Genomic DNA, 225,563 nt, shown 5'->3' with positions numbered 1-225,563 from the left:
GCAGTTATCACCTTGGTTGTGTACCCTGAAGAGCAGCTCTAAGCCTGCTGAACTTTACCCTGAGTATCAAACGTTGTCCAGCCCCACAGAAAGGAGTCCGGTAATGAGTTAACAGCTTTTGCCGTGTTTAAGACAGCTCTCTTCACTGCCTGGACAGGTGGGGATTCCATTAACGAGGCCCATGGGGTGTTCTGTTTCCCTACAGTAGCCCATGGTTTTACAGAAGCAAGGGCAGACCGCTTTCTGCATAAGCTAATGAATAAAGTGTTAATGAATGGTGCCCCAAAGATGTTTTGGGTGTTAAATGAAATGTTGCCCCCAGACCCAGACTTTTGCAAGCCAAACTGAAGAGTTCATGAAACACAGCATTGTCAACTTCTCAGCGTGGCCAGAAGTACTGCCGAGACCCTGTTGTTCCCTTTCATTTCTCTTCCAACAACCTATAGAAACGTATTGCCTGCTTTGCGTTGACTAACTGTATTGTCTGCAGTCAGCTTTACCTGTCTAGGGTTAAAGAGCCGGCTGGTGAAACACTAGGGCATTCCCTGAGGATGGTAATCCTAAACCCAGATATGGGAAAACGCCCAGAGAGATCAGCTCTGCAGCACTCCTCCCAGCACAGACAGCAGAGCGAGCCTTCAGTGGGCTGCAAAACCAGTATGAGAGCTGGTAAAACTGGTCTGAGAGAAAAAAAGGTGGCTTTCAGGTAGGCAGTGTTGGTCAGGAGACCTCTCTGGCATGCAGCAGGGTGGCAGGGATGCAGCATCACAAACGTCCCAAAGGGAGCACAGTGAAACACAGCTCTTGATTTACGCTGGAGATGCTGCTGCACGTGGAGAGCTGTGGAGTGCTCCTCAGGCCTCCCCTCTCCGACCTCTCCGCTGTGCTTGAATACCGTTGCGTGTTTGCCTCTGTGTATTTATCCCTAATGTTGAAAAAAAAAAACCCAAGACAGTCAACAAAACCCAAACTCTCTCTGAGGAACATTGTTGTGGAAACGTGGATGGGTGCAAGCCAGGAAATTTAAAGGCACCTTCTCTTTGAGATCCAGGTCAGTAGTCTCACCTTTACAAGCTGATGTCTGCCATTACAATCCCTCCCATGATTTAACTCTTTGTTGCTGTTATTAAAAAGTTTCCTTTTTATAGTTTTTGGAGTTCTCTTTGGTGTTTTATTTTGGGGGGTTTTTTTAGCCATTGTGTATAGGCTTTCTATAAATAGCCTTCTAACTGGCAGGTCTCAGGACTAACTCCATAAAGACATTGAAACATTGATTCCCCCTGTTTTCAGTGGGAGCAAAAGAGAATTGCCTAAATACCTTTCTTTGAGCCTGACTGTTGGTGTCTGCGTGCATCATATTTCCTATTGCTAAGAGAAAGAAAAGCCTCATTTCCTTGTCTTCCAGAGGGACCAAAAGCTTTATGGATGACTGCAATGGACTTTTAGGTTTCCAAGGGACGAACAAAGTAGTAGTAAGCAGTAATATTGGCGAAAGCATGTCTACATGCTTCATGCATACTGAAATACTGGCTGATCCTTGAAAAGTCTTGCTATTCTTTGATGCCATTACTGACTGCTCCAGAGATGAAAAAATGATACAGGCAAAAGCTGTTGAAGATCAAATATATACCCACTTAGACCTATATGTAACTGGCCTTCACAACATCACCTACATCCACAGGCCTGGCAGTGAGTATAGCACACAGCACCTTCAGCACCAAAGGACCAACTCCATAATACCTGAGCTTTAGGAGATCATTACGAGCTCTTGGAGGCCCTCAAAGCGAAGACCCTCTCTTCGCTGCCCTGATGCATACTGAACAGCCTCTGGCTTCTGGAGACATTTCTTTCTGGGGGTTACCTTGCATTACCAGTTCCGAGATCAATGTATGCAGTCTGAGGGAGGATTGGTAGCTACTTCCCAGAGATACCTGTGCATTGTACCAGGATAAAGGACATGGATAAAGTCTCCCAGTTTTAAAGTTCACCACAGCTGGAGCAGTAGTGTGTCAGTTATCTTCAAGTCCCTGTTAGCACGAAATGAGCTCTAAGAATTAATTTGCTACAGTCTAAGTATTGACAATGCTGTTATTAGACTCAATAGCTGGGGTACAAGACTGAAACGTGATAGATCAGCTGTAAGAGGTTTTTCCCTGTCTCCTCCAGCCAGCAGTGTGCCAGATGCTTGCACCGCCTCAGGACTGGGATCCCACATTGAAGCACAACTCCTGCTGGGTTCAGGACAGAGGGGAGAGTCCTGGTGTGGGAACACCTTCATCCTCATGTAGCACGCTCTTCATAGGGTCCTTTTCAGGTTCAAACCTGCCCCCAAAGAATTGCTTGTGTTTTCTCACTTAATCTGGGTATTACCTTTGTATCTCCTTTTAAAGAAGATATTATTTCTGTCTGCCTGCAAAGGTGTGTGGAGCACAGCAAGACAAGCACCTCCTACCCAGCCAGTAAACATGACCTGTTCCTGACTGGCCTGAAACTTAGGCTTAAAACAAATCAGTTACTCTGGGATAAGTTGTCTTCAGCTATAGCCCTTAGTGATTACTTCATACGATGAAACTGGTATTTCTGACAGACATCCATTTTGGAAGACTGGCTGTAGGAATCTGCTCTTACTTTTCTGTATTTTCCAGCCTCCAAAGCCACTCACTCACCATGTCCCGAACAGCAAAGTACCAGTTCTGATCTGTGCGAGGATGGATGACACATTAACCCTGACATTAAAGGAAGGAGCAGACAAGTACTGTCTACAGATGAATGAACCTCAATAGCAATACAGGTTCTGCTCTTCTGGGTACATAAATCCTACTTATTATAAGCCCTGAGTTTGTAACTTTTATGACTGCAGCTCCATTTACCTGTGCAACAGGCAGTTGCAGCTGTGATGCTCAATGGTAGCACAGCTGCAGAAATCATGAAGGACACTCTGCATGGATCACCATGCAGCGAGACTGAGACTTCTTCCACACAGAGCGACATGGGGGCCAGATGTTTGGGGGAAGTGACAGTCACCTCCCAGGCTCTGTTCCTGACTGCTGGTGACTCATTAGGAAAATTACTTCTGCTTCCGTTTCTGAGCCTGTTGCTGCCATCTAATTTCCTTTGGGTCTGTTAGGCCATTCAGGAGCGCAGCAAGCCCTGCTAGGAACTGTCACCCTGGCTTGGGAATTGCTGCTCCAGAGGTCATTAGAGAGCTTTATTAATAATCATTGCATTAACCTCCCAGCTAGCCAGTGACAGAAATGCCATTTCTCCAATTTTATAGCTGAGAAAAATGAAGCATAGACAGATTCATCACCTGGTTACAGAGTCAATGGGAACTCTTAATGCTCCATAAATCTGAAAATTAGGCTGTCAACAACTTCTAAAGCTAACCTGCAGCAAAGCTATCCAGGAGACCGAGTTCCTACCCATCAGGTACTCTCCCTCCTCTGTTTACTGGGAGAAACCTGGACACATCTCTCTGAATTTGAATTCCTGCAGTCAGACACAGAGACACGGGGATCTGGAGAGGAAGGTCAGATGAGGGAAAAGAGCTCAGCACTCCCTGCCCACAGCAGACATCTCCTCTGCAGGGCAGTGGTACCTGCTTGGTGCCTGCACAGGGGAGAGCCTCAGAGGAAGGGGCACAATGCACTTGATGACCATGTTTTGGCAGAGAGGTAGGAACGAATTGCTCTTATAGCAGCTCAGGTACGTGTCTGGTCATCACCTGAAACTTGACTGTGAAAGAATATTTAGTTGTTAAAACATACAATTTAGGTTAACTCAGGCTACTTGGGATATGAGTACAGCAGGAACTGTGGGGGACCTGGCTGGATGGTTGTTTTTTTCTTTTTAATTTCTTTTCTAGTTCAATAGTGCAAAAGCAAGTAGTGCTGGGAGGGAGGATGCTTAGCAACATCTGTTATAGTTAGGATTATACACTGTTATTAAAACCAGGATTTTTTCAATGCTTTATAACAACACCTTTGCCACTTCCAGATAGAATTTTATGCATCAGCCTCAGCCTAACTCCAAGTTGGTGTAGAGATTTTGAGCAAAAGTGGTTTAACCATTTTCAGAAATGAAGAATCAGCAAAATAAAATATTAACATTTACTGCTGTATTTAAAAAGCACTGATCTTTTAAAGCGAAAAAAAAAAGGTTATCTGGGAGAGGTGTCATCACTTCACTGCAAACTACATCATTTGGGTATTCTGAAGAGGCATTTGACTTCATTGAACTAAAATGAGGTTAAATTAATTTGGTGATTCTTCTGTAATACTGAAATTCTGTCTCCAAAGTTTCCAGGTGCTACAGAGACCCAAAAAGAAATGCACACGCAACTGCTGTTTCAATGCGTGCGCACTGAAGCAAAGCTACAGAGGAGCTTGACTTAATTTCTGACCTACACAAGCAGAAATACCTGATTCACTGCCCAAAGTTAAGAAACCTCTCTTACAGGGGAAAAAAAAAGATACCATCTTCTTCTTAAACACCACACTGTAATGCATGTGCTCGTGGGTAGAGTGAGTGTTGCCTTATGGCATGTCCTTTCACTCCAAGAGTCTCTGACCTTGTATTCAAAAAGGGGGCTTTCTAGGCAAATATTAACTAAATCCTCCACTTGGTGTAAGCAGGGCTAGTGCTGATTTCTCTCTCGCAAAGGCTTGGCCCACACTCGGTTTGTGCAACCCCAGGTCTGTTTCAGGACACTGCAGCTCTGCCGAAGTTCACTGGTTCTCATGCAGTGCAGCAGCGAGGCTCAGCCATTCCTTGCCCAGTATACCTGCTCCCATTGACACCCCCCATATCTGAGAATTAGCATGTGATGCTATCTCCTGTGAACTCCCTCCATTATGTTATCGACAGCAAAAGTCATCTGTCTTTAGTGTTGCCACCTGTTAGGATTTACTGCATGGCTTGCAAGTGTTGACTGTCTATATCTGGTGTTTGCCTGAGCCACATTGCTCTGCGGCATTTTTAGGGAAGTGTGTGCCTGGCCCATGTGGTTACAGGGACAGTCTGGAACAAGTGAGCTGTAAGAATTAAAAAAATCAGGAAGTGAAACACATATAGAGAAATCTGTTTCAAATCTCAGTATTTTCAAGCCTGTTGAATGATCGTATTAGGGTTGACCAGCTTGAATGTTTTCCAGTACACTTTCATTCATTAGCATTGATTCTGCTGGTGCAGACCAATGGGTTTTGAAAAATTTACCCTTCTATTGAAGGCAGCTACCAATGAGGGCATTTCAGGGTGTGATCCACTGAGCTACTGATGGTTTTCAGCTGGGGAAATTTCACACTGCCCTGTTGCCCCTGCCAGACATGAACTCTGCCTGCACAGGTGAGCTTTTCCATCTAGCCCATATGCTATTCTTCATTGCCCAAATCAAATCCATGTTGGGCACAAGGCAATGTCTGGTGAATCTCTTCCTTCAGGTAGGAAGTAAAATGATGTCTCTGCTGGTTACCTGGTGAGAAAAAATATCCTAAGGCCTTTGGAGCTGGCAAATAAAAGTCATCTGAACCAACCCGAAGATGCATACACATTGGCCTGTGTTTGAGCTGACAGGTATGCACCACGCCTGCTTTCTGCTTGCTGCTTTGCCCAGCTGGAGCAGGTTCTGCTCTCCTGCATCACGTCTGTCACCTGCAGCCCAGGATGACCCACAGTGATGCTGTCTTGTTGCTCACAGGCCAGCTACAATACAGATTTGTTATGATTAAAAAAGACATAAAGTTGTGCCTGGTCTCATCCCTCCCTGCACACATGGCCAGGGAAACACAGCGTGACGCCCAGGCTGCATGGCAGGGACTACGCACAAAACTCAGAACCTAAAGTCCTCACCACCCCTGGCCCTCACCCGCAGACCTACGCTCCTGACACCCTAACCCAGCCAGGTCTCCCTTTCATTTTTACTACCCCCTATATATTTATTCTTCCCCAGGTCCAACCCTGGAGTCCCTAGACATGTGTGTGTTTATCACTCTCTCCTGGCTGTGCAATCTTCATGCTCGTATGGCTGCTTCTCTTCTCCTTCAATCTGAAACGGGAGAAAGATTGGCAGATGTCAAATCCTCTACGTCTCCCCCATATGAACATGGAGGGGAGCAAAGTCCTTGCTTAGTGCCTGCTTTGGAAGCAGATTCCCATGAAGAGCAAGGAGCCAACGGCTCTGTCACTGTGGAGGTGAGCCCCAGGGTCTGACCTTCAACAGAGAAGTAGGGAAGATGCAGGAAAAAGGGAAGGGGGCGGGGGGGGGAAGGTGTTAGGCTCTGCCCGTGCATGCAGCATTATGCCAGCTGCCAGGATCCTGGTGGTACCAAAAAGCCTTGATTGCCTTCAGCAGCCTCATCTGGGACCTCCACCCATGCACCCTCTGGCCATTGGCCAGGTGCTGTATTTAAGGTCAGGCCTGGGCTTCTCACCTTGCTTTGGATGTAGTGTGATGGTGTCTGTTACTAGTGCTGTTTTCTGGTTGGACCTGGTGCCTGTGCTGTAGGTAGTTGGTCTCCAGTCCTGCCTCTGGCACCATCTTCTGCTGCTCCTGGGTAGACCCAGGACCTGACTCCTTTGCTGTGTCTGGGAGTGTTGATGGACCCTGTTACCAGCACCCAGCCCTGCCTGCTGTGTTCAGGCTGCACCCTTGTTGGTGAGTGCCCTGCTGTGCTGGGGTCGCCCTTGGCTCCTGGCTTGTTCCCCTTACATGGGGCAGCCCTGTTCCTGCTGCTTCCTGACACTTGCAACTGCAGATGTGGCTGTGCCCTGGCTGCTTCCCCTGCCTGCTTTCTCTTTGCTAAGCTGGGTGGGTGGCAGGTCACAGGGTTAAGTCTTGCAGGAACCCCCCCAGAAGAGCCATCTGCTGGATTTGGGCAAGCTGGTAGATGGCTGGCAAAAGCTGCTTGGTTTCCTTCCTGTTCCCTGGCTCCTTTTTTAGACTAGGGTTTAAAAAAGCCTTCTGTGGCCTTGCTGCCTCTTTTGAGATGCTGCAGCATCCCTGCACTGTCTTGCTTTCCCTCTGCCAGGTGATGTCCCCCCAGCCCTGCTTGAAGCAGGGTACAACTTGAGCTGTCATGGCCAAAGGGGTGTCTGGAGAAGCTGCCCTCATTGGGACAACCTTCAGCCCAGGACCTGAGGATGCCTTCATGGCAGCAGTACTCTGAAATGCTTTATTAGCGTCAGGGGGCTCAGCTGGGGATGGGGAAGCCTCCCTGCGCCCTAGGGGAGAGAATGGTTTTGGGAGATCTGCTGCTTCTCACTACCAGCGCTTACCATCAGAGGGCAAGCTCAGCCCAAGTGAAGATGCTCCATACCCGGTTACTGCAGCCTGCTGCTTCCCAGACCCATCTCTGTCAGGGTTGCTGCTGCCAGGTAATGACAAAGGAAAGGGAGGCTATTTACCTCCCTCTCGCAGGGGACAGATCCAGCTTCCCATCTCTGCCTCCTGCCAGGAAGGGCTCTGCTCCCCTCTTCCCCTGAGAGCAAATTGTGCTTGGCAGGAATGCCCCAGCCTGCAGTGAGTAGCAAAGATGGTGTGAGCTCCAAGTCGAGTCAGTTTAATACAGAAGAGATTCCCAGAAAGCGGCAAGTTTGTGCTTTAGCATCCCAAATATAATATTCCCCAGCCTCTCCTCCTCCAGCAGAAACTGTATTTATGGCTGAGAATAGAGTTTGAGCCGTACGTGGAAAAGGTGTGCTGGCTGGCACTTGCTTTTCATTCAGCATCTTGCTGCTCTCCAGAGCCACCGGTGAGCGTGGCTGCACAGCCCCAGCAAAACCAGTGGTATTAAGGTGACCTCTATGAGAGTGGTGCCTCTCAAGTGCTTCAGATGTATCCTAGAGGAGCAGGGAGAACTGCTTTATATTACTGCAGCTCTGACCTCTCCAAGGAGCCCCATGTGCTGGCATGTGGTGCTTGCTGCCAGCCCAAGGACCCTCCGTGCTTCCCAGGGCATTTGGTGAGGATTTACATCTTGCCAGCTTCCCCCTTTGCCTCTTCCAATGAATCTCAGTCTTAATCCACACCCCCCTCGTTGCCCAGAGTCTTCCTTTAAAAAGCCTGACGCTGGAGAGCTTTTCAGAGGGGAATAATGAACCAGACGCTTTCCCGGTGTCTCTCTTTGTTTTTACAGCCGTGGGTCTCCCCTGAGGACAGAGAGCCCTTTGTACTACATGGGGTCCCCTTACAAAAGGGGGCTTGTGAACAGAGCATCCTCCCATTGGGTACCACATCAAACTGATTTTTTTTTTTCCCACCTGCCCTCCTAGGCATAGCCAGTGTAAAAGCCCTTTCTGTGCGCAGGGGACTGAGCCAATAGCTTTAACCTTGGAGATGGATGATGCATGCATGTAGGATCGCTCGGTGCCATCCTGCTGCCCACCCTCTGTCTAGCTGAAGGGTAAACAAAGGGTTAACCTGGTTGTCATCTTCTCCCCTGCCCAGCTGATATTTGGAGTGAAGCCACATTTCATTCTTTAGATGGCTGATAATTGAATAAACTCTGTATCTCAAGTGAATTTAAAATCAAGACAGGAGCTCTCCCCACCAGAAGTTGATAAGTTTTCAGTAGCAGTGGTTTTTGTCTGGAGTTAATGCTGCAGCTGCCTCTTCCACGGGATGAGGGCATGCTTGTGAGCTGTTGATTTTTGCCTGATGTGGGGCTTTAAATTTAGGTCTCTGTGCATAAAGGAGATTCCTGTTTCTATTCCCTGCTAAGGGTGAAGTTTAGGGCTACAACCACCAATGGCCTTAAAACTGTTAAGCCCTAAGTAACTTGCTCATTGTTTGGTGATGTCTAGAATCCTTGCCCAGGTAACACAGGCAAAGAAAGGCAGAGGGCTGCACACACTGGTCAGGAGCCTGAATCTGCTTAGATCATGGTGTGGATGGGAGAAAGTAATGTGATGTAGCTGATTAACATCATGCTAATTAAATATTGGGTACTCCTCATGTACTCTTGCAATAAATCACTCCTAGTTTCAGGTGGCAAATTCTCACACTGTCACTTAATGTGTGGATGCACGGTGAGCCTAGAGAAAGCTGTCTCCTGTGAAGTTGAGACTGGTGGTTTATTGAGCTATTTCAAATATTTGCTTCGGTCCTTCTTTGTATTCACTTTTCACAGATATTCAAACAAATGCCTTTGAGTCTGGGAACCAGCAGCTTTTTGGCACGTGTTCATTTTGCAAACAGGGGCATTCACACCAGAAATGCAGTTCTAAGATTTCATAGCCACGTGGTGGGTAGACAGAGATGCACCATGCAATCTGTGCCCCACCAGAAATACCTGGCACAGCTTGTGTTTCAAACTTCACTGAGCAAAATAATTGCATGGAGCTGTTTACTGTCAATCTGTTGACTGCATGTTATTAATAGGGGAGATGGAGTGAATAATTAGGACTAATGACTAAATTGGAGAAAGTTGTCATCTATTCATGAATAGTTTGCAGAGAGAGGCAGAGTTCACTAATTAAACTGATAGGCAAAAATGATTCATTCCTCTTTGCAAACATGCTCTACATTATGCTAATACATAAACACCCACACCTGGCTGTATGTTGAGACTTCAGCTTCCCCCAGCCCTGTTTTGGCACTCGGGCTGGTGTGATGTGATTGCCAGAGGTGGTGAGGATCCCCCGTCACACTGAGCTTCCCTACGTGGCTTTGGAGCTGGGCATCTTTAGGAAAGCAGGGGCATATATCTAAAGTTTAAATTGTGGTTTGAGGATCATAGAATGGCTTGGGTTGGATGGACCTTCAAAGATCACCTAATCCAACCCCGCTTCCATGGGCAGGGACATCTTTCACTAGACCAGGTTGCTCAAAGTCCCATCCAACCTGACCTTGAACACTTCCAGTGATGGGCATTCACAGCTTCTCTGGGCAACCTCTTCCACTGTCTTGCCGCCCTTTTTGTAAGAAATTTCTGCCTTATAGCTACCCTAGATCTACCCTCTTTTAGTTTAAAGCTTTAGTTTAAAGCTTACCCCTTGTCCTATCACTACACGGCCTGGTAAATAGTCTCCATTTTTCTTACAAGCCCCCTTTAGATGTTGAAAGGCCTTAGTAAGGTCTCTGCGGAGCCTCTTCTTTTCCAGGCTGAACAACCCCAACTCTCTCAGCCTTTCTTCAGAGGAGAGGTGTTGCAGCCCTTGGGTTGTTTTGGTGACCCTTTAACAGGTCCATGCCTGTCTTGTACTGGGGACCCCAGAGCTGGATGCAATGCTCCATGTGGCGTCTCACAAGAGCAGAGTAGAGGGGAGCATCCCCTCCCTTAACCTGCTGGCCACGCTGCTGGTGATGCACACAGGACACGATAGGCTTTCTGGGCTGCAAGCACACATTGCCAGCCATGTCCAACTTGTCACCCACCAGCGTCCCCAAGTCCTTCTCTGCAGGGCTGTTCTCAACCAATTCATCTGAGTTTGGACTCCTGTTTTGCATGCCGACAATCAGTCTGTGGAGTTGGAAGAAAATGTTATTTGCCTCAGAAATACTGACAACTTACTGTGTGAGTATGGAGAAACTAGCCATCATGGGAAGACTGGGAGGCTGGGGCAGTTTCACCAAGAGCAGAGAAGCCTGAACAGAGGGCATAGAAACAGGCTGCAATACACCCAAAACTGCCAGAGAAGGAATAAACTGTCCCTTGAGAAAAAGGCAAGGAGTGACTGGTTTAAACTGCAGCAAAGAGTTAGGAAGAACTGAGGAAACCACTTTCCGCCAGGAAAAAATAGTGAAGCACTAGGAGATCCTGTAAGGAGTCCCTGTTGCTGGCAGGAGGATCCGACCTTGCTGCTGAAGCAGCTATGGGGGAGATGCCAAATGAGGTTTGCCCCATGAACCAGGATGCCCTGCTGGTTCCTCTCCCACTTCTGGCTGAAGGTGCTTTGTCATTCCTCACATGGCAGCCGTGGAAGATAATGCGTGGAAGTGGACCCTGGAGGCTGGGATGTTTGGGCAGTGATGGAGACTTGCAAAGGTACAGGTGGGCACCGAGGAGTAGGATTCACTTCAGCCATCCAAAAGCTAATTATTGCAGCAGGAGCTGTTGTCCAAGATCCCTTAATGACCGACCGAAGGACTAAATGAGCAACTGTCTGAGAGTGATTCATCCCATCTAAGCCAGTTGCTTCAGATTCCTGGGATAAATCAACCTCTGGGCTGAACTCTTGCTCATATCTTCAGAGAGGGAGTCTGGATGATTTGCTTGCTTTATACAACCAAGCAAACCAACCAACCAACCATTTTGGGTTTGTGTGGTGGGGCTTTGGTAGCTGGGGAGGGGCCGCAGGGGTGGCTCCTGTGAGAAGCTGCTTGAAGCTTCCCCGGCTCCAAGTCAGACCTGCCGCTGGCCAAGGCCGAGCCCGTCAGCCACAGTGGTAGTCCCTCCGGGAGAATGTATTTAAGAAGGGAAACCTGCAGTGAAGAGGGGACTGGAATGCAAGAGAAACCCCTGTGCAGATACCAAGGTCAGTGAAGAAGGAGGGGAGGAGGTGCACCAAGGAGGTTGATGCCCCTGCAGCCCGTGGTGAGTCGGCAGGCTGTCCCCCACCAGCCCATGGAGGCGAGCGAGGGAGCAGATGCCCACCTGCAGCCCGGGGAGGAGCCCGTGCCAGAGCAGGGGGATGCCCCAAAGATGGCCGTGACTCCATGGGAAAGCCCGTGCTGGAGCAGTCTGTGACTGAAAAACTGCAGCCCATGGGAAGGACTCATGCTGGAGAAGTTTGTGAAGGACTGTCTCCCATGGGAGGGCCCCCACACTGGAGCAGGGGAAGAGTGTGAGGAGTTGTTCCCCTAAGGAGGAAGGAGCAGCAGAGACAAGGTGTGATGAACTGACCGTAACCCCCATTCCCTGTCCTCCTGTGCTACTGGGGGGGAGGAGGTAGAGCATTTGGGAGTGGTGCTGAGCCGGGAAGGAGGGAGGGGTGGGGGGGAAGGTGTTTTAAGATTTGGTTTTACTTCTCATTTTCCTGTTTTGATTTGATTGGTAGCAAATTAAACTGTTTTGTTTTTTCCCCAAGTCAAGTCTGGTTTTTGCCCATGACCATAAGTGGTGAGTGATCCCTCCCTGTCCTTGTGTCGACCCATGAGCTTTTCATTATATTTTCTCCTCCCCATCCCACTGGGCGGGAGGAGTGAGTGGTTACGTGGTTCTTTGTTGCCGGCTGGGCTTACACCACGACAGCAACCTTACAGATATCCAATGTGAGGTGAATTCAACCTGAGTGCTACAGGAATTTTCCATGGAACTGCCCAGGCGAGGTCAGGTACCCGGGACTCTGCTGAACCTGTAAAAACCCTCTCTAGAGTGCACCAGGCTGACCGATGTCAGTACACCAACCCTCATGCACACTTCCTTCTCCTCAACCACACTGTGCCCACAAATCCATTTTTGTTGAGCCTGGTTCTCACCAAGGCTGGGGAACTGCTGAAAAAGGTCATCCCACAAAAGTTCACTTCAAAGGTTTAAATCCATTTGTTTCCAGGCGGGAACTGTACTCAGGGTGCTTGCTCTCCCAAGAACTGTTGAGCCAACTAATTTTCTGGTGGGAAAGCCTGCCAGCATATTGAAGGCTGAGGGAATTCTGTGGAACATGTTCAGAAAGCAAATGATTGATTCATCATCGTCGGTGGTGGAGAACCGATTCCAGGAATTATGCGTGTGCCAAGCTGAAGCCTGTTGAAGCCAGGGAAAAGGCATCCTTAAATTCGGGTCATCAGTCAGTGTAGGGAAACACATGGAGGCCCTGGTACAGGAAAGCTTAACTTCCAGCATGTGCTCAAGCCTAATTAACCGCCATTAACGTCAACGGAGGTAAAATTAAACATGAGGTCAAGATTTTGGATAAGGATGGTTTATGGCCTCGAGGCTTACGTGGATGAGAAGGTCAGGCCGAAGAGCCAGGGCATTCGATATTGAGGAATCTAATCAAGGAGCTCCTGCGTAAGCCACCATGTGAATCAGGGAATAATTTGGGATAACAGACACATCTGAGTAATTTGTGACCTACTGGCAGATGATTCACGCAGACAGGCAACATCCATCAGGGATGTTATTTCTCACAGAGGTCTTCTTGGGAGGCTCATGGGTCTGTGGGTGGCTCCACCTGGGAGATGTTCCTCAAGGGAGAAGCTGGGATTGTGGGGACACCCCAGCATGCTTTGCTGCACGGGGGCAGAGCTGGTCTTTAACCCACCAGTGGTCCAAGAGCCATGGTCCAATAGGTGCTTTGGGCAAACGGGGACCTTCAGGTTGTTTAGGCTGTCCTTGAGAAGAAAGGGATCAAGGAAAGGTGTTGACGACATTACTGGAGACCCTGTATCCCGTCCCTGCTCTGCCACATGCCTCCTGTGTAACCTTGTTTAGACCTGCTTTATAACCTACTTTCCCAATGAAACATCAGTGCACATCTCTGCTTTCAGCTCCCAACATGGTCTGTGAGATCCATCAACTATATTCGGATGTTCACCAAGAGTCATCATGAAACAGTCAACACCACAAATACAGAAAAAGCCTAGCTTGGAGCTCTAAAACTGGGAGTCAAAGTATAAGACTCAAAATCTAGAGAAAACCACGCTTCATGATCTCTGTTCATCACAAACCAACTAGTTTTCTAATGGATAAATACCTACCTCCAGTGACACATTGCCATGGGATAAAATACTTGTCTCGCCTCTCCCACCCGGATGCGCACCGATGCTATGGCACTATAGCTGTATCTATGGTAGGGTTGTGGTTTGCCATGCTGTATTTGAGATATTACATCAGACAGGAAAAAGTTTGAGCCTGACACCATCAAATTCCTGTTGGACAGTGAATCGGCAGTGCCTTTTGGGAACTTCCTTTGGGTGCACCATACTTCTGCTCGTCTTCATGGACCAGGTGACTCCAGGCAGTGCCAGGTGCCCCAGAAGTAGGAGGTCGCTGTGCCCCTTGGGAGACATGGTCCAGCTGTTCCACCTGGCTTGAAGGCACAAAGGGGAGAGGGAGGCCCCAAGCCATGGGCAGATGGGGTAGGAAGTGAGCATTATGGGGTGACATGGCTGGGATGCACCTGGAGCACCAACAGAGAGATGAGGGACGAGGAGAGCTTCCTGAGACCCCATCAGGAGACCTGCACTGGCTCCAAATGCACAGGGAAATCTGGTCCAAAACAGTCATCTGTGGGACTGGTGATTTGCCAGACAGTCTTAAAAGAAATAAAATAATTCCAAGTACATCTGGAACCAGAATCTATAAAGGATCAACAGGGAGAAAGAGTATCTTCACTGAGTTTGCATCACTGATGATCAGCATCAGGCCTGGAGATGCTAGAATAAGGAAGAAAGAAAGAAATCTCTTTTTTGCTATGGAAAGTCCAGGAAAGGGAGGCAGCATATCCGGTCTCTGCTGGAGTTTGGCCGGGGCGTCGCTAACGCCAGGCTCTTGCAGAAGGTGTGAAAGGACTTGCAGGCATCCAGCTCACCCTCTCCTTCTGCAGGGTGCACCAGCACAGCCCCCAAGCCAGGGTGCTGGCACCCACCAAGCACCCAGCTACCCTCCCTGCAATGGGATGGAGCGTCTTGCTTTTCCCCACAGGGCTCCCACCTGTCCTTGGAGATGGGGAGCAGCTCAGAGCAGTATGGATGTCCCCATCCTCACTCCAGCACGTGAACATGGACCCAATTTTTGTGCATCGTTTGTACCATCATTGGTGCTTTGGAGCTTCCCACATGGGGACTGTGCTCTGCCCCTGCTAGCTGGCATCTGCCTGCAAGCCCCAGTGTGGCAGATAGCCATCGAGCAGCTTCCACTTAGCTTTAAGAGTGGCTATAAAAAGAGCTTGACAAGATCAAATGCTAATAGAGAGGTTTTCTGAAGGTTGAAACTGATCTGCTCGCGGGCATTCGTGACAGGGAGATGCCAGAAGAAACCAAATAACCAGTGCATTGTGGAGTAAATCATTTGATTTTAAATACTCTCCGGGAAAGGATCCTACAAGGGGAAAAAAAACCCTGCTAAGTGCTTGGAAAGCTGTTGCTCTTCTAAAACTCCCCTTTGCTGCAGCATCTATAGAGCATTGCCATCCAAAGCTGTGGGTGACAAGTGAGTCGTTGCGGGGAACTTTCTTCCCTGAATTTGTCTGAACCGTGTGAAACTTCAGCACCCACGGCATCCTGTCCCCATGGCGTCCATGGATGGTGTGGAAAGCTACCTCCCACTGCTTGTATCCTTTGGTGCCCCCCCCCCCCCTTTTTGTATTCGGAGGGGCAGCAAGCAGTCCCCTTCCCCCTCTAAGGCTGGAGGAGCTTTGGTCACATCCTTGAGTATTGGCCCACCCCACAATGGGCAGAAAGGTCCTACCAGCAGAGCTACAGCTCCCTCTCACCCAGCTGCAGCACAAAGCAGTGCCCATCTCCTGGCATGGGGTAGCTGTGTGTCAGTATTGGCTTCTGGGGGTTAGCTTGGTGCAATTCCACCCAAAACATAACCTCTGGGAAGAGGTTCACAGGTTGGTCCCTGCTCTCTGAAACAGGGAGGAGGATGTCAGTATTGCTCTTCCAGGACAGGGATCAAGAGTTGTAGCAACAGCAGGGCAAGCCAGGAGCACACAAATGGCTCATTAGAGCCCTGCCAGCATTTGTGTCCTCACCCTGGCTGAGGATGAATGTCCACATGAACAGCATCCTTGTCATTGGAGCCACAGGGCTTTACCCCTCATGAGCATCTAGGCCCAATCTCCAACTCTCCCAATTTCCAGTCCATGCTGGTAGGCAAAGGCTCCATCTCCACTGTTTTTTTCACAGGATAGATGCCGAGCCAAAAATGGCCTCAGTCCAGCTAGCATCGCACCATGGCTGAGCCAGGCAGCCTGTTTCTCAGTGGGTCGGTCTATTGGTGGGAGCACAGGACCACACGACCATGGTTACACAGCTCTTGGACCAGAGCCAACTCCTAGCCAGCCATGTCTGAGCACAAGTGTGGGTCCGGCCCCCAAAAAGCCATGTAGATGCTCCCTTAGGAAGAGCTGGTTCAGATCATCCAGCCAAGCATCAGCAGGCAGCTTGGGGACCGGCAATCCCCAGGTGTCCTGCATGTGGTCCCCATCCTTGCGCTCCCACTCCTTCTCCCCCTGTTTCTCCTCTCTGCCATTCTCTCTCCACTAATGCATCCAGCGCATAAAAGTGAGGTTTCCGAAAAGACCTCTGAGCCCAAAGAGACAGCAGGGGGATGGAGAGAGAGGGAAAGAGAAAGAGGCTTTTTGAATATTGAATTAAGGCTGTCTCCAGTATTATTGAATTCCCATATGAAGGCAGCCAGTGAGCCCACTGCTTTAGTGTCCTATGAATATTTCATTGCTTGACTTAAGCTTAGTGAAAATAGTTTCACTGGACAAAAGCACCTCTTTGGCTTGTGGACTTCTCCTCAAGCACATGGTAATTGTCCCTGCGCTCACACCAGCTATGAAGTCACTACAGCAAACTATATTTGTCAAACCTGGGTGATCTTTTGGCACGATCTAGCCAGGAATTTCCAGAAGACAACCGGTCATGGCTCAAAACATGTTGGTGGCTCGTTGGGCCGAATTGCATGAGTGCTGCAAGCAGTGTTGGCAGCAGCGATGCTCAGTACCTGTGTCTCTGTCCAACCAGGGCAACAGTGGAGAAGGTACATGGTCAGGAAGGTCATCTTGCCTCACTTCAACCTACCAAGCTGGCCTCAGAACTGGGGATATGAACCGTGCATCCTCGTACCCAGCTGTGGGCACTGGCCTTGAGGGTCTGGGTCTGCTTAGTTCCCCAAATTTTTAATGCTTTCCTGGAGCTTCTCTGGATAATCTAAACCATGAATTGCTCGGGCTGAAAATCTTTCAAAAACAAGCTCTTTCACAAAGATTTGGTGACTCCTGCTTTCAGACAGGCTGTAAACCCCATTCATTAATGCTACAGAGAATTCTGATGCAAGAGCATTGCTTGTCCACTCTGCACAGATGAAAATGGTCTTAAATACCATGAAAATACCTGCTTTTCCCTCTCCAGGACTGTGTTTTCTGGAAGTGCCGGTGCCCTACTCCTACCACCCACTGCTTTTCCTCCATGACCCAGGAGCTTCTTCTGATATTACCCAGCCATCGAAGGTCCTGCTCAGAGATGGTAGCGGCAAGAACCTTTTTCTTGTTTATTAGATGAGCCCAAAGGTCTTCTAACCACAGCACTTAACACCTCTCCTTGCTCTGCCAGATGCCATCACACAGACCTGGAGTGGTTCGAGTCTGGAGGGGGTTGGCTAATTCCATTGCTTTCTTCTCCTCTTTTTTTGTCTTTTTTTTTCCCAGTCTGGAAATATTCTTCAAAGGCAAAGAGGGCAAATTAATGAGAATTAATTATTTTATTGTAGACAGGGTAGATAACACCACTTGTTACTGAGGTTACCCAATACTTCCCATTACAGGGCTGTGTTTCCCATTGCTTAGAACAATGCCAAAATGCAGACATTTAGGCAGAAATTGTCTCCCATGGATTTGCCTCAACCTGAACTTCTCTGGAAAATTTCAGCCAAACTGGGTCAGCTTTTTCCAAGAAAAAAGCCAGCAGAAAGCCATTTAGTTTGCCTGTGGCCAAACACCCTTCCCGAACCTCTGGAAAGCTGTCACGCCCTGTGCTTCACGTGGGGAGGTGAAATTTGGCAAGGGAGGTCCCTCTTGATGGCACCATACTCTTGACCTTTTTCAGCTGCAAACCCCTCCCAGTTTCCTTAGAGGGGCACAATACCCTTTGCAGCTTATTTAAACCTGTAGACTTGTTTTTCTTAGCTAAAGTTTCAGCAGCGGTCACTTGACCTGCTGACCAAGAGGTGCAGGCAGCGCCGCGGTGGTGCAGATGGTGGGCAGCTTCTAGTGCCATCCTCCCTGAGCCGTGTCTCCTGCAGGGTGGAGACCCTCCATGTCTCCTGCACGACTGAGCCTCAGGACTCTCCCATCCATGGTTGTGGGATTGAACAGTCCCTGTAGAGCTCAGGACAGGGACAGACAGTGGGGCAGGGAGCAGGGACCCCATTTCTCCTTGCTGGGCACCTGCCTGCTGCAGACAAGGGGCTTGCAGGCACCTTCAGCCTGTCACAACCGCTTGTCCCTGATGAAAGATGAGAAGAGAGATGGCAACACATTTTCTGAGCTAATTTCTCATGGTCATAGACCATAGAATCATGGTTTGGGTTGGAAGGGACCTTAATGATCATATAATTCCAACCCCCCTGCCATGGGCAGGGATATCTCCACTACATCAGGTTGCTCAAAGCCTCATCCAACCTGGCCTTGAACTCTTCCAGGGGCATTCACATGGTGCTTCCCTTACTTACTCCTTTTCTACAAGATGGGGAACCTCTCTCCCCCGGGAGGCAGGAGGGCTGCAGCCTGCTATCAGCTGCAACACCCCCTGAGGTCTGATTGCAGAAGGTGCTGCCTCTCTGCGACATCCCAGGCGGGGACAGCCAGAGACCCTGGGTGCAGCTGCCACTGTTGCATGCTCATGCAGCACAGGAGCAGCATGGTCTTTTCATCATGAATAAGAAGATGCTGCCCCAGGACTGCACCGCCTGTCCTCTTTTGCAGTATAATCAGGAGAAAAAAGAAGTTCTCTGGGTTAAACAGACTCTTTGCACGCTGTTGGCACAGGGTCTGCGTGTTGCACAGGGAGCCCAGCGGCAGATCCGGTCCCAATTACAACCGCAGATCCCTTCACTGCCTGCCTCAGGTCTGCCCATCCTAGGCTTTAATTTTCTAGGAGGGTGACGGCGGGTGGCTCCGGTTGACGTCAATGCAATTGTGTTAGCGCTACTGAAAACCAGGCCCATGTCATCTACCCTGGCAGAGCCCACTCGAAGTGCGGCGGCTTGTGGAGTCATTTGGCATACATTAGGTTGGGTAAGATGGATTGCTAGGCTCCTAACTAGGACAGATAGATAAGGATAATGGATGGACGGTCAAAGAGCAACCGTGCTTTAGGCAGATGAATAAATCACTTTGATTGTTCATATATAAACAGGAGATGCCAGCGGGACTCAGCTTTCAAAGCAGGGTGCATCCAATTTCAGCCCTACGATTGTGTTTAAGGATCTAAAAGCTGTTTGAAATGGGCTTCGTTAATTGAGGAAACCCCACTCATAGTGCTCCTGTGACAGAGCCAGGGTCGCTCAGCACTCATGGCTTGGCTGAGAGCCCCAGTCCCTCTGGTCCCTTGGGAACCTCCGTCCTGAGATGCCACACCTCTGTGCCACCTTTCCTGGAGAAGAAGAGGTGCCCAGGAAAGGGAGAGGGGCAGCATCCTCCTGCTGAGGAAGGATGGCTGCAAGACCTGCCTTCCAGCTGCCTACCTGTCTGCACTGACAACAGACCACCAGTTATCCTGGGTGGCATCCTGGGGAGCAGGAAGGGTCTTCAAGAGGCTTTGCAGTGAATGCAGTGTCCTTAATTGCAAAGGCTGCTCAGCTCTGGTATCTCCAGCATCTGGAGATGGGGTGGTGGGGTGATACAGGACCACCACTGGGGACACATCTTCAGCCTGGCCTCCTCACGCTGCAGAGCACTGCATTTACTCATGGCAGCCTGTGTGCTCAGCGGGATGGCACCCACCAGGCTCTCAGCCTGTGACATGGGGACATCTTTCTCACCCAAAGTGGTGGACAGTGTGTGCCTGGTTTCAGCGTTTTTGACACAGGAGTTGTGGCTGTTCCCGTGGGTTTCTGATCCTGTCAGGATCCATGCTGAGGGCACGTGGAAATGCCACAGCAGCTGCGGGTCAGAGAGGAGAACAAGACCTCCAGCCTGTGCAGGGATGGGGCAAGCTCTCAGGGCCCACCCAGGGCAAGGGGCATCCCATGACCTGCTTTAACAGGAGCACCCGGTGTGTTGTCACTGCAAGGGCCGTGCCCACCCAAAACAGCTGGCCAGGGTGTCCCCGCAGATGTTGTCTCTTGTCCCACGCTGTTCTGGGGCAAGTTCTTGGTGCCCATGAATACTCCATACATCTGTGGCCTCCCCACGTACGCTCAGGTGAGTACAGTTTCATCAGAAACTCCTTCTGAGCCTCCACCCCCAAATAACTGCACTGGTGGGTCTGGTTCATGGTGCTGGGCTGCCATGGCTGCTCCCCTACGCCAAACCACAAGAGCCGGCGATTAGGCTCTATCTCAATTAGGCTTTGCTCACACCACCAGCTGCCAGCTTGTCCTCAGCAGCCCAGCTCCAGAGATGCTTCTCGCCTTCCTCCAAGGGCTGAAGCAAGACCTCAGAGACTTCAGGAGCCAACCGACGGTGTCTATCTCTTGATCCATCACTCACACCAGCCCTTTAATTTCTCCCCAGCAATGGAGTGAGCCGGGACAATGCTTCAGCCATCCCTTCCCAGAGCAGCCAGGGTCCTGGATGCAATGCTGCTCCCTTACCAAAAGCTGATCCAACCCCCTCCCACCAGCTGCCCCCTCCTCCTCTGTCTGCTCATTGCCTTAATAACCCTCTGATCAATCTCAGAAGGAACCAGCAACGTGGGAAAGGCAGATGGGGAACAGAGCATGAATATTAATTAGCAACGAATTCCAAACAGAGGACTTTAATTACATTAAGAGTGCAGGCTCAGAGGCAGTGACTTACTTCCTGCTGTAAATCTGTTGACAGGTCATTTGCTGCAGAGGTGTCGGTGCTCCTTAATGAATGAATATATACATTTCAAGTTCTGGTGTATGGGGGGGAAATAGGGTCTTGCTTCCAAAAATGCAAAAGCAAGCCACTGCGCCAGCGAAAGGCCTTCGCTCGTGGGGAGGATTCGGGGAAATAATTATTAGTATAATTACCTGGTAATAAATACACCCATTCTGGGAGCCAGGAGCTCTGCTCATGGGGCTGGAAACCTCCCATGCATGAACCAGACCTGCCACTTTGTTATATGTGGTCTGGTCACTGGGGGGAGACCAAGAACCGCAGCACCTTCACCAGGGATTGGGTGGGTGCCGGGGTCCCAGCCATGCTGGCACGCTTGGGTGCACAGCACGTGCCTGGACCACTGCCCGCCTCGGACGTAGGCACCCAAGGATTCCCCTTGCTGCGGCGTTTCACCGGCTCACGGTGGCCTCGTGGTGGGGTGGGGACGCATCTCAGCCTCCAGGTTGCTGGCGGTGCTTTGGCGGCCTGGCAGGAGAAATCAGTGCTGCCAGGGCAGAAGGTTAGCCGAAAAACCCATCTAGTTAGGACCCCATCTCCGCCCATGGGCAGCAGCAGGTGGAAAAGCACATTTTCCCCAGGATGGTTTAACCACCTTCCCCAGGAACAAGGCAGCCGACGCAGGGGAACCTCTGTACCAGTGAAAAGGGTCTTTTTGTTTTAATCTCTCAAACTGGTGTAGGATGGTGATGCTGCCAAATGGCCCTTTATGGGGACAACCCTATCTATACTAAGGGATTTTGCTGGATGTACTTGGCCTGAGGTTTTCTGCACTGCTAACCAGCTTGAACTAAGAGGGTCACATGAGTGCCAGCATGCCATTATCCCAGCAAGATGAAGCTTTAGCTTTATCCTCCTTCATCCCAGCTGCCTTTGGTCTGTGGAGCAGCATGTTCCTCCACAGTCCCTGCAGTGATGCTGGAGAGCCGTGCTCCGGCGAGGGGCAGCACCCAGCCACGGACCCCTCTGGTGAGTTTGCTGGGCAACGGGTGATGCTCAAGGGACTGCTGCATCCTTGGAGCTCCTCCAGCTTGGCCCAGTGCCCCCAGCCCTATGGTGGGGAGCAGTGTGCGACACAGTGTGTTTCCAGGCTCTCCAGGGCCCAGGTGAAGGCAAGGAGGGAAAGGACCACTCTGGGCGATGCTGGTGGAGCTGCTGGATTGGGCGCAATGGTGTGGGCTGCAGGAAGGAGGTAATGCAGGGGTCTCCGCTGGGTGGGCACACTGAGCTGCAAGGGACTCTTGAGCAGCAGGTTCAGGAGCTGGAGGCTTGCACAGGAAGGGCATGCCAGCAAACACCCTCTGATCTCCATGCTTAACTGAAACGACCTTGCCTGGTGGGTCTGTACCCATCCAAAATTGAACTCACTGATTTTGCTGGCTCATCCCGGATCGGGACTCCCACTCTTCTCCTGTGCTTCTTGCCAGCACAGCAAGGCTGGCAGAAGCTGGAAGTGCTGCTGGCCAGCTCTGACGGCAGTTCAGGAGTGAGCTCAGAGATGGCTCTGAGTAACTCCTGGCACACCAGGGATCACTCATGCATCTACAGCTCCAAAAGAAGCCACAGAAATGGCTGAGGGGAAAACCTGACCTAGGGATAAAGCTTAGAAGAGCTAATTAGGTCTGGCTGAGCTGAGATAAAGACTATAAGAGCAGGCTACAAAGATGCAATGGGTTTTAGCACCCAGGAAGGCACTGATTTGGAAGGGGTGGTCCTTGCTAGCAAGGACCTTGTCCTGACCAAGGCTTTCATGCCCATGCCTTGCCCTCCTCTGCTTAACAGCCGTGGTGAGCGTGAGTGGTCTAGATTGAGATGGTCTTCAGGTGGCACCAGGGTTGGGATCAGGTGGAAAATGCCACAAACACCTCAGGAGCAAAGGTGCCAAACATCCTCAGAAGATGTCTCTGTGCTTTGAGGTAGGCCAGAGATGTGGGCCATGACCACAGCACCGTTGCTAAAGAGACACTGAAGGCTAAGGGCTCAGGAGCATGAAGCCAAAGATTCAAGGGCTTATGTGAGCTTCAGCTAACTGGCACAGAAAGCACAATGTGGCAGGATATGTCCCAATGCCAGTCCTCCAGCAAACAGAGGTACCCACTCTGGTTGCAAAGGCTGGGGGAACCAGTGCTCTTGGTGCCTCCAGCTCCCACTACTTGTGTAGACTCACAGGTACCAGGATGCTGCTGACGTGAGTGTTCGTATGCCTGGGGGTGCACACCCAGGGCTGCCATGACCTCCAACAACACGGGTGCAAAACCAAACTGGTTACAGAGTCACATGGACAATGTCCAGCAACCAAACTTCTTAGTTTTCAACTGGAAACTTGCTGGGTAATGGGTGGTGCCAGAGTTCATCTCTTGGTCACCTTCCTGGTCCAGTGAAAACCAGGAGGTGTCTTTTCCCCAGCCTGGGATAACCACTTTTTCCTCTTGCTTGAGAAGAGCATGTGTGTGTGTGTGCTCACCCTTTCTTCCACTTTTTCACCAGGGCTCTGACTTGCCCCGAAGTGGGACATAAATAAAGCCGGTGGTGCAGCTCCATGGCACGGATGTGTGCTGGAGGCTGTGAGCTGCCTCAGCAGCCGGCACGTGGCTTCCTCCCCCCTCGCTCCCCTGCCTGTTGCTCTCCTGGCAAGCCTATTTTTATTTGTCTCTTCTAAAAATGAGTGGGGAGGGCAGAGGTGTTTCCTTGTTGTGATGAACTTGTCCAAACCACAAATACTGAAAACCCTGCTAGCCAGATTTTAAGAGCTGAGCCTGACTCTTTCACGCTTCTTTTTATTGCTCGCTGCCAAATTATGAAGCAGGTCCTCCCCACTGGCCCAGGAGCAGGATAGAGGATGTCACAATGACAGTGTGTTTTGGACCAGCAATCAGGAGGCACCTCTAATTCACAGTGCCGACCAGAGCCAAAAATCCTGCTTTACCTTGAGGACAGAGGCAGCAAAGTTAACAAATACAGCCCCTTTGCCTCCACCCCAGCCAACGTGCTCATTTGCTCCTGCTCCATTTCTTCCTGCAGCAGCTGTTCCCTGGCTCGGGTCAGATGGAGAGATGTTAAAACGGGAGTTTGAGGAGCTGCTGAGCTTTGCATCTGCAAAGCCGCTGCGCCGGGGGTGGCATGAGCCCTTTCTCCCTCCCCTCATCCTTCAGATACCTGTGCCAGATTAAATGTTCACTGTGTGTCTTATCGACTGGCTCTAGCAAATGGCTTTTCTGCCTGGGTGACACATGGAAAGCATATATAAATGCAAGAGGCAGAGCGAAGGCTATCTGGAGATGGCAAGGTGTGTTTGTACAAGTAATTGCTCTGACACTCCTGCAAGGAAAGTCATGCTCAACTAGGGAAGAGATGCTATCGTGTGAGCGGCATATCCAAGGTGGACTAACAAGCAGATATTGGTGTGGGCACGGGAATAGTGAAAACACAGCAAGGTTGTGTAATTATTCCACCCGGATTTACCACCGGAGCTGCCATGAGCATGGTACTCTCCTGGAGCTCCTGACAGCAGAACTTGGCTCTGCTGGTGGGGGACATTTTGGAAGCCTGAGCTGGTCCTTGCTGTGATTGTACCAATATGGTCCTCCCGCAGGTGCCTGCGGAGCTCACGTCCTCCTCCGGGACCCTACCTCTGCTGCTGGCCCAGGAGCTGCGTGGCACCGTGCCTCTCCCTTTCTCTTCTCTTTGGCAGATGCTTCCCACCCAGCTGGGATACGGAGATGCACTTGAACATTCCTGACTTAATGGGGCTGAAACTCCCCAACGACAGCAGCAGAACAGAAGTGAGAGGCTGATTCCCTTTTCCCCCCTGCTTTTTCATGTATGCTTTTCGTCTGTGGTTGCTGGAAGAGCTACATCACGTAAAGACAGATAAGTCCCTGCCTTTTGTGAGCTGTTGGAATAATTTTCAATATCTGAGACACCCCATCTGGCAAAGGTCATGCCCTGTTCTCTAGATGGTCTTAATTTAGCACCTGCAAGTTCTTGGTAAAGTGCAAAACTCCATGGTGCAGAAAGACCCCTGGAGGCTATTGTGTAGGGAATGTCCTCCCTATGTAGAGATGTGAGCGTGCTGCTGAGCACCTGCATCGTCCTCACCTCCCAACTGGAAGTAAATGGTTGTTACTGGAGGCTTGCAAGAGCTCTTCAGAGCACAGCTCTGCTGCGACCTGGGGCTTCAGTGTGACATCCAAGGCTGTTCCAAAACAGCTGCACCTGATGGTGATACACCAAACCAGCTTCAGAATGCTAGTTGATACTCCGATGAGTGCCTGGCTAGTTGGCTTCCTCCATGGGCTCCTACGATCTCTGCTGCCATGGGGGTGCCACTTGCTGTCTGCAGGCTGCGTGGCTCAGAGCAAAGGTGAGGAGGCAGATGTGAGGTGTGAGGATGATGGAGCAGGTATATCCTTGACTGGATGTTCTTCGCTGTTACTTAAAGTTCATTCCTTGGCTCCATTGCCAAAGGATCTGAGGTTGTGTACGTAGCTCGTTGAATTCTTGAGGCGGGTATAGCCAAATTCAGCAGACGGGCTTCGAGAAGCTGTTGTCACCAAACTTGTGGGACTGAACAGCACGGGGAAACCCTACTAGGTGTCGTGGGGTGGGGAGAGCCCAGCCTTCCTATCAGATCTGAGAATCCAGATGAGGGAGCCTGTGGGAGGGCTCCCTGGTTGTCTCTTGTCCCTTACAAGATATGCCCAACTGCAAGGCACAAGCACACAAGAGACGGGGCTCTGGAGGTTTCACTGCTAGATTTTTGGTGTGTGACTGTGGACTCCTGCCGTCGCTGGCACCATTGGTGACTGCACACCAGGGCTTATCTCCAGACCTACCAGAAGCAGGAAACTCAGCGAGTTCCCAAGCAAACCTCTGGTGCAGGAGGTCAGCGTCTCTGACCTCCGGGGTCCTGCGTGTTTGAACAGGCTCCTAATCTGTTTGGGAAAAGCAGGCAAACTTGGGAGGGAGAGGAGGGAGGGCTGGGGCTGTGCCCTGAGCGGGGTCAGCTGTCACTTGTGGCTTTGATTGCTGAGGCTTGCTGTCTCGGGCTTGCGGGACTTGGCTGCCTGGCCATGAACAAAACCGCCGGATTCTCCTGAAGCCTTTATTCCCATGTTGAGGTTGTTGGTGGTTACCTGAGAAGGAGTGGAGGGAGAGGAAGGCTTTTGTTGATAGCTTTTGACAGGCATGGGGAAAAGCACGGCTCGGCCTCTGCTCCAGCTAAAATGCTGCTCTTCACCTTCCCCCAGCATGGGGTGAGCCTGCACTGGGAACCCCACTCCTGTGTTGGGGTCACCCCACAGCCGCGGCTCAGCATCTCACTTTTATGGGGCTCCCCGCTTCCCACTGCCACCTTCCAGAGGCTCCTGGCCGGGGGCTCAACGTGGGCCCCCTGCTCCTGCCCAGCGCCGGCAGCCTGCCTGATTCAGTCCCTGCCCCAAATAACCCCGACTGCAGAGACCTGCAGCCCAGAGGATCCAAAGAGCAGGGACATGCCAGGAAGGACAACACGTGGGGAGGGAACGAGGAATAGCCAGCCAAACCTACCCTCTGCCACCACTTTGCCCTTCTCCTTCCTCCCATCCAGCATCCTTTCTCTTACTCCTGAGCATCAGCAGATTTGAACTGCAGCTGGACCCTGCCTGGGATGAGCATCTCCATCCAGATGCTGCACGCAGGGATCCCTGGAAGACGCAGGGCTGCTGCATTCCTTGGCCAAGGCAGCCTGGCCTGGTCCCTGAGCTGGGACCTCTAACAGATGCCTGCCCTGCTTCCCTGAGAGACAGAAAATATGCCAAGGGTGCATTGCCACCATTCTGCCATCTTTGAGTCTCCTGCCTTATCCCCGGGGCCAGTCTTTGCTTTACATGCAGTGAAATCATCACATCGGTCAAGCTAATTGCCTCTTTTTTTGGAAAACAGAGAAAAACTACCCAAACAACAGGGATTTACTCTGTAGCCTGCAGTGATGCTGGGATAGGAACAGCGTCCTGGTGTCTCTGCTCCCCAGACACTGACCCATCCCGGTGAGTTGCCCCCACGGTCCTGCCCTCCCCATCCTCACCAGCCTCCTCTGGGCCCCACATTGGGAGCGGCTGTGAGGGGAACCTTCTGGTGTGTGAATGGAGAGCATGCTGGAGCCAGCGTGGGGTAACGGTTCATGTGCTTGGCTGCCTGCTCTGGTGGTTCCTGCTTTGGGCTTGGGCAGGCAGGTCAGGGGGACCCGGGGACTTGGCATAGCAGGGAGCCTTCCTCTGCTTTCGCCCAGCCCCAAAAAGGGGGCTCCTTGGTGGACTTTCACTCCTCCTTTGCAGCTCCTGCTGCGTACCAGCCCAACAGACAGCTGAGCTATTTGTTTGTGGGTGTCATTTTGTTAAGTGAGTAGCTTAGCCCAGGCCAGAGCCTATATATAGAGGCCTTGCTTGGGTGCATTTTTGGAGGGTTTTATTGCTCTGATGCTGGATTCATCCCGGCCAGGCTGTCCCTGAGGAGGCAGTGCTGCTGAACCTCTTGGATGGCAGCACATGCAGCTGAGGGTCTCGTGGTCTTACTTCTTTGGAGTACCCAGTCTGATGACTGGGTAGGGCAGGCTGTTGTGTGGCAAGATGATTAATAACTGCTGAATAAGGTCACCACCATTCAAAATAAGCCATCCCATGGGATCCTGTCTTATCAGGCCCTGGTAGACAGGGCTATCAGGAGCTCGGTTCATTCCTGAATGAATACGCACTATAAGCAACGCTTGCTGGCATTGGCCCCAGGACAACACTCTTGCTGGGCCATCTCACCAGTGCCAAGCACCGAGCTTGGCATATCCCCACCACCGGCGGACGGGCACTGGTGTGTTCGGTGCAGGCAGGAGAGCTGCAGACCTCTTCTCACCACCTCCCTGTGAGCAATGGGTGTTTGTGTTGTGCTTGGATATGGTTCACGCCCCAGAGGTCCTCGGGAGCTGCTTGAGCTCCTGTGCATGAGCCATGCCTGCTCTGCCTGGCCTCGTTCGCTCTCTGTGTGTCCTCCCTTCCTCTTCACACACCTCCAGCCCAGCCTTGCCATGCCCTTACTTCTCTGCGTGCTTACACCTACCTTCCTCCTTCCCGGGGCGTTGGCGAAGCACTGTGCTCACCCCTCCTAACCTCCAAGTTTTTCCAGCACTATTTATTTCTATCTCCCTCCGACTAAAGCACCAGCCCCCTCCACCTCCTCTTGTCACCTTCCCACCTTCAGAAGACAAAAAAACCCAACCCCAACCCCATGCAGCCAGCTCCTGCTGTTTGGTCTTAAATCCCTTCCCTCCTGCCTTGCTGGTTTGAAAGCCTGTACCCTGGAAGGGGCCTCCCAGCTTTCACTGGCAACCCTGCTTCAGACTGACCGCCACAGATAGTGTTTGGGAGTGAAGAAAAAAAAAAAAAAAGAAAAAAAAAAGAAAAGAAAGAAAAAAATCTCTTCTTGCTGAATCTCCTTGCTGAAGTTTTCCTAGTCTCCCGCGCCGCGTGCTGGTGTGATGGTGTCTCAGGAACCAAGAGGAAACTTTGGGAGCTTTTTTTCTCACCCGTATGCTTTGAGCAGCCCTCCCCTGGCAGTGCCGGTGCCGTACCCTCTGGCAGGGTGGTGGGTGAGATGTGTCTCCCACTGCTGCCTGCCCCTTTGGTGCATCAATGAGGGTTTTTTTGGCTTTTGGACATGGCTCTTTCCCTCTTGCCCAGATAAGGCGCCTCCAGCCCACCTTTCTGCACATGTCAAACAGATGGGATGGTTGTTTGGGGAAGGAAACAAAAAAAAAAGAGAGAGAAAGCAGCAAAATCTCTGGCTGAGGGGGGACCCTGGGTCTCTCCACACACACTGAGCCCAAAAGCACCTCTCCCCTCACTTGGGGAGGGCTGAGGGTGGGTGTCCCCTCCTTTTGCCCTCCTTTCCTCCCCCCTAGGTGATGGAGATGGAGGATGGAGGCGAGGTGGGCAGGCAGATATCACACCCCAAGCTACAACAGGAGAAAACATGGGCACGTTTCAACTTAGAAAAAAAAAAAAGAAAAAAAAATTAAAAAAAATATTAAAAAAAAAAGAAAGGAAAAGAAACCAAGTGCCAAACTGCCAAGCGGAGGAATGAGAGAGGCAGCGTGCAGGGCTGTGGGAAAGGCTGCTGGGCCAAGCCAAGAGCAGCCCAGGCTGCGAGCGCTGATAACGACAAGGACAGGGCAGGTGCTGCCGGTGCTACCCCGAAGTCCTGGGGGCGGGGAGGGGATGCGGAGGGGACCCAACGCCCGGAGGCGTTGGGTCCCCTCCGCATCCCCTCCCCGCCAGCATCCTGGGCAGCGCCCGGGAGGGCGGAGGGAAGGGAGGGCGATGCTCCGCTCGGGGTTTATTAGATTGGACATAATCATCTTTAAATAAGGCAGCCCCCCCCTCCACACCCCTCCTTGGCGGGGGGGGGGGGGGAAGAGCGGAGCGCCTCGGGGCTTTCTAGATAAGGGCGTCTAACGCATCCCCAGCTCCCGCAGGCAGAGCCGGGCAGCGCAGAGAGCCGCGGAGGGGCCGCCGTGCCCCGGGAACCCCGGCTGCAGGCAGAAGGGGGGTCCCCGCCGCCGTGCTCTCGCCCTCCTTCTCCTCCTCCTCTTCCTCCTCCTCCTCCTCCCGCAGGAGCAGAGGGGAGGAGAGCGGTGCCGAGGAAAAGTTGGGGGCAGCGGCTGCGGCGGGGGCCGGGGGAGGATGCCCCGGCGCTGCCGCCCGCCGCCCCCCTGAGCGTCCGAGCGTCCCCCTCCCCCAGGGCCGCCCCCCCCACCCCCCAGCCCCCCCCACTTCGTCCCCAAGGAGGATGCTGCGCGGCGGGCCCCCCCTGGCCGCGCTGCTGCTGGCGGCCCTCAGCCTGGCCCGCGGGGACCCCCGGTCCCCCAACGCCCCGCCGGTCTCCGGCTGCGGGATGGAGGCGCCGAGCCGCCGTGCCGCCCCCCCCGCATCACCCCTACGGGCTGTACCCGCAGGGTCCCGGCGCGCAGGGCGTGCTCGGCGCTGCAGCTCCGCCGGGCTCCGGGCGACAGCGGGACCGGAGACCGCGGGAAGCCGGGGGAGGCGGAGAGGAGCCGGGGGGAGAGACGGACGGCCAGGTCCGGAGGGAAAAGCTACGGGGCCGGGAGCCGCAGGTGCCGAGCCCCCCCCGGGAGCGGCCGCTGCCCGCCCTGTACTTCTCCGGCGGCCGGGAGCAGCTAGCGGCGCGGCCGGAGGCGCTGCCCGACATCCCGCGGGAGGAGTTCACCCTGGAGATGTGGGTGAAGGCGGCGGGCGGACAGAGCAACCCGGCCATCATCGCAGGTAAACCCCGTCCCGCCGGCGGGCAGGCAGGGAGGCATGGGTCCCGACCCCCCCCCCCCTCCGCCCCAGACCTCCGTGGGGGGCTCGCCTGCCGCCTTCTCCGCTGTGGCAGGTGACACCCCGCGCCCCCACCCGTGTCCTCTGCACCCCGGGCGTGAAATAGTCCTCCTTCCCTTGAGACCAAACCCTAAAACATCCCCTCCCCTCTCTTGCCCCCCCCCCCCCCCCGCCCCGTCCTTCCAGCCCGGCCCCCCTGGCTCCTATCTAGCTTCTCCCTCTCCTCCCGCCGGGAGCTGGAAGGTCCCTTTGGGCGACACGCTCCGCCCGACACCCCCCCCCATTCCTCCTTCCCCGAGGCCGCGGGCACGCCGGGGGCTTTCCGGGGGTCCCCACCGGGCTAAACGGCCGCGGCTCCCCGCGCTCCCCTCCCGCCCTGGCCGGGCTCCCGGCGGGTCCCCGGGGCGGGCGGCCGCACGGTGGCAGCCGCGCCGCACGCACGGCCCCGGCCCCTGCCCCGGCCCCGGCGTGTCCGCCCCCGGCCCCGTCCTCCGTTCCCCCCGCCCCGCCGGTCTCCCGGCCCCGAGGGCTCTGCAAAGCGGCTCCCCGGGGCAGAGGACGGCCCCAGATGCTTTTTCCACCGGGAATTCATCCCCCCCCCCCCAAGTTAAGAAACAGGCAGGTGATGGAGAGCCTGGGGAGACGGAGGGGACCGGCACACGGGCACGGAGCGGGGCAGGTGGCACCTCCAGCAGCGGTCCTTCGCGCGGCCGTGCCAGGACGGGCGTTTGTGGCAGGGTACAAGCACGGCGGGGCAGAGCAGTGATGCCGGGCAGGGCTGGGAACGGGTGGCAGCACCAAGATGTATCGCTCCCGTGGGATGTCTGGGGTCCCTCTTGGGACGGTGCGAGGGCTGCTGTGTTTCTGTGCCACCTTGGCCGAGCTGGTTGGTTGGGGAAACCCTCTCTCTGTCCTAACTCTCCCTCCACTTGTGATCCCTCCACTGAACCTCCCGCCACTTCGCTCACCACCTGGCCTCTTTCATTAATTTATCTCCCTGGCTCGTTGGGGCAATAGCCGCATCTTTGCTGTGGAAGAGGTAGGAGGGACAGGCTAGAGGCTGGGTGGCAGAGGGGAAAAGCAGCCTTGTACAAGGAAACTACCTAGCATTCACCTCACTGTCCGCCTTCTTACTGGGGACCTTGCTGCATCCCTGCTGGCAGGCAGCGGCTTGGGATGCACGGAGCACACTTCCCAGCCATCACATTGGCAGCACAGCTGTTTGCATCTGGAGGTCTGGCCTGCAGGTGTTGGGTTTTGCTTTTCCCAGCTAGCCAGCGGGGTTTTAGGTTTTTTTTTTTCTTTCTTTTTTAATTTTCTTGCGGAGGGTGGGATGGTTGTTAGTGCTGAAAGCACCGCCCGTGAGCACTGGCACTCACTTGGGTAATATCCCCCAGCCTCTGTGCTCCAGGGTTTGAGTCAGCCCCAGGCACCTCCGGCTGCCTGAGTCACCGTCTGCTTCCCAGCATCTCCCTGCAGCTGCACCGGGGCCCGGGTATGGGTGGTGAAGGGGGACAGGCCAGCACCGCTGGCGTTTCATGGGAGCAGGTGATGCAGGCAGCTGCCAGCCCTTTGGCAGGTGCCGAGTCTGCCTCTGATCTGCTGCTCCTGCTCTGTCGGTAGAGCGGGGACTGAGCTGTGAGGCAGTCCAAAGTTGGGGAGGAGCTGGAGATGCTCCAGGTGTCTGTGTGCGAGAGGGAAGGCGGGAGGAAAGCAGGGCAGAGCTGAGCATCTCCCAGCATCATTGCCTGGGAAATAAGGCCAGGCTGAGAAGTTCTGTCCAGGCAAAGCAAGCTATCCTGTTGGCTGGTGTGACTGCTGCCTGGATTGAAGGCTCAGGACTTGGGGCTTTGTTCCTGTAGATGTCACATTTTGCCTTAAGGCCACCCTGGATGGGGCTGTTCATCCCTCTTAGCCCCTCTTGCATGGGGGGATTTCTGCTGGGGTATAACCCCAGTGCCCTGCCATGGCCACCGCCAGGGAAGGTGCGTGGTCCCTCTTCCACATCCTTCTCATTTTGGGCAGCAGATGAGAGTCCTTTCATGTGATGCCATTTCTTTTTCCACCTTTTTTGTCTCCCCTCCATCCCCACCTGCTCTGCTTCTGGTAAACCCCAAGGGGATTTCCCTTTGTGCCAGGCTGAGGTTTCTTTTTACTCAGATCAGGTATGGTTTTGTTGGGTCAGAAGATTCCTCACCAGAGGCCATCCCAAACTTCTGCTGTGTCTAAGCCCAGTTGTCCTCCTTGGATCCCCGAGCTGCTCACTGCTGCACGCCCCAAGGGGTGACCACCCTCTCTCGGGCCAGCTGCTCTCATGGCATAGCTAGGGGCTCCTGGCCTGTGTCAAACCCTCCAGAGCTTTAGCAGCTAATTTGCACCTGATATTTGAGTCTCAAAGCATGGCTGAACTATTCCTTGTGCTGCAAAGCTCCTGGTCCCAGCAGGAGGAGATGCTGCTTTGAGTGTGCTCCTTACAAAGTGGCACACTTCATCTCTTTGGAGGCTTTTTCTCCATCAGACACTTTTTCTGGCAGACACCTTTCTCTTAATTTTTTTGCACTGTTGCCAACAACTCTTGTTTTAAACCCCAAAGTTATCATCCTAAGTGCTGATGAACATCACAAACCAGATTAGAGCTCCCCTTTCCCACCTGATGGATCAGAGGCAGAGTTGCACTTACAGGTGCTGAGGAGATCACCTTGCACCTCCTCTGCAAACAGCTCTTTCCCTTCCTGATGGGTTGCCCCAGGACAAAAGACCAAGTTCCCTGGCAAATTCCAGGGTCTTGAAACTGGTCCCTTGGTGATTTCTTGTGGAGGCCCTCAGGAGATGTTAGGACCTGCTGCTGGATGGCTCTGCTTCACCATTCTGCAGTGGCTCCTGGCCGTGGGACATTGCTGCTCTGCCTGCACCCTCCGTGGCTGCCACTGCACCAGAGATGACATCCCTGGCCACGTCTAGGAAGCACCAGCTGCTGCTGTAGTGGCTTTCCAGCCCCTGTTGTAAAGCTGGCCTTGGCCTCACTTGCTTCCCTTGGATGAAGTCTCCAGGCCTGGTTTTAGGCTCACTTAAGGTTTTTTTGGCCAGTTTTGAACTCATCAGGCACTTCCAGGCTTGGCTTGGTTCCAGCATGGGTTTGTGAGGGTGCTAGCTCACACTCACGCCAGAAGGCTGTTCCACCCCGATGCTGTTTGCCTGGTTTTTCCTTAGTGTTTAATCAAATTTGGGGGACTCCAAATCATTTAATGGTGAAATGCATGAGTTTTCCTGAGAGGAGGTACCACGCCCTGTTTCCTCAACCCCAGTGAGGACCAAATACTAGGAGATGGCTTTCAAGCGTGCAGGTCTAAGCACCTTTCATTCAGCATCCAACCCAAAAGTGCTCTCCAGCTTTGCCTTCTCATGCCTACAAGGCTCCCTTGCCTGCCTCCTGCTTTTTGGCTTCTCCCTGTCTCAGCTTCCCCTGGTCTTTCTGCTTCCCTTTCACAATTCACCAGAAAACAAGAGTTGGCCAAAGCCCATCCGCCCATGGAGGCTTTGTGCGTGGCTGCCTTTGTAGTGCGCAGTGGCAGGGATCCGTGCCCGGGCTAGTTACGACCATGGGATGGCCAAGAGGCCACCACCCATCTCGCCCTCAGTGAAAGGGAGGGATGGAAGGAGGGCTGCTGCTTCCTGGGGTGCAGTGAGGCTTGATGTTTATGAGGGCTGGCAGGGGAGATGTGGGGTCATGGTAACCTGGCTTCAGTCACATCCCCTGGATGAAAGCCAGGAGGTCCTGCTCCTCCTGCAGCTCCTGACCCTCTACACCTCTGCCTCTCTCTGCTGGCCTCTTTGCAATTCTGGCGGCAGGTACAGTTTCCCCAGAGTGTCATGCTGGGCATCCCCAGGGAGAGGTGACGCAGCGGGACAGGGCAGGAGTACCTTGTTTTGGCCCGTGATGCCCTGACACCACGGAGATAGGCAGGCAGTACATGCAATGGAAGAGGCACGGTGAGGGGCAGGAGAACAGATGCAGCAGGGAAAAGCAGGCTGGAGCATAAGAATGCCACAGCAGGAATATAAAAAGGGCCTCCAGGCACGGCAGCAGGTTTCGGCAGCATTAGGGCACTGTTGCATCTGGAAGCAATTTGTTGGGGTGGTGAACAGGAGAGCGGGGCGGGGCGGGGGGCAGCAGATGCCACTGGTGAGGCTCAAAGTGTGCCTTTGAGCTCACTTGCCCCAGCCGATGACCTGCGTGAACGTCCTGGCTGTGGCGATTTAGGAGCCCAGAAGCATTAATTTCAAGCAGCGGGTCCATTTGCCCTTGCCAGTATTTAAGTGCCTTATGGCCATTGATTCCCAAGAGCATTCAGTGCCTGCAAGCCTGCACTCCGTAGCCTGAGTTTCATGGAAAGTCAGCAAAGCTCCAAGTCTTGCCCAGCCTAAAACACAGGTTTGCAATATGCTTGGGTGCACAGGGAGAGGCTGAGCCCAAAGCTATTCCTGGGGATGGATTTATGCTTGTGAGACCTTAGGAGCTGAGGAGTGCACCCGCCCAGCTGGAGGCAGCACATCCCTCTCCGGCCCTCACCCGCCTGTGCCGGATGCGTGACTGGGAGGAAAACTGGAGCATAAAGGAGAGCTGTAAATCTGCCTAGAAGCTGTTGGGAAAGCAGTCCCTGGAGGAGGCTGTTTTGCTTTGGGTTGCTGTGCTCTAATTCTTAAAAGCTTTGGCCCGCAGATAAAAAGTTTAGCCTCTAATCCCATCCCGCAGGAGCGCTCCTATGGAAAGCAGCTCAGAAACACCTTACTCTTCAGCCTCTCCTCCCATCCATGCTCTTCCTTCCCTCTCCATCCCGCCTATCCTGCTTTGCCGTCCCTCCTGGCTACTCTACCTGCTCATAGAAATGATTTTGGACGGGGGCTGGGGTGTCGCCCCTGATGCAGCACCCATTGCCCAGCTGCTGGCTACCTACATTTACCCATGGCAGTGGCAGTGGTAGCCTCCCCGCAGCCCTGCCAAGAACTGTCCCGCCACTGAGGACATGGCTCGTGCTCCAGGGAGGAACGGCAATGCTCTCCAGTCCTCACCAGCTCTCCTCTCTCTCCATGCCCATCCCCGTCCCCGCTGCAGGCGTCTTCGACAACTGCTCACACACAGCCAGCGATAAGGGCTGGGCGCTGGGCATCCGTGCCCTGCAGCTTGGCGGCAAGAAGGATGCTCGCTTCTTCTTCTCCCTCCGCACGGATCAGGCGGCCACTGCCACCGAGGTGACTGCCTACCACCGCTACCGCCCTGAGGCATGGACCCACCTGGCCGCCAGCTATGACGGGCGGTGGATGGCTCTCTACGTGGATGGGACACGGGTGGGCCGCGCCAGTGGGCAGGGGGGACCCCTGCACAGCGCCTTCATGGCCTCCTGCCGCACACTGCTGCTGGGGGGAGACGCCTGGGGGACCACGCATGCTTTCCGGGGACACCTGGCCGGGCTGGCCCTGTGGCGGGCTGCCCTGTCCCAACCCCATCTCCAGCGTCCCTTCCTAGAGGGGGCGGCCAGTGGAGTGGCAGGGCTGGCTCTGGCTGCCGGCTTTGCCACCCCGGAAGATCACTGGGTGCCTTTTCGGGAGGGTGCCTTCCCCCGGCAGTGGGTGCTGCCGTCCCTGCCGTCCCCTGTCTTGCGGCCGCTGGGCCCCCCCGCCTGCGGGCAGACTGCCTGTGATAACGTGGAGCTGGTCTCCCACTACAACCAGCATTGGCCGCTGCGGAGTGGGAAGGTGGTGCGGTACCGGGTGGTGAACCTGGCGGAGGATGACGGCAGGCGGCCAACGGTCAGCCGGGAGCAGGTTTGGCGGCAACACTGGGCGCTGAGTGAAGCTTTCCGACCTTACAACATCTCCTGGCAGCTCAGCTTGCTGGAGATACGCAACTCCTCCCTGCGCCGCCGCGCCATCCTCCTGGGCTGCGAGCCCAGCAAGGTGGGCAACGAGCGCTGCGACCCTGAGTGTGAGCATCCCCTCACTGGCTATGACGGCGGGGACTGCCGCCGGCCCGGCCGCTGCTTCTCCTGGAAGCGCCGTGATGGCATCTGCCACATGGAGTGCAACAACATGTTGGATGACTTCGACGACGGCGACTGCTGCGACCCGCGGGCCACTGATGTGGCCAGGACCTGCTTCGACCCCGACTCACCCCAGCGGTAGGTGCAGGGCTTATGGGGGGGGAGGTGGCATGTTGAGGGATGGGGTTCACCCTCTCCCCATCACCCGCTCTGCACCTGAATGTTGCTTCTGACCTGCCACTTTCCAGTGTGGGAAAGTGGAGAGGTGTTTTCCCATGGGATGGGGGTGCAGGATGGCACTGAGTCCTACCCCTCTGCAACGCCCTGCTGTTAAGTGTTTTTCCCCCCCCAAAATGAACAGGGATTGATGGGGAACTCTCCCCCAGGGGGATTCCCAGTGCAGAGCTGCCAGTCTCCGGTGATAGGCCAGTGGGTCTGTGGGCATCCCCGGGGTGGGCAGAGGGGCCCTGTGCAAAGGATGCTCTTTCCCCTGACCTCCCTGCATGGGATGCAGCGGGGAGATTGCTGCCCCTTGCCCACCTTCCGTAAATGTGTCTTAAAGCCTGATTTCTTAATTTATATTAAAAATGCCTTTTCCTGAGTGCTGGGGTGGGGAGAAGAAGGTGATGCTGTTAGGTGTGAGTGGCAGGATTTGATAAGGTATGGGTTGGTGTGCATAAGCCTCCCCAAATTCTCCCTGGGAAGTGATGCCCAGGGGAGATGCCCTTGGCTGGGCACGGGCAGGGCTGATCAAACCCTGCACCTCAAAGCCAAATGGTGGTTGGGGAGCAAATCCCCCCTCTTCAGGCAAAGATGTAGGGTGGCTGCTTGGTGCTAGAGGAGGATGTGTGCCTTTACCACGTGCCACAGGCGCAAAAAGCCCTGCAAAACCCATGTTGCTCCATGGAGCATCAATGCGCAGCGTTAGGGGACCCTTGCTCTCCCCAGGGCCCTTTGGAGGCAGCAGCTGGGGCGGGATGGAGAGGGGGACCCTCTCCACGTGATGGGGGACCCTGGGGCAGTAGAGACAGTGGCTTTGGTGTGGTCGGTGGCTTGCGCACTCCTGCCCTCCTCCCCGGAGCCTCTGAAGTGCTGGCAGCCCCGCTGATGGCTTCCAGCGCTCGGGGCTCTGCCAAATGTGCTTTCTGGCTGGAGACAGGGAAGGGAAAAAAAGGTCATGGCTTTTCCTTTTTTTTTTTTTAAGCTGTTTCTGTCTCAGTGTCAGAGAAAATTGCTCATTCCCTGCTGCCGGCTCCCAGCGATGGGCAGAGGTGCCCACCGGAGCGGGAGTGGTGCAGCATGGATGGCAGCATCTGGGGAGAAAAGCTGCAAGGGAGGGTTTTAGGGACACATCACTCCTTTGATCTTCTTTCTCCTTCACTTTTTTCTCCTGGGCTGTAGGAGCAGGTAGGCTGTGGCCATAAATCCTTTTTTTGCAACCCAGCTTTTTCTCTCTGCTGCTTCCCAGGTGGGACACAGAGGGTGGAGGGAAGCCAGTGTCTCTGCTCTGGTGGTGGTGATGGGAGAGGAGCAGCGCTTCCCTTCCTCCCTTCCTGAGCCTTTCTCACACGTCCTTCAGTCATCTGAGAAAACACAGGAGGAGAATGGGGAGCTTTTCTTCCAATGCATCTCTCTGGCCACAGAGCCGCACACCCTGCATCTGCCCGAGCATCCCCCCGGAAGATGTTTCCCCACCCCTGGAAGTCTCTTTGGTGACAGCCACCATCGCCACCCTGTGCCTGCCCGTCCCCTTGTTTCCCATCCCTGTGAGCGAGCATGGGCAGTGCTTTCCTGAGCGTGGGGGAGATGAGTGGCTCTCCTGCCTGCATGACAACTCTCCTGCCTGCACAACAACTCTCTGCTCGTGGTGGCCACGAGTATCCAATGCTACTCGGCCTTTGCTTCAGCAGGGCAAGGGCTTGGTGTTGGCCCTCTGTGTGCAGTTAGAGAAATGTTTTCATCCTCAGACAAGAAGGGCTCCACCTTAAATTAAAAAAGGCCAAATTTTTGCTGGTATGAATCAGGGCTTCCATTTGTCAGGATTTTCCCCTGAAAGTTGGGAAAGAAAAAAAACAAAACAAAACAAAAACCTTGCTTCTGTGGGAAAGGAATGGGAAAATGGGAACACTAGGGAAATAACAGATCTTTTGCAATTTTCTTTCCGCAGACCTCATTGGCCTGCGCAGAAGACAAGATTGATTGTTTGTAGGCTAAGCTCTGAAAAACGAAATCCGGTGTGCCCAGCATTTGGGAAACGTGGGGGCATGAGTTGAATCCTGCTGCTGCAGAGCTCTTCTGAGCTGCTTTTGGCTGGCTTCTTCAGAGATACTGGTGGACACCCACCCTCCCTGGGCTCATCCCTGCTGAGGGTACCCTGGCTCCTGGGGAAAAATATATATGTTTGTGGGAAAACCACTGGGAAATTGGTAGTGTGGGTTTGAAAAAAACCAAGGCGAACTTGAACTCGCCCAAGGGCATGGCCAGGTCACTGTTGTTCCCCCGAAGCTGGTGGATGAATCCCAAGATACACAAGCAGGTGACCTTAGCCCAAGGGGTTTTGTTCAGGCAGAGCTCCCACTAGGCGAGTACCTCTGGGTTTGCTTTTAAGGTATTATACTTATATGAACATTTATGAGGAGTGGGGCAGCTGAGGAACATACAGAAGGATTTTTAGGGGGGAAGCCAAAACGGGAGAAATAATGCGAAATAAAATTTAACAAACTGCGGAAAGGCGGCACAATAGGAGCCAGGTGCTTCAATGTGAACAACAGCTTTCGATCTGACTAGAGGAGACCGAGGGAGCAAGCTGGCTGCTGCTCTGCTGAGACGTCTGCACTTTTTCATACCTGCTGGAGAACCACGTGCCAGAGCCCAGGAGGGAGCTGCGGCCTTGGGAGAGATGCAGGAGAGGGAAACCCTGCTGCAGGTGGTGCTCTCTAAATCTCCTTTCAGATCAAGGTGGCAAGACAAAAATCTTGGGATCTTTTTTTCATGGAGTAAATCAGGTCTGCTGTATTTCATTTCAAGGCTCTCACAAAGAGAGTTTGGGTGTGAACGTTTCTTTGTATGGCCAAAAATAATGCAAATGAGAAAGTCAGAGTCAGACACTGGACAATTTCTTACTAGCATTGTAGACAGATTCAGTTCATTTTAGTGAAGGGTCTCGATAGCTTGTCTTAACTTGCATGACCTTAAGCACTCATGCAAAAGCTTTTACCATCTTGCACATCCCTCATTTAAAAATCTTCCCTTGGGCTGTGGATTTCAGAAAGGCAAATCAGAGGGAGAAGCCTTAGGACCAGCAGTAGCTCTAGTGCTTCTTAGCTGGTGGACATTTCAGTATACTTCCAAGGCCACACTTGGTACTAGCATATTCCCTCATCCATGCTTAGCAGGGGAGGGAAATCAGGTTCAGAAGGAAGGATTATAAAGCTCTGGTGGGGATGGACCGTGCTGTAGCCAAGGTAGGAGCTACCCCCAGCTCTGGGGTAGGGGATGATGCTGAAATGATGGCAGCGTTGTGGTGCACAACACCCGGCCATCAAGCCATCTTGCTGAGTCCTTCCTGCACCTCCTCTAGTAGTGTGTGGGACAAGACAAGTCCTGCTGTGCTCTGAGCCAGCTGGGCCACCACCCACATGTAAAACCCACCGGTGGGACTGCGTGCTTGTGGCTGGAGGGAGACTTGAGTGAGAGCTCAGGTAAACAGCTGAGTGTAGACATCCCTGCAAGGCACCACAACAGGAGCCACAGGAAGCAAGTCAGGGACTTCTCATTGACCCTGACCCACCATATGAAGAAAAAGGGGACAGGCAATAGCAGGAGAGCTGCCGCTGTCATCCTTTGCCCAGTCTTATCCTGATTTAAAGCATTTTCCAGGAGTTGCTGGCAGCATAATGCCAGGGTCTGGAGTAAAATTTGCCTTGATTTGCTGCAGACATGCATCTTCTTGCAGTGGCTGAGTGCTGTTGTAATTGGTGCTCTTGGAAGGAAAACAGCAACAGCTCATTAACAGCAATTAACACTCAGCAAGGGTCTCCCTCCGGCAGTTAGTCAATGAGAGTCTGGTGTGTGACAGTTAATGTGAAAAGAAAAACTGGAAGGGGAGTCTGGAGAGCAAAGTGGATAAGGGCAGAGCTGCTGGGCCTTTCATCTCACTACCCAAAGTAACGGCAGAAATAACCAAAGTGACAAAAGGAGGTGAAAAATGACGAGGCGTCTCTAGTCTCTTGGTGGCCTCCACTGGGATGACCACAGCTGTGATGTTAAATTGTACCTGATTAACAGGACACTTGATGGGCTTTAGTGCAAGCTTAGCTGGCTTCCCATCCTAAAGGAAGGATGCTTAATTGGGTTAAGGCTGCTTGGGACCCTCCCGCTGTTTAAGTGGTGTCTTCAAAAGCTGATCCAGATTAACCTCACTGAATATCTCTCTCGTGGACAACCAACCCCCGAGGATGAATGAATCACTCCAAGCTATTCTCTGGCACTTGAGCAGCCCATTGCCAGGAGGTGTTCAGCTGAATGTGGTTGGATTGGTAGCATAAAAGGTGTAATATTGAGAGCAGGTGAGGCAAGGATGGCATCTTGGGGCAACAGCTGACCTGCCCAGCCCTTAATTGCAACCAGATGGTAAAACAACATTCACATTAGCTGCTCACTTCCCCTTCCCTTGCTACAGGAAACATTAGCAGATTTTTTTCACGGTGAACAAGGGCCAGTATGTGCAAAGTTACTTCAGAATTATAAGCTTTGGGAACAACCTGAAGTCACTAATACTGTTGCAGAGCATAGCTTCAACTAGAGATGGTAGGTGTCTGCAGGCACCTTCATTTGCTGCTTGTGGTGGTTGGTCACTTGAAGGATGGATGGAGAGGGTGTATTATCTGCAAACTATTGAACACACTGCCTGTGGAGTGGAAGAGACTATTTGCTTGCCTGATGCTCCCACGAGGAGAGCACGGTTAGGAAGTACCCCTGCTCAGGGCCTGAGCTCTGGCTGCTTTTTAGCTCCCTCTGACACCTCTTGCAGTCCTACTGGCCTGTACCCATGTCCTGGTGTTCCCAAAGCATCAAGTCTCAAGTGCTGGTCTCAGGGCTTGCAAGTGTGGTGGTGAGATGAGTGCTTTGGGGATGCCAAACATGGCAGTGATGGATTCACTGGCTTCTGATCTTGTTGCTTCTCCTCTGTAGTAGACCTGCTGGGACTGGGGAGGTGCAGTAATAAACAGGGCTTTTTGCTGGAGCCTGATGGTTTTGTGGTGGATGCTTTAAAACTTCATGAAAGTGGTTGGATTTGAGCTCATCAAAAACCTTATACTTTCCTTTGTAGGAAAACATGCTCTCTCTGAGCTTTCCCATTGATTACTGATTTAAAAACTTGGCAAAGATAGAAGGGATTGTCCTTGATAGAGCCCATTATACATGGCGGGCAGGATGTCTACCAAGCTGCTTGCTTGTGATGGGACTTGGAGGCTATATCCATGTGAACGTGCCTCTGGGTTACTCAGCTCACCCAGAGCCCTAGCCTGGGGGTGAAGACCCCAAGTCTGCTTTTGACCTTCTCAAAGTACATTGGAGAGTATTTGGCATGTTACTACCCTGTAGTAAGCGTCTGGTGCATTGTGCCAGAGGTGAGCCCAACAGCGGGGTTTTGCTCCCAAGAGGGAGGGCTCAGAGTGGTGAGATAATGCATGCACTGTGGGCTTGGTTGGTGTGACTTAGTGGGCTCTGCAATGTGTTTACATTTGTGCCACTGGGGAACTGCACACCTTGGCCTCTGGCTGCTGCCTTTGCTGTCCCTGCAAGATATATTTTGTTTGCTTAGTCTTTCTATTTCTTCTTTCTGGTTCCTTGCTTGCTGTGAAGGCTGTTCCTTTCCTTCCATGTGATGCACTTGTCTGTCCTTGTGTCTTGTATCTCCCAAACTTTATCGTAAATGAAGCTATGAGTTGGGCACTCAGAAGGCCTCTTTGGGGCTTTTGTTCTCACAAAGATGTGAGAGAGGGAGATTATAACCTCTCCAGCATGGGCTGATAGATGAAAGGAAAGGGTAGCTGTGGGCTGTAATATCAAATGATGAGAGGTCCATGAGGAGAAGGTCGGGAGTGGCAGAGGAGGTGGTGATGGGGGCTCCAGCACAGAGGCACACTCTAAGGCACATGTGGCAAGACCAGGGTCTGACTCAGCCCCTCCAACATGGCATCAGGCCAGTGGGACTGTGGGAGTGACTTCTTTACACAGGGAAGGTGGCAGCACGGTGCAGCTGTCCAAGGGACCATGCAAGGTCTTGGGGACACAGGTCAAGAGCAGAGGGCTCTATATCACAGTGGCTCCTGGTTGGACCAGAGGTCTGTTGAGGGAGCAGAGGAGTGGGGCTGGAAGAGGAGCACGAGGATATAGAAGTGTCCAGGTCCAAGGGCTGGTTCCCAGCCCCTGGCTTTGGTGCTAGCCAAAGCAGCTTGCTTTTTATAGCAAGCTGCAGCATAGTGCTGATGTGCCCAAATCTTCTTCTGTATGTTTTGGGGTGCTAAAAAGTAGGAAATAAAATCTACAGTAATGCACTCCTTTTCTTCCCAAGGTAGAAGGCTCAAGGGTTAATTTCCAGTAAGCCTCTGCTAGACGACGAGTCTCGCTCACTCCTGCAAGCCTTCCTCTGAGCACAGACCTGCCAGGTCCCCCCAAGGGTGACCACGTCTCTGTGGGAGAGGGAGAACATGATCCGCGTGTGAGTGAGGGGAGAGGACCCCTGCCCAGTGGCTGTAGGCAGCCTGGGTGCTTTTGGGGAAAACAGCTGTCCCACATGTGAGCTATTGTTCTAGCAAACACCACTGTCCCGGGGGCTCACTTAAGGGGGGCCGATTGTATTGGGATGGCAATTGTGAAGGAACAGCATGTGTCCAATGGCTAGGGGGGGTGACTCTTTGTCCTGATGTTCAGCCTTCTACAGGGCTCCTCCTTGTCCAACTGTACCCTTGCATGCTGGTAGAGGATGCCAGCTGAGACACTGGCCAGGCTAGCAAGACCCCAGGAAATGAAATCGCAGGGTGACAAGGAGCTCGGCAGCCATCTGGTGGGACACCATCAGCTTGGTGTTGATGGGGTCTCTGGGATGATTTAATTCCCGTTTGGACTGGCAGGCTGAGCCGCAGCTGTTGGAGTTGTTAAGCAAACATACTGCTTTTAGTTTTCCTTGGCCCAGCCACCACCTTTATTTAGGAAATGAAATTGCCCCTTTGCAGAGGGTGATGGGGTGAGACAGAACAGGTCTGGTGGAGCCCAAACCCACCAAGACGGCATGAGGCAGAGGACTTTGCTGGGAGGCTTTGGGGAGGGCAAGGATGCTGAGCCTTTGCGATTGTTGCCTGCTAAGGGCTGTGCTGGGGATCAGAGGCAGCCTCGGATTTTTTGTTGTTTGTGGTTAACATCTGATTGTTGCATTACAAAATTTCCCCAGTAAATTATCTTGCATCCTTTTTATATCCACGAGGAAGGCATTTTTAGAATGCTGGCTTGTGCGCGCCATGCTCCGGCTGGGACACCCAATTGCCTTGACCTAAAAATAAGTTGGAGGCTTGGGACTTGGTTTTTCCCTTTAAAAAAAAAAAAAATATATATATATCTCTCTATATAAAGAAGGGGGGACATGTTTGGCTTGAATAGATTTCTTTTCCTCTTTTTCTCTGTTTTGATCCCTTTCCTGACCAATATCAAGGCTGCAAGTTTTTGCCCTTCAGTGAGAAGTTTAGGGTGAAGGTAGCAAAGTTTTGGACCTTTTAGCAAGACCGGATGTTGCCATCATGGTGAAGAGTACCTGAGGGGGTGTTTATTGACCACAGGGCTGTGTGGTTCCCCTTGCAGAGGAACTAGGACCTGTTAGCTTAATGCCCCTGGGAGCATCATCCCTGCTCAGCATGTTGTCAGCCCTATTAAAGGGTCCTTCTTCTGCTGGTGCCCAGGAGCTTTCAGCCTGAACAGATGAGGCAGGCCAGAGACTGGAATGGTGGCACTCTGGTCTTCTGCCACCCTTTCACTGACTTCTGTTGCAAGGCCATGCTGCCCCACTGATGGATGGGTGTGTGCATTGCAGGCTGCTGTGGGCTCATCAGAGCATCATCGGAAATCCTTTTCCAGCCTTGCAGTGTTTGTGTTTCCTTTTCTGTTGTCCTACTAGTCAGGGAGGCTGGATGAAGAAGAGAGACTGACTTTTGCTTGTCACCTGGTGGTCACCAGAACAGTTTTTGGAGATGACCTCAATCTCAGGGCTCTGCCTCCCTCATCCATGCAGAAACCAGTTTGTGGTCTGGTCCCTCTGCAGCAGCCATGCCTTCTTTCAGGAGGGTACCAAGCTGCCTCCTGCTATGCATTAGACCATGTTTGTCTCCAGCCTTGACTGGTCCTAGCACAGAGCTCCACATGCACTCTATCTCCTGAGGCCTGGCGCTGAAGATGGTGCTGGTGATGGTGTGCATCTGTCCCAGCAATTTGGCTGGAGACAGGTTTTAGGCAGTAGTGTGGCACATCGTTGCTGGAACATGTGCCATAGGGTCATCTTCACCATGCTCATCCAGTCCACAGATCTTCATCTTTCACACCATCTCTTTGAGGCCTGTCCTATGAAGGAGGATGCTGTGGGAGATGGGTGGGAAAGGAGGAGGCACCCAGTGAAAAGCTGGACACTTGCTTTCCATTGAACAGCAGTGGGATATGGGTGCCTAACTTCTCCAAGCTCCTTTGAAAACCCTGCATAGCAAAGATCATGTCTTCTGAGATGTTTGCAAACACCTGTGCTGTGGGCAGGGGTAATCCCAGCTCTTCAGCCAGGGAAACTGAGGCACGAAGTCTTACACATCTTGCCCTGCAGTTGTGCAGCAGAGGTGCTGCTGTTGATGCTGGGGCTGTGGCCTCCTGCCTCCTAGTCCCTGGATGGGGAAGAGAGGCATTTAATGAAAGGAGATGAAGCTGCTCAGTCCTGGCTAAAAGCAAGGTAAAAAATGATGCCCTCATTTATGCAGTTCCCCTTTGTCTGGAGTGCTTTGCTGAGCCCCCAGGCCCAGAGACTCTGCTCAGCCACGTGAAGCCCACGCAGTGCTAGTGGAGACCAGGAGCGTTGCACCCACCTTTGTCATCTGCTCTGCCTTCCCTCAGCAGATTGTGAACTGCACTATAAAAATTGGCAGTGAAATTCAGGCTCCTGGGGACACTGACTTGTTTGCAGAGACCTTAAGACCTCCCTAAACCTGGGATGTTGCTTTGTATTTTTGCTGCAGGCAAAAAGTAAGAGAAAGCTGATTTACAGATCTATTCTTGTGGGTTACATGGGACAGGGCTTATCTTGCGCAACCTTAGACAGGCAAAAAGTGCTGTAAGACTTGGTCCTGACCTGGGATGGGTTTTTTTTTATTTTGCTTTGAAACAAACAATCCAGGCAGGAAGTAAACCATACCTGGTTTTGTTTAGCTTGGACCCTGCTCTAGAATAACTTGCCACTGTTGAGTTCTGCCTTGCAAAACCGCAAGGGGCTGCAAACATATTTCTCCACTTCCCCCGGCGCTTCTCGCTTGCCCTCTCTCACATGCGTTCTGTATGATGCCAGCGTCTAGCCAGCCAGCATCAACACTGTCAAAAGAAGGCGAGCGCTTACCCTGCACAGTGGATAGCAAGCCTCTTCAAAGCGTGTTGGTGTGTATTGGAACCCGGATGTTGCCTGTGCTGGGCTTTGGAGCCTGGCCGCCCAGGGCAATGCTGGGCTCCCCTCCTTCCCCAAGCTGCTGCTTTGCTGCGTTTCTCCCTGGCAGGGCTCCTTTCCTTCCCCTAAATGGTTCAAAACTGGATCTTTAACTCTGTTTCTTTTGATTTCTTCTGATTAACTCCGCCCAGCCACTGCTGTTTCCCTGTTTTCAGGGATGATGTCTCATGATGACAGCTCCCCTCTCCTTCTCACAGCCCCCAGAGATATGCAGTAGCTTCCTGACTTGCTAGGTACGCTGTTAGGTCCATGCTCTTGCAGATGGCCAAGCGTGTGCTCTGGGGGAATGATGATGCATTTTCAGAGGCCACTGTGACAGTCTGAGCATCCTTTGTGCTTGCCAAGAGAGAGGGGGGTCAGTGATGGACACAGGTGGAAAGCCCAACTCAGCAGGCTCCTATCACCCAGGCATGCACAAGCCCTGGAGTTTGCACCCAGAGTCTGCACTTGGCCAGCAGTGTTGCTCCTTCCTTGGACGCTCTTGGGGTTCAGGGGGTGGAGGTGAATGATGCTGCAAACAGATGGCATGCTGTGTTATGGACCTACTTGGGGATGGCAGTGGGAGACACCTTACTGGGGTGGAAGCAGACAGTGACCTGCAATATTTGTCTCCTTTGCTTATTCCACTGATAATGATGAGAAGCAACAGACTGTGGCTCTGAACCCTCTAATTCCAGATTCATTGGTTTTTGAAGGGGAAGGTAAGAGGGAGCAGGAGGACAGAGGTTCCTTTGAAATTTCGGATTTTTCAGGTCCTTGGTTTTTGTCTGGCTTATTCTACGGTGGTGACACGTACCCAGGCTTGCTGTCCTGCACATGTGTGGCTTGGGATCGCCTCTTTGCAATGGCTGGACCCACAGGCTGGTTTCAAACAGATTAAAAAACCTTGGGCATCTGCATTCCTGCAGGCTCATGAAAAGGCCAGCCAGGAGAGGGGAGCTGCCCCTGTGATGGGCAAAGTGTTTGCTGCTTCCAGGATTACTTCTTAGTAATTAGTACATTCTTCTTGGAATTCACTCCTATTGATGTTTTGGTATGTGTTAACCCCAAATAAACCAAGATTTCTGCCTGTGAATTTCACTGTAGGATCATCAACTGGGAGCCTGTAGGTTGAGTTTAAACCCAGGAGTCTGAGGCACGTGTGGCTTTTCAGCTCCCAGTGAGCTCTCCCTGGGAGTAACAGGGGTGCACGGTCCGTGGAGGATGAGAGATGGTCCATGTGTCCTTTGCTCCCACCATGAGAGCAGCTGGGAGCCCAGCCGCTCCAAAAGCCTGACTCGGCATCGCTGCCTGGTCTGATGAAAGACATCCCCGTACTTTGATGGGTCTCAGATGGGTCGCGTGTTTTAAGATGATCTCACCCGTGAGGAAGTGGTAAGCCTCTCTGAGGAAGAGATGGCCATGATTCACTCTGATAGAAATAGAAAGGCCAAACAAGCAAATGGAAATTCCCTATTGACAAGGTCCCTGCAATTTAAAAGGGTTTTTACTACCTATTCCAGTATGCATTTGAAAATCATATGCATTTACTCTTACATACTACAATCAGATGGTTTTCAAGCCATTAAGGCCCATTGGGTCAATAACCACCATTTTCAAAAATCTATTAAATACCCATTTCCGTGGAAATAGAGCTTTTACAATTGATCATGGCTACCGACTCCCATTAAAATAAACCCCAATTGCTATCAACTCTCCCAAGATGTAGAGCACTAAAACACAGATTGTCAGGACGAATTTATCCCAGGGGAAAGTTGATGGCCCATTATGCTTAAGCAACACAAGAATTGTCACATAAGCCAGGAAGTTTATGGGACTTGCATGGATTTGTCCTCCCTGAGGGGGTAAAAAGGAAGGTTCATGGGGTGAATCTGTAGTGCTAACACAAGCTCAAAGGCAGCCTCCTGCAGGAGCTTTTTGGGAAACATTTGGCTTATTTTGTATTAACTTTCAAGTGTGTACAGGCTTTGGTTGTTTGGCAGAACCAAATGATGCTTTAGGGCTGAAGTGCTGTAAGAAATGCTGAATTTGTGGATCTGTTATTGGTGGGACAGGGTTTTCCATTTTGAATTATACAGGAATGTTACACCTCTGAGGTTGTATGAGGAAAGCTGTTGGGAAGATGACCTTGCAAAGATGACGTCCTTGTCTCTCTGCACTGGGAAGGAAACCCTTTGGGGCTGCTGGTGTTGTAGTGGACCCTAAAGCAAACTGCAGGGGTGTGAACGTGGTGGGACTGCAGGGGATCCCTGCAGGTTGCCTCTGGGTGAGAAGTAGCTCAAGAGATGGAAGGCCGGTGACCAGGGGCTTGACAATGTTGGGGAGAAGGGGTGGGAAGAGTAGATGTCCCCACTGCAACATTGCTGGTAGCTCTTTCCGTGCCTGGGAGGCGAGAGCTCTGCCAGTCCTAAAACGTACCGTGGAGCAGAAAGACCCTGCGTGTCCCTGCTGAGCACCGGTGATGGAGCGTTACAGCCCTGGCAGGTCCACCTCAGGAGGGGACCTAAAGAGCTGAGACCTGTTGGTGTGGCTGTTGTCCCCTCTGAGAGCAGCCTTCAGTTTTCAGGGGTTGCACTGAGGATGGGGGAACAGCAGAAAGGGGTCCCAGCCCCAGCTCCCATGTCTTGATTGGCAGAGAAGCACAGGAGGGAGCTTTGCGATCCAGCTGTCCTTTCTGATTAGGGCTTTGCTGCTTACCATCTGTGCCAGACAGCGACAACTCTCATGACGTGGGCTGGCTGCCGAAGTCAGTTGAAAGCTACTGTGCGCCCTTGGAGGAGAGGTCAGGTAGTCCCTGCTGAGCCAGGGGCCATGCTTCCCTTGTTTGTCTCGCTTCATGCCTCCTTCAATCATCTTCACCGCAGTCCTCTGCTCCCTTCTGCAGCCCTGGATTTCTCTGCTGTGTGCGCCTGCTCCTGACCCAGCACTCCTCTTCCCTCTGCACTGTCACCTCTCTGAGCCGTTTCTTGCTGGGGGACGATGTCTGTGCTATGGAGCCATGTCTAGATGCCTCCTCCCTGAGGCCGCTGTGAAAAGATGTCCCTTCCCCTCCAGCAACACGGTGATGTCAGATGATATTTGTGGTGGGAATGGAGGAGACAATGTGGTGAATTGGTCCTCCCCTTCTTAAGGGAATTTAATTTGGGGCAGACGAAGGGAACATGGGGGTTCCTGTCCCTGGGGAGAGTGTAGACATCTATTCCTAGAGCAAGTGTTGTGGGACTTTGTCCTGGGATCGTGATGTAATGACTTCTGTGTCAGGCACCAGGACGACCTGACCTTTTGGGATCATTGGTGGGTGGTCTTGGTGCTTTCTGCAGTGCAGGATTGACTCCTCCAGGAGCTCAGGAGAGACTGTAGGTCTGTCAAGTAGCCACAACCATTGGAATCTTTTTGGAAACTGAAGTGCAACTTAGACAAAATGCTGATGCCTGGGTTCAGATGAGTGGTTCTCGAAAAACTTACCTCCTCCTAAGATGTCCTAGGGCGGGTGGTACCTCAGTTATAGCCAGGAAACCTACACAGGCACATGGAGATGTGCTGGGATTCCCAGCAAAGCCATCCCAAGAGGCCCTCAGACAGGCCATGGTGCCCATCATATGCATGGCAACTAGTAGCTGAGTGAGGCAGTAAGCCAGCCTTGTCCTGAGGGTGCAAACATCATGAAACCAGTGTTTTTCAATGATGCAAGCATCTGATGCGCTTGTGATTAATCTGGCTGAACAAAGATCTACTGAACATCCCTGTCCCTTCAGACGAGCAGTGGAGGGAACTTCCCAGTCCTGCAGTGCAGGTCAGAAATCCCAGGGGCTGGAGGCTGATGATGCAGATACTTTAGCATCCTCCAAGAGAAGTCTCAAATTTGGCAAAGCCACAAGAGGAGGCTGTATCTGAAGATAGCATTGGAAGGGGAGGTCAGAAGATCTGCTAGGGGGTGTGCAGCCATTGGCATGGGTGTCCTGAGGGTGCCCACCATGCTGCAAGAGCACAGCTGGGGGTAAACTTCTCCTGAGGCTTATTCTCACGTATTCAACACAAGTGGGGGACCATCTTCGGTTCTACCGGTGTGCCATGTGCAACCAGCCTTAAAACTGGTCCCTGCTCCCTCACCCTGCATGTAAGCTGTCAACAGATCTGTAACACGATCCAGAGAGGAAACCAGCATGTGGCAGAAAACCAAACAGTGTCTGACCAGGCTGGTGTGGAGGAATTAACGTGGGTTTCCTAAAGTCAGGTGCCCTGGTGTAGTGCTAGAGGCAAAGACAAGTCCTTAATGCCTGACCGTGGCTTCCTAAGAGAAAGGCCAACAAGCGCAGCATGCCTTTGCCTGTGTTCACACTGGCAGGGTTTGGGATCTGTCAGTGCAGACAGCTGGTTAAAAATTTGGCATCCTTGGCAGTATATTCAAAGTTTGCCCAGAAAGGGCATTGTATGTCCTTCGCTGACCTCCAGGTGATCACACCTACATCAGTCCCTGGGTTTAAGCATTTCTATTACTTTTTTGAAAGATGGGGTAGGAGGGTGAAAATAATAACATGAAGACCCTTATACCTGAAAATCTGCTGAAATTTGCAGGTAGATTTAAGGCCTGTCAGGAAGAGAACAACCAGATCAGCCTGTCTCGTTATGATCTTCGTTCACCCCTGTAGACATCACTGCATGTATCATATTAGCTGTTCTCCAGTCATATGCCCTGCGGCCAGTCTTTCTGGATTTGGGGTGGCATTTCCCCAGGCTCCTGCTCCAAATGTATTACATCCACTGAGTTTTGCTTATCTATGAACATTTCTATTTCTGCACTCTTCCCTCCTGCTTTTTGCCCCTTGTTCTGTATCCCTACATCCTGCCCCCTTCAGAGTTGGGACTCACTGACATCTCCCAATCAGTTCATCTTCCCTCCCACCCAGTCCAAATGGCACTTCAGCCCCCATCCAACTGCTGCAATCTTTTTTTTTTTCCTTTATCTTGAGCTCTGCTCCAGTACCATGCCTTTAATCTTGTAACCCACTGGAAGGGAACTTGAATTCTGCCTCACAATCCTGAATAAAGGTGGAGACCATACATTAATTTTGTCCAGGGATGCATCTCAATTACACTGAGCTTCAGCTCCACCTTCCCTGCTCAGCAGATTTGCTCGTTTCTATTGCTCTTTTTATTTCTAAAAGGGTCTTTTACTCTTCATTTTCACTGGAGTCAGCTTGATTTCAGGGAATTCCCATTTCACCCCATTCTCCCCAGTATCTCGGATGCAGCTGGTGTCTGCTTGTCAGTCCTGGTTTTCAATTCTTAGTTCAAGGCCTGTGTTCATCCCCCATTTAAGTTAATCTGAATCAACTCATTATTAGTTCAGGCCAAGTTTTCTTTCTCTCATCAGCTCTTCCATAATTTCTATGCTGCTTACCAAAACCAGGTCTAAAATAGCATTGTCTTTGGCTGGTTCAGTGATGATTTAGTGAATAACTTTTTAGCAAACACTTCCAGGAATAGCTGGGTCATGCCATTGTTAGCAGTGCTTATTCTTCAGCCTATCTCAGGGCAAAATGCCCTGCAGGGCTTTCTGGTCTAACACTAATGTTATTGTCTTCCTTTCCCAAATCTGACCTCAAGAAGTTGCGTACTACCATCTGATGTAACTGGGAGCTTTCCTGCTGTGTGCTAGTGATCTGCAGCCTTTTTGGCACCTTTCCACAGTAAATCTATATGGAAGGGTCACAGCCTCGAACCACAACTTGTCTTTTTGATCCCATTTGCAGCTTTGCCAGTGCAACTCTCTGACCCTGCAGCATCTGCTACTGCTTCAGTCCCAAAGCCAAATCCACCACATGGAGATTGAGGGCTACCTCTGAATCCAACAGGAATTGCTTATATGTAAGGGAAACCCCTGATCCTGAAGGCCTTCACATAGAACTGTTTTGCACTGTCACCCTCTTTGACATCTCAATCCTCAGCCACTCATGCAAATTTTAAACTGTCTCTTAAGCGGTGCTGCCAGTGATGGCTGCTTCCTAGGCTGTTCTTCTACCCGTGCTGTCAGTGCCTCAGAGGTGGGTTTTTCCAGGCATGTCCAAGAGCTGTGTGATGCCCTTATCCCTTGTGTACCCAAATGCTCTTTGGCTGGAGTCCAACACCCAGTGAAGATGATGAGAGATTCCTGAGGACTACAGGGGGTATTATTCCAGCAGTGTTGTGCCTCCCGTGATCCCAAGGGAATGTCTGGCTGTTCCTCAGCCTTCCCTTCACCTCTTGCATGTGTGTTGTATCTGGCTGTGTTACCAAAGCCTGTCCAGATGAGAGTCATTTGGATGTTGCTGCCTTGTCAAGTTGTCGTGATGCTGGCAATGATGTTTGTGGCATACCAGCATAGTGCTGGACTAGAGTCAGAGCTCCTAGACCATGGTCATGGGGATACAAGTAGTCTTAACAAGTACAGAAGGACTTAAGCTTTTGCCTGAAAATACAGCATCCTTCCAGCTGCATTAATGCCAGAAATTTCAGGGCAGGTAAGCTCAGAGTGTGAGGCAGCTGCAGTTACGAGCGCCACCATCAGTCTAGTCTGGAGGCAGACCAAGTAACCCATTTTGGTTTGTGTGCTGTGCCAAGATGGTACCATGTCCTGTTTATGTTGTGGTAGTGGGCTTTGTCTGCCTGAGGCAAGGCTGAGCATCGCCTGGGAATTCATGTGATGGGAACAGGGATGAGGGTTTACAAATTCTAGCAAGGAGGATTCATATATGCAAGCAGAGAGCCTGAGTCTGGAGGATTATCTCTTTAGACCCCCCTAGAGTCACCATGGAGAGGAGCCCTTTGGTGGGGTGGATCAGAAGATGTTCACTTTGGCTCATCATCTGGAGGACCATGTTTCTTCACTGATGATATGGAGAGTTTAGAGAGTCTGCTCTCTGAAAATATTCATGTCACTTGATTCAGCACCCATCTTCATGGACTGAGTTGTGGCTCTTGGGCTTGTGGCTGCTGCCTCAGAAGCAAGGTTGCTGTGTGTTGCGTTAACCCTTTGCAGCCTTGGGGGAATGTGTTGTCTGCACAACAAAAATGTTATTGGCAGGCTGGTGCTTGTTCCTGGGAAGCCTGAGGGATTCCTCATTTGTCAAGCAGGGGTTTGGGGAAAAAGGGAGCCTCCCTGCTTGGGGGGAGTAGGAAGAGGAATTTCCTTGTGGTGGATGAAGGACATGAAAGCAGAGCCAGGAATCCCCTGTGACTTCATTAGACTCTATGGTTAGCTGGAGCTGGCTGGGTCTCAAGTATTTTCCAGCTGTCCATGGAGGGCACTTGGACAGCTTCCACCCAACCCCACTCCCACATCCCCACTGAAACGTCTACAGGGAAAAGACTCCTATTTTTGAATTGCAGTGGAATTCCTGTGGCATTACACACTGCATCCTTTGCAGTACCCAGAGAATTCAGTTTGATTTATGGTACTGCATGGGGTACATGCTGGCCTCGCTTTTCATTTGGAAGTGCCATCTTTTGCCTTTCAGTGGTAATGGCCACTGTCGTGGCCCCAAGACTTCCTGTTATGATGTGGCTCTCACTAGAAAGTGCCACTCTTGCTCCTTTTCTCCCACCTTAAACCACATCAGGCTTGCCTTACAGCTTGATTGTCCATTCTACTGCCCCAGAGATTAGCAGATCCTCTCCTCTCTCCCACCTGTGCACCAGCAGCGGTCCTGTTGTCGCTGCCAGAAATTGCTGCCGGGAAAAGCAGCAACAACCCTGTCTCTCCAGAGTATGTCAAGTCTTCTCCTTTGACCAAGCCAGCTCAGAGCTTGACTTACATCCACAAGTGCGAAGATGCTGTCTGCCCCATGGGCTAGGAAAAAATTGTCCAAGGAAAAGCATGAGAAAGGAGTGTGCGGGTTCTCCAGGGAGGCCTGGGATCATGGGTGGAGTGTGATTTTTCAACTGATCAGAAAGGAAGCTTTGGGTCTTTAGACCTTAGTGTAGTAAGGTCTAGTGCAGTAATAGTTTTCCATGCAAAGCTGTAGTCATGCGATTGCTTTCCCGTTTGATGTGCTGGGGTGATGCATAGAGGGTGGAGCAGGACTCTAAGAAGAGATAGATGTATGATGATAGGACAGGAAGCAATGGATGCAAGTTGGAACATGAGAAATTTGTATTAGACATTAGGAATTCTTTTTACCATGAGGGTGGTTAAATACTGGAATACATTGCCAAGACAAATTGTGAAACTTCTGTCTTCAGAGCTGTTCAGGTCTCAGCTGGACATGGCCTTGAGCAACCTGGTTTAATTAGACCTGTTTCGAGCAAGGCAGTCAGACTAGATGACCTGTGGAGGTCCTCTCCATCTGCAGTTATAAGTGATTCCACTATTCTGTGGTAACACAGTCACTAAAGCTGCTGCACTTCATCTTCCTTTCCTTTTTTCGATAGCCTGAAATGTCACACAACGACAGCACATCATTAAGTCCCATACAGAGCCATGTGCTCCTGACCCAGCACCAGCTCTGCACAAGCATCAGTGTGGCTCCACTGTGCTGCTGTAGAGCAATACAAGGTCCAGGCTTCTTCCCCATCTTGCTTTCTGCTCACCATGAGTCCCCACAAGTAAAACAGTACGCAGTGTGGTACTTAAGCCTGCCTTAGAGCCAGATTGTCAGCTAGTGTTATTCAGTAGAATTTTAAGTCAAGAGTGTCACAGGTCAGCACCATCATGAAGGAGGCCCTCATATCTGGACTCGTTCCCTCAAATACCATAATTTCAGCTGGTGTTCCTGCCCATGCTCATTTCTAATAATGGCAGTCCATAGCCCTTTCATCCCTAATCTCTCTCTGTTGTTGCCTATACTCCTCTTGCAAGCTCCACTCTCCCAGGGTTGCAAATACTCCTCAGGTCAAGGTGGTATTAACATGCAACTAGCTGCTCACCAATGAGCTTTGGATGCTCTTAGAAAAACATTTGCTTTGAATCTGGAAAACCTGATGGCCCTTCTCTGTCTCTCTTCTATCCTCTGCCCTATTCTTTGGGGTTGTTTTTTTTGCTGCTTAGCTGATAGCTGTGCCTTCATGTGTCCTTCTGGCCTTCCTTGTGTTTGTGTGCTGGCTTGCAGTGCCCACCCTGCTGTAAATACCATCTAGTTTGGAATACTCTGGTCTTGTAGGCATTGAGAAGCTATTTGGGGAGCAGAGGAGAGGGCTGTCACTTAGGCTGTTTGTGGAGACCAAAGGCTGCTCTGCCTTCCCCCTGGGAAAATCACAGAAGCTCTGAAGAAGAGGGAGATCATGACCTTGGCAGTAAGTGACAGGCGAAGACGCCAGTTACATGCTCCCTGTTTAAGATAAGGATGCCAGTGGGAAATGTGGATTGAGGGGAATTGGAGTTGTCCATTCTGGAGCTGTTTTGGTCTTGGTCATATCTTTGGGGATGCCAGTGGGAGGATATTTGTGCTTTCCATGCTGTCGTGGGTGAAATGGGGGTCCTTTCCTCTCCTTCTCCATCCATCTGAGCATCTCTCAGTGCTGGAATGGCTCCCCCTACCGCTGACACAGCCCTGAACCGTCCAAATCTCTCAATGGAGGAAATTACAGTTATTTATAATTAAGGGTTGACAAAAAATGTTGCTAGTGTCAAGGGAATGGCAGGAGACAGCCAGAAAAACATCATGTCTCCAGAAGAGGGGCAGCAGGAATATCCCTCTGAATAGGGCTGACGTCAGCTCTCGGAATTTGGAGAGCCTGGAAGGTTTGGGGCTATTTTTCCAAGATATCATAGGTCAGGAATCAATGTTATTTTTAAGCCTGTGTCCCCCGAGCAGCTCTGGTGCATGAAGGAGACTTTCTCTCCCCCTTCCCCCTCCTTTATGCTCTATTTCTATGAAATTTTTGCTTCTCTTCTTCTGAGTCATGCCACAAATATGTCCTTCAGGTTTGTTTATGCTTCTCCCTATCTATTCCTCCCAGCCTGCTCCTGTCTTGGTTGGGTTGAAGGGATGGCGTCAGTGTGGCGCGTGTCTGGGATGCTCAGGCGAGACATCACAGAGAAGAGATCATGTTCTCCTAATTTGCCATTTCCGATTGGGAGAGTTTTCTCTCCAAAAGCTGATGTGGCTGGGGAAAGTGTTCTGGGAATGTTGCTTTGTGGTGGGAGATCTCGGGGCCTGGTGAAGACAAGCTGGTCATCTCATCTCACCATTAAATGCTGCCATATAGTCCAGCCAAGATTTTCTAAAGTGACTGAAGTTTCAGAGCTGCTTTGTTGTTGGGAAGGTGGGTGAGATGTCTCCAGCCCAGGATGGCCTATTGGGGCTGACTGGTAGGGGAGAGGTAGTTAGCAGATCCTGATTATTTGACACTTACTAAGTCAGCAACGGCTTCTGAAAGTCTATGCTATTTTAGGTCCAGGGAAGTGGCCACCCTTGGGTTTACTGAGCTCTTCTCCACATGCCATCCTGCTCTAGTCTACTTCTGGAATTCTGTTCCTCTATTTTTTCCATTTTTCCTCCTTCTTTCCATTTGCTGTAGCAACCTCTCTTTCTAAACAAGTCTGTGGGTATAATAACTTGACTAGGGATCTTGCCATCTCAAACAGTGTATTTGCACATCTCTTGTTGGTTTCCCTTCTCAATTCACATTTCAGATAAGAACACGCCTTTTTCCCCTTAGCCCATGCTCAGCTTTTTTGCTTCCTTCCTTCCATAATTCAATGTGGTGGGGAATGCACCAATGGACACCACTTTTACAGAAGCTGTTCATTCAAATATAGCTGGTATGCCTTCATGGCTAGTCCAGTGTAAAGAAATGATCGCATTCCCTTCATAATCTCTCTGTGCAGCTCAAAGATGCCAATTGCTCCTGGAAGCATGGGAACAAGTGAAATGCTTTCCACCACCTTAATGTTGCTGTTGGCCTTATGCTGCAAGTTTAGTCATTCTTATGACACATTTCCACAATGGTGCATTTCCATCATCATTCCACAGTGATGTATTTGAAGCCTTTCCATGAGCTTTTTCCCTGCTTAGAATCTCTTAAATTAATGGCTTCACAAACTGCGAGTCAGGGTCCTCAGATTTTGAAGACTTAGAGAGGGGTCTTAGAGATTTAGAGACGATGTCTTCTACGGCTACCTGTCTCAGCCCATGACGTTAATGGCACTGATGATGGAAATGGTAGTAATTGATTTAAAAGAGTATCTGGCATTTGCAGCACAGCCCAAGTCCCTACAATTCCACTGCTGCTATTATTGGAATTATTATTGTTATTACTAAGTTAGATCCTGATCATTTTACATGGCTAAGGACATGAACTCCCTAAAGATCAACACTGGGACTGATGGTGTACTGGCGAATGCAATATAGACCTCTGACCTGTGCAGAAACAACCATGCAGAGGGGAGAGTGAAACCTAAATTTCCTGACTGCTGGTTTTTTTTCTCCAAGTGCTGAGAGACATGCCATGTTGTGAGGATCTTTTCGTGGACACCCAGACATACCCACGGGTGTTAGTGCTCTGCTGCAATGCCTATTGCCTACCTACCTCTCCCAGCCCATTACTTTCCCATGCTGCAATGCCTATTGCCTACCTACCTCTCCCAGCTCATTACTTTCCCATGCCCTTTAGAAATGGATGTCTTTGACATCCCCATTCTAGTATTTTTTCTGTTCCTGCAACTCTTTATTCCCAGCTCTGGAAATGGGAGGAGAGACAGCCAGCAGTGTTGTCAGGAGGCTTTCCCCCCTAAACATGCCCTTTGATGGATCTGTCTCCCAAGATGTCCCTCCCTCCCCATTAAGCTTATTTGGGGAGCTCCTGTGCTTCCCTGGCCTGGCTCCTGCAGACATCCCATACCTTCTCTCAGAAAGGATTCAGATCATGTGCAGAGAGACAGATTCATGTGAAGTGGGCCTTGCTGTTGACTCAGTGCTGGAGGGGACCCAGGCAGCCCTCTTCTCCAAGGTCTGTTTTGGGCAGAGCTGGGAGAGAGATTTCTTGGAGCAAATTCTAAGATACCTTTTTCTCATGCTCTTCCTTATACAATACACAGGAATGGGGGTGAGGTAGCATGTTTCTTGATGTGTTATGTGCCTGTGCTCTGCAGGGGACCCCTTGTTTTTACGATGCACTGCCACCTCTGGCATACTGGTTGTCCTGGGGAAAAGGATAGATTGGAGGGCCATGGTCATGAGCTTCTCCAGACAGACTGGAGACACTGGAGAAGAGACTTCTTGGCCCCGGTTGACAAACCTTCTCTGCTCCCAAGAATAAGGTTTGATGTCCATCCCTGACCTGTATCAGGGACAACCCCTGAAAACCCTTGTTGGAACCAGCTGGAGCTCTGGATTCCTTTCTCTCTCCTCACACCTTGAGGAAAACTCACTCCCTCCTGCCTTCACATTCCACTTTTCTGATGCCAACCCCCTTCTCTTTTCCCTAGCAGGACTGACCACTGTTTCCTTTCTTCTCTCATTGTTTCTCCTCCCATTTTTTCTTCTTTTATACTATTCTTTGGGTCTCTTCTCTCCCTGTTGTTGGAAAACCTTCTCTAAGAATAGAACTCATCAACAAAGCTGCTGTAACTAGCAAAACTTCTTCAGATTTGCATGACTGTCTCCCACACAAACCCCTCACTAGCAGAACTTGCACCTTACAGAGCAGAATGAGTAGTGTCATGGGACATCCTGTTGAAACTTGCTGAATTTTGCCATGCTTTACCAAATGCTGTTGATTTCAGAGACTTGAGGATGGGGTTTCCAGGTCTGCTGTACCCTTTCCAGGATATCTATGGGTGGCTCCTCCTTTTCCTTTTTGCTCCATTGAAGTCGATGCTGACTATCTCCTCTCCCTTGACCTTGCAGGGCATACATGAGCGTGAAGGAGCTGAAGGAGGCACTGCAGCTGAACAGCACCCACTTCCTCAACGTTTATTTTGCCAGTTCGGTGAGGGAAGAGTTGGCTGGTGCTGCCACTTGGCCATGGGATAAAGAAGCCCTTAGTCACCTGGGTAAGTAAGCTACCCCACTCATGGGGTCGCAAGGTTGTTGGTTTTCCTCTCTCTTGGTTGACTTGGCAAAAAGAGGCAGCCATGATTTGGCTCAGCATTGAGGATGTTTAATAAGAAGGTCATGATAACAGGCTTTGGGTGTACCAATAGCTGCTGCTGTGGGAAGGAAGGGAGCTGCCTGTTCACTGTGTCCATGTGGATAAGGTGGTGGGGTTACATCCTGACAAGGGAATTCCAGGTTGTGATGAGAAACTTTTAATGGTGAAGACAGTGAGACAGTGGGACAGAGAGCTTGGGGAAGGAGAGCTGCAGATTCACCATCAGTGCAGGCTCTGGAGAGGGGTTTAGACTCGCATTTGGCTTCTCTGGGACTTTCCAGGTCTATCTTCCAGGATTCTGGAAATGGTGAACTTCACTTTGCAGCACGTAATGACAAACAGATAAACCAGGAGTGTCAGTGATTTCAGAGCCAAGACTCCAGATTTGAGCAACTCCAGAGCTGACCAAGCAGTGAGCACTGACCACTTCCGAATCCAGCTACAAATGTGAGGATGACTATCAAATTAAATGATGTTTTTATAACTTGGCTTACTACGTGCTGGAGGCAAGGTTCTCCTTGGCTTCAGTGAATTCAAGGCAGACCCTTAAGGTCATCAGCCCTGGCAGGCTACAAAACAGTCAAAATGGCAACAGCTTCACTGGAATGTAAATGTATTGTGTGTTTTCTCCTATTTCTGCTGTCTCTCTTTTTCCTGCCTCTCCCTCCACCTCTTCAATGTCAGAGTTTTCTGGCAAAGCCCTTTACACTTTGCAGTCAAAACATCTAAAGTGTTTCTCAATAAGTAACTGGAAATAATTACTCCTGACACCTGCACAGCAGACCTAGACCTTCTGCTTTTACAAGTGCGTGATGTTCAACCCTTAAAAGTTTTACGCTGCTGTTAAAGACCTGTTTTAAAGTTCTTTTTTGCCAGTTTCCCTCCCTCAATGAGTTTCAGGACTGTTTTTTCAATAGCATATTCCTACAGTTGCTTGTTGAGGAAGGCAAATCTCCATGAAATTTATTCCTTCAGCTTCCAGAAATCGCTTCCAAGGCTCAGCCTGACAATCGTCTTACTACAGCAAGTGCTTCAGCCACACATGTTCTCTTCAGACCCCTCCCAGTGGCTCGCAAGGAGTTGTATGCAGGGGCAATCAGGGTGACTGGTTTCATCATAAGCTTGCGTCTAGCTCTGGTCTCAGTTTGTGTCCAGCCAGGGACACAAAAGGTGGTACCATCTGGAAATGTTGGATCAGGGTTTTACCATGGAGGTTCAGGGGAAAAGGGGTGTTGTCTTGGCTCTGGTGCCAGAGCTGTGAAGTATGAAGCTGGATCTGAACTTCTTTGAGGCTCTCGCACAGACTGAAGACTTTGGTTCAAGACTGTCTTTGGTTTTAGATTTAATGAGCTCAGGAGGGCTGGTTGCAGACTCTGTTCTCTGTAAACAGTAGGCTCCACCACATACATCATCAAGTGTTTTGTACCATGCACAATGTATACTATTGTCCAGCACAGAAGAAACTTAGGACTGAGAAGGTCATGAATATATGGCTTTTGACAAAGCCTCTCACAGGGGGCTACTGGAGAGTCTGAGTAGATGTGAAGGTAAAGCAGTGAGGAAAGAGCAAGGAAAACCTTGGGACGAGTGGTTATGGATGCATGCATAACCAAATCCAACAGGTGTTAAAACTCAGATTTATTCTTTAGTAAAAGTTAGTTAGAAGTCCGGTAAAATTTTATAAAACCACAGGCTCAATGATGTAGAGAGTTAATACTACACAGCCAACTTAAGAATCCCCAAGATTTAAAGTGATGGCTCCAAAACGTTTGTATCACTCACCTAAAAGCTGAGGGCTCTCTCCTTCGAGGAGTTACCTCGGGCAGTGCCCCGACCTGAGGGGGAGTCCCTGACTGCAGACCTGCTGCTCCGAGGAGGACTGCCAACGTGTCCTCCAGCGGGACCCCGTTTATACCCCTGCCGAATCTGACCTGGGGTCATTTAATCCCTATTGGCCAGGAGGGTCACCACAGTGTACCTGGCGTGTCTCGACTGGCCAGTTCAAATTTCAACCTGCAGCCTCCAGGGTTTCCTTCCCCTTCTCCCTTCCTGGAGAAGTTTCGTTTCCTGCTGGCGGGATGGTGGGGGGGGGGGAACGGAGTGTACTGCCACACGAGTGAACAGTAGTTTGAGAAAAATTCCTGAGCCTTAAGGACCTAATAGTGACCAGGGGTGGAGCAGGCCTTTACAAGAGAGGGGTCTGTCTCCAAGAAGACAGACTCCTTCCCTTGCACTGAATCTTGCTAACCTCCTGTCTATCCTGGCCTTAAAATATTAAGGTCAGCACATAGGCCCTGCTCCCTCCATGCCACCGTCTGCTCCCATGGAACAGAAATGTCATGCTGATTTTTCCCTGCGCATGTACAGACCCTCTCATGCTTTTGTTCTCCTCCTGAAACAAATTGGTTCCTTGAGTTTGACTTGACTTCTCCAAGAAGCTAACCTGCCTCTTGGCTCCAGAGACTCTTGGTCAGATTTTGCTCTGTTTGTCTCTCTGAACGGGACTTTCTTAGGTGTATTCAAGAGAAATGCCATAAGATGTTTTTTAATCTGCCATCTGGACTTTGAATTCCTTAGAAACCATTCTTTCATGACCTTTGAGTGTGTCTTTCAAGAGGGTCCTCCTCACCTTCTTGTGGCGTCTTCACCCTCTGGAAGTCTTCAGTGAACTCTGTTTTTCATCCCTTTCTCTTCACCTATGCTTGTTTTGGGCTACCAGAGTTTAAGTGACTATTCCTATGCTGATGATTTACAGATCTATTGCTCTACTCCAGATTATTTTCCTGAGTAAATTTGAATTTCAGGCAGCCTTCCTGAAGGTTTACTGATGGTTTACTATTTTAGACCAGTAGTAATACCGAGCAACAGCAACTACGTTCAGTGAAGCATAAGAGATAATTACTGACTTGGAGAGGTGAGCTGGTCTACAATGCTTCTATAGGCAGTATTTCAGCTGCTGTGGAGCTCCTAGATAGAGACAACTTGCAGCCAGCTAGCAGCAGAGGTAGAAGATCTCAGGTCTGTTTGCACTGTTTCCTCTAACCATACTGTCTGTCTCAGTCTTTCCACCATAATCACAGCGAGTTCCTCTCAAATTCAGAGTTCTTGCTTGGAGTCTGGAATGAATTTTCTGAGAACTTAGAAGTAAATCTTTTTAACTACAAAACACAAGGAGTTGAACTCCTGTCCTATAAAAAACCTTAGCTTTCCACAGTGGAAAGCCTTGCCTCAAAACCCCTAGCAATGTAATAATGCAGACGCTTTAAACTTCATGTGTAGCTGCATGTGAACTGTATTAGCATAAACATGGTTGAAAGGCAAGGGATTTGTGAATATTTGATGTTATAAATACTTTCTGCAGTTATATAAGCTGAGGCCAGCTCATATATCTGGCTGAGGTCAGTGGATCCTGAAGGAGGGCCAGCCATTCCATCAAAGGTACCTTAAGCAATGGCCATCTTCCTGTCTGACTAACCGTCATGCGTTTGTTCCATTAATTGCCGTGACTCAGTGTTTGGGAAAGACTGTCCCTGTGATACAGGTTCAGCTTTGGTTTGCTGTTTAAAGATCCTGTGCTTGCTTGAGTATGCATTCCCTACAACAGCCCTGACCCAAGAACAGGTTGGCTTTTTGGGGGCTGGCTTGAACCAGAGTCCTTCAGCATTGCCATTGATCGTGGCTAGAAGCAGGGCAACGTCCTGGGACTGGGAGCTTCCAAGGGGTGTGTGAGTGAAGACGAAGTGGGATCCACACCAGTGCTAATCATTCAGTGTACTGATGGACTGGACACCTCTTATTGCTTGAGCAGAGTTGAGGCTTGACCTTGGGGACGTGACCAGCTCTGCAGCTGTAGCTGGTAGATCTGGTCTGGAAGGAGAGGATGTTGTGAGGCCAGACCTGAAGCTTTCCAGCTGCCTGGTCTTGGTTGGGTGAGCAAGTCCAAAGAAAACTCTGGTTCACCTGCCTTGTAGTGCTGGACCCCCTTGATGTCACAGGGACATGACATTGAAGTTTTTATCTTGGTTGTGTAAATGCTGACCTTGGGGGACCTCCTTGGGCTGGTTCTCAGGCATGAGAGGGAGAGTTCATTTAAAGCCCAGTTTAGCCCATCTCCCAAGGCAGAAGGAGGCAGAGGTGAGAAGGAAGCCTGATCTGTAGAGGAGGGAGAGGGGAGGCTGGTCTTGTGGAAGTGTTCATAACATCCCAACATCTTGCCTTCACAGCCAGGACCCTGCAGAAGGGAAATACAACTTCCTGATCCAAAGCTGGGAGCTCTCCCAGCTCATCAGGGAGCTGTGGGGACAGGGAATGGAGGCACAGGGGTGTTCTGGAAGGAAGGCAGAGTTCTCATGCTGCCATCTAATTAGCTGTAAAAAAAAAAAAAAAAAAGTACTAAAAATATGATCATCCTTGTGGAGTGTGGGGGAGGAATGGGATAGGGGAAGCCAGCAGAGAGGAGAGGGAGGGACAGGGTATCCCTCCCCTGTGATAATTTTTTCCCTCCCCATACTGGAATCCTATTTATTCCCCTGCATGGGAAGAACACTGGGTTTCTGCTGGAAGGAGGGCTGCTCGGTCACAGGGCCTCCCATGCCCCTGGTGCTCGGTCCCGTTCCTTGTGGTTAGTGGCGCAGGATGCATGCAGGGCTTTCACATCTCATTTATTTGTTTATGAACATTATTTTCGTTCTGCATGCGCATTCCTCCTTTCAGACCTTTGGGCAGGCAGCCCCCTGCCTTGTTCAGGCTGGGGTTTGGCTGCAGAGATGCCTTTTCTTTCTCTTTTCTCTTCTCTCATGCCCTGTTTTGATTAAAATGAGAAGCAGCTTTTTTTAATGTGCCCACTGGGTTCTCCATCAATGGGATGCCCTTTGCTATCTACAGCATTTACCAGCCTGGTAATTGAGAGGGGGATGGCTTGCAAAAACCTAATGATTGACAGCACGCAACATGAAGGTGCCAAAAGGATTTTTCAACCTCTGCACCTTTTTGTGGCCCATCTCCAGTCAACTGAAGGGTCAAGAGTTGACTGATGGTATGCTAGGTCCATTGCTTCTGGGGAGAAAGGGAATTCAGCTATTTTGTGACGCATCCTTTACCTCAAGCCAAGCTACCCTGGGCATAAGATCCACACTGTGGGGAGGAAGAACAACAAACATGAATTTTTAGCTAAGAAACAGTGCCACTTGACAGGTCAGTGGTGTCTCTCAGTCCTTCCATGAGTTACACATGCAGGATGCTCCATAGAAGATGCCACCCTTATTTCTTCACCCTCTTGCAGCCCTGTCAGGCTTGAGAGAATTGCTCAGGGCATCTCTGAAGGCCCCTTTCCAGCCCCAACCCAGTGTTCACCCAGTATGGTTCCACCAGAGGAGTCTCAGACCTGCTCGTGTCCTGCCAGGGACACCGTGATCTGAAGAAAGCCCTCTCTTGGAAGGAATGCCCTGTACTTGAGGACATGAGGTAGTCCAGTAGCACACAGAGCTGATCCAGGAGCAGATTTCCAGCAGTCTGTGCTGTGGCTGGAGACAGGATCACACAGTGGCCCTCTGCCAATTTTAACTTTGCTGGCAGGGGCAGCAATCAGCAGCAGAGGTGCAGTAGCAGAGGCTCTGCTGTGAGGTAGCTGGCACAGTAAATCCTCCAGGGCCCTACAAAGGAGGGAGCAAGCTGTGCCGGAGCCAACTATTTGCTGCACTGCCATCCAAGCTGTCTGGGTTAAAAGTAGTTGGGTAAAACCAGCCTCCCATGACATGGAGTTATGGCCTGGGGTCTGCTTTTTGCCCCCTTGTGCTGATATTCCCTAGCACGCGCTCCACTGTAAGGCAGCATGGAAAAGTGGACGGAACAAGGAAGTGAGATGAGGAGAGGGGAGGAAATGGCCACTGAAAAGCCTCAAAACAGGGAGAAAAGATGTAGAGATTCCAAAGACGTTTTCATTTGGGTGAAATAAAAGTGAGCGAGAGAGGAGAGGTAAGTTTTGCTCTTGAGCATTCTCCATGGACAGTTTCTCAGCAGATGTGGTGTAGAGTTGCTGGTACAGGGTGTGCATCCGAAGTCAGGAGTCAGAGATGCTGGCAGTGAGCAAAGGGAAGGCTCTGCTCCACTTAGCTTTCCTCAGCATCGTTGCTCCTTGCTCTTCCCATCGCAGGTGGGTGGGCAGGAGAGGAAAAGCACCTTGTCCTGCAGCCAAGGGTCATATCCAGCTCTGTGCTCTTGCTGTCAGTATGAGGTGGCAGCTCTGAGCACCTTCTGGGGGACTTAGTCTGTACCCATGCTCCAGCATCTTTGACAGTTGAACCTGCACCAAACTGGCTTGGAGATGAACTGCCCCTTTGTGCCACCTTGAGGCAAGGGGCTGGGGTGCCCCAGTGAAGAGCAGTAGGGCTGTGATGGGTGGGGGCTTCTCGCCTCGTTCGCTTGGTGCACCTTGCCCACACACAAACCCCTCTGAAGGAGAGGAATGGATCTTCAGAAGCTGTATTTTGGAAAATCTCACTCCAAAATACACAGTGAATTTGAGTCAGGTTTGTGGTAGAAGCTCATATGAGTTTAAATTTACTCCTTAGCATCTGGTTTGGAGGGTGAAGCAGTAGACCACTGATGCTGTCTCAGTAGTGGCCAGAGGCAGTGCATTTGAATCTTCATATGGACTTGTGCTGAAGGTGCCTTCTAGCTGGCACAACCAAGCGTGTCAGGAATTTGCTAGGCACCTCATTCTCCTTGCCTGCCATGGGAACTGATATGCTTTAGCCACCTGCCTAAGCTAGGGAAGGTCTTCTCTGGTTTAAAAGATTATCCCCGTAAACCCAGAACATGTCTCAGTTTGGTGCCTTGGCTCCAAACCTTATTTGGAGTTGTGTGAACCAGAGCAGATGCTGAATTATAAACATCCGAAAAGACACAGAGGGAAATGGTAGTTGAAATTATTGAAGATGGTGGGAGGAGTGGTGTAATCAGAAGGGGAAGAAAACCCACCCATCCCATTCCACTCCAAGAGGGCAAAGGAGCTCTCTTCCCATCCTACAAGAGGGTGAATACATCCATCTTCAGGTCTCCATCTGGCACCTCATTTGTGATGTGCATGCACGATGAGAGGAATTTTATCTAGCACAGCTGAGTAACAGCAGCTGTCTGCTGTCTCTTTCTCTGGATGACATTCTCTGTACTTGCAATTCTAGGTGGAGTTGTCCTCAACCCTGCTTATTATGGTATGCATGGCCACACGAACACCATGATCCACGAAGTGGGACATGTCCTGGGGCTGTACCATGTCTTTAAGGGAGTGAGTGAGCGGGAATCTTGTGACGATCCCTGCAGGGAGACTACTCCGTCTATGGAGACCGGAGATCTCTGTGCCGATACTGCCCCCACCCCAAAGAGTAAATTCTGTCGGGATCCAGACCCTACCAATGACACCTGCGGCCAGACACATTTCACAGGAACGCCCTTCAACAACTACATGAGTTACACAGGTAATGAGTAACCATCCTTAGAAATTTTAAGGGGTCACCTTCCTTAGAAACTTGGGTTTCTCTCCTTTCTGCCTCCACTGAGAGTCCCTTCCCTCATTCCCGAACTGATGTGGTCCCTCCTGGTGTGTTGGGATGTGGCAGGCTTCAGCCTGTGCTTGCAGTAGCTTCTTAACCCCTTTCTTGCTGCAGGCTGTTTCCATCTCTCCCTCCCTGCCAGTCTGTCATTGGACATGCATCAAGGCTGTTCTTGTCTGCATGGTGGTGTGCATTTGTTCTCCAGTCCTGAAGCAACTTTATTATTGTTAATTATCACTACTATTACTATAATTTTGGACCTTTTTGTTGAGCCCTTTTGGCTTGGTTTCCAAAGGCATGCTGTGGAGGGCTGGTGTTCCTCCTGGCAGCCCAGGAGGATCAAAGCCTGTAGAGCAATTTTGTCACCCCTTGCTGACCCACTGCGAGTCCCACGAGGATGGTGGCACTGCCCAGGTGTTAGAGCTGATGCGAGCTGGTGTTGAGGCCACTGCAGTCGGGAGCTGCTGTGGCAAGTGCGGGGATGTGGAGCTGCTGAGGCAGTGCCATCTTGTGGCTTTGGGGACACACGACACCAGAGAGTCCTGGCAGGAGAGCAACCACATGCTGGTGTCTCCCGGCTCTTCCCAGAGATCCCCCAAACAGGGTTTGGAGATCAGGAAGGGAGCACGTTGTCAGGTCCCACCGGCCAATCCCTGCCACCTCTCTTCCCCCAGATGACGACTGCACCAACACCTTCACGCCCAACCAAGTGGCCCGGATGCATTGCTACCTGGACCTGGTGTACCAGCGCTGGGGCCAGAGCAAGAAGCCTGCACCCATCCCGATCCCTCCCATGGTCACGGGGCAGACGCAGGACTCTCTCAGTATCTACTGGCTGCCTCCCATCAGTGGTGTCATACATGAGAGGTAAGGGATCTGCTGTTGCAATGATCCTGGGCTTGCACCAGAGCCTGCTAGAAGGGACAAGGGACCCTCTATGGTGCAGACCCCCCCCATCCCCTTTCCCCCTTGGTCGTCTCCAGCAGAGCCCTCTGACACAAGAGCCAGACTGCTGCGATGGCCCCGCTGGCATGCAGACTCTCCTGCAAGCCTTCTGCTGTCGGGGTGCCGGGAGGGGAAGCCAAAGAGCATCAGGAGGCAATGCCAATTCTTAAACCCCAGAGTGCAATCACAGAATGAAAAATGAGCTTCATTTAGCACTTATTGTATAAAATAGCCATTTACCAGGAGGAAATGCAGCCTTGTGGTTAAGGCCGGGAGCTCGAACCACAAGAGCTGGGTTTTGTTCCCAGTGCTGTCACGGACTCATGGTGTAACTAACTGGGGGTAAGTCGGGAAAATTTTCAAGCCAGAGAAACGGTGCTGAGGAACCAGAGTTGTCTGGCTGGCGAGCAGTGCATGGCCCTGAGCTCCTGGTGGCTGTCTTCCTTCTCAATATTGGGGACTCACCAAGACCTGGATATGACACCGATGCTTCTATTCAGCAGCCTGTCTTACTAAAACATTTTGGTTTTCACCAGGTTTTAGGTCTATGCTTTTATTATGGGACCATAAGCATATGTTGAAGAGCTCTTGAAATTGTTTTAAAGCTACTTCACAAAGCTCTTGCAATTCAAAGAAAAGTGGTGTTTGAGGGCAATGGGGACAACCCTGGGTCAGTGTCTACTGCCTTTTCAAAGAACTGATGCTCTCCACAATGGGCCTTTCATCCCAGGGATAACGAGAGTGTGTACCTGTTATGCCTGCAGGCATGAGAGCCTCTGAGTGCTGGGTGGCTTTGAGTCATACAAACAAATTGCTTTGGTGGGGAATGGAGTGGTCTGGGAGCAAGAAAACATGGGTTTAAGAGGCAGGTGCTGGGTCTTCACATCCATCCCCAGCTCTTGCTCAGGAGCTGGTCTATGGTGGGGGTTCTGTATCCCCTGTGATGAACTTGCCAAGGAAAGGTCCTGAGGCGGGTCTTTATCACAGAAAAAAGTCTCTTTTTCCTTCCTGGAGAGCATAGTGGCACCCTCTTTAATTGACATTATCGTGACTGTTGTGTATTGCAGTAGTGACAGAAGTTAAAAACCTGACTCTGGGGTTTAGCAGACCCAAGCGCACCCACCCAACTGCAGACGCACTGCCCTGGGAAGCATGAAGTCTGTTAGCCCTGCTTTGTGGTAGGGAACAGGTGATTCAATGGCTCATCCGAGACTACCCAAAGAGCCTGTAGAAGAGGAGGGATAAAACCTGGCTTGTCCCACGGTCACTCTTATTCTCTTGTCTTTGACAAAGCTTATTTCAAGCAGGATGAAATACCCAGGGGCTTCCTAAGAGCTTAGCTTTGCTTTTCCAACTTCCTATCTGATCCTGCCTGGACAAACATGGATGGAAAATTAACCAGTTGTAATTAGACATGCCAATGCCTTTGTCTTCTGCCTGCAGGGAGCAGGACACGCTCTGTGATGACTGTGCGGAGGACGGCACCTTCCGTCAGTATGTGCATGAGGCCTCTTCCCCTCGGGTCTGCGATTCCTCTGGCTACTGGACCCCAGAAGAAGCAGAAGGTAAACACCTCCTCTCTTCCCTTGACTGTGAATGTCCCGGACAGAGATGAGATCTTGTTGGGAATGAGATCTTGTTGGGAAAAGAAAAAGAAGCTTTTTTCTTTTGGAGAGTGAGATGTCTCCTCTTTGGAGAGGTTCCTTAGTGCAGGAAGGAATTCTATGTGCCCAGGAGATACCTGGTAATTGCCAGCTGGCTTTGGACAAACAAACTGACAGCCCAGTCATTGCACAGGAAGGTGTTAATGAGAGATACTGGTCAAAAGGGAAGGGCATTTCATTGAAATAAAAGTCTTACAACATAAATCTTTGGGACCTCATCCAAAACCTCAGGGGCCTTCACAGGCTTTGATGCAGCCTTGTCCAAAGGGAGCCAGAGGAGCTCCTTGCTCAGTCCCACTGAGTCTGCACCAGGTCCTGGGCAATCTGGGTTGGATGTTACTCCTCACTGGCAAAGTGAACAGCAGGGTGTCACAACTCATGATGAGACCCAGATGTTGGTTTAGAGACCCACCTTGTGCGCATGGTGGTGGCTTTTGGGGTCATGCACCTGCCATAGGAGCTGTTGGGCTTTTCATGCTGCCTTGGCTCCTCCAAGGGCAAAGCAGCGGAGGCAGAAGACCAGGTGAAATGATCCTGTGACCTGTATGTAGTGCACATGCTGCTGTTGAACATCATGGAGCCAGAGGATCTGTTAGTTCTGTGCATCTGCACATTTGAGCCACTGAGGTCGACTGAAAATGTGCCAGGGTGGTTGCAGAGAAGGTGCAGTTTGGACATTATTACACTTTTGGATGTAGCCCATGCTTTGATAACAGGAGTGTCAGAGAGTAGCTGAGATTCTGTGTCTGAAAACTCTTTAAGTATCTCTTGCTAGCATTGCAAGTTGAGGGGGGCAGGAATCTACTTAAAGAAATAACCAAACTTGTGCTTATTCAGTGATACCAAACAAATCAAAGCTTAGCTCATGTATTGTCAGTGGTTCCTGTTTCCCCCACCTGTCTGATTCACTGGCAAATTAAAACTGCTTCTGGAATTATTGGATGTTGTTTTCTCCTATGCATGACCTGCAGTTATCACAAGTGCATGTTTGCTCTGGTGAAAAAGAAACAGGTTTTATGGTTTTTAGAAGACTAATATTAAATGGATGCAGGCTTTTGAATTGGTGCTGGGCCCTAAGAAATGCTTGCAGTGGTTGATGAAGACAAGGGTATTTCTACTACAGAATGATGAATTCCAGTGATGCTTTCTGAGACTGAAAGCCCAATGTTACATTTCTCTTGCTGAGTGCTAATCCACCACCAGGGGAGGCAGGCTGGGGATCTGAGGTCAGCCTGGGCACCGTCCTGGTGAAAGAACAGCCTTCCAGAGCTGCTTCCCTGGCTTGCTTTGGACCTGCTCCCTTCCTGCCTGTGACCTGTTCCAGCACTTGCCTGTGGAAACCTTTGGTCTCTGCTCTGCTTAGCCTATGTCCAAACCCATGGAGCTGCAGGGACTCGGCATTCAGGTGCCCTTGGCAAGCCTTCTGTGCCCATGAGACTACAGAGCAAGCTTCACGTCCCCCAGCTGTGTCCAGGCTGTCTCTAGAGTTTGGCACTGTAACCAGCTGCAGTGTGCATACCGTTGTCCTTGCTTTAGAGGACTGTGAGACACCAGATCTGCCAAGCCTTGTGCTTGTGTGCATACCCAGGATGTGGGAGACTAGTGGTGCTTATTGCTTTCTAGGATGTCAGGGCAGAGATGCCACCAGCTCTGGCGCATGCCTATAGCGGGTGCAAAACCTCATGGGTGTCCAGCTATAACACAGAGATGCATAAGCAGCTATGGGGTACTGCAGGGAGGATTGCCCCTCTGGGTCCCCTGTGAGGTCAGCTGTCCCCTGGGTTCTCACCGGCCTCTTCCTCGTCCCTCCTGTCCAGGGCCCCCGGATGTGGATCAGCCCTGTGAGCCCAGCCTGCAGGCCTGGAGTCCGGAGCTCCACCTGTACCACATGAACATGACGGTGCCATGCCCCCAGCCGGACGGCTGCATCCTGGAGCTGCGCTTCCTGCACCCCGTCTACCCCGATTCCCTCACCCTCTGGACCACATACCTCTCCACGGGTTCTCCCAAGGCGCTGTCTGACATTGAAGTCCTGACAGAGCAGGGGGAGTCCATCCATCTGGGCCCCCTGGACACCTTCTGTGATGTCCCCTTTACCGTGAAGCTTGACATACCTAAAAAGGTGTCTGGAGTCAAAATCTACACCTTTGACGAGAGGATGGAGATAGACACGGCCCTGCTGACCTCCATGCCCCACAGTTCTCTCTGCTCCACTTGCAAGCTGATCCAGTACCGCATCCTCCGCGACCCCCCATTTGCAAACGAATCCCCCGCCGCCCCGGCACAGGCGCACCGCCAGTTCGTCGACACGTGAGTGACAAGGCTGCTCCATTGCAGGCTGAGTGGGTGGCTGGGACAGTTTTGATGACCTCCTCAGGTCCTGCCTTTGAATCCCTGGATGGTTTTTCTTGTGTTTTGTTTTTTCACCCCTGGAATTACCATGTTCAATGCCATGAGTGGATTCCCTATTCAGCATTGAGGAAGCTTGTTGCAGACCCACTGTGCTAGCATGACCCTTGCCAATGAGTCCAGGCTAACTAGAAGGAGCTTATTAAACCCAGAAACATTTTCCCCATCAACACAACCAGTAAAATGATTGTTCAAGTTAATGCCACTTCTCCCCAGCTCAGACTCTAGGGAAATAAGCAGCAGGCCCCTCTGCATGACCTGGCAACGACCCTCTTGCCACAGTCTCTAGCAGTTTAGAGTACAAAGACATATGTCAAACTGTGATACTGCATGGGCACACACATGTGATTTCTATCTAGCTGTGGTGAGCAAATCTGTTGCAGATGCGTGAGCTGTTCCCTCCAGCTCCTTCTTCAAGTCCTCTCTGTTCCTGCAGGGAAGTCACACCTGGGCAGGTGTACCACTACCAGGTGCAGGCAGTCTCTGGGACAACCTCAGGAGAAGCCTCTCCACCGCTTGTCCATGTCCATGGAGCACCCTACTGTGGGGATGGGAAGGTGACCATGTAAGTCAAGAAACTCAAGCTCTCAACTGAGCTTCTTTAAGCTGTCAGGTCATCCTGCCCCAAAAGCAAGCACCGGGTTGGTCCTCCACCCATAGGTACTTGACTGAAGGTGCTGCACCAAATCCCTCCAGCAGACTGGACTATAGAGCTTGTGCTTTGTAAAATGCCTTGTGCATAGGAGATGGAGACAGTCTTTTTGAGAAGCAGGGTCTGGATGAGGGGTCCAACCTGAACATCCTCTGTGTTTGTCTGCAGTGCTTGGATCCTGGCCCATTTTGGTGAACTGTCGCGGAGTCTGACCCCAAAGGCATCTGCCTTTGGAACTGGCCAATATAACCTTTTGTACAGGGTACAGAGTGGTGGCCCTGCAGGATTAGGTTCTGCAGCAAGCGCAGTCCCTCACGGCATGGTGTCTTTAGAGAGCTGTCTGGTCTCTGCTTAGAGACCCCAAATGATGAGGGATGCACCACCTTTACATTGAGAGACTCCAACAGTTCATCTGCTCTGTCTAGGGATAATTATGCCAAATTTCTGTATTTTGGCTTTTTCAGATTTCAACTCTCAGGTTAGTCAGAACCACTTTCCTTTTGAAAACAGCTTTCTTAACAGTGTGAGGAAAGTGGACAACTGAAGCAAGTGCAGGAGGGATTGTGGTATTGTACAAGACCCAGCAAGGCAAAGAGGCTTACAGCAGAGCTAGCTGCTGAAGTGGTGTAATCTGGTATGGTTTTAGCATGAATGCATACTAGCTGAAGACATGGTCCAGAGAGAGCAAATGTCCATAATAGGCTCCGTTGTCAAAGTCACTAGAAAAGTGAGAGAAGCAGAAATGGGCCGATAGCAGCTAAGATTTCTGGCAGGCTTTCTTGTTCCTGAGCTGTTGTGGGGAAGGCCATGCAAGAAGCTTTGTCTGTGAAAGTTTTTTCCTTTGTACCATGTGTGGAACAGTGAGCCGAAGGTGGGACACAGTGGATCATTCATGTTAGATGAGGGTGGAGGTGGGTGAGCATCACCAGATGTATGTTTGAATTTTTTTTCACTCCTTGTGGTTTGGGATACATAACTCTGCACAAAGGAATAGGTACGAATCCAGGCATTTCTGCCAGCTTTTCCAGTCAGGTCTATTTTCTGCAGTATGGGGACAGAACCTTTTCAAGGAAACTGCATGGGCTTTTTTCCTCATGAGATGCCGTACATGTCAGCTGGGGACTGATTCTTGTCTCCTCTTGGGCTAACCTTCTCTTTCCCTTCTCCTGCCTCCCTTTCCCAACTCCTACTGAAACACCAGCTCCATCTCAGAACCTCCTGCCCTCTCCAACACTTGCTTTCTCCAGCAGCAAGTCTTCCTGATGCTTGGTTCTCTACTTCCTCTGTTGTATATAGCTTCATTTTCTCCCATAGTTCTTGGCTCAGGTCTTATAAGAAAGTCACAGTACAGTCATGACTTCTCCCATATGCTGTGTTTTCAACCTCTTTTTGTTCCCTGGCAAGATACGGTGTTTTCTCTCCTTTACCTTACTCCACATGTGGTTCTTTCTCTTCTCCCTGCTTCTGTGGAAATGGCACCAAGATATGGGGTCCTCACTCATGATTGGGCAGATGCACAGGGGTATTGAGTCAAGGGTGATGTTAACATGTCTGGCTGTTGTCCTCTTAGGATCCTGGAAGAGGAATGCGATGATGGGGACTTGCTGGACGGAGATGGCTGTTCCAGGAAGTGTAAAAAGGAAAAAGGCTTCAACTGTGTCGGTAAGTCCAAATGGATTGAGACATCCTTTTGAGGCAGAAGTCAAACCTGTACATTATTCACCCTGCTCCCCAGAGCAGTGGGTGACGCACATCGTTGCAACAAAATATGCATCTGCAGCTGGAGTGATCCATGGAGCTTGTCAGGCCCTTGTGGTGGGAAATCCCAGGGCTAAACGGCCAGCACGCCACCTGGGACAGGAGATGTATAGGCCTGGAGCCTGGTTTGTAAAAGGGTCATCCCTGATGTCCTTGCAGGGGAACCAAGCCTGTGCTATGTGCACAATGGGGATGGTGTGTGTGAGCCGTTCGAGAGAACAAGCAGTGTCCTGGACTGTGGTCCCTACACGCCTGATGGATATGTGGATCTGTGGGCAGCGAAAGCCTATGCCTCCCATCAGGACGCGAAGTCCTGCCCTGCTTCCTTGGCCACTGGAGAGCCTGTTGTGAAGGTGAGTGAAGGCATGGCAGAAAAAAAAAAAAGAAAAAAAAAAGACTGTTCTAGCAAAGCCCATGCAGTAAAGCTGGGGAAGTCACTGCTGCAAGAGTGTACCAGGGCAAAACCAAAATCTTCAGAGCAGCTCTGGAAGTGTTCATTGATTACACCCGTGCAGGGAGCCAGTAGAAGAGCTGGGCATTTCTCACACCCCTCTTTCAGTAGTCCCTAAGTCCAGGAACTGCAGTACATGGAGGGGTGTTTCATCAAGGCAAGGAGCACCTCCCCTGATGATGTAGTTTGCTAACAGTGACCACCCTCGTCCCACCAGCTAAATGCACAACTTTGAGCATGTGAGTAGTCCCACTGTCAGTTTAAAAAAATCCCGTAAATCTAATACCATATAAGGTCAGGGTCTGAAAGGGTAAAATCATGCATCCATCAGCATCTGTGCTGCTTTCAAACTCTCTGATCTGAAGCCAAGGAAAAATTGATGGGAGAATTCCCATCTTTCATATGGGCTTTGGAGCAGGGCCTGGAGGTCTAGGACAGGATTTTGCCTGATCAGTGTTAACATGGTGTGTGTATGTTCTTTCCTAGCAAGCTGAAGAAGGGCAAGAAATATGTAGAGACGTCATATTTAGCCCTCTATACATGCGTTTCTATTGACCTGATATAAGGAACAATCTTCTTGAGACCTACAGCATGATTAAATTGCCCAGATGTACATGTCTAATGAGATGCCTTGGGCTCAGGTGTCTGCTTCTGTAGAACAACACCTGTATCTCCTAGGTTTTGTCTGCCAGGCCTGTGGGGATGTCTGAAATACCATAGGGCATTGAATGACACAAAAGACTGGTATTCAGGCAAATGAATCACACTGTCGGATCTCATCAGCCCAGATGAAATCAGGAGGCTGTGGTATTACCTACCATCTCACAGCTTGGCTCATTATTTCTTAGCCCCACAGCCACCATGGGGTGCTTAAACAGCATGTTTACAGCACCTCAAAATGGCAAAGAACTCCTGTGCACATGTGTGGGCAGTGAGATGTCACTCCTGCTTAGGAACCCACGTCCTAATTGTCTTCATGCTAGGAACCGACTTGGGATCCTTCTCAACATTCGTTGAGTCTTCCTTGAGGTTTTGTAGGTACTCTTTCTTTCTCTCACTTTCCTTGCTTCTTTTTGGGTTGAAATAAATATCTCCTTTCAGGTATGTAAATCCCACCTTCACAATGTGCCCAAGGACCTTTCCCTGGCTGCTTGGTTCCCCTGTGCTCCCAGCCAAGACAATGCTCAGGATCCAGATGAAGAGAGGATGCCCTTGGGCGATGTGGGAGTTTGGCTCAAGGTAAGTGAGGATGTGTGGTCAGGCACAGAAGGATTTGCTTATCTTTGCCCCAGCAATTTGGTGACAAAGACCCGTCCTTTTCTGTCCAGCAGGAGCTACGGCAGTCTTAAAAACTGCTCAGATAGGACTTCTTATCCTACTGAACTCTGCAAACCCCAAATGCCTGTGGCTGGGTCTTATGTTGTTGCCCCATTCCCGCTGTGAACAGCAAACCCATCTTGGGACAGATTGCCAGGAGAAGCGCTGTGCCCAAAACCAGAATCCCACAGAAATGTGTTGAGGCTGAGAAACAACTTGCTCCTAAGACTATTCCCTGCAGTCAAGCTGTGCTGTTACACCCGCAGAGGGTGGGCACAAGCCATGTTTCAAGTCCTAGTTGCCTTTGTTCCCCATGGCTGTGAAGAGCAACAGAGGGTAGGTAGATATACTCTGCCATCCTGAAGGGTCCTGAACACTCCAGGTTGCTGCTGAGCACCCTGAGCCCACAGCAATCAGCTGTGGCATGCAGGTGGTCCTGCCCCCTCCCTGCCCCAGTGACTCCAGACCAAAGGAGGCACTTCTGTGCCCAAGATGCTGGTCCTGCAGCCCAACGGGGACTCAGGGGGCTGCCTTTGGGAGGGTGCCCAGAGGGTCAACCCTCTCTGTCCTGGCAGGCAGAGGAGTAGGACAGAGGAGAGCTAATGGTTAGGTCAACATGATTTTTACAGCCGTGATTTTCTGACCACAGACACAGTTTAGAGGTTTCGTGGCTGTTGCCTGGTGTTACTGGAAAGCTGGGCTCTGGCATGCTGCTTCCTCTGCAGTTTGAGGGGCAGCTTGCCCTGCTTTGCTCAAGGGTGTCTAGAGAGGACCTCTTCCCAAGACACTCAGACGATTTGTTGAATTGTCAAACCTGAGTCAATAAGCATGGCTATTGCCTCTGACGTCTTCCGTCTCTCCAAATAACTTCCTTTAACTGATATAACTTCCTTTAACTGATTTTTTTTTTCTTTTTTTCTTTTTCCCTTGTCAGTGTGCTCACAACCTACTTTCTGGCTTCAGTCTCTGGCCATGACAAATGTGCCTCCTTTCTTCCTTTGCTAGCGAGAAAGCAGCAATCTCCCCCTCTGCCCTACCTAGATGAAAGCTTGCTTTCCACTTCTCACCAGGGGTTAAAGCGTGTTCCAGTTTTATTGGAGCTTGTGGTCAGTTCTCTTCCTCTATGGATGTTTATATTAAAGACTTTCATTACTGGTTCTCCGTGCTCTCTCTAGGAGTGCTATTATTTTCCGCCCATAAAATTATTTATGGACTAGTAATAAATATGCCCTTTTTCTTTTTTTCTTTTTTTTTTTCTCTTTTTAATAGAGTTTGCTTATTGGTAACATATTGAGTTAGGAAAGACGGTTTCTTGTTGACAATTTTCCTAGCACACCCGCCTGCCCGGACAGGAATGGTGCTGTTCATGCACATGTGTACCCACGTGTGCATGGTGTTTCATGGCCACCAACTCCCATGGCCATTTTAAAGCTGTTGCACCTGTGTCACCCAGGTTAGAGCCACACCACAAAACTCATCAGGTGGTAGGAATCGCTTCCTACAGCGTTTCTCAAGAGGTGGCACCAATGAGCAAGAGAAAGTCTGGGTCATGCTGTAAGTGGGCTAGGGGCAAGAGGTGTATGTGTGTCTGTGCCACCTAACAAAGCATCTACCATGCACCTTGGGCCTGTCTGCAAATGGGAATCATTATGATTTGCAGATGTCCGGCCATGCTTTGTTCTCAGTTTCTAACACATTCAAGGAGGAGAGAAATCAAAATCACTTGTAAGCAAGTCAGGATGTGTAACACGCAGGAAATTAAACAGAAAGGGGGAGAGAGAGGGAGAAAAATTAAGATAGCCTGCTGTGGCCAAGCACATAATATGTATTAAAAAGAAAAAAAGAATTGGGATGTTTGTCAAGTCAGCTGCTGTCAGTCTAACTTGGGGCCAGTGTCCTTCACCTCCAAGTAGATGCACTGCAAGAAGGGAAAGACTAAGCCCTCCACCTAAAGCTGTGCAGTCCAGGGAAAACCTCACCATGAGCATGCACCTGAAGCATGCCCTGAGGAACCATGCTTGGAGGAACAAGCAGCAGGTGGCTGGGTTAAAATTGTCTGGCTCCTTGGGGCTTCCCAGCCGCAGCTCTGTCCTGGGGGGCTCCTCGAAGCAGGCTGTGTGCACTGCTGGCTCTTCACCTTTCTTCTCTTCCGGCTTTTCTTTCCTCCCTTCTTGCTTATGCATTTCTTTTCCTTTCTCCCCCTACTTTTCTCACCAAGGGAGACAGTGGGACTGTACCAAATAAAAATGTTTGAGCCTCCTGGTCTACTTCTTGCAGCCAGACCAGCCCTGCATGAGAGCAAGCCCTGGCCAAGGGAGCATGTAGGCAGCGGTGGGGAATCGCTTGTGGGGTGTTTGCTACCAAGCACCTCCCTGCAGGGTGGGAGCCCTGGGCTGAAGCCCAAGGTTTTTTCCTGCTCCCGTGCGTGAGCAATGCCTGGCGTGGCATGAACCACCCCAAGGCTGGGCTGCCATCACAAATCGGGCAGCTGTCCCCTCCGCTCCTGCAGTCTGCTCCTTGGGCTGTGCCCGGCCAGCTGGGACTTGTCCTCCTCCAAAATACATCTTCGCCTTGAATTTCTGGGCTCCCTCCACACCAGCATTCAACAAAAACACTCCATAGGGTAGATCTTGATCAAAACACATCACAGCACTGGGTGGGGGGTACCAGGGTGGGGGAGAAAAACATTTCTATCTTCTTACTTCTGAAGAACATCTGTCCTGCCATGATTGATGCCATGAGTTTCCCGGCTGCCTCCTGTAGCCTTCGGGGCTGTAGACAAGTGGGGAGCTGTCGGCTGTCCTAGCAGGCAGGGCTTCTTCCCACAAATCTTTCCACGTGTTGGCTGACGGACAGTTTGCAGTCACTCTGGGTACTGGGGCTGTTATTTGTTTGGGGTTTTTTTGGTTTTGGTTTTTTTCTTTAATGGAAATATTTCAGTGGCAGGGCTGGTAGCTGTGCTCTCAGGGTGCCTCACTTGCCTGGCCAGCACTGTGTGGAGTGGGAGTCGGAGCCTGGTGAAGAGAGGGCAGAAGAGGGGTTATCCAGGTCTCTGTCAGGTGTTGCTCAATTTTAAGAGCAGCAAATGTGAAAGCTGGGAAGATGCCATAAGTTTATGGCAAGGCAGGACAGTTACACGTGGGAAAGGCTAGGGAAAGGGAGAAGGGCAATTAGGAGGGAAAGGACTGTGTTCCTGCACCCTTCCTTCCCTCCTCTCTCTCTTCCTACCCCTTTGCTGCCCTGTACATCTGCAGTCTCTGACCTCCTAACCCTGCTCCTGCTCTCTCACCATGTTCCCTCTTTCTCTTCCTCTTTCATATATTGGATCAGAAAGGCTGTATTTGGTATGCCTGCTTTCAGGGTCTCTCTTGCCCTCCTGCCCAGGTGTGCTTTGAGAGACCTGCAGTGCCCACCTCCCTCCTGGTCTTCCTGGCCTCCGACGGCACCGTCCCAAGCAACCAGCGCAAGCCAAGGGTCACTGTCCAGATGAGCAACGTAGATGGGCTGAACCGCTCTTTGGGTGAGCAACCTATGGGCTGTGGCAGCAGTCTGTGTTGTTCTGGTAGGGATGCCAGGAGCCCCCACCATTGCTGCGATCTCTCACTGGACTGGGTGCTGCTGTCCCGTATGCCTCCTTGCAGCATCTTCTGCTTCCCAGGCTGGTCTGTTGGGATGTGTAAGGGAGCAGAAGAGGTAAGTCAAAGCAGAGAAAATAACCCTAGAGCTGAGCTAGTGGCTTTTTTCTTTGCCCTATCTCGCAGGGATGTACGAGCTGTCATGCCAGCACAACCCCCTCATCATCAATGTGACCCATGGCCAGGAGGACCCATCCCACTGGGCTGCTTCAGTGCTGCTCAACTTTTCCTCCCCGCTCGTTGGCATCGCAGCCGTGGCCTTGAGGACGTCGGCTCAGGCTGGTTCCTCTGACCCCACCACCTGCCTCCTGCAAAACGAGGAGGGCCATGGCCATCAGCGTTACAGGTATGATCTCTGCAGGGCACTTCCCAGTGGGCACCCAGGGTACCTCTCTCCTCTGGGACTTTGTGCTTCAGTTCTGGAGTTTTTATTTACTCATTGAGTGTTTCGTGATTATTCTCAGGTGGCTTTTGAGGTGTTGTTGGAAAATCTAGTGTATGAGTCTTGATTTGCTTATCTCGCTGTGGGGGGGGAAGGCAGGAAAATAGATTTTGTGTGTGGCCCATGCATCTGCATAAAACTGCATTAAAGGACTGTTTCCTGGTGGGAAAACTAAGCTCCCTCTGGTGAGGAGTTATCGCTGAGGGTTGCTGCTGAAGCTGAAATGTTGGCGGCTTTGGTGTGTGCTTTTCAAGCTCAGTCTCCATCCATTCCAGACTTCCCCACACTGCGGGAGGTGGGGACAAAGGTCTCCTCCTCCTCCTCCTCTCTGGGCTTGGTTTCCTGTCTATCCCAGGCTCCTTACCAAGTCTCACATTGCCCTGGTTGTAACATGGTGATAACAATAGTAGTAGCAAGGGCGCTTTAATTTATTGATGTCCGGTGTTTGCAGGCGTCTGCCTGTCTTCATAAAGCAGCAAACGAGAGGTGGCGTTTGCAGAACGGGCGCTGGTCTCCGAGCGGGTCGTGCTGGCAAAAGGACAGGGAAGGACTGTCGTCCAAAATAGACTAAATAAACAAGGCAGAAAGAGCGTGCCAAGCAGAGGCGCGGACCCAAGGAGGAACGAAAGGATGGTGCTTAGCTCTGTTCTAGAGGGGCAGTGGGGCTGACGACAGCCAGACCTGCCAAGTCTGGCTTTGCTTTTGAATCCCAAGCTCCCTGAAGTTACAAGCGTGCCGATCCAGGGCTCTGGTTCAGTCACTTACTCAAACCACACCACTGGGAATACTGATTTTTGGGTCCAAGCTTTGCTGGATCTGTGGGGGTGTTAAGAGTGAAGGGCTTTGGCTAGGGTCATCGCATCACTGCTACTGTCATTTTTCTTCTGTTGATGGCCCTGGATGGACGAACATCCCTGATAACGAATGAGTGTGCCTGTGTTTGTGTAAAAGCTTGTGGGATCATGGTACAATTGATTTATGTAGAGTTCTGGAAGCCATGAATATCCTGCAGTTGCTTTTACTTTCTTTTTTTTTTTTTTTTAAGTGCATGTGTGATTTATACAGAAACATAAATCTTAGTGAGTCAGCATATAAATATTATTCTCAGCCTTACATTAAAGGATCAGCGTCCGCCTGAAATGCAGTCTGTTTCCTCCTGGTAGCCGTTACAGCTATGTACACACATGCTTCTAAGACCCCAGCCAACTGATGTGGTTTTTCAATTACATTTTCTCATCCTTTAAAATAATTTTGAACTCTCATTGCTTGAGAGCTTCCCCTTCTCCCTCAGAAGTGACTGCAAGGAGAAATAGACTGGACGCAGCTGAGCTTTGCCTATGGATGGGGAGAAGCTCATATAGGGACAAAAAGGTAGGAAAATAGATGGTTTTCTCTTAAAAGTCTTGTTATAGCTGAAGCACAGGCCAGTTCCCATATCGCCAAAGTGCACAGAGCTGCGTGCTTTCCCCTTTGCGTGGGCACGGCAAGACCCAGCAGGATCCTCGCATCTTCTCCTCCTCCTCTCGCTGCCGTCCTGCAGGGTCCCCGTGGCCTTGGCTTAGCTGCGGTAGGCTGAATTACAGGTTACACACGTGCCCTTAGCAAACACTCTAATACTCGGAGTAAATCAGATCCCCTGAGTTTTCAGAGTAGGAAATGCTATTTATAGTATTGCTTTTCTGAACAAAAGGCTTGAATGTTTAGAAGGGGGTTAGGCTACAGCTTCCAGTAGCCTCACTAATAATAAAGGATCTGCCTCTGTTCAGTCAGGAAACATCCAAGTATCCCCCCTCCTTATTATATTTTTAAAATCTATTTCATCTCCAAAACTAATGTGCAGCAGTATTTTTATTTTTAAGGGATAATAATCCATTTCATATAAGGCAGATGAAGCCTGGAGAAAAAAATCCCCTATAAAAATCTAGGAATATAAAATCTTAAGAGGTTTAGAGACATTCAACTGTAAAAGATCACAGAAGATCTGTGTTATTCCTCTAAAGAATTAAATGGACCATTTGCAGGCACCCAGCCTCATATACACAGTACATGCATGTGAGTGCTTTCCTAAAATAACCCAAGAAAGGGACAGTAACAAAAGCAACAAAGAAATGAGGTTTCCTGACTTCAGTCTAGAAATGCTCATTGCCAAAATAATAAATATATGACAGCTTGGTATTTCTGTAGCATCTTTCATCTTAAAGGATCTCAAAGTGCTTTGCAGGCTGGGGCAAACAAAAAGATCATGTCTTTGCTGATGAAATGCAGCCATCTCCAGGTCAGGATGCAGCAGGCGTTTGATGCTAGAAATGTACATCCTTGTTTTGAAAAAAGGATTGCCTTCTGGTTTTGGACCCGCTTGAGGCACTGAAGGTTGGAAGAACACTTACAGATCAAAGCAGTGTGGTGTCCCTCCCTTGCACCTCGCTACCAGCACCAGGAACTCCTCTCTACTGTCTCTGCCAGCAGCTCAGGTCTCTTCTTTGTTTTCTGTGCCCAGTCAGAACCTTACAAGGTCAAGTAGAAATCGGACTTTTAGCGAGTTTCCACCCAGGAAACTCAAACTCTCCAGCTTTCATCCTTTTCTTTGTATTTTAAAACTGAGCCACAGTTCCTCCTGTTTTCCTTGGTACAGGCTATATACTGAATCAGGGGAACATTGTTCATTTCCTCCATTATGTTTATTTTTAGCTTGGTTTATTTTTAGTGTGTTTTATTTTATGTTAGCACATGCTGGGAAATGCCTTGGCGAGTTAACAGGAAAGGTGCTACAAAATGCAGTCTGCATTGTGTTTTTATTTCCTGCGTGAGTGCCCTCTTCTGCTGCCCCAAAAGTGGGTTTAATGCATCAAGGGGAGTCTGGTTTGGATTCCTTTTATATGGGAAGTGGACGTCAGGGAGAGAAAATCAGATGGAGGAGGGGGTTGTTTACATATTTTCAATTGCTAAACTTTATTCAGCAAAGAGAAGAGGGCCATTTCCCATGCAGGTTTTATTTGCTTTGTTTTCTTTCTTCCAGGTACCAAATTCACACAGGGTCAATTTATGAACTGCATCTGTGCTGGTGTGAAAATTTGTGGGGACCCTCGGTAGAGATGCTGGTGTTTCATTTCCTTCCCTCTGGCCTAAGGTGCCCCATGGTCAGGGACCATGCACAAAGTGGATGGACCCTTATGTTGGGATCCCAAGGTCATTCCTGATGGGCTGAGACATCCTCAGGTCAAGATGTACCTCCATCCCCACTCTGTCCTCCCAGCCATTGTCTGCTCAGGCTCTGCTTGCATGCGTAGTGCAGCTGGCATTGAGAGTTGTCTGCCACGACGACAGCATGTATTGCCTGGATGTCTGTTCACTGCCTCTCCTAGGCAAATGCAGCCTCCTGGGTGCAGCATGATGCCCACCAGAGCAGGTTGTGTCTGTACTGCACCGTGTGCATCCTCTCTTCCTTGAGCTGGGGGAAAATACCTCTCAAGAACCAAGCCTAGGATCCTGATCACCACCTTTCCTGGGGCATGGGCTCACCTCAACCTGCCTTTGCCTCTGCCCTTGAGACCTCTCAAGGTGCCTCTCCTCTGGCATCAAAGCCTTTTGACCTCTGGTGTTTCTCTCGTGGGTCCCTGACTGGCTGATGGGCAGTGGTAGCCAAGGCTCTACTGTAGGACTTGATCATTCACTTCAGCTGGTGGCTTCACTGTCCGGCCGGAACATGACAAGGGAAACCCTGGGAGGTGCAGGGACAATTTTCATGGGCTGCCCCATTCTATTTGCTCTCTTGCAGCCTAGTCAGCTTCTTGAGTTTAATGCTTTGTATATGGGCTTTTTTTAGGATGCTCAAGGCATCTTCTCCCTTTCCCTGAGACTAGCCAGTCTCACCTAGAAAAAAATATTGCCCAACACAAAGTTTTTCACCAATATGAGCTTAAGTCAAACACAACAGCTGAATGGCTTAGAAACAGAGTGCTTGGTGTCACCTCATGGAAAGGGCCACCCAGTCTGATAAATTCGTTCAAAGCGTGGCCAACCTCTGATACACTGAGGGAAGGTGAATTACCACACAGAGCAGTTGTGTGGGGTGCAAGGCAGGTTTCCCTCCTGACCCCAGCACAGCTCCTGGTGAAACCCTGAAGCTTGATCTTGATTCCTTATTCTCTTACCAGTATGGACATTACATGAATCACACAAAGCCTTCTGTCCTTCCCGTGTCCAGTGAAGAAGGGAACAAGCGCTGGGAGACCTTGAGGTTTGCCTGCAGAGCCCTCGGTGTACTGCTGCAGCCAGCCTGCCCCTGTTCTGCCCTGCCTTCCCTAATGTCATATATTGGCATTAGCATTTTTCACAGAAACTGGATTAAACATGTCCTTCAGAAGACTCTCTTATCTCATGTTACAGGCTGCAGGAGGTGAGTCCACCACCCCCCCGCTGAGCTATTCTTATATCTAGTAACCCTCTCTGCTGAGAAGTTGCCTCTGATCTCAAGATGAAAGTTGTTGCTTTTGCTCCATTCTTGTCAGAAAGGTCTAAATGCCTCTTGCCAGAAGATGTATTTTCTGTGTATATGTGTCTAGAGTGATCAGATCCTCTCACTATCACCTCTCTGTCATGATAAATATTTTTTCCTCCTTAAGTTTTATAGCATAAGTCTTGCAGTCCAGCTATGACTTCTGCTTGCAGCTCCCTTTTGAAATCCCTCTGCTATTTGTACGTCTGTCTTGGTGGTGGATGTGGATCAGAAGTGAATTCCTTTGGACAAGATAGAAGGTGGCAGAAATGAGGTACAGTGTGTTGCTGCGGGGATTGGATATGGATAAAGGTGGTGTTTGGGACAGCTGAATATGCACCCTTGAGGAATACTGGCAGATAAATCCTACCTGTGTGCTGGCCTCACGATGGGCAGGTGGACCATATACCTTCAGGAAGGAGTCAGGCCAACTCCTCTCAGGAGTGATGAAGGTACAGTCCATCCTGCCTCAGGTTGGGAAGCTGACTAGTCCAAACTTGACATTCTATTCAGCCTCACTTTCTGTGCTTCTATAAGTCTGTTTTGGTGTAGCAAACAACAAAAAACCCATGGAAAGGAACTGTCTGGAAATATATTAAGATTGATCTGCTCTTGCTTCTTTTTCTTCCTTTGCCACTACGGCTACGGAAGGGCCAACAGGTCGTTTGACATCCTACGGGTGCCTTTTCTCTATCTGTGATGTAGATGACAATGGATGACTCACAGGGATGTTATTTTTTGCCAAGTTTCTTTGGGAGTCACGTACAGAAGCAAACTTCTTTTCTTGAGATGGCAGCCTCAATGAAGATCGTAATCAAGAAGCATCACCACCGTTGGGTCTGTACACGTAGCCTGCTCCCACACGGATAGCTGCCATCAGATGTACTGGAAAAGTGAGACCTTTCCCCTTCACGAGAAACATGCCTGAAGGGAGAAATTCCCAAGTATTTCCAAAACACCTTTTCTCATTTCCTAGCTATTCTCTTTTGCTAGACCACATTGCGGTAAACATCTTTTATTTCACTGATGTTCACTGCTACAATCCAGACTCCACCAGAGTACATGCAGTGACTACTTTTAACTTCAGGAGATTTGGCTGAAGTCTTTACCTTTCCATCAACATCTCCTATAACCCCATCTCCCCCAAAATTTGCACCATGAGATGAACAACTTGTAATAATTTTCCCCTGTTAGAGTTGGAGCTTGATGATAAGGGCTGTTTTAGAAGCAATCTTTGGGTTGAAAGCTTGGGTAGATACTAAGCAATTTATGGATGATTTATTATGCTTCAGGCAGCTGCACTGTATTTGGCTTGGCTTAGCTTGACTTGAGTAAATTCATCGGTATTTTCTGGGTTCCATGAAATAATTGCTGTAAAACGCAAAATTTCAGCTTTTCGGAATTTGGGTTTTGCCACACAAAATGATGTCTCCCTACCAGCATTGCCACCACTGACTCAATGTGCTCCATTGTTGGCAGTTACCTCCTGCTTTTATTCTAGAAAGATGAAGGATCCCAAAGGTGAAGTTTTGCTCTAGTTTATAGAATTGGTCCCATTTCAGAACAAATCTCTTATCATTCCAGAGCAGTTAAGGCCATTGCTAGGCAGAATTTCACAGATTTCCAGATCTGAAACTTTCTTTCATGTATGAGTTATGGGACTTGGTGAGCCCAGAAAATCATGCAGGCTGGTGCTGACGTGGAATAAGTTAGGAGAAAAACCTTAGTATTTTGTAAAAATGTTGTTGACAAATCATTAGTTTGAGCTTCAAAAGATGCTGGGAAAAAAATGGAATTTTTTTTGGATGTTTCATGCCGGAAAAAAAAAAAAAATATTGGCTCATCCCACATCTTATACGGCCTGAAACAGAAATGGGCAAAAGTCAGGAGTTTGCAGCTGCGATACAGGAATTTCATTTATCATCAAAAGGAGAAAGAGCTCCTTCATGCTGAGATCAGAACTGGGCTAACTGCACCATTTCCTCATCCAGCCTTTGTTAGGGTGTTCCAGAGGCTGGGAGCAGTGATTTATTCCATCACTTTACCCAAACCCTGGTAAGGCATGTGGATCATGATGGGGCCAGGCCACATGGCTTTTTGCTTTTTTTTTTTTTTTTTTTTTTTGTCCTGCACTTGTACACCATCAGGCTCAGGGGTGTCCTGGCCCAGAGTACTGCAGTGGTAGTCATGATGATGCTGATAATGGTAAAGAAAGCAATCAAGGCAAAGTTTGTAGGTAGAGATGAGATATATATATATTTTTTAAGCTTACTGATGTATCTGAGAAAATCAGACAGCTTTCAGTGACATGAGACCCTCTTCAGGTCTGGAATAGCAGCACTGGACTTCAAAGCTACATGTAGGATGAGAACAGCTTCTCAGAACTTGGGTCGATAGGTCTCAGATCATTTCCAACACAAAACCTAGTGGGTATTTGTGGGATAGAGGTGTGTTGTTAGTCGCAGAGAAAACAGTGATAAGTTAGTCATCTTCTGGGGCAAAGAGAAAGCTAATTATTTCTAAAATATACCTATATGCACATAAAGAATGTCTGTATGAGTATATACGTGTGGTGTATATAAAAAGAAAGATTTTGATATTATGACCTATAATTGTCAATCCCTTATGTGTAACTAATCTCTATAACATTTTGCATATACAATAATATAGTGAGAATCTTGGTGATCTCTCGATCTACTTTATACCAGCATTGCTGCTTATGTTTCTGAACTGGTGGAAAACCAAAATGTGCTCAGTAGCACTGAAAAGGATCAGTGCTTCCTTACTTGTTATTAAATAACAACATTGTCCCGACTGCTGAGGCTGCCCTGGACAATGTGCCATTGCTCCAGCAGAGCTGCTCCAGCCAAGCACTTGGCCTGGCTGGATGTGTCCAGAGGGTGCCACCACCACCCCTCAACCCAGGGCTGTGCTGAGCTCTGTGACTCAACACAACACCACAAGCAGATGAAGTTAGGCATCTCGGGGTCACAGTGTGGCCACACAGCTGCCCTGTAGCCTACAGGTGCTTGGTGAACCCACCACTCATCTCCGAGACGTGCTTCCCAACATGTGGTCTATGATTTGGCTACATAACCTCCATGTGCCCAGCAGCACACGGGAGTAAGGACTTGCAGTGGTGTGTTGCTATAGCACCAAGCACCATGGTAGGGAGGGATGCTGTGCACCAGCTGCATCTCCCCGCATGCCTGTGGCTGGTGAGGAAGGGGATGGGATGCAAGAGCAAGGCTGGAAAGAAGAGAATCTCAGCCCCTTTTGCACATGCGTGTGCAGAGACATGCACACGAGGAAGTTTAGGACAGCAGCTCCATCATGGGGAGGTGGAGTTGGGGATGGGAGCATGTGTGTGTGTGTGTGTGCATGCACTGGGGGCACAGGCAGGGAGCAAAGCAACTGCCCGGAGAAGGTGACTGCGGGAGGGAAGGGGAGAGGGCTACAATTGGTACCAGATGCCCTCAGAAGCTAATGACCTGACAAACGCTGTGCTCATAAAACAAATTCTTTAAAAAGGAAGCAAATGGAAATATAAGCTAGTGAAAGAATTTGCAGCAGCTGCCCTGAAACCATTTCTCACTTCATAAACAGGTCTGCATTGAAAAAACAGCCCCTTTCTTCTTGTTCTCCTTTGTGGTCCCCTCCGGTGCCCACCGGCTCTTTCAGCGCTGCGGCCTGCAGGTTTCCACCATGTCTTTGGCTCAGTGGACTTGTCCAGAGTCAACAGCACATTGCGTTCCCTTAAAGTCCTTGTCGGCACCAATTTTTTTTTTTTTCTTTTTTTAAGAAGAGCAAAGGCTGCCTCTGCCTCCCCTGGGTGAAACACAGTGCACAAAAACTGTCAGGAGCCCTGTGTGAAGCAGGGAGCAAAGGGGAGGCATTCGGGTGCAGCTTCTCTCCCTTCTCTCCCCAGTTAACACCTGAAGCTGCAGCACCTCTGCTTCAGGAGGGCTGATGTCAGTTTTTGCGCCTATATCACTTGGTAAAAGATAAAGCCTGACTGCCAGATAATCAGGGCATTTTCCTGTGGGAGCTGTTGTGTCAACCCCATGTCTTGGCCTCATTCCATCCCAGGCAATTAATCTACTGGCTGCATTTCACTGATGGTGACCATAGCCCTCTGGCTGGCACTCCTCTTCACTATGGGATTATTTGTGATGCTTAATTAATCAGTACCTAATGACTGGTCCTTGGTGGGAAGCTGCTGTGGTGAGGAGGGGGCTGTTTATTTCCAAGGGACAGGTGACACATTGCAAGCTTTCCTGGGACCTCTTGTAACTTGAGATGATGCACAGGGGAGGGTAATTCCTCCTTCGAGCTGTGTCTCACCTTGGTGGCCACAGCTGAGTCTGTAGAGCTGGACAGGTGCATGTTGAGACGGTCTTGATTCCAAAGAGCCTGACATCAACATGCACAGGCTTGAAATGCTGTGTGAGCCTGTGGGAAGAGCAGAGGTGATGAAGACCATCAAAGCAGAGTGGGAAGGTGACAAGAGTGGGGTGGAGGAGACAGCTGCAGCATGTCCAGCTTCTCCCTTCCACCACAGGCTGTGATGTAGCTGTATGGACATGAAGCTCGGGCACCTCTGCTGTGAGGTCGTGGGGGGCACTGCACATAGTCTGAAGAACATCTCATGGATGGTAGCCTAATATCTGCAGAGGTTTATTCTCCAGCTAAAACTTTCGTTGCAGTTGGAGAATCTTCCGTGGATTCTCTGATGTCTAATACAGGGTTTGGCATACCTGTTGTCCTTCTATCAGCAGAGGCTTTAAAAAGGTCTTTTCTTCCTGACCATCTGTTGCTGCGAATCTTGTCTTATTCTGCACTAAGTTTGACTGAAATCAAGATGTGAATTCAAAAGTTAGCAGGAAGGAGAAACACCCAGTGTTACTGTCTGGGCTTTGTTGCCTTTGGAAAGCACAGATCTCTTGCTGTCCACTGTTGTTCCCCAAACACTAGTGTCCAAGACACATGCGTGAGCAGATTATGTACAGGGGGACACATGTGAGTGGCTGCAATCATGCGTGAGTCTAATGGTGTGCTCCCTATGACACTGCAGAGTGCAGTTTCAGGAGATCCATTGCCACAAGTTCTCTGGTGTCCAGTATGATTTGAGCATGTTGGAGATGAGAAATTGTCATGTGGTAGAGACCAGCTTGCTGCCAGAGAAGCTGCAGCCCTTTCAGGAAGGTGCTACAATGATTGCTGTTTATAGCTTTACTCCTTGTGTGTTCAGGAGTGCTGCTTGATAGGACCATCTGATATCAACTTTCCTACTTTGACCATGGAAGAGTTGTGACTTTGCTGGATATGCTGTCTGCCTGCCCTCTCCCTGTCACCTCCCTCCTCTCGCTCTCTTGGTCCACATACACCGAGCACCAATGGGCCCTTTGGTGCCAGACTGTGTGCAGGCTCTGTGCAATGCATCCTGCGTGCTCTGAGGCAGAGGAGCTGGAGTTAGCCCCACCAGACAGCATGGATTTTGGAAGGAGCGTTGTTGGGCTGTGCCTCCTTTCATCAGCTTGGAAGGACACGATGCTCTGTGGGAGCACGTGGGCTGGGGTTGGGCTGAGGTCCAGCCAAGGCAGAGCTGGGAAAAAGTACCCTCCTGGCATTGTTGTCAGAAGACTTAAATCCTGGAAGAAGCTGGGGCTGAGGGGTAGGTGTGCATCTCCGTAAGCATCTGTGACCTGCTGGGCAGCCCACATGGGTGCCATCTGGAGAGACCCCATCCTTGCTGAAGAAGTCCTGGGACCCCACTGGTTGATCCCTTCCCTCTTCTCCTCCATAGCTGCATCCACGGTGCCTGTGCAGGATTGGGAAGCTGCATGCAGCCGCTGCTTGCTCACGCTGCCACCCTCAACTGTACCTCTGATGGCCCAAGGCACATGGCATGCACTGTTGCCTGCGAAAAGGGTTTCGTCCTCCGCTCCAGCAATGGGAAGAGCCTGGGCTCCACACAGGTGAGTGGACCTCAAGGTGGCGGTGACCTCACGGCCTATTGGACCAAGTGCTAGTTAAGAAAGATTTAACCACCCTGAGGTGGTTGGAGTGACTCTAGGACACTTTGTTCCTCCAGCCCTGACCTCCTCGCTGCTTTTCCAACAAACCTCAGCCCAGTGGAGGCTCTAGTGCTGGACCTCTGTGCTGGTGGCTGTTGGTCCTGCTCTAGAGATCCCTCTCCTTCCCTTGCTGCGCTCCTTCTAGCTCTCCTAGCCCAGTGCTGCCTGCAGACCATGGCTCTGTCAGGCTAGAAGTCACTGCAGGGGATGTCCCAAGCCGGGGTGACGCACTCCTGCAGAGGGAGAGGTAGACGTTTCTGTTCTCTAGATGGGCATTGCTGGGAGGATTAAACATCCCTGGGATGTTTTCTCTCTTAAAGCTGAAGTTAGTGGCTCAGGAAAAAATGAAATCATTGCAGACTGACTATATTTAGAGGCAGCCGACGGCACGGAGAGCTTTTCTTCCTTTGTGTTGCATTGCAATAACGCTGCCCACATCAGCGGGGCAGTGCAGAGGTCACTATGAAAGAGTTTGTCTCGCTTTTCGGAGAACTGGTGGATGCCTCATAAAAGCCACAAGCCAGCACGGCTCTTAGCGTTTGACGGAGGAGACCTGGGACTGATGTATCCTTGGGACATGAGCTGTCCTGGGTCTGGGCAGTGACCTTGGCAGGGTCGTGGGCACTGTGTGTCCCATCCTTAGGCTGTTCCTGGAGGGGGAACAGGAGTCTCCGGGGCTGAGCTGGTCCCCGCACCAGCCCAAGTGAGACTGTGAACTCTCACCCAAGGGGTGGACACAGATGGAGGTGAGTCAGGCCATGTCAGCAGGGTGGACCTTTCCTCTCCTCAGAGAGTTGCAAGTGTTTGTGATGCCTGGCAGGCAGGTTTCCCGTGCTGCAGCCATCCCTGTTTGCCGAAGGAGAGGTGGGTGCTGGAAAGTGTAATGGGGCAGCTGGTGATGCACCGCTCATCCCCTCGTCACCGGGGAGGTTATTGATTACATGGCCTCATGGCTTTGTGGGCCAAGGCATGCCCAGGGAAATCAAAATGCTCCCGTTCTCTGAAATGAAACCGCATAAAATAAATCTGCCTCGGGTGACAGTTTTCCTGTGTTTGGCAGTGAGATGGGAAACTTCTGGATAGAGCTTCACCATGTGGCTGTCACAGCAGATGGCAGCTTGCAAGTGCCCTGCCCTGAGCCCTCCAGTGATGTTACTGGTTTGGCTGTGGGACCCAGCATCCTCTCCACCTGGTTGAGCTACATCATGATCCTGCTGCACACCCAAGAGTACCAGACTCAAATTTAGCGATGTCCTTCAGAGCCACCGTGTCCGGGTTCAATCAAAATGTGTTGGCTGGGAGGACAGGTCACACATTTGACTGCACGAGCAGCGTGGTTGTACTCAGCTGGTGAAGGGACATCAGGAACAGCTGAAAGACACCTCTTTGGTCTGCCGCCCCTGCCTGAGGACTACTGGGATGGGGTTAGCAGTCTGGGAGTGGAAATCACAGAATAGTTTGGGTTGGAAGGGACCTTTAAAAGATCATCTAGTCCACCCCCCCTGCCATGGCTAGGGACACCTTTCAGTAGACCAGGTTGCTCATGGCACACCATCGCCCACCAACTCTCTTTTGATGAAGTCTGTGGCACATATTGATCATGTTTAGTGGTGGGACCACTGGGGGTTAAGTTCTCATGCAGTCCCCTAGCTGTGTAAGAGGGTCTGTGTAATTAGGATTTGTAAATGAGGTTATATGAACCTCTGATTTCAGTGGGGTCTGTGGGCTGAGGCATGAGAGAATTTAGGGAAAAACAATCAAGAGGAGAGCTGCCTGTCAACAGCTGAGGTAAGACTTGATCTTGTAGGGGAGAAAACTGCAGCGCACAGAGCTGGGAATAACTTGCAGTTCAGGAAGTTGTAGTGTATCTTGAAAGTATTTTCCTTTTTCCCTTAATGTGCTCTGGCACCACTCAGACAGCGTGCACGCAGTTAGCGTTTTCTGGAGGTAAGCAGGTACAGACCAAGAATTAGAAGGTCTCTTGTGCAGGTGGCTTGCATGTTACCCTAAGGGCCGTTCACTGCTTTCACACCCCAAACGTCACCTCGTGAACAGGTAAGGGCTTTGTGACTTGGTGTCCAGAGTGGGGAGAAAGGGCACATTGGGGGAGGAAAAATGGGGGAAAGCTCTCCTTGTCCTGAAACTTGGGTCAGCTCTTTCTGCTGTGGTGGCAAACCAGTAGATTAAAGCTCAGAGGTGTCTGATGGAGCCTTGCTTTCTCCACAGCAGGAGGTGGTGCTGATGTGCAGCTCAGGACGGTGGGACGGATCTGTGACTTGTGACCCTGTTGACTGCAGTGTCCCTGACCAGTCCCATGTGTACTATGCTGAGTTCTCCTGCCCCAAGGGGACCACCTACCTGCAGAGATGCTCCTTCTCCTGCATCCACCCAGCTAAGCTTCAAGGTACAGTCTGGAGTGCTGAGAAATTTAACGACCCTTTCTGGTGCTACCTTTCCATGCCTGTCCCAAGCTCTTCAAACAGAGCATTGCTACTTTGAATTTCCCAGTTATCCTGGCTTCTGCTAGCCAGGTGGGCTCTTGAGAGACTTCCCGAAATGGTGGGCATCCATGCCCCTTGAGCAGACACCATAGAGTGGGGATAATTCCCTCTGACTCCCATCCCCTGGCTGGCAGCCTGTATCCATCCACCTCAGGGTGCAGGGATGTCATCTTCTGATAGCTGGTGAGGTCTGGCAGCCTCCAGTATTCTGGGGACGAGTGAGGCAAGAAGTGTGCAGGCAGCCAGTGCGGACAGACACAGAGGACTTCAGAGAGCCAAAAGTGGCTTGGTGCCTGGTGGCTGTGGGAAAGCCTGTGGTTCAGGAGGCCTGGGGCTGTATAAAGCCATAGAGGCTGATGCCCACAGCTGCAGAGCAGTCTGGGAGATGTTCACCACCCAGACACACAGCAGTCCCCCAGACATGCCATGGCCTGGCTTTCATTCTGCCAACTCCATCAATAGCCGCAGGAATGTTTTCAAGCCAAGTCAGAGAAAAGAGAGCTACTGTTCCTGTCTATACAAGGCTGAGCTGGATGGGATTTGGGGGGTAATTGCCTTGACAGCTTCAAGTATTGGGACTTTATGTGAGTTTCCACTAGCGCCTTTGCTCTGAACAATCACATACAACAAATCATTTTAATGGGTGCCCTATTTTACGGAGACATTTATAGCTGAAACGTATGAAAATCATTTACTTTTTTTTTTTTTTTTAAGTTAAATCTAAGGAGCAAAAACTGCAGGGAATTAAGGTCTCATTTCATGATGGGGCAATGCCGGCAGATCCCCAGTGTGAGCTGATCAAAGGGTAATACACGAATGATGACTCGACAGCCCAAATTCTGCACGAACCAATGCCCGTTGCCTTGGGTGGGTCAGCTGAGGGCACGGCTTTAATCTGATCTATCACTCACAGCCGCCTCTGGTTCCCGCTGAAGTCAACGGGAGGTTTGCCATGGGCTCCCTCGGTTGGAAGGCATCCCCTCAGTGGAGCACCCTGGGTGACTTCCAGCGGCTGACACGATGGCTGGTGGTGCTTGGCCAAGGCTGCCGAGCCATGTGGGTAAACTCTTAGAGGTCCAGCTGACTCGGCTGAGCTGTCAAGGCAGGGACGTGCTTGATGCTTGTTCTCCCTGAAGGCTCGCATCCTTACGGCCAAGCTCTCAAGGCTAATAAATACTAAGGATAGGTAAGGAAAAGATGACATGGCTGCGTGGCGCTCGGAGGCGGGGGATGACCATTGGCAACACTGGCCCGCCGGGAACGCAAGCACTAAGCGGAGGCATGGTCTTGCCCCTGGTCCAAGAGCAGTTGTAGGCAGAGCAGTGATCCCAAAAAAAGAAAGCGATGCTTGAAGAGAGTGTGGAGCAGTCTGGCTGCACTGGAAACCTGCTGATCCAAACCTCTCAGTAGGAAGAGTGCTATTCACTCCAGTCCAGCTTTTTTTTCTTGCTTAGCAGTTCCCAGTGAACCATCCATCATCCCCACCATGTGGGTGATACAGTCCTGGACACTTACCACAGGCACCCAGAGCCGTGCAGTTTCGGCCACCCATCAGCTGGGTCTACCAAATGCCCTTTTCTCTAGAGGGACAATAAAGACTTGGGCTGTAATACTCAACGCGAACCTTTAGTAATGGATGGGTTGAATTCCCAGTCACACCAGTGAAGGCTCCCACCCCTGTCCTCCTGCCACTTCCCATCTTGCGCTGCACATGTAGCACAGGGTATGACAGCTTGTAAGGGTAGGTAAGGACAAGCTGCAAAAAGTACCTGGGGAGAATGAAGATGGGCTGACCTAAATATGACAGATAGGTGTCATACACAAAAGCCCTCAGCCCACTGAAGGCTATCTTGAGGCATCACTAGACAGAGGAAATTTAAGGGAAAGTTTGGGGGAGATTTGCGGAACCAAGATCCTTTCTCCATCCCCTAGAAGTTTTTTCTTCCCTGCTTCTGTCTGCATTCAAGGAGTTTCTGCCCCAGCCTGACCAAGCATGCAATGGAGTCCATGGTTTTCGTATTTGTTGCCTCCCTTGGCATCAGTATCCACTCGAACAAGAGGAATTTGCTGGTTGCTCTGAGCTTCCCTCAGCAGGACTCCATCCCCAAGTCAGCTGTAACCCCAACACAGTGCTTCTTTTTTGGGGTCAGGAACAAACCAGTGGCTGACCTGCCTGGAGGACGGTCTCTGGTCACTCCCCGAAGCCTACTGCAAGCTGGAGTGCGACGCGCCTCCAGTGGTGGCCAACGCCAAGCTCCTGGTCCCACAGTGCCTGCAGGGGAACCACGATGTGGGCTCTGTCTGTCGCTACAAGTGCAAGCCTGGATACTATGTGGCCGAGAACACAGTGGGCAAGCCTAAGAAGTAAGTGTGTGGTGGGTCTCTTATCACTGTTTCCTTCCTCCTGTTCTCTCAACATGAGCAAGGAGGAGAGGTGATGGTATGCTGGCAGTCCTGAAGAGTTGATTTGAAAAGTATAAGGCAGAGCAGTTTGCTCTGGTCATGCAGATTTCTTGAAATACAAGAGGCATTCCCCTGGTTTAGGGAAAGCAGGTGGGAACAAGATGTAAACTGTTGTTGCATACACGTGTACGTTAAGTGCCTTAACCTAAAGCATGCAAATTTTCCCATGCATCTCAACACAGTTGTCACTTGGTGAAAATTAAGCATGTACAGAAGTGTTTGTGGAGGTAATTAGATGTAATAAGATGCTGGAAGATTCCTGGAGCTGCTGTCTTTCCGAAAAGTGATAAAACATAGATCAAGGCATTGGGAGTTGTAAGAATGAATGACTGCCTTTTGTCAGGGTTAACATTTTCCCCCCTGCACATCTTGGCTAAATTTAATCTAAAGCATTCGCATTTCAATTGGAGAAGGTTTTTCCCAGTGCTTCGGGGAAAAATTCCTGGTGATTCACTAGCCCTGTGCTCAGCCAATATCGTGACACTGGGGGGTAAAGCAGCATTTTGTCTACGATGCCTCCAGCTGAAGTCCCCATTGGGTACAGTCACTAAAGAATCCCTGGCACTAGCCAGGTCCTCCCCAGAGTCTTGACGCTAGCCCAAATCAGGTAATTATGTGCTAATTTTTTAATGCCCCCTTCCAGTTTTAATTGGATGCAGACTTCATCTCTATTTTGCTCTGGGGTAGGGTGGTTGTGCACTTGGAAGCAGTTGCCAAATTTCTTGCCTCGTAATGAAGGAAGTGGTTTCTGTAAACAGCTTTTCACAGTGTTAGGAGCATTTCTTGGGCCAAGGGGAGCTGAGCAAATTATGATTATGGCTACGATCACATGGACTGCTTTGCAAACTGTAGAGCAGCTTGCGTGCCTGTGGCATTTCAGGGACTGGACGTGCAATCAGATCAACTCAGCTTGCAAAGTTAGGCCATCTCAGTAATGCTGCAGCAACTGCTGGTAAAAAGGATGGCCTCTGGGAGTTCCCGAGGCTCCTCTGATGTGTGTGTAACTTCCCCATGGGTCTGAACAGCCTGTGAGACAAGTCAAGGAAAACCATGCAAAGTGGTTTACATTTTCATAGCAATGCACATTGACATAGCATTTTCACATTTGGTATTATCATTACTGCTAATTCATCTGACATCTTTGATGGCAGAGTATGATCCTGTTACAGTAAGCAAAAAAACATTAACAGAAACAGAAAATTCATTGCTTTCTTATCATGCAGATTAACTGCTATGTGAGTGGCCTGATTCAAAGCAAAAGCCTTTCCTTGGAAGTGTAAATGTCAGTGTACCATCTCATCTGGAGCTCTGCGTATACACTCAGCATGAGTATAAACCCCTTGGCACATGTAACGAGTAGCAGCTACTAGCCAGTAAGTGGGCCAGTCAATTGCTGGATTGCTGGAAATCTTTCTGGTGTTTCAGCCCTGGCAGGCGGAGGATGGGAGCTGCCAGAGTGAGAGGTTGCTTTCTTTGTTCAGGCCAGTTTTGGAGAAAGTGAGTTGTTGAAGGTGAGGCGAGCTCTGGAAGGGGCTGGTGCTCGTGGGGTGCAGGTTTCTGATGTGCTGGTGCGCAGGGTCTCAGCTGATGATTTGGACATCAGGTTTTGGGGTCTCCTGAAGTCTTTCTGGGTTCAGGAAACTGTGCTCTTGATCTATTGTCTCCCTGTTGTCCATCAACACAGCAAGCAGCAGCCTTGCTAAAGGATTTAGTGTTGTACAGGTGTGGATGGGCATGAAAAAGCAAGACTATGTTACTATATATTAGACAAAAGTCAGGCATGATTTACAGCTGACGCTGAGGACTCCTCATGCCAGCTAACTAGCTCAACCTTGGAAATATAGTCAGGCTCCCTTTGAATTATTCTTCTAGCTCTAGCGATCATGCCTTTTTAGAGGGGAACGTTGGAGGGAGGGTAACCCCTAGCTGCCCTCACCAACAGCTATGTGGCTCCGACTGTTCTCCAGGGAAGGCATAGAGGCATCTTTGGGTGTCCGTGGGTTCCCAAGGGATCAGCTCGCTCTGCTACTGTGTGAAAGACACACTCAACTTCTCACAGCACTGTTATAAGAAGCTTGGTCACTTCCTTCAAGGGCTGCTTGTAGGCACCTTCCTTCAGGGATGGCTTTGGATCCCCTGTGGACAGGGACAGTTAAGCTGTAATATGAGCGAGCAGGAGTTCAACCCAGCCGGGGCTCAGCATCACCTCCTGACTAGCTGCTTTTTTGATCAGCCTTCTGCAGTGCCTTTCTCTCTCATGCACCTCGTAGAACATCGCAGCTGCTACAGCTGAACTGAGGACCCAAGCTCTGGGGCTTTGCTCTGTGAGGTAGGGCTACAGTGCCCACCTTATGCAGGCCTGAGCCATGGCTGGAATCCAGCTGTCTCCATCCAAGCTGAGATGCTCTTGGACACAGATGTTCATGTGAATCCCTCACTTTTGTTTCGTTAGGTGAATTTTACTGTAGGGGCAGTAATGATGCTTAGAAGGCTCCTGCAATCTTAGTTGAAATTCATTTCTTGTAGCATAAGTGGAAGTGAAAGGGGGCGAAGAAATCCATTGTCTCAGAGATGCTTTTATCTGTTAACCTGGGTGAGGAAAAGCCCTTCAGAAATCACTGCTTGTCAACAAGGGATCCTTGAGGAAATGTTGATTGTATAATCAAGATCCTGCCAGAGATTTGCTGCCTTTCTGCTGACAGGATCATCTGACTGATGATGATGATGAGAAGGGTAAAACTTCTTTGACTCTTCCTAAAGGAAATGCCTGGAGAGTCCACATAACAGCCTGGTTTCCAGCTGCCAAGCTATTTCACATCTAACCCCAAAATAATGTTAACAAGGGGAACTTGTGCTTTGTGATGGGAGCTCTCTGGTTTTGGGCAGCATCTGTCCAATGGCAGCACCAACCCACCCACTTGGATCACAGAGAGAAATGAACTGACAAGGAGCAATATTTGGCATCGTCCACAGCTGCAGCATTGAAAAGGCCTGAAAGTCAGAGGTCAGATGCTTTGGGGAAAATGAGCATCACCCCCGCAGTGGTCCTTGCTGTTGCTTCCACAGTGAAGTGCCATCTGAAGCAGCTCTCTAACAGGAATATCTAGGACATCATTTAGAGGAGCACTCTAATGCTGAGAGGATGCTCTCAGTTTGGGGACCGAAAAGGTTAGACCCTGCAAAGGGGTTGTTTCACTTGCCCAATGCAGGATGATTCCTTGGAGAGAAGACATTTGGGGATCTCAAAGCTACCTTTGTAAGGGGTTAAGACCCTTCTACTAGCTTGAGGGAATGAAGCAAAGAAGTAGTGGGCACCCAGGTCTTTTCAGGAAGCTTTGAAAGTCTCAGCCTGCCTTTTGACCAGAGGTCAAGGGAGCACAGCACAGCCGCCTGATGAGCTTCCATGGAGATGTCAGCCCCCTCCACCTCCTCTCCCCTTTCAAACACTACAGAGACCATGAAAGAGGGAGAGGAGGCAGGAGAAGGTGGAGGAGAAAATGGACTGGAAGGGGTTAGCAGACCAGGGGCTGGAAACACATCAGAAAGTTCACAGCAGGCAAAGCAGGACAGCCTAACCCCAGAGCATCAGAGTTTAGCAGGGCACCAGGACACTGTACGTTTGTGGTAGGTGGCGTGCTGACTGCTTCTGCCCAGTCTGGCCCCTTCCAGATAAAAGGCAAACACCCGCGCAGCTGAGGGAGCCAAACAGCCAGGTAAAGAAAACACAGGCTGTCAACCAGACTCCTGCGTCACTTCCACCTCTAAGGTCACTGATGAAGATTTACAGCCCAGGTTTCCCAGGCTGTTTGGAGCACAGCTTCAGAGGTCCTACAAGCTGGTGTTGCTTTCTTTCAGTTTACCAGCAAATCTCCCTCCTTCCCTCCTGTTCTTTTTGAATCTGTCAGTCTCCTGCTATGGGAGATGAGGCTTTAGGCTCATTTATCACTGTTCCTGTACGGTGGACCCAGTCCCCCCAAGCTGGCCACCCCAGTACATGGCTGGATCCCAGCCAGGCTCCTGCATGCTCAGCTCCCAGAGCCGGGCGAGTGCTCATGCCTTCATGTCAGATGCAGCCCTAGCTGGCTTCAGATGTCTCTCCTGCCTCCTCTACCCATTAGGCATCTGCTTGCCTGGTTGGAGGGGGAAGCTTTGACTCCAATTTTCCTGGCTTTCTTGTTAATCCTTGAGAAATGCCTCTAACCCAGATCAGAAGTTGGGGGGGGTCTGGAAATTTCAAGCTGCTATGAGGTTGTGGTTTTTATACATATATATTTATTTTATTTTATTTTATTTTAAAGCCTTACCCTTCCCTTCCCCATGCCTTAATATAAACTGCTCCCTTCATACGTGCAGCAGTGGTCCACATGCCACCTTCCACCCTGGGGTCAGCCCAGGCTAGCCCTGTTTGAAGTTCCCCAGCATGGATGATAGTGGTGGGGTGAGCCTCCAGAGCAAGGCAGTATCTCCTTCCATGTCTGGGGAGGGTGCAGGTCTGGGGGAAGGTGGGAGAGGCCATGCATGGTGCTGGCCCCGTGCTGGCAACACTCCAGCACCACATCAAGACAAGAAGCCCCTGTGAAGGTGATGGGGCTGCAAACCACAGTGTGCACCTTGCAAACTGCAGCTCTCACAGTGTGCCCTCCCCATGCTCAGCTGTTCTCTCTAGGTCTTCCCATGGCTCCCAGGCAGAGGGCCTCTCCTGTGATTTGGAGGAGCAACAGCGAGGTGCGGTGGATGCATCGGTTGTGTTCTGGTGGCTGGTGGGGAAGTGAGAAGTAACGTGTGGCTGGGATGCTTCTCCACACTCCCAGCTTGCTCCTATTGCTGTAATGCCATCAGCTTAACCCCCAGTGATTTACCCTTACAAGTTGTACAGCTGGATCACACCCTACGTGCCAGGCAATTCAAGATGGGGAAAATGCTGCTTGAGGACCTGGATGTCCAACACAGAAAATGCCTCACAGCACCTGTCTCCATTTGCCTTTAAAGGTGGGCACAGCAAAGCATGGGCCCCTCACTACAGGAAAGACATTGAGCTGGTAGAGTGTGTCCAGAGGAGAGCAACCAAGCTGGTGAGGGGCCTGGAGCACAAGTCTTATGAGGAGCGGCTGAGGGATCTGAGGTTGTTCAGTCTAGAAAAGAGGAGGCTGAGGGGAGATCTTATCACTCTCTACAACTACCTGAAAGGGGGTTGTAGCGAGGCGGGTGTTGGTCTCTTCTGTCAGGTGTCTGGAGATAGGACAAGAGGAAATGGCCTCAAATTGAGGCAAGGGAGATTTAGGGGAAGTGAGATATTAGGAAATTAGGAGATATTAGATATTAGGAAAAATTTCTTTACTGAGAGCGTTGTCAAACATTGGAATGGGCTGCCCAGGGAAGTGGTTGAGTCACCATCCCTGGAGATATTAAAAAAGCGAGTGGACAGGGTACTCCAGGGCATGGTTTAGGGGGCATGGTTAATGGTTGGACTCGATGATCTTGAAGGTCTTTTCCAACCGAAATGATTCTATGATTCTATGATTCAGACAGACACAGGAGGAGGCAAGGTCTGATGGGGACATCTTCAAAAGGCAGTGACCATCATCCCAGTGGATGATTAGGGGTGGGCTGAAACCACAGATGCCCACAATAGGATCCAGAGTCGCTCTTCCTCACCACCCTTTCAAAATCTTATGTAGTTGCAGTTCTTTTCAGTCAATTCAAGGCTACTGCTCTTGGCATGACTTTGCCAGACCACTTGCTGCTCAGATGCTCGCACCACGGCAGCCCGTGTTCCTAGCATGGTCTTGTGGGAAGATACCGTGCAGAGCTCTGTGCCAGGGGACCTGCCATGTCCACTCCCCTGCCTGCCTCCACATTACCTGCTGAAGCCTGAATTCACCACAGCAGGAACCCACTGCCTCCCTTATACAGTCTAGGAAAAACAGAACTCTGATTTCTGAAGGGAGAAGGGGAATCTGTAAGAGCTGCAAATACTTAAAAAGATGAGAATGTTTCAAAAAGCTCTCAAATTTCCCATCCAGGAGTTCCCAGCAGAAATGTGATGGGGATGGCCACCAGCTCCTGCTCCAGGTCTGGCAGTGGGGGTGCAGATGGAGTCCCCTTGCCTCTCCGGGCTGCGTGACCCTGCACCGTGTGTTGGGGGGCAGCTGGGTGGCCTCACTCAATGTCTGCTGCGGGTCAGAACAACGGGCAATTTAGTGCCTGCCCCCAGGGGTTTCTCCAACCCAGTTAAACAACCCTCCGCATACCTGCAGCATGCTATAAACTCCATAATGTGCACCTGGAGCCCTGCCTGCTGGCACTGGTGGTGGGAGAGCGCAGGGGCAAGCAGCTGGAGCAGGCTGTCTAGTAAAGAAGCACGGGGGTGGGGGGGTGGGGGGGCGGTGGAAAGCCCTGTTAAGGATGGAGCAATCAGCACTGGCTCAGGTAAAGCCCATCAGTGCTGTCAAAACTATGTGTCAAAGTCTGGGGTTGCGATGACATGTCCTCTTCTGGGAGAGCGGTCCCCAGCCAGCCCGATGCCTTGTGGGGCTTTGATGCCTCTGCGTAAAAGATGCGATGTCTGTATTGCTGCCAAGGACAGGAGACTGAAAAGCGGGTGGACTTTGCTCCTGGAATTTTTCTTCCTTTCTTTTTCACTGTTTTTTTGGCAAGTAGTTTGCGCCTGGGCTGGTTTAGCAGCACAAGATGGTATTGGTCTGCTGCAGTATGACAGCTCCACGGTGAGAGCGGGATTGACAGATCTGGCTGGAGTACAAAGAGGAGCCTCAGGAGTAGCTGGGCACAGGCCAGCAGGATTTACTGGTGGAGGCTCACTCCATCCAGCAAAGTATGTAGCTACTGGCGGTGGGACAAAGCAGCCTAGGACCCGCAGGGGCTGCGGGGCAGAGAGGAATGGTTTAGGTGGGAGGTGGGGAGCAATGGGGTGGTGAGTGCAAGGAAAAAGTATCCAGTGCTCCTAAATCAGTGCGATCCCCCCAGCGAGGGGAAAAAGGTCTTGGTTGAGCGTGGGCTGTCCCTTTGGGAGGATCTGCCTATGGCAAGGGGTGGGATGGCATGGGAAAGCCCCACGCGGGGGGGCTTAGTTGTGCTCCAGGAGAGATGTCTCTAGGCTGCTCCCGCCTCTGTGGGATGCTTGGTCCAGCCAAGGTGGGGTTTTTTTGGGGTGCTGCAGCCCGGTCTGGCATCTGTGTTTCCCCAGGAAATTCCTGAAGGTCCAGTGCCTGGAGAGCGGGCAGTGGGAAGAGGGGCACTGCGTTCCTGTGGTGTGTGAGCCCCCCCCCCCCGTCTTCGAGGGCATGTACAACTGCACCCAGGGCTTTGAGCTGGACAGCCGGTGCATCCTCAACTGCGAGCCGCAGGGACAACAGGTGAGTGACTTAGGGGAGAGGCAGAGACTGGCCAAGCGTTGTGCTTCAGAGCACCTGAGAACAGCAGGGCTCGCTGTGCAGAGGGACCACACAGAAGCTTGGCTAAATGCCCTTGTACCACCAAACAGCAGTTTCCCTGCAAACCTAAAGCTTTTCTTGCTGCATACCAGCCATGGCCCAGAGTGCATCACTACCTGGGGACATTCTTCTGCTCCCTAGTGATCCTTCCAAAAAGTCGTGGTCCTAAGTAAGCCTGCTTGTCTTGAGTGAAAGGGTGGGAAAGCAGAAGTAGAGGGTTTCCAGCAGGTTTGGGCTGCTGCTGTGAATGCTGCTGGGATGAAGGGCAACCTTGCTGCAGCAGGCTTGCTACCCAAAGGGCTTGCCTGGGGATGGAGGCTGCTGCCTGCCAGGCTCTTCCACCCAGGTTTCACATCCAAGCTGCTGGAAGGGTCTTGTCAGTAGAAGTGTGGTTGATTCCCTCTGGTGGGATCAAGGAGCAGCTGGAAAACAATTTGCTTTCTGGTCAGTAGTGCAAAGCATACATAGGCTGGACTACATGGCTGCAACCCAGCTGCCCTGGAGAACTTCCCTCTGGACCTCACTAGCAGGAGGGGGGTCCTTGTATTGTGCTCCCGGCCCTAGAGCTGGGCAGTGGCCAGGCAGGGTGAGCCTTGCCCTACCAGTAGTAACGCCGGCTGCTCTCCCTCTGCTTTGCAGGTTCCCATCATCTGCACCAAGGAGGGCTTATGGACAGAGGAGTTCAAACTGTGTGAGAGCTTATGGGGCACCTGCCTGCCACCCCTGGAGCTGAATTTCGTGGAGTACAAGTGCGAGCAGGGACACAGCATAGGTGAGGGCAGAGAAAAGCTAAACAGAAAAACAAACCTTATGTTGACTTAGTCGTCCCAGAATGCTGAAGGTCACAATGACTCTTCTTGTACCAATCCCCACTAAATCTATGAAAAAAAAATTCCTGTTTTCTCTTCCATCCTCTTTCTAAACACAGAGCCAGCGTGGCTTTAGCCTTGTGCATGCTCTGGTTGTACTCATGGGCAAGACTTAAAGCTAAAGCTGGCTCCAGTGTAAGCATCTCTTTTTTTTCAGAAGTAGCAGGGACTCGTCTCCAGGGCAAACCCAGCCCTTTGCAGTAGTTTTCCTAATCTCTAGCCCTCCATCCCCCCCAAGGTCTCTCCACTTGTTACTACTGCTGACATTTGCAGGGTTAATGTGGCAGGTCCTGGATAAAAGCCACAGTGACAATCGTGTGTAACAGGGCACTTTCACCAGATGAGGGACCACATCATCCATTTCTTTCTCCCTGACTTGGTCGCTTTTTGTGCATTCAGGAAAAGCTGCAATGCTCAGTCACAGTCGTTGCATCTCATCTGGCATCCCGCTGGACAAGATGCTTGAGCAAACCCGTATCACTCTAAAGCAAACACACCAGTCATCCAGGTCTAATGAAAACAGGCTGAGGCAAGTCTAAGGGCAGGGTCTGCTAAGGTTAAGCTTTGGAGAGACTTGATGTGAGGCTGGGGTTAGGGCTGGGATCCACCTGGTTTTCCAAGGTGGTTTCCTGGGTCATAGGAAGGCAGTGGGAATTCAGTGTGGTAGAAAAACTATGAAAGATGCTTCCTAACTTGTCAACAAACATCCTATAGCATCTGGCCAGACTTATTTTCATGCTGGGTCCCATGTCCTGCCCTCAGGGCTTGAATCTATGTCTTCAGGCACGTTCAATTTTCCTCTCATCTGAGAGAAGGGAATTGGCCACAACTGCTGTAGGCTGTTGCATAATTCAGTATTTGGGGAAGGAATTGTCATCCCAGGTTGGGAGGAAAAGGGTCTCCTCTATGTCCACCTCTACCCTTAGTGAGGAGCCTACACGTCTGGGTCTGGTGCCCTCCTGTAAAACATCATTGCCTGGTTCCCGATGAAGTCCTCAAGGCTCTCTGTCCTCCTGCAGGTGCTGTGTGCATACCTTCCTGTATTATACCTCCCAGTGACCCTGTCATCCTGCCTGAAAACGTAACTGCTGAGACTATGGATCACCGTCTGCAGCCCACCAGAGTCCAGGTAAATGGGAAGGTGGATTCCTCTAGCAGGGGGGTCACTAGCAGCATAGATGGGAGCCCCCTCTTCTCTACCTGGTGTTTCTTAACCAAAGTCTCTTTGCCTTGGGTGAAGAATGGTAAGACTTGGAAAGATAAGCACCATAAGTGAGCTCATGGCTGGCTGGGCCTCTCCAAGGAGCTGCCCAGGCTGCAAGCTCTCGAGGTACCTGCTGCTCCCTATAACCAGGTTCCAGTGCCAAGGTCCTCCTTCCTCCCACCACTTCTTTCCCCTCTTCCCTCCCTTGTGGATGCTACTGAATAGCCTCCTGCTCTCACATACCAAAGTTCAGCATAAGTTATCAGCTCCCAAGCCAGCTTTCAAAGACTTGCAGGATACCACAATGAATTAAGTTAAGTGCAGGAATTTCACTGATTTTTCAGGACATGCCGCATGCCTAAACCTGCTAAGCTGCTGTTAGTCAGCCAGTGGGCTGGGAGAGTAAAAGCCGCCCCTGGCACAGTGTGAGCCTGGGTCCCCGATTACCTGCCAGCAGAGATGCAACCCCAGGCAGGCATCTCCCTGCCAGGGAGGAGGCAGGGCACTGTCAGCTGAAAGGTGTCTCAGGCTGCCAGGATCCGCTGGCTGGCTGGTTGCCTCTGCTGCTGGAACAGGGGAGCCTTTTCCTCCCCATCTCTTACTCATTTTGTAGGCAAAACAGCTCAAATAGCTCAAATAGTTTGGGTCCTCAAATAGTTTGGATCCTCACAGCACGACTTTCCCAAAAAGCAGCTCCGTCGGGGGAATATTTCTTAAAATAAAAATGAGATGCATAAGGAAGGAGGTGGAACAAAGAAAAGCAAACAATCTTCCCAGGAGCCAGTGCTCCCATCTAAATGCTTTCCCCTCCTCCTGGGAACCCACAGGAGGCCCAGCATCATGCTTGAGGATACTACTGTACGTCGCCTTGAATCAGACCCATGACAGATCACTGCCGGGGGTTGAGGATGGCCAGGGCGTGTGGGATGGTTAAGCACGAGCCTTGGAAGGAGTCCTTGCCTTTGAGGGATTGGATGGCTTGGCCCGTTCAGGCAGTGGCGTTCGGCTTCCCTTTCGCTGCTGCTGTGGGCTCTCGTGCAAGGGAGGCATTTTGCAGAGAGGAGGAGGAGGGAGGGGAGGTGTTATTTTAAGAAACAGCGGTCCCCTTTGCCAGGAGCTCTCTCCCTGGACCGTCTTGTTTTCCTCTCTGCCCTGGCTCCTGCCTCTGCTCCCCGCTTTGCTCCTCCAAGCCTCCAACAGCTTGCCATTCCTGGGAGCTGCCGTGATCCTGAGGTGATGGAGAGGATGGGGCAAACCACGCAGGGAGCTGCAGAGGCCGCTCGAGGAGGGCACGGTCCTGTTTTGCTTTCAGCTCTGATTCATTGCATCCCACAGACGAGCAGGTTTGTCCCTCTGCCCTTATTTCCCAGCCAGGAATACAAATATACTAATACGAGTATGCTAAAATGCCATTCAAGTTGAACAACAACCACATATGAAACACCCCAGTAGGTTTAGGATGCAAACCTCCTCTGGGCTGAGCAGGAATTGGCTAGCTCAGCCAGCACCCCCAGCCTCTGCCCCATCTGATGGCAGCTCCCTCCAGGTCTGCCTTCCCTGCATTGGCTAAGGATGGCCAGGACCTCATCCTGCCCCAGCCCCATCACGGTCTTGACCGAACATGCAGCAGAAGGACCTGCAGCAGGTCAGCGTGGGCAGAGCTGCCCTATCCCCAGCTGCTGTGCCACATGGGAATGCTGGAGCCAGTCTGCCTGCTGCTGTGCATTTCAAATGGGAGGCTAGGAGAAAACATATAAGCTGCCCCTCTGTGCAGCTCCCACGCTGTGAAGGGCATCCTAGGACACTTTCACGGGCCAACCATCATTTTATGGGGCCTCAGATTTCAAAGTCTGCCTGAGCTTTACAAGGAGGAAATCGCATGTGCGGTGGGGCTTTTCTTCCCCCTGTATAATCATGAGTGCTCCCCACAAACCCCTGCTGAATGAGCGGGACAACGCGTTCCAGCACAATGAAACTGAGCCCTTTGCATCTTGCTCTTGTGTCCAGTTGGCTGCAACAGCTGAGTTCGTGCCTCGTAAATACCAACAATAACCTCAGCCCCATGAGTGAACATGAGTCTGGTGTATCTGCTTCAGGCCAGGTCTGGGGAGGTGAGTCCTCCCGGGACCTAGTTCTCGGAGCCTGAGCAGGGGTCAATAAGCAAATTGATGCAGGCACCGAGTGATGACCAGCTGAGGCCCCCATCCCGAGCAAGAAGCTGGTGAATCCAACATCACACAGAGAGGTGATGGCAGACTCAGCCTGTCATGGCACTGGGTGGCTTCCTCCCAGCAGCAGCTTGTGGCCAAGTCAGCCACCATGAGGTGGTACTGCCAGCCAAGCCCCACTTCTCTGGTGGTCCCTGCCATCTCCCTTTGTCCTCTCTCAGTTGTGTATCTATATAAGTCTACATATAGACACACACATGTCTGTCTAGCTTCTGCTTTGAACAATGTACCCTGGTTTGTGGGTGAACCAGGTGCAGCTGCCTTGGGTTTGATGGGCTTCAAGGGGTTTCCCACTGGGCAGAGGTGCAGGGAGGGTCCTGGGGGTGCCACTGCTGTTCTGCACCATGACGAGCAATGCAGGTTTGTGGAAGACCCTCTACCTCCAAAAAGCATTGGTGACTGTTGCCCTCCCTCTGCCACCTTGCCTAACTGCTCTTTTCTCCTTCCCTCCTCAGCATATTGTGTGCACAGGCAGGCTGCGATGGTATCCAGACCCCTCCGTCATTCACTGCATCCAGTCATGCGAGGTAAGCCCCCCTGCCCCCAGCACGAGCTGCCTGCTCCTTGCAGGAGAGCTCCTGGCAATGAAGGCTCCAGCACAAAGCTGGATGGCTTTGACTTCATGTTTGCTCCGAGCTGGGCCAGGGCTTGCTGGCTGAGCAGAAAGACCAGAGCAAGCATCCTTGGGTATGGTCCCCCGCAGCCAGGGCGATACTGGGGAACAAGAGCTGCAGAATAACCCACTTCCTTCCTTGCCTGCTTCTTCTCGGCCAGCCTGGGAAGAATGTTCTAGCAAAAGGATTTCACTGGCAAGGGGTATCCCCAAAAAGCCCGTGCTGACTCCAAGCCTGAATATTTCCTTAACCAGAACCACAGTTCTAGAGTAACGCGGATCCAGAAAAGCCCTGCGTGACTCACGCGTCCAACCAAAACAACTAGGATTTCCAGCCTCGTATATGCAAAACAAACCGCTCCTGAAGAATCTGCAGACAAAGAATTCCTTGCAGAAATTGGTTAGCCACTCATTTCATTTTGAATAATGACCAGGCAGGAGAAAATCATAGGCAGCCTGGAGTCAGTTCACAAAGGAAATTAAAAATAGGCAGTCTTTGTCAAGCACTAGTTGTTATTATGATTGAGGATAAAAGGAAAACGGGGGGTGTATTTTGGAATGTTGTATGTGAAAATTTTGGATTTTTACCAAAAAGAAAAATGTAAATGAAGCCTGCACACCAAAAATAGCTTTGGGGTTTGCTGATATTTTTTTTATGTGCTCATTTCAATGCAGATGATCGCTTTTGCTCACCGATTCTGCCTAGCTCAGCTCTTTGTCAACTGAACTGTGGGAGAGAGGGTGATGTTGCAGGGGGCACGTCCCCAGGAAGGAAATGTTATGGTCAACAGAAGGTGCAGCAGTTATTTCCCAAACTCAGTGGCTGTGTTGTGCGTCTCTACTGCAAGACATGGGCTGCAAGGGCAATGATGTGCTGTGTGCTAGAGAGGTGTTTGATGGTTGAGTACCAGAGCTTAGCAATGGATCCTCCAGTGTTTTGGGAGCTCCAGGTCTTTCTAACCCACATCTTTTAGCTCAGCTCTGGGGCAATATATTTGAAGTAGGATGGGCTTATGTGGAAGAGCAGTCCAGATGGTTGTGGTGATCCTCTCTGCGGTTCTCCTGCTAGCAAGGGAGAACTGCTCCTTGTGCTCTCTGGGAGTTGGTCCTTCCAAAAAAGAAACAAATGGGGTATGAGGTGCTCCTTCTTCCCTTCCTGTGCAGCTCAGGTGAGAGAAAGCTGACACAGGCATGAGGTAAGGTACACCAGACCGACCCCAGCCTTTCCTTTTCTATGGTTCCTGCGCTTCACCTTGTGTCTGTGTCTTCAGCAAGAGATCCCATAGGGAATGATGAAAAATGCCAGCTTATTTGTGTGTGTGCGTGTGTGCATGTGTGAGAGAGAGATAGGGTCCAGCTACCTGAAGTCCCAGCATCTCACAGTAACAGTCACTGTCTTCTCATTGCTACCTAGACATGCTCACAGCCAACATTACCTCTTTCTGTTCCTGGATTCTTGTCATCCCCTTTTACTCTTAGAAAGAAATCCTAGACAGCAGTTTTAGCATACAGGAAGTTAAGCAAGCCAAAATCTTGCAGTGTCCTACCAAAATATGGAGACTCCATGCTCTTCATTGCCCTTGTAGACTTTTTAATGCCTTTTCTGCTTTCAATTAATCTTTCATCAGGAATGACCAAGCAGTACATACTCTTCCAGCTGAGGTCTCACCAAAGCCCTGCACAAAGCTTCCTTGTACTAGAAATGTCTCTTTTGATAGGACCCAGGACTATATCTGTTATTTCTGCAGTTGCATCTGTCTGGCAGCTCAGAGATATCCTGAGGTCAGCAAGTACGCCCAGATCTTTCTCTACCTCCTTTGTTTCCAACTGATGAGCTCCAAGCTAACAGCAGATGTTTTACCATCAGTACAAGAGCTCACCCTTCAATTTTATACAAGTGAATGTCATCCTGTTTCTCTCTCTAGTTCTTTGGGTCATCTAACTATTTGTCAGATATCCTGATCCTCCTCTGTGGAACAATGCCTTCTTCCTCATTAGTTTCATCATCACAGGCCTATTTTTAAGGTCACAGTCACTCACTGTAATACTAATGAAGATTCATCCTCAGATAGTTTCTTTCACTCTGATGTTCTCTTTTTTGATACAGCTCACAGCTGCCTCCTCCCTGTTCTCCTCCTCCTCACTTCTCACATGTCTTTCATTATTCTTTTCATTGGGTTTTCTTCTACAATGCTGCAGGTTGTTAAGGTTGGACTGATAAGCCAAGTCTTCCTAGATAACTTTTTTTCACATCTGTTTTATAGTAGTCATCGTCTTGCCATAAAGAATAACTTTTAACCAAAAGTGTCTCATTCAAAGTATTGCTCTGGGAGCTGCTGCTCAGCAATGGGAAGAAGGAAGGTGTTACCAGTTCCCCCGTTTGAGCACAGAAAATGCCCTGAATGTTGTTTCTGCTTCATCTGTGCTGGCTTCCATCCTCATTCCTATTCTTCTCCTGCTTCTGTCCTTGTGACCAAAAGCACTGCAGTTCTCAGAGGCCATTTCACTTGGGACCCAATCTCTTGTGGGATGTGGGGACATCAGACAGCAAGAGTTGGGTAGAGGTGGAATATAATGTGTAATCTGTCCTTGCTGTGTGGTGCCCCCCACCCCCATCTCCTTTTCATGTTCTCCCCTTCATTTGTCTGCACAAGAAATGTTCTGCCCCTGCAGAACATAGCCCCTGCTGGGTCTGACATGGTTCAGCTTGACTTTCCATGTCCGTGGGACATCTTAGTCCCAGGTTACTCCTCATTTCACAGTAATGCCTCACCGGAAGCACCTCCTTTAGGAGCCCAGCCTCTGCTCTCCATTGGGCAGTGACATGCTGTTCCAGTGGACTGTCCAGGTCACGTCAGGTCTGAGTAGCCCCTCGGAGATGCCGTTGTCTGTCCACTGACTGCTGAGCCAGTGTTAAATGAAGCAGCTTTCTCATCTGGATGCCTCAGTGAGGAGAACAACCCTACATAAGAGAAATCCAGGCCACCTGGCTGCTCGTACTGTTTCTCCCTGGTGGAGGCACTTCAGGCCGGGGCATGGCGGCAGTAGCCAAGCCTCAACCTTCCCAGCCCCAGCTGGACCCTTGCCTCGCATTGGAAAGTTCAGGTCACCACGTAATGGTGTTAGAGGGATTCTCGCTCATCTTTATCGTATACTGGCAGCGGATCAGCCTGCCTGCTCATCCCTCTCACTCCTCTCCCCACCTCCCTTCTCTTTCCATTAATCTAGTCGTCCGTCTGCCTCCCGATCTCTCACTGTACCTTGCCAAGTTCCTCATCCCTGGAGCAGGGAGGCACGTAGTTCAGCGGGCGAGGGAGGGATGGAGAGAGGGAGGGATGCAAACCTTTCCAGGAGCCCGTCAGGAATACAAGTTAGCACCGAGTGTGCTTTGCCTCTTGAGGGCCAGCAGAACATCTCCTCCCCTGCCATCAGTGGAAAAACAGATGGCAGCATGGGGGAGGTGGGGGGAGAGAGGAGGGGGTTTGGGGCTGAGTGGACAGGGGAGTGGAGGAGGACAGAAACCCCTCCTCCCTACTGTGGTTTGGGAGAAGGCTGTCATGGTCCTGGTGGTGTGCTCAGCTGCTGTGAGGGAGGTGTTTGCAGCATCTGGGGCAGGTCCTCCTAAGCCATCCTGAGGTGGCCACCTCTCAGCTATCCTCCTCCTGTGCCCAAGAGCAAGTGAGGCTGTTGACTTCAGAGAAGACAGCATGTACAGTGATCCAGGTTGCTCCCTTGGATTATTCCTGCCATGGTGCAAAATAGTCCATGCATGAGTGTAGGTGCTATAAAGCATCTCCTAGTCCGTGCAACTCACTAGCTCTGCACCCCACTATCTCCCACCACAGGGGCTCTGTGGTTCACACTGTGGCTGTGGTTTAGGTGAAAAAGTTCGATTATTTTATCATCATCATGTTTACCCAGTGTTACTCACAGGATGGAGTAACCATCGCTGTCCTGCTCAAATACACTCAGAGGAAGGCAAGCTGCTCTTGCAGTGATCAGAGTGAACGTGGGCAGGCTCTTCTGGGCAGCCTATACATTGTGCAACATGCTGACCTTGCCCCCACCTCCAGCTCTGTTTCATTATTGCATGCAGGTAGCAAAGGGTTAATTGCAAGGGATTTAAAAGAGCCTGCTTTGGACAGACCACAGGGAGGCAGAGCTTCATACTGGTGTGGTAGGAGCTGGACAAGAGCTACTACAGCTGTGGTCTGCCTTGTAGGGTAGTAATTCCCTCCTGATACAACTCGGTGTCTCTCTGGTTGCGGTTGGCTCTGCTGTGCTTTGCTCTGAGCAGCCCCGCCTGCACGCTGGAGGAACATGCAGAGACTTGGCTTGAGGTCTCTGCCTCACACCCTGGGTGAAGATGGGCCGTACCAGAAAGCTGTTGTGAGCATGAGCTGCTAGGAATTTCTCAGGTCTTCCCTGCATGAGGACAAGGTCTCACTGCCCTTGTGCGTGCTGCTGGTCATGTTATCACGATCGTAAAACACTAATTCGTTGCCTGTTTTGTGATTTTCCTGAGATATTACAATGGAAATTATGAGATAGGGATTGAAGCATGTTTGTGGTTGCAAGTTGTTCTTGAGTCTCTCAATCCAACAGGTAGTCAAGGACCCCGATGGATCCTTGGCTCTTCACACCAGCATGCACAAACCCCTCACTCAGCACGTATGTGGCTTGTGTCCAGCATTTGTCAGCTAGAATTAACCCCTTTGAAGTCATATGCAATAAGGACAGCGGGAAGCCTCATCTAAAATCAGGGTTCTGCTGTGCTTTAATGTGACGGGAGACAGGGTGCGACTCGCTCCCCAGGCAAAGCGGTGCAGCTGGAGTCCAGCTGCAGGCAGCTGCCTGTGCTCCTCACTGTCAGTGGGGCTGGGGGCCCTTGATTGTCCCTCCTCCCAGACCTGGGTGCACTCTGATTTTGTACCATGGCAAAGCTCAGCACAGGAAACCAGGCAGAAACATGATGCTGGTGGGATGCTCCGCTCTGGGAAAGAGATACTCTGCTCTCCTGGGGCTTAAGGCAATAAGGACTAGAGGCACCCCAGCTTCTCCAGGGAGACTCTCTAGAGCACCTAGGTATCACAGCATGGCCGGAATTTAGTCAGTCTCTCATGATGCTCACATCACCAGTCTCGCATCTCTTTTCCCTGTGGGAGCATTTCATGACCCCTTTATTCAGCCTGCACTCTTCCTCTGTCTGCTGTCTGGCTTTGAAAATGCAAAGAGGATCCTACTGAATGTGACTGCTGCTCTTGCAAGCAGGCAAGAGGCAGACAGCGTGACTGCTATTCCTTCAGGAGTCTTGCCAAAGTCTGAAGCCTTTGTGATCCAGGTGACCAAACTCGACTCGATGAGTTGCCCTAGATTCTGGTACATTCAACTTTTGGATAGTACATGACATGTTGGCCTCCACATCTCAAGAGGATGCAGTGGAGTTGGAAAAAGCAATCAAAATGATTAAGGGGATGCCACAGCTGCCCTTCAAGGAGACCCTAAAACATCGGGGACTCTTCAGTTTGGAGAGCAGAAGAGTGCTGGAGGTTTGCCAAGTCACAGAGGTGCAGGGTAAGATGGATGCAGAACTGGAGAGCACTCACTGAGACTGGCAAGGGGTTTGTTTCAAACAGGTGGAGGAAAGTGCTTTGGACACAGTGAGCACTGGACTCTGAAAGTGGCTGCCACGTGAGGCTGCAGGGGTGAGTAGCAGCTTTAAGTTAAAAAAGAGATTAAATAAAGTAGTGGACATCAGGGCTACAAACAGATACTGAAAGGACTAGGCAGGGCTATACCTTCCACCATGCTTAATGCAGCAAGTGTGGACAGTGGGGGAGTATGAGGAGCGTGGACTGCAGGTAGTGGTCACTTCTGGATCAGACCCAGCCCCTGACTGGTGAAGGCAAAGCCCTTCATGCTGGGGAGGTGGAAGGCAAGATGGGAGCTCTCTACGTACCTGCTAGGTACATGTTCATACTGCTCTTGGCATGAGCAGCGTGGGCTGCTTAGCATGGGATAAAGCCTTCCAGGGGATGAGCCCAAAGAAACCTATTCCTCTTCCAAAAATCTCAGTTGAGGCATACTTTTCCTAAACTGTGAGATCATCTCTGTCCCCTGCACACATGTAGAGTGTGATTACAGAAACATCATTTTCTTAAGAGACAAAGCAGAGGGAAATAAAATGATCATACAGCAGCATGGTGCAAGGACAGGGGACAGGTGCAGATCTTCTGCCTACAGGCACAGGCTTACAGAGCCCTGAAAAATGGGGGCCTTTTGGCACAGGTAGGACCACAGCACCCAGGCACACTATCAGTGCTGGTGGAGACCCAAAGAGGTGGAAGCAGCCTCAGTTCCCCCAAGTCGCATTGTGCAGGCTGGCCTGCGCTTGGGATGCTGTGACCTACGGCTATTTCTCTGCCCTCTCCAGCTCAGGTGCTATCCCTCCATCCCTGTCCACGTTCCGCTTTCCCCTCTCCCAGCGGTCACAGTCATGCAGCTGGTGACACAGAGGGAGTGGCAAGCCACTGAAAGCACCCACTGAAATAAAAATCAATGAGTCGCTTCTAATAATAAACAAACACCCCCAAGTGTAGCCCAGCCAACTGCTCTTCCAACACGAATATTCATTCTCCTTCAGCTCCTTCATCCCTCGTACATTGTTTTTCTTTCTGTTTAAGATCTGTAACAAGAACTTGGCAGAAACCAGATACAAGTGGGTCAGGAGGCCCTTGTGGTTTTCAGGGCTTGTTTTCCATAACCCGTTCTATCCTGCAACATATTTTGCACAAACAGCTTGGCAGAAGATCTAATCCATGGCAGCAGGCGAGCTGCTGAGGGCAGGATTGCAGGCTGGTGCTCGTGGCCTGGAAAGTCCTGGCTTCTCTCATGTGTGCAGCAGCAGCCCTGGGGATGGTGAGCGCAGGAGACCCATCATGCTTGCCAGGAGCACTATCGACACACAGCATCTTCCTCTGCTTCCCTTCACTTGTTCTTTCCTGCTTCTGTTTTTCTTCTCCTGTCAGCACTGAGATCAGGGTGTAAAAAGGACAAGGCTAAGGACCCCACCATGAATACATCATGGACACAGATGCTTTTATGGAAACAAAGACCTGCTCTGATGTGGTGTTCATCTACACCAGCTTTCCATCCCTTTCTTCACTCTTGTCCCTGTGGACTGTGCAAAGCGCTTTCCAGGTCACTGTCTGCTGAGACATGGGGTCCCTGAGGAGCAAGCCACAGAGCAGGACACGGATGAAGAAATGCATCCCCATTCAGTAGCCCAAAGTGTCACATACATACTCACTTCTGCAGCAGAAGTGTGTCCAAGCCAAATCCTGGCCTGGGACACAGAAGTGCTTTCAGACACCATGACGGCAAAGACCTGCTCTCCCAGTATGGTCATCTACAGCAGCATTCAGGCTGGAGACCAAGCAGCAGTCTAACCTCTGTGCTCTCCAACCCCCTTCAGACACTGATCCTGTCCAAATTCAATCCAGATTGATTCAAACGGGGCCCAGGTGTTTGCAGGAAAGCCATGTCCAAGGGACCCCCTTTGTCCTGAAGAACACCTAGAGCTGCATACCAAGACTGCTGGGAGCTGGGCTGTTGCTTGCCTGGGGTGTGGCAGTACAAGTGATGGCACATAGGCTGAAACCAGACAGCAGGATGCCGCCTTGCAGTCTGTCACCTCTTCCTTGAAACATTCCTTCGAGTATATGGAGTACTTTCTCAAGCAACAAACCTCTGTTTTCTTAGTGAGGCCTGGGGAGAAGGATGTTGGAGCTGGAGCAGATGTTCCTGAAGACCTGAGATGTGATGAAAGCGGTCTGCACGCTGAGCTGATGAGTGAGTGGCTCAGGGACACCAGTAAGCTCAGAAACAATTGGCATTTCTCCATTTTGCTTTCTGGCTGTGTCTGAGGTGACGGGGCAGGTCCACGATGTCTCCAAGTAAGCCGTCCTACAGGCATGTGGCTCCAAGGGACAGCTGCCATCGTTCAAAAGGAGCAGAGGGACAGCTCAGGAGACAGAAACTGGGAGACACAAAAATGGTGGATGGAGCACTAGGTCTATAGGAATTTGTTTCTCTTTTCTCTTCTTCAGGCCAGTTGGTCCCAGGTGCCGCTTGCCAAATTTCTAGAGCTCTCTTCCTCTGAGCAGTGCTCACCCTGCCTCCCTCACTGTGATGGGCCAGGTAGAGCTCGCTTGCTGCTTGGAGTGGCTGAGGGCAGTGAGGCATCCCAAAAAGCTTTTTGAGCAGAAGCCAGCCCTGTTCCCTCTCTGTCCCTCTCTGTGTTTTTCAGAGCTGATTTCCTCCTTGCGTGCCGGAGAGCCTCAGGAAGGAGAGAGGGAAAGTGAATGTGCTTGGGGTGTTGAGGGGGAGAGAAGAAATAAAAAAAAAAAAAAGACACACTGCAACAGAGAGAGGGCCAAGAAAAATATTTAATCCAAACAATGAACATTGTCATTTCCTCCCACAGTCTGCATTCCCAGTCAACTTCCCTGGGCAAGCAGGGAGAGCCAAGAATGGCCGGGCAATCTGCCTCACCAGTGTGAGTGTGTGTGTGTGTGCAAGGAAAGGGATGTGTCTTGGGGACACTGGGCTATAGTATCACTTTAACTAGCTCCTGCCGTGTCTGTGGCTGAAGGGACTGACACCAGCCCCTGTTTTCTGTAGGGAAACAGTGGTTTGGAGCGATGTTGGAAGGATGTGGGCAGGGACGGGAGGGGTAATTTCCAGGGACCCAAGCTGGGGTGGTGGATGCATAGGGGCTTTAAGTGAACCAAACTTTTAACAAGGCTTTGGGCACTCTTCAAGTCCTCCCAGGGACCTCCCAGAGCTTTTGAAATATCTTGGCTAGTGGCTGAGGTGGGAAGGAAAGAAAGGCATCCAGCTGGGAGAAGCTGCCCTCTGCCTAGCTGTGGCCAAGGGCTGCTGCAGCCTTTTCGTGCTTTCCTTTCCCCACACACCCCCGCCTGCTCCCCCCACCATGTGCAGTGGCTTGCACATCTTAGAACCCTGAAGCTGCAGCAGTCTCCAGCCCTGGGGCAGCTCAAGGTTCATGTCCTGTGGTTCGGCGAGTCCTGGTTTGGGCTGACATCCCTCTGTCACCAAATGGGCTGGGGTTTCCAGCTGTGCTCGGTGAGAGCCTGGCCCTGGTTACTGCTACTTTCTCATTTCTGGTGCTGAGCACATGCTGACACTTTTGGGGGCTTGCTCTCAAAGACCTTGCAAGGCTCCTGGAAGACCACAAGCACAGTGAGGGGAGATACTTCCCCAGCATAGGTTTATTGCCCAGCCCTGTCCCTGTCTCCCCTGCCATGCCATCTCCCTCCTGTCTCCTCCAACTGATCCTTCCACCACTAATGACTCATCCATCGCAAGAGCAGAATTCACAGGGGTGAAGCTGATGCACAAGGCATGGGTCTGACGGCAGCCGCAGCTTTTCCAGGGCCAGTCCCTGCCTGTCTCCCCTGCCAAAACGACAGTTCCCCTGTTCCTCTGGAGCTGCTTTGAAAGTGACAGCTGAGAAGGACGAAGACACCTGCACCCCCTCAGCTGCAGGGTCACATGTGGTTGTCTCAGCATGCAAAGGATCCAAGGTCAATGCCCAAAATACCAATGCCCAAAGGGAAGGACGAAAGGACAGCAAAATCCATGCTGATTTAGAAGCAGCGTGAAAGCAAACTATGCACCCTGCTTGGATGGGAGCAGCACAGTTGCAAAGCCCAGGACCTGTGCAGCCTCCCAAAGGCTGGGGGGAAAGGAAACACTTTGCTTATTAAGGCTGGACCTCATCCCCTGAAATTGGGATCTGGGCTTTCTCTAGCTGTGGGCAGATTGAAATCGCAAGCACTTTCCATCCCAACGGCAGTGCAGGAGAGTCTCTTCAGCTCTTCAGTTACACAATTGACCGGGTGCTTTTTTCCACCTTCCTCCAAAGCATATGGAATGGGTCATCGCCAAAAGCAAGGTACTGGGCCTTCAGGTCTGTTCAACCAGAGCAAAACCTGCATTCCTGGGAAATAATGTTCATCAAATGCCTGTGACGCAGCACCAAAGTATGTATGATACTGATGGCGTCTGTGATTTATTCTTCATGCTCCGTCTTTCCCTCACTCTGTTGCACCCTTTCGTGCTCTTTCGCAGTGAATCAACCTACACATAAGATGGATTTGAATAAAAGTGTCTGGACCCTGCCTGCCTCCCCAGTGGCACTGGGGGCTCCCTGCTGAGCAGGACAGCAGCCCCCCGGGAGGGAGCCAGCCAGCTCGGCCCAGTCCCTGGGGCTCTGCTGGGATGGTGGAAAAACACCGTGTGCAGACGGTGCTTCCTGCATGGCATCTCCTGGAAGCCTCGAGAGAAATGGCACTGCCAAGCCCTCTGAGATGCTTCTGCCTGGGATGTGGCGGGGATCTAACCAGTCCTTTCTCACATCCCTCCTTTGCCTGGAATATTTTTCCCTCTTTTTTTTTTCCCCTTTAATTTTTTTCTCTTTTCATTTGTGCTGATTCCCGGCTTTGAAAGCACGTGGTTTCTTAGCCTGTTTAAATTGCCAAGCACTTGATTCATGGTTACTATTTTTATGCCAGCAGCGCAGGGCTTGGGCCCATCAGTGGCAGATGCTGCACCTCCACGTGCTAACACATGCCCCACTGAAGCTCCTGTCTGAATAAACAAGGAAGATGGATGGCGCGAGCGGGGAGATTCGCTGACACAGCCTGGCTGCCACAGTGGCATACCACCTAGCCGAGCAGCTCCCTATCACTTAATGCGGTGTGAGGCAGTTGCAGCAATTACCTTATTCATTTTTTCCTGATTTATACGAGCCATTTCAACCAGCCCTTTTTCCCCCCACACTGGAGGATGCATATTCTGGTGACTGAAACCCAGCTGGCCATTTTCCTGGATCACATCCGTTGCCTTCGCATGGCATGGTTGGGCACTGGTGTCTTCTTTTTTCTTGTCAGCATCTTAAAACATTGTTGGGTGTTCCTGCAAGTCACCGACCTAGGCAAACCTCCCTTCTCTCACTGCTGGCATTGCTTTCTGTGGAGCCACACGACCCAAGCACAGGCTGAACAGAGTCTGTATGGGTTTTCCTCTCACATCATGTGCTCTTAGTACATTGCATTGCCCATGTCCTCCCTTGCCATGACTCTTACAAGACCAAAATGAGACTGATGCAAGTATGAGGGTGCCTGTGCCCTCAAGGGTGATCCACCAGCACCTTACTTTGCTCTTTCTGCTTGCAAAGATGAAACCAGCTGGAGATTCTTGTCAAGGCGAAGCAATGGGAGTCACTGTGTTCTCCAGGCACCGGGTGAGGAGCAGGGACAGCAGTCCCCAAACCCTGCGCCTGGCTCTCTTGAGCCTCAAATCCAATTAGTCATTTTTTATTTTCCCCTCATATGTTTTTCCAATGTAATTTGGAGCATGAGTTGTTAAGTTTCCCCAACAAGTGTTGCCATAGGAGCCTGTATTTGTTTAGGGTGGGGTACAGGCTCCAGCAGATTGAGAGGAGGGGGCAATTAGCCCTAACAGGTATAGAGAGAAACTGAGAGCCTCTCCTTCCTCATCCTGTCCCTGACTCTGTCCTCCCCCCACCTTTCACACAAGATCTGGAAATCGTTTCAGACCTGTGCAGCCGGGATGGGCAAACCTCCCCATAATTGTATGGAAACTACCGAAGCGGCGGGTGTTGTTTTGCCAGTGAGTCATGACATATGGAGCAAAGCTCAAGGAAAAACTCCACCACGTGGAAGGCTGCAAAAGCAAATCACACCCAGAAGAGCTCTTCTCTGCCAGCAACTCTGGCCAGTCCCCTGCCTGCATCCCTGCACCAGGCAGCCCCAGCATCCCTGTCCTGGATCTCCTGGTTCTCAAAGCTACTTCATGGCTCAGAGACTTTCTTTGATCACCATCATTTAAGACCTAGTGATGCTTTTCAATGGAAGAGGAGTGTTAACCTTGGTGAAATTGCACCCTGGTCTCCTCTGGACGTGGTTTGCAACAGCAATGACAGAAGCCAAATCCCTTCTTGGTTTTGAGTGAGCTACCTAACCCAGCTGTGCCTCAGTTTCCCACCTGTAGGAAGGTGTGCTTGGTCGTCTTCTCTTGTGAGATCTTCCAGGAAAATGTGATCTTTCTGTGGCTGCCTGGATTTGGCCCAGGAACTGTGGTACTGATAGCACAGTCAGACTGGGTGGTTTGCCATAATCTGCTGCTACTTCCTAAAGTGACATTAGCCTGCATTGAGCCCATTTCTGTTCCTTGTGAGTCATGATGACAAAAAGCTACATCAGTTCCCTGGTTTTGGCATGGCTTTTTCCTGTGATTTATTGGCATTATCACCAGTCCTGCATGTTGGCTTTGGTGCCGTGGATGCAGGGCTATCGCAGTGTGGTGACATTTTTCAGCTGGCTGTCATTTGTTTTAGGGGTGCTATGGGCAAGTGTCCATCAAAGGCTTGGTCCAGGTATTTTCTGAAGCCCCGTTGTCATTTGGGGCCACCAGATCCAGTGAAGCAGGTCGGCTGCTTCCATGAGCAAAGGGGTGGCCAGGTTTTCACCAAGAGCCCTCTCTGATGACAGCAGTCCTCCTGGAGGTTGGCCATGGTTGCTGGGCCAGTAGCTACCATCACAGAGCCTGGAGCGGGAGAAGCATTTCATTACTAATCACTCAGTTAATGAATGGCCTCTCCATTGTTAGCACATTCGGTTGTTGCTTGGCAGTGCTGATGTGTATCTGTGATAAATAAACCTTGGCTGCAGATTGTTCCTGACAGTTCATTGCAAGTGCTTCACATGCATGTTGTTTGGTTGCACCAGTTGCACAGCATTGTTTCTCAGCCCTAGTTGGCTGCTTCCCAGCCCCAGTTGCTTGTTTCTCTTCTCTGATCAGATGACTCATGTAGCTAAACAACAATAAAATGGATTTCTGAATGGCTGCATGTGCCATTTAACATTTCTGGACAGAGAGCTGTTCTGCTGCAATAGCTTTCTGTTTCCATATTAGAGCTGAAAGTAAAGAAGACTTGTTAGTGATAGAGCATTTATCTGAGCTGCACCGAGGCAAGCTGGGATCTGCAAATCCCTGGTTGTCCAGGCAGACCTGACAGTGACTCACAGGAGAGCAGCAAAGGGCACTGGGCTGTGCCGTGCAAAGAGGAGCCACCATTATTTTGGCAATGCAAAATCCCCCACCACTCAACGATACAATTTCCTTACAGGTGGTGAGATTTGGGCCACAAAGAAGAGAAATGAGGAGGAAGATGGCCAAAACTGAAGCTGGAAGGTGGCCAGGTTGCCACTATTTCTGGTTATCAGTAGGCTGGTGCCTTCTTTGCTCAATCAAGAGTTGGATTTTGCCTGCAGGGAGCTAGTGCTTAATGAAGATCCCTTCTGTTTGTCCCAGCTGGCCACCAGATAAGTAGCCTTGTAGTCCAACCCAGCAAGGTTTGGTGGAGTCATGTACTGTGGACAGGGCTAGAGCCTCCAGTGGAGAGTCTAGAGGAATTTGGGGACATTTTCCTCAGGGTCAGAGCCAGAGCAAGAGCATTCTGAAAAAGGCATAGTCCTTGCAACCAAGGTTTGCCAGTGCTTGGCTTGCCTTGAGTGCAAGTACTTCTGGGAGACTCCTGACCTTGCTGAACCTTTCTTATAGTCCAAGGGAGACAAAGCACCTACCTTCCTGAGACTGATCCTCTAGCAGGATGCTCTATCAATCCTCATAACAGCCTCTCTGTACTTAGCTGCCCAAGCCAGGTCACCAAGCTCAACTTCAGAGTCAAGCTCTTTTGGAGGAGGGGTGTTGGAGAGAAGAGCTGGGTCAGCTTCTTACAGAGCCCTGCCCCAGCTGTGAACATGCAGAGAGCTGGATTACAGTGAGGTGGTGAACTGACTGCTAGTTGGGTGGCAATGGACTCTATGGAAAAGCACTGAGTGAGATGAGAATGGGGACTTGTGGCTTTCAGGTTGGAGCCCTCTCTAGCGATGCGGATTTGCTTTCTTGCTTCCTGACACAATTCCCTGACCCCTGAGATACAGCTGCTGCCCTCCGAGCACCCAATTCTCCATACACACCATCCAGGATACCAGTCTTCTGGTGCCCTTTGGCTTTGAAGAGGGGGTTGTGTATGGTGGAACTGGGCCTTAGCCCTTATCAGAGGTGCACAGGGGCCTTGCTGAGGACCTGGGATCTCTGCTTTTGGAGGCAACTTTATGCTTTTGAAAAACCCTTTTAGCAAAGACTCATTTCTCTGCCTAGCCCTTCCAAGCAGACGGCTGGTGCGACACCATCAACAACCGGGCATATTGCCAGTATGATGGGGGTGACTGCTGCTCTTCCACACTGTCCTCCAGGAAGGTAAGTGAGCATCTTCTGTGGTGCTGGCCAGGATTTAGGATTAAGTGGTGACTGCTAGCCATTCTCTTTGGCTTTACTGGCCATGGATCCGAGCCTGCAATGCAATTCTCCCACGAACAGAGAACAAACCCATGATTTTAAACCAAAGCCAGCTGAAGCTGATAGACATCATCCCACTGATTAGCAGCGCGGTTTGGACTCAGGCCAGCAGGACTGAAAGCTCAGCCCAGCTCCCACTGAGGTTCACAGGATTCCCTCTCTTTTTGGGAAATGAGTCCCAAAGGAATGACTTCTATAGGATGTAGTGCTAGCCACGGTGAGTCAGAAGTCACCTTGTCATATAATTGAGCAGTCTCAAGGATTTTTGGTATGGTCCATTGGCGTCCGCTATGGGCTGTCTTTCCCTCCCAATTCTCCTGGGGAGGGAAGGAGGGAGGAATAGCGTGGAGGGAGCAACTTGGCATTGGGGTTGCACAGACCCTTCTTTGTCTCCCATCACAACCTCCCCTCCCACCTAACTTGCTATCCAGCACTCACAGCCCATCCTTTCTAAGCATATCCAACAGCAAAACAAATCATAGGGCATGAGATAATTTCTCACTGCAAAAATATGTGAATTTGGATCTTCTCATCTTTGTTGTGGAGCTTGAGTCATTTTTCCTTTCATCACACACACACACACAGGGAAAAGGAAAAATAAAATCCTGGGAAGATCTAGTTGAGATAGGAGAGAAAAGGCTTTACATGCAAGTGACGAGTGAAACCTCCACAGTGGTATCATGACATCTCGGAGCAAGGCACGGCTCTCAGGAGGTCTGAGACATCTGGATCTCGGGCCAAAATAAAGGACGAGTTCGCAGTGGAAGGTGGGGGGATTCAGTCCCATGGCTCTCAGGAGATCCAGCCCCAGCTTGCATACCCCACAGGTCCCAGATCTCCTGTGGCACAAGCCTCCAGCATGTCTCCGTTAAGGCAGATGCAGGAATATGGGGTTTAAACACCAAAAAAACCACTCCAGCCTCTCACTGGCACAGGCTGTGAAAATCAAATGTGCTTCCACAGAAAGAAAGACTCCTGGTTCTGAGCCTGGTGTGTATAAAACCTCTGGAGGAAACTGTTTTCTCAGCTCCCATGGCCCATGACTGGGCAACTGTCAACCAGGAGCCAGATGCTCTGCTGGTGCCCTCCCACCTTGCTCTGCTGCCACCAGCTAAGCTTGCTAGGCCACATACAGTTGTTGTAGAGAAAGTAATATGCAGTGAGCCTCTCTACCTACATGGGATGTCTCAAAGCAGCACAGCTTGTGTGTGGCCCTAGACGGACCCACTGCCTGCCCCACTGAAGGCCATTCCTGCTTACACAGTCTCCAGCCTGCCTGGGTTTTCTTAATCCATAGTGCACAAGAACTGTATGAATCTACCCTGGCTCCTATATCAGGTAGTGTGGAGGCCAGCCTTTGCAGCTGGGAGCTTGGCTGAGTTCCTCCAAGAGGTGCAGAAGATGAGGTGCATGCAGAAGGTGTATGCTACCTTCATGCTTTGCTGAGCCTGGAAGAGTCAGGAGTAGCTTGAAGGACAGGTCCATGGGCTCAAACATGGACAAGGGGAGCTTTCTAACAGGGGCCAAAGTAAAACTGAAATCTAGAGATGCCTCACCACTGCCAGCCCTAGTCCAAATGTCTCACACCCACCAGCGGAGACTTATCCCCAGGGTTTGACATTTGGGGCACAAGACTCAAGCTGACCCTTGGTTGCAAAATTTGAAACGCAAGTTAACAAAAAGGAAAACACTAAGAACAAAACTCAGCCAGGGACAGCTTGTATCACAGCCCATTTCTTAGTGAGCGTGGAGCCTGGCAGTCTCTACAATGCCAACAACATCAGGGCGCAGCCCAAAGTGTCTGTCTGTCTGTACCTGGGTGGAGAGGGCTTGCAGAGGCGTAGGGGTGCCAGGAGCCAGGGATCTCAAAGCAGAGGCTTACGTCTCCCTTTGGACCCCCCAGGTGATCCCATTTGCTGCTGACTGTGACCAGGACGAATGCACGTGCCGTGACCCGGCAGCCGAGGAGAACCAGTAGCGGCACCATGAAGGGCCTCTCTCGGTCAGGCGAGCGCCGGAGGAGCGAAGGGGCAGCAACGGGGGCCACTGCGGAACAGTGGGGTGCAAGGGGGCAGGAGGCATAAGGAAGAGCCAGGCAGGGGGATGGCGGCTGCACACGGAGGGGATGGGTCAAGGCCACTGAGCAGCCAGTGGGCTGCGGCACAGGAGGGCAGGCGCGTGGCGGTCCCCTCCCCATCGCTGCTCCCTCCTGAACCCAGCCAGGACATGGGGGCCCAGTGCACACTCAAGGGGCTCAGCCAAGGGTCCGGCACCACCTTGGCCACGCGCTGGGCTGGGCTGCACGCCAAGAGCCTAGGTATTGCCATGGATATTTGTCCTAGTCCAGCATCTGGGTGTCTGTCTTTGCTCTGGATTTTTGTCACTGTTCGCCCCCCTCTGCTGTACAGGCTTCTTTTAGCAAGGTCGAGGTAGCTGTGATCTCTCTGCAAGTATTTAAACTTAATTATATATATATATATATACATATATATAATATATATATAAATATATATTATATTTTCTTTGCTCTTGATGAAGCTGAGAAAGGATATCCTTTGTCACACACCCATGCTGCTGTGAAGTACAAACCATTGGGAAAAGCGCAGGTTGGGGTGGGAGGAGCAGGGAATTCCCTCTTCCTTGCTGAGAGGGAGCTGGAAGGAGGACAGAGAAGCCAAACACCCAGGCCACACCAGGAGAGAGCTCCCCAGGCAGGCAGCATGGAGGCTGCAACTTCGATGTTCTCTTGGCATCTTGCAGGCACGAAGTTTTGCCCTTGGATTTTGCCAGTGCTTTGCCTTGCTCTGCTTAGGACCCTGGGTCGGGATTTTGAGGTTGAGAAGAAATGCTGCTGTGCCCTTGCATCACTCCAGCAAGCACGGCAGATTTGGTGAACGCTGCTGCCCCAAAGGGCACCACAGATGCCTGTCACCCACTATTTCAGAGCCCTGTGGGAAGGTTTACGTGTCCATGGGGATCACTGCATGGTCAGTAGGAGCAAGGACATGCAACAGTCCCTCTCTGCCCCACTCCCCCTGGCCACTGTGCACCCAACTAGACGAGGGACTTAGTGGGCAACTCAGAGTAGCTGTGTGATGCTCTGAATGAAGGACGATGAAGTGGTCCTGCTTTTCTTTCCCACATCTTATTTCCAAACATGAGCTTCAACAGTGTTGTCAGCAGTTCTCGGAGGAGACCAGACCCTGTAATGCAAGGAGAGACAGGACCCAAATGACCTGTCAGGAGACTTTGAGCATCATCTTTTCCCATTGAGATTTTCCTTACTGCAATGTCTATGGCCGAGCCCATCATGGTGGATATACAGTCGCTGACTTTCATGAGTCTCTTCCTCCTGTAGGCACTAAGTGAAAATCTTCAGATCCACTTCTAGCCCCAGAGAAGCCCAGCTAGAAACTTTGCCCCCCCATAGTTGATTCCCAGAAGCTCAGCTTGGCAGCCTGGACCCAGTCCCATAGAGGCAGCAGGTAGGGAAGGTGCCTGGCTCCAGCTGGGGTTATCCCTGATGGTTTTGTGCTGCAAAGAGGCAGAGAAAAGGGATAGAAAGAGGAGAGCAGAGAAGGGACCACAGAGTAGAAGCATGGACCCCCGTGTCCACGGGTCCAGCTGCAGGTTGGGACCAAGAGACCCAAGGCTGCCCCGCTGCATCTTCCCCCCATGGCCTGTGCTGGTGGAGGCAAGCTCCAAGCCAGGGTTCGTCCAGTGCGGGAGCGATGGAGAGAGGGTGACACGGTGTGGAGAGACCGGGGATTTTCAAGGCATCCTTTGGCTTTCGGTAGCTTCCCCCACACCCCTCCCCCCCCTTTTTGTCAGGCATCTCCTAAAGTTATGTTTCGCTGGAGGACAGGAGTAGGGGCAGAGGTGCCTGGACATCCCACCAGCGTCCAGACAGGAGCTGCCTTGTCCTTCTCCAGGCCCTTTCCTGATCCCAAGTGTCCCCATCACCCCACGGCGGGTCACCTCCTGCCTGCCCTGGTCTAGGAGAGGATGTGGGGTGGGGGGAACTGGACGATGGGCCCCATCTCCTCTTGCAGCAGGGACTCACTGACATTTCTGTTCCCGTCATGCACAAGTGACAACATCCCGGGGTTATCACCCAAATGCATTGTCAGTTTGGCAGAGCGCTGCAATTTTTTGACAGAGATCTACTTTTCAATTAAAAAAAACCCCCTGAAACAACCCAAGGAAATTTTAAAAAGGCCCTTTGAGACTCTTCTAGCCACAACATCCCCAGGCTGTGCAGCTCGGGCAGCCTGTCCTGCTCCACCAGCACAGGGAAGGGGAGATCCAGGGATCCCAGCACAGCAGGAGCAGGGGACACAGCAGCCCCCGGATGCTGGGGACATGGGATGAGGGTGACACGCAGAGGGAGAATTTCAAGTCCCAGCATCTTGCCATGCCAAACCCTTTCCTTCCTGGTGTCAGCATTACCTGGATGCCTATGTGTTTAGACACCAAATTTTTAGCCTTTTGGCATGAAAATCCTGGTCTCAACAACAGGTCGTCCCTGCTCACCAGTGGATGCAGGGAAGGGACCATATCCCACGGACAGGGGAACTGGGCGGGGCCAGAGGTGCTGGCTTGGCTGATAGAGATATGTGCTTTTCATGAATGGGTAGCTTCTATGTACTGAAATATTGTTCTTCTATAGCGACACTGAGCGGTTTTTGTCCCTTAGGGTTTTATTCACAATGGAGGCTGCTGCTATTTTTATTTTTTGTATTTGATAATTATTTTTTATAAAAATCTATGAAAAATAAATAATCTTCCCATCCTCCACCTCTTTTGCCTCCTTGCTTCACCCAAAGCGGGGCCAGGCTGGGGGAGGGAGGTGGTTCAGCTGCTCCCAGCATCCTCGCTCCCACATGCCCTCCTCTGCCCCAAACTATGGACTCTCCCAGCACTGTGCCAGCGCAGTGGGAGAGCTCCTTTGGGTTTTGGGCTGGGGACACACACCCCTCCAATGCTGTCCCTATTCAAGGCTGCCACCCAGGCAGCTTTTGCTGTGCCACTAGCTGCGAGGACACTTTTGCAGATGGTCTTCTGCTGGTTATGCCACAAATGGGTCCAATGCCAATCACTTTTTGTAATTAATCCACCTTAAAGGTAGGGAAAGAGTATCTGTGTGTGTTCACACCCCAACTCCCTGGGGACAGGGAGCAGGGTGTGGCTCACACTAGAGCCAGAGAGACATGCCATGTGGCACCCTGGCACGAGAGTTAAAACCAAAGACAATAAAAAAAGTTGCTTAAAGATTGTGGGAATTTATTTTTTTTTTTAAGCAACCAGATAAGCTTTGTACATATGGACTGGGAAACACAAAAAAGCCCTGCACAAGGTGGGTGGCCCTGCCACAGTGCCCCTGCAGCCAGCTCCAGCCTCTCCAGTGACAGTGGTGAGCCCAAGGCACCCAACTCCATTTGCTTCAGCGCACCACTGGCACAAAGCATGACAGGGACCAGGGCAAGCTGATTGCATAGTACCAGCTGAACTGCCTCCTGTGGACATTCCTAAATCCCACAGACATCCCATGTCACCAAGGCAGGGGACATTCACAGGACCCCTCATGGGTTAGGACTTTGCTTCGAAGCTGCGCACAGCTGTCCTGCTCTGTCCACTTGGCCAAATCAGTGTTTCTGGTGCTCTGGAAAATGGGATTTGCAGCATTCGATGAAGCAACCATACCATGGAGCCTGCTGCAGCCACAGCCCTGTGTGTCCCCGGCCATACCTGAGCATCCCCTCTGGACCAGAGGCACCTGGACCATCTGGGCCAGGCTTGGAAGTCCCACGCTGGAAGGCTATCATGCCAGTGACACAAGGAGGAACAGCATATGGCTGCGGATCAGGAGGCTTTCTTTGTTGCAATTCCCCTAGTGGCCCCTAGGAAGCTAGGTCTCCCGTGGTGCTGGGTACGGAGCCACCAAGCCACAATGGCCTGCAGTGGCCACAGCTGATGACTACATCTGCAATGGGACCAGCCTGCCCTGTGGTTGCTTCCTCAGGCCCACAGGGTTGTTTACTGGAAGGGAATACTGCTTTTTATAGACTTTGGGTAAAGGGAATTACTGGGTTTTTCTTCTTCCCACCGCTACCTTTTCCACTGTTCAGGTGTTGTGGCGTCCATGTCACAGGTTTTTTTCCCTTTCCTTTTTTAAGACAGTTTCAACAGAGCAAATAAAATGGCCCTGAAAAAAAGTCAGGTTGGCTTCCAAGAGCAAGCAAACACAAATGGCAGCTAACAAAATCCAGGCTGCGTTTTTTGATGGACCAGTTCTGGGGACATTTCAAGCATCTCCCCACATCAGACAGGGACAAGATGGTCCCTCGAGTAGCCCCTTTGCTGTTTCACACCTCAGCGCAGAGTTTGAAAAGGCCAAAGCCATGCTAGGAGCTATTTCTCTTTCCTTCACCACGCACCTTGCTTGCAAGTGGTGGAGAAGGTGAATTACAGCTGAGCAAGCAGAAAGATTAGAAAGGACTGAAAAACACAAGCACCTGAAGTGGGTTAGGGGCCAGGGGGCTGCTGGACCCCGGAGGGCAATGCCAAGGCTATGGAAAGCAATGAAATCCCAAATTTCCTCCTGCAGGGTTGATCTGAGCACATCAAGGGCCCCAGAGAGGAGTGATGGGCTGAGAAAATGGAAGGAAAAGCCCCTAACACGGGGTGCCCAGTGCTGCACTGGTGGCTAGGCAAGCAGGGAACACCTGGGGACATGGAGCTGCCCCTGCCAGCTCCAGGGCGGCTGGGTGCATTGCACAGCCTTCCCTCCTCACCGTGGCCGGGATGGCCTTCCCGTCACTGGCAATCAGAGCCGTATGTACACAGCCCTGATTGAAACAAGCTGAGGTGCTTTGGTTTTGTGTTGCTGCTGGAAGCAAGTGAGGCCCCGGCAAGCCCTTGGTCCTTCTGGCTGCCTGCGCCAGAGCAGCTGGGGATGGCAGACACAGGGGCATGCAGGCAGGGCTGCAGGCAGGTCTGCCTCCAGTGCTGGCCCTTGCACCATGTCCAGGGGGTTGGGGCTGGGGTGGAGATGCTCAAAAATCAAAGGGGGTGTATTCCTACTGGGGAGAGTCAACTCATCCTGAGTCTCCCTCTTCATTATCTTTGATTTCCCTTGTCCTGTCTTTAAACCCCACTCCCTCTTCTTTCAGCCATCTCTGATGGCCACATGCCTCCCTTTGCTCTGCACTGGCCTCTCCTTCAATTCTGGTCTTTGTATGGCCTCTCTCATTGCTCCCCAAAAGAGAAACAACATCTCCTGGTGACATCAGATGTCCTCTCTGGGGCAAAGCTCCCCACATCATGCACTTCCACCAGGGCCAGCTTTGCTCTATGAAGGACAGTGCATTAAGGGGCTCCACAGCCCCAAGCAACCAGGACCCCAGTTGTATGTCTTACATTTAAAACAAAAAGAGCAGCTGTCTATGGCACTAGCCAAGTGAAGAGCTGTTTTCCCATCCTGTCCCCCTGTTTCTGCCCAACACCCAGCCTCAAGGCAAGATGCGCCAACCCCTGCATCCCCAAAATGATGAGGACATGCGGTTGAGCAGGGTGGTGGCTCGTTCAGCAGCACAAACTGGATTTGAAAAGCTTTGTCAGCCGTTACAACGAAGGAGACCACACAGTCAATCATTAAGAAATGGGGCAGCCACCAGCACCATGGGGACACAGTGCCTTGTGTGTGGGCTCCAGCGGTGCCACATCATTCATGCATGTGTTGAAATGCAGCAATCTCTACTGGTACCTGCTTTCTGAGAATGAATAGGGACTGTTGGCCAACAGCAACCCTTCCAACACACACACATGTTACCAAACCCTTCCTAAAAAGCTGCAGTTGTACTGGTGATGCATCCCTTACAGTCTGCTTCATCCTTTTTGGGGTGGCTTTCTCCAAACCCCCATCACTGGCAAGTCAGATGACCCCGAGGAGATTTTGGTCTGGCAAAGATGTGATGAGCCAGCCATGCCGAGACTTTCTTACACAGCAGCTCAGGCTTGCAACTGCACGCTCCACTGCCACGCGGCTTCTCTCCACCTCCTTCTCCTCCTCACATCTCATTCCACAGCCACAGGTTATTGTGCAATGAGCCGGTGGCAGCCACAGCACTTAACTGCATGGAAAATAGCAGAAGGAAAGTATCGGGTGTATTTTTAGCTTATTTTCCTGCAATTTAGTAGTGGGAAAAGAAAAAAAAATAAAAATCAAGTTGTTCCATGAGACTTGATGAAGTCTGGTTTCCTATGGATTCATGCGCTATAGCCCCTAAATCCCCCTTGTCCCATGTCCACCCAGGCATCCTGTCTGCCTGCCCACAGTACTCCCCAGCTCTCCCACTCATCTGGCAGGGCAAGTAGCAATACACACTGGGCTTGGCCAAGGGGCCAGCTGCTACAAGTGCTGATGGCCTGAGCACTAGACACAACGCTGCACTGTAAATGACTTCTAAGGCATCCCTTGCAGTTCTCACCTCTGCTTAGGCACTGACTTTCTCATTGTTTGTAGGACTAATATTCATGATACTGCTAGTCCTCTGTCAAAAGTCTGCCAGATGGACCAGGAAGTTCTCAGGTGGTGGTTGACCACCAGACAGCACCATCCCATCCACCTTACATACCAAAAAAACAGGACAAAAGGAGCTTTTTTGGACTCTGCTCCTGAATTCCCAGCATCCACAGAGGTTTGCAAAGCAAGGATTGAGAGCCCCTCACCAAGGATGTGTAAATGCAGTCTTTCCTCCCAAAACCTGAAGGTGCCTGCAGGCATCTGCGTCTTCCCATGCCCAGCAGAGCAGGTAGGTAAGGCAAAGCGCAGGACACAGCTCCAGCTGTAGGTACTGAGTAGTTCAGGACTTGGCTAACCCAGTGGGCAGACAGGCTAATGTTAAACTTGTGTGAAGACGCACCCGAGTTCAAAGGCTGGGAGTGTTTCATCTGCTACCAAAAGATGACATCAACTGGACCAAAACTATAAACAAACACTCCAGTTTGCCAGAGCCACAGATTACTAACAGCTCCGTTTAATAGTCAGTTAAATTATCATCTGGAGTTTTACATAGTGTTACAATGATTTTTTTTTTGTTGCTGTTGTTTAAAACCTTTTTTTTTTTTTTTTTGAGTAATCTGGAAGGGTTTTGTGTTTCTTGCCACATGGCTATCTCACCCTAAAGCACCCTACTTTCAATCTACAGTAGTAAAACGTCACATTAGAGTTTTAATAGAACATCAAGGAACATGAACTGTAGCCATCTTTGTAAAGAAAAGGACCAAACCATCTTTATATGTTAAGTAACTCCACGACAAGTAAAAGGTAGTAATGCTATTACAGGAGTACGGGTGCAGCAAAGAAAAGATAATGACCCAGAGGTTCATCTCAGGTGAATGATCGCTCATTAATTCAGAAATAAAACAAGAAGAGAGGGCAGGGGAGCTAGAGAGGTTGCAGAAATGGATGGAAAATAGTGTCTTTCCCAGCTTTCATGTTGTTGGCAGCATGGGAAGTACTAGGAGTCCAAGAGAGAAAATACTGTGCAGACCCAACAGTAGGACCCTGCAGCAGATGTGGACGGTGTCAGCTCTGCAGGGAAGGGCATGCCTTGGGGCTCGCCCATGGCTGTTTTGGGTGAGCAAGCCCCATACAACACATCTCACCAAGACCAGGTCTGCAGCCATGGTGCAGCCCCCCACTCCGGTCTGGGCCCCCATGGCAAGCTGCTGGAATTTGTCTGAGATGGGCTCGTGTGTTAGTTGAGGGATTTTGGCAAGAAAAACCAAGTTTGGGCAAAATTCTGACTTGCAAAGCCAGAGTGAGGACACCAAGAAGGAAGCCTTTACAAAGCCAGGGCCATCGTGAAAACGGCCCCGCAGACATGCCACACTGGCACGACCTGCTGGCACAGTGGGTGCAGCAATGCTGCGGTGGTCAACCAAGCGGAGCACAGCCCCACCAGCAGACTGAGTGGTCTGTCACGGGATGGGGATGCCGAGTCCCGTCCAACACTGCAAGAGTGCTGGCAAAGGACCTTGGATGGGTGGCCTTCCCCTTGCCCTCCAGGGTTGTCCATCTCCCAGCCCATGGGGAAGCTGGGGGCGAGGAAACAGATTCCAGCCCAGCTGGCTGATGCTGCTGCGGGGTTTTGTTTGACCACGCAAGGGTTTTGAAATGGGAGCACAGAAGCAGAACAGAAATATCTGCAGAGCCCCAGGGCAAATCTTGGGGCCAGACGAAACAGTAACCTAGGCAGGTGTGAACGCATGGGGTGTTCAGGGTTTTCCTGGCAACGTTGTGGCGAGTGGCTGGCAGACTGCACGTCTCCCGTCCCTGCTGCTGCACCTAGTAAGCAATAAAAGAGAGGAGACTGCTTCCCAAAGGAAAACAGTCTGTGTTTCATATAAAGGCCACATAAGCGGTATTACTTGGTGAGCAACCAACTTGCATCTGGGCCAGAGCAGCCTTCGTTCAAGCATCCCTTTGAGGCATTGAGCAGAGGTGCCCTTTGCCCATCCCTGGACAGCTGTCTGGCTGGACGTTAAAAGTTGTCTCAGCATCTGCTGGGAGAAACAAGAGGATAAACCAAAGTGTCTTGGCCAAGACTGCCGGTGGCTTAAAGGAAAAGGAGCAACGGCTCAGTACAGATCACCTGCCCACATATATCTGCATACAGAGACGGCTCTGGTCTTGCTCTGAGCCCCAAGCTCTTGGCAGCATCAAGCACATCAAAATATAAGGAGAAACATGTAAGAAAAAGCCAAATGGATCCAATAGACTTCCTTCGTGCAAAGAGCAGGCATTTGCCTGATGACCCCTGCTAGACACATTCATCACAGAAACAACATGGGGATGCCCAGGTAATACTGACTGCTGGTGGCTGCTCCCAGCAGCTCCCCAGTCCAGGCCAGCTGCCCCTGGAGGAGAGGTCTGCCCACGGGAAGGGAAGAGCAAAGCACTGTGTGATCCTGCAGGAAGATACTGAACTGCTGTTGCGCAAATACTGTATTGCGGTGCTGTCGGCTGTGACTGGCTGCGGACCACAGCCGCCTCCCTCTCAGAACCATGCAAATATTCGAGCTGTGTCCTTGGCAGGTAGGAGGAGGAATGAGGCAGAAAATCGTAAGAGACAGGCTGAAGATTGCTCCTGCCAAGACTGAAAAAATGAAAAGGAAATTTCTCTCTGAAGAGGCATCATAAAAATCCCACTGTAGGGCTCCTGGCTTGTCCAGATCAAAGGTGCACAGCTGGCAAGTCCAGAGTTGCCTCTGAAAACCAGGCTGGAAGCTGAAGCTAAAAGGAAGCTGTTTGCTGCCTCCAACACCATCAGTGGTAACAAGGTTTTGGAGAACAGTTTGCTCTGAACCAAGCCCAGTGTCCCAGGACAACCCCAGTTCTCTGGTTTAAAAAAAAAAGTCACCGGCGAGAGCTGTAGATGTGAACCTTAACACGGGCAAGCAACACCGCCCAGAAGCCTGCCCACCACGCTGTGTCACCGAGCACTCTCTGGGACCAGGATCTCCAGGACTATCCTCCACTGCCGTGTCGGGGTACACTACACCCCGCTCCCCTCACCATGCAGAGCCTAGGCTACGCCACAGCTACAGGGTGGCTGGTGCAGAAGGCAGCCTCATCCACACCATCTCGGTGCTACTGTCTTGGCTGGAGGTCTCCTGAGCAGTAGTTTGACATTGCTTCAAAGTCTTTATTATGGTGGGTAAAAAAAAATATAGTGGAAGGGATTTATAAGTTGACTTCCTAGGAATGTGGTCCCACAAGAAGAAAGCTCATGATGTCCAGCTGACCACTGGCCCTGAGGCCAAGTTGCCTTTTCTCTGGAGGACTCTGCAACTTGGAGCAGACATAGGCTTTGACCATGACATAAGAACCTGAGGAGATGGGCTCACCAATGCCCCTTTCTCCTCACCCCAGCTGGTGACACTACACCAGCCCTGCCCTGCAATGGCACAGTTACTCAGCCAGGTCTCATCCAGACCTCATGCTTTACAATTGCAAAAAAAAAAAAAAAAATCCCAATCCTTTTGGCCATCCAGTGGCTGTTTTATTCAGCCATAACCATTAGCATCTCAACCTGACCTGCATGCCCTGCCTCCATTCTCTGAACACTGCATCACCTGCTCTCCCATCCTGGCTGTGTCACTGTGTTTCTCCCATGACCAGTGTCCCCCACCCTTGGGGAAGGTCCCCACAGCCAGGGCAGGGATGGGGCAGGAGGAGAGAGCATGCCCTCCCAACCTGCCCTTTCCACCGATGCTGAGGAACCTCTTGGCAAAATGAATAAAACAAAACCAAGAAAACTGGGTCCCACAAGACTTCTAACTAGAAAGGCTTTTGGCCAAGTCGAAGAAGAAACTAATACTGAGTCAGTCCTGCACAGAGCAGCTGTTTTCACTCCCCGGTCCAAATTTTTGCCTCCAGAAACATCAGCGACACCCTCCCCCCCCACCCCCGCCACGGGTCCATGTATAAAACCCTCACAAATGCCCGTGGGAAGGCCGGCGTGAGAGCGGGCACCTGCAACCCTCAGTAGTCCTTGTCACCATAGTCATTGTAAAGGACACTCAGCGTCTGCTCCTCGCACGTCTTCTTGAGGTCCCGGCTGAGCTCCGACCAGTCGAGCCCATAGGGCTTGATCTCACTGTAGCGGCAGGCAAGGTACTTGAGGGACGAGCGCTGGAGGCTGATCTTGGGCTCTTGCAGGAGGCCATTGCACCAGCTGCTGAGGTCCCCCAGCTGCGAGAGGATAAGGCCGGCCTTCCTGCAGTGAGGGCAGGCAAGGGGAGATGCCGGGGTGGGGGTGGGGATGGACAGCGAGGGGGCAGCAGGGGTGATGGAGACACCATGGGGTGATGGTGGGAAGGGCAGAAGGAGCATATGAGGAGAGAAAAGCAAAGATGGTTAAGGAGACCACGGGAGCTCCTGGAGGGAGAAGAGATAATGCAAGAGTCGGGCAGCATGGAGAGCAGCAGAGTGGAGCCCAATGCTAACAGGACGAGGAGGGATGACGGGGCAGGGGGGACACACCAGCCCCATGGCAGCACTGCAAGCCTAAATGCACGTGAGAACAGCCCCTGCCCAGGTCAGAGATGCCCATGCTACCATGGGCTGGACCTGCTGCACTGGTCTTGGGACTCACTTTACACTTCCCTGCCCTGTCCTCCCTTCTTCAACCCTGTATTGTCCCCACAACAAGGCCAGGTTTGCTGAGGGTTTAGTGAGGGTACACTCACAGGTGTAGCTGTGAAACCCCCAACACCCCTTGGGATGGACATTATCAACAACTCAAATGGCATCACTAGTCACTGCTGCAGCTACTGAACCCCAAATATAACAGGATAGGAAAGTGGGAGCCGATAGCACTGCAGGCAGTGGGGAGAAATGCTAAAAGGTGTCAGGCATGACATGTGTGGCCAGCCCAGGGCAGTGTCACCATGTGTGTCCTCTCCATGAAGTACATGTGTTGCATGTTTGGGAACTGCGCTTGTCACTCATGGCTTGGTGTAAGACACCTCCAGTGACATGGCAGGAAGGGCAGGGAAAAGGCGGGCATACCAGGAGCATCACTCCCTTGCCATCATGTGGCTGAGGGGGACGTGATGGAGAAGAAATGCACAGTATTTGGAGCCAGCACGCTGGGATACCAATGAGCATGAAGGAGATTTAGGAAAAAAAACCACTCCAAATATCATGCCTGGCTTGTGGGGGTCTGTATGGAAGGCTGAAGGTGAGTTAAAAATTATGATCGTCCTAAGATGCAATATCACAAGATATAAATACAATGAATGACACTCCTGGTACATGACTTGCAATGTTTAGTAACAGTTTAGGAAACATGTCCCACAGGACAGCATGCAAACTAGAAGGAATATACTGAGGCATACAACATAGGTTTGATCCAAAAAGCTCTGAGAGAGCAGAGGATGTGGCAGAGCTCCCCAGTTCTTTGCATGTGCATTTTCCATCTTCCAATTGCAGAGAGCAAAACAAGGAAAGGCAGGTCACGGCAGCAGTGTTTCCTAAAGAGCCGCAACCCAGCCAAGGAAGCCAGGAGAGAAGGTTGGGTGACAGAGGGAGAGGAAGTCTAGGACGAATCCATCTTCAGCAGAAGACAGACATGCAGCACCCCCAGGGCAACATAGCCTCGGTGTGGGCTTGTTCTGGTAGCAAGAAAGTGCTAAATTACCAACCCCTCATGTTGGATAAGATATTGGAAGAGCGTAGAGAATCCTGGCCAAATATGACCTAAAGTGTGTTCTCTTCACATTTTTCCTCTTAAAATTGTGTTTCTAATGCTTTTATCAGGAAAAACAGTTTGTTCAGATAAAACACATTATGTTCATTTTAAACTTGTCTAGCACTTTGGGTGATCTCCAGGGAACCTGACACATGTGGAGGTAATGGATTCAAATGAAGTATCTTGAAGGTGAGTATTGCATGTGCCTGGAAACCCAGACAAAAGTTTAAGTGTCTCAAGAGCTGGGATAAGTTTCCTAGTCAGCTTCAAGGTCAATTGGTGGGTTAGTATAGATAGGGAAGATACATCCCCTTGGTAGCTTTAACTCAGCATCTGTTCAGCACAGAACAGGCAGCGGAGGCACAAATGGTGATGCTAGGGGAAAAAAACCCTCTTTGTCACATTCTTACTTGGATAAGCAGGGGTTGTGTGTGGAGTACATGGCTGTGTTGTGGCTGGTTTGACAGTTCAAGGGTACATAGACCAACCATGGAGGAACACCCGCAGCCCCTCCACACCTTCCTCCAGGCCAGATGCACCATGGGAGAGCTGCTTGGAGAGGAATTAATTTACCCTAGGCCCAGCCAGAGCCAACCTTGCCTTTCCTGGAGAGGAAACCCTCAAGAGGTCCATCATGGAGATGGCTGCAGCTCCAAGAGGCCAGTCTGGAGCCACCAAGAGGTTGTCCAGCTCTGCAGCAATGTGACACCCGCAGCCCCGGGGCTCACATCCAGAGCACAGCAGAGAGGTGAAGGTGCTTAGCATGGTGTTGACTCTGGAGATAGCTACCCAAGCTGGCCAGGTCTTCCAGCCATGAGAAGGTAGCTGACCTCTCACTTGTCTTGGTCCTCGCATCTAGACACCTAGGCAAGGTGCCACGACTGCCTCTCTTCCTCCAGCGTCACAGGTACCCTAATAGGAACGTTGAATATGGTCCCACAGATTTTGGCTCAAAGCCCATAGACACCACCAGACTTCACCAGGCTTTGCATCACTTATTACTTGCTAGAAAATGACTTGCCTTTCCCTCTATTTCTTCTCCTTATGCAAAGTCCAGGGCTCTCTGCAGCCCTTCTCAGACTGGGAGGGAGTGACTCGCTTTCATAACCCCAGGCAAGTTATTGGCACATACCCTCGCTTCCTTCGGTCCAGCAGCCAGTGTCACCAAGAAGGGAGGCGAGCGCACCCCAAGCGAGCAGAGCCAGAAGGCGGCATGGCCGCGTGGAGGAGGAGGGACATGGTAGAGTCAGTCGCGTGGGTCCACATCCAGGACTTCAAAGGAGCATCAGCAACAGTCAAACAAACACTCTGTCTGCCGGCTAAATAATGTCATCTGCAAGTGATTTGTCCTGTCACCACCAGTCTGGATGCTTCGCCCTCGCAGACGATCAAACAGAAGGCCTGCTTTCCAAGATTTGTCATCACCAGAACCCACTGCAGCTGCCTAAATGTCTCTTTCCAAGTAGCGCGAGCTGCAAACACTTCATCAGCAACTTGCGTCATCCCATCCTAAGTGCTCCAGCATTTCCAGAGGGTGGAATTAACCCTCTGGCGCATAGATTCACACAGCAAACGGTAACATTTGGCCAATTCAGTGGCATTTCTGGCTGCTCCATGCCAATGCACCTCTGCCTCGTGGGGCTCGAGGCGGCAGCTTCCACCACATGTTCTGGCTGGTCCTTGGTCTCCTCACTGAGGCAGCAAGCAGCGATGGCAATGCTCAGCCTCAGCGATAGCAGTGGCTGTGTGACAACTCCAGTCTGTCACGTAAGGAACTTTATGTACTCACACAAACCATCACAACAGATGTCAGATGGTCTGTGCAAACTGGGGCTGGATTTCACATCTGGAAATGGAGACAGAGTGGCATCACTGCAGCTGGGCTTGAGACAAAGGTGGGACGTAAGTCCAAGCTTGCTGATCCCACTCGGTGTCATGGGAATGAAGCAACCCTGGGCAGAGGAGCTAGTGGGAGCCTTAGCCTTAACAAGACTCCACGCACTGGGATGTCGCTACTGAGCTTTGAGGCTGTGCCTCAAAGAGCTCACATTTCTTAGAACATAAATGGGAAAAGGGGAAAGAGGAGAAACCCCAGCTTAGCCCCAGGGAGTGCAGGATCTCTTAGGAGTTTCCCACCAAAGCTGAACTAGGAGACGTGCCTAAGACAGCCACCAGCTACTTGCTGAGTCTTTCTGACCACCTAGCAAAGGTTTGGAGGACAGACAAGGTACGAGGAGGATCTCCAATCCTCTGCTAGAAATCCACAAGTGATAACCTCGAGAAGCAGGGCTGGAAGACAGCTAGTGGTGAGACCAGCAAGAGGAGGTGTGGGGCAGGGGGTAAGGTGCAGGCCATGCATTTAATAAATCGGAGTTGTTGCTGACGTACATTTGAAGTAATCCTGATTTCTGCATGGGCTCAAGACTCCAGTTCTTTGGAGGCCAGATGCTATGAAACGCCACTGCAGCCCACACAATCTCCCAGTCCAGCTTGCTAAACTGACTGGAAACATCTACATTACTGGGAAACCACGCAGACAAAAGCAGATGTTGAAGGACATGGGGAAAAGGGAACATCTGGCTGTCTCTGCAAGCCCTTGGCATGAGGCACCCCATCCCCAGGCAGCTGGAGGGGCTGCAATGACCTGGAGGAGCCCAGGGAGAGGACATGGTGCTCATTCAGGCATGAAGGTACTGCTTCAGCCAGGAAGAGCTCAGGGCAACCTCCTCCAAAACATGCCGTGGCAGCCTGGGCACCAAAACCACTCATGTCCCTGAGATCACCCCACACGACCACAGGCATGGATCAAAATGGAGGGAAAGTGCAATTCAGACCCAAGATCAATCCACTGCCTGCTTTGGACCACAAGTGGCAGTGAGTTCAACACACAGAGATGCATTCAACTCACGCCAAAGCCCAGAAAAAGGAGGAAAGCCAAGTCTGACCTTGGCATGGCCCAGCACATGTGTATGTGTTTGCACACACTTCATCCAGCAGCTTCCACAACCAAGCTCTCCTCTGTCACCTTCTCCAGCAGGCTTGAAGGTACAACCACCTCCTTGCACCTTCTTCCCTCCATCAATGCCCAGGGCCCTTCTCTAGCAACATGCTCTGACCACACTCTCTCCCCTTCTCACCCGCAACAACCTCCATTCCTCAAAGGTGTATTATTTTTTCCAAGACTCTCTGCCTTTTTGTCTGTGGCAGCAGCTACTGAGGGAAAAAGAGAATCCCATCCCCTTCCCACCCTGCATAGCATGAATGGACTAGGCAAAACTCCAGAGGCAGTACAGGGCTGGTGGGATGGACAAGGATGATGGGTTGACAGTGGTCTACTGCCTTCCACCTTGTCCTATGTTTGTGGTCCTTCAAGGGAGATGGCTGGACCCCAAACATATATGCACAGCATCCAGCAAAACAGGAATCCCACTGCGAGACTCTAACCTCTATCACCAAATTCATGAGATTTGCCAGAGAGTCACCTTCCTGGTGACCAACATCTACAAGGGATAAGCTTGTTGGTGGGCAGGCCTGCCTGCCTAGCCAACCCAGCTCCCAAGCCTACCTGGGCCCCAGCTCATCTTCACAGCGCCAGGTGAACTCCCCAAAGCTCTCATAGTGCTGGTTGTAGTGGTAAAGGACTCGGTGCAGGCTGGGGGAACCCAGGTCCAGCAGAGTGTTGTAGGCTGTTTGCTGCTCCTTGCCGCTGGTGTAGCCGTTGAAGAGGTTGTAGATCTTGTCTGCTATTTCTGGGCAGAAGGACGCAGTATTCAGTAGGGTGCAAGGAAAGGCATGAACAAAGCCCACCAGGCTAAAGCTCAGCTCTACGGAAACCAAGACGAGAGACAAGATTTGTCCCCTGAGCCATATCAAGACTAGATCCCAATGGAGGAGCAACAGAGTAGATGGCATTCCCCGGACTCAGTTCAGGTTAGGTTCCCACAGTTTGTTCTGATTAGGAGAAGAAACGGGTGGTGTCGTCAGTTACTGTTAGTGAAATACCATTTATTTATGAGAAGGCACACAACTGGGGTTTCTTGAGCACAGCCACTGCCTACACTAACAGTTGCTTTCTGGGCAGGACAGGCAGGTCTTCTTGGCTATTTCATTATGTCCTGAATGCCTGCCCCTCCACCCATCCTCCCACACCTCCACCAGCACAGAGTGCCTCTGTGTTTGTTTGTGGAGAGGATATGTGTCTCCTGCTGCTCTCCACATCAACTCTCAACACCATGTGGCAGCACCTGGGCCACCATGGGTGAAGGAGATGTTACAGCCAGGACACGAGATGTATGTGGGGACATGCTGGAAGGGGGAACTCCCTGTTGCTCGTTCCAAGCATCACAGTCCAGCAGCTCCCCTCCTTCCATCTCACCTTGAGCTTTCACATCATCTACCACAGGGCAGGGGGTCTTGACCGTCACGTCACTGGACCTGGAGCGTCTTCCTGTGTTATCAACTCCCCAGAGTGTGAACCTGGCCAAGAAGCAAAAAGGTGAAGCTCTGGACTCCCAAGGCCTCATGCAAACACAGGCAGCATCAGGCAGGAGCACCACAATCAGGGTGGCAGCGCTGCTACGGGCACGGTACGGAGGAGGCAACTCACATGTAGGTGGTGTCGGGCTCCAGGCAGCGAACGATGAGGGAGATGGTGGAGGAGAGCCTGTCAGGCACTTGGGCCGGCATGGCGCAGGGTGACTTGGCGCCAGAGATGATGTCGTCCACGAAGCTCAGCACCGTCTCTAGGGAGAGAGGGGTGGACGCGCCACGGGTGATGACATAGGTGTCCCCGGGGTTGTGGAAAGCCCCTGAGGTCTGTGCCCGCTACCATGCTGCCTGGTGCCAAGGGGGACCAAGGCTCATGCATGAGGTTGGTGCAGAGATGGACCCATTGCTTTTCCAGCAAGGCTCACCACCGTGGTGTGGAGCTGCCACTTCTGCAGCATGGTGGGCCGGAGAGGGGCTGCTTTCTCTTCCACAGGTTACTGGATATGTTGCAGCATCCCCTTGCAAAGAGAGAGACAGAGGCCCTCCTCCAACATCTCCATTCCACCCTCCCCAGGGAGAACCAGTGGAGTGCCCACTCACCTGTCTCCACCTTGGAGTGGTCCATTCTGTCGGTGACTTTCTCTTGTCGGAGGAGGTAGTCAACGATCTGCACCCCGATGGGGGGCTCCGAGTGCCCCCACTCCAGCACCACCAGTGTGCTGCTTGGCTCGTGAACAGTGGAGAGCCGCAGGCTGGAGGGCAATGCTGGCTGGTCAGCATCTTGGGAGGGCAAAGTCTGCTGGCTGTCCCCACCACCCACCCATGTTCGCCCTCACCCACATCTATCACCACCTTGCTGCTCCTCTGTACCTTAAAAAGTCAGCAAAACCACCAGGCTGAGTCACACAGTATGGGAGAGCTGCTGAGGACAACCTTTCCAGCCAGTCCCCATAGCTGGTGCAAAAGGCAGCATGAGTGTGTTTGCTAGTACCACTCACTGCTGTGCAGACCACAGGCAAATGCACCAGAAATGAGTTGGTTTCTGTAATGTAGTATGTAGGGACTCTTTTTGCATTACTCTATCACAGCAAAAGGGCTTCAAAGCCTTTAACCCATGGGAGAGCAACCTCAGGAGAGAAGTGACTCCCCCTCTCCTACCCCTCTTGGCTCTGGGCATGCTGGTCCGAAGGGCTCCTTCCCTGGGGTTTCTCTACCAGGATGGATCAAAAAACAGCTCCCCAGTCCTCAGCTGAATTTAGAAAAGACACTGCATCTCTGCACCCTCTGCCTGATTTCCAGATCCCCTATCCACTTGCAAACCTGTCCCATAAAGCCACCCCAGCCCAACCACCTCCTGCCACCACACCATCGGTCATTGCCGCCTCCTCCCAGACCCATCACACCAAGAGGCCAGGCTGGGCCTGCGTGGAGACCTACATGGGGTGAGGGAGAGGCGCACAGGTGGGCAGCCCATCAGCCCCAAAGGCACTCGAGTCACAGCGGCACCAGTCCTCAATGACATCCCCACTACCCGAGCACCACAGCGAGCTCATGGTGGCCTCCTGCAAGAGCTGGGAGAGAGGAGAAGGGGTTAAGCATCAGGCAGGTGAGCTCCCATCCTGCCACCACTTGAGTCAGTGCTCATCCATCCCCCAGTTGGTTCAGTACAGTCCGTCCACCCTGAAGAGCAGGGCTGGCCAATGGGCAAGGGCTGCCACGGCTTGACATGATGCTACCAGTACAAGCTGCCTGCAAAGACCACCCTGCTGCTGTCCTGCCACCCCCCATGCCCACCCCAACACCCCCAGCCAGTGGGTCCTCACCCGCTGGGTCTGGTTGTTGGTGACCAGCTCGTAGATGGGGGCCGCTTTGGTGACCTCCAGCAGGATGGGCTCGGCTGGCACATCGGGACTGGAGGCAATGTGGCAGAGCGGGCAGGAGGAGGGGCAGCGCCCGCGGCTCTGGCACTCCATCCGCACACCGGCTGCCATACGCTTGGTGCCTGACTCGGAGAGGCTGGCGATGTACTCAGGGAAGGTGAGCACCTTGGGGTCCCGCTCGCGCTCCTCCGACTCATCTGAGGGGGAGTTGCCTGGGTAAGGTGGAAAAGAGGGGCACCAGGGTGGGCTCCAAGCCATCAATAAGGGGATGTGAGGGGGCTAGAGCCCTGTCTGCCACCCAGGAGAGAGGCAGTGCCACCCAGAGACCCCCCTGTATCCTTAAGAGCTTGCTCTGTAGGGATGAAACGTTCCCTGGTCTTCAGAGGAGGAATCAGGACTGAAAAGTCCACCCTGGTCTCTACCATGGCAGGTCCTTTTGTCTCCCCATGCCTCAGTTGCCCCAGCCCCAGCCCTTTGCTTGGCACTGGGATGGACCACCCTTGCAGCGTGTCCCCACGAGAGGGAGCCTTCTTCATGTCGCTGGAGACGCATGAAGGATCTGCCTGGGCACCTTCACCGCACATTGATCCCTTGCCAAAGCCCCCAGCCAAACCCTCTGCTGCAAAAGCCCTCCTGGTCCAACAGCTCATTTCTTCGCTCGACTCCCTCGGTTCCCAATGACCCTGATCAAAGCTGATGTGACAGAGCACGTTGGAAACCAGAGACCATGAGTGTCAGACCAGGGTGCACAGCAACAATGCTGACTCGGTGCCCCCCCCCAAGGTCTGCAGCCTTGAACTCTGAAGAGCTCAGAATGAGCAGGGAAGACTTGCCAGTGCCTCACAATGCCCAGAAAGCTCCCGAGATGGCTACAAAGCCACCAAGCTCCTCTCCAGCCCCTCCACACCTCCTCAACTCAGTCCCCATGCAGGAAAAGGGAGATAGGGAGCAGTTCCCTTTCAGGAGCTGGCTCAAGCCTGGTTCCTCCTGTCTCTTCGCACTGTCATGGGGCATGATGGAGGTGGACAAAGTTACAGCCAGGCAAGGAAATAGGGTCTCGCCCTAATGGCTTAGCTTGCAAAGCACCATCACAAAGCAAAAGAAAATGGTGAGATGGAGGCAGATACATTCGTTGGGACCGCAGACCCCCAGCCAGACTGTGACAAGACTGAAGGCTCGTTTACCCTCTACCCTGTACACATGGGGGAATATCTGCAGGTCTTACCCTGCCAACCCTCAGGCCACCCTGCAATCCAACAGGCTCGGAAAAAAGATCTGCAGCAGGAAAGCATCACCACAGTCTACGCTTTTCCCAGCTCCGCACAAAGGTGCCTGACACTGGGTGCGACCGTGTCGCCACTGCACGGGGCAGTGAGCCAGACCCTGCATTTGGTGGGCTTTTCTCCAGCACTCCCATAGCAGGAAATATTTTGACACAAGGGGAAAAGTCCTGGCACAGAAATCAAGAAGGTAGGATCTGCCCATCACTGCTGCACTCTGGCTGCCACTGCGAGCCTTGCCATGCAGGGGAACGGTGATTTTCACCCAAAATGCCTGCCAAAGGATATCCCTGGCTCTACACTGAAGAAAGAGGGGCCCAGAGGGACCATTGATGATGGTCGGTGGGGTCAGAGGAAGCCGAAGGATGCCCAGGCAAAGCCTTGCCCCTGGGTCAGGCTCAGGACATTGCCGGCGGTGGCTTGGTACGGGCTGGCTGCTGTGGGGAGCCGCCGGAGAGCACGTCCATGGCTCAGTAGGAAGATCTTCCTATTGCAAGGGTTTGCTGAGAAATGGGCCAGCGCTAGCCTACCCTCAAGACTCCTGCAAAGAAAACAAGGCTATTAAACAAAACCCATGGTACAAGAGCATTGCTCCACTCCCCCAGCAAGCTGGAAATGGATTGCTTTGGGCTGGCTGTGAATTTCAGCTTAGCAGGCGCCAAGGGAAAGCAGAGGAGCCAGGGAATGATTTGTCTCTTGCAATTTCTCAATCGATATCCAGCTCCTGACGTTTGCAAACAAAAAGCAAAGGAGGGAAAGTGGCAGGTGCCAGAGCGAAACCGAAATGTGATATTGTGGGTGGAAAGAGACTGCCAGACCTGAAAAGCCTCCAAGCAGGAAAATCAAAGAGGAGGAAATTGCAGGAGAAAAAAAAGTACTTGCAATCAAAAGATGCTACATCTGGAGACAGCCCACAGCAAAACAGCAATGGGTCTGTACTCTCGCAGGTGGGCTTGGGAAGAAGTCCAGGCTCCAGGAGGTCTGAGCCTGCAGGATCCAGACTCAGGCTCAGAAAGAAGCCTTTCCCAGACAAGAGCCCCGGAGAGAAAACAAATGTCTTCGCGGCCAGGGCACAGCAAGAGCAGCACCGTAGCATGGTGCCAATACTGAGAATTATGAAGCTTCATGCTGGAAACAATGCGGTGGTCGGGTGCCTGCGAGCTCCAACCTCACGCTGCCTGCACCCAGGAGCTTCTGGGTGGGGGACAGCAGACCAAGGTCACCTAAAAAGCAGCAACTCTGCTCAGCATCCTCCATGTCCGGGCTTGGGAGCTGTCTCTTGCTTGCTGCCCAAGGCTGGGTGGTACAAGCCAACATCCCCAGCACAGGCAGCAAAACGCCTGCAGGCAGCTTTGCAAAGGCCAGCACAAGAGATGCTGTGGTCCTGGTGACAGCCAGCAGCAGGCAGGCATTAGGCTGCCTCTGCTTTTGGAAAGCTTGCATCCAAACCAGCCATCACCCGCCTGCAAAACCCCTTCCACCAGGGATCTCTCACACCTTGCTGCAGTGAGGGCACCAGAGGGGATGCAGCAGTGCTGGATGCCCACTGCACCATGGCAAACCTCACATCTCAGTTCATGACTGGTTTCCAGACATTAAAAGCACAGCACTGACAGCCCAGGAGAAGAAAACACACTAGAGGGAGAAAAGTCTGGCCGCAGGATGCAAGTGGAAGAGAGCAGATATGGCGGAGACAAAAGGAAGGAAGGAACAGGATTAAAGACAAATAACAGTTAAGTCCAGAATCAGGCAGGACGGCTTGGTGGGATTAGTGCATTCGTCTTTCATCTCCCTGGGGATGTGGGTATTTATCTTCCTTTCTGGCCTGGACTAACGCCTGCTGCAGTCCACGGGAGTCCTTCGGCCGGCTTCAAAGGGTACAAGAGCAATGTGCAAATAAAAGGATGAGATGGGATGCAGCCCTGCTGCAGGCTTGGCACTTCCCCTGCTACGCTGAAAGCAAACCCAGCTTCCCACTCCCATGGGGTGGCTGTGGGGACCCTTCTGGGGACAAGAGGGGCTCCTACCTTTGCTGATGTCCTCATACTCCAGCCAGAGCTGCCGCTGGACCTGCCTGTTGGGATACCAGATGGAGCAGGACTCCTCGAAACCATACACTGCCTCCTGGATGTAGTGGTTGCCAAACTGGTCCAGCAGCGCCACAAAATCTCCACGGGAGGTGGCCCCATCCAGAGAGTGGAGTGCATTGCTGAAGGCTGGGGAAGAGATGGGAAGAGATGCTCATATCCCAAGAGGATCCCAAGCCCTTGCCACCTCCTTACACACTTGTGATGGGCAACCAACCTCTGAGCCCATCACTTGTCAGAAGAAGGCTGTGTGTCCTCTCGCCACCCCTTTTTCCCTTCTTCCCCCTGGCCCTGCATGCTTACATTGGGAGATGGTCAGCTGGTTGAGCCGGACGTGGTACATGACAGACTGCACCTTCCAATGCTGCAAGAGGGGGTACCCGGACACCTCACTGAAGTTCACCATCCCTGCCAGAGAAAGGACATGGGGGCTTAGTGCCACTGCCCAGGGATGTCTCCCCATGGGAATGGATGCAGCCCCTCATGCCATGGCCGGGGCAATGCAGCCAGTGGGGTGGGAAGAAGCCGGGGAAAGGACTGTGCACACACCACATCCCCCCAGGAAGGCGGCGAGGCATTAAGAGCTGAGGGTCAGCTGCTCCCCAGCAATTAAAATCATGGCTTTGAAGGAAAACACGTGGGCTCGTTTCATCCTGCCGTCCGGGACTCTGCGTTGGAAGATAACGAGCCTCCTCCTGCATCCCCTCCTCCTTCCTTCCTGGCGCCCGCTCCCAAGACATGCCCAGGTGTGCTAATTATTTCACTAATGAGAGTTGCGCTTTTTAATGAGCTGTTTGCAGGCCTGGGAACGGTCACCGTCACGCCACATGTGCCCAACTGCGGCCAACCAAGAGGCCCTGGGTCCCCTTCAACCGGGACTGAGCCAAGCAGGACACAGGTGTATGGGGGAAATGGCACGCCTGTCAGTGTGGGACATTATGGCAATGCTGGGGCTGAGCAGGACCTGGGGTTTCTCCTTCTCCAGGCAAAGACATGCCATTCTTCAGCCATTTAACTGTGTGTTATGGGAGCCAGAAATTCATGGAGACCAGGGCTGGGTGGCCACTTCATCCTGCCCAAGGCACAAGCCAAGGCGCATGGCAGCTCAGCTTCCATGAGCAGAGGGACAGAGATGCCACCGAACCTTGGACAAAGCCCCAGAAAGGCAACTAAAGGGTGCTCATGGCTCTGATTTTGGTGACCGGAGCATCCCTCGGTGTGCCACAGCAGGATGCTGGGACACAGCCACCTCCTCCCTTGCAGCTCCGCTGCCATACAGCCAACACCGCACACCTCCACTCAGCAGCAAAGTGGCAGACTCTGCTGCTAAACAGCCACACAGCAGGAGTTCAGGAGGATAACAATGGGCATTCCCCCCTCCATAACTAGAAACGAAGGCGGAGGATATGGAGGATAAGATCCTTTGCCTTCCAGTGCCTCTCCCTTCGGTGCTGGCTGCTACCAACAGCTTCAAAGCCTTGCTCTTCCCTGCAAAGTGTTTATGCTAAGACAACCCTTCCTTACACAGCAGCTCTGCCTCTCGTGTATTCACAGCAATATACAGATCTGCTTACTGACAAGCAGAGAAGACTTTACTTCTTTTCCTTTTTTTTTTTTTTGGCCTTAATCAGCCACAAAGAGCCAGCAGAGCAGTGGGAAATGAATAGGACAATTTACTGGCTTCTGCCTCCTTGGCATAACTGTCAGTGGAGTCCCAGCCCCACCAAGCCCGCCATGATGCTGAGGCCATGGCAGCACCATCTTCATTACATCTATGTAACCACGTCAATGCAGCGGGGAGGACAGCAGAGCCTCATGGGAGGCAGGTGTCCTACAGCACCTCCAGGCAGGGCTGAGCATCCCCATGGGTGACCCGCTGAGGTGGGTCCCCAAGGGGAGTTCAGCCCTGCTGGGACCTGCCAGCACCCTCCTCCCTGCCTGCATCTGCCTGCACACACACCTACATTGCCAAGCACCCCATTGGGGCAACCAGCACCCATCGGACCCTGGGTGCAGTACACAGGTGGTCCCCAAAACCCTTCTGGGAGCTCTGCCAAATGGGGTGAATGCACAAGGTCCTGTATGAGACCACCCTGCAGACACCTTTCAAAACACCTTACTATCTACATCCCTCATTTAGTGGCTGCCTGGTGTCCTCGGCCATTTCAGCCAAAAGCAATAAGCACCTAGGAAACAAAGGCTATTTAGGGGTGCTAGCAACTTGGTGGAAGAAAGGTAAATCCTTGAAGGTTGTCTAGGAATCCATGATAACCCTATCACTCATGGGTCATGGTGCCCTGGCAGGACAAACCGAAACATTTTGGTTTGGCGTGGCAGGTTTTGAATGTTTCGTTACGCCCTGTCATGGTTTAACCCCATGCAGCCGCTTACTCACTCCCCCCCCACCCAGTGGGATGGGGGAGAAAATCGGGAAAAGAAGTAAAACTCATGGGTTGAGATAAGAACGGTTTAATAGAACAGAAAAGAAGAAACTAATAATGATAGTGATAACACTAATAAAAGGACAACAGGAATAATAAAAGGATTGGAATGTACAAATGATGCGCAGTGCAATTGCTCACCACCCGCCGATCGACACCCAGCTAGTCCCCGAGCAGCGATCCCCCGCCCCCCCCCCCCCAGTTTATACACTAGATGTGGCGTCACATGGTATGGAATACCCCGTTGGCCAGTTTGGGTCAGCTGCCTGGCTCTGTCCTGTGCCAACTTCTTGTGCCCCTCCAGCTGGGCATGAGAAGCTGAAAAATCCTTGACTTTAGACTAAACACTACTTAGCAACAACTGAAAACATCAGCGTTATCAACATTCTTCTCATACTGAACTCAAAACATAGCACTGTACCAGCTACTAGGAAGACAATTAACTCTATCCCAGCTGAAACCAGGACACACCCGCAAAGGGTTTGATTTGGAAATCAAATTAAAGGTGTTTTCAAACCTTTTTTGCCTTGAATAAAAAAAAAATCTCCTTTTTGTAAATATCCCAAATATCCAATGGTCACTTGAGTTTTTATGCCACACGATTAATTTACAGCCTCTCCCTCTCCTTCATTTTTAATGCCTTTCTCTTACCGCTGCTGCTGCTGCAGGTAAGCACAGGATGCTAAAGCCAGATGAGACATAACCCATATCCCCTGGGAGGGATAGGTGCCAAAGCTGGGCATGCCGGCAGCTGCCCCATTGGGAAAGGCACGGGTCCATCTGGACTCACTCACCGGTGAGGAACTCGGGGTCAGGCGTGGGGTCGGAGAGCTCCTCTTGGCACTGGTTCTCCAGGGGCACTGTGGCCACCACCAGCCCATCTGGCAGCTGCTGCTCCAGGCCACGGGCAAAGTTGTTCTGCCTGGAATTTAATTGCAGAGAGGAGGGCAGGGCTGGAGCACAAGTGAACTGCCTGGGATCATCCCCACCAGCTGCTGACCCATCCCAAAAAGCCACCCAGCACCAAGCCTTTCCTTTGGCCATGGGTTACAAAGATGTCTACTCTCAGTGGAAAGCTTCAGATGTGCCCTCCCCACCAGCCCCTCCATCTCCTGCAAAACTTGGCCAGACATGGATGGACCAGGCAGTCTGCTAAGGTCCAGCCTAAGACCTTCTTGGAGAGGACAGCAAGGTCAGACCCTGCTGGGATCACCTCCCCACATCCCCAACTCACCTGAATGTCCCTTTGAGCACCTGCCCCGCAGCCACCTCCTTGGAGTGGTTGTTGTAGCCATAGAAGATCTCCCCGAAGAGTGTCTGGTTCATGGGCAGCTCACGGGGCTCACCACAGTCCCCCGCCTCAGGGCATGACTCCGAGATGAGCTGGCACGACCGCCTGTCTGTGCCCAGCTTGTAGTCCTCGATGCACCTAAGAAGCCAGCCCAGGGTCCACCATCAGCTGTAGCCCCCACTGGTGGAGACTGGGGCCACCAGGCCACCCCAGCAGGGACACCAGGAATGGAGGAGACCTTCCCAAGCCACCCAACCCTATGAGGTCAGGGTAGCAGCAGCAAGATACAGCAGCACCTCGGGGCCGTCCCTGTGGCCAGGGCAGTGATGAGGCACTCACCCGCAGAACATAAGGATGTTGTAGAGCAGGGGCTCTTCAGGCAGGGGGACCATCTGTTGCAGGCACAGCTGCTCACAGCCTCCATTGAAGCCATCTGAGCAGTCCACACCAACGTGACGGTCGTAGCAGCCTGTGCCATCTTTCATGGGGCTCAGTCCTGTCGGGCACTGGTGGGGGGGAAGCGAGAGGTGAAGTCCCCAGGGAAGAAATCTGGCCCCAGGGGTGAGATGGAGGGGAGGGCTCTGGCGCTGCTCTCCATTGGAAATTGCAGCTTAAGTGATGATCGGGGGCTGCGGGAGAGACAGCGGCAACACCACCCACAGCTGCAGATATTCCTCCTGCCTCCTCTGCCCCTGGGGAGCGCAGCCTCTGGAGTGGGAGCCCCACAAGCCACCCTCCGCAAAGGTAATGTGCTGGCATCAACCCCGCTCACTGGCACCCAGCTCCGGTGACTGCCAAAGCAGCGCTGCCCTTTCCAAACCCACCGGCTGCTGCACGCTCACAGCCTCCTCATCCCAATATCTAGCTCTGGTGGCATCACAGCAGGACACCCCAACCCCACGAACCCTTCCATTTCAGGGCACACGCTCCCCCTGCACAGCAAAGCAGCTGCAGCAGTGACAGGGGACAAAAATGAGTGATGTGGGATCTCCCAGAGAGCCAGCAAGCAGATGGGCTCTCGCTCCCTCATGTGTGCATGCAGCAAGGGCAGGGACGGAGGACGTGCCAGCCCAAAACCATCTCTTCCCGCTGCAAAACCAATCCCAAAATATCCATCCCGAGGTGATGGGAAGGGAGGAAGGGTGCAGCCCTTCCCCCTCCACCCTCCGCCTCCTTGCTCACACCAAAGGAGATTTGCCGGTCCCGGGGGGCCACGCACCACACAGCCCGTCGAGTCCAGCTTGCGGTCCGAGATGCAGCGGAAGTTCTTGCTGCAGCCCCCATTGTCTCGGGAGCAGTCACGGACGGGGCCAAAGGAGTCAAGGAGGACCTCCAGGCTGTCAAAGGAGGAGGAGGTCATCAGCTCTTCCCTGCGAGGAGGAGGAGAAAGTGTCACTGCTCCAATGAGACATTGTGAATGCATGCACAACCACGGCTACTGTGTGGGTTTTTCCGGAGCTCAGGTTTCCCTTAGGCTGACAGTGAACTGAACAGCAACCAAGCTTTTAGGGGATGCAGAAGCTACTGAGATGACGACAGCTACCTCTGAAGGCTCAGCTTTGCAGTCACTAAAGAGGGGCAGGTTAATGGACGTACTAATCTCTACCTGCAAAATGCGGGGCGGGGATCCCAGCTCACATCAACCCCCATGTGCTTTGGGTTGGTCTTCTCGCTCCAGGGACGCACCACCAGTGTATTTGCTGAAACACCTTCTAAATGCCCTCGCCCCACCATCGCACCTACCTGACCTCTACTGCATCTTCCATCACCGTCATGTCGGTCTTGCACTTGGCTGAGGGGTTGATGGCCAGCTCAGCTGGTGGGATGACGAAGCTCTTGCTCAGCGGCAGCCACATGCCTTCCCCCAGGGTGTAGGTGAACCTGCCAGGGAGAGCAGCAAAGGCCGGCATGGAGCAAAACCCTGAGCCTGGAGGGCTACCTCTGCCCAAAACCAAGCCCTTGAACTTCCCCCTGCCCTGCAGGGATGTCAGCCCGAGCAAAGGCAGATGAGTAGGGTAAAGTGGGGTGGCTCCTCCAAATGCACCCCAATGACCCCCCAAAAGCACATGTAATTTAGGTAATTAGAAAAAAAAAAAAAGGCAGGCACTTCCCTTTTCAGTAGAAACCCCAGAGCCTAAACCTCTCTCTCATCACAAATGGAGAGGAGGAACTGGCCGCTGGGCATCCAGCATCCCACATGGCAGCTATAGTAGGACCTTTCCAGCCATGCTCACATGTCCCCAGGAGGTGGCACAGGACAGCCATGCTCAGCACTGCCAGCTGGAATACCAGCCTGCCCATATGCCCTGAATGATATTTTTGAGCCCCAAAATGTGCTGACCAGGTTGCCTTTACCGCTTACCGAAAAATCTTGTCGGACGGCTGCTCGCCCAGCACCAAGTCAAAGCCACGCTGGAAGATGGTGTATGGCCAAGGCCTAGAAGAGAAACCCAGGAGCATCACACTGGCATCATGCTCCTGCTGTCACTCACAGCCCAAAACACTTCCCTTGCTTGGCCCCCAGCTCACGTGCACAGGGGTCCTGGGATGAGACGGTTCAAACCAAGACAGGACAAGGTGATAAAATAGCCCCCACATCCAAGATCTTGATTTTGGGATTCCTATGACATCACATCCTCACCCCAGCCCCAACCTGCCAATGGGTCAGTGGTATATTGCATCCTTTATTTTGGAGTACAGTGCACTCCAGTCCCCCTCGCATCCATGAGCCTCATGCTTTTGCATGCTCAGGTACTGCCCGCCCTGCTCCCATTTTAGGGATTTGCATCACAGCCATCAAATTGCAAAAAGAAAACCAAAAGGCAGCTGAACCCTCTCTCTGCAAGGCTTTTGCAAGGGAGCACGTCAGGTCGGGGGCCACAGGTTCACCACCTGCCTTATTCCCCTTGGGTCTCATTGTTTCAGGAGGGGAGCTGAGGAAGCCACAGCCCCTGTGTGACTTTGCAAAGGGGTCTGGAAGACAAGCTGGAAGCTTGGAGTCAAGCAGGAGGCTGAAGAGCTGATGGCCCCATCATCTCCATCCCTGCTGCCCTACATAGCACAGGGTGATGTGCAACCATGATTCGGTGGCCAGTGCCCTTCGGTGGGACACCCGTGGCCACCACACCTTGCAGCATGCATCCCCAGCAGCACAGCCCTCCTGGCAGAGCATCACTTGCAGAGCGAGGCTAACAAGGCAGAGCAAGGGGAGGCACAGAGACCTGACCACAGTGGGCTTTGAATCAGGCAACACGAACCCCACTCCCAAACCCTAAATCTCCAAATCCCCTTTGCAAGAGCTCAGAGCTGGGGCGAGAAAGAGATTTTCCATCCCATCGCATCACTACTGTTAAAATTCACGGTGAGAGTATCAGGTGCTGCCAAAAAGCCCGGGGATTTTCTCCAGAGGCAATTACATCTCTCCTGCACAAGCACTTTAATTTCTAATCTGAAGTTATTTCAGCAAGGACAAAAAAAAAAAAAAAAAAAAAAATCCTGATTGCAGGATTACAGCGCGCTGTCTCATTTCCTCGCTGGGATACAATGCCATTTTCCCGTCCAGTCGGCTGGGAGCGGGGGATTACATTCAGCCTGCAGATCGGATTGCCCTGAATGAGGTCAGCTTCGGCCGGAAAGCGATGTGCTCCTTGTGTCTCGCCAATGCCTTGAATGCTTCGCGCCTCTGCCTTCCAACGCTCCCACAGATGGGTATTATTCTTGCTTCTCAGGAGCGCACCGGGCAGGGAACAAAAGCAGAGACAAGGTATTGTTCCCCATCGACTCGGGTGGAAAAGCAGTTATGAAGAGCTGCTCTTGGCTTGCAGCGCAGCTCAGCGCCAGGGCAGGCGCTGCAGAGGCATGGTGGCTGCTGGACCTTGGCCAGATGGCACATCTGGCAGCCCATGGATGCCAACACATCCAGGACATGCAGCCGGTGGGCTTGGACCTGCCCAGGAGATGGAAATCAGTGCCCAGGCCATGTTGCGTCCACCCAGGGTGTAATTTCCAACTGTGGCTAAAATTCATGTGATGATGGTTTTGAGCCGGGGAAAGGTTTCCAAGCTCCAGGGAGGGACCGTGTGGCATCTCCCCAGCCTACCCCACTTTGCCTCTACTTGGGGTCAAAAAAGGACCATTAAAAGGAATGCTCAGTCTTTAGCTATGTGCTTACGTGGCAGAGGACAACCAATGCTGCCAGGCACCACTGAGTCTGTGGACATGGTACCTTCTGCAGGTAAGCCCTGAGATGGTCTCTATACAAGACCTTCAGCTCAACAATAGGTATTTATCCATCCTCATCTCCAAGGAACCTCTCCAGGAGCTCAGCACCAACATTTCCACCCACACATCCTTGCTGACTTGTGCCTTCTGCTGCAGAGGATGGGGTGAGATCTCCTTCCCCAGGCACACCTCACCTCCATCACTGCCTTTTGCCCCCATGCCTCTGCTGCTGTTTCACCTCTCCTTCCTCTCCCATGCATGCAAGTGTGTACCCATGTGGCTGTCTCCCTCCCTGCTTTCTGTGATCACTGGAGGCACCTCACTGCTCTGGTTTTTGTTGCTCTTGGCAGATATTTTTGTTGCTCTTCAGAGGTCTTCAGAGCTCACAAAGGAAAGCAGGACTGACCAGAAGCAGCTCTGTGCCTGATCAGGTTGGATTAAATGGGCCAGAAATGACAGCTCTCAGCTCCCTGCAAGCCTTGGCACTCAGGTAGGCACCTGAAACAACAAAACGGGGGATCACCAGGGCAGCTGAGAACCAGCAAACTCCCCACACTCAGTCAGCAAGTTCCCACAGCCAAAGTGCTGCCAGTGCATCCCCAGGATGATCTTCAGGCCTCTTTGCTTTTTCCAGCTGGACCATCAGCTATGCCTTGCTCCAGATCTGGGCTTGAGTGGAAGCTCCCGAAATACTTGCTAAGTCCTCCGAACCTGGTGCTGCTGGTGATGCTCTGACCCACCTCAACAGCACCCCAGCCACACCGCCCCAAGGGGACGAGGCCAGACTAACTTCCAGCATCGAGAACCATGCTCCCGTTGGTCCTCGCTCCCTGCAAAGCTCTTCTAGACAAGATGGGTGGGATGAGGAATCAAAGCCCGGTCCCTGCAGGATGTGACTGCGATGAGCTAACTTGGAGCAGCTGGTTTGAGGGGAGCTGGCAGGGAAGTTGGGGGGCCTGCAGGAATGGGTCTTTGCAGAAGGCACTGAGAAGTCACTACATGTGAGCGTGGCTGAAATGCCACTGGAGGACAAGGTGGTCAGCTGTTACACACTGAAATAGGTGACTTCACGTCTGGTTCCCTGACCCCCAGTGCTCCTGGGGGTTTCCACCCAGCGAGCAGAATGAGGGCAGCCATGCAAGACCCCTCATGGCATCAAAGCACCAGCTCCAAGTGCGTGCTGGGAGCGAGCGGCACGGATGAAGGCACTCACCACATCCCTTCAGTGGCAGCTCAGGAGTTCAAGCCCAGGCTGAATGGCCCAGAAGCATCCCTGCAGCCCCTGCACACCTCCTGCAGCCCCTGCACACCTCCTGCAGCCCCAGGACCCACTCCCCACAATGACCAAAGTGGGGACCCAAGAAGACCCAACACCACCTTGATGGGGGGCGAGCAGAGAGCAGACATGACACGAGCACCGAGCTGCCAACTTCTCCTGCCGGCAATGCCCATCCCGGCTCCTCCCCAACTTCGCTTTGCTTTGCAACGGCTTTGCTCGGGCTTCAGCTGCTGATGCCTCTCCCGTTCGCACCTCCCCACCCCCTGCCATCCCTTCCAAGCAGCTCTTTATTAAAAATGCTAATGCCAGCACTTTCTCCCTGGGCTGCCCGTAAATCTGTGAGGAGAATGGGGAGGGAGGAGGAGGCGGATGGGTGGTTTGGTGAAAGGATCTGAAAGAAAGAGAAGCTTTTTATCTGGCCGTCCTTCAAGCTTGCAAAGCCGAGGCACACAGCAGGGGATGGAGAAAGGCAGAGGGGGAAAAAAAGATAGAAAAAGGGGGGGGGGGGGGGAAGAGAAAAAAAAAGACTTTAAGCAAGAAATGTGCTGTCCCTGTCACTTCAGCGTGTCCCCAGCTCCTCTGTGGGGTTGGGAGTGGATTGTGCGTGGGGATGGGACAGGAGGAACAGGTACATGGCCAGGGAGGGGCATAACTGCATGCAGAAGAGAAGAGGCACCACGGGGAGGGGAGGCGGGTAAGCAGGGCACGGGCTGTTGCACTAATTCAGGTCCTGTGCTGGAAGAAACGGCTGCAAGGCTGTGGGGTAGAGAAAGGGATAACTTGCCCTGCATGGGACAGGGGCTGGGGTGGCCCCTGCTTGCCAACTGCTAGAAGAGGGTGAGAGCACCCAGTCAGACGCGTTCACCAAATTGCCTTAAACTGGCTTAAAACCTTCCCATGCCAGGGTGAAGCCCATTACAAGTTGAAAGGGCATGTTGTTAAAGACCCCTTAAATGCAGACTGTCTTAAATCTCATCGGGGTGTCTGAAAAGGGCACCCAGGCAAGAAGAGTACATGGGGATGGGATAGGAAAGCCATTGCATGATGGATCTAAGGGCTGAGATGAAGAAGTACAAATGCGGGCAGGTAACAGTTTATTAACTAAAGGCAGAATGAGCTGATTTGACTTTTGGTCGAGTTATACCACGAACTAACTGCAGGAATTTGGTTTGATGAGCAAAGATAAGGCAGTATTGGTTGGATTGTTGGAACCTGCATCCTGCCAAGGAAACGTTAGAGTAAGAGCCGAAAAGCAGCTAATTAACAATGCATATCAAAGTAGGAAGACAGACTGTGAACACACAAACAGCACCAGACAGATTTGTGTAAAACAGCTGAAGAGCAGCACAAAAAAAGCAGATGATCAAATGTATCTGCTACCCATGATCAAAAAGATCTTATTTTTTGAAAAACTGATGAAGATTTAGGGACCGGATGCGTTGGGTAAAAGATGTGCCACAGAGGCATGGATCTCAGCATGGTACCCAAAATACACACAACACACAAAGCCTCGCTGCCATCACCAATAAAGTTCAAAGATGAGCTCGCCTTCATGAGCAAAATTAGATGCTGCTGAGTGAACAGACGCTGAGTGAACCCATAATCACTGTAAATAAAAACAAACCAATGGCAAATCTATCTAAAGCAACGAGTTGAAGTGAGTTTTCAGATAAAAACACCACCCTAGGAAAACAAAAGAGGTCATAGCCAGACCACATTGCTCCAAGCACACCAAGGGATTTGGCAGAGCCCCCAGGTCCTGCTTTGCTGACCTCCCCTTTGCTAAGAGCCAGCGTGGCTTCTCCGGGGACTGACTTGCCGCCTGGCTTGCACTACCTATGGCTGCAGCACATCGCTCCAATATTGGAGGGGTTAGGAGGATATTAGACAAACAATGGTCAGAAACAATTCAGGCACAGTTGATCTCGCCTTGGGATGGGGGGAGAGAGTAGAGGATTTGCAGACATCTCTTTCAGGTGAGCCTGTGGGCAACCTTGTTAGGCTAGAGCTGGGAGCAAGCTGATGAGTGCAACAAAAGACAGCATGGCCTGGCAGCTCAACCTCTACCCCAAAAAGCATAAATACCACGTTAAAATTACAAGTTATTCAGTTAAATGGGCTCTGACAAGATGGTTCCGCTGGACCAAAGAGAGTTCATCACAGACATGACCTTGTGGAGGCCAAGGGTTCACAAGGGACACCTTGGACAGGTAGAAGAGACCTCCACCATCACAAGCCCTTGCAGGCAGAGCTGCACCAAGCAGCAGCTGGAGATCAGAAACAGATGGCAGTGCAGAAAAATCCTCACTGAACATCAAGCTGGCCTTGGCATCACGATGCTTAGTGTGGACGTGCTTTCAAGAGCCCCTGTAAATTATTTCAGCTGCTACCATTTTCTGAAACAAAAATCTGACAAGTTCAAGGAAGAAGCACAAAATGACCCTGGTTTCAAACAGCTTGAGAGAGGAGGTCTCAAAGGGTGGTGCTGAAAAAGTCCTGACACTGCAGCATTGGAGCCTTCTTGAGAGCCCAGAGAAGGGCAGGACTTTGATGGCCCCACCATGGTCTAGGGCTGTGTTGCACCTTGGGGAAAAAGAGATCTGCTAGGTTTCTCTGCCCCAAACAGAAAAGTATGTTGGAAATGCTGCGTATAATTTGTCATAGCCAACTTTGGTATATAAGAAAAGACCCGAGACAACATGTATCCTGGTCAGGTATGAACACTATTGCAGGAGGAAAACCAGAGGTTCAAGCATGAGCATGGAGAAGGCTCCCGTGGGGGCATCAGGATGGAGCCGGGTCTGAAAAGCTGCCCCAAATCCCCTGGAGGAATGGAGTGGGTTCAGAGTACCTGTCAGGTTGGCATTGCTGAGACTAAACCTGGGTCCGGAACTGCGAACAGGTCCAGAGGGCTGCAGGAATGGATTTGTCCTTCCTGCCCTTGGCTTCTCTCCTTTTTGTTACCATCTATATTTTTTCCCAATTCACCTGAAAGCAACTTTTTCTCCACTTTTGCTTTAGACAATGGAGCAGCTAGATTGGGAAGAAGCTAGAGAAAAGCAATGTGCATGGGAGGAAAAGTGTGAAGCTGCAGTTCCATGCCCAGGAGCAAAGGAAAAGCAGAGGGGAAGGCAGCAAATGCTACTGCACCTGTGCTTATCCATTTTTACTATCCATCTCAATGGACAAAGTCATTTTCCTTCTTGCTTTTTGCAAGGTGGTGGCTCCAGCACGCTGCTGGTAGCTCTGATGGAGGCACAGGCTGGCACCAAAGCCATGTGCGGTCATGGGTGGCCGTGGGCTCTTTCCAACCCACTATGAGATACTCCTAAACCCAATACAACCCCAAACAGGGAAGCCCCCTGCAGGGGAAATACCCCCTCCCACGCCCGAGTCCCCATTGCTCAGTGCCTCTTATTAGATGGGCACAGAGGAGCTGGGGACATCCCTGTCAGACATGTGTCCCCTGGGGACAAACAGGGCAGGGAGCTGTATTTCTGCCTGTATTTTCCCTGTAGTACCTCACAGTGGTTTGGGGACTCTGACCACACCATTCATTCAGCACATCCCCAGCACGGGGTCAACTGTCTCATGAGCATTACCCTGTCCCCAGCCTGGCTCAAGGCACCCACAACGACGGCCGCCCTTGTCTCCCACAGCCGGTGCTCCACACTGGATTTAATTGCTCAATTGCTTTTAAAATGAAAAAAAACCCAAACAACAGAGGGGGCTGGAGAGAGAGCAGCTGTGCTCTCCCTGGGCCCCAGTTCAAAGGGATGCAGCCGGGGGCTGGCCGGCGGGGGCAGCCCCCCATGGCTGCCATCCTCCAGTGCAGCAGCACAGCGGGGGTGCCGCCAAGCCCAGCCTTTGATGATTTTCTCTTCCTGCTGTGAAGACTAATGACTTCAGAGAAGGCGTCCTGCCATGCACGGGGCTGCCGATCCAGCAGCGGCACAACGAGACGAAGGGAGGAAAAAGGGGGTTGGAGGTGCCAGTGCATGTAGGGCCTCTGGTTTTGGGGGTGTCTTGGCTTTCTGTACACTACCTCCAGCCATCCCTGGAAGCTCCCATCTGCACATCAGAGACCCATGAGTGTTGAGGACCAGAAGGAGCATGCCCTGAGGGTCAGAGAGAGATGGGAATGTTTGGGATCCCCCACCAAATTGCTGCCAAAACATCAGAAAAATTTCCCTTTGCGCTTCCAGGGGTGTCAAGCTGTGGAGCAGATGGCGAATGCACTGTTCCCTCAGGCCATGGCATCGAAGCATCTAACCTGCCCAGTTTTCCGTGGGGCATACCCATTCCACAGCCTCCCTCCTCCACCAAAGACTGCAGCTCGACCTCAGCCCTCCTCTGATGCCTCGTACACCCAAACCGAAAGCCCCATGAAGCGCAGGATGTCAAGAAGAGTGCTTACAAGGGGAAGAGGAGCAGCTTTGATCTTCTCCAGGGGGTGTTTACTCTGAAACCTAGCAATGGTCTCTTTTACATCATCTCTGATTACTTCAAAGAGTAGAAATCCTCGCCTCCCACAGACCTGCTGCAGAGCCCAGCCATGCGCTGACCTTACAATTCACCAAGACTCCTCTAACTCTTTCACGTAAGACGATTTGCCACAGTGCTGCTACACTGCTGTTGAAGCTGAGCAGCTCATGCAAGGACAGTCCAAGCCTGGGCATGCTGCGGCAGGCGCACTCACCCCTGGTTCGTTCCCCACTCGTTCCTGATGCAGAGATGCTTATGCACGGGGTCCTTCATGTAACCCTCATAGCAGAGACACTCACCTACGGAGAGACGGGGGACATGAAGGACACGGGAGGACAAGGCTTTCCACATGCTTCCCTGCCAAACCCCGCCTGGAGCCGACCGAGGCACCCAGCAGCTCTGTTCTTGCACATGGAGCAAGGCGAGAAAGCATCTTCCCACCAAAGCCGGGTTGAGCAGGCAGAGGTGAGCTCCCAAACCCACCCCGACTGCCTGACCACCTACCAGTCTCGGGGTCACACTGGTGCTCGCAGGGGTCAAGGAGGCGCCGGGCGCAGAGGTCCAGGGCCCAGGGCCCGCTGGAGTTTTGCTGGGAGAAGAGGACGACCTGCGCTGGGTTCAGCCAGTCGCTGGCATCCAGCTGGCTCCCCTCCAGCAGGATGAACCGGCTCCCTGCCACCAAGAGGGGAGTTAGCGGTGGCAACCCGCTGCTGTCCACTGCATCCTGTGATGGTCCCCTCCATCTCGTGATGGTTCCCTCCATCCCCTGTCCATCCCCTCCATCCTGAGACAGTGCCCTCTGTTCCGCAACAGCCCCCTCTGTTTCACAATTAATCCTTCTGTCCTGTGCCCATCCCCTCTGCCCTATGATGGTCCTCTCCATGCCATGCCTGTCTCCTCCATCCTGTGACAGCCCCCTCCATCCTGTACCTGTCACCTCTGTCCCACAACAGCCGCCACCAGCCCACACCCATCCCCTCGGTCCCACGCCTGTCCCCTCTGTCCCACACTGATGTCCTTCATCCCATGATGGTCCATGCCATCCCATACCCATCCCCTCCATCCCATGCCTGTCCCCTCTGTCCCACAGTTGTCCCCTCGGTCCTGTGCTCATCCCATCCATCCTGCACCCATCCCCTGTGTCCCGCACTGGTACCCTCCATCCCACGCCTGTCCCCTCCATCCTGCACCCATCACTTCTGTCCCACGACAGCCATCTCTGTCCTGTGTCTGTCTCCTCTGTCTGTGCCCCTCCCCTCCATCCTGTACCCCTCCATCCCTCGCTCCCACACTGGTACCCTCCATCTCACCCCTGTCCCCTCCATCCTGCACCCATCCCCTTCATCCCGCAACAGCCACCACTGTCCTCCACCCATCCCCTGTCATGTGCCCATCCCCTCTGTGCCTCACTGGTACCCTCCATCCCACAACTGTCCTCTTCATCATCCTCTCCTCCCCTCCATCACAGCTTACAGAATGGGGCAGGAGGGGGTGGGTAAGACTGTGGGGTGCTCACCATCAGCAATGAGGTGCTCAGGGACATGGAGGGTGATCTTAACAACAAGGGGGCAGCTCATGTGGGAAGAGCACACCAGGCTGATGATGCAGCTCGTCACACTGATGAGGGTCAGTGTGGTCTTGTTCACAGGGCTCCGGGGGGACCCCACTGAAAAACACGAAAGCGCAGTCAAACCTGAGACCTGGGGGACCCAGGAAGATCTTGGGGTGTGGCCAGGAGACCTCAGGGTGCACGGACCCTGCCCAGCCCCCTGGAAATCCAGTGGCAATCCAATCAAGCAGCATTGCTTTGAATTTTCAAGAGCATGAAGCAGCTTTTGCTGTGGGACCCTCCCTTCTGCCTGCTGCGGCCGGGGTCTCCCTGAGCCTCCGCAGACTGGGCTCTCCCACACCCCTGCACCGCAGCACGCTGAGACCTTTGCAGCAGCAGGACTTTAAAGCAGAGCAGAGATTTTGAGGAGAAGAAATGCAATATCTTTTTTTTTCCCCCCTTCCTTCTTCTCAGCACTTCTCTCAGGTTAATTTTGCCATGACAACAGCCTTCTGGATGCCTTTGAAAAAGCACAGGAGAGCCCTAACTGCTAAAGGCATGCAGGTCTTTGACTTTTAATCTCTCAGCTGAAGAAGCTGAGCAGGAAAAGCTGGCTGGGGGCTGAGCTATCCCCTGCAGAGACAAAGCCTGAACCAGTCTCTCAGCACCCAGCATGGGCACTGGGGGTGAAGGAGATGGCTCCCAGTCCCACCACTCCCAGAAAAACAAGGCACCATCCAGCAAACAAGGCTCAGCGAGGGAAAACAGACACAAACTCTCCCCGGAGGAGAAAACCTCCCAGAGTGATGGTGCAGGGCAGTGGGGTGAGACTCTTGCCTGGGGACCAAGCCTGTCCCTATCCTCTGCTGCACTCACAGCTCATACATGTACGGTGCCAGAGAAAACCCACAGCAACACTGTGCTGAGAAGCAGCACGGGAGCTCATGGGCCAGCCTTTGAAGTGTGTTACTCATTAATACACACCAGAGCTCAGCAGAAGCCTCCAGCAAAAAATCAGAATATATTTCATTCTCTGCTGAGAAACTCCACTGGAGAGCAGCAGCAGCCCGCTACAGGAGCAGGGACCGGCACCTGCCCATAGCAGCCCGGATCACGCTTGGGTTTCCATCTTTTGCCAATGGAAAGTCTCCGAACCTGGAGAGGTGACGGCAAACAAGGCAAGGGGGCCATGGCCCGCTGCCCACCTCTGCGCCTGCACCCACCTCGGCTGCGCCTCCGGCTCCTTGAGGGATCCGTGTAGAAGGTCAGCTGGGGATCGGTGTCCGCTTCCGTCCCCGAGTCCCCCTCGGGGTTGAGAAACGCTGAGCCGGCTGCAGGGGACACCAAGTGTGGTCACGGTGGGGCTGGCACGGTGCTACTCCAAGCTGCCGCATCCTACATCACCCTTTCAGGGCAAGCCTTGCCTTGAAGACCAGGAGCCCCGTCTGCTGGACGCAGCAGGGACACCCCTTCCCACCACACACAGCCATGCCCCCCATTACCTTGCAACTTTTCCCGTGGCTGTGCCGGTATCATAAAATATTTACCGTGGCAAACACCCTCTGCATCTTTGCAACCAACCAACCCAACATCATTTGCACCCTTGCAGACACCCTTTTTCTGCTTCCCTCCACCCAAATCCTCCTTTCCATGCTCTCGCTGGCCCTATGTCTCCACGAGGGTGAGTTGCTGGAGCTTGGGTGGCTGGAAGCTCAGAGCACCCCATCCCTCCCAGGACCCCCCCTACCTCGTGCTTTGTTGTTGATGCGCTTGCGCTGGCTGCTGGAGGTGTGGGACAGCAGCGTGGCTTGCTGGTGGTTCGAGTCCACAGGGCTGGTGGCGATGATGTTGTCCTTGTACTTGTTCATCAGGGACAGCTTGGCATTATCGCTCCCTGAGCAGATAGAATCAAAGGCAAAATCTTTCAGGGATAAAGATTTTTAAAAAAAGAGGGAGGCAAGAGAGAGATTTCCTTGGATCCATCTCCAGCAGCTGCATGAGGCAACCAGGGTGCCATGGCCAATGGGCCGAGCTGCCCCCAATGCACCCTCATGAGCATCTCAAAGCTTGAAGGGACCCGCCACCCCCACCAAGCTAGCCAAAAGCTGAGATTTAACATTCAGCCTCTCAGGCACTTCTGCATACCCAGGTCTGTAAAGAAAACCCCTGGAGAGCTATAGGAACCACACCATGGTCTTCCCAAACCACATCTCAGTTGAGAAGGCTCCAGCTGGATGGCTCAGTTGGCAATATGGCCAAAAGCAAGTGTGTTACAAGCTTCAAAGAATCCCTGCTGGTGATCAGAAGACAGTGTTAACTCTGAATCATACTGATGGCAAGTATCATTTTGATACTAAAAACCTCAGCTGAAGAAGACACCAGAAATCCCGGGATATAGAAGGGAATTTTGGGGGTCACCATGGGGTAGCTCGGAGGATACACCATTCTGGTTCTCCATCAGGGCACGGGAATCACAGCCCTTCCCTTCAGAGCTCCACCCCACATTGTCCCAGCCACATCCCACTCAGCAGGGACTGCTCTCAACTGGCTGCAAGGTCTCTGAGCAATGGAAGCACCTTCAGAGTGCCACCAGCATCTCACACACAACAAAACCCCAGAGAAACGGGGAAAATACTCAAGGGAAAACATGTGTATGGAATGATAGAGAGAAGACAAGTTGGAAAGGACTCAGCTGAGTCCACGCCCCCCTGTCCCATCCCCACCTGGTGTGAGGTCCATGCTGGCCTTCTCATTGCAGCCCTGCAGTGAGTCCAGGGTGCGGGTGACCTGGCTGGCGAAGTCCTCCCCGCCGTTCATGCACTCACGCTGGAGGTGGTGCCGTAGGTCGGTGATGTCGTACTCGTAGCCGTCCAGGATAGGGGTCTCGCGGATGCTGAGCGTCCCGCTGGAGTTGTGGCCCTGCACGCGGGCGTTGCGCAGGCTCTCCCGCCCATGGCCCCCGATCAGCACCGAGGGGATGTAGTGGATCTCGTTGGCTGCCTCGGCACTGGCACTTTTCTGGGGCTGCGGCACTCTGCGCCGCTTGCACCACCGCCGGCGGGTGTAAAGGATCATCACCAGGCAGAGGATGGAGAGCAGAAGGGCGATCATCCCTCCCTGGGGGCACAAACGCAAGCAGGGCTCAGCCAGAGACCTGCGCCAGCCACGTCCCAGGGATGCAAACACCCCGAGGATGCTCTGGGCTGGCCAAAGCAAAGGCAATGGCGAGAGGAGCCCGGTCGTGCCGATAAAAGGGTGCTGGCACAGGGAGCGCCCGGATTTGGCCAAGCGCTCCCAGCTGAAGCCTGCCTCAATCTGGACCAGCTTTGAAGTCACCACTGAGGCATGAAAAAGCAGCATTTAAAGCAGAGCATGTTTTGTTTCACTCTCTCACGACACGCCTGTGAAAGCAGAGATCAGATTTATTCCAGGCAAATGCTCCTACAGGCAACTTTTTCTGACCCATTTCCAACCAGTTTCAGGGCTGTCACTCTCAATCTTGGGAGATTTTCCCAGGGTATCCTGCAGAAATTGCAGCATGGATTAAAGGAGATCAAGGCTCGAGACAGCCAGATGACTGAAGCGTTGTTTGGGGAACGCCAAGGGGGAAGAGACTGAAAAAGCTCCTGCCCCACAGGGATGGACCCCAAAACTGCACCCAGCCCTGCCACCTCGCCACCCTCACCCTGCCCAAGGTCACCCTCCTGCAGAGACATCGTCACTGCACATAGATAGAGGCGGCAAGATAAAAGCCCAAGCTGGCCCTTTACACCCAATCTGCTACTTAATAATACTACTACTACTACTAATAATCATCATCATCATTACGCAGAGCAAGCTAAGAGCTCCATGTCCATCCATGGCTCTGGTCCCCCTCCTCTTTTCTATGCAATAGGTGATCTTGATAAAATAAAATATTAGTAATAAGCTGCTCCATTAGCATAAAACATTAAGGGAATTATTGAATAAGAAGCAGGAGAGACAGCTGGAAAAGGAGCTCTAATGGCCATTACAGTTTAACTGTCTCTCATTCCCAGGATGACAGAGCTGTGATGCACCCTCACAGCCTCTTTCCAAACTTTCTTTAAAAAAAAGGAAAGAAAAAACAAAGAAACTCCAGTGATTAAGGAGACAAGCAGTCCAGCAGAGGGGTGGGGGCTGGCTGGCATGCGACGTCTCTCCGGCCAGGAGCCTGCAGCCAGGAGGATGGGAGATCTCTCGCTGGGGCTGCAAACTGGCACTGGATTAATTTCTGGCTGTGCTCATACTGAGTTTTTTTAGTGGTAAAGTCAGGGCCAATTCTCTATCACATTCAAATCCCTTTGAGTTGCTCTGATCCCTAAATAAGTGGGGGCTATCCCCATCGCCACCGGAGGTGGCCTCCCATGTCATGGCTCTCCATCACCCTGGGGAAGGGTCCACCTGCAGATGGGGTGACGAGCAGGTGGGAGTAATACTGGGGCATTCCTGGCTTTCCTTTGCTGCCCTCTGTATGCACATTAAATCCCCCAAACACCAGAGAGCTCTGCCATATGCCTGTGGTGGTAAACAAGGGAGAGCAAGCTGGAGCTCGAGTCAGGTGGGTGCCCATTTGTTTAGGACTGCGTCTGTGGGTTCTCAAAAAAGACCTGTTATATAACTGAAACTGAATTTCTTCTGTCCTGATAGTCTGAGAGCTCAAACTATCCCTGAGGAAAAGCAGCCTGTGGCCACCTAAGATGAGGATGAAAACCAGAGCTTGAGTCCCCTCCACCCACTGCTCGTTGGAGGGGGTCAGAGCATCACCTCAGACCCCCGGTTCCTCTCCATGGGAGCACAGAAAACCCATTCTGCCTTCATCCCCCCTCAACCCGCCACTCGCACAATGGCTGTGAGAGGAGCCCTGCACTGGACGGGCGCGGGAGCGCTTCTTACACAGTCCACATGCGGACCGCTGCCACAATGGATACAACCCCTCGCTCACACTTCTCTTGGCAACCACATGGGAAAGAAAGAAAATCAGCCTTGAAAAGTCCACGTGATCCTGACTCCTGGCACAAAAGCCAACCTCTATTTGTCAGGCCATAAGGATGCTGCCGGAGCAGAGCTGAGAGTGATGGGAAGAAAAGGGGAGAGGGAGGATTCAATCTGTATTTACACATTTTGGTACGAGAGCAATGAGTTGCAGACATCCTTTTCAACAGCTCGATAATAAGCCTTGTTTCAGGCACTCCTGTCTCAATCTTGGGATTCAGAGGTAACCAAGAAGACCAAGACCACGGTGGCAGAGTGGGGCCAGCCTCTCCGGAGGTGTTGCACTCTCTCAGGAGCAGCTGGGAATGGACAATAAAAAAAAAGATAACCGTGCAAAATGTTTTTGGGGATGGCTTTGCCAGTGTTTTGTTTTTTTTCCTCCAGACTAATCAAGCACAAATGATGGAGGAGAAACCTGGCCTGGGGCTGCAATCTGGAAGAGCTATTGACGCTCTCATTAGGGTAGGCACCATTAAACAGCCTGTTTGCGGCCTCGGCAACACATTATCTCCAGCTAATTATCTTCCAGTGGCACAAAAATTGTCAGATTCTTCAAATTTTTTCCAACATAACAAAAAGAAACAACCAACAAACCACAGATGCACCTCCAACACACAGATCTCTGTCTCACCCTCCTTTCTCTGCCATCAAAGCCTCATCCCCGCGTATCTGGGGGGAGGAGGAAAGCTGTGCAGCCTGCGCGCATGGGATGCTCTTGCTTACTGCACACTACGAAACCATGGCCACGGGGCTGCAGCTCTGATAAAAGTGGTGGTGACAGTGCCCAGTGGCACCGTGACACCCGCCGCGTGCCGGAGCAGCGGGTGCTGGGCACCATCCACAGGGCAAAGGGCTCCTGACCAAGTCAATGTGAATTAACCCTGGGTTAAGGTGGTTGAGACCTTCAAAGGCCAGCACCCCCCAGGGATAAAGGCATTCCTGCAAACATATTTGCAATGGAGAGGTTTAAAGCAGCCCGATGTTAAAGCACCGTGCATGCAGCATCATTCGGAGAGGTGCCCAAGGCATCTTAACCAGCCCCCGAAGGTGGGCCCCGTTCTCCATCCTAGGGCAGCTGGAGCCAGACAGGGAAATATATGGCTTTTCAAAAGCCCCTATATTTTCTACAGGTTTCTGGACACCTAAACGGGGGCTGCCTTTCCATCACGTACCATGACGGAGATGTGGAGGATCCTCAGCTCCTCTTCTGCCGACTCAGTCTGGGGCTCGTCTGTGGGGTCAAAGCCAGGCAGGTTGGGGGCCCCATCTTGGTGGTGGATGTGGAACAGCAACGTGCCATTCTCCAGCCACTGCTGCCGCCAGCGCACCAGTGGGATGTCGTCCGTGTTGCCCGAGATCTCTGCAAAAGCAAAGCCAGTCATGCGGGAAACATGGAGGAGAGGGGTGATGGGGGACATTTGCCTCTTCCCCAAAAATGGGTGGAGGGAGCAAGGGACACAGACAGCAGGCTCCCTCTGGTCACCTCCTGCCAGCACCATGGCTGCCCCCACACAACCCACAGCCTGAAGGATTAAAGTGGAATAAAATCATATTTCTGGGTAAAATCCAGATGTGGTGCGGGGACAGAGCACTTACCGACAGCATCTCGAGGCCAGAGCCTGGGAGCCTGGCAGCATCCTTCCAGCCCTAAATTGGACAGGTTTCACCCACGTGCTTCTTGATAAACACAGCTCCAGCCGTGGGGAGCAGAGGATATAGGACAACTTCTTGGTGGCGCTAATGGGATTGTTGGGACCATGCCGCAAATTATTGCAGACAGAAAGTATTTCCCATCCTTCCTGAATGGAGAAACATGCATGTGGCTGTGATCACATCTGCAGCTATGACTCTGATTGAGGTGCATTCAGAGATTTTCTGTCTTTAACCAATTTTTTACGGCTCCCCACACAGGACTCAGCCCTGAGATCTGCAGATGTACCTGCACCTTCTGCCCAAACACCCCGACTTTCCCCAGGTACCTTTAACTTCAGGGTTTGGGGGTAGTGGGACAGATGGACAGAGCTGGGCTGAGGAGTGATGGCAGCAGAGGACACCCAAGCAGGAGGAGCAGCTGAAGACAGGGACACAACATGTGCTGCGGGACACTAAATGCCGAATCAAACCAAATTCACCTGGCTGACTCCAAAGTTTCAGGGACATCCTATTGCTGGCTCTTAGCAAAAGGGAGGGTAACACCAGCACATCCCTAGGAGACATGGGCACTGTTTTAAACACCACCTCCATCTCAGATCAGATCACCTTAATCTCAGCCATCAGCTCAAGCCTGCCATTTGCCCATTAGTTATTTTTCCTGAAAATATAAGCTTCAGTTGCATTTGTTGGAATGACCATTAAAAATGTGATGAGCTTCCCAGTGAGATGCAGCTTTCCCTCCTGTCTGCCCCATGGGAACGATCCAGCCAGACCCGTCCACTCTGTGCCATTTGTAGCCATGCGTTTTGATGGCAGTGGGAAAGAGCCCAGCTCGCTTTGCAGATTGTCATCTTTATTTTGCTTGTTTCATGCTGCCTTCAAATGAAAACTGGAATTCAATTACAGTGCTGAAAAACAACATTTTAAATTTACTGTTAATTAATTTCATTAGGCTGCCTTAAGTGAGCTAGCTACTGGGGAGGGGGGGGAAAATCTGCATCAGGAACCAGGTTCATCCTCCCAAACTGATTTGATTAATCAAAAGAAACATTAGCCGCAGAGAGCGAATTGGCAGATTGTTTCTGCTCAGCACGGGCCATATTTCTGACAGTAATCAGCGCCCTTTGAGTGTCCCAAGCAGAGAGATGCTGAGCTCTCCTCGATGACACCAGGAAGCAAAACCAAGGGGAGTTAAAGCATCTAGGAAGCCAGAAGGACTTTTGAAATTCCCTCTAACCGCTGAGCTGCATGTTTAGGCACACAGAGCCCCTTTGAAAAGCCAGTCCTGGGAGCTGGGAGGGTTTGAAAAAGCAGATCTCCTCCTCTCCCACCTGGTCTTTATTCATGGGCTGAAAGGGGAAAACAAGCTTTCCTGCTTCCCCAACTCCCTACGGCTTCTCAACTTCAAATGAACCAGCTCAAATGGAAGAAAATATTCTCCCCGCACCTGCCTGCTAACGTGAAATTAGGAGTAATTAAGGCAAGAGCTTTTATGCACAACAGGAACTCAACGTACTGACATTTGGAAAAATGTAAATACCAGCATTTGTTCCATTGTAAAGAGTGAAAATAATAGATACTAAGTATACGACATTGTGACATTTAGAAAGCTAGAGTTAAAGATGTTTTCCCCCTGATCTGACATATCATTGAAAAAGCAGCACCCTTCGGCTCATTAATATTTGAGGAGGACTCCTTGATGGGAGTTATTTAAATGATTAATAGATTATAGTAAATTTAAGCCTTGAAATAGGTTGTCATAATTTCAAATTTATTTAAACAGGCTTATTTTTAAAAAGAAAAATGTATTTCAATAAAAAATTGATTCTTGTTTTAAAAGAGCACAATCCAGCCACAGAGCCTGAGTGCGTTATCCTCTCCCACCAGGCATCACAACACAACCCTGCAGCTGCAACACACACAAGTTAGAAGTGCTAGAGACAGACAAAAACACCCCAGAAATCAACCGCCATCACCCCAAACCGACAGGCTATGACCACTCCATCACACTGCAGGACAAGGCTGCTCCACTGTCTCTGCTCCTGCCCTGGGCAAAGGCTCTTGAAGGCAGTACCTGGATGAGTGATCTTCAACCTTGGACCTCCTCCTCAAAGGTTGTAGCAATACGCCAGCTGCCTCCATCCTATTCCATTTCTGCTCAAAAAAATTGTACATATAAATGCTTTCCTGTGCCCATGATGTTCTCCTGGAGTTTGGTTCAAGCAAGAGCAAGACCAAGACAAGACAACCAAGACAAAGATGAAGACCAAGACTGAGATTCCTCCCTAACACAGCATCGCTTTGCTCTCTCTTCTCCCAGTCCAATGAATTCCACTTTTATCTTTGTCTTGCTCTCCAAGCAGACATCTCATCACCTGGTGGGAGATGCTACAGTGACCCATGAAGCCAACTGGGGCCATTTATCTGGATGCCATAGGGGCTCAGCTCTGCCATGGGGCTGGCAGGTGCCAATTCTACTGGCCAGCTCATACTGTGGGGCCAGGAGACCCCAGAAGAGGTAGGAAAGTGGGCAGAAAGCCAAAAAAAAAAAAAAAGGCGGGGGGGAGGATACTTTCAAGTTCAAAGTTTGAAAGATATTGATGATAGGCCTTGTCCCTGCATGGCTTTCATTAAAGCCTTGGATATGAAGCCATTAGCACTAATATTAACTTCTTGCACCTCTGTTAAAAAATAGCCTGCCTGAGTCAGGGGTTAATAACAGTAGGAGACCACTAATTAGGCTGTGCTGCATTCACCTGGTATCAAACGTGGCCCAGGTCCTTCATATCTACAGGAGCAGCAGCCTCCAAAGACCCCAGCTGATGCTTTCAACATAAGGGCTGTGGCTGCTCACCTCCCAGACCATCTGTGGGGGAAGGAAGGGGGGGAAGGAAAGGTTGTAGAGGAGCAAACTGAGGAGAGGATGAAAGTCCAGATGAAGTTGCTGGAGGTGGCTGGATTTATACCGCTTCATTATTGATCATCCCAAATAACCTCATTTCCCTAGGGACAGCTGTTCCAACCAAAGCAAACCCAGTCCTTCTAGAGGCAACACCTCTGCATCTCCCAATTTTGGGAGGCAACACCTCCACCACAGCCCAATTCTGCACCCGAGCTGGCACAACACCGAAACTGTAGCCCCTGAGCCCAACATCGACATGGACCCATTCCCGTGTGCTCATTGCCCCACCAAGACCTGGCATCGTGGCACACAAAGAGAGCAACTCTCCTTAAAAACACACACCAGCATTTTGATGAAAAAATAAAACTGGCAGAACAATTTTCCTTTCCATTTGCAAGTGTTTTGCACTAATAGATGCCTCCGATTAGTCAAATGAACTCTGCTGTAATGCCAGTCTCTGCAGACCCATTTCATACAGCAGAGTGCAGATTTTGACTTGGACTTATATTTCCTCATTAACATTTAAACCTGGCTTATTTTCCATCCGGAACCTGACTGTGTTTTTATTTAAGTTCCCCATTAGCTAAGGCTTTTGCTCCGTGTCTAAACCTCGCACATCCTTTAAAGGGCTCTAACTCAGCTAAAGCAAGCCCTGGCCTTGCACTCCTCCAAGGGTCTCCAATGTCTGAAGTAACTCAGGAGACCTTCCCACCATGAGCCATTCGCACTCTCTGTTGGGACCTCAGGCCTTGATTACTATCAATTCAGATGTCAAAACACATATCCTGATATTTTTCACTTTGAGGTTTTTGTGACACATCTTTCATGGGATAATATTCATGTTTTTATGGGCCCGTTTAAAAATATCACATTCATCACTGACTATCCATATTTTATTTGGATTTTTTTTCCCGTCTCCAGTCTCAGGTAGGAAAACCAGCTCATTCTGTAGGTCATCCTGCTTTTTCAAGACAATCCAGCTTTTCCATACCAGCAAACACAAACCTCACTTTATCTATTAGGAACCTGCTTCATGGAAGAGGGCACCTTGGGCAAAATTTCCAAAAGACCCATAGACATGGCAGAACCTAAAGGCTCAAGTAAAAGGCTCCTGCTGTATCTGAAGCCACTCTCTGGCTAGGTCAGAGAGATCACCCCACCACAACACCTGCATGTGGGGCTGGTACACGTGAAGCCATTAGCTGTCATAGCAAGGCTGACAGCTAACCAGGTTTCTCCTTGAAACATAGGGTGCCTTTGCTTTTAGGAAGGTCATCATTACATTTCAAAGCTGCAGCCACGCCTTAGCCTTGAACTGGGATTTTTGTCCTGAATATTCCATGGCCCTAATTCATGCCTTTCTTTAGCAACAAAACCCTCCATCACTCTGGGAGTAACATTGTGCTGTGCAGCCGCTTCCAGAGCTCATCATTAATGGGTCTGAGTTGACCTGGTTTGCTCTGCAGCTGCTGACCTTACAACACTATGTGCCACATTGCCCTGCTCTTCCCTGTGGACCCAAGGACGTGCCCAACGACACCTGTGCGACATCCCCTCTGAGGTTATTTTTCCACCGCTTTTGTCAATTTTGACCAAAAGCTGGGAAAAAAACCGATCAGACTAGGACATTCGCTGGTGTTTGATTTTCACTCCTGTGTTGTTAGTCTGGGCCCATTTGCTGTAACTGTGAACTACAGAGGAGATGTGGGAAGAGAGACAAATCCAGCTCCTGGACCAACGCTTGGGGGACATGGTCATGTAAAAAAAACCCCAAAGCCCCACACCACAACAGTGAGCAAAAGCAAAATAAAGAGAATGTGTGACAACAACCTACAAGATGCAAGGTTGATATATAAACCCCAGAAAGAACCACATCTGTAGTTGATATCCCACCCTGCAATGCCATCACATCACCTCTTCCAGAGGGAAACCCAGGTCTCTACGGAAAGAGCCCAAATGATGGAGAAGCTCCCAATCAGCCATGGAAAATTACTGCCTTGGCTAAATCACCTCCCAGAAAATCAGTGAGATGGAGAGCACGAACCCCTCAGCCCAGATGGTGCTCACGTACAAGCAGCAGAGGAGGACAGCTGCTGGACTCCACTAACACAACAGCTATCGCTCAGAAAGGGTGAGCAACCAGAGAAGCAAAACTTGGCAGAGGAGACCCCAATTGCTTTAAAAAGCTCTTGTGCATCATAGAAATTACAGACCAGTAAATTCTACTTCTGCCCTGGACAGTTTGTTAGAGGAACCAGTAGGTGCGTGGGTAAATATGGGTCGCTCAACACTGTAAGCCAGTAGGTAAGGGTGATCCAGTTTGATGGACTCATTTCAAAGAGTTCTTGTCAAAATCCACCCTCAAAGTTTCCCAAAGTGCCAAGGTGGGGTTGGGATAAGAGGGAAAGTCCTCTTGAAGCCCACCAGGTGGGGGAGGAGTAAGAGGTTAGTTTTCACAATGAAAGGAGGTTACCAAGAAGCCCTGCGGAGATCTTTGTTAGGACCTTGGCTGTTCAGAAATGCTGTAGAAGAGGAGGTGAATGACAAAGTTGGTCACCAACGCTAAATTTAGTCTCCTCAAAGCTAAAGCTGCGAAGTACTGGAGGAAAGTGGGCAAGGAAGTGGGCAGGTGAAATTCAACTTTGGTGAAAGCAAGCCAATCTCAAATCCTGCAAGTGGTATTCAGGTCAGCCATCTCATAACAGAGGAGGCAAAGTCTAGAAGGTTTGGAGGAGGGGTACAAGGAAGATGAGATGTTGCAAACGGCTTTGTGGAGAGGAGAAACCAACTGCATTAGGATTCTTCAGCAAGGAAAACAAACAACTGAGCAGGGACATGATAAAAGCCTATAAAATCATGAAACCAGTGGAGCAGTGGGAAAGGCAATGATTATTCACTATTTCTTGCTTTGCAAGAATCAGGCATGTAAAAACTAACAAAAGGCTCTGTTTCATCCACCATGAAGTCTGAAAGCACTGAGAAAGGAACCGAATTCAGGGAAGACAGAGCTGCCAGTGGCTATCGAGCCAGACAGCCCAGAGACAAATTCCAGCTTGAGAAATCCCTGCAGCACAGACCTTGGCAGTAGGGAAAGGACCACGCTATATATGCTGCATTTTTAGCATTTTTTTCCCCCAATTATCAGGTACTTGCTATGGCTGGAGATGCCAAGGGACCACAAACCTGCTGCCCCCCACACTGCCCAGTGTCTGGGGGATGGAGGGTGACTGCAAAGCCAGGTAGGTGCTACCCAGGCCACCTTTCAAGGATGCGTCCCACATCCACATGTCCCTTCAGGAGCAGCTGAGACCCTCTGCTCGTCCAGGCGCTGTCTTGCTGAGGGAAGGAGACCCCAAGGCAGCTCTCTCCCATTAAGACAGCCCATCAACACCCAGCCGGCAACTCCCCCTCTCCAAACTCCAGCCCTCCATGCCGTCAGACCCTACAGACCAAAGATGCCTGCCAAGATTACCTTCAGCTTTCCAAGCCAGCCAGTGATTTTCATGGGGAGGCAAAGGGCTATTTATATCCATCGCGGGCTGGCAGGGAAGGTAATGGCCAGCCACTCCAGCCCATCTGCCAGGCACTTAGCAAGACATCGGAGCATATCGTACAGGCGAGGTCAGGCAGCGGCAGAGGTGGGACAGGCGGGGGTGGGGGACGATGCATTACAGTGATGACATGGACTTCACTTCAAGGGTAAACTTCAGCCCGCTCCTGCAGACTAATTTGTTTAAGTGCTTGTTGCGCCGAGGCCAAGAGGTTGGGCAAATTAGATATTATTTTGGCGTTTTCATGCTCAGCACAGGAAACGAGCACAACTGCTCGTTCCTCATCTCCTGGCGGGAGACCCAGGACCTGCCAGTCTTCTGGGACATGGAAGGGATGAGGTGGCCCTCCCAGGGGGTGAAACAGGATTGAAATAACCCTGTATGCTCTCCTGCCAACAGCAGGGCCAAGAGTTTTATCAAGAGGTGATCCTTCTCTTCCTCTCACCTCCCCTGGAGGGACCAATGCTGGTCTTGGGGGCAGGACGAATCCTCACCAGTGGCCCCATACCGGGATGAAGAAGGCAGACATAGGCTACTGCTGTCTCAGCCTAATGTCATAAACTCTTCAGTGCTTAGGAGCTCTTACCCAATATCAAGCTCCATTTTCAAGTTTGTGGAGAGGCTTTGAAAGATAATGGGGAGAATGAAAAAAAAAAAAGAAGAAGGAAGAAAGATGTAGAAGGGGAAAAAGTTAACTGTGCATCTTGAATTTATCACTCTTGAAAGAAGAGCTTGTCAAGAGGGCCAGAGACCAGCCAGTGCGCAGTGATCAATGGGAGGACTTTTGGGTCTAGTCAAGCTTGTTTCAGATTTACAGGAACTGAATGGAGGCATAAATCTGTCGCCGCCTGACGAAAATGGAGGTAATTAAATCTGCAGGTGTATATAATTGTCATATTGATGATCTATATAAATCAGCAGAGCCAGCAGAGGCACAAAGCACTACGTTGAGCACAGAGCCTCCCCATGAGGAGCTGTTTGCCCAGCTGCCTGGCCAGGGGACAGGGCTGGTGGGTGCAGGACACAGCCCTGGGGACACTCCTCTCACCCACACAGACCTGCCCATCACCGCGAGAGACCTTCTCCAGATTGGCCTCATGGGCAGCAAAAGCAGCAGGATCCCCTGCTGCTTTCAATGGATGCAATTACCTGCAGTCTTATCCTGGCTACTGCAAAATCTCCGGTGACTTCAGGAGGATGAAGATGGGACCCCAGGCGTTGAGACGCCCGACCATGGATGCCGCGGGGGGCTCTTTGCAGCCACTTTGAAGCTCCGAGCCCAGGTGCAAGTGGGGCACTGACTTGATCTTGTAGCAACTCTTTTTTTTTTAATTTATTTTAACCTTTGTTATTTTGGGAACTTTGAAGCCTAAGCTGCTCTGAGGCAGCTGCCTTTGTAGAAAGGACAGAAAGTGCAGAGCAGGGATTTGAAAGAGGGGGAGAAATAGGGAGGGGAAGAAACGGTGCTTCACAGCTGAGGTCTACAACAGCTCCTTCACCGTTCCTCCCGCATCCCAACAAACCCACTCCGGGAGGCACTCGGGGCTCTTTTACCAGCAGCTACAGGAACTCTGGATGCAAAGCAACCACAGTGTCTTCCATTTATCTAACACTGTGACCCAGAGGAACCTCAAACACCATTGCATCCCTTCTCCCACCTCTCAGTGGGACACCCCTCAGTCCTTGGGGTGGCTGCAGAGCATCCTTACCAGTCGCCACAGCTCAGTCCCACTCCTGATGTGCATGTCAGTGCCATGGGGACACATTTATTCCCGCTGTGCCGGGAAGGACAGGAACATGAGGGAAGGCTTTCCCATCATCTTTGCCAGCCAAGCCCCCTTGCACGTGCCCACGGGCCAACCCTGCTTCCCAGGTCGAGTGCTACATATGTGAGGCAATTGGATAATTAAAAATTAAGCAAGTGCTTCTGCATTGCAGTCCAAATTATGTAACACCGCTCTTCAGTTTCAGCACCCATCAGCTTTCATGCGATCACACAGCAGTACAGCCCTGCCTGTATTTGCCTGCCTGTCTTTTCAGGCAGGGCTGGCACCATTGGTAGGGAAATGGAAACCCCGATATCATAACCATGGGCAGAAAGTTGCCTTGCATTCACATGGAAAAAAAAAGGAGGAAAATCTACTGATTTTCTTAGTCCAGTGCTGAAATCTGAGATGGCCAGAAAAAAGAGGATGGAGCCAGGATGCTCCAGCCCAACCAAGTGCCAAGGGTCACCCTGTCCAGGACAGCACCCCCGTGACCAGGGGTTTTCTGAGCGAGGGGCTGCTGCCTCTTGCTCCTCCTGTGCCAAAGGGAAACAGCATCCCATTTTAACAAATAAGCAGCATTTCTGTAAGCAAACAAAATTAAATCAAGGCAAGGAAGTGAGCTGTGTTTTCGGTATCTCGAGAGGGAAGAGCCCTGCCAGACTCTGAGCACCTGGTAAGTGCAAACTCCTGCATTTACAGCCACATATTTGCTTTAACCCCACAGGCTCTGGCTGTTGCTGAGACCGGGACTCAGCAACCCATCCTGCCACCTCCTCCCTTCCTTGGCCAGAACCCCACTGAATACACAGCCATGGCCCCTGCAGTGCTATTCCCAGGACACGGATGCTGCCACATGGTGCGAAACCAGCCATTAATTCCTGCTGTGATTAGCCCCAAAGGGCGCTTTATTGGGTTTTGTGCACGGTGGTTTCAAGAAGCCACCAGGGATGCCGTGGCTCACACCCATGGCGAGTGGCTCTGCCAGTACCCTCCAATGCCCCTTGGCTTTCGCGTGGTCTCTCCAGTGATTTACTACCTCCTGCCATTGCGTCTCTCCTCCCACCTCATGGCCCTTCCTTTCCTCCCCTCCCTCCATCACCCCAATGCTTTCCTGCTGCTGTTTCACACACATGCTGCTTTTCATCCCACGGCACATGAAAAGCCCTTCTTCCCCAGTGCTGAGCTTTAATTACAAGGAGGCCGGATCCAGCCCAGGCTGTCCACACCATCATCATCCCGCAGGGAGACATGCACCACGTCTGTCCCACGAACCTCTGCATCCCTCATTCAGGCCCCAGCCCCAGTGCCCGTGGGGCACCCCTTCACCCCAGTTTGTGCTGGCCGGTGTTGGGGGGGGACTGGGGGGGGTGATGCTCAGGGTGGGCAGCTTGAAGCTGAGTCCTCCAGCTGTTAACCAGAGATGTGCCTTACTTGACAAGCAAGAAAGGGGGAAAGCGTGATAATAAAAAGCTGTGGAAGCCAGCCCAGGTCCAAGGTTGACTAAGCAGGCTCGATGCATGTGATGTGCTCCCCTCCCCAGCTCACAGGCATTTCCACCATCCACCAAGCGGACTGCGCTACTTCTCCTGCACGCCAGGTCTGAGCTCACCAGGAGCGCTGCACACCTGGGAAGAAAGCAGCTCCTGCTGAAAAGCTAATAAAATTGATTTGATTTTTCCCTGGAAGGATGTTTCAGGCACTGTCTTGCTTGTGGATGCTCGGACACATACCCCAGCCCAGCTAAAGCTGCGCCTTGGCATAAGCTGGGACGAGACCCCCTGCAGCTCCCCACTCATGGGCTGGCAGAGACATTTCTAATTCCCCTCAAATTCCCAGGCCACATGTGTCATGTCTGCAAAGACAAACTCCCTGGCTTGTCCCTTTTGCCAGCAAGAAAGCCAGCAGCTCCACGGCAGTGCGACAGCTCTTGAGTCCCATTGCTGCTCCTCTCCAGTGCTCTCCCGAAGTGGCGAATGCCAGAGCCCAGTTATTTCTGGCTAAGCAATAGAGGAAAGGTTGGGGAGATGCAGCTCTGGGATGGGAAAACAGCTCTGCACTGTCATGACTGCCACCGGGAAAACAGCACCCAGAGAAGCTCGGGGCTGGCCCAGGGCAGTGGGAGGCACAACGGACTCTCCAGTCCAAACCTGATGTTTCCAGGAGATTTCCCAGTGGCTGTGGACACCAAGGACATCATTAGGGGAGCAGATGGGCTGAGAGCACCACAGCAATTTAAAGTCCGCGCTGAGCCAGACTTAGCCCCACTGGCACCCTGCAGCTACGGCTGCAAAGTTGACCCTGGCAAGAAAATTTGGGAGCACAATGTCTTCTCTGCCAGGCATCTCCCCTTGCCCACCAAAGCTGGCCAGCTTGACTGATCCCCGCAGGAGCCTCTCTGCCGTGAAACTGCCCTTCTCGGCAGGACAAAGGGCACTACCTCCTGATGCCAGACACGTAAAGACAAATCACCCTGACCTGCGCTGAGCTGCCTGCCCCCATGCTGGAGCTGTGCCCTGTAGTCATTTCTCATATCCTCACTCCTCCTGCAGCACCCTGAACCCTTTGCTCACACAAACATTCCCTCCAAACCCTCCACCTACAGAGCTAGGAAGGGGGTTTTTAAGCCTTAAGCCACCTCTTCTAAAAAAAACCCCAAACCCTGCTTCTTCCTCCATGGTGGAGAAACCCCATTACGGGAGGGTATTTGGTGGCTGTGGGGCAGCGGCACTGAGAAGTACCGGGATTCCACCGGCCTGGGCAGCTAGTTCCCAGCACCGTGCCCTCCCTCTCTCACTCCCCTTGGGACACTCAAATTAATTGCCTTGTCTTTTGGACCTTTTAGCTGGAACAAATAAAAGAAAAAGGGCGGGTGCCAAAACCCATAACAAGGTCTACAGTTCCTCTGAGCTACAAGGGCTGCTTTAAATTTCGTGGTTTTTTCTTTTTTTTTTTATTTGAAGGAGGTTTCCATGGTAACTGTCTCCCATCACACAAGAGCCTGTCCCTGGGATATTTCAGGGTTGCTAATATCTGCTTTCCCAGGCAGCCACTGTGTTGTGACGGTGACATCGCAGCCGGGTTTTTTGGCAGGGGAGGAGGGTAGGGGTGCAGGAGAGAGGAACAAGAGGTGCCACTCCCAAAAACCAAGGCCAAGGTCCTGCCTGTACCTGGTTTCCCCTGCCCATCAGACAGACCTTTATCCCAAAGGGCTCTGGCAGCCAGGTAATGGTTTCGCTTGGACCGCGGACCCAATTCAGGGAGCGCTCCCAAGGCAACACAGCCCTCGCCGGGCCAGGCAGAAGCAATGTGTCCAAGCAAGGGCATGGGCAGGGTCTTCTTAACATCTGCTACCTTCTCCAACCCTTCTCCAACTTCTTTCCTCCACCAGGTTAATTTTCAGCTGGATCAGCTCCCCACGGGAGCAAAGCCAGCTTCCTGCATCCCCCGTAGCTGCTTGCTGTGCTACGCTCGTTAGTCATCCTAATTACTGAAATGTCTCAGAGCCAGCTAGGAAAGGGACCATGTATCCTCTTGCATCAGGGCCACGGACCCCAAACTTCTGCAACCGACATGCCACCACCAGCTAGAGGGTCCCTCAAGGATCCTTTACTTCCCCTTCAACTACAAATGGTGAAAAAAGCCCCTGCCCATTCCCCAGCAGATCTCAGGCTCTGCAGACAGGACACAGCGGAGGGGATGGGCTCAGCCTGTGATGGGCAGTCTGTGCCCATCACCAGCAAACAAGACTCTGCAACAAAGCGAAGTGCAGGATCAACTTAGACCACATCTCGAACCAGACCCCAAATACCCCAGCGCCGGCACCACAGGGTGAGCATCCATCCCAAGTATCCCTCGGCTGTAGGGCAGCAACACAGGATCAGAAATACTAACATGGCCCACAGGAGTGGAGGAGGATGCTCTCCTCCAGGCACTTTCTCCCCGTTAAGCCGTAGTGGGCAGCCAAAATCTGGCAATCAAAAATCTTCCCTTATCTAGACAAATCCCTCAGCCTTCAGAGTGATGCTGCTCGGTGTGAGCCGCCAGCCACAGCCAGGCTGGCTGCAGAGAAGCCAGGGCCTGGCAATTTGCAAGTAAAAGGACAACCAGTCTTAAATGACAGAGCCATTGCCATCCAGATGCTGCCTTAAACCTGCCAGGCAAAAATGCCTTCATTTGAAGGACTGCTCTGCAGCAAGACTCCAAGAGAGATGATTTCAGAGCCTCCATTTAGCTGGCTAAGCAACCATTAAAAAAAATAAAATATAAAATAAAATAAAATAAAATTAAAAGGTAGGAAATGGGATGTGGCCAAGTGTGCCCTCCACTGCTAGGACCAGAGCCAGTTCCAGGGGGTAAAACATGCTTGCAAAGCTTCGGGGGTCTTTGAGGAGTGCCCGTGCGGGCAGCCCAGCCCCTGAAACTGGGACAGGTCTCAGGGCGAGAACAGGAGCAAGCCTGAGCATCTCTGCCAGGATGGGGTCTGAGAAATTAAGGCCGCAAGTGATTAAAAGAAGCCAGGAGCATTGCCCTGCACGTCCAGCCAAAACAGGGGGCCAGGCCCTCCGCAACCCCTTGGCTCAGCACCAGTCCCCTGCCTGCCCTGCTGAATGCTGCCGGACTCTGATACCCCCCACTGAAATGCCAAGCAGCCCCACGGCCCGCTCCCCCCGCTGCTTTCTGGGTCAGTGAGATCCCCTCCCAGCCCCGCTGCCGCTGGAGCCAGCTGGATGCGCAGTTGCTGTGGCAACGGGTTCCCAGAGACGAAATCCCTATTTCTTATTTTTTTTTTTCCTTGGTTAAGAAAAAATGTACAAGAGGGCCTCTACATCCACTGTGCCACCGAAACCTCTGCTCCCAGTAAGAGGGCGGGTCAGCGATGAGCACAGCATGGGGGCAAGGTGTCCGTAAGGATGGGGATGTGCACCCTGTGCCTCCCTCCTGAGCCTCGGTCACCCCCAGTTTGGCCATGGGGGACCTCGTCCTCCTCCCAGGGATATTGCCCACTTTCCTGCAGCATTTTCCACCCTGACTGTTGGGTTTTAAGGGCTGCCCCTTCTTGTAGCTGAGCTGAGGCTGGTGCTGGGCTCCATCGCTTGGAGGAGGGTGTGTGACCAGGCATGGGGGAGCACTCAGTGCTTCATTTGCTCTGAGCAGGTCACCTCACCCACTCTGGCCCCATCCCTCAGCTGGAAAAGGGATGTGGAGAGGTCAGGTTTACATTGCATGGCCAAGACCAAGGGCAGGAACACAGTCCATCAGCGGTTTGCACCCAAACCCTATTAGATGAGCCTGTCCTCTCCCACCAGGTGCTCCAGAGCAGGTCCAGGGCAGGGTGCATCCCCTCGCCAGGTCCCTCCCTGCTTTGCTGGAAGCTCTGCAAGCCCCCAGGCGTTACTGAGCAAGCATCTCACACAGCAGACTGGGCAGACGGCAGCACTCTGGATGCTGTGGACAGCATCCCACCACTAGCAGCAACCACTCCAGGAGGACACAGGAAGAAGGTGGCACCCCGGATTTGGAGGAGACATAAACCCCAAAGCATCCATCTCAAATGCACCCCACGGTGACGGGAACTGGGGTTAGGACCCCAGCTGGCAGCAGAAGGGAATTAAGCTCATCTCACTGTCAGGGTGGGTTTTGCTGGCGGGCAGAAGAGCTGCTGAGACGGGTTGTTTTGGGGCCCCTTCCCCACCACATGTCCTGGCGTGGGTGGGCTGGGATCCCCCCTGGCGAACCCCTTGGCTGCCCTCCAAGCCTCCTGGCAGGGAGGTGCCAGTGGCTGCCCCCTCGGCCGGGCACGCGGGAGCATAGATCATACCACTGGGTTTCAGTGCATGTGACAGTGTCCAGGATCAAAGCCAAGTTCAATTAATGGCTCACAATCTTATTAGAGAAATTATTTCAGGATCTTGAGTAAAAGTCCAATATATCCACTCCATTCCATTAGTCAGGCTCATTTAGTAATTCAATCAATCTAAGCAAGGCAATTGAGCTCCTCTGGTATAATTTAACTCGGTTATTCTCTAGGTACTTAAGAATTTCTTAATATTTGCTCCATTATTTCACCATTACACCTATTTCCAGGTGCAAGGTTCACACCAGAGCGATGCTGTGGGTCCAGCGGTGGGACGAGTCCCACTGCAGCTCTCTGCCATGCCCCAGCCACGTGGGATGCGGACACGTGACAGGTAACGGGGGCTCCAGTGGTGATACTGGGGTGCCCTCACCTCCCTTGGAAATGAAGCTGAGCTGGGGACCAGCACCGCAACACCCTAAGACCCACTTTCCCACCATGGCAAGCCGGGACCAAAGACCCACCGTGTGTGCCACCAGCTTGGGGACCCATCGCTGGCACCCAGACCCGGGCAAGAGAAGCAGGGCGAAGCAACCACCAACCAAAACCCAATGGGATGCTCTTCCCACTTGACGTGGAAGTGAAAAAAAAAAGGGGGGGGATAACACAACTCTGCAGCCCCTTGGCTCCTGCTTCCCTCCTCCGGGGCCATTTAGGAGCCAGGGGTGAGGGTAGGTGGTGGTGGGGGACCACCTCCCGCAGTCCACAGCAGCAGGGAGATGCGTGGGATGCAGATGAGAGCCGACAGGTGTCACATCTCACCACTTCCCCGTGCAGCCTGGAAGGAGAGCTGGGGCGGGCAGGCACGCCAGCGGCCCGTCAGCCCGATTAGCAGCATCCCCCATCCCTGCAGTGGTCTGTCTCGCATCCCCATGGCCCTCCATGCTATCCCATTATTAACCCAGGGAAGTCATGGCCAGAGCACCCACCAGCACAGCCAAGAGCTTAGCTGAGATTTAACAGAAAAATGGATTAGATATTTCGGGGAGATATTCAAGAGCAGTTAAATATGCCCAACTCATCGGTGTCTTTGAAAAATCTCACCCCTCTAAAAAATTAGAATTGATTTTGTGTTTAAAAAGGAATCTATTTAATTTAAAAGTAAGATAATTTGAAATCATGACAGCTTGTATTAAGGCCTGAGTTTATGATAATCTATTAAAGTCATTGAAGTTAAGAACCTTCTCCCATCCTCTGCTGCCAAGGCTCCCGTGAGGGCGATGGGAAGCAGGAGAAGTTGGGGGGTGAGGGGCTGCGCTGCCCCTGTTTCAGAGCACGGCAGCTGGGCTGGAAACTGGCAAGGCAGAAAAAGCTCCTTCAGCTCCTCCACGCTTAGGGAAAAAAAGAAATAAGACACGAGAAACCATCCGGTATTTCAAGATCTTGAATTATCTGGCACCCAGAAAGCATGGGTTTGACCCATTGGCTCTGCTTTCTAATTCCCCAAGTCCATTTTATGCACAAAACCGCATTTCAAGACTTCGCTTTTCAAATATCTAGTGCCTTACTTGGGTGAAGGAGTCAAAGACACCATCTTTCACGCATTTTTTAATTGCATCGCAAATCTCTGCTGAGCCCAAGGGGCCACGGGAAGCCAGGAGGCTAATAAATACCCCGCTCACTGGTTTATAACCTGCAAAGGATGGGGCCCCAAAAAATTAGCAGCCCGCAGGAGTGTGAATCCAGTTAATGACATATCAAATGCAGCTGAATGCTGCCAAGCCAAGCAGCGAGGAAGAAGGGGGTGTGAAGGTTAGCGGACAGGGAATATTGAGCTGCTAATTAGCATTTCTTAATGTCCACCGACTAGTGAGACTCGGCCTCCCTTCAAGAAAAAATACAGCTAATGCAACAAACACAAAACGAGATGAAAGTCGACCATTCCAAATGGGGGTTTCCTTGATTTAAAGCAGGATGGAACCAGGTGATTTTAAATGCAGGCAGCCCAGCGCGCACCAGCAAGCAGCCCCATCCCTGCTCCCGTGCCCTCGCCACTTCCCAAAAATTCAGGAGGTGGGAAAAAGCCCCGCAGCAGAACAGGGGGATGGTGCCGGAGTCCCTCTGAGGACATGCATATAAAAACCATGTGGGTTTTTATGGGTACGAGCATGAAAGGCGATGCACGTGGGGACCGCGTGCACCAAGCTGCTCCTGAGCAAACGCAGGCAGCAAGGCAGCACGTGCACAAGAAGGCAGCCAGCGTAATTAAAACACGCTCCATTCATTAGCAAAGGGAGCTACAAAGCAGCTGAAAGCCCTGCCCAAGCACCTCCCCTCACCATAAACCAGGGGTAATAACCCCCAAAACTATCCCTCTGCTTTTGGAGGAATGTGGGAGCAGCCAAGGGGTCCCCACGTTTGGGAGGGTTGAGCACCAACGCACTCGACACACCTGCCTCTGGCACTGGGAAGGCTGGAGGGGGGGGCAGTGAGTCCCAAAAATATTGCACGCAGGGCAGGCAGCAAGTGATACCTCACACTTTGGGTAAAGACAAATATAAAGCTAAAGCCACAGGGCAGCAGATCGAGACAAGTCAAAGCAAATGCATCCTCCCCAGCTGATCCGCAGCTCATCGCTACCTGCAGTGGGGAGAAGCAAATGCATGAAGGGGATGGATGCCAGTCCCCTGCCGCATGGCTTTCCCACCACCCCACCCCCAGACCCCCAGGTTGGGCAGAGAGCAGGTCCCCATTGTCCCCACTGGCACAGGCAAACCCCAGAAGAGCTTGGCTCGTGGGGGGTCCATCAAAGTCCCTGCCACACCACCCAACAGCAGTGAGGGGATGCCCACAACCTCCACGCTTATCGTTAAGCTGATTATGTCACCAGAGCATGTCATCAGAATTGGGAAGTGACAGCCATTTTTGGGGTGCCCAGTTCAACACAGACCCCCAGCACCCTATTTTTAGCAAGCAACATATGCGGCTCTCCAAGACCCCAGCACACCTCTAGCTGGGGGAAAAACCTTGACCCATGTGCCATCAGTGGGATGCCCGGCTCGGCCACCATGGCATGGAGGTGCCACCAAGGCAGGGGAAACCACACATACCGGTCTCCACGAATGCCAGCCAAGCTTGAAAGCACTTGAATTATTTAGGGGAGTTTTGAGGGGGACAACCAGGGCCAGAGGGGGATGACACCTGGCCACCCTTGGGCTCCCCAATCCTGACCCTTTCCTGGCTGCTCCCCCTCGCCCCTTCCCCTGCCACAGTCCCAGCCTGCTGCAGCCACCTCCCCGCATGCTCTCACCCTCTTTGCAGGGAAACTGAGGCACGGAGAGACCTCGAGAAAGTTGCTCGAGAGTCCATGTGGCAAAGTCAAGGTGCCACTGTGAGGAGCACTTGTGCAGCACTGCCTGCCCTTCATGGTGCTCCCAGCCCAAACCCAGACCTTCCCTGGCCTGGGGGCAGCAGCATGGGGTCTGGTCCAAGCCCTTGCCAACCGGCGGGGCAGCTCCCCTCCCCTCGGGAACCTCTTCCCTCTACACAGGCCCTGGATCCAAAAACCACCAAGAGGAGAAGGAGAAGCTGCCCAGCTCCCCCCAGCTGAGATACCAAACCAGACCAGGCTCAGAGGCACAGACGTGGGTGTGCAGATTATCCACCACTCTGACATGTTATTATACATTCAAACTCAACAAGGTGGGCACAATTAATGGGTCTGGGGTTTGCCAGGGCTGGTGAAATCAGAAGCCTGGTTCCTAGAAGGATGCTCAAATACACCCTCCAGCCCATGCACGAGGGCTTGTAGAAACACAAACAGCTGTCAACACCAGTTCCACGCATCGACCTGACGTGGCCAAGTCCCCACCGAGTGCGCAGCGCCAGCAGTGATGCTCTCTGCCCCATGAGTTTCTTGGGCTGGAGGCTTTGCAGCTCCAGAGGATGCAGCCTCTGAGTTACGAAGTCTGGGTCTTGCAAGACCTCTATGCACTTCAGAGCTTCTGCCATGCAAAAGCTGTGCCCAGGCTAACAATAATAATAATAATAATAATAACAACAATAACAACAATAATAACAATAATAACAATAATAATAATAATAGCAACAACAATAATAACAACCACCACACATGGCAAAGCAGCACAACAACAACAATAATACCACCCCCCATGGCAAAGTGGCCACGCCAGCTTCAAAGCAAGCCTTTCTCTTGCAGGAAGGAGATGTAACATGGCATTTCCCAGGACTCACCAAGCCAAAACCCTGGCAAACAGGGGGCCCATGAGGTGCCCCGTCCTGCCAGCCCTGTCCCCAGCCCCAGTATCCCAAGCTAGGAGACTTGTACTGGGACCACCTCTGTGTCTCCACAGCCCAAACCCCTGCGTGACAGGGGCCGGTGCAGCCCCATGCACCCACAGGCTCTCGGGGGCCCGATGTGCCGGGCAGTAATGCCCAGAAGAGAGCAGCCACTGCCGGGACGTCCGGGTGCTCAGACACGGGGCCAGCTGTCCTCGTATTTATCCGGTGGTGATAAGCAGAAGGAGGTGAAAGCAAACTTCTGCCCGGCATCATCAGTGCAAACCCTGGGTGCAGTGGGGGTTGTCAGGGCGGGTGGGTCCTTTCCTGCACCTGGAACCTTGTGGATTTGAAAAATCCTCAGGGAAATCCCTGCGGTACCAGCCAGGGTCCATGCCCAGGGACCCCCACCCCAGCAGCACCACACATCCCCACCCAGGCACTCCCCGTTAGCAGCATCCCAGGCCCCGGGGCCCATCAATGTCCGGCTCCCTGGGAGCGGGTCCGAGGGGGGCAGAGGACAAGCACCTGTGTCACCTTTGGGGTGTCAAGGCGGCACAGGGCTGGCGGCCATGCCTGCGCATCCCCCTGCATCCGCCTCATCCCCCTGCATCCGCCTCGCTGCCGCCCCGTTGCCACAGCAACACTCTCCGGCCTCCGCCGCAGCATCCCGCAGCACAGGGCTTGGACTGGGGTGGGGGGACCTGGGGTTGGCACAGCCCACTGTCCCCTCCCCACATGGCCTTTGGCCTTGAGCAAACCATCCCTGGGTGTCCCCTCATACCCCTCCTGCCCCCCGCCATGGAATCAACAGCCCCCTGCCTGCCTCTGCCTTTCTCAGGGGAGAAGGGGGATGCCCATGCAGCAGCGAGCACTGCCTCGAGCCCACGCAGCACCCAGGACCGGGGGCTTCTTTGTGCACAGAGGGGTGTAGGGGCCATGGAGGTGATGAAGCGCTGGGGAGAAAAACCCAGGTTGGGGCCACCACTATACTCTGCCCACACACAAGGGTGGTACAGAGGGGCAAGGCCACGCAAAGCAACGGGCCAGTGCCTCATTTTTGGGCCGACATCCAGACGAGGGTGGCATTTTAAAAACTTCACAGGGCACCCAAGTTGCTGCCAGAGCAGCAACGGATAGACAGGGCTTGCAGGAGGTGTGCACAGCCCCCATGGGGCTGCTAGGAAAGCGATGATGGCATTTGCCCGGGGTGGGGGGGTTACGTGCTGGCGGTGATAAGAAACTGGTATTCTGCACAAATATCACTAAAAATTAAAAATCTCAGTGACTTGTTCCAGGTGGCGGGGAGGGAAGCGGGTCCCTGTGCACAAGTGGCAGAGGCCTTGCTCTGGTCCCAGCATAAACAATGGAGCAAATTGTTGGCTTTTTTTGGTGGAAGAAAACTGAAGAATCTCACCAGATTTGGGCAGATGTGTCTCACAGTGGGTGAAGTGCAGAGTCCTGGCTAGAGCAGGTGGGAATGACCTGGACCACATGAGCAGGCCAAAGCCTAAAAGCTGAGGGCAGGAGTCCTGGAGACAGCACACCCAGGTCGGATGGGAAATGCTGGGCGCTGGAGTATTTTTCCAGCAGGCTACAGGAAAAGTGACTCTGCTTGGGGGCAGACAAAACAGAAACCCTCACCTCCAGGCAGCCACGCTGGAAGCAGGCTGCAGGCCTCCTGCCAGCACAAGCCACCGGTGGCCGTGCACCGAGCTGGAGACAAGCCCCGCAGATGCCAACCTGGGGGCAACCCAGCACCCCAGGCCTGCAGCATCCCCACGGCATCCAGCCCGGTGCTGCAGCCGGTGCCGAGATCCTGCTGCTCTTGCTGCAGTGGGGCGAACCAGCACCGGGGCCGAGGTGCTGCAGGGTACCCGCACGCCGGTGCCGCAGGGAGGAGCCCGGCGGCGGGGGATGCTCGGGGCCCGCTGCCGGGAGGGGAGGGAACCCCCCACCGCGTACCGGCTCTGCCCGCAAGCCCACCCGGAGGCTCACCCAGCACGAAGTAAGGCAGCTCCGTATTCTCCAGGTCATCCACCACCACCATCTCTCCGGGGAAATCGTTGCGTACGGAGAAGAGCAGCTTGGGCTCGGCGGCCGAGGGGCCGTGCATGATGCTGAGGTCGTTCTCCCGCAGGAAGGGCAGAGCCGACACCGTGATGCTCTTCAGCTTACACTCCAGCTCCTTCGCCGCCGCCTCCGCCGCCGCCGCCGCCGCTGCCGCCTCGGCGGGACCGCTGCCCGCCGCCAAGCAGCAACCGGCGAGCAGGGCGCACAGCCCGGCCAAAGCCATCTTGGAGACCCGCGCCGCGCTCCCAGCGCCGGCCGGGCGGGCGGGCGGGCGGCGGCAGCGGCGGCGGCGGCGAGGGGCGGGGACGCGGGGCCCGGCGCCTCCCCGTGCGGCTCCTCGGCTCGGGGAGGCTCGGGAAGGCTCGGGTTTCCCGGCCCCGCGCCGCAGCCCCCCCCCCACCCCACCTTTTTTTGTTGTTTGGGGGCGGGGGGGGTCCCGGCATCCTTGGAAAACCGGGAGGGCTGCGGAGCGATGCGGTGGCGGGAGGGGTACCGGTGCTGCCTTTGCCTCCTTCTGCACTGAGCATAACCTACAGGTACCCCCCCGGCACCCCAGGGAGGAATCACGAACCTCCAAAGTCCCGGATCTCCAAAATCCCAGCAGAAGTCATGGACCCCCAAATCCCAGGAGAAGTCCCAGACCTCCAAAATCCCAGACCTCCAAAATCCCAGCAGAAGTCATGGACCCCCAAATCCTAGGAGAAGTCCCAGACCTCCGAAGTCCCAGACCTCCAAAATCCCAGGAGAAGTCATGGAACTCCAAAATCACAGACCTCCAATATACCAGCAGAAGTCATGGACCCCCAAATCCCAGGAGATGTCCCAGACCTCCAAAGCCCCAGGAGAAGTTATGGACCTCCAAAGTCCCAGACCTCCAAAATCCCAGGAGAAATCATGGACCTCCAAAGCCCCCAAGCCTGTGTGTTTTGAAAATATATATATATATTGGGAACGTAAGAGCCAACACCAAACCTGCTGGTTCTTTTTGCACCAGATGCTTTTTATTTTCACTCTCTTTAAGTGAGCTCAGAGCAGCACCAACAGCTTGCCCAACCTCCAAACCTTCCTGCAGACACCTGCAGCTCTGCACCCAAAACGTTCTGACGGTAAATGTTCTCCTCTCCCAGTGTGGGGTGAAAGGCCCAGGCCCCACACCAGCAGGAACACACGGCCACAGCCATGCTGGTTTGCTTTTCCCCCTTGGAGGCTCTGGCCGGCTGACACCCAGCAGAGCAGAGGGGTGCAGAGGCATCGCTGCCCTGGAAGAGGAGCTCCCACCCCACTGGCTCCATGCCGGCTCCTTGTGTGGAGCACGGCTCCATCTCGCCTGGTGCCTCCAAAGAAAACCACGCACAGCAGATAGGTGTTACTTAAAAAAAAATATCTTGCAATATTTTTTTTTTTCCACAGCAGCTGCAGGGATTTCCCCAAATTTCTCCTCCCTCACCCATGCCAGCCATGAAGCTTAACATGCCCCCAATGTGGGCATCACAAGGGGACACCGCTGTGCCCCAAACACAGCAAGCAGAAGAGCCACAGTGGGTGTTTTTCCCCAGCCCCGTTTCTGATTTATAATAACCCTCCCAGTCACCCACTACATTTGGGGGAGGAAAAGCCACGCTCACCATTTTCAACACCAGCCTTGTTAATGATTAGAGCCGAGCACTAAACTTATAAAGGTGAGGCTGTTTTCAGAAGTCACCTAGTTGGGAAGGTGTTTCGGCAGTGCTGTCCCCCACCAGCACCGGACGGCTGCAGCTGCTGGCAAAAACATTTAAAAAAATCAGGAAAAATGAGCGGCAGTGTTTTGTAGGATGGAGCATGGCCCTCCTTTTGGGGGGTACAGGGAAATCCCTTTGGAGGGCCTCTGCCAGGTCCTTTTGCTGCTCTTCTTTCACCAGGGGGCACAAACTCATCAAAAGGAGGGTTTTTTTTCCCTGAAAAAAAAAAGGTGCAATTGCATTATTCAGAAGGCATCACCAAGAAGGTCCTTCCAGCCCCCGTTTGGAAATGGGGTGCATCCCTGAGAGTGATACCCCGCTAATGCCTAACACCGCACGAAGAGGAGCAAACAAGGGGCTTGGTAGGAGGTGTGAATAATACATTCAGATAAATAAAACATCTAAAAAGAAAATAGCTGAGAACGGTAAATCCCGTGTCACCCACAGCATCCTCCTGCGGCTTGCCGGTAACGCCTGACAGATGACATCCCGAACCTCGTGAATCATTTACCGCTATTGACGGTGTAACTTGGCACAACCGGGAGTCCTTTAAAGTCGGGAGAAAGCCGGTTGCCCACCGGGGCCTCGAGGCAGCGACCCCTCCCCGGCACAGCCGCCGCGGGAGGACCCACCCGGCCCTTCTGCGGGGACACAGGGCTTTGGGGGCCGGAAAAGGAAGGAGGGGAAAGGCCGGCGGGGCTCGGAACCCCGCCGCGGCTGTGCGGGCCTGTGACCGGGCTGAGCACCCACGGGCGACCACCCCCTTCGCCGTTTCACGCGTGTCCCCCGCCGTGCCGCGCCGCTCCGCTCCGCCCCGCCCCGCGCCGCACGCGGCATCACCAATGGGAAGGCGCGGGGAGGTCGGCGGCGCCTTTTATTGGCTGCCGCCCCTGCATTTATTATCGAGCGGCGGCGGCGGCGCCCGCGGAGCGCGGCGGGACCCGGTACCGGCAGCGGTACCGGCAGCCCGATCGCGGCGGCGGGCGCGGGATGCTGGCGCGGCCGCCGGGGGCCGCCTGCCCGCCCGGCGATGGGGCGGTGTGGGGCGGCCGGGAGGCGGCGGCGGCGGGACAGGGCCCGGGGTCGCTGAGGCGGAGCGGAGCCGGACGGGACGGGACGGAGAGGCGGCCGGTGCCTCGCCGGCGTTGAGCGGGAGCCTGGGGTAAGTCTGCGGGGTTGGGGGGAGGGAGTGAGCGGGCTTGGGGACCCCGCCGGCGGGTGGGATGCGGAAGGAGCGGTGCGGGGCGATCCCGGGTACCGCCGTGCGCGACGGTGGAGACGCGGCTCGGCCGCCGCCGGTTCGCTCGGTGACCTTGGTCAAGTTGCCTCCCTTGCTCCGGGCTCGCTTCGCAGCCTCCCCGGAGAGGACGGGTGTAGAGGAAGGCAACGAGCCCTTCCTGGGAGGTAACCCCCCCCACCCCCCGGTGGCCGAGTGCGGGGCCCAGCAGGTCCGGGGGGCTCCGACCGGCCCGCTGGAACCGGGTGCTGGCAGGCTGCCGGCGTAAACAAGATGCCTGGGGGGCTGATGATGCCGCTTGCGCAGCGCGCCCTGCTCCGAGGGAGATGCCGGTGTGAGATGCCCCGGGAAGGCAGGGACCGGGGGAGATGCCCCCCGAAACGCTCCAACACATACTTGACTGTTGGGCATATATAAATCAACAGGAGAGGTCTCCTATCCGCCCCCCCCCCCGTGCTGCAACGCAGGGCCCCGCCACCGACCGGCTCTCCCGCCGGAGCAGCGGGCCGAGGCGAGGAACGGGTGTCCTGTGGAAAGATGTTTGCTGCGTGGGGTTACCAGCGCGGTGCCGGTGACAGCAGCCTCCGGTAGCTCGGGGAGATGGGGGTCCCCGGCTGCCAGGCTCAATTCCCTTCAGGAATTTTTTTCAGGAAGAAACAAAAACTCTGGATTTTTTAATCCAGAGCATCAGCTTTCAGCACATGGTTGTCCACCCTGTCCTGCCCCTTTCTCAGGGGGACCCGCGTGTCGCTGCCCTCCGAGGCTGCCCTGGAGCAGGGCCGGTGGGTACCGGGGCTGCCCCCCCCGCCCCGCTGCGATCCCGGGGCCGGACGGAGTGAGCCTGAGTGCTGCGGGACGGGGTGGGACCTGCCGGCAGATGTCAGTGTCCTCTCTCTGTCAGCAGCCAGGAGGGTCCGTACAAGCCCCGGAGATGTTGCAAGGAGGTCCCCGCACTTTTTTTTTCTTTTTGCCGAGCAGAACTGGCTTTGGTGGGGGTTCAGTGACAGCTTTGAGACGTGGGGAGCAGAGGGGTGCTGGGAAGGGGGGGGGCACTCTGACACCCCACATCTCTTCCCTCTTTCTGCCCAGCACCAGCCACCTGCTGCCTTATTTACCCTGTGCTGCTAACGCTGAGCTACTGCTGTGCATCGCTGCCCACCCGTGACACTTGTCACCTGTGTGAAGGCAAGCGAGGGATGGGAGGGAGTGGTCCTCACCTTGCACTGCCCCCAGCTCCTGCATGAGGCTGGTACTCAGCTTGTGGGGTCCATCAGAGGGGGGGAAAGGAGCCAACCTCTCCGGGGAGGGGGCTGCAGAGGTGCTCTTCCCCAGCTCTTGTGCAGGGATGTTCTTCCCGGGCCCTGGAGACCCATCTGCAGGGATGCTTCGGGCCGAGAGCTCAGCACAAGGCGGGGGAAGCTGGCACTGCTGCTGCCTTTGCCGTGCTGGGGGGAGTTGTATTTTGCACATTGCTCTTTTAAGAGGCTTTTTGCCTGTGGGTGTGAAAGTCTCGGGTGAGCAAAGCCAGAGGGCAGAACACATGGTGCTGGTGCACACAGCTGCTATCTCCCCCGATGGCAGCCCAGGCTTCATCTCATTTGATGTCTTATGCAAATCCTTAGCTCCCTGAGTCCTGGGATTTTCTGCTATTTTCTTTTACTCTCATCTTCAAGTGTCTCGCTCTTAAGGATGCAAAGAAAAGCTAATAAAAGGAACCCGATTCATCAAGTCTTGCAGGTTTTTAAACCAGTCTCATGAGCTGGGGGGGACGAAGGATGTGACTTAAAGTCACTTAACAATAGTGACTGAAAGGGCTATGGGGGTTGGTTTGCAGGAGCCTAGTGAGAATCAGTTCACAGCCACCATTGTGATCTTTAACATTGCTGCTCCGGCAGGGATGGCAGGCTCTGAGGTGGCTGTCCCCATGCTTGCTGCCCAGAGCCATGTCTCCGTAGGCCGGGTGCCAGGTGGCTGACAGCACCCCGCCGTGCCCACTTTGCCAGCGATTACCGTGCTGCTGTCGCTCCGGCGGTGCCTGGCTCGGTCTCTTAATTACCCCAGCAGATCAATGAGGCCCCGGCGCTTCCTTGGGAGTGTATGGATGAGAGCCCAGCGGCACGATGCACCACGTTGAGAGCTGCTCATTGCAAACCATGACAGAGCAAGGAGGGGGGGCAGAGGAGGCAGCTGCACAGGCAGGGAGAGGCAGGGCTTGAGTGCAAGGGAGCTGGGTCCCACGAAGCCCCAAGTGAGGTTGGTGGCTCCAGAGCAAGGGGCCGAGCATCCTGTAGGATTGAGCCCTTTGGGATTGTCTATCCTGGGAGGCGCAAGCGGCAGAACAAGAGGTGCCCTGCGCACCTGCGTGAATTCACATAGGCACAGCTCAGCTCAATCCACTTCAGAAACTAAACTGCACTTAGCCGCTGCCCAGACTCTCTTAAGTGGCCTTAATTCGATAAAGCTTTCCCACGTTTAATGAGAAGGCGACTCAGTCGCTAAGTTTGATGTTCATTCCCACTAACAGGCATCTGCAGGGAGGTTGAGACCCATCCCCACCGCTCCCTGCTCCAACATGGATGCATTTTTGCTCCCACTGTGCCCCAGGGACCAGCCCCTGTGGCTGGGCACATCCCACAGCTCTGCCACCAACAGGTATCGCTTTGCCTGGCACAGACATCGGCTGCGGCTTTTGCTCCAGGCTTCGGCTCAGCATTTACAGGGGGTAGTGCCCAAGTCCATCCAGAGTCCCATGCTTCCCCATGGCACCCAGCAAATACCACTGCAGCCACTTCCCAGCACACACTTCCCCATTTATGTGTCTCTAGATCCACTCCTGCAGCATGAAAGGGCAGAAATCAATATTAATGTCCCTGACAATTAGCTAACATCTTAATTATCAAACTCAGCCTGATTAGTGGTGGAGTGCACGGCTCCAGAGATGCCATCAGCATGGAAGCAAGTAGGACCTCGGCATAACTCTGCAGGATGTTGCCGCTGTCGCCATCGTCTCCAAGGGCAGTAGAGAAAGGCTTTTGCAGCTCACATGAGCTGCTCGCCAGGCACTTGAGCATCCCCGTCCACACCTCGCACCATCCTGCCTCAGTCTCTCGAGCCATTTTGGGTGAGGACACCCACCACAGAAGCAATCCCCTTGCCATCTCAAGGGTGGGAGGGAGCCTCTAGAAATTGCAACAAGCTATTTTTAAGATGCAGCTCGTGACGAGTGACAGTCTGGGCCGTGCATCAGCTGTCACTGGAGGGACACCGGAGTGTTCTGCTGCAGGCAACAGGGACATGGAGGGCTGCAACAAGATCAGGAGGGCTTGGGCAGGAAGGAGGTTGTGGTCCTGGGAAAGTTTGCCAAGAATATTTGCATTGGCACTCTTCTTCCTTCGCTTTAAGGTTTTTATAGAAGGGGGAAGGAAAAAAAAAATTAACAAGCTGGACGTTTTCCAACTTTTGTGATGCAAAACCCTAAATCAAAAAAAAAAAAAAAGAGTAGTCAGATGCTTCTCATCAAATCTTGATTCTTTTAGATCAAGGAAAAGTGATTAGAAAGTTATTTCCAGCTCTAGTAGTAAGGTCAAGGGAGTTACTCATTTCCAAAGAGTTTTGCTCTCCCTGGCATCCCAGGAGGATGCTGGTGTGAGCAGGTGGAGGTGCACTCCGATAAGCATTGCCCCCAAGCCTGCAGAGCAGCAGCAGCAACCCCTCAGCAAAACCAGAGCCTCCCCCATGCATCTGTGTGGACTAAGGACTATATGGAGCTATAGCAATTTCTGCATGTACTTATTTTATATAACCCCTGATTGATATGAGCAAATAAATTAGCCCAATCAATGATGGTGCAAGAAAGCTGCTCCTCGGGGATAAGCTTGCCATGTAACTCGGCACAGCCCCCGTGCAAGCTCTCCTGCCTGTGGTGGCTTGCCTGTTCCTGCCTGACTTGGGGCTTCAAGCCTCTGTTGGCAAGGATGCTCGCGTGCGTCAGCGCCCGTCCCCAAGCAAGAGCCCGGCTCAGAGGTGCCAGCACTTACAGTGTAAATAAGAGGCAGGTGTAAATAAGAGCTCATTTAGCAAGGTTGGAAACTTTGCTGCTTTAAGGGACTCTGCATGCCAGGAGGGGACCTTTGCTGGATTTGCACCAGCCAAGGGCTGGAAATACCCAATTCTGACTATTTTTATTGCTCTGTAGTTAAACATGAGGTGGCCACAAGGAAACATCTTGCGTTCGGTCATGAATCTCAGAATAAGCTCCCCAGGGAAAGCCGTAGAGCAGGCTGAAATGGTTTCTAGTTGGTCTGGGGACTGCAATCCAAGGGAAGAGGTGGCCCAGGGTGGCTCCATCCCTAATATCTGTCCCCACCATGGTCACCCAGAAGAGGTTTGCTGCCTTGAGCTGCGGTGCTGGGAGGGGGGGTGGGAGAGAGGGTCTGGAGAAGGACAGCATGGGGAGCCCCTCTTGGGGAAGGTGTATCCCCTGTGGTGGTGGTGGCAAGGTGCTGGTCAGCGGTGGTGGGAAGCTGTTAGCACCCGGGATGGTTTGCTGGAAGAGATAGTGCTCTGCCTGTTCCCCCCAAAATAATCCCTTCTGTGCTTTGAATCAAAGGAAGGATGCTTCCATGTCCTCCTGATTTACTCCAAGAAAGCCTCAGGGAGGGCAGTGGCATGACTGCTGTCAGACCACCCATACCAGTCTGTGGTGGTGTGAAGTGGTGATGGATGAGGCCAGACACTCATGGCACTCATGGGAAAGCATCCCCTTGGCTGTATAGACCCGGGTGGAGGGAGAGGGGAGAAGGGACCAGCCATGGAGCAGGCCCTGCCCCCCAGCCCAGCCCCACCTCAGCTGGAGGTGGTCAGGAGCCACCTGAAAGCCACAGACAATGACGTGGGATGAGGAGATCAGCCACACCAAGCCCGTTTGTGGTGCAACAGGCAGGCTACTAGCACACTGGCAATCTAAGCAAGGTGTTTTGCTGGCACAGCTGTATTTAATGCTATAAGCGGCGTGTTTCTGTGAGCAGGGTTTAGAAAGATGCTGTTCAAGGACTGCTTTCACCTCAGCTTCTGAGAGCCGGAATGCTGCTTTCCTCCCTGCTATACAGGAGAGGGACCAAGTCACGGAGGGCTTAGCCCATGGTCGGCATCTAAACCATCCACAGGGTTTGCTGCCAGGCCTTGGCTTCCACCATGCCCTCCTGGGCACGGCAGCTTGTCCTGGCTCCCCAGGTCACCCTGTACAGCGCAGCAGCAGGACCCACAGCTGCAGGGCAGCACGGGACGGGGGGGGCAGGAGGGTTTAATCCTGAGCCTTGTGTGTTCCTTCAGTCCCCAGGCCACCTCAATTTTAATTGCATCTGCAGATATTCCTGGAGAGGAGAGCAAGGTGCTTGCCTGCTTCAGGCAGCCGCTGCATCCCGGCTGCCTGCTTCCCCCTGGCCCAGCTTTGGTTGCAGGCAGGGAAGCAGGCAGGGAGGATTTCAGAGCAGCCAAAGTGCCTCAGCTGCTCAGCCATCACCCACACGTGGCAGCGCACGAGCAGCTCTGTGAGCAGTCGGCATCGGGTCCTGCCATGTTTGGGGCGGGGGGGGACAGATGCCCCCTCCAACAGTCAAGGCACAGAGTGAGGAAACCAGTCTGACATTGCCAGTCCCCCTGCCCACCCCGGCATGGGGGCCTGTTCGTTTGGGCCAGGATTTGGCCACGTCGTGGCCATGGGGGACTCCACGTGCCAGGAGCAGAAGGCAATGACCGGGGTGTTAGGTGGCTACCTGCAAGGCTGGGAGAAACCAGGGTGATACATGGAAAGATAGTAGGGGGAGGACAGAAGAAACCCTGCCTGCTGCTCCTGCCCACCCCTGCCTGCCCCACTGCCCCAGCACCCCCAATCTGGTCATGCAAAAATCTCAGCTTTGTTTAAAATTAACAGGGCCTCAGCCTTGAGGGCTGACTGAGAAGCTGAGAAAGCGCAATCAAAGTGCACCCTTAAGGGTTTAAAAATAGAAGAGAGGGAGAAAAAAATTAAAAAAAATAATAATAATACATGTTAAAGCACGATGATTCATCTGGCAAAGCCCTGTTTGGGAGAACGCGGGGCTGGTGTGTGCTCAGCTTGGGCAAGCATTTGGGCTCCGGGCCCCACCAGCCACCTTCACAGAATAAAAATCACCTCCCCTGGAAGCACTGCAGTGATGGGGTCCCTATTTTTAGGCAAACAGCTCTTGCTGCCCTGCTGGACACCTCACCTCGCCCCAGCTCTGCCAGACCTTGCAGCTCGCTGGCTCCCACCTTCACTTGCAAACTCAAGCTCTGGTCCCAGGGCCGCTGCTCCCAGCGAAGCTTCATCTTTACTCCTGCAGATACTGCTGGGCTATGAGAGCAGAAAGGTCTTGGCTTGAGAAAAATGCCAATTGCATTCAAAGCACCACCACAATCAGCCCAGCCAGCCATGGGGTGGACCTCCATCCATCTGTCCATCCATCCATCCATCATCTCAGCCACTGGCAGGATGCAAAGGAAAGTCTAATATTTTCCAGCTCCCTATGCTTATTAATTTTTAGCCTCCCCCTCCCCCAAACAAGCTGCATGTACTTGTGATGGGCGTCCCCAAAGTGCAGGGCGCAGAGACAACCCACTGTCCCCACTGTACGGGCACCCTGTAGCAGCAAGCTTGGCTCACCGGGCTGATGCATGGCAGAGAAAAACATAAAGAAAAAGCCAGAAATTTCTCAGACAGGCACTAGCCAGGTTTTCATTTAACTTCAGCAGCAGCCAGCACGCCTAACCCCATAAGCTCTTACCTCCTGCGGCACAACTGTTCTGTGCCTAACGCATGGCTCTCCCCAGAGCACAGCTTTCCCTTCATCAGCACCCCAGCAGCCTCCCCAAAAGCAAACCCCCTCCCTTCCCTTAGCTTGTGGTTGCACCTGGTTTATATCCATACCGAATTGGCCCCACCTGGCATCTCGCCTGGCGCGGCCGCCCAGTGCCACCGGCCTCACAGGCTTCCTGCTTCATGCTGTGCCGTTGCAGGGCAGGGCTGTCCTGGAGGATCGCCGTGGGGGCAAGAGAATGAAGAAGCCAGTCGGGCAGCAGCAGGATGGGGCGGCAGGACCTCCCGCGCACTGACGGGCCCCCGCCGATGCTCCCGTGGCCGCTGGCCCTCCTGGCCCTGAGCGTGTGCTGCCGCTGGGGGGTGGCCGGCGGGGCAGGAGGCCCGGTGCCCCAGCAGCATGCCGCCCCCGCAACCCCTTCCTCCTCCTCCTCCTCCTCCTCTGGCCGAGCACCCCTTGACTGGCTCCTTAGCGACCGGGGACCCTTCTACCGAGCCCAGGAGTATGTGGACTTCATGGAGCGCTACCGGCAAGGTTTCACCACCAGGTACAGGATCTACAGGTGAGGAGCAGCGCTGGGGGCCAGCCCTTCAGCAGGCACCCTGGGAGGGGGCTGCGGTGCGGGGGGCTGCAGGGGGGCGCAGCGGAACGGACCCCTGTGTGCAGGAGGAGGCTGCCCATCGGGAGAGATGGGGAGTGGGTGTATGTGAGATGCTGCTTTCTTGTGGAATAGAACAGCAGCCCCCCAAGATGCTCATGGCATGGCTGGGATGGGCTCCAGGTGGGATTTGCCCTGAGCTGGGAGTGATTTGGCGTGCAGGTTGAGATGGGATCAGCCCTTATGGTGGGAGGCACAGAGGGATGCTCCTTTGTCCTTTTGCCATGCACAAAGACATCTCTGTGCCAAACTACTGAGCCTGCCTGGACTGCCAGCCATCTGGGGCTGGGATGCTGCTGGGGCTCATGAAAAGCCACCCTGACTGACCCCCTGGCATGTCCCCAGTGCTGTCACCCCATAGACTGCAGCAGCGGGATGCTACATGCGTGGGGGCCAATGCTGGAGGGGGTTTCTTGCCAGTAGAGAACCACGTTTGACAGCAGCGGGCTCCACTGACCCCAGCAAAGGGCCACCCCATGACAGCCAGTGTGGGAAACCCACTCCACCACCTCCCAGTGCCAACCGGGGCTGTCACCTCCTGCTAATGAGCCCTTTTCTCTTCCTCTCCTTGCTGGTGCCAAGCCCCGGGGGTTTCCAGCAGCAGAGCAAAGCCCAGCCACCGCCTCCAGGAGAAGCTGACGTGGGTGCCTTGTTATGCAGCCCAGCACCCCCAGAGAGCTCCTCTCCCCCCTCACCCCCTTCCTATGCGCTGATGCTGCCATGCCGAGGGACCCATGTCCTCCAGGGATGCTGCTGGTGACAGTAGTGGGACGGGAAGGAGCAGCCAGAGGGATGGCAGCCGGCTTGCACCTCCTCCGAGGCAGAGAGCCTACTAGCAGCCTTTGGGGCTTGCTTTGCCTGCAGGATGGGATGGGGGTACCCGGTGCAGGGCTCCTGGCCCCCCCAGCCCCACATGCCCCAGCACCCAGGGAGCATGCGTGCAAGGGGAGATGCAGCATTCCCACCCCCCTCACCCCCAGCTCCACTCCTGGCCCCAACTTCCCACTTTCTGGGCCCAAAAATCATGATGGGAGGCCACCCAGCACCCGCTGAGCCCCTCAGCTGCTTTGCATCCACCCGTCCGTCCATCCACCCCTCCCTTTTCCTCCCTCTCCCTCCTTTCCCAACCAGCCTTAATTAAACTGTCTGAAAGCCACCGCCTGGTTTTAATTAGAGCAAAATGCTGAAGATTAGGCTGAAATCAGCTGCTGGCTATTTCCAGGGCCGTTGGTTGTTCAAGGCAGTGGCAGGCTGGCGGCTGCACCCCCCCTCCCCCAGGCCAGGCAATACTGGGGGGGCACTTTCACAGCCTCTGGGGCTATGAGGGGACCCACCACATCCCAATGCCTCCAGCTTCCTACAAAACACTGCCGATACTTAAAACCATGAAACCCCCAGATGTCGGCTTTTCACCCAGATCCATAGGCATGGGAATGGAGGATGGATGAGGCCCATCCAGCTCAGCAGACTGGAAAAGGCTCTGTCCCTGCCCAGGGCTGTGATTAATGCCAGCCGGAGGTTTCTGATTAATCAATATCAGGCATCTCCGCTGCTTGTAGCTTGTTATCGCCATTGATGGCTTAAGGAGGGACGATGCTTTCGTCCTGGCTGGATCTATAGCTGGTGAGCGCATGCAGCCGGTCCTTCACCTCCACTGCAGCGATGGGGAGGTCGAGATGGTCCCAACAGGAGTTTTTCTACCTACTGATCCCCTGCCCCGAGGTGGACACTGGGGACAGCGGAGGGGACAGTGTGCACATAGCATGGATGGACCGGCTTTGAACCCTCTCCCCACCACTGCTCTCCTCCCACAGAGAGTTTGCTCGCTGGAAGGTGAATAATTTGGCCTTGGAGAGGAAGGACTTCTTCAGCCTGCCACTTCCCCTGGCCCCTGAATTCATCCGCAATATCCGTCTGCTGGGACGCCGGCCCAGCCCCCAGCAGATCACTGACAGCCTCATCAAAAAGTATGGGACCCACTTCTTGCTCGCCGCCACACTGGGAGGTGAGTGCTGGTGGGTGCTCGCTCCCTGCTCGCTCCCTGCTCGCTCCCTACTTGCCTCCCTTGCGCAAGGCAGCATGCAAAAGAGAGTGGGTGGGAAAATAAGCACCACAGGAGAAATGCGTTCAAGAATGGGAATGGGGGGGACCCCAGCAGCCCCCCCGAAAGCGTCGCATATCCCCCCCCAGGAGAGGAGTCCCTGACCATTTTTGTGGACAAGCGCAAGCTGAGCCGGAGGGCAGAGCCTGCTGGGGGGGCCGGGAACAGCTCGGGAGTCTCGCTGGAGACCCTGCACCAGCTGGCAGCCTCCTACTTCATCGACCGGGAGAGCACGCTGCGCCGGCTCCACCACATCCAGATCGCCACGGCTGCCATCAAGGTAGGCAAGGGTGCGAGGGAGAGGGCAGCACAGGCAGACAGTGGCTCCTGGACCCACCAGTGGCTCCTCAAAGCTGGCCGAGACCCTGAAGCAGCATCACAGCCTGGGGAGGGGAGATGGAAGGGGAGAGCAGGCAAAGTTAGCACATCCGTGTTATTTATGGGAAATTGGGCACACTGACGAAGGCACATTTTTCAGTGGGCTGCAGGCAGGGCTGCTGCCTGTCAACAAGCCAATTAGCAGGCAATTAGTTCTCCTCTCCAAGCATTGCCTTGCTACGGGGAATGGGGCACGGCCAGCCTGGCCAGGGGTTATCTGCAGCACTTTCAGTGGGGTGGCACGTGCCCTGGATCCCCTCCTGTGTCCCTGACCACCTGCGGGTCCCCCCCTTAGGTGACCGAAACACGGACGGGGCCACTCGGCTGCAGCAACTATGACAACCTGGACTCGGTGAGCTCCGTCCTGGTGCAGAGCCCTGAGAACAAAGTGCAGCTCCAAGGTAGGACCAGGCTGGTGGGGACATGGTGATGGACGAGTGCCACCATGGGATGGCCGCAGGGGAGGATGCTGGCTCAAGATGCTGCTTTTAATTTAAGGGCTGGGGAGGAGGGAGGATGAAAATAATCAAAGCTGGGCAGGATGAGGTTGTTGCTCATCTGCCAAGAGGAGCCAAGATCAATGCAGAGCCCAGACGAGTGGCTCCACAGCAAATTGATATGAAAATCATGCGGGGGTGGGAGCCCAGGGAGGGGGAAGGCTCATTCCCTCCTTGCCCGGGCAATGTTTTCGAGGGGTTCCACGCATGCCCTGATGCTCTCAGGGCTGCCTTCCGCTCGCAGGGCTGCAGATGGTGCTCCCCTCCTACCTGCGGGAGAGGTTCGTGGCGGCTGCCCTCAGCTACATCGCCTGCAGCTCAGCCGGGGAGCTGGTGTGCCACCGAAGTGACTGCCGCTGCCAGTGCCAGCCAGCCTTCCCCCGCTGCAACTGCCCAGAGGCTGACATCCAGGCACTGGAGAGCAGCCTTGCCCAGCTCCGGCGAGCCTGGGAGAGCCACCACGGCCAGTTTGAGGAGTCAGGTGAGGCTGGAGAGACCCCATGAAACATCTCCTTCCATGCAACCCCTCCTTTGGGAGCAGCCCAGGCTGGGCAGTGGGGCTCCAGGGCAAGATCCAGGGTGGTCGTCTCACTGTGAAGACCTGAGAGCCCGGGTGGAGGGAGGTTGCGTCCAGCCCTACCTTCATCACTTGCTCTCCTGGCTCTGCTGACACCATCTTTCGACCCCTGCAGAAGAGTTTCAGGCCCTGGTGAAGAGGCTCCCTGGGGACCATTTCCTGAACAGGACGGCCATCTCCCACTTCTGGGCCATGGACCTGGATGTCCAGCATCGCTACCAGCAGCTGGGTACCAGCCTGAAGCTGCTCTCCAGGAAAACGCACCGACTCATCCGGCGGCTCTTCAACCTCAGCAAACGCTGCCACCGGCAACCTCACTTCAAACTGCCGAAGGAGAGGTAGGGTGCCATGGCATCCCCCTCCCATGCTGGGGACACTGCTCAGAGCCCTGAGGGGGGCTCAGACCCACGGCCCACCTCCCTGTGGCTGGGACTGGAGGAGCTCCCGCCTTGCTGGAGTGATGCTCGGGGCGGGGGAAGCAGGCAGCAGGGGCAGCCGTGCAACCCTGGGATGTGGCCCTGAGAGGTTGGGTCCAAGCCTGGAGGTGGAAAATGGGGCTCAGATCATGGGGGGGCCACCAGCGCTGCAGAAAAATGAGCACAAGGTGGGCAGCTCTTCCATCGCTAGGGAAAGTTGGTCATGCCCCAAAAGATGCCATGTAAGCATCTCTCCTCCCATGTCTGTTCTCCACCAGGTCCCTCCCTTACTGGTGGAGCCGCGCACAGTCGCTCCTGTACTGCAGCGAGACCACCATGCCTGGGACCTTCCTGGAAGAAAGCCACAGCTGCACATGTCCCTCCGACCAGCCCTCCTGCCAGGGGTCCATACCGTGTGCCTTGGGCGAGGGGCCAGCCTGCGCCAGCTGTGCCGAGGACAACAGCACCCGCTGCGGGACCTGCAACCACGGCTACGTGCTCACCCAGGGCTTCTGCCGCCCTGAGGTGGCCGACTCGCTGGAGCACTACCTGGGGCTGGAGACGGACCTGCAGGACTTGGAGCTCAAATACCTCCTGCAGAAACGGGACAGCCGCATCGAGGTACACTCCATCTTCATCAGCAACGACATGCGGCTGGGGAGCTGGTTTGACCCCTCCTGGAGGAAACGCATGCTCTTGACCCTGAAGAGCAACAAGTACAAGCCTGGGCTGGTTCACGTGATGTTGGCCCTCTCCCTCCAGATCTGCCTCACCAAGAACAGCACGCTGGAGCCTGTCATGGCCATCTATGTCAACCCCTTTGGGGGAAGCCACTCGGAGAGCTGGTTCATGCCTGTCAATGAGGGCAGCTTCCCAGACTGGGAAAGGACTAACGTAGATGCCTCTGCCCAGTGCCAAAACTGGACGCTCACCTTGGGCAACAAGTGGAAGACCTTCTTCGAAACGGTCCACGTCTACTTGCGGAGCCGCATCAAGTCTCTGGATGACAGCTCCAACGAGACGATCTACTATGAACCCTTGGAGATGGCAGATCCCTCCAAGAACCTGGGGTACATGAAAATCAACAGCTTGCAAGTCTTCGGCTACAGCTTGCCCTTTGAACCGGATGCTATTCGTGACCTGATCCTTCAGCTGGACTACCCCTACACCCAGGGCTCCCAGGACTCGGCCATGCTCCAGCTGTTGGAGATCAGGGACCGGGTGAACAGGTTGTCACCCCCTGGCAAAACCCGCCTCGACCTCTTCAGTTGCTTGCTCCGCCACAGGCTCAAGTTGGCCAACAATGAGGTGGCGAGGATCCAGTCCTCCCTGAGGGCCTTCAATGCCAAGCTGCCCAATGCGCTAGAGCAGGAGACGAGCAAGCTGTGCAGCTAACGGCTGGGGCTGCTCAGATCTCAGAGCAACGGGGGCCAGGAGAAAGGACTCCCTGGGGCAGGGGGAAATAACCACCCTAAAAAATTAAATCAAGGCCTTACCTTAGTGCCAACTGCGTGCTTCCATGCTACACCCAGCGACTGGCCAAAGAGACGCAGGGCTCAAGCAGACAGAGGACACCAGTGGGACTATGGAGGAGGGATGGCTTACGCAGCGCAGACTGGCTCCAAGCGCGGGGACAATGCCAGCACAGCCACCCCGTTGGTGCCTGGGGGAATGCACCGATGGCCAGTGGGGATGTGGCTCAGCCAGAGGCAGCTGCTGGTCCTGCCGAAGCAGATGCCCAACCCACCATGAGGATCCTCCAGCGGCAGCCTTCTCGGCACCCCAACTTTTGTAGTCTTTTTAAGAGAGGTTTCTACTGGCACCTTCGCTTTCGCATCCCTTGCGATCCTTCCTGCAGCCGTGCTCTCACACACGGCGCTGGGGGGACCACACCGCAGGCCCCCGAGACCTAGCAGATCTCCCCTGGGGCCTCTCCACAATCATCTCGTGACTGCTGCAGTACCAAGGCATCGTCACCCCTTGTGTGGGAAGGAGGAACTGGCACCTGCCCCATGGACGCTGCCATCACGGACACTGGTGGAGAACTCTGGGCTTCAATTCCTTACAAAAAAAAAAAAAAGAAACCTAAAACAAAAGAAAGAAAGAAAAAGAAAAAAAGTTTTATTTATGTATTTATTTATTTGTTTTGTTTGGGAGGGGTTTTTTTAAGCCTATTTATTTGGGGAGTGTCATTTCTTGTCGGTGGCTCCAGCCAAGAGACATCTTAGTAAAATGTATCTGTTTAATATATTTTTTAAAAAAATGCCTTTTTTGAGCAAAAGAGCAACCAAAACCAACTGAGATTAAAAAAAAAAAAAAAAGAACAGTTACTGTCATCTCTGGCCCTGGCTTTTCCCTTGCTGTGGAGCAGGAGGGGAGGGCGAGGACACTCCTGTGTGTGTCCGGTGGCCGTGTCCCCCTGGTGACTCTGCACCATCCTGCTCTCTGGATTTTAGCTGAGCCTCCTGAGGCAAGGAGATGCCACTGCATGGGCTGGCCATCTGTGTCCTGTCCATGTCTTCATTAAGTTAGAGGGACAGGGCTCTGAGGTGGCCCATTAAGACCATTGGACATGCCTGGAGGCAAAGCGAGATCCTGCCCACACCTGGAGACAGCAGCTCCTGCCTGCTCCCCCCAGCTTTCGCTTTTGCTCCTAGCAAGATGCCTGGAGCAGACGCTCCCCGAGCTGGTGGGAAGGACCCACATGGCATCAGCCACATCTCGTGTCCAATCTCCTCCTGGTCCCACGTAAACATCCACCATGCCTCAGGGTGAGCAGTGCTGTGGCTCGATTGTCTGCTGCGGCACATGCCACCTCTTTGAGCATGTCAAGCGTGGCCCTTGGGAGCTTCACTTGATGACCCTTAGCTCTGGTAGGGGAAGAGACGGGAGATATCTGACCCTCAGCCACCCTTTCCGGCCAGTTACAATTGTATAGACAGGTATGAGAGTCATCTCTGTGTCCTAGCTTTATTTCTTGGTCCATATACGTAAGTTGCTCCATACTTTTGGTATCTTCATTGACCTCCTCGAGGCCTTCTCATTCACCACTCTCTTAGAAAGGACCCCAAACCAGGTGCAAACCATCGTGGACACCTCCCTCTGCTACACCCAGTGCAGGCATCAAGGGGCAGCGGGTTTTCCCAAGGCCAGCATCTCTATCAGCCCCACTGCCAGGGAGCCTGTGGCATCTCCAGTGCCCGCTCAGCCCAGCCTGGCAAGTTGGGGTGAAGAGCCAGGTGGTGGGAGCAGGCAAGCTGGCAGCTGATGGCTTGGAGGAGCTGGGCTCCCCTCCCTCCTTCCCCGGTGCTGCTGCTGCCGCGCTCGATGCCTGACCAGAATATCAAGCAGTGGCACTGCCCGGCTGTTGGACAGAAACACTGGGTATCCAGACAAGCGGAGCTCACTGCTTCGGTGGCTGCCCTAATTTCTTGGCCAAGGACAGGCTAGAAAGAGGAAGGAGCCAACCCTCCAACCTGCAGCATCCCCAAAGGAAGGGGTACAGGCAGAGGGGATGGGCAGGGTGCAGGGAAAAGGAGAGGGTGGGAAAAAAAGTGTATCAGTGTCCAGATCTGAGTCTGCTTCCTAATCCTCCCTGGCTGGCAAAACTTGCCTGCTTGGATGCTGCAAAAGTGGTGGTAACCCTAACTCATCCATCCTGCTTCTGTCACCTGCCTGCTCCCTGCTCTCCTCCATCCTTGAGTTGGACAGATAAAGAGATAAGCAGGAGGAAAATAACACCAGGAGAGATAAAGAGATAGGCGAGAGGAAAATAAAACAGGGGTAGATAACCCATGCTTGCTATTTATATTCCCTGTCTAATCTATCAATCCATCAGGCCGGCTATTGTGGTTATAGCATCCCTCAATCTGTCACCTGGACTTCTCCATACATCTGTCTTCCTTTGCCCACTACTACTCCCTTGTCTACCAGTCTTAAGGGGAAAAAAATCAGGCAATTAAACACACCTGGAGGAAATGAGAAGTCAAAGCCATCATCTTAGCTCCCCGGGGGAAGCTGGCAGACATCTGCCCGGGGATGAGGAGGGTATAGGCAGGAGGGCCGGCAGTGCTGCCTGCTTCTGAGCAGGTGAGGCTGCCAGGAGGCTTCTCAGCTAGAAAGACCATTTTGGCTTCTGCTACACATCTTTCTGGGCCACCACATCATTTCTTCTCCCCATCGTCACATGGGCCATGCGTCAGGCTAATGTTCCTTGGCTCTATCCTCTGTCTCCTCCAGACAGAGCATTTCCTACCATGCTTTTTGGCACCCTTAACCAGTCACACATCCTAAAGCCACCTGAACATAAATGCAAGAGCCGTCGGGACGTCTGGCAGTATCTCGAGGAGCCGCTGGCCAACACATGGCGGAGCAGCTTCCACCCGGCAGGGGACTGACCCCAGGCTTCTCCATCTCGGTACTGGCTCCAGAGGCAGGCAGATGATGCTCTGAGAGTAACAGTCTCATGTGCGGGGATGGAGGTGGATGAAGGCTGTTTACTTTCACTTTAACACAAAAAAAGGCAAAAAGGGGCAGGCAGGCAGCTGGAGGGATGCACCATCAACTCTTTGCATCCTTGACGGTTGCCCCCCAGGCTGGCAGGCAGAGCGGCACTGAAGCCTCCCCTCCCCGCAGCCCCCCCCCAGCAAGTTTTCATCGTATATTGCCCAAAATCACGGAGTTTGGCCCAAATCACTAATTCCTGTCAGGAACAAGGCCACTCACGGCTTTCCCAGCCCGGCAGCCAGCATGGTGCCTCCTCAGCAAAGCACCCCATCAGGCAACACAGGGGTGGGCAGACAAGGAATGACAGCAATGCTGAACACATCCCTGGCCACCAGCCCCCCACGCCATGGGGCTGCACCACCTCTTTAACCGAGTGGAGGAAAAGACGGGGGTGGTTCCCTGAATTTTGCTGATAAATCACTGTATTTTGGGAGAGAACCACTTCCACCTTTTTTCGGGGTAAGTGGGTGAGTTAAAGGAAGAGCGTTCCCCCCCCCTCCCCGGCGAGGGGACTGCCAGGCTGCATGTTAATCTCAGGTGGAGGCAGCCAGGTCCTCCCATCCCTGTTCAGCAATTAAGGCGCTCGATGGAGGTGATTAAGACGACAAGGTTAATAACTGGAGGTCAGCATTTGATTACCTTGCAGCGCTTTCCCCTGTGAAGAACAATGCCGACACCAGCAGGGCTGGCTGGAGAGTCGCTGCCGTGTGGCACTGACAAGATCTGGCCTCTGGATGCAAAAAGCCAGTGTGCCACCCTGAACCAGGAATTAATTCAGTGTCAAACCCATTAGGTTTTAAAAACCGGTGTGTTTGGGTTTATCCTTACCTGGGCTCTGGTTTGCAAGCCCCTCCATTTATACAATATTCTCTGTAGCATGAAAGCCAGAAAGCTGCCTCTTAAATAACGAGCTAAGCTCCTCACTTGCTTGATTGCAGACATTCTGGTTCCCTCCAGACACATTTATTTAGCAGCTCTGCCAGGGAAAAGGAGGCTGGGGAAAGGCCATGCTGTTTCACCCCCAGCCCTGGCAGCAGGACAGGATTATCCGCAGTGCTCTCCCACAGCATCCCTGCTCATGGCTCCCAGGTGTGGGTTCTTCCCACCTCCATCTCCCAGCCCCGAGACAGACAGTGAAGGGCTGTGATCAGCTACACCTGAACCAAACAGCTCACAGCTCCAGCTATCTAACCTACACTCTTTTTCCCCTCCTGCGTTTTCACTCCTTTTCCACAGCAGTGGTTGAGCATCCAGCCCTGCATGCTGGGAAGGGGTGCCTTCCGCCTCATGTCCAAGAGCATCTCTGCATCAGGCTGTGCCAAAATAGCAATGACGGTTTTGCCGTGAAGAACCAGGATGGAGGAAGGCTGTAGGGCTAAGCCTGCATCCCTGGCTGCATCCCTGCTTCAGCCTGCCTCAGTTTCCCCACTCCTAGCTCCCAGCTGATGGTGTACCAGCCTGGGAGAGCAGCATGGGATGCACAGGGGATAAAACATCCCCAGGGGAAGAAGGGAGGGCTGGGGGGGGCTCCAGGTAAAACGCTTTACTGGCATACACTCTTTCTTTACATGCAAACAGCACACAGGTGCAGATTTCGCTTGAAATTCATCCCCACAGTCTCTACCCTCTTGGTTCGGGCTGCAGGATGGGCAAGAAGTGGAAATCAGCTTGGCAGGAGGCTTCACGCCAAGCATTTTGCTCAGGGCTCCTCCAGTTTTGTTAGCCACACAGAACCGCCAGGCAGCTGCCCAACAGAGCTGTTTTGCTGTTTGACAGCGTTTCTGGGGGAGGCAGACAATGGCAAGCTGCCTGCGGACCCCTCCACCCCAGCACGGGGCTGCTCCGGCTTCTTGCTTATAACACGGTTTCACCGCAGGTACCAGAGATGCTCCTGGGCACACCTGGGATCACCATTTACTCTCCCGACTAACCAAGCAGACTGTGGGATGCAGCCCCTGGGAAACTGGGATCCCCAGGTCAGGTAGTGCCGTGGCCTGGAGCTGCTCTGCCAACCCAAGCCCACGGAGACTTGTCATCATCCTCTTCCCACTCTGGGCTCAAGGCAGGGCAGGGGGAATTCACCACTGCCCCCCGCCTTGCTTCCCCCTGCCTCTCCGAAGCCTAGCGACATCTGTGTAGCCAAGAGGCAAGCCAAAACCTCACTGTCTCTTTTTTAGCCTCGTCTTTTTTTCCCCTTCTCCTGACAAGATCAGAAGTGCAGTCAAGGTGGCAAATTAGCACCAGAGCCTCGTTAATTGGCAGGCAGGAACCTTGTCCTGCTGTTTGGGTTGTCATCAGCTGCTTCAGCACATTTTCAGTTTCTCTCTGTTTCGGTCTATTTTCTCCCTTCACTGATGGTGGGCTGGGATTTTCCTCTCTGCTCCATCTCCCTGCCGTCTTGTTCAAAGCCATGGAGGGCTCTCATCCTCCCATGCCACTCTCCCTGGTGTTCCCGCTCCAGAGAGGATTTACGGGGCCTGCAGTAAATGGCCACTTCTTAAGGAGCATGGGGGGACAGTTAACAGGCTCTTGAAATGATGACGCTCTCGGCTTCTTCCTCCCTCCTCCTCAGCCTCCTGCTGTGGCCTCCAAAGAAGGCAGGAGAGGCTGCAAGGAGCAGGCAGGGAGGAGGCAGGGGGAGGTTGCTGCCAGCCCAGACACGCAGGAGGGGTCCCAGCCACCCTCCTTTGTCCCCCCACAGGAGCTTAGTGAGGACCTGGGATGACTTGAGCTGGTGGGGACCTCAGGAGGTTCCAGTCCCAGTTCCTCAGCTCCCTTCTTCCCTCCCCACTGACTCCTCCTTAAGCAAAGATGGAAAAGCATAACCTCACCCATCCATTAGCACCCAGCCAACCCCACCACCTGCACCAGCCCTTGACCTCCTTCAGTGCTCCCCAGCTGCTCCCCGCTCTCAAGGAGAGCCTGAAGACCTCTTTAGACACTATCAAATAACGTATCTTCACAGAATCCCATTCTGCAAGCAGAGAAACTCGCAGGGGACTGGGGACACTGATGGCAAATTGCTTGCTTCTACCCGAGCTCAGGGCTGGGAGCTGCTGCTGCTGGCAGTGGTACCCCTGTCCATTAAATACGGGTGCCCTGCCTCAGGGTGCCACTGCAGCTGGTGTAAATCAGCAGTGCCGGGGCCAGGGGCATTGCTGATTCATGGCCAGGAGCCTGGCTGGATAACTTACCTCATTTGGCTGGACCCTGAGCCCCCCTGGCCCGGCTGCCCCCAGGGACCTCTTGGCTCTGCTCCTGGACTGGGGGTTGAGACAGTCGGTGAATTTTGGAGGGTTCTCCCTGGAGGGCAAAGCTCTGTGAAAGAAAAAAAAAACAGACAAAGCTGCGAGAGAGACCTTTTGCTCCTACTACACATGCCAGGAGCAGAGCCTGACTGGATAGAAAGAAAGGAGAGAGATCAATCTAACTATTCTTAAAAGTGTTCTCCCAGCCTACAGGCAGCCTCTGCTCCATATGAGGATACACAAACCTTCCCAGGCAATGTGCCTCAAAATCAGCAGTGGTTACTACGTCGGTCACCACCTTCCAGCTTTTCCTTTAATACAATTCCACACGACGGTTCCTCACCCAGTCCTTGCCCCTGACATTATCGATCCACTCAGGGAGATGGGAATTGAAGGAGAAAAGGGTCTCAGGGACCTATTTCTCCACCTGTAGCCCATTTCATCACTGGGAGAGCCCATGCCACCAAGGATTTATCTCCCACGTTGTTTTCCCAAACTAGTTTCTATGGTTGTTTCACTGACATAACAGTAAAAAAATACGGCATATAAACCACCCCAAATAGTGTCCAGGGATGTGAAATACTATAAATCCCAGGAGGCTGCTGGGAGAAGACTGATGTTCAGATCGTGCCTGCTCTATCCAAGCTATCTCCTCATTGGCCGTAAATCAGGGGGCTCCCCCGAAGCCCATGAAACTCAGTTAAAAAAGAGACTTCTTTCTCTCCTGAGCCTCGGCAGTGGTGTTGGGAGCAGTGCTCTCAGAAAAGCTCCTGGGGGAACAGAATCAGCGATTACCCAAATTAGTTTCTAATAGCTTTTATCTCCTAATTTCTACTTTGTCAAGTACCAAAATCCATTAATAATCAAGAAACCATGTGGAAAAACATTTAACATCCCAGCTACCAAGAGCTCCCACCCCATCGCACTCCAGCAAAGTTAAGGGAGAGGGGAAAAAAAAAAAAAATATTTTTTAATCTTAAACCCAGCTCTCCAGCTAAACCATCACCTGTGTTTGCTGATTAGCAGGACAATGGGACAAATCCACACATGAAGCTGTAGATGCTGCTTGCTTCTCTCCAGCCCTTGCCAGATAAAGGTTCCCCATGCAGTCCCATCCCTGTGTCAGCTCTTTTCTAGAGGGGACCAAAGACTGCTGGCCAAGGCTTGTGGCACCCTTGGTCCTGCCTGTACCCAGTGGCTCCTGTCTAAATGAAGGCAAGATGCTGCCCCCCATGAGATGGGCACAAGCAACAGGTCCTCCATGGGCTGAGGTTGGGTTGGACCATATCCACCCCAGGGCTGGTCCCTTCCACTCTCCAATAGCTCTGTCAAAATACAGCAGCCCTTCAGCTTTATTTATTCCTTATCTTGGCCTCACAAAGCTGGCCTTGGCCCTCTGGCCATGCCAGGTCATGGCTCTCCCTGCTCAGGTGGGAACTCCACCCCCACCTTGCTTTGATTTGCATCAGCTGCTGCCCCGCTCTGCAACGTTGTCCCTCTCTTAATCACCTGTTTGAACAGTTTAATAGGTCACTAATAAAATATTGCATTTCTAAAGCCCCCCCATGATGGAATAAATCCTCCGGCGTCCCCAGCAGTGGTCGGAGGGATGCACGCAACTGCTGTACGGCATCACCCGTGACTTTCCCTCCGTGTCTGGGCTGCTTCCCCAGCAGCGGCATCCTGGAGAGAGGAGGGAAATAAAACCCCGCTTCCAACCCAGAGGTTGTTGCCTGAGCAACAGCAGAGGTAGGCGCAGGGATCCAGGCGGTGCAGCCAGAGGTGAGCTTCAGACACGATTGCCGGAGGGTTCAGGGCACCCTCTGGGAAAAAAGCAGGAGCGAGGAAGGAATCAGGATGTTGCAGCTTGAATCGATGGCTACGGTACCTGCTGGGAGCTGGGGGGAGGACGGGGGAGGCGTGGGCAGCCGGAGCAGGGATCAGTGGCTGCGGCATCCTGCATACCAGCTGGGCTGCTGCAGGGGTGGCGGTGGGTGGGCATGTTCCCAGTATTAGGGTGGATGTTGGACAACCTCGTTTAAAGAATGCTCTGGTCCAATGTGTCCTGGCCTCACCGCACGTTTCTCCCTTCCTCTCTTGCCTGCTGGTGGCTTGAAGAAAGGGACTGAGATTTTTTTTCTTTGCAGTTTAACCATCACCCCCAGGCAGGATTGAGAACCAACAGCCCCATAGCAAACCCAGTATCCCCAAAGAACCAGTAAATTCTCATCCCCATATGACTGAGAGTCCGTCAGTCTGTCCAAGGCTAGCTGGTCACATGCAAATCCTGTCCTGAGCTCCTGCGGCTCAAACCAGCTCTTGTTAAGCTGCTGGCCTGGCAGAGATGAGCAAGCAGCAGTGCAACGGCACTGTACTGTGGTGACCACCTTGGGGCCAGACCATTGCTAGACAGGAACTTGTCTTCGTTAGGACATCAGTCCCTTAGTGACCATGCTGGTAACAGCTTGGGACATCACCACCACCATGCACTTTTTATTCCACCCCTTCTCCTGCTCTCAGCAAGGCCCAAAGTCTGGTTATGGATTTATTTGTGTTTTGCTGTTGGCTCAAACATCGTTAAAAACCGCTGTGATGTTGGCTTGGGAGCCGCGGGCTTCAGGCACTCGCAAGCCATAAATTGACAGCCGCGCTGTGTGCAAATCTGTACGTGGGGTTAATGGACACAGCTCCTGCCGGAGGCTGGGCACCATGGCAATCCTTGCCCTGGGGGATGTGACAGGCAGGTGTCCCTAGGGATGCTCAGCATCCTCCTGGAGCAAACCCTTGCACAGGCTTTCTGCAGCTGCTTGCAAAGCGGCCAGAGCCTAATGAGTGTCAGGGACTGCTACAGCATCCACATCATCTCCTAATCACAGGGAGATGGGATGCCGGAATGGGATCCAGTGCTGCAGATGCTTTCCAGGGGTTTGCTCCTAACCAAGAGAGATTTAGTTGCTGGGGGCAGTGTTGCTGGGGGCGGTGTACATAAGGTCACAAACCAAACTATATCCAGACATATACAGTACATAAAACTACAGTCTGTTTCCCGTCTAATTGGTAATAAATGTAAATGTTTAGTTATGCGTGGCTTGGGAGCTATGAAAAAAACATCTGGCTGGCTGGTTTTCCTGCCTACCATCTGTAGCTGAAACGAAAGGCGAGAGCGTGTGCGTGTGTGCACACCTGAGGAAGATGACAGCAGGAGAAGAGGGAATGGGAGCAGGAATGGAGGGGGAGGATTGCTGGAGCGGGGAAGGTTGGTGCTGGAGGGCAATTTCTGGCCAGAGCTTTCCCCTACTCATGGGGACCTCCAGGTTCTGCATCTCTGCTCAGTCCTTTGCTCCCTCCCGGGTAATGCAACCCACAGAGGAAGGGCCCAAGCTGCCAGTGCAGTATTCCTGCATGCACTGGTGGGGGAAGCAAACGTGGCGAGCCCCTGGAGGTCTCCTCCTGGCCATTAATTACCATTAACCAGAAGCTCTGATCTGATCCAACCTAGAGCGGTGTCTATGCATCCCTTCATCCAGCACAAAGAGCCTAGGGCTGAAATGGTCAGACCACAGCTGGCAAGGAGGCGTTGCTGTTTCCCCCTCTGCTCCTGTCCCAGAGCCATCCTCAGGTCCATAACACATGACCTGCAGCACCGTTCCCACCAGTTAAAGACTGGGAGGAAACCACTGACCCAAGGAAGCAAATACAGCCCCTTCTCAGCTCACAAAACTTTCTCAACCCTAGATCCCCAGCGCTGGGGAAGGAGGGAGAGCCAAAAAGCAAATGCACATTGAAAATCAGGTTTGCAGCAGAATTAAGCACAGGGGGAGGAGTAGGTTCCCCCTCCCCACCATACCTCCCAAGCTATGGTTTCCTGCCCTCACCCAGCAGCAGCTCCAGCCACCACAGCAATGCCACCATCCCCATCCCCGCTGGACCCACACCTAGCCCAGCACAGCTGGGGCCTTGGGAACCCAGCAGCCTTCTTCCTCCTCCTCCTCCTCCTCCACCTGCCTGGTTCGCTCTTATTCTGACAGCACCACCTCTTACTTTGAAGCAGGTTTTTTCCTGGAGAATGAGCTTCGTTTTCTAGACCGTCCCCAAAGAGCCTGCGAGTACTCACTCTTGTCCCTCCCCCTGCCTTGATCAAGGCTGAAGGCTGAAATCCAAGTGCATTGATCAAAGCAGCTTCTTCAGGTGAGATTTACTAGCGAGGAAAAGCAACAGTTGTTGAGGAGCTGGTCCAAGGGGCCAGCGGTTCCTCGCCGGGAACAAGATGGTAGCCACGGGTAGGAGGTGCGAAGGACTTCACAGTGCCCAGGGCAGCAAAGCAAAGGGGTTTTCACCGACCGGTGAGGTTGTAGGCTGCCATAGGTGAGAGGGATGCTGCCTGCTACTGAAACGTTTGGGATCGAGCAGCAGCCAGGTGTCATACTTCTGGGCTCTCCTAGGGAAAGATGCAGCTTTACATACAACAGGGACAGAGATCAGTGGTGCCTGGCCACAGCGTGCTGAGTCCAAGGTCTTTTGCCTCAAGACAAAAGCCTCCCATTCCTAGAGGGCAGCTTTAAACCATCCCAGGCTCCACAAAACCCCTTGAAGAGTTGCAGGCTGGCAAGCCCAGACAGCAGCCCCCTGGCTCGGTGCTGAGCGATGGGGCTGGGTGCCAGCTACTCATGCCAAGGTGAAAGCAGAGAGATCAGGCAGCCAGATGGCATCCTCCCACAAAAACAACCACCAGGACTCAAAACAGCTCATCGGCAATTGAGGGCTAAAGCTGGGCCCGATGTGGCTGGTGGCTGCCTCGAGGGGGGACACGCTGCTGCCCAGGCAGGGAGGGAACAGCAGGAGCAGGGGTAAAGCCATCCACAGGGATACGCAGGCAGGGAGCCGGTGCCATCACTGGTGTTTCTCAAGAGCATCCAGAGTCTGGCTGGCCTCATGTTTTAAGTGTGAGCCATGCCCTTATGCCCAGCTTGTGATTGCCCAGAACACGCTGCCTGAGAAAGGGAGCGATAAAAAGGGGTGAAGGTGGGGAAGGGGTGCTGGCAGGAGGAGAAAGTTCTTACTTGGGTGGCAGACAAGGTCAGGGTCATTTGTGTTGGTAAGATGACCAGAAAACCCAACACCAAGAGGCAGCCCCTCTAGACAGGCTGAGACCTGCTCAGCCCCAGGCAGCTCCTGCATCCATTTTGCTGCGATGGAGGTGATGAACCCCCCCCCCCCCATGCCACGAACTGTCTCTGCCCTGAGATGGGCACAGGCAAAACCAGCTTGCTGCTGCCTGCACTGTGACATGCTTTATGCCCAAGTCCCTGCTGTCCACCCTGTGCTACCTGCCTGCTTCTTGCCTGCACCAGCAGCACAGCTCCCCAGGCACCCTGGGCAAGCTCACATGCCCTGCGCGGTCCTTTAAGCCAAGCTTAAAGTGTAACTCAGCCAAGCCCAGCTGCAGCCCCCCAGCAGGACATACGGCCTTTGAAATACTGGGGCATGCCCCCACAGTGGTCACACAAGCCCCCAGTTACTGGGGATGCTCACCTTGGTCACCCCTCCCAAGCCAGCAGAGATCAGCCCTGGGGCCACACTACCTTATTCCCCGGTGGAGTCAATCCCCGCTAGCTCCAGCTCTCAGAGCTGGTGAGTCCAGATCTCCAAGGTCGGGCCATCAGCTGGTGCAACTCCCCAGCTACCTCCAGGAGATTTACACCAGCCGCGAGGTCCGTCCATCCCATGGAAAGGGTCAGATGTGGCCGGTGCGGGAGGAAAGGCCAGCAGTGACATTTGCACGTTGCTCCTGGCAGCCTCCAAGCAGCTGCAGCAGCTGCCTTTGAGCACTTTTCATCTAATTCAATGAAAATGAGATGTTCAAGTGAATGAAGATAATTTAATAATGAATAGCTCCAACTTATCGGAGAAGCTCTCCATCCCTGCCTGACAGTTGCTGCCTCTAAGTGCAGTTTAATAAGGGAATCACCATCACTCAGCCCTGTGGTAGGAAATCAACACTTTGCTGCCCAGTGAAAAGGCCCTGCACCTTCCTAAAAGCTGAAGCAATTTCTCAAGGGCCCTAAACTCTGTTGGCCTTTAAAAAAGAAAAGAAAAAAGAGTGGGGGAAAATAAGCGATCGGCAAAGCAGCCCATTTTCAGAGGCAAAATGTAATTAAAAATAAAAGCCAGCTTGAAGAAGGCTGTAAGTCATCACAAGCAGCAGCCAAAGCTGCAAGCAAAAGCGATGCTGGCTGAGCCTGCGAGTGGGAACACAGGGGGGGTCCCAAGAATGCAGTAAGCCAGGAGGACATCTCAGCAAGACTTTTCAATGCATCAAGGTGCTGCTTTCTGCCAGCCAGGACTGGGACGGCTCTGCTGCATGCCATCATCCCCAGCTGGGGGATGTGCTGCCTGGGGACAGAGCAAACCCCCTCCTTTGCTGGGACAGAGCATCAGCACTCAGCCACCTCCAGCCCAGCCACCCTGGCCACCTCTGCAGTGGCTGTGCCAGCCCCAGGGGCAGACACACTCCCCGTCTTCGACAGTGCAGAGAAGTGCTGCTGAGCCGTTTCCACTCCAGCGAGGATGGAAAACGCCCACAGGACATCCTTGGCAGGGATTGATTGAGCTGGGAAGCACCACTGCAGTGCTAACTGGGGACTATGCACAGGTCCTGACAGCTGGGCAGGCAGCATTGGGCCCCCATCCCACTGCCTGAAGCCCCAAGAGCAGGCAGCCATCATCCACACTGTGGAAATACCACCAGCAAGTTATTTCTTCAAGGCATGATCCTGCATCTCACCGAGTATTGATCCAGGCAGCAAAGGGCTGCATCCTGCCTGGTGCTGCCTGCTCCCGTGCAGGCAGAGGGAGGTGTCGACGTGGGGGATGCCGGGCCCTGTGGATTCCTGCTGACACCTGCCAGTGCTGGATGTTTAATTATTAATCACATTTCCAGTAGCAATTGTTGCTTGTGCCGATGGAGTTGGACTAGACATCACAAGCAATTAGCAGAACCCTCCGCCTGTGTTCGGTCGGTACCTGCTTAATGCTCTGCTCACGTCCTCCTCGGGTCGCTGCAGAGGGAAGGAGGAACCCATTTACATCTCCTCTGCTCGTAGCCTGCTGCTCACAGGGAATCCTGTATGTCTAGCCTGTGTGTGGTGGCCATGGGCAGTGACGCGGGCCAGCCCTGGCATGGCACTGGCATTGTCCCCTCCTGCAGCCGTGTGGCAGATGTGGAGCGGGACGTGTGGGGCATCAGCTGCTGTGCATCCATGTGCCACCGATGGCCAGCCCTTGGAGGCACTGGGGTCTCAGCCAGGTCTCCTGGGCAAGCAAAGCCAAGAGCAGGAGCGGTGGGAGCTGCAGCAGAGGAGGCAGCCCCAAGCCCGGTCCCGAGCAGAGTTACCTCAGGGCCAAGCACCTACTCTGCCACAGCTCAGGTGTTCGACCAAATTAATTTTTATTATAACCAAAGTGACTGGTCAGTGGAATCCAAACGGGCTTTTCCTAGTCATTGAGACCATTTCATAGCGAGAGCAATTTTGGGAGCTTATTTTCCACTTCATTGAGTGCCATGTTACTGCAAATGAATATATTCCTTGGTTGGTGTGATGGAAAATACAGCTGTAAATGCTTTCTGCTTCATTTGGGTAAAGAGCTCCAGATAGGACTAAATATAAAGAGAATTTAAATGCTCTACTTCATTAAAAAAGTTGTTTCCCATTCTCTTTCTTCCTGAAAATACAGGGCTGCTAGCAGAGAGAGCAAAAGGATTTGAATTTACATCAGTGTCATGCTAACCCAGCTGATCACTCCCCACCCATGACTGATGGTAGACATCTGCCAGCAGCTTGCTCTCCAGACGTTCAGAGAGTCAGGAAGCTGAAGGCAGAGGACAGGATGCCCAACACCGGAGCCTGAGGCCATGGCATGTCCATCTGTTTACCTCTATGTCAGTGTACATAATCACCTTCAGCTGGTGGTTCAGCCTTGGAGGCAGCACAACACATTAGCAAAGGCACGAAGCCCCAAAACCCGATTCTTTCAGCTGAGCTGGGGCCCACCTAGAGGTTCCTAGAGACACATGCCACCATTTCCACCTGGCCTTGATGACTGGGTCAGAGATCCTTACCTGCTGCACAGCCACCAGTGCTAGAGAGGTTTGAGGACCTGGGGGTGGTCTGACTGCCCTCTAAACCATCTCAGTGGCCATCCAGCCAGCTGCATCCCAGAATCAACTACTAGTTCATTTTCTTCTGCCACAGACTACAGAGACTCATACCAGCTAATGGGAATGCAGCACTTCATATTGACCTCTGGAGTGAAGTGCTACCTCATCCCACAGCCATAAGGAACTCCCCTCTCTTGCTGTCACTCCTGGTTTACCCTCTTAGGGAGGGCAATAACCCCCCCGGCCAATGTCTCATTTCCTGATCCAATTCCCAGCAAGGAGACAATGATCCTTATTGACTTCGTGATCGTCAGGATCATGTCCACACTCTGACATCAGCTCCAAGAGAACACAAGAGCAAGACCCAGCCTTGGTGGAGAACGCTGCTCTGAACAAGCTCATCATGGCTTCTGGGAGAAGACTGAAATCCCATCTTTGAAAGGAAGGGTACAGCCAGGTTGGGTTGCCATGTCCTCGTGGGGCTCCTTCTTAACATTCAAGAGTCCTAACCTCCTCTGTGTAGCACCAGGTGCTGCCACACAGCTTCCTCCCCTCCACATGTGTTCAGGAGAGGTGGGATCCCTCTCCAAGCTACCCAGGAGCCTAGAAGACTCCCTGGTATCTCACTTGAGGCCAAAGCAGAAGGAGGATGCTTCCTGCTCCGACTGGGGCTGGCAACCAAAGTCACTCAGAGAAATCCCATTTCATGCAAAACCTGAACTGATTTCTTCACTAGAAGTACAGGGCCATTGCAGTCCAGGGAGACACCTCAACAAGTCTTCGGGGTCTTTAGCCTTACAAATCCTCTTGGACCAGGATGATGTCAGGTTGTGCTCTGCTCTTACTTGATACCAACAAAGTGAGGGGAAGCTTTCGTCTCTGCTAAATCCAATTATAACCCAGGAAGCAATACGTTCTAGGCTCATGGGGCTTACAGATAAACAGATCATCTCAGTAGGGCTGTGGCAGAGTGGGGTGGGATGAGTGATAGGCAGTGGGCTTACTTCTGACTAGTAGATAAACAGAGTTCACTTGACTCATAAAATAACCACTTATTGCAATTTTGCTAAATTTTAAATTGCAATTTTTTTTCCCAACCAAAGATTTAAGTGGAATTGATAGGAGTGAGTTCCATATAACATATAAGCTTCATGGAAATAACTGAAGTTAATTCAGCCTTACATTTGATTGGAGGAGCCAAGAGCAAAGTGACATCCATGGCTCTGTCCCTTACCTCCAGCCCAGAGGTTAGGCCAACCAGCTGCTTTTTACAGACCAGGAAAACCAGAGAGACCCAGATCAAACAATACCACAGATATGAAGAATGAGCCACAGCAGTCTCATTTTAAAGACTTCCCTTCCCTTTCTCCTCCTCTGAGCATAAAGTTTTCATTGCTCAGTTTGCCAGCAGAATTCAAGGCACTTTATGAAGGCATTAAACAGTGCCATCTCAATCTCCAAGGCATGGGGACAACCCAAATGTGCAAGGGCAGGATAGGGAACCTCCCACCCATCATCTGACCCCAGACAGAGGCACTGATTCATCACATGTTGCCAGGAGAGTCCTCCACCAGAGAGCGAGTGCCAAAGAGGTGCCCCAGATCCCATCTCCACACAGCCCTATGCCTTCTCCCCTTTTTTCAGACTAACCTGGTGGAGAAGCTGGAGGAGCTCTGGGGTGGCCTGCGAACAGTGCTCTGACCGGAACTGGCATAATGGCAAAGAGCGGTGACAAAACTTCACTGAGGAGCCACCACAGGCCTCCTGTGCCCAGCACATTATCCAGCTGAGATCACTCAACCCACACCCCACCACACCATGCCACAACCCTTCCCTTGCATCTACTATCACTTAAATAGCTGCCAGCAGGTGTGAACAATTACCACCCAAAATCTGGATCAAGGACAACGTGATATAATTATTACCTTAATGGCATTTCAAGACTATCACCACCAGCTGGAAGTAAAACTTCTGTTGAGCAAGTTTAACAAGCATATAATCTAATATAACATTCGCATGGAAGGGCAGGGTGGGTTTAGGAAGGATTACAGTAGCTTTGCAGCTTTGCATAGCTTTACATGGGTATTTCACATGCAACAGATAAAGCAGGATGAGCCCATGATAGCTGAAAACCCAGATAGCAGCAGCAGCCTGTAATGCTACCTCCCATCTTTTGTTAAGTAGGAGATTACAAGCTTACCTCGCACACAGAGACCGGGCAGCACTGGATCGCTGCTCCAGTTGCCTCTGCGATGGCCTCCACGATGGTCGCAACCAGCAGGGTCCTCACCGTCATGGTCACTGCCAGCTACTAGCTGGCCATTTCCCAGGTGGCCAGCTGAGACTTGATGAAGGCATCACACCAGTGCATCATTCTCCACCAGTCCACAGTGGGCTTCAGACCTACCTGGGTAAAGCCCCACAGGGAGTAGATCCAACCTCCTTGGCAACGCTCCCCCCATCCCTGCCCACGCTCTTGAGAAGCTGGATGGGAGCAGGTCCCAGAGGGACCTGGGACTGGGTTAACTGGGCTCAGGCGAGCCCAGCTCTACATGCATCAGCTCTGCATGGCGCGGTGAGTCCATATTCCCCACACACACCTGATGCCCTCCCCAGCCCAGGAGCCTTCACTGGCTCTGACCAAAGGCTTGCACCCCCAGAAGCAACCAGGCACTTGTGCTTCCCTCCAGTGTGAATTACTGCCAAGGGAGCTATGGGTAAGGAGTCACCAGGGATTTTCAGCTAGCCCTGCTGGTTAATGCACCTGCGGGGATGTAAATCAAAGCAAAGGGAAGGCGGGTGATTGCACAACAGCTCAAGGGATATACTGCACGTCTAACCCCTGCAACTCCCTGCCACAAGGCACCAGGAACGTTAAGTGGGGTTTTTTTCAGGTTTAAAGACCTTCCTACACCTAACATATCCAAAATAATTCTTTTTGAAGGACTAAAAAACAAACAAGTGCTCTACAAGAGAAAGAGGTACGTCTCAAATTCCAGCACGGCTATCCAAAGCAGAAGGTGCCCGTCAGCAACCGAGAACCCAGACTGCCCTCTGCTCTGGCCAGCCAGGCCTTAGGTAATGTCCTATATAAAGCACTTGCATCTGCACACTGCCCCGGTGAGCATCTCAGAAATACTGCCTCGCTGCCTAATATATGCATTGGGTTTTGCTCAGCTCTTGAACCATCGGGTCGCCTTGTCGTTAATTAATGCACCACTAAAATTATGTTTGGGGGCTACTAAGGTTTATTAGGTAGAAAATTATTTCAAATCCAGAGAACAGGCAGTAAAGATTGGAAATATGTTTTCAAGTATAAAGCTAATTGCTACAGGGAATCCCTTTGGGATCCATTTGGAGCCCTTGCTTTTATATTTACTTCCTCTGTTAATGACCCAGCCAAGGTTTGTAAAACAGCAAATGCACAACTGTGTGCTGATGGTGTGACGCCCTGCATGCTGGCAGCCAGCATGAAGTGGGCTCCACTATGTCTCCACGGTGGTGCTGGTGGCTGGAGCAGTCCTCAGCCACGTGCCCTGTCGCAGCAGACCAGGGCAGCCTGGCAATGGTGGTGACCACGTTGGGTCCAGCTCTGGTCTCAGCCGTGGGGCTGCTCACCATCCTTTTGCTCTCTGTAGGAGTTCACAGAGCCAGAGAAGCCCATCCCATTCCCACCCTCCTGCTGACATGGGCATTTCTGGAGAGGAACAGCAAGAGAGGGCTCTGCCGCTCCCCGGAGAGCCTCGTGCAGGTCCCACAGCCACACTGGTGTTGGCAACTGGGCTTGAGGTCTCCAGAAGCAAGACTGCATAGATGCAGCCTTGAGAGTGAGACTGGCCTAAGGCCAGACCTGTGACCAAAGGACTTCGCTTTTACGTCCCAGTGACCCCAAAGTACCAGTTTGTCTGAGAAAAGATGTCCTGCCTCAGGGTGACATCCTGCAGGCCTCCAGTCATCCCAGCAGGAAGAAGCAAGTCCTTGTTTCCAGGAAGGTTTCCATTTCTCACAGGCAGGGTCACTTGATTAAGGAACAAAAATTAAAATATACCAGCCCAGGCTCAGTTGCAATCAAATCAGGAATCGCCACGAGAGGCTACCTTGCAGAGCATCTCATGAGGATGCTGCAAAGGCAGAGGTCAAGAGCAAGGTCCTCCCTAGCTCCTCGCCGTGACACCTGGCTCCCAACACCGACAGCAAAGCCCCTGCTGACCTGCTCCGTGCAGGGATGCCACACACTACCACCCGGACAGGCGTTCACGCATGCTTAAGTGCTTTTCTGAACCACAGCCCAAGTGAACCAAGGTGTTTTGAGTGGCACAGATGGGATTTTTCTTCTTTCTGTTTTTTACCCTGATGGTGCCCCCTGAGATGTAAATAACTGCATAGTGGTGACCTGGACAGGTGACTGACCTGGACAAACACAGAACAGTTTTATTCATAAAAACCATCCTTGCTCCCCACTTAATTTGGGAGAAGACATTAAGCTGTCTTATTTGCTATGTCCAGCCACCACCTTGCTCTATTTTATTTTCCTTCCTAGACGAAGCATCTCTGCCTATAACTGCCCTCCTTCCAGCCCCTTTGAGGCATGCAAGATTTCAACACAAGCCAGGCATGGGGATCCTGCTCCTGGTCTCGGCTCAGAGGGTCTGGATGTTAGCAGGGCTGCCAAGGAACGCAGAGGTCTGCTCGTCCATCACCCGGGGACATCCACAAACCGAGCCTGTCACAACCCCACACCAGGTAGGGCAGGCTGGAGTCTCAAAGAAATTGGGATTTGCTGATACTCCCTCTTCCTCCAGTGAAACAGTTGCCCTGGGAGCGTGATGGCAGCTAGCAGCACTGGGGATGAGGTGCTCCATCTCCCACCAAGTTGGCCAACACAGAGATATGAAAATTGTGCCATGCTGCCCAAAACCACCCACGCTCTAGAATTTCTCCTTCTAGAAAATACCAACAAACCAATTCATAGCCAAAAACAATGCTATTTTTTTTTTTTAAAGAAGCTGTAGGCAGTGAAGGAGGCCACCTTGTCCAGTGCCCATGGCCAGGCTGGAGCTCTGGCCATGTCCAGTCATTCCCGACTCAATCCCTGCTATAACTGGAAGACAAAACCAAATAATTTCATCACCGCTGGATTTTATTTCACCTCCTACTCCCATGGCTGCCTCTCCTGCCCAGACCGCAGACTTTTTGAGGTAGGATGTGGCTCTCCCTAAGAGGATCTCCTAGCACTGGCATGGCCAACCTCAATTCAGCAGCAGGGACGTCTCTGTCATTAGTAGCCAAGTGAGGGACCACATACACTTGAAAGCAAAGCCTGGTTTCAAGACATCTTCATCTGATGCAGCCTGTGTTAGGCAGAGCCGTGCCCAGCAGGCATCACCTCCTAGGCTCAGCACCGTGCAATTAGCATGGCATTATAAAGCTTTCCTTTAACCATGCCATGAACGTGGAGCTGGTGGTTACAGGCTCCCAGAGACCATAGTTCAAACAGCTTCATCTCTCCGCCTTGGCAGCAGGCTGGCAGGCACGTCTGCTCCCTGCGCCGTTACAGAAACAACGCTCTTTGTAATGCAGATCCTGCCCCGCTTTGTTCCCTGCATCTTTGTAGGTGCCAGATTTACAACGCCTTTGCATCTTGATCACTGGCCTTACACCAAGGCCCGCTGTACCGTCCGTGTACGCCGAGCTCTCGTTAGCGTTCAGAACCGTGCAAACCCCGGGAGCCTTTTACCTCCCTTAGCTTCTCTTGACTGATGCTCGGGCAGGGACACATGGCGGTGCAAAGCCCAGGGACAGCAATAGACAGCCAGGTCACAGGATGCTTTTTCAAGATCAAGTCCTCAATTCAGAAAGCTGCTTGGAGGAGCAGTTATTCACATGTCTGCCCTGGTGCCAGCAAGGGGGAGATCACAGATGAGAGCAAATTACTGCTCATGCAACAGCAGCTGGAGACATCAGCCCCCTCTGGGCATGGGCAACCCCTGCGCAACGGGGAGCCGCATCCAGAGAGCTTCAGATGGAGATGGATTTGGGATCCCTGCAATGCTGAGGCTCACCTCCCCCTGATGCAGGTGTCTGCCCCATCCTGTCTCCCCTGTCCTCCACCAACAAGCTCAAGCTGCCAAGGGGAATATGGCTCACAGTCTGCTGGCAGACGCCCCATCTTTTTCAATTATGTGCAGTCCAATTCCCATCACGAGGAAGCAAGCCAGGAGGAAATGCCACCGAAGTCAGCGGAGTTGTGCTGCATAGTCTGGAGCAAGCAGGAGGAGATGCTAAGCCTGGCCTACACACATCATCTAGGCTTCTTACGCCTGCCCCGTGCTGGCTCAATCCTCATTTAAATTTATGGCATCCATTCCCAAACTGGCAGGACGTGTTTACAATTAATAAGAGGGACGTGGGGAGATGTGTCCTTTTCTCTTTAAAGCCAAACATCAGACACTGTAGCAGCCTCTGCTCCCTGCAATGGAAAGCCTGCTCATCTCCCCAGCTACCAGCCTAAAAGCCAAACCACACAGCCTTGACCCCAGCAAACATCACCCATTGAAACACACAGCTCTGGTTTAAACCTTTCCCGGGCTAGAGCCTTAATGATTCGTGAGCTTTGAGCCCCCAGCCCAGCTTAGCCCACTCACCAGGGATGCACCACAAAAGTGGGCACCAGCACTGATATCATCTGGGGTGCAGCCAACACACCCCAAAACTTTGGCAGCCACCAGCCAAAGGAGTGGATGCTACGGGGCTGTTCCTGCTGGCCCAGCTCCCACATTAGAGGAGCAAGCCCCCTTTT

At 52.3% G+C, this 225,563-nt stretch overlaps 3 protein-coding genes across 5 annotated transcripts; 2 read left to right on the top strand and 1 right to left on the bottom strand.

Moving 5' to 3' along the window:
• The first annotated feature begins 29,511 nt into the window (after positions 1-29,511).
• PAPPA2 (pappalysin 2) lies at positions 29,512-124,170 on the top strand. The gene is given in 23 exon segments (XM_052801398.1): positions 29,512-29,643; positions 29,645-30,005; positions 35,176-36,238; positions 58,676-58,821; positions 66,101-66,394; positions 67,144-67,336; positions 68,858-68,979; positions 70,896-71,388; positions 71,924-72,052; positions 73,710-73,801; positions 74,057-74,250; positions 75,450-75,587; positions 79,050-79,185; positions 79,427-79,646; positions 90,044-90,215; positions 92,541-92,718; positions 94,966-95,179; positions 102,483-102,651; positions 103,369-103,501; positions 104,618-104,727; positions 107,486-107,557; positions 121,918-122,016; positions 124,019-124,170. Coding segments are annotated over 23 exon segments (4,935 nt in total). The 3' UTR covers positions 124,094-124,170.
• Positions 124,171-124,666: 496 nt separating this feature from the next.
• ASTN1 (astrotactin 1) lies at positions 124,667-188,700 on the bottom strand. Of its 2 annotated transcripts, XM_052801400.1 has the most exons (24): positions 188,357-188,700; positions 167,563-167,750; positions 164,101-164,494; positions 163,125-163,271; positions 162,601-162,708; positions 161,345-161,494; positions 160,333-160,500; positions 160,043-160,127; positions 152,206-152,280; positions 151,587-151,724; positions 151,063-151,213; positions 150,183-150,349; positions 149,787-149,981; positions 149,347-149,474; positions 146,415-146,519; positions 146,052-146,240; positions 142,688-142,956; positions 142,302-142,435; positions 141,465-141,616; positions 140,983-141,118; positions 140,752-140,852; positions 139,942-140,125; positions 134,657-134,900; positions 124,667-125,318 (listed from the first exon to the last, which is right to left on the bottom strand). In XM_052801400.1, the coding sequence occupies exons 1-23, from the start codon at positions 188,652-188,654 to the stop codon at positions 134,666-134,668; spliced, it is 3,897 nt and encodes a 1,298-aa protein (XP_052657360.1). In that variant the 5' UTR covers positions 188,655-188,700; the 3' UTR covers positions 124,667-125,318; positions 134,657-134,665. The 2 variants fall into 2 exon arrangements, with proteins under 2 accessions (XP_052657360.1, XP_052657359.1); XM_052801399.1 differs by lacking the exon at positions 124,667-125,318 and having other exon boundaries at positions 134,159-134,900.
• A 2,388-nt stretch (positions 188,701-191,088) lies between these two features.
• On the top strand, positions 191,089-204,936 carry BRINP2 (BMP/retinoic acid inducible neural specific 2). Of its 2 annotated transcripts, XM_052801997.1 has the most exons (8): positions 191,089-191,314; positions 198,425-198,787; positions 200,698-200,888; positions 201,074-201,264; positions 201,658-201,763; positions 202,104-202,340; positions 202,552-202,774; positions 203,131-204,936. In XM_052801997.1, exons 2-8 carry the CDS (start codon positions 198,492-198,494, stop codon positions 204,245-204,247), a joined length of 2,361 nt encoding a protein of 786 aa, XP_052657957.1. In that variant the 5' UTR covers positions 191,089-191,314; positions 198,425-198,491; the 3' UTR covers positions 204,248-204,936. The 2 variants fall into 2 exon arrangements, with proteins under 2 accessions (XP_052657957.1, XP_052657958.1); XM_052801998.1 differs by lacking the exon at positions 202,104-202,340.
• The last annotated feature ends 20,627 nt before the right edge of the window (positions 204,937-225,563 follow it).

The sequence above is a fragment of the Harpia harpyja genome, chromosome 11 (assembly GCF_026419915.1).
Source record: "Harpia harpyja isolate bHarHar1 chromosome 11, bHarHar1 primary haplotype, whole genome shotgun sequence".
In the NCBI taxonomy this organism is placed as follows: Eukaryota; Metazoa; Chordata; class Aves; order Accipitriformes; family Accipitridae; genus Harpia; species Harpia harpyja.
The sequence above is the reverse complement of the archived record's forward strand: the minus strand, read 5'-3'. Positions and strand labels throughout refer to the sequence as shown.

Bases quoted from the DNA above. Each gene is read 5' to 3' on its own strand.
- BRINP2 (XM_052801997.1), top strand. From the start codon at position 198,492: ATGGGGCGGCAGGACCTCCCGCGCACTGACGGGCCCCCGCCGATGCTC. The intron at 198,788-200,697 runs GTGAGGAGCAGC...CTCCTCCCACAG, and splicing joins ACCAGGTACAGGATCTACAG to AGAGTTTGCTCGCTGGAAGG. The intron at 202,341-202,551 runs GTGAGGCTGGAG...CGACCCCTGCAG, and splicing joins CGGCCAGTTTGAGGAGTCAG to AAGAGTTTCAGGCCCTGGTG.
- ASTN1 (XM_052801400.1), bottom strand. From the start codon at position 188,654: ATGGCTTTGGCCGGGCTGTGCGCCCTGCTCGCCGGTTGCTGCTTGGCG. The intron at 167,751-188,356 runs GTGAGCCTCCGG...TTGCTTTTGCAG, and splicing joins GCTGCCTTACTTCGTGCTGG to AGATCTCGGGCAACACGGAC. The intron at 160,128-160,332 runs GTAGGTGGTCAG...GTCTCTCCGTAG, and splicing joins CCAGTGTGACCCCGAGACTG to GTGAGTGTCTCTGCTATGAG.